General features: G+C 40.7%; 1 protein-coding gene across 7 annotated transcripts; it reads right to left on the bottom strand.

Annotated features, from left to right (window-relative positions):
• Positions 1-101,823: 101,823 nt before the first annotated feature.
• Positions 101,824-255,302, bottom strand: CNOT4 (CCR4-NOT transcription complex subunit 4). Of its 7 annotated transcripts, none has more exons than XM_010342782.3 (12): positions 255,063-255,302; positions 182,196-182,461; positions 165,819-166,016; positions 158,369-158,455; positions 157,547-157,648; positions 156,654-156,779; positions 153,708-153,841; positions 140,028-140,085; positions 137,433-137,682; positions 135,719-136,216; positions 103,896-104,108; positions 101,824-103,222 (listed from the first exon to the last, which is right to left on the bottom strand). In XM_010342782.3, the coding sequence occupies exons 2-12, from the start codon at positions 182,367-182,369 to the stop codon at positions 102,921-102,923; spliced, it is 2,142 nt and encodes a 713-aa protein (XP_010341084.1). In that variant the 5' UTR covers positions 182,370-182,461; positions 255,063-255,302; the 3' UTR covers positions 101,824-102,920. The 7 variants fall into 7 exon arrangements, with proteins under 7 accessions (XP_010341084.1, XP_003921021.1, XP_010341093.1 ...); XM_003920972.3 differs by having other exon boundaries at positions 153,717-153,841; XM_010342791.3 differs by lacking the exon at positions 103,896-104,108.
• Positions 255,303-288,358: the final 33,056 nt, after the last annotated feature.

Below are 288,358 nucleotides of genomic sequence, written 5' to 3'. Positions count from 1 at the left end.
GCTCTGGCTCAGAGACCCCTGAGGTATGGGCCCCCAAAAGGGTCTTAGCTCTTCTCTTGTAATCTGGAAAATGAGAGTGTGTCACTGCCTACAGCTCAGCAGGCCGGCCAAGAATGTGTTTCAACTTGTGTTACAGCTCATTCAGTCCCAATGCCCTACTCCAGCTCAAGGCTCCTGGGCTGCTGGCCTGACCCCACCACCACTTCCTGTCATGTGGGGCAGCCACCTGGTGCCAGTAGAGGATGGGAGGCATACACTGTTACAGCTCCTTTCATACCTGTTTTTCAGTGGGCTCTGGGTTCTTGTTCTGCATCCAAGAATAAGATTGCACAGACATCTGGAGAGTGAGCAAGGTGGAGAAGAGCTTTATTGAGTAACAGCACAGCTCTTAACAGGACAGAGGACCCAAAGTGGGTAGCCCCTACCCGAAGGCAGGAAGTCCCAATGTGTGGCTGAGTCTGGGGTTTTTATGGGCTTGGAGTGGGGGAATGCATGCTGATTGGTATATGGGCAGGTCTGGAAAAATCACCACTTGATTGGCTAAAAGGTAACAAGGTGCTGGGCATGGTGGCTCATGCCTGTAATTCCAGCACTTTGGGAGACCGAGGCAGGCAGATCACCTGAGGTCAGGAATTCACAACTTGGTCAACATAGTGAAACCCTGTCTCTACTAAAAATACAAAAATGAGTTGGGTGTGGTGGCATGCACCTGTAGTCCCAACTACTTGGGAGGCTGAGGCAGGAGAATCACTTGAATCCAGGAGGCAGTGGTTGCAGTGAGCTGAGATTGCACCACTGCACTCCAGGCTGGGAAATGGAGCAAGACTCTGTTTAAACAACAACAAAAAAAAAAAGTAATGAGGAAGTTCTCACTCCAGGTCATAGACTCTACCTGGAACTGGAGGCCCGGTTTTCAGGCTTTAAGCTGTCTTTGGCTTGAAGATCAGGTTTCCCCAGGGACCTGTCCCTGTCTGTCTAGGAATTTGTCTTCTTCCTGCTGCTATCAAAAGGGCCAGATCATGGAGCTCAAGGAACTAGAGGTCAAGGTGTGAGAAGGATGAGCTCCGTGGATAGAGAGTCCCCAACTATGAGGACAGGGTTTTTGGAGACAGGAACGGTGACCAACACACTAACATCCTCAGAGAAGGAGGGTTGGTCTGTAGATGCCAACAACAAAAGATGTGTGGGCAGAAAATCCAGTGGTGTGAGGTTCAAAGCAAAAGCACAGTCAAGATGTCCTGTAGGATCTGGAATTAAGGTTCTTCCCCATTCCTCACTATCCTGAAGTAAAGTACTAGTTTTGTTAGTCAGCTTTCAGTAGAGTTTTGCAAAGGTTGCATTTCACGTAAGTGTGTTATCTAACTATATAACAAAAAGAAAAATGTGTAGAGGAATGGCTTATCACAGATTACATAAAAATAATTGCCAATTTTTCCATGGGTTAAAATGACAAAATGCCTCCTAAGGACAAATTGGATACATTTTATAATCAACATAAAATATATTAGGAAAGAAAAACTGCTTCAAAAGAGCAGAATTTGTTTAGAAACTTCGCTAGCAAATGGTGAAAAAAAAAAAAATACATGACCTTTCACCAACTAAGAATATACACAAGAAAGATATCTTCCATAAAAATAAGAATGCTGTAGATTCTGAGCAGTGTGTTTAAAAGTGTGGAAGTTAAAATTTTTAAAAATTGTTTTTGAAGTTTGGGCCTGGTGCCTCATGTCTATAATCCCAACACTTTAGGAGAGGAAGGAGGGTAGCTCGAGCCCAGGAGTTGGAGACCAGCCTGGGCAACATAGTGAGACCCCATCTCCCTATTAAAAAAATAAATGAATAAAAATGTGAAAGTGACCATATAACCAGGAATCTCTGTTCAGTCTGTGGGAGCTGAGTCAGCTTCGCAGAGTGAAAATGTATAGTCAATACAGTGGGTTTGAAAAGGCTTTGCTCTCTGTGCACATCAATTTCCCAAAGTGTAGACTATCTTCAGGCTCATTTTCTTAAGTAATAGCTGCCATACTAGAAAGGAAATGCTATGATCTGAATATTTGTGTCCACCCAAAATGTGTAGTTAAAATTCTAACTGTGATGGTATTAGGAGGTGGGGGTCTTTGAGAGGTGATTAGGTCATGGGTAGAGCCTGTGTGAATGGAATTAGTGCCCTTATAATCAAGGCCTCAGAGAGATCCCCCTCCCCCTCACCTTGTGAGGTTACAATGAGAAGGTGGCAATCTATAAGGAAGTAGACCCTCACCAGACATCAGTGCCTTGATCTTGGACTTCACATCCTCCAGAACCATACGAAATAAATTTGTTATTTATAAGCCACTCGGTTTTTAGTGTATTTTGTTATAGCAGCCCAAACAGACCAAGACTGTAACCAATACAGTATATCCCCTTATCGTTGAGGACTACCTTCTCAAGACCCCCAGCAGATGCCTGAAATCAAGGATAGTACCAAACCCCTATATAGACGATGTTTTTTTCCTATACGTACACACCTATGACAAAGTTTAATTCATAAATTAGGCATCCCTGATAAAATACCTCATAAAAAATATCACGATAATACAATATAATATTTGCAAGTAAGGGTTACCTGAGGACAAGCACTGCAACGCCTTGACAGCCAATCTGATTACAAAGGCGGCTACTAAGGGGCGGATGTCCTCTGTAGCGTGGAGATGCTGGACCACGGGATGATTCAAGCCTTGGGCAGGAAAGAACAGGATGGTGAGAGATTGCATCAGGCTACTCAATTTAAAACTTATGTATTATTTATTTCTGGCATTTTCTATTCAATATTTTTGGATCTCAGTTGACTGTAAGTAATGTAAACCAGGGAATGAGAAACCAAGGATAAGGACAGGCTACTGTATAGGATTTTTTTTTTTTTTTTTTTTTTTTTTTTTTTTTTTTTTAGGCAACGTCTTGCTCTTGCTCTCTCGCCCAGACTGGAGGGCAGTGGTGTGACCATGACTCACTGCAGCCTCGAGCTCCTGGGCTCAAGCAATCCTCCCACCTCAGTGTCCTGAGTAGCTGGGATTACAGATAGACACCACTATGCCCGGCTGATTTTTGTATTCTTTGTAGAGATGAGGTCAAGGTTGCCAGGACTGCTCTCCAACTCCTGAGCTCAAGCAATCCTCCTGCCATGGCCTCCCAAAGTGTTGGGATTACAGGCATGAGCCACAGCACCTGGCCCTGTATAAGATTTTTAATTAAGGACTGTAGTAGGCTGAATAATGGCCCCCAGAAATATTTATGCCCTAAACACCAAAACCTGTGAATGTCACCTTCTATGGCAAAAGTCCCTTCTATGGCAAACGAACTTTTGCAGATAAATTAACAAGTACATTAAGGATCTTGAGATGGGGCAATTATTCTAAATTGACTGGGTGGATCTTAAATGTAATTACAAGTGTCCTTATAAAAGGGAGGCATACAGGTCAAAGGAAACAGAAGTCGGGACAAGGAAAGCAGAGGTGGGAATATTGTGCTTTTAAGATGGGGAAGGGGCCACAAGCCAAGGAAAGTGGGCCCCTTCTAGACTCTAGACACTGGAAAAGGCTGGGAAATGGATTGTGCCCTAGAACTTCCAGAAGGAAGCCGCCCTGCCCACAACTTGGTTTTGTCCCTGTAAGACTCATTTTAGACTTGTGAGCTGCATTTCTTCCAGGAATGTGAGGAATACACTGTACTCTTTCAAGACACGCAGTTTACGGTCATTTGTTACAGCAGCCATAGGAAATGATGACAGGGACAAGATAAAGCCTGGAACTTACAAAACTTCTTGGCATAGCAACCCAGGAGGTGGAGGTTGCAGAGAGCCGAGATGGTGCTACTGCACTCCCGCCTGGGCAACAGGAGGGAGACTCCATCTCAAATTAAAAAAAAAAAAAAAAAAAAAAAAAAAAAAAAAAAAAATCTTACCACATCAAAAGAACATTTTGTCATGTTTACAATCCCAACAATTAACTATGAGAACAAAGGCAGGACTACAGCACAATAGATCAATTTATGAGGATCAACCAATGCCCTTTGGATCTGCTGGTGAGCTCATAAAGACTGCAGTCACCCGCCAATTCCACTTATCAGGCCGCCCTGGGCCTCTTCTGGCCTCAGAACTGACTTTTGGGCAGGGAACCGTCGTACCCTAGAGAACTGGCAGGAGATCTCTGGCCTTGGGCCTGACGTCTTCCACCCACGTGAAGAACCGAGATGTCAGAGCTCATCATCGCCAAAATGCAACATGAAGCAATACCTTGAAAGGCCACGAGGGGGAGGTGTGAGTCCATACATGAAACGGTTTTTGCGCCGGTGCCTGTTTCAGGATTAATCTAAGCCTTCTACTTGATTTCTAGCCTGCTGTGTCTATGTACCTGTCTTTCCTCTCCTCTAAAGGGCCTTATTTTAGAGATAATATATCAAATAAATGTTTGTTCTGTATATTGAATACAGTTTTATGTTTTGCATGAAATGCACTCTCTTTAGCCGGAAAGAAAATATTTGTTGCTTTATATTTTCTTGGTCCTCTCTGGCTGTGTTTCGGCATGGTTCAGTGGCCCTCCTGTGGAAAAACGTTTTCCTCGCCCATGCTAAAGGCTCTGAAACCTTGGACAAGTATCAAAGAGTCCATGTTGTCACAGAATGTAGAATCTGCTTTCGGGGTAGATGCTGGCTCAGCTATTTGCTCAGAAATATAAGCTACGGCTGTGTGCCAGAGGTGTGCAGGGGGACAGAGGTGGGCAGGTCTGATGCGAGAAAGATACGATGCCACCAGGCTGCACGTGAGAACCACTGATGGAGCTATAAAAAAAATGCAAGCGGGGGCGGGCGTGGTGGTTCATGCCTGTAATCCCAGCACTTTAGGAGGCTGAGGCAGGTGGATCACCTAAGGTCAGGGGTTCGAGACCCGCCTGGAAAACGTGGTGAAACCCCATCTCTACTAAAAATGCAAAAATTAGCCAGGTGTGGTGGCAGGTGCCTATAATCCCAGCTACTTGGGAGACTGAGGCAGGAGAATTGCTGGAACCCGGGAAGTGGAGGCTGCCGTGAGCCGAGATCCCACCACTGCACTCCACCCTCAGTGACAGAGGGAGACTCTATCTCAAAAAAAAAAAAAAAAAAAAAAAAAAAAAGAAGAAGGGCAACCCCATAAGTGAATCGTGGTGTAAACTATGAACTCTGGGTGATAGGATAAGCCTACATAGGCTCATCAGTTACAGCAAATGTACCACGCTGGCGGGAGATGTTCACAGTGGGTGAGACTGGGGGCAGGTATGTAGCAGCAACTCCAGTACAGGAAATCTCTTTATGCATTTCTTAATTTTGCTGTGAACCTAAAACTGCTCTAAAAAATTTAAGTCTTAAAAAAGAAGAAAGGCTTCTGATTTGGGGGCACTTGGTATCATTCTTCGAAGTTAACACTGATGATGTGGACAACTCCCACCACGAGCACACTCCGTCGTGCATTAAACATCTTTTTTTTTAATTTTGTATTGTACTTCAGGTGCTAGGTTACATGTGCAGATCATGCAGGATTGTTGCATAGGTACATACACAGCAATGTGGTTTGCTGCCTCCATCCCCCCATCAACTATATCTGGCATTTCTCCCCATGTTGTCCCTCCCCAACCTCCCTGCCCCCTGCATCCCTCCCCTAGTCCCCCACAACAGACCTCAGTATGTGATGCTCCCCTCCCTCTGTCCATGTGTTCTCATTGTTCGACACCCACCTATGAGTGAGAACTTGAGGTGTTTGATTTTCTGTTCTTGTGTCAGTTTGCTGAGAATGATGGTTTCCAGATTCATTCACGTCCCTACAAAGGACACAAACTCATCATTTTTTATGGCTGCATAGTATTCCATGGTGTATATGTGCCACATTTTCCCTGTCCAGTCTATCATCAATGGACATTTGGGTTGGTTCCAGGTCTTTGCTATTGTAAACAGTGCCACAGTGAACATTCGTGTGCATGTGTCTTTATAATAGAATGATTTATAATCCTTTGGATATATACCCAGTAATGGGATTGCTCAAATGGAATTTCTATTTCTAGGTCCTTGAGGAATCATCACACTGTCTTCTACAACGGTTGAACTAATTTACACTCCCACCAACAGTGTAACAGTGTTCCTATTTCTCCACATCCTCTCCAGCATCTGTTGTCTCCAGATTTTTTAATGATCGCCATTCTAACTGGCATGAGATGGTATCTCAATGTGGTTTTGATTTGCATTTCTCTAATGACCAGTGATGATGAGCATTTTTTCTTATGTTTGTTGGCCTCATATATGTCTTCTTTTGAAAAGTGTCTGTTCATGTCCTTCACCCACTTTTGAATGGATTTGTTTGTTTGTTTTTTCTTCTAAATCTGTTTTAGTTCTTTGTCGATTCTGGATATTAGCTCTTTGTCAGATGGATAGATTGAAAAAATTTTTTCCCATTCTGCTGGTTGCTGGTTCACTCTAACGATTGTTTCTTTTGCTATACAAAAGCTCTGGAGTTTAATTAGATCCCATTTGTCTATTTTGGCTCTTGTTGCCAATGCTTTTGGTGTTTTAGTCATAAAGTCCTTGCCTATGGCTATGTCCTGAATGGTTTTGCCTAGGTTTTCTTCTAGGATTTTTATGGCGTTAAGTCTTATGTTTAAGTCTTTAATCCATCTATAGTTAATTTTATTGTAAGGTGTCAGGAAGGGGTCCAGTTTCTGCTTTCTGCACAAGGCTAGCCAGTTTTCCCAACACCATTTATTATATGGGAATCCTTTTCCCATTGCTCGCTTTTGTCATGTTTGTCAAAGATCAGATTGTTGTAGATGTGTGGCATTGCCTCTGACGCCTCTGTTCTGTTCCATTGGTCTATATCTCTGTTTTGGTACCAGTACCATGCTGTAGTATAGTTTGAAGTCAGGTAGCAAGATGCCTCCAGCTTTGTTCTTTTTGCTTAGGATTGTTTTGGCTATGCGGGCTCTCTTTTGGTTCCATATGAAGTTTAAGGTGGTTTTTTCCAATTCTGTGAAGAGGGTCATATGTAGCTTGATGGGGATAGCACTGAATTAATAAATACTTTGGGCAGTGTAGCTATTTTCACAATATTGATTCTTCCTAACCATGAGCATGAAATGTTTGTCCATATGTTTGTGTCCTCTCTTATTTCCTTAAGCAGAGGTTTGTAGTTCTCCTTGAAGAGGTCCTTTGCATCCTTTGTTAGTTTTATTCCTACATATTTTATTCTCTTTGAAGCAATTGTGAATAGGAGTTCACTCTTGATTTCACTGTTAGTCCGTTATTGGTGTATAGGAATGCTTGTGATTTCACCACATTGATTTTGTATCCTGACACTTTGCTGAAGTTGCTTATCAGTTTCAGGAGACTTTGGGCTGAGACGACGGGGTCTTCTAAATACACAATCATGTTGTCTGCAAATAGAGACAATTTGACTTACTCCTTTCCTAATTGAATGCCCTTTATTTCTTTTTCTTGCCTGATTGCTTTGGCTAGAACTTCTAATACTATATTGAATAGGAGTGGTGAGAGAGGGCATCCTTGTCTAGTGTCAGATTTCAAAACGAATGCTTCCAGTTTTTACCCATTTGGTATATTGGCTGTGGGTTTGTCATAAATAGCTTTTATTATTTTGTGATATGTTCCATCAATACCTAGTTTATTGAGAGTTTTTAGCATAAAGGGCTATTGAATTTTGTCGAAGGCCACCTCTGCATCTATTGAGATAATCATGTTCTTTTTGTTTTTGGCTCTGTTTATGTGGTGGATTACATTTATAGACTTGCGTATGTTGAACCAGCCGTGCATCCCTGGGATGAAGCCTCCTTGATTGTGATGGATAACCTTTCTGATGAGCTCTTGCAATTGGTTTGTCAGTATTTTAATGAAGATGTTTGCATCTATGTTCATCATGGATACTGGCCTGAGGTTTTCTTTTCTTTGTTGAGTCTCTGCCTGGTTTTGGTATCAGGATGATGTTTGTCTCATAAAATGATTTGGGAAGGATTCCCTCTTTTTGGATTGTTTGGAATAGTTTCAGATGGGGTGGTACCAGCTCCTCTTTATATGTCTGGTAGAATTTGGCTCTGAACCCATCTGGACCTGGGCATTTTGGGAGTGGTAGGCTATTAATTGCTGCCTCAACTTCAGCCCTTGTTATTGCTCTATTTATGGTTTCAACTTCCTGGTTTAGGCTTAGGAGGGTGCAGGTGTCCAGGAATTTATCCATTTCTTCCAGATTTACTGGTTTATGTGCTCAGAGTTGTTCGTAGTAATCTCTGATGGTAGTTTGTATTTCTGTGGAATTGGTGGTGACATCCTCTTTATCGTTTTTTACTGCATCTATTTGATTCTTCTCTCTTTTCTTTTTTATTAATCTGGCTAGTGATCTATTTTGTTGATACTTTCAAAAAACCAGCTACTGGAGTTATTGATTTTTTTGAAGGGTTTTTTGTGTCTCTATCTCCTTCAGTTCTTCTCTGATCTTAGTTATTTCTTGTCTTCTGCTAGCTTTGGAGATTTTTTTATCTTGCTCCTCTAGCTCTTTCAATTTTGATGATAGGGTGTTGATTTTAGATCTTTCCTTTATTCTTATGTGGACATTTATTGCTATAAATTTCCCTCTAGACACTGCTTTAAATGTGTCCCAGAGATTCTGGTATATTGTGTATTCATTCTCATTGGTTTTGAAGAACATCTGTATTTCTGCATTTCATTATTTATCCAGTCAACATTCAAGAAACAGTTTCCATCATGTTGTGCAGTTCTCAGTTAGTTTCTTAATCCTGAGGTCTAACTTGATTGCACTGTGGTCTGAGAGACTGTTTGTTATGCTTTCTGTTCTTTTGCATTTGCTCAGTGATTTACTTCCAATTACATGGTCAATTTTAGAGTAGGTGCGATGTGGTGCTGAGAAGAATATATACTCTATGGACTTAGGCTGAAGAGTTCTGTAAATGTCTATTAGGTTTGCTTGGTCCAAATGTGAGTTCAGGTCCAGGATATCCTTGTTAATTTTCCGTCTCATTGATCTGTCTAATATTGACAGTGGAGTGTTAAAGTCTCCCACTATTATTGTGTGGGAGTCTAAGTCTCTTTGTAGATCATTAAGAACTTGCTTTATGTATCGCAGTGCTCCTGTATTGGGTGTGTATATATTTAGGATCATTAGCTCTTCTTGTTGCATTGATCCTTTTACCATTATGTAATGCCCTTCTTTGTCTCTTTTGATCTTTGTTGGTTTAAAGTCTATTTTATTAGAGACTAGGATTGCAACTCCCGCTTTTTTTTTGCTCTCCATTTGCTTGGTAAATCTTCCTCCATCACTTTATTTTGACCTTATGTATGTCCTTGCAAGTGAGATGGGTTTCCTGAATACAGCGCACTGATGGGTTTTTACTTTTTATCCAATTTGCTAGTCTGTGTCCTTTGATTGGGGCATTTAGCCCATTTAAATTTAAGTTTAATATTGTTTTGTGCGAATGTGATCCTGCCATTTTGATGCTAGCTGGTTGTTTTGCCCATTAGTTGATGCAGTTTCTTCATTGTTGATGGTCTTTACCACTTAGTATATTTTTGGAGTGGCTGGTACTGGTTGTTCCTTTCTATGCTTAGTGCTTCCTTTAGGAGCTCTTGTAAGGCAGGCCTGGTGGTGACAAAATCTCTCAGCCATTGTGTGTTATTTCTCCTTTGCTTATGAAGCTTAGTTTGGCTGGATATGAAATTCTGGGTTGAAAGTTCTTTTCTTTAAGGATGTTGCATATTGGCCCCCACTGTCTTCTGGCATGTAGGGTTTCTGTCGAGAGATCAATGTGAGTCTGATGGGCTTCCTTTTGTGGGTAACCCAACCTTTCTCTCTGGTTGCACTTAGCATTTTTTCCTTCATTTCAACCCTGGTGAATCTGATAATTATTTGCCTTGGGGTTGCTCTTCTTGGGGAATATCTTTGTGGTGTTCTCTGTATTTCCTGGACTTAAATGCCTTGCTAGGTTGGGGAAGTTCTGCTGGATAATATCCTGAAGAGTGTTTTCCAGCTTGGATTCATTCTCTCCGTCACATTCAGGTACACCTATCAAATGTATATTAGGTCTTTTCACATAATCCCATATTTCTTGGAGGCTTTGTTCATTTCTTTTCACTCTTTTTCTCTAATCTTTCCTTCTGGTTTTATTTCATTGAGTTAATCTTCAATCTCTGATATCCTTTCTTCTGCTCGGTCGATTTGGCTATTGAAACTTGTGTATGCTTTGCGAAGTTCTCGCATTGTGTTTTTCAGCTCCATCAGGTCATTTGTATTCTTCTCTAAGCTGTTTATTCTAAGCATTTCATCTAACCTTTTTTCAAGGTCTTGTAGCTCAGAGAAATTTGTTATTACCCACCTTCTGAAGCTTGTTTCTGTCAACTCATCAGACTCATTCTCCATCCAGCTTTGGTCCCTTGCTGGTGAGAAGTTGTGATCCCTTGGAGGAAGGGAGGCATTCTGGTTTTGGGCATTTTCATCTTTTTTGTGCTGGTTTCTTCCCATCTTTGTGGATTTATCTACCTGTGGTCTTTGTAGTTGGTGACATTCAGATGTGGTCTGCAAGTGAACGTCCTTTTTGTTGATGTTGAAGTTATTTCCCTCTGTTTTTTAGTTTACTTTCTAACAGTCAGGCCCCTCTGCTGCAGGACTGCTGGAGGTCCACTCCATACCCTGCTTGCCTGGTAATCACCTCCAGCAGCTGCAGAAGAGTAAAGGTTGCTGCCAGTTTCTTCTTCTGTTATCTTTGTCCCAGAAGGGTACCTACCAGATGTCAGCTTGAGCTCTCCTTTACCAGGTGTCTCTTTGGATATACGGGGGTCAGGGAGCGCTTGAGGAGACAGTCTGTCCCTTATAGGAGCTCAAGTGCTGTGCTGGTAGCTCTGTTGTTCCATTCAGAGCTGCTGGGCAGGTACCTTAAGTTCTGTTGCAGCAGAACTCATAACTGCTTTTTTCCCAGGTGCTCTATCCTGGGAAGGCGGGGGGTTATTTTTAAGTTCCTGACATGCTGCTGCCTTTTTTCAGAGATGCCCTGCCCAGCAAGGAGGTAGTCTAGTCACAGTCTGCCAGTAGAGGCATTGCTGAACTGCTGTGGGCTCTGCCCAGCTGCTGTTTCTTGCAGGTTTATTTACAGAGGAACAGTTAGAACTGCCTTGGTAATGGCAGTCTGCCTCAGTAATGGTGGTCTGCCTTGGTGATGGTGGTCTGCCTCAGTAATGGTGGACTGCCTCAGTAAAGGCAGATTGCCTCAGGCATTCCAGGCACCAGTTGAAACAGCCGCCCAGATTTGCGTGAGTTTCATGAGGAGACCCATGGCGCCGACTGAAACAGCCGTGCTGGAAACTCCTGGTGCTTTTCAGTCCGGGAATCTCCTTGTCTGTGGGCGGAAGAAACTCGTTTAGAAATACGGCAATAACTCACCCTCTGCGTTGTTCTCACTGGGAACCGCACTCCAGAGCTGTTCCTATTCGGGTGTCTTGGATCTCCCCCGCATTAAACATCTTGCTGCAGTATTTTCTGTTTCTCTAGTTTCTACTGCAAAGGTCAGCAAACTTTTTCTGTAAAGGACCAAAAAAGTGAATATTTTCAGTTTTATGGCCATACGGGCTCTGTCACAACTTTTCCAGACAAGATGTGAAGAAATGAGTGTAGCTGTTTTCCAAAAAAACTTCACTTAGACATTTGAATTTCAGATAATTTTGATGTGTCATGAAATATTCTTCTTTTGATTTTTTTTTAACCACTTAAAATGTAAAACCATGCTTAGTCGTGGGCTGTCTGCTCTAAAGGAGGTGATGGGCCAGATCTTTCTCCAGGGCTGCAATTTGCCAACTTCTCTGCTGGATTGAGTTTGCCTTATTTCCCCTTTTTATTTTACTTGTTTGGATGTTTGACCTCTTATTTTATTCTTTCAGAAGTTGCTCACAACTTTTTTTTTTTTTTTTTTTTTTTGAGACGGAGTCTCACCCAGGCTAGAGTGCAGTGGCACCATCTTGGCTCACTGCAACCTCTGCCTCCCAGGTTCAAATGATTCTCCTGCCTCAGCCTCCTGAGTAGCTGGGATTACAGGTGGTCACCACCACTCTTAGCTAATTTTTGTATTTTAGTAGAGATGCTGGTCAGGCTGGTCTCAAACTCCTGACCTCATGATCCACCTGTGTTGGCCTCCCAAAGTGCTGAAATTACAGGTGTGAGCAACCACACCCAGCCTGCTCACAACTTTTTAATGTGAATTCTTCACTTAACAATGTATGGGTAAATAAAATGTCTAGTCTCCCATCAAATAGTACAACATCTGCCACCACAGGCATCCCCAAACTACAGCCCACGGGCCGCATGCGGCCCCCTGAGGCCATTTATCCGGCCCCCTGCCGCACTTCAGGAAGGGGCACCTCTTTCATTGGTGGTCAGTGAGAGGAGCACAGTATGTGGCGGCCCTCCAACAGTCTGAGGGACAGTGAACCGGCCCCCTGTGTAAAAAGTTTGGGGATACCTGATGTAAGACGTACCTTCCACCTTCTGCCATGATTGTGTGTGAGTCCATTAAATTTCTTTTTCTTTATAAATTACCCAGTCTTGGATATATCTTTATCAGCGGCATGAAAACAGACTAATACTAACACATGGGGGGAAAAGCCCCTTTGATGGGCTTAGTACCCTTTTGAGGAGAAGAGATTTCTCTCTCTCTCTCTCTCTCTCTCTCTCTCTCTTCTCTCTGTAAGCACCAAGGAACGTCTTTGAGGACGCAGCTGGAAGGTGGCCATCTGCAAGCCAGGAAGAGAGCCCCCACCCCCACCCCAGAACCTGACCATGCTGGCACCCAGATCTCAGACTTCCAGCCTCCAGCACTATGGAAAAATAAATTTTAGTTATTTAAGCCACCCAGTCTATGGTTGGTTTTTGTTTTGTAGAGACGGGCCTCACTATGTTGCCCAGGCAGGTCTCGAACTTTTGGACTCAAGCAATCTTCTGGCCTTAGCCTACAAAGTAGCTGGGATTACAGGCATATACAGGCACTGCACCCAGCTATAGTATTTTGTTGTGGCAGCCCAAGCTGACTAACCTACCTATGTTTTCTACCCGTATATTGCTCTGCTCACTTATAGCTTCTTTTCTACCACTCTTTCATTTGAGATTCCATTTCCCTGTTCCTGAAATTTAGCTTTTAATGATAATTTCAATAAGGGCCTGTGACTGATAAACTTTCTTAGTCTTTGCTTACCTGCAAATGTCTTTATTTTGCCATCAATGTTACCTTATATGGGATTCTACAGTGGGATAGAATTCTAGGATGATAATATTTTCTCTTAGCATTTTGAAAATATTCTATTGTCTCCCAGCCTCTACTGTTGCCAGTGAGAAGGCTGCTAAATGTCCAATTGCTATTCTTTTGCAGGTATTTTTTCTTTCTTATTACCTTTAAGATTTTTCTCTTTATATATGTATTTCAGTTTCATTATATCTAATTGTAGATTTAATTGTTTAGTATACTTGGGATTACATGTGCTTTTTAATTCTGAATATTCACATCTTTCATCTGTTCTAAAATATTATTGACCATTATATCTCTTCTAATACTATCACTTTTCCATTTTCTCAGTATCACCTTCAGGAATTTCTTTTCTTTTTTTTTTTTTTTTTGAGACGGAGTTTCACTCTTGTTACCCAGGCTGGAGTGCAATGGCACGATCTCGGCTCACCGCAACCTCCGCCTCCTGGGCTCAGGCAATTCTCCTGTCTCAGCCTCCTAAGTCGCTGGGATTACACACCTTCAGGAATTTCTATTAGAAACAAGTGGGACTTCTCAGTCTAGCTTCACATTTCTTCACTTCTATTTCATATTTCCCATCCTCCATTTAACATTTTCCATTTTTTATCTCTCATTGCTGCATTCTGGATTATTTCCTTAGATAATCTTTCAGTTCATAAATATCTCTTTAGCTGTTTCCAAATGCTGTTTAACTCATTAAATGCATTTTTAAATTGCAATGACTTTGATTGTTTTATTACTAAAGTTCTATTTGGTTCTATGTACAAATTTCCTTGTTCTTGTTCCATTGTATCTTCTAGATTATGGTTTCTAATGTTTCTTGACTCTCTTTATTTTAAACATACTGATTTCTTTTAAATTGTCCTGTTAGCTCTTGAGTCTGCTGATTCTCTCTCATAATACATTATTACCTTGTGTGAATTGACAAAATTTATGTCTGTGAACTCATCTTCAGGGGAATTGTTTTTTTCCCATGTGAGTCTTGCATGCTTTGGAATGTTGAAATATCCCTAAAGAACAATTGTATATTTTCTTCTGCAAGAACGACAGATATTTCATTGACAGGACCAGTTTTAGCTTTAATTTCTGAGCTTGCAAATCCATCCACCTCACCCACACGTGTTCATGTGTTGTGGAGTTGGAGTCCTTATTTTTCATGCAACTCCATATTCTAACACTTCCCACAGACCTCTAGGAAGAATAAAATTTCCTTGTTTATTTCCTGAAATGGTGGGAATGAAGGGGGTGCTTTCTAGATCCCAGCTGATCATTAAAACCCAAGCTCCTAGCCTTTGGTCCTATATCTGGGTTTGATTCTTTACCCAGCCATCACAAGCCCCATGATCCTGGCTATAATTACCATTTTGGTTTTGAACTTGATTCTGCATTTAATAACAATTCATCTAGGATTTTCAGGGGTCGGCAATGTTTGTGGGTTCTATGTTAGCTCAAACTACCATGATGCTGGTAGACGATGTTTAAATTGGTTTAAGGCGTTGAAAACTGAATTTGTGGTTTCTTCCCACGGTTTTCTGCTTTTTCTGCGACCACCATTCCCATAAAACAGAATCATAATTCACGTTTCCCTCTCCACTACTTCTTGTATCCCAATGAGTAATGACACTCCCATTGGTTCCATCTTGCTGTCACTTTCATCTGTGGCTCGTATCATGCTGCATAGTTGGTCAGCTGACCATCAGTGGTTTCAAGCCTTGAGATGTATGTAGATCAGTATAACTCAGTGAGACATGAGAATCTGTCTTCCCTTCCAATAGGCTGACTCGGTGAATCAAGCCAATCAATCATCAATTAATAAGATGAAGTTGAAATTGGCAAGAACTTATCTCCTGTTTACAGCACTGGTGAAAAACATTGGCCCAGCAGAGGGAGCTAAAATACCACAGATAAGTCCCTGGGTTTGTGGCTCACTGTTGCTGGACACTTGGGGGCAGTGTGGGTGAAGATGGCTCCCTTAGACCCGGGCCTGTGCTTCAGAGCAACTTTTTCTGGCAAACTTTTTCCATAAAAGGCCAAATACTGTAATCCCAGCTACTCAGGAGGCTGAGGCAGGAGAATTGCCTGAACCCAGGAGGCGGAGGTTGCGGTGAGCAGAGATTGCGCCATTGCACTCCAGCCTGGGTAACAAGAGCGAAACTTCGTCTCAAAAAAAAAAAAAAAAGGCCAAATAGTAAATATTTTAGAATGTGTAGGCCACATACAGTTTCTGATTCATGATCTAAACAATCTTTTTAAAACATTCTTAGTTCACGGGCCATTAAAAAAAAAAAAACAAAAAACAGGTCACAGGCTGGATTTGGTCTAACAGACATATTTTGCAAACTCCTGCTTTAGAGGACTCTGCATATCACAAGCACAAAAGTAAACAGCAAATGTATTAAAGAAAATAGGAATGCCTCTGTCACTTGGAATCTGGTGCTCAGTGCAGACAGGGCATGACCCAAATCCCTAAACATCCATCCACTCTCACTACTGATACTGCTCAGACCCTGGGAACATTTGTTTCCATAACTATTGTCCACTATCCTCAAAACACAAGGCAATTTCGTCAGGATGCACTGAAGTTTTTTGTTTTTTCAGACAGAGTCTCGCTCTGTCACCCAGACTGGAGTGCGATGGCACAATCTCGGCTCACTGCAATCTTCACCTCTCTGGTTCAAGTGATTCTGGAGTTTCAGCCTCCTGAGTAGCTGGGACTACAGGTGTGCACCACCATACCTGGTTGATTTTTGTATTTTCAGTATCAGTGGGGTTTCATCATATTGGCCAGGCTGATCTCGAACTCCTGACCTCAGGTGATAGGCCCACCTCAGCCTGCCAGAGTGCTGGGATTACAGGCATGAGTCAATGCACCCAGCCATACTAAAGTTGTTTGAGCTGTTCCACTGCAGTGATAGAGGCAGACATTGCATTAAAACACAGGAAGGAGTTGAGCAGCAGAAGGGCTTAGCTAGGAGTAAAGATGAATTAACTTTCAGATCTTATTTCATGGGAAGTAGGAAGGCAACAGATTCTTACATAAGGAATCGTAGCTCTCAGCAGGGCTGAGTATAGGGAAACCCTGCCCTGGAATCTAGCAGAACAGATGCTCAGTTTTCATTTGAATTTACCAAAGCCAAGTATAGGCTCCCCGGGGGACAGCAAAAAGCAACAAAAACAAGAAACCCCACAAACCGCATGTCGTGCTGTGATTCATTCTATTGATGATACGATATGAATAGGCTTCACTGAAGTGAATCAAGAAGAGCTTCCTGATTTGAAAAGTCAGTGCAGCGCAGGCCACTCTGAGACTGGACAACCAACCGGGCAAAACTCCGGGCTCCACCAGCTTGCCCAGTGAAGGCCTTAGGTATATCATGGTCTGGAGCTACAGGCAACAGTTCTTTAAAGCTTGAAATGCCTTGTTAACAAAAAGGAAGGACACGGATTTGATGAGGTTATTGAGTCCACGTACAGCTGGGTGTACTTTTGGACTATATGTCAGTGTATAGGCGCATGCAAAAAGGCTGTTTCTGAAAGTAGAGAAGAATAACAGAAGGTTCTAGCTGAAATTTACAAGTTAGGGCTCGGGTTGGTCTAGTGAGTCCTTACAGGCACAGTGCTCCTGAGCTATGGCGAGTGTTGGTGATAGAGTCTACAATGAATGAGGACTGACCCTGCAAATGGTGTCCAGCACTGCCATGGGGCTTTCGGTGCAGATGTGGCCCAAGGCAGCTACTCAACCACTCTCCCTTTGAAAGACCATTACCAAGCAGTCCACCACTGGGCACTGTTTGGGATCAGACCACTAATGAATAAGCAAATAAGTCCACGATCAGAGATGTCAACCTTGTCTTGAGTGATGTCAGAAAGACATTCAAATGAGGAATGGCCTGATAAACAAAATGTATAGATTACAGGGAAATAGTTATATTCAGGAAAAGACAAGACAATTACCCAGGAAAGATACATAAGCTCTACAAGCAAGTGATTTGGTCCCCATACCCTAGGGCAGCCATAACCTCCCAGTATAATGTAAATCCAATAACAGATACTTGGGTCCCATTGTACAAATCTTTGAATTGAAAAGCAGGAGTTAGCATTTTCCTGAAGGTAGAACTCAACTTGGAAAGGTTGTAACTAGAGGAATGCAATGTTCTCTCCAGCCAACAGAAGGCCCCTGATAGAAGTGTAGTAAGTCTAAGTCAGGCCGATGGACCAAGGTGTATACGACGTGGTAACTGTGCACACAGATATCCTACCAGCAATTATACCATGTGTAATTACATAGAGTCCCAGGCCATAGTCAGTAAACTAACTACCTGATCTGGCAAGTGAATCATAGGAAACACTATTTACAATTCTTCCTTTTCATGGGACAAGACTTCATGGTTAAATTTGAGAGATTGGTTGTTCATGTTGACGCCCCTTAGTCTTAAAAAGAGGAGGGAAGTTTGTTTTTGAATGTAGTCACTAGAGTCCACAAGATGACTCCTTGGGCCACGAGCCATGCACACACACGCTCACAAACACGATCCCCACCTCCATCTACGGCTATTTGTGTCACCCGGGATGGTCCAGATTGCCAACAGCAACAGACTCATGTAGCTTTGGTGGGGGAATACACTTTGAGGGTTTATGGCCCATCACAGAGCTGGCAAGCTGCCTACCCTAGACATATAACACAGCATGAGAAATATAAAGACTTTTAAAAACTGGTATTGACAATCTTTCTGGTCTGAGCTTTGCCCATTCTGCAATGGAAGATCTGACCCAGAGTACTATAACAAGACAGGCAGCCCAGATCAGCCACCAACATGACATCAACTCACAAGTCAAGAGCTCAAGGATCACTTTTCACAGCATGAACGGGGCAAGAGTAAACCGAGAAATACAATATCAAATGAACTTTTCATATTTCACATCACTTCTACACAGCAGCACAATTCTGAAAAAATTGGAATGTGTGCCTGAAGCCACAAAATATTGGTGACCAGTGCACAGAGGCCTGGCTTTCCAGGATAGGAGGGGCCGAGAGCAAGTCAACAGCGGAGCACTGTCTAAGGCATAGGTTGAGAAATGGAGAGATAAGGAGACCTTTCCAGGACCAGGGATTTGACTGTGTTCCCTAAAGTAGGAATAATATACATTAATTGAATTTCACTTGTTGGAACCCTGAAGGCATGTGTGAGTTGTATTGAAAAATCTGATATGTTCAAGTGCATCTTACCCAGTGTAGAGGACCCAGTTACAATATGCTGATTAAGTCATTTGAACGTACCTCGGGAAGGACACGTGAAGCTGGTTTAACAGGGTTACTCTTGGTGTTCACTGTTTGAAGGATAACAGAGAAAGAATCCAAAACTCCTCCTTTAATAGCAGCAAGGGAATGGGCAAAGGGATCCCAGTGGGAAAAAAGAAAGATGGTAGCAGAAAGAACTGGAGCCACCAGAAAAACTGCTGTACCAAATAATGCCACTTTTGCCCTTTACCTTTAAAATAAGTTGCTAGTAAAATTATTTCTTAGCAATAATTTTAGATATATCTTCAGTCTTAGATGAGAGATGATGGCATCAGAGTTTATTCTACCAAACTGAAACATATTTATTGTTATTGTCTTAATAAAACCGGAGCCAGAGGCCAGGCACAGTGGCTCATACCTGTAATCCAGGCACTTTCAAAATCTGAGGTGGGTGGATTATGAGGTTAGGAGTTCGAGACCAGTCTGGCCAATGTGACAAAACCCCGTCTCCAGCTGTGGTGGCGCATGCCTGTAATCCCAGCTACTTGGGAGGCTAAGGCAGGAGAATCATTTGAACCTAGAAGGTAGAGATTGTGGTGAGCCAAGATCGCACCATTGTACCCCAGCCTGGGCAACAAGAGTGAAACGTCATCTGAAAAAAGAAAAACAACAACAAACAAAACCTGAACCTAGAGTATATTCCGCTGAGCTAGATGGGCAAAAAGCAGGGACCATTGTGAATGTAGCCAGTTCCTAACATGATGCTGTCACATCAGGACATGGTCTGTTGCTTGTTACTTTTACGTTAGATTAAGATTTGCATGATGCTCAATGAAATGAAAATCCTGAAAATGGTGATATCTATAACAAAGTCTATAACAGGATATTGAACTCTGGTCACCACTTAATGTGGTAAGCACAGGGAAAAAATGACCCAAGGAAGTCAAGTAGAACTACAAGTTGAGGAGGGACAATTATAGTTAACTCTAAATCTTCCCAATAGCATCATAAAAATGGTGCAAATGTACCACCAGGATGGCTAAAATGAAAAAGATAGAAAATGTTTGTGAGAATGTAAAATAACTGAAGCTCACACACATGGCTGGTGGGAATGTGAACTGGAGGATCTGGCAATGTTTACTAAAGGTGGACACACACACAGTCTATGACCCAGCCAATGCTTCTCCTCACGGCCTCATTGCTTCAACCACTGCCATTCTGCCATATGGGAAATACGAAGGAGAAACATGGCAGATGGGAAACGATGGTAAGATTATTATTCCTACCCATATTTGACCAGTAAGAAGCAGCAGAATCCTCAGTCCCTACCAGTGCACTTTGGGCCTTTGATCCCAAGCCCTGGCCCTATTTATTTTTATTTTTTTATTTGAGGTGGAGTTTTGCTCTTGTTGCCCAGGATGGAGTACAACAGCACAATCTCGGCTCACTGCAAGCTCTGTCACCTGGGTTCAAGTGATTCTTGTGCCTCAGCCTCCCAAGTAGCTGGGATTACAGGCACCCATCACCACACTCAGCTAATTTTTATGTTTTTAGTAGAGGCAGGGTTTCACCATGTTGGCCAGGCTGGTCTCGAACTCCTAACCTCAGGTCATCCACCCGCCTTGGCATCCCAAAGTGCTGGGATTACAGGCGTGAGCCACTGCACCCGGCCGAGCCCAATTTAGAAGCAAACCGTGACCCCTCTGTTCTCGGTTGCAGATAGATCCTATCAAGCTTCAAGGCAGACCCATAAGCCCTGTCAAACTTTAGACAAGGAGGAGAGGGAGGCAGGGGAAAGACACCCAGACCCAGAGCTGGGCCTAGGGATTCAAACCCAGGAAGAAGAAGTCAGACTCTGGGAAAGAACTTTGGGTCAACGTGGAGCTCAGTGAACACACCTAGTGGGTGCCATTCTCTAACTCAGCTCCAGAGAACCCTTTCCAGGCCCCAGGACCACAGCAGAGGTCCCACATGTACGGTGCCCGGCAATCGATTCTCCCATTGTCAAGAGCTGCACAGCTTAAAATCTAGGTTGCCAGATTCCTTTGTGTCTTCAGAAACTAAGAGTAATCCAAGACCTTCAGGCTCCTTCTTATTGCAGGGCAATAAGATATGTCCTTTGTCAGGTCGTGTTCCGAGCCCAGCCCTCCTCCCTCCTGCTGAGCTTCTCACTTTGGCCTCTGTGAGAACCTCCTAGCAGTGCCTGCCTCACCTGCCTTTCCACTGAGGTCAAGGCAACCTGCTAAGTCAACCTCCAGCCACCCCTCCTACTAGAGGGTCAGAGGCTACCAAGGCTTCCCAGTCCTGCCTGCTTTGGACATTAGAATTTGGGGGTAGGGGCCGGGCGCGGTGGCTCAAGCCTGTAATCCCAGCACTTTGGGAGGCCGAGGCGGGTGGATCACAAGGTCAAGAGATCGAGACCATCCTGGTCAACATGGTGAAACCCTGTCTCTACTAAAGGTGCAAAAAACTAGCTGGGCATGGTGGCACGTGCCTGTAATCCCAGTTACTCAGGAGGCTGAGGCAGGAGAATTGTCTGAACCCAGGAGGTGGAGGTTGCGTTGAGCCAAGATCGCGCCGTTGCACTCCAGCCTGGGTAACAAGAGCGAAACTCCGTCTCAAAAAAAAAAAAAAAAAAAAAAGAATTTGGGGGTAGGACGGTGGGACAGAGGGACTTTGGCATCATGACTGCATTTGTCACCGTAGCCTACCTCGTCCAGGTACTTTTTCTGAATACTAGAAAGGTATTTTTGAATCTGCGCTTCATGAAGAAAGCATAAAGGATGATTCTTGAGAAGGAACACCTTTTATGTGAAGAACATATAAAGTTTATGAAAGAGTTTTGCAGAAATGGCCTTCATGCCCTGGTGAACATCAGGATGAGTGTTGCCTGGGCATCGCCCAAGCCAGTCTGTGGGCTTGTGTGGGAATGGGTCCAGCATGGGGACGGCTTAAAGCTCCGCAGGCACATCTAATGTGCAGCCATCCATGAGAACAGCTAGAGTCACAAATCTAGCCCCACGAGGCTCCACGAGAGAATGGAGCAAAGTACATTGTGCACACGGGGTTGGAACACACTGGTGCCACTATGTATATGTGTATAAATGTGTATGTGTGTGTACACTTTTTATTTTAAAATTATGAATGTAAGCATCTTTACAGGAAAGGAACACATGCTCTACTTATATCATTGCAAAATCCCTTTTGAGCTTTTAAAGTGAACATATAAATCTTTGTATAGGGGCCAGGAGTGGTGGCTCATGCCTGTAATCCGAGCACTTTGGGAGGTCGAGGTAGGAGGAGTGCTTGAGACCAGGAGTTTGAGACCAGCCTGGGCAACACCTAAAGACTTTGACTCTACGAAAAATAATAAAAAAATTTAGGTAGGTGTGGTAGTGCGCATCTGCAGCAGCAGCTACTCAGGAGGCTGAGGCGGATAACCTTAGCCTAGGAGTCTGAGGTTGCAGCGAGCCGTGATTCCGTGATTGCAACACTCTTCTCCAGCCTGGGTGACAGAGCAAGACCCTGTCTCTGAAAAAAAAAAAAATCTTGTAAAAGGTATAATCAGAGAGTACATAACACAGGGCTTGTGTTTCCTTTTTTTGCTATAATTCCATATGCACAGCTCATACTCAACAAATATTTATTGAGGGTCTGCTATGAGGCACTCACTGGGTGCAAAGTATTGGGGATACTATGGGGAGACAAGACTCCGGCTTGGATTCTAGTTACCATTTCTCGGCATGGACATAGCCCTCATACTAAGAATCTAATCAGTTACAATAACTTACCTTCAGAGGTGCCTTGAAATGCTTTATGGTTATGCCTACTGATATGGTTTGGCTGCTAGTACCCCAGTTTCAGGACTCACTAATAATGCTACAGCATCGAGGGTAGAGGTCGTGCCTACAGGGAACTGACAGCATTCAAAGCCTTCCAATTACAAAGATCCAGGGATTTCCCGACCTACTGTCATAACGTCTCTGCTGTTTCAACCACCCAGTCTATTGTCTTTTGTTACAGCAGCCTTAGCAGACTAAGAAAGATGGAATGGGGAACAGGTGAGTCCCTTAATCTCTCTCTACACCTAAGTTTCTTCCTCTGCACAATAAGCCTAATAATCATACTTGCCTCAAATGGTGTAGTGAGCATTACACGTTTTGTAAGTCACATGGTGCTCATTCATGCATCACCCATACTGTCATTATCTTACAGGCAGGAGGTACAGATGAGGTATTGGGCTGGGCCCCTGTGTTCAGACTGCTGCCCCACCTTACTTAAAGTGAATCATGGAGTTGACCTGAGGTTTTCCTCTTCACCAATTTGTCAGCAACAGTTTCCCCTTGTTTTCTCGCCTCTCTGCAGGGACCAGGTATGAGAAAATCAACTGCAAATAAGCCCACTTGGATCTGGAGGGCCTCTGGGAGGACAGAGTGAAGCCTGTTCAACCGCCCTGGTCTCAAGGAGGTCACCACGGCCTGATAAAGGACAGCAGGGAGTCACAGTAACTGAAGGAGATGGGGTACTCTCAGGGTAACTTGGAGAGTGACTAATCCTGTCAGATATGCTTCCTCCAGATTTCATTAGAACACGTGGGGAAGGCACAAAAATTTATCGCTCCACACTTAGGCAAAAACCAAGATTCAGGCATCATTGCTACTAATTACCTCATTGATGAAATTGATTGAGGAAATATTCCTGATTACCTGCCGCATGCTTTACCCTGTAGTCCAGACCTTGCCAGGTGACCTTATCAATTATCCATCCAAGTCCGTGGCCACACTGCCGTGAAAAACAGTAGGCCATTATCTGACTCATGACCTTCCCACTCTATCTTTGCCTCTCGATTCCCTAATATTAATGTGCATAAGAATCACCTGGAGATTCTGTTAAAATGTCCAGAACCCTGAGAGCTCAGTAGGTCTGGAAGAGGGCCCAGAAAAATGCATTTTGGGTTTGGTTTTTTTTTTTTTTGGAAATAAGATTGCACTCTGTCACCCAGGCTGGACTACAGTGGTGGGATCATAGCTCACTGCAGCCTCGACCTCCTGAGCTCAAGCAGTCCTCCTGCCTCAGCCTCCTGAGTAGTTACTTATTTTTATTTTTGTAGAAGTGGGAATCTCACTATGTTGCCCAGGCTGGTCTTGAACTCCTGGGCTCAAGTGACCTCCCACCTTGGCCTCCCAGAGTGCTAGAATTATGGGCATGAGCCACCACGGCCAGCCAAAACATATGTTTTTGTGTTTTGCATTTGTTTTGTAGTCAAGTGAAGCCGTGGGAGCAGAGAAGGAACAAGTAAATCTGTAACTGCTTGTGATTCGTTGTAAAGGTGTGTTTTTCACAAGCACTTCAGATGATGTTAATGTGGGTGTCCAGGGTCCACACCCGGCTACATTCTTTCAGAGATGACAGTCTTGGCTTGTAAGACAAGAAAAGGGGGGCCGGGCGTGGTGGCTCAAGCCTGTAATCCCAGCACTTTGGGAGGCCGAGGTGGGTGGATCACGAGGTCAAGAGATCGAGACCATCCTGGTCAATATGGTGAAACCCCGTCTCTACTAAAAATACAAAAAAAAAATTAGCTGGGCATGGTGGTGCATGCCTGTAATCCCAGCTACTCAGGAGGCTGAGGCAGGAGAATTGCCTGAACCCAGGAGGCGGAGGTTGCGGTGAGCCGAGATCGCGCCATTGCACTCCAGCCTGGGTAACAAGAGCGAAACTCCATCTCAGAAAAAAAAAAAAAAAAGAAAAAGAAAAGGGGAACCTACAGAGAATTCCAGAATTCTGAATTTTTTAGTCACTTAACAAGAAGTATAAGTGAGGGGAAAGGATAAACGTGTTCAAAACTGTCCCTGATGAAGAAAGTGAGTGGTCTTTACAAAATCACCCTGCCCAACGAAGAACTGCAAACTCAAAGACTCTCAGGCATAGACTGAGATACCAACAGTTGGAATAAGGCGTCAGCCAGCTTCACGCTTGGCAACTGAAAGAATGGAAGCTAAGTATCCTAAACTAAGCTACTGGTGGTGTCCACAATCTTAGGTTGTTTAAAGGAAGAAAACAAAGTGGCTGCCAGGACCCAAGTGTTCAGATGGTTGGGGGACAAAGACCATTCTAGTCACCTTGTATGTTAGGCACTGTCACTTAGATAGATCTCTCCAGATTAAATGACAAATAAATGGAAAACCCTGAATGACTCAGGCCTGTACAAAATCCTGCAACAAGGAGGGAAAGGTGTCCCTGCTCTGAAGACTTAGGGGAAGAATTTTCTGTAAGAAGCAAATGAAAACTGTTGAGTACGCTGATGAAATGTTAAAGAGGATACAGCTGCATTATAGATTAACTTGGGATAATTTTTTTTACAAAATTATAATAGACAAAATGGAAACTTGAATAAATGAGACATATACCATGTTCTATGAAAGAAAAATTCACTCTTATGAAGATGCCAATTATCACAAGTTAATTTACAATTGTAATACAATTTCCAAATCCCAATGAGATTGTTTTATTTAATAAAATTCATTTCAAATTAATGTAGAAGAATAGAAAAAGAAAATAATTTAGAAAGTTTTTAAAGGGAAAGATAATGAGAAAAATCATACCAAACCAGATGACATCCACTACAAAGTTATTAACTTTAAAACGGTGCAGTATTAATTGAAGATATAACAAAGAGATTAATAGAAAAAATAGCAGCCCAGAAAGAGATTAATCCCAAGCTATAAAAGAACTTAATACTGTGATGAATAAAGTCATGATTCTCAATAAGGAATGGATTTAGTCAACAAATGATGTTGAGGAAATTGTCTGTTGAAAGAAAAAAAATAATTTTAAAACCTCACTTTACAACATATACCTAAATAAATTCCAGGGGAATTCAATGCTTAAATTTTAAAAATCTAAATAACACAGTACTCCTTAGTCTTACTAAGACTAAGTACGATTTTATCCTATTTATTAGCAACACACTACTTTTTAATAAGGTAATATTTATATTTATAGATTTTATATTTATAGATTATATATATTTAATTTAATGAGGTAATATTTATCTTGTTTTTTAAATATAGGAAGAATTTCTAAGCCTAAAATTAGATTAAAATTTGAATGAGCAGAAGTGATACATTTTACCATAAAAACAGTAAATCTTCGGTATAGCAAAAATATCTTAATTAAAATTAAAGACACACTTTAGCCTATATAGCCAAGACAATCTTAAGCAAAAAGAACTAAACATATTTATGACAAAAAAGACAAAGTTGTAATGTTCTTCATATGAATTTAATTCCTTGTAAACTAAGAAAAACATTGACTTCTGGATAAAAATGTCAGATTTCACTCTCGCCGCCTCTTAAAAATCCACTAAACTGACATCGAAATGTATTTTGAAAGCATAAATCACAAGGATTAAGAGAATGGAGCAGGACACAATCACAGTAAAAATTTGCAAGTTGAAAAGCAGATATAGATTGGTAACTGATCTAACAGCCCTGGAGAAGCAGAATCTTACACTAGCAATAGGTAGATGGCAATATTCTCAAAAACACACAGTCCAAGGAATTGGTTCTTAAAGTGGGATATATGTGAAGCTAAAACAAGCTCAAAGTCCTCTTTAAGCATCAGCCGAGTGACAGTCCTCCCCTCTTGGCATAAGACTAAGAGTTTATTCTCTGGAAAAGGCTAAGAATGGGTCTCTGGGCCACAAGAAAATAGGTAGATTTGGTTCATGCTAAAAACTCTCAATAAACTAGCCATTGATGGAACATATCTCAAAAAAATAACTATTATGACAAACCCATAGCCAATATCATACTGAATGGGCAGAAGTTGGAAGCATTCCCTTTGAAAACTGGCACAAGAAAATGATGCTCTCTCTCATCACTCCAATTCAACATAGTATTGGAAGTTCTGGCCAGGACAATCAGGCAAGAAAGTAATAAAGAGTATTCATATAGGAAGAGAGGAAGTCAAATTGTCTCTGTTTTCAGATGACATTATTCTATATTTAGAAAACCCCATTGTCTCAGGCCCAAAACTCCTTAAGCTGACAAACAACTTCAGTAGTCTCAGGATACAAAATCAATGTGTGAAAATCACAAGCATTCCTATACATTAGTAACAGACAAGCAGAGAGCCAAATCATGAATGAACTCCCACTTGCAATTGCTACAAAAGAATAAAATACCTAGGAATACAACTTACAAATGAAGGACCTCTTCAAGGAGAACTACAAACTACAGCACTCAAGGAAATAAGGGACAACACAAACAAATGGAAAAGCATTCCATGTTCATGGATAGGAAGAATCAATATTGTGAAAATGGCCATATTGCCCAAAGTAATTTATAGATTCAATGCTATTCTCATCCAGCTACCATTGACTTTCTTTGCAGAATTAGAACTAAAAAAAACTACTTTAAATTTCATATATGACCAAAAAAAAAAAAAGAGCCCACATAGCCAAGATAATCCTAAGCAAAAAGAACGAAGTTGGAGGCATCACACTACCTGACTTCAAACTATACTACAAGGCTACAGTAACCAAAACAGCATAGTACTAGTACCAAAACAGACATATAGACTAACGAAACAGAATAGAGACCTTGGAAGTAACACCACACATCTACAACCATCTGATCTTTAACAAACCTGACAGAAACAAGCAATGAGGAAAGGATTCCCTATTTAATAAATAAATGGTGCTGGGAAAACTGGCTGGCCATATGCAGAAAACTGAAACTGGACCCTTTCCTTACACCTTATACAAAAATTAACTCAAGATGGATTAAAGACTTAAATGGTAAAACCAAAACCATATAAACCCTAGAAGACAGCCTAGGCAATACCATTCAGGACATAGGCATGGGCAAAGACTTCATGACTAAAACACCAAAAGCAATTACAACAAAAGCTAAAATTGACAAATTAGATATAATTAAACTAAAGAGCTTCTGCACAACAAAAGAAACTAGCATCAGAGTAAACAGGCAACCTATAGAATGGGAGAAAATTTTCGCAATGTACCCATCTGACAAAGGTCTAATATCCAGAATCTACAAAGAACTTAAACAAATGTACAAGAAAAAAAACAACCCTATCAAAAAGTGGGCAAAGGATATGAACAGACACTTCTCAAAAGAAGACATTTATGCAGCCAAAAACTATATGAAAAAAAAGTTCATCATCACTGATCATCAGAGAAATGCAAATCAAAACCACAATGAGAAATCATCCCACACCAATCAGAATGGCAATTATTATTATTTTTTAATACTTTAAGTTCTGGGATACATGTGCAGATCTTGCATGATTATTACATAGGTATACACATGACATGGTGGTTTGCTGCCTCCATCCCCCCATCACCTACATTAGGTATTTCTCCTGATGTTATCCCTCCCCAATCTCCCCAACCCCTGCTGTCCCTCCCCAGCCCCCACCCCCAACAGAGCCCAGTATGTCATATTCCCCTCCCTGTGTCCATGTGTTCTCATTGTTCAACACACACTTATGAGTGAGAACATGTGGTGTTTGGTTTTGTGTTCTTGTGTCAGTTTGCTGAGAATGATGCTTTCCAGATTCATCCATGTTCCTGCAAAGGACATTAACCCATCCCTTTTCATAGCTGCACAGAATTCCATGATGTATATGTGCCACATTTTCTTTAATGAGTCTATCACTGATTGGCATTTCCAAGTCTTTACTATTGTAAACAGTGCCACAATGAACATATGTATGCATATGTCTGAGCTAACTATCCTAAATATATATGCACCCAATACAGGAGCATCCAGATATATAAAACAAGTTCTTAATGACCTACAAAAAGACTTAGACTCCCACACACTCCATTGTCAATATTAGACAGATCAATGAGACAGAAAATTAACAAAGCTATCCAAGACTTGAACTCAGATCTGGACCAAGTGGACCTAACAGACATCTATAGAACTCTCCACCCCAAATTCACAGAATATACATTCTTGTCAGCACCACATCACACTTACTCCACAATTGACCACATAATCAGAAGTATATCACTCCTCAGCAAATGCAAAAGAATGGAAATCATAACAACCAGACTCTCAGACCACAGTGCAATCAAGTTAGAACTCAGGATTAAGAAACTCACTCAAAACCACACAACTACATGGAAACTGAAGAACCTGCTCCTGAATTACTACTAGATAAATAATGAAAGGAAGGCAGAAATGAAGATGTTCTTCGAAACCAATGAGAACAAAGACACAATGTACCAGAATCTCTGGTACATATTTAAAGCAGTGTCTAAAGGGAAAATTCTAGCACTAAATGCCCACATGAAAAGTGAGGAAAGATCTAAAATCAACACCCCATCATAACAATTAAAGGAACTAGAGGAGCAAGATCAAACAAATTCAAAAGCTAGCAGAAGACAAGAAATATAAGATCAGAGCAAAACTAAAGGAGATAGAGACACAAAAAACCCTTCAAAAAATCAACAAATCCAGGAGCTGGTTTTTGAAAAGATCAACAAATAGACAGACTGCTAGCCATACTAATAAAGAAGAAAAGAGAGAAGAATCGAATTGATGCAATAAAAAATGATAAAGGGGATATCACCACCGATTCCACAGAAATACAAACTACCATCAGAGATTTCTACGAACAACTCTATGCACATAAACCAGTAAATCTAGAAGAAATGGATAAATTCCTGGACACTTACACCCTCCCAAGACTAAGTCAGGAAGAAGTTGATTCCCTGAATAGACCAATAGTAAAGTCTGAAGTTAAGACAGCAATTAATAGACCACCAACCAAAATAAGTCCACGTCCAGACAGGTTTATAGCCGAATTCTACCAGACATACAAAGAGGAGCTGGAATCATTCCTTCTGAAACTATTCCAAACAATACAAAAAGAGGGAATCCTTCCTAACTCATTTTATGAGACCAACATCATACTGACACCAAAAACTCGGCAGAGACACAATTAAAAAAGAAAATTTCACGCCAATATCCATGATGAACATTCATGCAAAATCTTCAATAAAATACCAGCAAGCCAAATATAAAAGCACATCAAAAAGCTTATTCATCACAATCAAGTAGGCTTCATACCAGGAATACAAGGCTGGTTCAAACACGCATCTATAAACGTAATCCATCACATAAACAGAACCAAAGACAAAAACCACATGATTATCTCAATAGATGCAGGGAAGGCCTTCAACAAAATTCAACAGCTTTTATGTTAAAAACTCTCAGTAAACTAGGTAACGATGGAATGTATCTCAAAATAATAAAAGCTATTTAGGACACACCCATGGCCAATATCATACTGAATGGGCAAAAACTGGAAGCATTCCCATTGAAAACTGGCACTAGACAAGGATGTTCTCCTTCACCATTCCTGTTCAACATAGTATTGGAAGTTCTAACAAGAGCAATCAGACAAGAAAAAGAAATAAAGGGCATTCAATTAGGGAAAGTCCAAAGCCATATTCATCATTTTTTTCCATCTCTCTGAAAGCTGGAAGTATTTGTTTTATAACTCCAGTGTTGTGAATTTTCAATTACATCTTGTGGCCTGTATTTATTTTTATCCATTGCACTTTGTACTCAATAGGCCCTTTCAATATGCAAATACGTGTCCTTTAGTTTCCTTGATTTTCTTTCTGAAACTCCTATTTACTTCTATTTAATTCTTTATTTATTATTATTATTATTATTAATTTGAGACAGGGTCTTGCTCTGTCACCCAGGCTAGAGAGTTCAATGGCACAATCACAGCTCACTGCAGCTTCAACCTCCTGGGCCCAAGCCATCCTCCACCTTAGCCTCCCAAGTAGCTGGGACTGCAGGCATGTGGCAATATACCTGGCTAATTTTTGCTTTTTTTTTTTTTTTTTTTTTTTTGTAGAGATAGGGTTTCATCATGCTGCCCAGGCTAGTCTCGAACTCCTGGGATCAAGGGATCCTCCCATCTCAGCCTCCCACAGTGCTTGGATTATAGGCATGAGGCACCCACCATGCCTGGCCTGAAACTCCTATTATTCACATGTTGAAATTCCTGAACTAGTTCTCTAATTTTCTTATTGTTTCTTTCCTGTTTACATCTCTTTGTGTTTTTGCTTATCATGGTGGGAGGAAATCACATCAATTTTATCTTCTAACTCTTCTGCTGAATTAAGAGCTCTTTTAGTTCTGTCAATATTTCTCTTGATGTATCCTGTTAGTGTTTTAGAAATGCAAAATCTTCTCTTCTCTCTCAAAGACATAAATAAGACTGATTTTTACAAGTTATCTCCTTGCAGGAAAAGTTACTTTCATCTGTCTCTGTTTGGGTCTCTGTCATTCATACTCCTTGATAGTTGGGGATCCTTGTATTATGCATATATTTAAGAGCAGAGTCCTAAAAGTTTGACTGGAAGTTCTGAGCCTGCGAATGGGTCTTGTTCTCCCTTGGCTCACTGTAATATGATATGCAGGAATGCCCCACAACCCAACTGCAGAAGACATATTTCTTCCAGTCTTTTTTCTATTTTTCACTAGGTAAATACATGTCAGCACATCTATAGTGTATGTCTCTCATAATCAGGAGTTACACAGATCACAGTAATAATAGTGAAAAACTTGAGGCAACTAAATGCCCTTTAATAGGAAATGCTTAAATAAACCAAAATATATTTATTCTATGGAATACTAAATGAACAGTGTTTTACAGTGCTATTGCAGGAATATGTTAATTGAAATGGAAAGATATTTACAATGCATTATATATGCTTTAGAAAATATGGAGCTGTTTTTTCCTCCACTAATAAGAAATTTAAAAATTATTTTAAAGACAGAGAAGATACAAAATTGTATATATAGTGTGATACTTTTTTTTTTGGTCTGAAAAATAATTTTTCTGTGCCAGGCACTGAGCTAAGTACTTTATGCACAATATCTAATTTTCAAGATTTGGAAGCTGGGGTAGGGAGGACAAGGAGTGAGATGAAGTCCCCACTAGGCAGGTCACTATGCCTTGTGCACTAGGGACTTGGAGAGGATGAAGCCTCCACCAGGTTTAGGCTTGAGATGTTGACAGAACAGGAGCACTCTCATCCTGGACAAACACCACTACTTTAAGTTCCAGCTCTCTTTCTAGCCTCACACATTTCAAGGAAATCACTTCTCTTCTAACTACAAGCAGCCCAGAAAGAGCAAACAGTAACACACAGATAAGATAGCTTGAGCACAGAGGGAGGTGGAGGGAAAGCATCTTGGGTAATTGTCAAACTTCACTCTCATACAGTGGGCTCCAACAAAACAATGGGCCTCAATAAGCACATTCCTTTCTCTTCAGGTGCCCTAAGATAGGGAAGCTGAAAGCAGACTCAGGGAATATGCTTGCAGCTGCAGAAAGCTGTATGGGAACAGACACACAACTCTCCCTCCCAGATAAGTGCAACAAAGAGACACAGAAGCAGTCCAAGCCTCTGATAAACTTTCCCACATTGAATTCTTAAAAACTGTTAGTCTGTAAAAAGAGTGGGGCTCTAACTTAACTCAGTCAGCAGCCCCTCAGGGTTGTTTAAAAATAAACTTGTCCCTGATAACTGTAAAGCCACCCTTCGTGTTTCTCTCCTTTTATTCTTACAGACGTGTGAAGTTTGACCAGCTTGTGAGTAAATGGGAGAGATGTTACCAGCAGGGGGTGGATGCCTCTGGAGCTTGAGTTGCTGGAATCCAGCCTCTCCTGCATCATCACCTCTGTGTTCCCTTCTTGGAGCCCATCCAGTGAATGGGTAAAAAATGATGTCACAAGGACTTTTCTTTGGAATAGGTCAGGAAGGGGAAGAAAGTCTCTGGAATGTGGAATGGGACTGATTAATTCTTTTTGAATTTAAAAGGGTCACTGTGTTTTGAGAAATTCTGGGCACCTCACAGGCCCCAACTTTGTTACTTTTTTTCCCTAAGCTCCCTACACCAAGCAGGGAAGGACCTGCTAAATAGTGGAAGGGGTCCTCCCATGCCTTCCCTGTGGATGACTACCCAATGGAAACCCAGCTTCCTCCTCCAAACACATCAGCCCCTCTAGCTTCTCTGATGTGGCTGATCACCAGCTCACTCTCCGACACCTCTGGCCAGAGTCCCAGGGTTGCATCTGGTAACTTAAGCTTCCAACAGAGGCAGCGACAACATGGCTGCAGAGCCCTGGCCGTGAGCATGACTTTTTGCAGAACCAGGGGCAAGTGCAGAGCTAGGGCAAGGTAAGGCTCAGCCATTAGGGAAGACGGTAGATGAAAAGGACTCAGGCCAGGGACGGCTTGGGCCAAACTGTATGCAAGTAAGCATGAGACATTGGAATCACTTTGTGGCAAGAGTTCTTGCTCCACATTTGAGATATTCTAAGGATAATAGAAAGGGAGACATATCGCCTGGGATCACTCCAGAAAAAGAAATTACCAGAATTATGTAAAAAAATCATGAATAATTCCAAAGATGAGTTAAAATCTGGAGTTTCACAGCACAGTCAGTATTTTCTTCCTCTAGCGATTGCCTTTTAAACTTGATGTCTTCTTTTGAAATGAATGGTGATGCATTCCTTTATGTGAATTTCAGAAGTAAGCATGAAAGTAAAGACCACCTTTAGGGGATACACCCAAGATCTCTAAAGTCATACCCAGGAGGCAGCCATCCACACTGTTGAGAATTACAGCTGCTGCCCACCCTGGGTGAAACAATTGTTAGCTCTTATGCCCAAAGCAGCAGCTATTGCCTCTCACTTTTCCCTTCCAAGTATAACAAGGTAGGAATTGCTAAGATCATCTGAAGTTTTATTGAGACATCAACATTCTTATATCTAGAAAAGTCCATCATTAAATACTGCTTAACCAGCAATTGAATCTATTGGCCTTTGGTCCATAAGCTATCAGTTAGGTTTTACAATCTATCTGTCTCAGGTTAGGATCGCAGACTCACTAGGATCCGAGAGGGAAGCCCATTTGCAGGGGTGAAACCAAACTCAAGTGTGTTTCTTCTCTCACCTTAGTCTAAAGACATGAGCACAATTTTATTTCTGAATTGTATTTTCCTCTTTCTTTGCATGTTGAATTAGGGTATAAATTATTTGAACCCTAATTTCTGATTAGTTTGTGCTTTTCACAGAACTTACGAGAAGGCTAGGCCCATAGGCCTTTTCAGTCATGATTATTCAGTTGAAATAGGACACTTGGCCAGGCACTGTGGCTCATGTCTGTAATCCCAGCACTTTGGGAGGCTGAGGCGGGTGGATCCCCTGAGGTCAGGAGTTTGAGACCAGCCTGGCCAACATGGTGAAACCTCGTCTCTACTAAAAATGCCAAAACTAGCCGGATGTAGTGGCATGTACCGTAATCCCAGCTACTAGGGAGGCTGAGGCAGAATTGCTTGAACTCAGGAGATAGAGACTGTGTGAGCCGAGATTGTGCCACTGCACTACAGCCTGGGTGACAGAGTGAGACTCTGTCTCAAAAAAAAAAGAAAGAAATAGAGCACTTGGTCAATTTCTCTGTCAACATCAGAGGTGTCTACAGTATTAGAGATGGAAGGAACTTTTGATACTACCTAGTTCACCTTCTTTAACTTGCAGATGAGAAACGTGAGCCTTAGAGAGGGCTAATGACTCATCCAAGTTCCCACAGCACAGAGCCAGGACTAGAATTCAGGCCTCTAGTTTCCAAACTTGAAGCTTTTCCATAATTAAAATTAACACCACCTCAGGTTTGGGTGAGGGGCTCCCCAATAATTCTTCATGGGGTGGGGGCTGGTGTGGGGGCTCCTGGCATCCCAGCAGGGAGTTACAAGGCCTCCCTACTGCTACTGCAGCATCTTACATTGTGGGGCTAATCCTGGAAGGGAGGGGTCTGGATTTTAGGGGCCTGAGAGACAGACCAGAGTGAACCCTTGGAAGACATCTTGGCTCATGGAGATAGTGACAAAGAAGGAAGAGGGGGAAGGGAAGTCACCTGTCCAAGAGGGAGGCACTGGCATCCCATCCTCTACAGAACACAGGGAGAGCTTAAGCATTGTCATGTCTCCTGGAAATGACTTGAAGAGGAAATACTTTGGGAAATACTTTTGATTTGATTTAGACAAAAAGACCATTCTAGGAATGAATATCTTCCTCCAGACGCCGTCTACTCTGGAAATAACTAGCCAATCTCAGTCTATGCTTGTGTAGCTTTGATTCAGATAATTAAGACTAATTGCATATTCATTGCTCCTGCCGAGTCATTTTGTCTTAAGCAAGACGGAAGCACATTGTGGGGAATCTTTTCCATTTTCCTTTGCAACCCCAGAGCGGAGCACAGGCTTGGCACAGATCAGGTAGAAAGTGAAATGACAGTGATGGGCCCCTCCTTTGCATAGCTCCTTCCAAAGCCCAGATATGAGTCTAGCAATGTGTTCACTAACCATATGCCTTTGTAAAATCTGTACAAGCAAAAGGTTTCGGCCGCCATTGGCTTCAACAGCTGTCTCTGTACACTTTGATCTCCCTAACTCTAACCCATGCCTCAGATGGCATTTGAGCGGCCATGGGATTTGGCTAAGGGAAAGTCGAGTCAGGATAAATTTAGTTAGAATGTAGTGGGACATATCAATGCGGTTGTAGACCACTGACCCACCTATGTATAATGAATTATTGCTAGACTTCTTAGTATAATCACGGTTTCCAGCAATTCTCCTAACACCCGCTGAACCAGTTTACCCGATGTCATGACAAGATGGTACAGGACCAGAGGCCACATTAGGACGTGAATATGTCCTCTAGCACCTGGCATTTGATGTACGCAAATAGTGTTTGACAATCAAGGTTTGAAATGTATGGAGCCAGAAGCTATCTGTGGAAAATTTGACAATCATCAGATATGCAAAATTGCCAGAGATTTGGTTGTTATTGATGTCTAGGCAAAATGGACATTTTCTCCTATCAGGAATATACTTAGGAATGCCGCATATAAACTTATACATGTGCCATGCATTTAAACATTTTTTGATAGGAATCAAGTACAATAAAGTTTATCAGAACTCCTGTGTTTGCAAGGCACATGTCCATAGCAGTACCACAGTCTGCACGGAAAGTCAAAATGAGGCATCCCAGCTAGCAGTCATAACAAATAAACTTGCATGGTGGCGTGTGCCTGTAATCCCAGCTACTCAGGAGGCTGAGGCAGGAGAATTGCCTGAACCCAGGAGGCGGAGGTTGCGGTGAGCCGAGATCGCGCCATTGCACTCCAGCCTGGGTAACAAGAGCGAAACTCCGTCTCAAAAAAATAAATAAATAAATAAATAAACTTGGACTAACCCATGCTAGAGGAGTGACTCAGTTATCTTTCCCTTTTTCTATAAAATGAGGTAATTGAAGAGATGAAACCATAAAATGTAGAGGAAGAAAGTATTGTAGGTGACTGTCAGATTGTTAAATAATAAAAATGTCATGCTATTTTCTGAAATGTGTGACATTTGCAGTGTTTGTCTGTTTTTTAAGGTCTGTCATTTGTTGTGATTACTTTCCTAAATCTAAATATTCTTTTGTATACAATTTTATATTTGTAATTTTCTGTTTTTTCTTAAAGGGGACACCAAAAACTGTATAAGCTTAAGATTGTGCAAAACTCACTCTCTCCTTGGACTCGAAGCTAAATAAACATAAAGGAAGGAACACTGGACTAACAGGTTTGTGCAGAGGGAAGAGAATAAGAAATATCAAGAGGACCCACAAAGAGGAATTTCCCGAGAAGGTGGTAACCCAAAGAAGCCATTGTGTGGGTTTCTAGGGAATCAAGGTAGGGCAGGGAATGGTAGTGGAGAATGTGAAAAGAGGATGTGTGGAAATGAGGAAGGAATGGTCTTCAAGACACATTTCCTGGTTTCACAAATTTTGTCCAGGCCAGAGTAACAGAGCTCCATTTTACTCAGGCTAATTTTAGCAGCCTACATATAAACACAAGGGACTTGATTTTTTTTAAAAAAAAGGGATGCCACTGATTATGCCAATTGAGCATCTCAATGATACTGTAAGGGAGCAGAGGCACATATGCTCATTAGCTGCATTTCACAGGCCCCAAACCACACATCTGGCTCAGTGAATGCCTGCTGTCTTGTCTACCCAGAACAGAATTCCTCTACTCTGCTTCATTGGGAAATCTCTCCAAATGTGAGTTACCATATTTGTTGCCCAGGCAGCTCCAGGGCTGAGCATTAGAGCTCTCCTAGAATTTCACAGTGTGGAGCTAGCCAGAGTAGCCATCACTTGCTTTTGGGTGGGAGGAGGTCTAGGAATGCTGCCTGCAGTCACATTGTGATGGTTGAATGTTTGGGTCAACTTGACCAGGCCAAGGGTTGCCCAGATGGCTGGTAATATATTGCAGGGTATGTCTGTGAGGGTGTCTCTGGAAGAGATTATCATTTGAATTGGTGAACTGCCCAATGTGGTGGATGTCATCCAATCCATTGGGGACCCAAAGAGAACAAAAGGCAGAGAAAGAAGGGATTCTCTTGCTCTCTTCTTGAGCTGGGAAAGCCATCTTCTTCTGCCCTCAGACATTGGTACTCCTGGTTCTCAGGCCTTCAGACTCAGACTGAAACTTATAATACAGGCATCCAACCCTCTACCCAACTCACATCCAGGCCTTTGGACTCAGCTGAACCAAACCACCAGCTTTCCTGGTTCTCCAGCTTGCAGGTAGCAGATCGTGGGACTTTAGCCTCCATAACCATATGAGCCAATTCCTGCAATCAATCTCCTCTTCACCTCTATATACCCTACTGGCTTTGCTTCTCTGAGAACCCTGACTAATTACATATGCAGGAAGACTGCAAGTACGAAGCACAGGCACTGGCCAAGTAATGAAGAGATGGTCCTGTCCTCCAGCCAGAGGAGAGCCCCCTGCACTTAGCTTGATTCCTCAGAGGGTCCGTTCTGGCTTCTCAGGGAGGGGTCTGCAGGGCCAAGGGGACGTGCCCACCTGAGGTCTGTGTCCCTCTCCCCTTTGAGCCCCCCATGGGCCTATTCCAGAGGCTGCTGAGGTGTCTTCTGCAGCTCCATCCTGCTGAAGGCAGGCAATGATGCAGGTGTGCGCACCCCAGGCCTGAAGGATGGCTGTGGGCCAGCTGTCTGGGGAGTCCATTGTCATGGGGATGAGAAAAGAAGTTGGATGTGCAGATTGGGGTGTCCACATCCATATACATGAGATCACTGGTGATTTGGAGTGAAACTCAAAGTGGAGAGAGAAGTGGGAGGCTGCAGGCTGGGGGCTGGCCCTTGCCATGTTGCCAAGCTCCAAAGCAGAACTCCAAAAAGGCAGAGGATTCTAAGTCCAAACCTGGCCTTCCAGGTAGGATGATGAGAACATGTTTTCTTTCAGAGTATGTCAGCTTGGTTTATAACTTTCCAATATTTAGACTCAGAGTATGTGGATTTCCATCTGTACTCGTGCTGAGGGTCTGGCAAATATTAGGGGCAAGCCTAGCAGAGTCAAGAGACAGAGAGGATCCCGGCAGCATTTGAGTCCCTGGTTCATCGTGTTCCTGAGGCATGGGATGTGCCCCTGTGTTTCTCTTAGTTTAACCTTATCAGTTAATAAAGCATACATTTCTGCCTAAGCTGATCTGGATTTGTGTTACTTCCCATCAGGCATCCTAGCTGATGTGGAGAGTAAGTGATGGAGCTGGAACTTGAACCCATGCACTGTCTCCTAACCCTGTGTGCCCTCCCTTGTACCACACCAGCTTCCCAACCATCTCTCCAGCTATGAGCCAAGCAAGCCTTGCTGGCACCCAGGCAGGTAAAAGTCAGAACCCACAGGGAACTGTTTTACCTACCGGACCCCTAAAAACATTTGCAGATGCTGGAGATGAAGAAAATGGTGCTGATGAGGTATCTGTGTCAGGGGGTCATGCTGCAGGCACAGGTCCTTGGTCAGGATGACTGGCACTATGGCGGGGCCCCCCAGAGCCATGAGGAAGTGCTGCAGGCAGACAGTGAGAGGGGCGGGCATGTGATGCTGTGGCCGCCGGCTCTACTCTCACTCCCCAAACCAGAGTGTGCCCAACCTTAACATGGGTGCCTTTCCCACTGCTCTGAGAGCCGCCTGGCCATGAGGGACAGGCAAAGACCAGGCAAGCGGGGAAAATGAGGAAGGCCTGATGGCGAGAAACAGGAACCCAGCCACAGGAACTGGCCTCGGGAGCAGGAACAGCCTACAGGAACTCATATCCTGGGAGGAAACCAAGGCAGGAACACAGCATAGGAGTGGGTAACAGGAGTTCAAGACCAGCCTGCCCAACATGGCAAAACCCCATCTCTACTAAAAGTACAAAAATTAGCTGAGCATGGTGGCACACATCTGTAATCCCAGCTAGTCAGGAGGCTGAGGCAGGAGAATCACTTGAACCTGGGAGGCAGAGGTTGCAGTGAGCCGAGATTGTGCCACTGCACTCCAGCCTGGGTGACAGAGTAAGACTCTGATTCACTCACTCGCTCAATCCATCAATGGCAGTCTCCACTGAGCTTTTCTCTCTCTGTGTTTCACCTGCCACCATGTAAGACATGCCTGCTTTCCCTTCTGCCCTGATTGTAAGTTTCCCTGAGGCCTCCCAGCCACTCAATTAAACCTCTTTATTTTGTTAAATTACCCAGCCTCAGGTAGTATCTTTATAGCAGTGTGAAAACAGACTAATACAGCCACTATCTCACACACTCTAGCCCTGGGGCTGAAAGGTTGGCCGGGTCTAAGGGGACATTTGTGACCTGTTGTCAATTTTGTTCTGAGCCACAGTAACTGGCCAATATATGGCTCCAGTCCCCACACAAATCTGGCCACCGAGCCAAGCATTCTGAGAACGAACACATGAAGTCACCCACTTCTCTCCTCCACTTGCATGCAACCGGCTCTCTGATACCTGAGGTGAGCATTTCCACAGGGCCGCACGTTCCTGGTGCTGGTAGAATTGCTCTGGTTTGGCATCTGCAGGAGCAGGTAATGTACCACTGCAGGCTTACCCAAGAGCATAGGCTCTCCACCTCATCCGCTAAGAACACAGCATAAATCAAGCCAGCAGACAGAGGCTTCGCTTATAAAAGGTAGGTGCTGGGTCAGACAAGATAAAAAATGAAAGAAGGAAGGAAGGAAGAAAAGGAGGGAGGGGGGAAGGGAGGAAAAGAGGAGAAGAGAAGACAAAGGGAGAGAGAGAGGGAAGAAAGGGAAAGAAAACAGGAGGAGAGAGAAAGGGAGGGAGAGAAGGGAGGGAGAGAAGGGAGGGAGAGAGGGAAGGAAGGAGGGAGGGAAGAAAGAGAGGGAAAGAAGAGAGGAAGAGACAGAGAAGGGAGGGAGGGAAGGAAGGAAGAGAGGAAGGGATAGAAGGGAGGGAGGCAGGGAAGGAAGAAAGGAAGGAGGGAAGGGAGGGAGGGAGGGAGAGAGGGAGGGTGGGCTGTAAGGCATTGCTCCCTGGGGAGTTCCCATCAGGTGCTATGATGAGGAATTAGGCCCAGAACACTGATCCTGCCTCCTCCCAACCCCTCCTCCTCCACACCACAGGGAGCCAGAGCGAGATCCGCACACAGAGGCGGCAAAGCAAGGCAGATCATGATGTTCTTATTTAGCTGGGGCTTTGATCCAAACCTCCATGTGAGCTAAATTAGACCATAGGAACGCTGATTTTTCTTAAGAAAATTAAACCTAGAAAATATCCATACAGGGCACAGGCCTGCTTTTCCAATGCCCATCCACCCCCAGGCAAAGCTGAGTCCCCAAAACATGGGATCCCAACAGGATCGAGGATCGCACCCTCTCCTCCGAGCCAGAGGGAGGGAGCAAGTGAGTGTCTTGCCCACCGTCTGCGAGACAGGCCTGGGCCCCAGGAAGCAGCCTGGGCTGGTCCACCTGGGAAGCGAGAGCCCCATGTCTCTCCAGCCGTATGGGTGAAAGCTGCATAGAAGAAAAGCGAAAGAGAAAAGCGCAGGCCTTCTTTAAGGGAGCAGTTCCAGCTCCTGTGACCACTTCAAGTGTCTCAGAGGCCATTTAACCAGTCACAGTTAATCCCCTGAAATAATCCGCCCGATGCGATCTGCGCTGCTCTTTGGCAGTAGAATAAGAGGGCACGTGTGCAGTGTGCGTAGGCGGCAGAGGCGACCCGGAACCCACTTGCGTTCTTTCCTTGGTTAATCCAGCAGATTCAACAGACAAACTGTGGTCATCTAAAAACTGGCTGCCCCTTGGGGAAGACGATAAGGGGGTGGGAGAGCTTCAGAGAAGAGACGCCTACGTGTTGTAGGGGCACTCTGACAATCCTTGCCATTGTTCCCACCGTCCTTCAGAGTCTCTCATAGATGTTCCTGGACCTGTTACCCGCTAGTTTAATGCAGACCATAATAGTCTCCAGGCCAAGAACCCACCTGCGTTGCTCATCTCATATCCTGCCCAGCAGCACTGGCTACAACCACGCTTACCAGACAGGGCTAACTCCCCTCATTAGCAAATAGATCTCTTGACTGTACAGGCATTTTTTTCCTCTTTTTTTTTTTTTTTTTTTTTTTTTTTGAGACAGAGTCTCATTCTGTCACCCAGGCTGTAGTGCAATGGTGAGATCTTGGCTCACTGCAACCTCCGTCTTCTGGGTTCAAGCAATTCTCCTGCCTTAGAGTCTTGAGTAGCTGGGATTATAGGAGCCTGCCACCACACCTGACTAATTTTTGTATTTTTAGTAGAGACAGGGCTTCACGATGTTGGCCAGGCTGGCCTCGAACTCCTGACCTCAAATGATCCACCCACCTCAGGCCCCCAAAGGACTGGAATTACAGGCATGAGCCACCGTGCACAGCCTTTTTTTTTTTTTTGAGACAGAGTCTTACTCTGTCACCCAGGGTGCAGTGAAGTGGCACAATTTTGGCTCACTGCAACTCCTGCCTCCTGGTTTCAAGCAATTCTCCTGCCTCAGCCTCCTGAGTAGTTGGGATTACAGGCACACATCACCACACCCAGCTCATTTTTGTATTTTCACCATGTCGGCTAGGCTGGTCTCAAACTCCTGGCCTCAAGTGATCTGCCTGCCTTGGCCTCCCAAAGTGCTAGGATTACAGGTGTGAGCCACCTTGCCAGGCCACCAGGCGTTTTCGTGGAAGATAAATTTGAAAGAGAAGTTATCATCCACAGGTATTACTCTAAGGAAGCAGAGCTGGCCTGGTACCTCTGGCCTCCTCCAAGAGAACTGGACCTTTAACCAGCCCAGTGAACCCACCCTAGGAGAACAATGGAGTCAGTCTTGGATACGGCAGTCAATGCAGTATGCTAGTCCTCACACCCCTCCCCACACCCCTGGAGAGAAAGAGACTGGAGGAGCTTTGAGTTCCCATGAGCGGTCAATGTGGGAGACAACTTCATTTGATCTGACTGTGTGTTGATGTGGGTTTTTAAAGCAGAGGCTCTTCAGTCCCAGGGCTTGCTGGGAGGAATTACCTGGATCCCCAAGAAGATGCAGAGATACCATGGGGGGATGATCAAGATTTTATAGGCCAGGCGGCTGCTGCCGGGACTCCCGGCTGCCTGTCTGTCCTGCCTTGGTCCTCAGGGTGAGAGCTGAGCATGACACCACTGCTCTGCTGGGAACAAGAAAAGGATACCTCTGGGCGTTTCAAGAGGGATCAAGTGGAATCCTGATTTCAACTGGACAGACGGCCTTCAAAACACAAGTGGGATGGGATAACTGTGGGCCAGCTAGGGATTTTAGGTGCAGACGCAAAAGAGCAGTGACTTCCTATGCTATGATCTGCAGTTGGGCCTCCGTGTGAAGTCTGGGGCCACGCAAGGGGAGTGGGCGCCTTACCCAAAGACTTGGCAGAGGAGCAGCTTTATGGGAGAGGAAATGGGGGCCAACTCTGAGATCGGAAAATGGGTAGGTTTTCCACACGGACCGGGGTTTCCATCTGCCAAAGCCCTCCTCATACCACATTTGTCGTAATGGGTGGTTTCTTTACCCATCCCTTCTGCTGGGATGTCGGTTCCAAGCATGCATGGATTGCTTCTCACCCTTCTCACTCATCCAGCTTTTAGCGATGTCCCTGTGCTCAGTGTAGACTGAATGAATGAGTGTAACATACACTGTAAATGAGTGCCGTGCATACAGAATGATAGCCAACTTGGATTCCTCCCAGCGTAACCAAAATTAACTCTGAGTTGTAGACCTTCCCTCCAACTTACTGGTGGGATAGCTTACTAATCAGGCCCATTCCTCATATTTCTGTCTCAGTTTTCTGATCTACATAAAAGAAATGTCAATAGCACCTACCTCATAGATGGATGACAAATCAAATTGGATCACAAGGGCATAGTCTAGCGCCTGCCACAGTGAAATCGCCCCATCGCTATTAGCTATTCTAATTACTCTGAGCTTCCATATTTCCACGTGCTCAAAGGGCTTTGCATATGCGCTTAGGGCCAACATTTGAGAATCTGGTCGTGAGTGAGATGAACATGACAGGATTGTCTCTGGTGTGGCCATAAGGTGGTAAGGCCACCAATATGAAGATCAGGCCACTCTATGTGATGTGTTTCCACAGGGCGTGAGGCCCCGGACAGATCACAGAGGGCAGGTCTCTACAATGACACAGCCCTGGGGATAGTGCAGGCTTCTCATGGAGACAGTTCTAGGGAGAATGTTGAGGTCACCCGCTCCAATGCCCAGCTGCCCGCCTACATATCCTTTACATCAGCCCAGCCTCAGAGAACCACTTCCAGAGGAGGGTCACGTTACGATGCTCACAGGCACTAAGCCCTTGGACTCTGTGAGCCCCTTCCTCTACAGAAAACATGTAAAATTGTATTTGGAAGCTGGGTATGATGGCTCACTCCTGTAATCCCAGCACTTTGGGAGGCTGAGAAGGGCAGATCACTTGAGCTCAGGAGTTTGAGACCAGACAGGGTCTTGCCATGTTCACCATGTTGGCCAGGCTGGTCTCGAGCTCCTGACCACAAATGATCCAACTGCCTTGACCTTCCAAAGTGCTGTGATTACAGGCAGAAGCCACTGTGCTCCGCCTAAAGGAGATGTATTAGAAGCTCTTTGTAAACTGTAAAGTGCTATAAAATGCCAAACCTCATCAGGACGCTGCTTTTGATCAAGTCTTATGGTGAAATTATAATCCATGCATTGAATTGAAAGACTCCTCCAACCAGAAGAGGAGGCTGTGGCTCGTATTCTTATGCCATTCTCAGTGTCAGGGAGTGCTTCATGAAGAATTCATTCTTCGTGTTGCCCAGGGTTCACCCTGCCTGGACAACATGGCAAGACCCTACCTCTACAAAATATACAAAAATGACACAGAGGTGGTGGTGTATACCAGTAGTTCCAGCTACTAAGGAGGCTGAGGTAGGAGGATCACGTGAGCCCAGGAGTTGAGGCTGCAGTGTGCCCTGATTGTGCCACTGCACTCCACTCCAGCCTGGGCAACAGAGCAAGAACGTGCCTTTAAAAAAATAAAAATAGGGCCGGGCGCGGTGGCTCAAGCCTGTAATCCCAGCACTTTGGGAGGCCGAGGCGGGTGGATCACGAGGTCGAGAGATCGAGACCATCCTGGTCAACATGGTGAAACCCCGTCTCTACTAAAAAAATACAAAAAAATTAGCTGGGCATGGTGGCGCATGCCTGTAATCCCAGCTACTCAGGAGGCTGAGGCAGGAGAATTGCCTGAACCCAGGAGGCGGAGGTTGCGGTTAGCTGAGATCGCGCCATTGCACTCCAGCCTGGGTAACAAGAGTGAAACTACCTCTCAAAAAAAATAAATAAATAAAAAATAAAAATAAAAATTGTATTTGGGGACTACATTGGGGTAAAGATGAATATATTAATATATTAAAGCCTTTACTTTGACCTTGAAGTGCATATTCTCCTTCCAATTTTAAAAGAAATGAGGAGATTTTCATGGGCCCCGGGCACCCTGCTCCCTGCACCTTAATGGATCAACAGCTCCGCTCTGCAGAAGAAGGAGGAGATGTGGGGGTGGGGGTCACCACTAGCTTTGATGTGGAGAGAGGGAAGCGTGCCACCAGAAGAACTGGGCGGTCTGCCCTCCCATCACCAGGACAGCATTATGCCAAGGAAACATGACCTTCTGATATTCTAAGACAGAGTTTCTCAACCTCTCAGCGCTATTGATGTTTCAGACTGGACGATTCTTTGTTGTGTGGTGTGTGGTGGCGTGGGCACTGTCCTGTGTGTGATATTATGCTAAGCAGCATCCTGGCCTTACCCATGAGAGGCCAGCAGCTCTCCCTCCCCCAACAGGTGACAACCAAAAATGCCTCCAGACATTACCAAATATCCCCTGCGGGTCAACTCACCCCCAGTTGAGAACCACTGGTAAGAGCATTGGTCCCCGCAAGGAAGCCCTAACTTTGGGACAGTGCTGGCTGGAAAGGATGAGAGGTGGGTGGAGTGGGCCGCACCCTGCCCAGTGTGGAGATGAAGGGCCGAGCACCAGCAATGCTCATCCTCGCTCCTTCCCAGTCTACTCCTGCAAGGTCCTGCTGCAGGGATGGAGAAAGCCTGGTGTTGCTCACCAAGGAGAGCCCAGGGCTAAGGTCCAGGCTCCCGATACTGGGTCCACTGACCTGACCCTGGTTCATCTCTGCAGGATCATGTGGTTCCATTACAAATCAGCATTTATTCATTCATCTCCTAACGCTAGGTCTTAAAACATCTATGTAAGAGTTTGGCTTCAGCTCATCTATTTAGTGCATGCTCACCTACTCCAGGAAACCCTCCCTGACTCCACCCCAGCCAGCCTCAGACTAGACAAGGGCTCCCCCTCCTCAGGGGCTCCTACTGAATCATGAGCATGTTTACCATGGCACCAAACACTCATATCATAATCCTATGATTCTTTACCCAAAAGACTGGATAGTCCCATAACTTCTCTATCCCTAGCACATAGTTATTGCCCCCGGTACTGATAAAACAAAGAACAAGTGGGCCAGGCGCGGTGGCTCACGCCTGTAATCCCAGCACTTTGGGAGGCCGAGGCGGGTGGATCACGAGGTCAAGAGATCGAGACCATCCTGGTCAACATGGTGAAACCCCGTCTCTACTAAAAATACAAAACATTAGCTGGGCATGGTGGCGCGTGCCTGTAATCCCAGCTACTCAGGAGGCTGAGGCAGGAGAATTTCCCGAACCCAGGAGGCGGAGGTTGCGGTGAGCCGAGATCGCGCCATTGCACTCCAGCCTGGGTAACAAGAGCGAAACTCCGTCTCAAAAACAAACAAACAAACAAACAAACAAACAAAAACAACCAAAGAACAAATGTGCAAACCAATGACGATGGAGGATTTTTCTAACTGATTTTTTTTTTTTTAACAAATCCTGAACTTTAACTGGTTGGAACTCTTCTGAAACATCACATTTACTCTCTTCAGACTTCTAGGGAAAAAAGGATGTACTGAGGCTGCTCAGAACACGGGTGGCACATGGAAGAAATCTGTTTTTCCTAAAGTGGTCAAAGCCGGGCCACAGGTAGACTGAGGGAGCTCTGGGTCCTGAGTGCTTATGCTGAGGTTTCAGTGAATGTGTGGAGGAATCCAAGAGAAACGTCGAGAAAACCCAGAGTTGAGGAAAGAGGAGGGGAAGGGGGAGGGGAAAGGGGAGGGGGAGGGGGAGGGAGAGTGATTGACAGATGGATTCTGGACAGGCAAGTCAGAGAAGAGCCGCAGCAGTCGGGCGGAAGGAAGTCTGTCACACCCCCCACCCCAGCTCAGCGACTGCAGGTACCTGAGGTCTCCTCTCCCAGCCTCAGTCTCCCCCTCTAGAATCTGGAGGGATCATAAGGACACCCACAGGCTAGCATGCCTGCAACGTGTGTGGCAGCCACTTGCACATACCCGTGAGTGAGCTCACAGGGCCGTGGCCGCTGCAGCTGTGTGTGTGTCTGCCAGCGAGCTCACATCGCACCCTCTCCCAGGACCTCTGCGAATTTTCAGGAAGGCGAAGGCAAGGGAGACAGCCTGACAGGGAAAACACGTGGCCTCTAACCTGCTTGTCATTTTTTTCCCCCAGTACAGCCAGAGCCAGTGCGAAAGACCGTTCACAGTCTGATGATCTCGGAATCATCTAAGGCAGGCGTCCCCAAACTTTTTACAGACCTAGATCAATGGGGACCATCTGAAGGTCCTGGAAACCACTTCTGCACCTGCTTTAAAAGTTTTCTGGAAAACGGATCCTACATGAAGGTCCATATGAAAAAATAATTACAACATAGAGCCGGGAGAAACTCACCTTCCCTGAGAACAGCTGGTCCTTCCCTTGTGAAGAGAGTGTGCCCTCCAAGAAGCCCGTTAGCCAGGACTGATAGAAGGCGCAGAACCTGGGAGCACACTGTGACCTCAGTGGTACTAGCCCTCTCCAAACACACTCGTTTTCCTCTCCTTTCTGTGTGCTTGCTTATTTCTATGTTCTTCACCCAACTGTTTACAAGCATGCTTTTTGTTGTAAATTTCCTCAAGTCATCTAGGCAAAAGGGAGGGCACAGAAATGAACAGAAGGGACACAGGGTGTTGAGAGTCCTGTGTGTCCATGAGGAAGGGCTAGGGTCTTAAAGGCATTCACAGAAACAAGGGACAGTCCCGAGATAGCTTTGAGCCGGGTTTCTCAGATGCAGACGGGAGATGCCTCATCATAGAGCATATCAGAGTATGGGTTGGCCAGGCACGGTGGCTCACGCCTGTAATTTCAATGCTTTGAAAGGTTAAGGTGGGAGGATCTCTTGAGCCCAGTAGTTTGCGATCAGCCTGGGTAACACAGGGAGACCCTGTCTCTACCAGAAAAAAATAATACATATATATATATGAAGTACTTTTTAATCCCAGAGGAGTCTGTGCATGTGACTCATACAGTGGCAGAAGAAAGCTTGCAAGCCCCTTTCTGGAGGAAGAACGAATTCTTCATGAAGCACTCCCTGGCACTGAGAATGGCATGAGAATATGAGCCACAACCTCCTTTTCTGGTTGAATCTCAATGCATGGATTGTAATTTCACTGTAAAACTTGGTCAAAAGAGGCTTCCTGATGAGGTCTGGCATTTTATAGCACTTTACAGTTTACAAAGAACTTCCAATACATCTCCTTTAGGCAGGGCACAGTGGCTCAAGCCTGTAATCACAGCACTTTGGGAGGCCAAGGCGGGTGGATCATTTGTGGTCAGGAGCTCGAGACCAGCCTGGCCAACATGGTGAAACCCCTCTCTACTAAAAATACAAATATTAGCCCGGAGTGGTGGTGCATGCCAGTAATCCCAACTACTCAGGAGGCTGAGGCAGGAGAATTGCTTGAACCTGGGAGGTGGAGGTTGCAGTGAGCCAAGACCAGACCACTGCACTCCAGTCTGGGCAACAGAGCATGACTCCATCTTGGGGAAAAAAAAAAAAAAAAAAAATCTCATTTAATTCTCACTACCATCTTATTGCTTTCTTTTGGCCAATGAGGAGATTGAGGCTCACTAAGGTTACAAGGCTTGTCTGAGGTCCACCAGAGGAGGACGGTTCCACCCAGAGACAGTGGAGTCAAGGGCTGTCACCTGCAGGTATGGCCCTGGGCATACAGGGACAGTCCTCCAGCTCCCAGGGACAGACTAGCAGAGCAGGAGGCAGCACTGATGTGCGGAGAGCAGTAATGACAAGGTCAGGGATTCCTGGGGGGAAGGTGAATGCCTTTCCCGCTCTGACACTATCTATACCCCATACAGCCTTCCCTTCTTTCCAGCCTCCAAGGGTCACCTGACCTGGGCTCATTCTGTAACACTCCGTTCACCTGGCTCTCGACAGTGGGTTTGTCCAGGTTTCTCCGAATGTGGCCTTAATGGTCCTGCCTCGGTGCCTTTGCTCATCCTGGGCCCCCCTCCACCTCCACTGCCTCTTTTACTCTCGGCCTCTTTGGAAGAGCTCAGATTCCTCCCCCATCACCGCTCCCGATTCCCCACCTGCCTGTGGCCTTTCTTTCTGGTGCGTCATATGCTATTTTCTCCCTTGTATCAGAGATATTTTTTTGGATGCCGCTTCTTCCTGCTTTTGCCTGGCTGGGCTGTAAGCTTTCAGGGTCGGGAAGCTGCCTTCCCCTAGTTTATAATGCTAGGAGGTTCTAGCAGAGCAAGTGCCCCCGAAATCCAGCAGCATCTCAGAACGGTGACTTTGTTTCCAGGAGCTGATCTGAGGCTGTGAGAAAAACAGCAGGAAGAAAGGCCACCGAGGAGGAGAGGTCCCCAGTACCCCCACTCTCAAGTTTGCCTCAAGGAAGCCAAAACTGGGGAAACACGACAGTCTTCAACAAATGGAATGTTTAACTCATTCCCCAAGTTTTTGTGTCGTTGTTTAGGGGTTGTTTTTGGCTCCCGAGAGGTAATGGCACCTCCACTGAGTGACATCAGTGTTCTGGTGCCTCCCACACATTCTCAGAAGACAATGCATGTGGCTCTTTGCTGGAAAGCTGACCAGCAGCAGGCAGGGGCCGGCACCCAGGCTCCAGGGAAGCTTGAGAGCCCAGCTCGGCATGGGTGGTCCCCAGACACCTGGGCTGGGCCTGACGAGGGCTGCAGAACTGGTCTGAAGGCAAGAGGGCCCTTTCTCCGTGCAGCGGGTAGTGGTCAGAACAGAGGGTCTCCTCTCAGTCCTCCCTCTTATGTTCAGGTGGCCAAAATAAGTTAGAGGGGGTGGGGGGGTCAGGGCTCAGGGCCCAGCTAGAGAGACCCCCACATGGGTCACTGTGACTTGACTTCTCTGGGCCTCAGTTCTCTCATCTGTAAAAGAGGAACAGAAACGCCCATTTCCATTAGCTTGTTTGGAAAAAAATAAAGTTCAAAAAGTGCCTAGGGCATATTGGCTGCGGGGTAAAAGTGACTTCTGTCTCTCTTTCCTTTCGCTTCCACTCAGAAAAAGCTTCCGAAAAGAGAAACTGAAATGCAACATGGAAAACAGGCCTTCAGATTCAGCAGATCCACCCTGTGCATTACTGTGTCGCAAACGGGGTCAGTTGGCGGGACGGCCAGGAAATCTAATCTTCCAAATCTTCCCCCCACCTTTGTCATTTACTGCTTATTCAGGGCAGATTCTGTGTCTGTTGTGATGGTGACCAGAGGTGACATGAAGGGGCACTAAGGCTGGAGCTGGGGAGGGAGTGCCACCTGGGTCTGATCACCCGAACGCTGATCTAAAGCATGAGGCTCAGCCTTCGCACTAAGAAGGAGTCAGGGGAGTAGGACCCCCCAACACTTCTTCCTGCTCCCCGTCTTTCTCTCCCTCGTCTCCCACCAGCACTCACCGAGGAAGTGGCGTGCTCCCAGCTGGTGACGGCAGAGTTCATGGCAACTGGGGTCTTCTCCTACTGGCCTCCTCTGGGGAAGCAGGGCAGGGAGCACCAAAAAAGAGGTGAAGCTGCTTCAAGAGAGGGAGATTAACTTCTCTAGGCAAGACTCTGTACCGAGGGCAGCCCCCAGGAGGGAGGGGTCTCCAGCGCCTACCATCTGCTCATCTATAGCACAGTCCGGCTCCAGCCCATCCTGCAGGGAACCAAGGTGCATTCAGTCGCAGAGAGAGAAGTTAATGATCCCCCATGGCACTTAGGAACCAGGCAGAGGCCTGTAATCCCAGCTACTCGGGAGGCTGAGGCAGGACAATTGCCTGAACCCAGGAGGCGGAGGTTGCGGTGAGCCGAGATCGGGCCATTGCACTCCAGCCTGGGTAACAAGAGCAAAACTTTGTCTCAAAAAAAAAAAAGGAAACCAAGCAGAGGACAGCCCACCAGGGTGTGGCAGAAGAGCGCTTTCTAGAAACCAGATTCAGGAGGCAGAAGAGGAGAGGGATGAGAGTGAGGCTCTGGGTGGAACATCGAGGCTTTTCAATTTTTTTCAGCTGATTCCTTGTGACTGGTGGACCTGGAATGGAAATCGTTGCAAAACAGCTGGAACAGCCTGACCCCTGAGCTGCCTAATGAGATGGTTAATAGGAAGGGAGATTACGCCTTGTCCTGGCCACAGCTGCAAAGGCTCATGGGTGGGGCAAAGGCCTCACAAGGCTCAGGTGAGAGCCTGAGAGACAAATACTTCCAGCCCTTTGTGATTGTTTCCCAAAGACTCAGAAACATCTGTGAATCTGCCTTTTAAGGCAAGAAGTCCAGGAAAGGTCGTTTTGCTGTTACTCTGCACAGAACGCTTAAAAGCCCCTCCTCAAAAACTCTTGATCAAACCCCACTTCATGAAGCCCAAAGCAAGCAAATACCAGCTCCTCGTGGTGGCAGAATGTTCTGGAAAGGGTAGCACTGGCTCCCAAGGTTCAGGGAGCACATGGATGGCAGGACCCACATAAAAGTCAATGGGAGTTGGTCCAAAAGGAAGCCTTGAAAAACATTGACGATGAGATTGTGAGAGGAAAATAGATCTCGGGACCCGGGATCACTAAGCCAAGGGCAAAGTCAAGCTGAGCACGGCCTCAGGCACACCTGCCTCCCATTTTTTTCCTAAATAAGACAGCTGCAAAGACCAAAAAAAGCTGCATACCTCCCTCACAATGCTCTTTACCCTAAAACCGTTCTGGGGAATCTCACCCTAGCAGCGTAAATTGATGGCTGATCTTCATAGGTGTGGGACAAAAAGTCATCCCACTGCTCACAGGAGACAAATGCATATCTGATTGCTTCCTCTGCCCTATTGTTTATGTAAAAATGCAGATTCTGGCTGGGCTCACACCCATAATCCCAACACTTTAGGAGGCCTAGGCTGGTGAATCACTTGAGGTCAGGAGTTCAAGATCAGCCTGGCCAACATAGCAAAACCCCATCTATACTAAAAATACAAAAACTAGCTGGGTATGGTACCACACACCTGCCTGTAGTTCTAGCTCATTGGGAGGCTGAGGCAGGAGAATCACTGGAACCCTGGAGGTGGAGGTTGCAGTGAGCCAAGATCGTGCCACTGCACTCCAGCCTGAATAACAGAGCAAGACTGTCTCAAAAAAGAAAAAAAACCTGCAGATTCACTGAGCCAAACTAAATCACGTATTCAGTGAAAGACTGATCAAGGACTCAAAACAATGCAACCTTTTGTCTCTTATCTACCTATGACCTGGAGACCTCACCCCCACTCCCGACCATGTCTCCCTAAAATGTGTAAAACCACCTTGGACCCATGTCGCTGGGACCTCCTGAGGCTACGTCACGGGCACATTCTTAATCTAGGCAAAATAAACTTACTAAGTTGATTGAGAAGACCTGTCTTAGATGTTTTGGATTCAGAAGATGTTTGAAGAAGGAGAAGACAGATTAGGCTTGGGTGGGCCGTGACGGAAAAGCCAAGATCAGGAGACTGTCAAAAGCCACTAAGTCACTGACTGTTACCAAACACTTGAGTTTGTTTACCGTGCTCTGCCTTTATATGGACTGTCTTAATCTTCATGACACACCTGGCACTCACATCTTTATTTTACAGATTAAGAAATTCACACAGCCGGGCACGGTGCCTCACGCCTATAATCCCAGCATTCTGGGAGGCCGAGGCAGATTGGTCACTTGAGGTCAGGAGTTCAAGACCAGCCTGACCAACACGGTGCCCCGTCTCTAATAAAAATACAAAAATTAGTCGGGCGTGGTGTTACACGCCTATAATCCCAGCTACTCGGGCGACTGAGGCGGGAGAATTGCTTGAACCCAGGAGGTGGAGGTTGCAGTGAGCCAAAATCGCACCACTGCACTCCAGCCTGGGCGACAGAACGAGGCTCTGTTTTAAAAAAAGAAATTCAGGGTGACCTATGTTTTTGTTCAAGGTTCATAGTGAATGCGGAAGCTGAGATTCAAACCTAGGCTGTTCTGCAGCCCATGGCCTGCAGGGGACAGCGAGTAAAGATACACCCTCTGCGCCTGGGCACAGGAGCTCAGGGAGATGGCCCATGGCCCAGAGAGGTTCTGATTCAGGCTCAGCAAGTGTAGCCACGGAGGAAGCGTAGATTCTCCATCATCGTGCTCAGGGCCCCTTTACCCCAGAAGTGAGATGGGAACTGCTGGGTGTCAGGAAGGCAGGAACTCCTGCCGCTACCGAATTTCCCCTGAAAACAGTAAGACTGCGATCCCCAGGGCTGGGCGAGTTGCCAGGCCAGGACTGGGAGCAGGGCCAACACCCACTGGTTGCTGTGGGAAGACCTGGCCAGTGTGGATCAGCGTAATGAGCCACCCCACTGCCCGCCGCAGTCTGCTACCTTCACAGATGACCAGCAACATCTGTCTCAACTGCTGCACGTGTTGTTTCTCTGGACTTGTTGAGCACACCCAAAGGTGGAGTTTCTGGCAAAGGGGTCTGGAATGGCCTCTCCTGTATCATTTTAAAGAGACTTAACCCAAGCCTGCTTCAGGAGGCTACCCCGACCCGGAGTAAGGCCACAGGTAAAACCCTATCCCAGCTCAGGTCCGTTTTCTGCCAGAGTTTGGCCACTGTCTTTATTAAAGAGTGGTTTCTCTTGTCTGTCATTCTCATTGACTGTGGACGCCATGATGAACGTAGTTTTCATTCACTCTGTAATGCTTGAATTGCCTTTTGGGTAACTTCCGAAATGAGAGGAGGACCGCTGTCACTCTGTGTAGGGCATGGGAGTCTGAACTTGGGAATGATTTCCATGAAAAATGTCTTAGCCCCTTCTGTGGCTCTTTCAGACTTGGTGGTGTATGCTTTTACCCATCCTGAAAAGGTATCTATAAATACCAGCAGGGCTGGGTGCAGTGGTTCACACCTATAATCCCAGCACTTTGGGAGGCCAAGGCAGGCAGATTGCTTGAGGTCAGTAGTTTGAGACCAGCCTGGCCAACATGGCAAAACCCCGTCTCTACTAAAAGTACAAAAGTTAGCTGGGCATGGTGGCACATACCTGTAGTCCCAGCTACTTGGGAATCTGAGGCACAAGAATCGCTTGAATCTGGGGTGGGTGGAGGTTGTAGTGAGCCAAGATCGAGCCACTGTACTCCAGCCTAAGTGACAGAGCAAGACTCCATCTCAAAGAAAAAAAAAAATACCAGGAGGAATTTACTAATTTATGCCACTGGCTGTAGGCATCTGAGTGAAGTCCACCTGCCAGTCTTTAAAAGGGCACAGTCGTTTGTATTGCATTCCTCTATCGGCAGGATTATGTTGGGTCTTGGGATTATTTTTGGCACACAAAACATACCCCTGTGTAATTTTCTGAATAGCTTTTCAAAGGTGTGGGCCCCTGAGATACGGCCACACAAGGTCTGCAAGGCGTCTCTCTCGTAGTGTATTCTTTCATGCAAATGTTTGAAAACTGGCTAGACTAGGGCTTTGGGGAGTAAGACTGTTCCCTAAGCATCAGTTTTCCAGAACGGATCTGAGTCTGCTTTATCAAATTCCCAGTCCCCAGGCACGCTTCTTGTCTTGCTCAGTGTAACAGGGTTTGAAATCTGACATGTCCAAATGGGGAATTAAATCTCCCAGCAGCTTTATCAGCTGCCTAATTTCCTCTAGTTGTCAATGAGTCATCTTTTTGGTGCCTGGGGCAATGCGTAATGGAGGCCTGGGTGAGCAGAGCAGCCTCCTCTAGTAAAGGTAAAATTTTCATTGGGTGTTTGTTTAATATCTTTATTTCCTGATGTCAGGAGGCCTCTCTCTTTCCAGATGGCCCTATGAGCATGCATTACCATGAAGGCATACTTAGAATCGGTGTAACCACTTTCCCTGGGATAGCTCCACCGCCCTGGTGAAGGTACTTAGCTCCGCCTTTTGTGCAGAGGTACCAGCAGGAAGGCCAAGGGCTTCCTTCGCCAGGTCAGTAGTTACCACTGCATACCGGGCTTGGCGCCGTCCATCCTCCATGAAACTGCTCCCATTGGTGTAGAGAGTTCCGGAGCTGGAGCACTTACTGGCTGGTCTGCCCGGTCTGGTCTGCTGGAATAGGCTGTATAAAGGATTTTTTTCTCGTTTTTTCAGACTGAGTCTCTCTCTGTCCTCCCAGCTGGTGTGCAGTAGCGCTGTCTTGGCTCACTGCAACCTCCATCTCCTGGGTTCAAGCAATCCTCGTTCCTCAGCCTCTTGAGAAGCTGGGATTACAATCGTGCACCACCACACCTAGCTAATTTTTGTGTGTTTGGTAGAGACAGGGTTTCACCGTGTTGCCCAGGCTGGTCTCAAACTCCTGGGCTTAAGCAATCCGCCCACCTCGGCCTCCCAAAGTGCTGGGGTTACACGGGTAAGCCAACCTTGCCTGGCCTGCATTAAGGACTCTTTTTTTTTTTTTTTTTTTTTTTTGAGACCGAGTTTCGCTGTTGTTATCCAGACTGGAGTGCAATGGCATGGTCTTGGCTCACCGCAACCTCCACCTCCTGGATTCAAGCAATTCTCCTGCCTCAGCCTCCCGAGTAGCTGGGACTACAGGCGCACACCACCATGCCCAGCTAATTTTTGTATTTTTAGTAGAGAATGGGTTTCACCTTGTTGACCAGGATGGTCTTGATCTCTTGACCTCATGATCCACTGCCTCAGCCTCCCAAAGTGCTGGCATTAAGGATTTTTAAACAGCCATGCTGTAAATCAGAACTGGGTCCTGTAGCTGGGAGCAGTGTGGTGTGATTTAGAGGTGGAGTAGTTTGCAAGGTAACATTTGGGTCATCCAAGAGGATGGCCTGTCCATTTGCCCTGCAGTGAGCCGTAATCTCCCTTTTGCTTTAGCAAAGTCAGTACCTGGTGGGGCACTAACTGACTGTCCCAGGGAAAATATTTCTGCCTCTCGAAAAACTATAGAGGCAGCTACTACTGCCTGAAGGCAAGATGGCCACGCCTTGGTTGTCTGATTCAATTGCCTAGATAAAATAGGCTATGGATTACAGGGTGCCTCCTGCGTTTGAATTCACATGCCCAACTGACTCCATGTTTTTTATGTATAAAGTTTGAATGGCTTCTGGAGGTCTGGTATCCCCAGTGCTGGGGTTATTATTAATTTATCCTTAAAGGGTCTCTGAGTCTAGTCCATTTAAGGCTTTCTAAAGTGGTTTGGCCTCAGCCCAAAATTAGAATAACTAGTGAGCTGCTTCCTCAATTGGAATACAGAAAAGATCGCCTTTAAGGTCCAACGCTGAAAACCATCTGTAGTTTCCAAGTATGGCACTTAGTAGAGGGGTTAGACCCAGCTGGGTGAATATCCTGGTCTATCTCACTGATTACTCTTAAGTTCTGGACAAATCAGTATTCATCAGTTTAGGCTTTTTATAGGCAGAATGTGGGTATTATATAAGAACCTGCAAGGATGAATTAGCCCATTCCTTAAAAATTTTTTGCAAAATTGGTTGTGTTTCTTTTAAGGCCTTCTTTTTTAGTGGGCTTTATTTTTCTGGGACACCTTATTTAATTAACCCCTTTATTTAATTCTATATGCACTGGCTGCACGGTTTTAGCTTTTCCCAGAGTTCCATCTGCCACAACTACTCACTTCTTTATAGATTTCTAGAGGGAAAAGTTTTTCTTCCTTTTCTTAGAGGGTAAGAAACATCTATAATCAAAGCGTTTGCTCTGGGGGAACCTGCAAGTATCACTGCTGTTCCTCAGGGGAGGTTACTTGAGCATTTTATTTATATAGCAGGCCTCATCCAAGCAGAGGGATGGGGCATTCTGACATACAGATAAACCATGCCTTAGTTCCAGATCCCCCAACTTAAAAGTTATATTTCAAAGGTTGAAAGAAAGGCTTTTTGCTGGATACCCCCTGCTATTCCTGTCACAGGTGCTGTTATTCTTGTGCTCTGTGCTTCTGGTATTAAGAATTGAGTATGAAGCCCCTGTATCAACCAGGAAATTAATAAGTTTGCTTTCCACTGTCAATAATATCCAGGGCACTTCTGGGGAAGTGTCAATCAGTTTTGAAAGACCTAAGGGAGTCCGTGGGCATCCCCATTATCATCTGTTTGTGACCCAGCATCTGTTTGTGACCTCTCTCGGGTGGATCCTGATTTTCTTTTGCCCTCTGTCTCTTTTACTTTTGAACAGTTGGCCTTCCAGTGGCCTTTCTCCATGCAGTAAGCACATTTTTTGTGGCTTAGGGGCTTGCCCTGGTTCCTAGGGCTTTGAGGAACCCTCCCTGTGCCATACACGCAGAGGCAGGTAGTTGTTCCTTTTCTCCCTTGTTGTCTCTATGGTTAGACACCAGCTGATCTGGGATCATTTCCAGCACCTCATCATATTTTTCTAATTTATTCCTTATGTTGGAGGCACTGCTCTGAGTAAATGTCACATTTAGTAGCCTTGAGTTCTCAGACTTCTCAGAGTTTAGGCCTGTATAACTACAAAAAGCCTGGTAGATTTGTTCTAAGAATTCAGAAGGGTCCTCATTTGTCTTCGGGATGACTGGACTTTGTTCAGGCAATTTTGCTTGGGTATTCCCTTTCTGAGTCCAACAAGGACACATTTACAGTAGTGTTCTAGGCAAGCCATGTCATTCGCTTAGTTGGGGTCCCAGTGAGGGTTTGGACCTGGAAAGTCCATGGCAGGATGGGGAGTAGTTTATGGGTTGGTTTTTATGGGTGGTGTACCTCCTCATTTGCCTCTTTAGTTGCTAATATCTTTTTATTTGCCACTAAAAGCATATTCAGGAAGGTTTATATATCTGCCTAGGTGGATCAAGTGGTGGCAAAAATGGACTTTAAAAGGTCTACCATCCTCTTGGGATCCTCCCAGTAGGGTGGGTTGGAACTTTTCTAATTAATAAGTTATATGTTAAAAATGAGCAGTGTGTCTAACAATATCTAAACCTCCTACTGGCAATCACCTAAGTGGGAATTGCCCTGCCCTAGTCCTACTTTTGCCATGTCCAAACTGGATGCCCTGCCAGATCTTTGAGGGGAGACCAATTAGCCAGAATATTCCTTAGGGGAATTTCAGAGGAAATAGAGACTTTGTTGCCCATCCTAACTCAGTATCTGCACATATGCCATTCAACTTCCCAAAGCAGTGATGGTGGTCACCTTTCAATTTCTTGCTTTTATTCCACAAGCTGTCTCCTGCTACCAAGCCTCTTGTAAATAGATGAATTAAACCAATGTCACACAACCAGTGTACATAAGGTCACACATGAACATTGTCTTACCATTCTCACCCCAAGTCTATAGTGTTGGTTTTTTTCAAAAAGAGAAAGAAAAAGAAAGAAGAAAGGAAAGAAAGAAAGAAAGACTCCATTTTAAGTCTTCAGCACATACTTTTTAATCTTTATTGTTGACTAATATGCAATGTAGATATGATTTAAATAAGTAGAAACAACTAATATGACTAAATACTTTTTAAAAACTATTTTTTTCTCTTCAACTGATATCAGCTTTGCTTTTCTCTTCTGGGATTAAACATACTTCAGGCTCTTCTTTGAGTTCAGTCTTGCAGAACAGACATTACTCTAGGGCTGCTTAAAAGGAATAGTCATAATGGGCAATTTGCCATTTATAACCTTCCGCCTCTGCTCTTGTGTAACTGTTTCTGTTAATCCTTCAGCTTGTCTCTGTCTCTCCATTTCCAAGGTCTTTACTGGACAATCAGGGCCCAGGGAAGAATATTCAGGTAGGGTCCCCGGAGCCAGGAACAAACACCTGGAGGGGATGGAGCTGGCAAGTGTGGAAGTAAGGTCCAAAATTAGCTTATGGAGTGAGGTCACCCAAACCTCCTTAGTATCGTTTATAAAAGGTAGGAACCAGGTACAGAGGCTCCGGCTAGGGGCAGAAGGCACTAATTGAGAGCAAACAGGCTTAGAAGAGGTTCAGAGATGAGCCAGCAACTTTCCTTGGGAAGCCAAGACACAGGGCCCAGGGCCCAGCCCCAGCTTTTCCCATAAATGCAGCACGATCAGGGATGACACAGGTTCACTTGGTTGGAAGCAATTCTCAGGCCGGGGTGCCTATTGCTTCACCGCCCAGAGATTCTGACTTAACTGGCCCCCACCCCATCCCATACACACAGCAACAGCTTTTGATTTTTTTTTTTTAATCCCAGATGATTTGACTGAGGATCTGTGGTTGAAAAATCATGACTCTAATATCATCATGCAGATTCCATAGCTGGGAAACAGGTTACCAAAAGGTAACTACTGCTTTAAGCTGCTCCTGCAGGTCTTGCAGGCAGCTTTGGCATCTCCCCAATTCCAGCTCTTCCTGTACACGGTGCTCAGGTTTCCCCACATTGGTTCACCAAAGCTCAGCATGGAAGGTTGGGCTCCCATACATGGGACAGAGCAGAGTCCTGTGAAAGTCAAAGTGGATTCTCAGACAGAGATGCGTCTGGAGAGAGAGGTCCTGGACCGACAGACTACCTCACCCTAAAGGTGTCTGGTAGTATGCCTCCTTGACTGTTCACCCTGGCCTGAGGATCAGCCTGCAGCCTTCCCGTGGCTGCTTGCTACCCACATGCCCAGAGGACAGTATTCTAAAGCCCTTCCTGGCAACCCATGACTCATCTCACTACTCCTGGCCATCAGAGAAATTAGAAATCAGAGGGCAACTGAGAGGTGTAAACCAGAGGATAGAGTTACAGTTCGTTGCAAGCCATAGAAATTGACTCTGATCAACTTAAGCAAGAAACAAATGTGTGTTTAAAGAATACTGATAGCTCATAGAATGAGTTCAACAACCAGGCACTGGGAAGGATAGAGAGAGTGGCTCAGAGGCAGAAATCTGCAGACTTTCTCTTACAGGGTATTACTTTCAGGTGACACAGCTCCATCCACCTTTGCTTCCTTGTGCCTTCACTCAACAGTCAAATTCCAAGGAAACAGGATCTGATTGGTCCAGCCGGGTAATTCAGGCAGCCAGTGGGGGTGGAAGTGGGTTCCTGTGAGTGGCAGCTCTCCAGGAAGCACATAGAAGGAGCAATGGGCAGTTCTTCCAAAGAAAAGGAAAGAATGGCAGGAGGAAGATGCAGGAAAGAGATGGTCACTCCCTAGTTACCATGATGGGGATATCCTGGGTAGAGGAGTCACACATTTCCCTTGCTGTGCTGTCACACAGCATGAACTATGAATGCACATTGTCTGTGTAGGTATTTGCCCCTTTCCTCCCCACCTGTCCTAGAGGACTCAACTCCAAGGTAAGCTAGCAGGAATCCTCACTTCACCAAGTTTTAGAACAATAAGGAGTAATTTCTTGCATCCCTGATTTTGCAGACTCAGAGTCCTACCCTTCAGTGAGGAGACTCAACCTGGTTGGCCAAGACCCCTCACCAAGAACATGTCTGCACCAGGGACTGGTCACAAACCAAGACAGAGCCATACCTTCGAGGCAGTGTGGAGACCAGGCAGAATAATGTGCCTCTAGGAGGCCCAGGTTCAGGGTGCACTACCTGAGCTGCATGGGAGAGGGTCCAACAGAGCACTGTAAATGCCTTTAACAGATCCAGGGCCATCGCCAGGATGAAGAAAAGGGGTGTTGAAGACAACTAGAGGCTGTGGACCAGATTAATTCCTGATTCCCAGGAAAATATCTAGAAAGAGAAGGGCACAGAGGATAATTTTTAAACCCTCTAAGCCAGACTGGGCATTCCTAAAAGAACTGACCTTCCTCCTGGAGAGGAAGAATTTTCCCTGAGGAAACATGTGAGGCACCTGTTGGGGTCTGCCCTCTGGGGCAAGAGGCTTTCTACCAGAGCCAGCAGCCCTGGCTGGCACTTGGCAGGTGTCACAGGCCATCAGGTGGGGACATCTCTAACTGAGCAGCCAAATCCAAAGGGCCCCAGTACCCAGCAAATAGTTGGGGGGCCCAGTGCAGTAACTGAGCTGGAGGAGAAATCTGAACCCACGGCAAGGCTAGAGGAAGCAAGGGGAAGAATGGGGACAGGCCCCCAGCCAGGGGGAGGGAGGAGAGAATTCTGCCCAGTGTGCAGGCCCCTCAGCTGTCCTGAGAAGTCCTGGGAAGGTCTCACCCACAGAGCAGGCAGTTTGAGTGGTGCAGCCACTGACCAGGGATATTCATTTTGGGGAGAGCCTAGTTGCCTTCTTCTTTGTGGGGACACAGACTTATTGGGAAGAAAACTGTGGAAGAACAAGGTTTGCAGAATAATAATTGATTTTTTGTCTTCGAGTATTTTCCTCTTTTATTCCTTCCCTTCATGGTGAGAGGACAGAAAGCAAAACACCTGTATACTTCTCGCTTGCCTTTTTTTCTTCTTCTCCTTTGCATCTGAAGGTCTTACTCATGCAGGAGCTAATCTGGACACCTCAGAGAAAAGAGCACTCTTTATACGGAGAGGCTTTCTCCCTGCAAGTAGTTGGTTGGATGGTTGGGAGGTGACTAGTGAAACAAGAAACATAGCTGGGCAGATCCAAGATGGCCAAATAGGAACAGCTCTGCAGTGCAGTTTCCAGCAAGAACAACACAGAGGGTGAGTGATCACCACATTTCCAAATGAGTTATTACTGCCCACAGACCAGGAAACTCCCGGACTGAAAAGCACCATGAGTTTCCAGCACAGCTGTTTCAGCTGGCACAGCGGGTCTCCACACAAAAACTCACACAAATCTAGGTGGCCATTTCAACAGGCACCTAGAATGCCTGGGAGACAGAGCCACCCATTCAACTGAAAAAAAGTGGCTGAAACAGGGAGCCAGGTGATCTGGCTCAGCAGGTCCCACCCCGGGAAGACCAGCAATCTGAAACACTCTGGATTGAGAGTTTTGCAGCAAGAGCAGCTGGACCTGGGATGGTCCAGTTCTGTTGGGGGAAGGGCATCCACCATTACTGAGGCAGTCTGTCATTACCAAGGCATCAGCCACTACCGAGGCATCTGCCACTGCCAAGGCAGTCCATCATTACTGAGGCAGTCTGCCATTACAGAGGCAGTCCGCCATTACAGAGGCAGTTTACCATTGCTGAGGCAGTTCTAACTGTACCTCTGTAAACAAAACTGCAAGGAAGGTCACACAGCAGCTGGGCAGAGCCCATGACAGCTCAGCAACACCTCTGCTGGCAGACTGTGACTAGGCTACTTCCTTGCTGGGCATGGCATCTCTGAAAAAAGACAGCAGCACATCAAGAACTTATAAATAAAGCCCCACCTTCCCAGGACAGAGCATCTGGGAAAAAAAGGTGGTTATGAGTTCCACCGCAGCAGCCTTAAATGTACCTGCCCAGCAGCTCTGAATGGAACAATGGAGCTCACAGCTCAGCACTTGAGCTCCTATAAGGGTCAGACTGTCTCCTGAAGCAACTCCCTGACACCTGTGTATCCAAAGAGACCCCCCTCATAAAGGAGAGCTTAGGCTGACATCTGGCAGGTATCCTTCTGGGACGAAGATAACAGAAGAAGAAACTGGCAGAAATCCTTACTCTTCTGCAGCTGCCACAGGTGATTGCCAGGCAAGCAGAGTCTGGAGTGGACCTCCAGCACTCCTACAGCAGAGGGGCCCAACTGTAAGAAGGAAAACTAAAAAACAGAAGGGAATAACTTCATCATAAACAAAAAGGACGTCCTCTCAGAGACCCCATCTGAAAGTCACCAACTACAAAGACCACAGGTAGACAAATCCACAAAGATTGGAAGAAACCAGTGCAAAGAAGATGAAAACACTGAAAACTAGAACACCTCTCCTCCTCCAAGGGATCACAACTCCTCACCAGCAAGGGAACAAAGCTGGTTGGAGAATGAGTCTGATGAATTGACAGAAACAGGCTTCAGAAGGTGGGTAATAACAAACTTTTCTGAGCTAAAAGAACATGTTCTAACCCAATGCAAAGAAACTAAGAACCTTGAAAAAAGGTTAGACGAAATGCTAATGAGAATAACTAGCTTAGAGAAGAATATAAATTACCTGATAGAGCTGAAAAACACAACACGAGAATGTCACAAAGCATACACAAATTTCAATAACTGTATCAACCAAGCAGAAGAAAGGATATCAGAGACTGAAGATCAACTCAATGAAATAAAATGAGAAGGCAATATTAAAGAAAAAAGAGTAAAAAGAAATGAACAAATCCTCCAAGAAATATGGGATTATGTGAATAAACCTAATCTACATTTAATAGGTGTCCCTGAATGTGATGGAGAGAATGAATCCAAGTTGGAAAACACTCTTCAGGATATTATCCAGGAGAATTTCCCCAACCTAGCAAGGCAGGCCACCTTTCAAGTCCAGGAAATACAGAGAACACCATAAAGATATTCCTCAAGAAGAATCCCAAGGCACATAATCATCAGATTCACCAGGGTTGAAATGAAGGAAAAACTGCTAAGGGCAGACAGAGAGAAAGATTGGGTTACCCATAAAGGGAAACCTATCAGACTCACAGCAGATCTCTCAGCAGAAAACCTCCAAGCCAGAAGAGAGTGGGAGCCAATATTCAACATCCTTAAAGAAAACAAATTTCAACCTAGAATTTCATATCCAGCCAAACTAAGCTTCATAAGCAAAGGAGAAATAAAATCTTTTACAAACAAGCAATTGCTGAGAGATTTTGTCACCACCAGGCCTACCTTACAAGAGCTCCTGAAAGAAGCACTAAATATAGAAAGGAACAACCACTACCAGTCACTCCAAAAACATACCAAATGGTAAATAGCATTGATACAATGAAGAAACTGCATCAACTAATGGGCAAAACAACCAGCTAGCATCAAAATGGCAGGATCACATTCACACACAACAATATTAACCTTAAATGTAAATGGGCTAAATGCCCCAATCAAAAGACACAGACTGGCAAATTGGATAAAAAGTAAAAACTCATTGGTGTGCTGAATCCAGAAAACCCATCTCACATGCAAGGACACACATAGAATCAAAATAAAGCGATGGAGGAAGATTTACCAAGCAAGTGGAGAGCAAAAAAAAAAAAAGCAGGATTTGCAATCCTAGTCTCTGGTAAAATATACTTTAAACTAACAAAGATCAAAAGAGACAAAGAAGGGCATTACATAATGGTAAAAGGATCAATGCAACAAGAAGAGCTAATGATCCTAAATATATGTGCACCCAATACAGGAGCACTGCAATACATAAAGCAAGTTCTTAACGATCTACAAAGAGACTTAGACTCCCACACAATAACAGTGGGAGACTTTAATACTCCTCTGTCAATATTAGACAGATCAATGAGACAGAGAATTAACAAGGATATCCTGGACTTGAACTCAGATCTGGACCAAGCAAAACCTAATAGACATCTACAGAACTCTTCAACTCAAATCCACAGAACATAAATTCTTATCAGCACCACATCACACTTACTCCAAAATTGACCACATAATTGGAAATAAATCACTCCTCAGCAAATGCAAAAGAATGGAAATCAAAACAACCAGTCTCTCAGACCACAGGGCAATAAAATTAGAACTCAGGATTAAGAAACTAACTCAGAACTGCACAAATTCATGGAAACTGAACAACTGGATCTTGAATGTTGACTGGATAAACAATGAAATGAAGGCAGAAATAAAGATGTTCTTCAAATCCAACGAGAACAAATATACAATGTACCAGAATCTCTGGGACACATTTAAAGCAGCGTCTAGGGGAAACTTATAGCAACAAATGCCCACATGAGAAGCAAGGAAAGAAATAAAATCAAAACCCTGTCATCAAAATTGAAAGAGGAAGAGGAGCAAGATCAAAACATTCAAAAGTTAGCAGAAGACAAGAAATAACTATGATCAGAGCAGAAATGAAGGAAATAGAAACACAAAAAAATTTTCAAAAAATCAATAAATCCAGGAGCTGGTTTTTTGAAAAGATCAACAAAATAGATAGACTGCTAGACAGATTCATAAAAACGAAAAGAGAGAAGAATCAAATAGATGAAATAAAAAATGATAAAGGGGATATCAGCACCAATTCCACAGAACACAAACTACCATCAGAGATTATTACAAACAACTCTGTGCACATAAACCAATAAACCTGGAAGAAATGGATAAATTCCTGGACACTTGCATCCTCCCAAGCCTAAACCAGGAAGAAGTCGAAACCCTGAATAGACCAATAACAAGGGCTGAAGTTGAGGCAACAATTAATAGCCTACCAACCAAAAAATGCCCAGGTCCAAATGGCTTCACAGCCAAATTCTACCAGACATACAAAGAGGAGCTGGTATCATTCCTTGTGAAACTATTCCAAACAATCCAAAAAGAGGGAATCCTTCCCAAATCATTTTATGAGACCAACATCATCCTGATACCAAAACACGGCAGAGACTCAGCAAGAAAAGAAAACTTAAGGCCAATATCCATGATGAACATAGATACAAAAATCTTCATTAAAATACTGACAAACCAATTGCAACAGCACATCAAAAAGCTTATCCACCATGATCAAGTAGGATTCATCCTGGTATGCAAGGCTCATTCAACATACATAAGTCTATAAACGTAATCCACCACATAAACAGAACCAAAGACAAAAATCACATGATTATCTCAACTGATGCAGAGAAGGCCTTTGACAAAATTCAACAGCACTTTATGCTAAAAACTCTCAATAAACTAGGTATCAATGGAACGTATCTCAAAATTTAAAAAAGCTATTTATGACAAATGCACAGCCAATATCATACTGAATGGGTAAAAACTGGAAGCATTACCTTTGAAACCTGGCACTAGACAAGGATACCCTCTCTCATCATTCCTATTCAAAAGAGTATGAGAAGTTCTAGCCAGAGCAATCAGGCAAGAAAAAGAAATAAAGGGCATTCAATTAGGAAAAGAGGAAGTCAAATTGTCTCTATTTGCAGATGACATGATTGTATATTTAGAAGACCCCATCATCTCAGCCCAAAATCTCCTGAAACTGATAAGCAACTTCAGCAAAGTCTCAGGAAACAAAATCAACGTGCAGAAAACACAAGCATTCCTATACACCAATAACAGATGTAAAGACAGCTAAATCAAGAACGAACTGCTATTCACAATTGCTACAAAGAGAATAAAATACCTAGGAATACAACTAACAAGGAATGTAAAGGACCTCTTCAAGGAGAACAACAAACCTCTGCTCAACAAAATAAGAGAGGACACAAACAGATGGAAACACATTCCATCCTCATGGTTAGGAAGAATCAATATTGTGAAAATAGCCATACTTCCCAAAGTAATTTACAGTTTCAATGCTATACCCATCAAGCTACCTATGACCGTCTTCACAGAACTGAAAAAAAAAATCACCTTAAAGGAGGATGAAGATATGGAACCAAAAGAGAGCCCACATAGCCAAAACAACCCTAAGCAAAAAGAACAAAGCTGGAGGCAACATGCTACCTGACTTCATACTATACTACAGGGTTACGGTAATCAAAACAGCATGGTACTGGTGCCAAAACAGAGATATAGACCAATGGAACAGAACAGAGGCCTCAGAGGCAATGCCACACATCTATAACCGTCTGATCTTTGACAAACCTGACAAAAACAAGCAATAGGGAAAGGATTCCCTGTTTAATAAATGGTGTTGGGAAAACCGGCTAGCCTTGTGCAGAAAGCAGAAACTGGACCCCTTCCTGACACCTTACACTAAAATTAACTCCAGATGGATTAAAGACTCAAACATAAGACCTAACACCATAAAACCCTAGAAGAAAAACTAGGCAAAACCATTCAGGACATAGGCATAGGCAAGGACTTCATGACTAAAACACCAAAAGCATTGGCAACAAAAGCCAAAATAGACAAATGGGATCTAATTAAACTCCAGAGCTTTTGTACAGCAAAAGAAACAATCACTAGAGTGAACCAGAAAACAACAGAATGGGAAACAATTTTTCAATCTATCCATCTGACAAAGGGCTAATATCAAGAATCTATAAAGAACTAAAACAGATTTACAAGAATAAAAACAAACAAACCCATTCAAAAGTGGGTGAAGGACATGAGCAGACACTTTTCAATAGAAGACATTTATGAGATCAACAAACACATTAAAAAATGCTCATCATCACTGGTCATTAGAGAAATGCTAATCAAAACCACATTGAGATGCCATCTCATGCCAGTTAGAATGGTGATCATTAAAAAATCTGGTGACAACAGATGCTGGAGAGGATGTGGAGAAATAGGAATGCTTTCACACGGTTGGTGGAAGTGTAAATTAGTTCAACCATTGTGGAAGATGATGTGACAATTCCTCAAGGACCTAGAAATAGAAATTCCATTTGACCCAGCAATCCCATTACTGGATATATATCCAAAGGATTATAAATTGTTCTATTATAAAGAGACATGCACATGTATGTTCATTGAGGCACTGTTTACAATAGCAAAGACCTGGAACCAACCCAAATGCCCACTGATGATAGACTGGACAAGGAAAATGTGGCACATGTATACCATGGAATACTATGCAGCCATAAAAAACAATGAATTTGTGTCCTTTGTAGGGACATGGATGAATCTGGAAACCATCATTCTCAGCAAACTGACATAAGAACAGAAAATCAAACACCACATGTTCTCACTCATAGGCGCGTGTTGAACAATGAGAGCACATGGACACAGGGAGGTAAGCATCACACACCGCGGTCTGTTGAGGGGGAATAGGGGAGGGACAGCTGGGAGTAGGGAGGTTGGGGAGGGATAACATGGGGAGAAATGCCAGATAGAGTTGACAGGGGGATGGAGGCAACAAACCACATTGCCATGTATGCACCTATGCAACAATCCTGCATGTTCTGCACGTGTACTCCAGAACCTAAAGTGCTATAAAATATATAGATATATATGAAACATAAGGACACCTGGGTACTCAGGAGGCTAAGGCAGGAGAATTGCTTGAACCCATAACGTGGAGTTTGCAGTGAGCCAAGATGGTGCCACTGCACTCCAGCCTAGCAACAGAGCAAGACTCTGTCTCAAAAAGAGCTGGGTGTTGGTGTGTCCCCAAGAAGTGACTGTGCCCCATTCCTGGGTAAGAGTCCAGAGGGGACAGCAAGAACCCAGAGAGGAGACGTCTGTGTGATAGGTCCAGAGAGTCGGTGCCACAAACAGAACCCCCACAGGACACAGAAGCAGCCAAATGATTCCTGGGTCCTCAAGCCTGACTCAGAGTTGGTCATGATGGCTGAGGGGACCATCTCAGTGGGGAGTTATGGGAACTGAGGAACGTGGAGCACACAGATGATAGACACCCAGGGACCCCTGAGGGCTAGGACTCAGGGCCAGATGGGACCTTCTTTAACACCTTGGCACTATGACTGGAGCTTATCTGCAAACCCCAGAGATCGGGAGGACCTGGAAGGTTGAACTTGCAGAGCCCCAGCAGAATGGAGGTTCACAATAAAAGTTAATGTTTTTCACTTGTGGCCCATCTGCAGTCTTGACTCAGTGTATACTTGCTGTGGGTGCCTTAAGGAGAAAGGAGAGCTGAGCCAGCAGATCGCAGAACATTTCTGCAGGACTGTGACTGTGGCCATACAGGCCATTAATGGGACAGAATCAGATTGTTCGTCCTCTCTGCATGCCACCTGCATGAAAATGCTCACACTGAGGAGCAGCCCTCAAGGAGGCCCACGGTTAGACCCTTCATTGCACCATCGCTGGTGCTGTCCTTACAGTGGTGGTGTCCTGCCACCCAGCTCCATCGCTAGACAGGGTTGACAGCGGCTGAAGGGCATGGGAACCCAGGGCTGAGGGGCACCTGGCTCCTGCATGCTTGACATGGTTTCGCTGTGTCTCCACCCAAATCTCATCTTGAATTGTAACTCCCACAATTCCCACATGTCATGGAAGGAAGTCAGTGGGAGGTGATTGAATTATGGGGGCAGGTCTTTCCTATGCTGCTCTTGTGACAGTGAATGAGTCTCACAAGATCTGACGGCTTTAAAAAGGGGAGTTGCCCTGCACAAGCTCTGCTCTCTTTGCCTGCTTCCCTCCATGTATGATGTGAATTTCTCCTCCTTGGCTTCCGCCACGATTGTGAGGCCTCACCAGCCACGTGGAATTGTAAGTCCTTTAAACCTCTTTTTCATCCCAGTCTTGGGTGTGTCTTTGTCAGTGCATAAAAACGGATGAATACAATGTCCTTCCACTGCAGCATGCAGCACTGGCTCCTCTACGTGAATTAACTGCAGCTGGGAGGTGTGGAGCTCAGGGCTGGAGACCTCTAAGATCTGACAGGTGTGGAATTCCCACCATTGGCTTTTTATGAAAAGAATGGTGCTTTTGGCTTCAGGCCCTTTTTTTCCCCTCTATTCCTCTTGATAGGAGTTTGACCTAAATATATCTTGTTTACAGTTACATCTTCATCTTCTCTTTCATTGCTTCTAAGGAAACCAAGTAGCACTGGCTTGGGCTATGAATTGAAGACTGGACCACTGCTTCTCCTGGGAAGCACACGAGGTGGTTGTCATAGTGGTATCTGCCCCACTCTGACCAGGACCCACCTGTCCTCAGTCCTCTGCTGAAGGCCAGGCTGGCAAGATGTTCAGAGGCTCACAGGGCCTATTCATGTCAATATCCCTTCCCACATTTTGCCTCCACCTTCTTGCAGAGAAATTTTCTGAGAAGTAGCAAGCTAGACTATGAAAGCAGGAAGGAACTATAGAAGAAAGTAAGGCCCAGAGAAGGAGGGAAGCTACTTGGTCAGTCTCCTTATCTCAGTTAATCCCACATCCAACAAACCACCCAAGCCACAGCCTGAGCATCAGCCTTGTAAACTGGTCCACCACATGCAACTCTTCCCAAGTTCGGTCAAATTCACTTTCTAGATATTTCTCATGCGTGTTCCATTCTCTCTGATGGCAGCAAATATACTAACTTCATCTAAGCTGCTTCATTGCACCTCATTCAATTCTACACTGGCTTTCTTATGTGTCACATCACAGCCTGTTTTCTTCCACTGATTGATTTTATGAAGAGAAGTTTAGGTAAACTCTTAAAACGTCAATCTGGTCATGCCCTTTCCTTTTAAAACTCTTGGCTGGTCATGGTAGCTCACACCTGTAATCCCAGCACTTTGGAAGGCCAAGGCAAGAGGATTGCTTGAGGCCAAGAGTTTGAGACCAGCCTGGGCAACATAGCAAGACCCCCATCTCTAAAAAAAAAATATATATATATGAAAACTAGCTGGGCATGGTGGCACACACTTGTATTAGCTACTCAGGAGGCAGAGATGGGAGGACTGCTTGAGCCCAGGAGTTGAAGGCTGCGGTGAAACATGATTGTACCACTGCACTTCAGCCTGGGTGACAAAGCCTGACTCTATCTCTAAAAAAATAATTGTAAGGCCAAGTGCGGTGGTTCATGCCTATGATCCTTGCAGTTTGGGAGGCCAAGGTGGGTGGCTTGCCTGAGGTCAGGAGTTCAAGACCAGCCTGGCCAACATGGTGAAACCTGTCTCTACTAAAATAAAAAAAATTATTTTTTAATAAATAATATAAAATTATTATTATTATAAATTATTATATTATTTTATAAATAATATAAAAAATTATTACATCTGGGTGTGGTGGTGCATGCCTGTAATCCCAGTTACCCAGGAGGCTGAGGCAGGAGAATCACTGAACCTGGGAGGTAGAGGCTGCAGTGGGCCAAGATCACACCACTGAACTCCAAACTGGGTGACAGGGAAACCCCATCTCAAAAAAAAAAAAAAAAATTGTATTCGTCTGTTTTCACGATGCTGATAAAGACATACCCAAGACTGGGTAATTTATAAGGAATAAGAGGTTTTATGGACTCTCAGTTCCATGTGCCTGGGGAGGCCTCACAATCATGGCGGAAGGTGAAAGGCACATCTCACACGGAGACAGGCAAGAGACAGAATGAGAGCCAAGCAAACGGGGAAACCTCTTATAAAACCATCAGATCTCGTGAGAGTTCTTCACTACCATGAGAACGTATGGGGAAAACCACTCCCGTGATTCAATTATCTCCCACTCAGTCTGTCCCACAACACATGGGAACTACAGAAGCTACAATTCAAGATGAGATTTGCATGGGGACACAGCCAAACCATATCAATAATAAATAAGTAAATAAATAAAAAGACCAAGGAAAAAAAGTTTTTAAACTCTTCCTGATTCCCACATGCCCTGAGGATACAGTATGTCTAATCCTTAGCACATCCTATGACATCCTTCATTACCTGATTTGGCTCTTCCAAGCCTCACCGCTCACCACTCCCCTCCCATACAGTGCCTCATACACAAGTAGGTACACAGCCAATAGCAACTGGGTTGGCTCAGACTATCCGAGTTGACTCAGCGTGTGTCAGTCACTGAGTAGTGTCTCTGCTCTCTTGGACCAGTTCTGTGTCCATAAGAGATGGGCCTCAGGGCCCTCCTTCCACTGTCCCAGGCTCTGATTATAAAACAATAGGGCAATCTCTGAAAGCACAGGCTGTGCTCTGGTCCTCCATGCCTGAGCTCAGGATGGACAATGTGAGGCTGACCACGAAGTGGGTGGACCCCCAAAGCAGGAGCTGCTGCTCTCATTGCCATAGGGGAAGTCACAGGACGAGCTTTTCTCTAAAACTTTAGAAATCTGATTTCCATTTCAGAGGGCAGAACAGCCCTCCGAAAGGGGCATGGCTTTACCACTGTCCTTCCTCATCTCCTTTGCTAATTTTAATATGTACCTGGGATTTTGTTTTTGTTCAGTCATGGTGAGGCTGGCAGATCAGGACATGACAGCCATTGAAAAGATAGTTTATTACTCACAGTTCCCAAGAGAAGGGGGCACAGCATGCCATGCAGAGCCACACGGGGAAGCACCGAAGTCATCAGAAGGCAGAAGGACTGGGGAGAAGCTGTAGGCAAAAAACCTTGATTGTGATTCTCGTGGGAAGTATGAGTGACACGGGGTAGGCAGCTGAGCAGGCTTAGGATTGGCTGGTTTGAATAATTCTGACCCGCTCTACGGTATAGGGCTGTCCCTAGTTGTCTGCCACCTGGCCCTAGGGTGATTATGGCTTGAGGACAGTGGCTCAGCCTGACAAAGGTGGTTGAGAGTCTGGGCTCTAGATTGGTTAGTTTGCAAATGAAAGGCAGGTTTGCAGGGAAGTTGTTTGCTACCTCTAAAAATACTGTAAGAATTGCTCTAGAAAGGAAGACTGTCTCCCTCAGAAAGTCCCAAATCCCAGATCATTAAACATACAGAAAATAAGAAAATATAGATAATACAATGCTAGATGGATAGACTTTGAGTTTCTCACCAGCACACTGCTCACCACAGCAGCCACCCAGTGGTCTTACTTTTGCCACCAATCCCTTTTGTTATTGTTTTCGTTTTGTTTTTTTGTTTGTTTGTTTGTTTGTTTATATAGCGTCTCACTCTGTCACCCAAGCTGGAGTGCAATGGCGCAAACATGGCTCACTGCAGCCTCAACTTCCTGGGCTCAAGCAATCGTCCTGCCTTGACCTCCAGAGTAGTTGAGACCACAGGCGTGCCACCACCATGCTCAGCTAATTTAAAAGTTTTTTTGTAGAGATGAGGTCTCTTCCTGTTACCCAGGCTGGTCGTGAATGCCTGGGCTCAAGTGATCCTTCCACCTCGGCCTCCCAAAATGCTGGGATTACAGGCATGAGCCACCACGCACGGCCCGTCTTCTTTGTAATGGCCTCTATGGTCCCTTCCTCCATAAAAAAGGTTCGCGGAAAAGGGCAAAGGAAGACTTCTGGGAGAGAGAATGGAGACCTTTCAATAAAACTCTCCCGTGCATTCTTCCTGAGCAACCTCTGCCGTTTGGCAGGAAAAATAACCTGACCTCGGAGCTGAGAAGGAAGAGGGAGCATGCAAAGATCTCAGCAGGAGGTGGGTGCCAAGTAGCTTAGCGCTGAGGAAAGCTGCTGCAGCTTGAGTCACCTGCTTCTTGAGGTTCCTTTGGGGGCCAACAGGTAGCACAGCACTGGCCTGTCCCTAGGGGGACAGTGCTGCTATTAAGAGTCCCGGAGGGCGAGTCCACACCACGCCAACACATGGTGAGGCTCTCCCTTGACGCAGGAGCCATGGCAGAAGCTGCTCCTTCACTTTCTCAAGCAGTCTTTGTCCCAGTAACCCCTGAGCCCTCCAAGGATGGCTTCCACAGAGCAGTGAGCGCCTCTCTCCCATCCTCGGGGCTGGCTCCATCTTCTTTGCCCTGTGCTTCCTCCAGGAGCCGGTGCCACGGGGCGGCTCTGCAGCTGCTTGTTCTGTGTGCCTGCCCCGGGCCTCTGGAAAGCCCCAAGAGCCAGGCACACTGAGCACACACTGGCCTGTGCTGCCCCTGTGAGTGGACAGGCCCGGAGGGAGGCAGGGGCACCGAGCTCCCCCTCCCCATACCCCTCCACCTTCTCAGGAGTGCTAATGCCACCGCGCCGCTCAGATGTTTGCAAGAGATGACGAGGACATGATAGGAAGTCCCAGCTGCGGAAAACAGCTGCACGCTGTTCTATCAGAGAGCTTTCCCCGACCATATTATTACCACTGGGGTCAAGTGGGGCCACTGTGGTAAGTAGCACGCGAAGAATAAAATCTGTGACTGGGCACTCAGCCAGCATTCTCTAAACTGATCCAGGTATTTCCTTTCCTGTCCCTTGTTGGAGGAGGGGGAGGGGCGCCCTTTGATTCATCACCTTGCAGCCTGCCAGAGCCTCAGGCGACAGAAAACAACAGAAGCAGTGACACCCAGTGGAGAAATGTACACCAGCTCTCTTCCACCTACAGACAGCAGGGGTCCGCCCCCTGCTTCCCCAGAATTCTCCACAGACCCCACCTTCCGGGACTGGGCTTGCGTCCTGTCCATGGTGCTGACATCCTAGGATGGGAGAAAGGGTGGGCCAGCCTAATGGCAGGACCTGACTTTGCACGTCTGCTGTCTCAGGGGCTTTAAGGCCACAGTTCGCACAGCTGCCAACCACAGGTGACCTCCCAAGCCTGTAATGCTGTTTCCCTGAGCCAAGGCTCAAGTCCTGGCCTTTATCAAATGGTCGATTCCTCTTCTCTTCTACAAGAAGGCAAGGAGACACAAGATATTATTCCGTTTACAAAGTCTTTGCAACGAATAACAGAAATCTAACACAGAATGTTAGCTGTGGAGTTTTGTTTGACATGCCTGGGAAGCAGGCATCCCTTCCTTCATAGCATTCTTTCTTCTTCCCAGCCACCTCTCTCCACACCCATTCAATCACTAAACACATTCTGGAGCACTTACTACCACTTAGTATGTTTTGATCATTGTGCTGGCTGATGGGTATATCACGGTGGGCAAAAATAGACACACAGGTCCCTGCCCTCATGGAACTCATTGTCTGGTAGGACAGACAGACATTATTCAAATAATACTACAGATCCATCTATAATTCCAGGTGTGATAAGTGCTATGAAGAACAGGCAAATGGTGCTGCGAGGCTATTACAAGACTTTTTACCGAGTCAAGCAAGCCAGAAAGAGCTTCGCTGAGAAAACAATGACTGCGCTTTGATATAGGTAGATGAATTGAGAGGGTCTGAGGCAGAGGAAGCAGCTTTGGCAAAGGCTCTGCGACAAGAACACTCACGGAACTAAAAGAACCCTGGAGCACAGGGAGTGAGGAGGAGGCGGCTGCAAACTGAAGCTGGAGGAGTGGGCAGGGGCCAGACACACAAGGCCTTTTTGGCCGTGTTAAGAGTTTTGTCTTTTATCTAAAGAGCAATGGGGAGTCATGGATATGCTTTAAATAGGGAGGTGACATGAGCAGGTTTATGTTTCAGAAAGATTGCTCTGGGCTGGGCACGGTGGTCACGCCTATAATCCCAGTACTTTGGGAGGCCGAGGCAGGTAGATGACGAGGGCAGATCAAGACCATATTCGCTAACATGGTGCAACCCCGTCTCTACTAAAAAGACAAAAAATTAGCCAGGCATGCTGGCACACACCTGTAGTCCCAGCTACGTGGGAGGCTGAGGCAGGAGAATCGCATGAAACTGGATGGCGGAGGTTGCAGTGAGCGCCACTGCACTCCAGCCTGGGCGACAGAGAGAGACTCCATCTCAAAAAAAAAAAAAAAACATTGTTCTGGCTGCTGTGTAGAGAACAGACTAGAAAGGGGAAGAATGAATGCAGAAAGGCCAGGTAGGAGGTAGGAGGCTCTCGCAGGAATCTAGGTGATAAAAGCTGGTGGCTCAGACCAAAGTGATGGTGGAGATGGGCAAAACTGAAGGGGAAGAGGCGATGTGTAGGAGGTAAAGTCAATAGAACTTGGTGACGAATTGGTCATGGGGTGGAATAGGGAGAAGGAAGTATTAGGGATGACATGGGGTTTGGGGGTTGTTTGATGTGATGGAAGGTGGGGATTTGCATTGAGTTAGAGAAAACTGGAAGAGGCCCAGGTTTGGAGTGGATGAACATAAATGCAGTCGTTGAGTTCAAGGTGACTTGAGACATCCAAGTGAGAATGTCAAGGAGGCGTATGTACGTACAGAGGGCTCCCAGGAGAGGGACGGAGATGACAACGTTGAGTGAACTCCGCATACATAGTCACTGACGTCATGGGCATGGATGAGAAGGCCCAGAGAAAGGACGGCATGAGGGGTGGGCACGAGGCCACTTGCATGACAACAGCATCTTAGGAATAGCCTCAGAGTACCTGCCTCAAGGGTGCACAGGTCAGTCCAGGAGCAGCAGCTGGAAGAAGGGGGGAACCACATTGCTGGAGTTCCTGGGCTGAGGTTCCAGTCACTGCAGTCCCACCAGATTCAAGAACTGTTGATGAGATCCTTGAGCAGAGAGAGGAAGCAGGGCCCAGACAGAAGGGCACCTAGCAGAGGGGACGGGGCCCTCAGAAGCCAGACCGGCCTTCCTTCCGTGCCTCTCTATGGCAGCACAGCCCCTGGCCGGTTCCCTCCAGACAGAACCAAGGGAGCCGCATGAGCCAGACCACTTCATCAAGACTGCCAGGTCTGTGTCATGTTGGGCCCTTATCTGACCCTGGGGGGGAATAGATACAGGATAGGTATGTAAACTAAAAATAAAACCGTAAGCCCCCCAACTGGCTGAACAGACCCCCTCTTGGCCAAGGGGGGTGCCCAGAGAAACCTGGAAAACTAAATTCCTGGCCGTGATGGAACTGAGATCAGACATACCTATCACACTCTCCTCCCTTTGCAGTTTAGACATAATGACTGACCAGCATTAATGCTGCAACAGAGGTCATAAGACTGACAGAACAGACTCTTTGGGGCAATCAGATACCAAATTATCAACAGGACGTAGAACCATGCCAGGGAAGAGTTAAGTCACACACCCCTACACTTAAAGAATAAACTATGTCCGGTTTAAACCCACGAGGGTTTTCCTTTTCTCTAACAACGAAACAAGTAGCGGCCTCAAGATAAGCAATTGAGACAGTTACAGGGCTTGTAGCTCAGAGGCACGGACTGACCTCCTGTTCTACCAGTCAGAAGCACGGCGTTCATCAGACAAGAGGCTGACTGCAGTAACTCTCCTGAATAAGACCACTGACCACCGCCTGGTTCTGGCAGGTTTACAGAGGCTGCACACTTGAGTGCCTTTGTGTCTCTGCTCACCTTCTGATGTGTAGGATCTAACTTTTAAATGCATTTAAATGTTGTCTCCACCCCAAGGTTAACACGGGCCGCATGTTACATGCATGTTTCATCCATGTGCATCAGGACCACCTTCATGAATATTCATAGCCCCTCCTGCAACCTGATGAATATGCATACTTAGCAGGCCCATTCGGCATAAAGCCCTTCCCAAACCCTTCTCCTCTGAAGGGCCTGTCTCTGCCTTGGCTGGGGGCTATGCTTCACAGCCTGTAGCCTTTGTTAAGTCTGTAACCCTTTACAAAGAATAAAGTCCCTTTTCTAAGTGTATAGATCTTAGGATTTTTTAATGTAAACAGATGGGAGCTGGGCAAACTCTTCATTCCTCTTCCACATCTGCCAGCTGGTGGTGAGGGAGGGGGTCCCTTCACATGCTGAAGTTCACACCTACAACATGGCTCTCAAAGTGCCCCTCCCAGGACCAGGCTGGCCCCCTCTGCCCTCCAGGTACCACCCAGGAAGGCCGCCCCACCCAAGAGGGGCACAGGGACAAGGATGTGCAGGGGTCACAGAACCACCTCCCTGCCCCCACGGTGCCGTTATGCCTTCACCCTAACCAGCCAACAGCCAGGCTTTCAGCCTGACCCCCAGGCCCCAGAGGCATACGCAGGCGAGGTGGCAGTATGCGTCGTGCAGAAACTGAGCCCCCCGTTTTGAATGGTGGCTTCAGACCAGAGATACACTGAGCTGAGGGTGCCGGGTGTGGCCCAGACACTGGGTTCAGGACCAGTTTCTTCCGGCCATGTTCTTGCCAGCACCCTCCAGGTCTCCTTGAAGCAACTCCCTTCCAGGTGCCGGGGCCCTAATGCACACCCAGCCTCCCTGCATGGTGGACTTTGCTCCCAAGGCATCTCCCTACCTCCCCACTCAGGCCCTGTGCCGGTGTCCTCACTGGGTCCCCTCTCCAGCCAAGCTCATGGTGTCGGGGGAGGGTGGACACATCTGGGCCTTGAGCACGTGTCACCAGGAGCAGGTACCACCTTGCCCTCTCTTCCTCCCAGTTTGTGCCCAGGAACTGGTTACCTGGACTTCGCTTGCCTTGGACACAGCAAGACAATGCAGACCTCACTCCCACGGCCAGTCAAGGCCTGCAGTTAGGCGGTCAGGGAGCTTCCTGGTGATGGTGACTGGGGGCAGGAGGATATGGCTGGAAAATGGCTCCAGCAGAGAGCAGGACTCTGTCCCTGCTGGCACTTGTCATCTATACATTAGAGGAGGAGGAAGAAAGCAGTGGAGGGGCTTGTCACAAGGTAAAGTGCCCATCCCCTCAGCCACAGAACACTAGGAAAAGAGACCCATGCCCTCCTAGGAGTCAGAAGGAGCATCCATGTCTGAAGAACAAGACAGCAGGTTCGGGCGCCAGCTGGGACGACCCTCTCCAGCCCAGCCACAGCTCCAACCTGTTCATGTCCAGGCTCCCTCTCGTTGCCTTCTTTCTTCTCTTTTAGCAGCAGTCTGGGGTAGGCTCCTCAAGCCGATGGGCAGGCCAGAGTCACCCCCAAAACTGCCTGTACCAGGGGCCCCTATCAGCAGCTTCGACACACATCCACCCGCTCCCGAAGCCAAGGATCTGCTCCTGCCGCGCTAGCCTCCCCAGACAGCCGCCTGCCATCCACCGAGCTTCCCTGGTATAGCCGGAATCCCTGGCGCCAGGGCAAGATGCCCACATGCCTGGGCTCCTGCTATGGGCCTCTAAGTACAGCAGAGGTGGCGTGAGGCACACTGCCCTCTGCAGGAGGCATCGCCTCCAGACTCTGTGGCAAGAGAGAACTGTTGCTCACGGCCATCTGTTCTGTCTTTTTCTTCCTCCAAGGGGTACAATCCCTGCCTTTTCTTGTTTGAGCTAGAAAGTACAAGCCCCCCGAACCGGGATTCTGACTGCAAGCTCGGCCTCTGTAATTGCCTTCACTCCATTGTTAGAAAGGTCTTCCTAAGTCACCTGTTTCCTAATGAAGTTGTTTCCTAATGGAGCTGCACTTAAGGAAGAGAGCCTCATCGGAAGGCTGAGTTCACTGCAAGAGTTAATGAGGAAATCTGGAGAAAGGGGCCAGGCTGCCTGCCGTTGAGCAGGAGCAATCAGGACTCCTCCGAAGACTCCTACCCATGCTGTTTGCAGGCCTGAGGCGCAGCTCCAAATGAAGGCTTACATAGTACACACAGTGTGTCTACGGATTGAAAATTTACAAGGCCAGCTAACTGTGAAATGAATATGCCCCATCACCCAACCTTGATGAATACACCTTCATAACAACTTGTAGCTGACTTGCATTTGGAATGCAGACTCCTTGCATTCTGTGCTCAAATGGGTCAGCACAGGGAGAACAGGCCTCAGCTTACAGCCCACCCGCTGCTCCATCCCACATCGCCACAGGCCTTGGGTGTGTGCACGTGGACACTCCTGTCGTAACATCCAAGCTCCTCCACGTCTCCCCTCCCAGAACCTTCCCTTGGTTACTCTTCGGTAGGGCCTGGGAATGCAAACCTGGGAAAGAGGCCTGCACAGGCTTTGCAAGTGGCAGAATCTTGGAATGAGAGTGTGGTCTATACAAGGGGGTCCAGGTTGGCATGTTCCTTTGACCCCAGATTCCTTGCCCGGTGGGGAGAGGGCAGACCCAAAGACGGGCCAGACCTGGCCCCTCTAGCAAGGCCTAAGGACGGTCCTGGCAGGGCAGCACAGCCACTCACTCTGCTACTGGTGGCCAGCAGGTGGAACAGCAAGAGTGCCTGCCCCAGGGACACCTATCAGTAGCTTCGACAAGCATCCACTTTCTCCAGAAGCCAAGGATCTGCTCCTGCCACGCGAGCCTTCCCAGACAGCTGCCTGCCACCCACCAAGCTTCCCTGGTATAGCCGGAATCCCTGGAGCCGGGGCAAGATGCCCACACACCTGGGTTTCTGCTATGCGCCTCTAAGTACAGCAGAGGTGACGTGGGGCACACTGCCCTCTGCCGGAGGCATCCCCTCCAGATTCTGTGGCAAGAGAGAACTGTGGTTCATGGCCATCTGTTCTGTCTTCTCCTTCTTCTTCTTCTTTTTTTTTTTTTTTGAGACGGAGTTTCGCTCTTGTTACCCAGGCTGGAGTGCAATGGCGTGATCTCGGCTCACCGCAACCTCCGCCTCCTGGGTTCAGGCAATTCTCCTGCCTCAGCCTCCTGAGTAGCTGGGATTACAGGCTCGCACCACCATGCCCAGCTAATGTTTTGTATTTTTAGTAGAGACGAGGTTTCACCATGTTGACCAGGATGGTCTCGATCTCTTGACCTCGTGATCCACCCGCCTCGGCCTCCCAAAGTGCTGGGATTACAGGCTTGAGCCACCGCGCCCGGCTGTCTTCTCCTTCTAAGGGGCCCAATCCCAATCCCTGCCCTTTCTTGTTTGAGCTAGAAAGTACAGCTGCTGATCGGGGCCCCTGGGGCAGGTGTACACCGCTGCTAACAGGTGGCCAGCAGGTGGAAGGCAAGCCTCAGAAACAGTGCCTCCGAGTCCCCTCCCAGCTTCTCCTCTTGCTCCTGCTGTGCAGTGCTCCGCCACTCAGACTCCCAGCAATCAAATGGCACAATCAAATCGGATCATCTACAAAGGTGGAGATAGAATATGGGAGAACTATATTGATATTCAGTAACCCAGGGCTCGTCACGGTGAAGGCCCTGTGACCACCCTTCGATCCAAGGGCAAAAGAGAGAAGAGGGACTGGGCCCTGAGAGGAGAGAGTCACATTGAGGAAGATAACTTGAGAATGTGTGACCTTTGGCTGAGGGGGATCCTGTTTCCTCCCAGGAAGGGGTCCACGAGACTAAAGATCACGGCCTCACGCTCCTTCCTTCCTCTCATGTTTGACTTGTGTTCCCCATTGGCCAAACTCAACCAAAGCCAGAAAGCACAGGAACCTGTTGGTGTAGCCCAGATACTCTGGCATCCCAGAGTTGAGCATAGGATGGAGAAGGGTGAAAGATGGGTCCAGAGAAGCAATAGGAAAATATTGGGAGAGCCAGATGCAGTGGCTCACACCTGTAACCCCAACAATTCGGGAGGCCGAAGAGTGAAAGGATTGCTTGAGTGCAGGAGTCTGAGGCTTCAGTGAACTCTGATAGCGCCACTGCACTCCAGCCTGGGCGACAGAGTGAGACCCCATCTCTAATATATATGCATATCGTGCACAGCTACTAAATGACAATAACCCGGATGAAAGTCATCAGCAGCAAAGGTAGAGAAAGGTTGGCATTTGTCAGCTAGTGGAGGCAGTAGATGCAGTGTTCGGCTGCAGTAGGTGTTTACTAAAAAACGTTAAAGTTTTTTTAAAAAAATTTAAGGTGGGCATTTGTGAACAGAATTTGCTCTCACGACCAATCAAAACCGAAGTTGATAACTTTGCATGTGTCTGATGTCATGCTCTGAGGTGATCAGGCATCACTGCCGGGCAGCTCAAACAGGTGATGGTAATGCTCCACCTGTGTTTCCCAACCTGAAAAGGTCTGGGGTATTCCCAGAGAGGCCCAGCTCAGTGCAAGAGGGAGGCGACAGCCCAGGGTCACTCCCCGGCCGTGGCCACAGCGCTCCAACCTCGCCAGTACTGACAAAGGCAGCCTAGAAACAGGGCAGAGACGCAGAGCATGTTGGGGGGAAATGGAAGGTTTCTGTATACTGGGTGTGAAGGGACAGTGGACGTGGAGAGGAAATAGCCAGCCAGCAGCTGGGCATTCAGGACTCCAGCTACAGGGAAAAAGTGCCTGGATTTGGGGGAGGATGACACATTCTCCAGCAGCAGCTGGCCCGGAGACCAGCATTCACACACAGGCCAGAGATCTGCATCCCATGAAGGACAGGCCCATTTCGCCCCGTTTCTTTTTCCTCCCCCTTTTCCCCTTTTCCCACCCGCTTGCTCACCTCCCTGACACCAGCCCTACACGTCCTTCCCTTTCTCCTGCCATCACCGCACCGCGAAGGCAATTGCACATTCCTTACTTCATCTAAAACCTAACGAGGGGTAGTATCCACCTACAAGGACCAGTTTCAAAGGGAAACATCATGAAATTTAGATGGGCTACGTTAAAAGAAAATCAAAAGGCATGATGCAAACCGGCTGTGATATTGGATACTTACATGGAAATCCTACACAGTTTTCCATCAAAATGTCATCTGATCTGAGAGCATATGTACCGGCGAGAAGTGAAGTTTTCTGAATCTCTGACATGAAGCCTACTCCGGGGAGCTGTTCTCTCAGCCTGACTTAGCTCAGCCTGACAAACAAACACCCGCTCAGTTCATCTTGAGCAGTGCTGCTCTGAATGGGCAATGTGCCAGGTTCCGCATCGTCCCTGGCAGATCGCTTAATTAACTTGCCGATACTGTCACTGTTTTGGAGTGGAGCCCTTCCTCTGCTATTTTAAGGGGCTTGTACTAGGAACCCACTGTCATTCAGCCAGCCTGTCCTCATGCGTGACTTGAATGTGGGCACCATCGATGGCACAGGAAAAGGGATGTTGTCCGTGTGAGGCAGCCAGGAGAATCTCATGTCACTTTTTTAGGGCTCTTTGGCCCCATATCTTTCTCCCATCTCCTCTCTCCCTGGATTTTCAGATCAGCTTGTGCCCTTAGCTAATCCATCAACCAGCACCACGGCCCTAAGAAACCAGCCTGGGAGAAGGGTTTCGTTGATTGGGATAAGCCTTGAGAACTTGGAGCGCCCCCAGGGAAGAGGACTGAGTGGCACCCTGCATGAGTGAACTGTAAGCCAAGTCCCAATGTGGCCGAGCTAATTTTGCCACATTCCCCAGTCATACACGGAGCCGTGGCCCTGCCAATCATCTGGCAAATGAACGCCACGGTCACAAGGTAGTGAAGTAAGAATGAAGAAGGAAGAATTTTCAAAATTACCTACTCCAAATCCCTCCTTTTATAGATGAGGAAACTGGCCCAGAAAGCAAAGCGACATAAGGTATTTGGTGGTCACACAGGTGGTTAGACATGCCATGGAAGTAGGCTCTGGGTTTTCTAACACCGAGTGTATCACAGGTCAGCAGTGAGTATCGCAACCACTGGTAACGTTTAAGTCCTGATGGCTGGTCAAAAAAACCATCCTCATCTACAAAGAGGAGGGCATCATGGGCATCGCTGAGGGGATTCTCTAAGGATACAAAGGGTGCTGCCCACTGAAGAATGAGCTGTCTTTACAGGACCATTTGGAATTGTAAGAGAATGTTCAATTGAGTGGTTTTCTATCTCCTTCAGTTGAAGAGCCTCACATTTAGACTGGAGAAGAGATAGGTTTTGCTGAAGATAGTAACAACTAATAGTCAAACAAGTAAGCGTGTACTGAATGGAGATTAAGGTTGAACACATAAAGAGATGAAAAATGAGGGTTAATAGTAAAACTTTTGTTATTTGAAAGGAGATGAAGAATTGAATGTTTTTAAAGGTAAGTCTCCACCGACTACCTCCATTTCTTCACTTCCCATTCACCTTTTTTAAACATGCAAAAATGTTGATTGCAGCATTATTCATGGTAGCGAAAACAACACAAAAATCATAAACCCAGAAACAAAGTAAATGTCTACCAATTGGGAAACGGCTGAATAAACTCTGGTACATCAACACCATTGAATAAAAGCCAAATAAAAAAACATACCCTAACAAATTGAAGGAGGAAAGAGGTATGAGAATTTAGCTATTCTCCACCAAGCCGCACATTAAAGAAGCTCGCAAAAATGCAAAATAGTGCCACCCTCCAAACTGATTCTTGTTCCTGAAAATATAGGTATTCCTCATGATTAACAGTGCTAACATGTATGGTTTTATTATTATCACCCTAAATGAATTGATACATAAATATCCCAACAACAGTTCTTGAATGAGGACCACCAGAAAACCACAAATTCAATTAGAAAAAAAACCAGACAATCCAAGAGAAAAATGAGTCAACAATCCAAGTAGACCTCAAGAAAAGAAAATCCAAATGACTACCAACTACATTAAAAGGTTCTCAGTAACTTTATTACTACGTGTGTGTGTGTGTGTGTGTGTGTGCATGTGTGTGTGTGTGTTAGTATTGCACTAATCTTAATTTCCTGATTTTGGTCACTGTCCTGAAATTATAATATAAGAAGTTAGCATTGGGAGAAGTTGAGTGAACGGTATGTGGGAATTCTCTACACTGTGTTTGCAACTTTCCAAAATACTAAAACTAGTTCAACATAAAAAGTTAAGACTACAGTATTCAAATTTTAACATGAGAGCGTGGAAACTGATTTCTCAGCACTTTTAGATGTTATTTTTTTCTCTGCTCACCATATTACACAGTTCCAATATGAAATCGAGGTTCACTTGCCAGTAAAATGTGCTAGTGATAGTGATATTGCCACCAACTTATTAACTTGCCTTCCTCATGAACAGAAACTTACTAAAGGAAAGGATTTCTTCTTCTTCAGGAAGATTTGGTCAAAGGTGATGATGTAATTATATTAAAGCAGCACCACAAACGGAAGCTTTGTTTGCTGCTTGAAAATTTGCTCTCTGGGCCGGGCGCGGTGGCTCAAGCCTGTAATCCCAGCACTTTGGGAGGCCAAGGCAGGTGGATCACGAGGTCAAGAGATCGAGACCATCCTGGTCAACATGGTGAAACCCTGTCTCTACTAAAAAAAATACAAAAATTAGCTGGGCATGGTGGTGCGTGCCTGTAATCCCAGCCACTCAGGAGGCTGAGGCAGGAGAATTGCCTGAACCCAGGAGGCGGAGGTTGCGGTGAGCCGAGATCGCGCCATTGCACTCCAGCCTGGGTAACAAGAGCGAAAACTCCGTCTCAAAAAAAAAAAAAAAAAAAAAGAAAGAAAGAAAGAAAGAAAATTTGCTCTCTGAATGGTTTCAAAAGCAGATATAAGATTGACCTGGTCGGGTATGGTGGCTCACGCCTGTAATCCCAGCACTTTGGGAGGCTGAGGCAGGTGGATCACGAGGTCAAGAGATGGAGACCACTGTGGCCAACATGGTGAAATCCGGTCTGTACTAAAAATACAAAATTTAGCCGGGCATGGTGGTGCATGCCTATAGTTCCAGCTACTTGGGAGGCTGACGCAGGAGAATCGCTTGAACCTGGGAGGCCAAGGTGGCAGTGAGCCAAAATTGTGCCACTGCACTCCAGCCTGGTGACAGAGTGAGACTCCATCTTAAAAAAAAAAAAAAATAGTTGACCTGCTTATATTTTGTGTGAAGTATAATCTACATAGAGAAAGATGCACATATCAGATTTGTTCACACACATCTCATGGAAAACTTTAAAGTGAGCACTCCTGTAGTCATATAGGTCAAGAAGCATAAACATACACAATATTTCAGAATCCCTGCCCCATGGCTTCCCTGATCATAACCCCTACCTTCTTCTAGAAGTAAGTAACTTTCTCACTTTTTGATAATACTGCCCTCGTTCTTCTCTTTCATGATATCACTTACATAGTTTTCTTTTACCTGTTTTTAAGATTAAATATTTACAGGTTTGGAATAAGACTATGTATTTTTTTTGCATCTTGCTTCTTTTTTTCCCACCAACATCGTGCTGTGAGACTAGCCCATATTGTTACATAGCTATCATTCATTTCTTTTCAATTGCTGTATCCCATTCCCTTTTTTAAAAATTGAATTTTAATTTTTATTTAACAAATAATACTTGTATTATTTAGGGAATACTTATTTACACATTGTGAAGTCACTAGATCAAGCTAATCTAATATCCATCGCCTCACATACTTGTCATTTCTTGGTGTGAGAATGTTTAGAATAGTCTGCTGTAGCAATTTTGAAACATACATTGTTATTAATAATAGTCACCATGCTGCACAATAGACCACGAAAACATGCCTCTTGTCTAACTGAAACTCTGTCCCCTTTAACCAATGTCTCTCCTGTTCCCGTCAACTCCACCTGGCCAGACTCTGGTAACCACCACTCTACTCTCTGCCCCAAGAGCTCAACATTTCAAGATTCCCCATAGAAGTGAGATCATCCATTCATTTCTTGATCCACTATAATCATCACCTTCTCTCTGGAAAAGATCAGAGGGAAAAGATCAGCGACCTCCAGATTTCCAAATCTATGAACTGCTTTCAGTGTTTGTCCCCCTTGGCCACCAGTGCACTTGACATAGTTGACCATGACATTTCTCTCTTAGCTTCCATGCAACCATTTTTCCTGGTCCCTCCTTTCCCTCTATTCCTTCTCAGTCTCACCAGTTGATGTTCTCCAAGACCCCACTTATGGCTCCTTTTTTCCTCCCTAAATGATCTCTGTCCCGTACTAGCCATATATTCACAACTCCTAATTTTTTTTTTTTTTTTTTTTGAGACAGAGTTTCACTCTTGTTACCCAGGCTGGAGTGCAATGGCGTTACCTCGGTTCACCGCAATCTCCGCCTCCTGGGTTCAGGCAATTCTCCTGCCTCAGCCTCCTGAGTAGCTGGGATTACAGGCACGCGCCACCATGCCCAGCTAATGTTTTGTATTTTTAGTAGAGACAGGGTTTCACCATGTTGACCAGGATGGTCTCGATCTCTTGACCTCGTGATCCACCCGCCTTGGCCTCCCAAGGTGCTGGGATTACAGGCTTGAGCCACCATGTCCGGCCACAACTCCTAAATTTTTATTTCTCTGTCCTCTTTCCTGAGCTCTAGTTGTGTGTGTTTGTGTATGTGTGCACGTGTGAACACTTGTGTATACATACATGTGTATTTTTCACTGTATATTAAACCACACAAGGTCAAACTCATCATTCTCTCTCCTAAACCAGCATGCACATAGTTGTCCAAGTCAAAGACCTCAGTCATCTCCATCCCCTTATTTTCCTTCACCTTCTCATATAGATATAAGTCCTGTCGATTATGTAGCGGAAATGTCTCTTACATTTAAATTACTCCTATTGGGGGAAAAAATAAATTACTCTTTTCCTCTCTGTCCTCATGATCATAATTCAGATTCATGTACACTTTCTTACTAGGACTACCAGGACTACCTTACAGTAGCTTTGTTTTTTTATTGTGGTAAAATAGATACTACAAAAAATTTATTGTCTGGACCCTTTTTCAGTATACAATTCGGTGACATTGAGTATATTCATTGTTGTCTGAATATCAGCACTATCCATCTCCAGAACTTTCTGTCACCCTAAACTGGAACTTGGTACCCATGAAACAGTACCTCCCCTTCCCTCTCCCTCCAGCTCCTGATAACCACTATCCTTCCCCTAGGAGTCTGACCACTCTAGGTAGCTCGTATTAGTGAAATCACACAATATTTGTCCTTTTGTGTCTGGCTTTCTCTCAATAGCTTTTAAACTGGTTTCATTACTTTCAGTTTGTGTGTGTCTGTATGTGTGTGTGTGATATTGCATTAATCCAATACTAACAAATCACACACACACAAACTATTGTTAATTTTTTTCCTCCTCCAGTCCTTTTTGCGTCTCCCCTGTTCGCATCCACGCCACCCCACCAGCCTCTGATAACAACGATTCTACTCTCCACTCCTAGGAGTTCAACTTTTTTAGATGTCACAGAGAAGTGAGATCATCCATTTATTTTTTTGATCCACTATAATCATGTTTCTACCTTCCCCCTGGAAAAGGTGATCAGGGACCTCCAGATTTCCAAATCTACGAACTACTTTCAGTCTTTGTCCCACTTGGCCTCCATGGAATTTGACATAATTGACCATGACATTCCTCCCTTAGCTTCCCTGCAACCACAGTACAATCCAAGGTAACTTTCTAAGATACAAGAAGGCCTGGTCTTCTGTGTCAACCACAAGACAGCTTACATTCCTTAGCATGACAGTCAAGATCTTTGAAAGTCTGGCATAAGCCTCCTTTTCATACCTCTTGCTACTCCTCCAGCAATACCCCAATCACACCACTTTCTGGTAAGCACTTTCAGGCCTTTCTCCCTGTCTTTGTCACTTCCCCTGCTGGGAATGCCATATCCTCTCTATCCCCTCTGCCACCCCCACCCCAAATCTCTGGGCTTCACTTATAAACTCTGCTCATCCTTTCTATTCTAGCTTCCATGTTCCTTCCCCTGTGAAGTTGGCCCCATTCTTCACACTGAACTAATCCCTCCCTCCACATGTTACTACAACCCTGCACATCTTGGCTTTACAGACTTTTCATGATGTCTTATGTTTTGCAATTGAAAAGCTTTAAGAAATATTCATGTCAGTCTCCCCTTTGAGTTTGTGATTTCCTAAGTAGTCAGGAACATGTCTTTTCATTCTTGGCACTCTGGCTGGTATGTACTCAATAGCTGTATGTTTAATAAATCAATAAATAAAATACTCATCCATCTATACTGGGTTAAAACGCTGCCTTCTCTGGATGCATAAGTACATATTAGGTGTCCCTAAAAGGCTTCTTGAGCACAGGACTCCATTAGGTTGGTGCAAGAGTAATCATTGTACTTGCCATCAAAGTAATAGCAAAAATTGTAATTACTTTTGCACCAACCTAATACATTTGGATACTCAGCCAGATACCACAAAGGAGCATCTTCTTCCAAAATGAAAAGCTGGGATAACAGTTGTATCACAGCAACTGGTTAAGATTAGGAGCTTTTTAAGTGTCAAATATAATCAGGGTAATTACTCAAAGTTGTCATCTCAATAGTCTGAGGCAATCAAACCCAAAGCATTGCCTTTCCCCAGGAGGGTTGTTCAGCTTAATTCAAAGCTGGAAACCACTTGAACTGAAGGCCTTCTTGATGGGAAATTGTGGGTACTGCTCCCAGGAGGAGTGAGGTCCGGAGTGCAGTGTGACCTGTGGGGGCTGCCTAGATGCACCTCCATTGACACTAAAGAAATCCATGTGGCCAACAGCTTATGCCCAAATCCCCAGCCACCAGCATAAACTATAGCAGCAGTATTTCATAAGAAGAAAACATTTTGCCGCAAATTATTACAGCAATCATTCTTTGCATTTGTATTGCGCTTCAATGTTCAGAGCACTTTCATTTGCAATATTTCATTTAAGCCTTGCAGCCACATGAGTATAATGATCTTGGTGCATAGACGGAGAAATAGAGGCCAAAAGTGGTATTGTGGTCTTCCCAAGGCCATAAGGTAAGCGGTAGAACTTTCTACAGTTTCTCAGCTAATAATGCCTGAGAATCTTGAGGTCATTTAGACTGAGAATCTTGAAGTCTTCATTGTAAATTGATTACAGCAGGATTTGACTTGACTTTATACTCACTTCCAAGATTATCTGGTGTCATTGTTGATAAGTGAATTTGGAAGGACTTTGGGAGGTCACCTAATCCAACCTCTCAATACAACCAAGGAACTCCCTTTATCGATCCTTGGCTGTCTTGAGTGTAAGGACAACTTGGGTTGTCCTTGCCCTTGAATTTCTCCCTGTAACTCTTCACTGTCCTCGATAGGACATGCAAATAATGTTTAATTCCTCTTCTCAACAAAACTTTCAAATATTTGTGAGTGGTCATCTCTCTTTTCTGGCCTAAATGTTCCAGATCCCTCAAGTCATTGAGTAGGCAAAATGCTAAATACTGAACATGCACTATTTTATTTAAACCTACTCTAAGATAATAGCACACATTCTATTCTCCTGATTTGACATACGGAAAAGGAGATTGAGGTTTAGAGATTTACGAAACTTATCCATTGTCACCCAGGTGGCAAATGGTGGAGCTGGCAATTAAATGCAGGAAGTCTTAAGTTCATAACTCTAAGTCTAAGCCATTACACTATAAACCCTTTTCTGTTCTTTCTCTACACTCTCCCTCTACCTAGAGTTCAAGGAAAAAAAAAAAGCTTCATGTGCTATATGGACAGTGGACAGAATACGGGCTGATATTTCTAAGAGCCAAGTCCCTTTTTTTTTTTTTTTTTTTTTTTTTCTAATTTTTTTGTAGAGGTGAGGTCTCACTATATTGCCCAGGCTAGCCTCAAAACCCTGGCCTCAAGCTGGGATTATAGGTGTAAGCCACTGCACTTGGCCACTAAGAACCAAGTCTTCATTCTCATCACCATTCACTATGACTGGCAGCAAGTTAAACCAAACTACGCCCCTTATTTTTCTTAGTGAGTTCACCCATTCCATAGAGACACCTCAATCAGTGTCAGGGTATACTCATCACTTTTGGAACTAAATAGAACTCCTCATGACTAGCTACTAAAGCCACGAGCCCTGAGGCCCCCAATCAACTCACATACTTCATCTCATACCATTCTCCTCCTCATTCATTGTGCACCAGGCAACATGGGCTGCTTCCAGCTGGGTATACCCAGGTTCCCATGGGGGGGTGTCTTCGCATGCTTACGCACATTGCTCTCCTGTTGGTGGAGTTGGCACGGCTGGTTCCTTGTTCTTCTTTTGATTGGCATGTCACTTTCTTGGTGAGGCTTTCTCATCCATCCACCCACCTGCCAACTCATCATCTGATGTCTTTGCTGGGTAGACAGGAGCAAACAAGTCAGATGCAGCCAGGCACGATTGCTCATGCCTGTAATCTCAGCATTTTTGGAGGGCAAGGCAGGTGGATTCCTTGAGCCCAGGAGTTCGAGACCAGCCTGGGCAACATGGTGAGACCCCATCTCTACAAAAAGTACAAAAATTAGTCGGGGGTGGTGGTGCGACTCAGGAGGCTGAGGTAGGAGGATCACCTGAGCCTGGGGAGGTCAAAGCTGCAGTGAGCCATGATCATGCCACTGCACTCCAGCCTGGGTGACAGAGACCCTTTCTCAAAAACAAAAACAAAAAAGAAACATGCTGTTTGCTCTCCAAGTGCATTTACATTCTGATGCCCTGATGAAAAGCAGTTTCTCCACTGCACACTTACTGCATATTATACTTTCCTCTCAAAGCAGATTTTTTAATAACATGAATATTTTCATTTCATAATATCTTGATAGATTATTATGGTTTAAAAAGATCAAATAATATCAGTCATGCAAGAAATTCTCCTTCATGTCTCCTGGCCAGCCCCAACCCCGCATGACTCCTCTTCATAGGGGTAACTGCTATTAGCATTTCGGCATGAACTCTTCCAGGTCTTGTCTATGCATTGCCATTTACAGAGGCACATACAAATACGTAGTTTCAGTTCCTGCATGTTTAACATAGAACATATTGCAGATATACTTTAAAAGTATATTTAGGCCAAGCACAGTGGCTCATACCTATAATCGTAGCACTTTGGGAGGCCGAGTCGGGGGCGGATTGCCTGAGCTCAGGAGTTTGAGACCAGCTTGGACAACATGGCGATACCCCATCTCTACTAAATTAGCCAGGCATGGTGGCTCATGCCTGTAATCCCAGCTACTCAGGAGGCTGGGGCATGAGAATCACGTGAACCTGGGAGGCAGAAGTTGCAGTGAGCCGAGATTAGGCCACTGCGCTCCAGCCTGGGCGACAGAGCAAGACTCTGTCTCAAAAACAAAAACAAACAAGCAAACAAAAAACATATACGTACATAGTTTTTTCATCGTGTGCCTCGTAGATCTCGCACACAGAAATTCACGTAGCTGTTTTCCTCATGGTGTTCTGTAGTATTTCATGTAGTTGTTTTCCTCTGTAGTATTGCCTAGCCATGAACTCTTAAGCATTCGGGCTATTTTGGTTTTTTTCTTCTTATAAACAATGCTATAATGAATGCCCTTATGTATTTCTCTCTGTGTATGAGTACAAGAAGGGAAATTATTGGGTTGAAGTGAATGGGCAATTTCATATTGTCAGTTCATTCTCAAACAAAAAGTACCAATTTATAATCAGCAAAAGTGTGCGAGATACCCATTTTCCTATATCCTTACTGATATTTTTTGTTTTTCCTAACCATAAGAACAAAACATCCTCAGCAATCATTGTCTATTAGTTGTTCTTGGCCTTTTGTCTTTTTAAGAAAGATTGATTTGTAGGCATTCTGTATATATTTGGGATATTAATCCTCAGTCTATTAAATGGGTTACAAACGTTTTCTCCCAGTCTGTTGTTAATCTAATTTTGCCTGTGGTCTTATAGAAGTCTTAAATTTAGGATAAGTTTGTCAATGTTTTTTCTTTGGGGTCTTGTATTTTGCATATTGCTTACACATACTTATAAATATACTCTTCTGAATTTCCATATGACTAGTATATTCACTGGATTGTTTAATGGTTATCTTCGCCACCTAAGTCTGAGCTCTAAGAGAGAATTATGACTGTTTTATTCCCTAATGTGTCCCTAACGCATATCACAGTCTAGTACCTTCATGCTCAATAAATGGTTTTTAAGCATGTGGCGGCGGGGAATGATGTGGGTATTATTAACAAGCAAATACAAGCGAATTCTAGTTATTGGTAATTTATGCAGTAATCCCCAAATTATAAAATCTTAAATGTTGAAAGAAACTGTAGAGATCATAGAGGGGTCCAAACTGTATGGCTGTGTGCTGCGACAATAGTTTGTGTACTTTCCGTGTGCCCAGCCGTGGGCACCATTTCCAGGAGATTGAGAGCATGATTGAAGAGCACCCCCTACTGTGGGCCTTCTATGGGCCACGATGAGCACTTACCTTCATATTATGGGCCATGGTGAGTACTATGATACCTTCACCCCCTCCCAAAGCCTCAACCCCATGATTTTCCACCACTTCTATCTGTCAGAAGCTCCTGGTAATCTCCACCACCTCCTTTAATTCTAAGATTGATGAACGTCCCAGGACACAGGGAATTCGTCTGATTGGATCGATCTATGCTAACCTCAACTGGGCCCTGCCACTCGTTTACCACTCTTTTAATTCATTCTTTTTACCTTCCCATTACAGTCCCCAAAGAGTTGCACATTTTCCATGTTCTCAGGCTCCATATCCCTATTCCACCTCCTGCTCCGTCATTATGCTGGGCTAAGGGGTTCCCTGAATATTTCTTTCTCTACCTTTAAATCCTCTCTCTTATTTTCCTTGCTGCTATCTTAGAGGGAAAAGTACCCCACTTCCTAACACTAAGCCTCCATGCATGGTTCCTGATTCCGTTCAACTCAGCTTTCTTGTTCAAATTTACTTTCAAATGATTTTGTTTCCTCTAACAGGCTTACGACTTCCTTTGAAGAAAAAAACATCCTTTACTTGAAATTGTGTTATCGTTATCCCTTTATCAAACTTCTTCAGAGTATACTATCTCTAGTTCTCTAACTCCTAGCCATTCATCATTCTTCAACATACTGTAATTGGCTCCCAGTGCCTCAAAGATCATGACGGATCTCCTGCCAAAAAAACCTAACAGCACCCCACCACCCAAAGCTCCTTTCCTTCTATCATTCATTCGAACTGGATGTTGGGAACTGTGCTAAGCCCTGTGTATACACAGACGAAAATAAGCACCCCTTATTCAAGGAAGTTGCAATATAATGAAAGCGTATGTAAGATACAAAGGCAGGGAAGGTCATCTATATCTGCCTAGAGGTGTGAGAAAGAGCTGCAAGAAGCAGATTGCCAGGGCGAGGACAGGAATAGCATATACATTCCAGGTTGACAGATATGCACGGAACAGAGGCACAGTCACACGAAATGAAGAATATCCTCCCGTTAGGGAAGAGGGCACCAGGTCCCACACCAGCAAAACTTCAATTTCGTTATGAAGGTATTGGCAGAGAGACGTTTTTGGAGAGTTTTGACAAAAAGGTGTCAGGACCCTGTTAGATGCTCTGAACCACAAGAGCTAGCCTGTCTGTTGATATCAGCCCCACCCTTGCCACTCTCTCCAGCTTCACAGTTCTGATTCCTCCCAACAAGATCCCGGGTTAGAGCCTGCTAATGGGAGGTACTCAGGCAATCTGAAAGATGGAAGAGAAAAAGCCAACATTCTACAGGTGGCATCTCTGGGCAGGCAGGTGGCCCCTGGCAAACAGGGGCTTTGGTAGCCAATTCCCAGAGTCTTCCTGGGAATTACGGGCTTGGTGCTGCAGGCAGCTGAGGGCTTTTCGGTGGAGGCTTTTTTTTTTTTTTTTTTTTTTTTCCGAGATAGAGTTTCATTCTTGTTGCCCAAGCTGGAGTGCAATGGCATGATCTTGGCCCACTGCAACTGCCACCTCCCGGGTTCAAGGTATTCTCCTGCCTCAGCCTCCCAAGTAGCTGGGATTACAGGCATGCACCACCATGCCTGGCTAATTTTTGTATTTTTAGTAGAGATAACATTTCACATGTTGGCCAGGCTGGTGTCGAACTCCTGACCTCAGGTGATCTGCCCATCTCGGCATCCCAAAGTGTTGGAATTACAGGCATGAGCCACTGCTCCCAGCCATGGTGGAGGCTTTTTCTATGCCTCCCGTACTTCTGGAGCTTCTGAAAGTCGGCAAAGGTCTTCCTGACCTTTCTTCTCCCAAGCCTTCCAGCAGTTGTGAAATCCCTGGCTTCTTAATAAAACCCTGACACAGCACAAATTTTCAGTAATTCTTGCCTAGAAACTGTTCTACACTGACACCATACACTCTGATCTCCTTCATTTTAGACCAGTAGGATCTGTTTTCCCAAGGCCCCCATCTCACCTCTCTCCCTATAAAGACGACGCCAGTGCTGTCTTTCTACCTGTGGTCTTTCTGCTCCATATTCCACACTCCACCAGCGGGATGACCTGCTGGAACCCCAAGTCAACAAATACATCTTTCTGTACTGGCTCCTTTTCGTGAGTCCACATTTCTTTTAAACGTGACACATTTATTCTAGTTATCTGCCTCAGAACTTCAGTCATATTTCACTACGCTCAGGTATTGAAAGGCAGCTCTTTTTTTGTTACCTTGACACGTTGCACCTCTCACATGCACCTTCAACCTTGTTTTAGAGCTGACTATCCAAACCTTTTCAGTACCACTCAGGTATTGAAATATGCAAATATTTCAGTAATCCTAGGCAAGAATTACTGAAATATTTACTGAGAGCCTCCTACGTGCCAGCTAGGTTCTGAGAATGTAATGCTTAACAAGTTCGCTGCGCTATCTGCTCTCAAAACGCTTACAGTCTAGCGGAGGACCTAAGAAATCTAAGATGGCTGTGAAACTGTTTTTCTTTCATCCTTGTGGCCAGTAACTTGCAAAAATCTCTAGCACTTCTGAAATGTCTCTTGAATTCTTTCTCCTTCTTTCCATTCCCAATCCTTTTAGTAGCCCAAAACCTTCACCTGAACTATTCCTCTAGCACTAGACTTTATTGCATCATGCACACTTAAAAAATAATTTGATAAAACAGCCATGCAGTGCCATTTTTGCATGCCATTTCTGGGTTCACTGACAGTCCCTCTGTGGCCAAACTTCAGATTCTTTGTGTCCTTTCATTGACCCAAAGAACCCTACCTCAGTGGCTCTCTCATCTTCATCATTCCCATTTAGGACTTAAAGTAAAATCCTATCATACCTTTCTCCTACTTTGAACTTGTCATTTCCAACAAAAGCAGTGCCCAACTCACCCTGCCAGCCTTATTTCTCACAAGCCCCCTACAGGAACCCCAAGCTGCAAGCCCTCCCTACACATGCCCCAGGCAGGCTCATGGTGCTGTCTTTGTTTGTTCAGCGTTCCCTCCAACCCAAGTCTCAGTCTGTCCAAAGCTCTTTCTTTGGGCTACGTTGACACTCTGCACTTTTCACACTCACCTTCAGCTTTGTTTTAGAGCTGATTACCCAAACCTTTACAGTTAGAAGGCAGGGATCATTTTACTTTTGTACCCCCAAAGCACCAGGCATAATGCTCAGCCTAACGGTGTTTTTAAAAATTGTTAAGACGGCCAGGTGCAGTGGCTCACGCCTGTAATCCCAGCACTTTGGGAGGCCGAGGCGGGTGGATCACGAGGTCAAAAGATTGAGACCATCCTGGCCAACATGGTGAAACCCCGTCTCTAATAAAAATACAAAAATTAGCTGGGTGTGGTGGCACACGCCTGTAGTCCCAGCTCCTCATAAGGCTGAGGCAGGAGAATCGCTTGAACCTGGGAGGTGGAGGTTGCAGTGAGCCGAGATCACGCCATTGCACTTTAGCCTGGTGACAAAGCAAGACTCCGTCTCAAAAAAAAAAAAAAAAAAAAAAAAAAAAAAAAAAAAAAAAAAAATTGTTAAGACTAAATTAAATCCAAATCTCTCTTCCACATCTTAGTCCAAGCTGCATCCTTCATCCTATTTCCTCTTCTACCTAACTGTCCTTCAAACACTGGAAGACAAGTACCTCATCCCCATTCCTTATGTGCATAAAATCCAGAAGATACTGGTTACCTGGGTAGTTTAACTGAATGTAAACACAACTCAATGTGAGCACAAAATCATCAAGACGTCCCTAAGGGACTTCCCATCTAACCTTTGACTCTTATGATCTGGGATGAACAAATATGGAAACGCTTCATACCCTTTCACCCACCACTACTCAGCTAAAATTAGGGGGGAACAAATACCACCACCCTTATCTTGGTAATTCCATAAACAAAAAAAGCTAGGAACGCACTTGCAAACTGGAAACAGAAAGGAAGGACAACCAAAGTCACGCAAGGTAGGTGAGGACGAGTAACGAGCACTTTCTAGCTCCTATAAAACCTGTGACCCAGGACAAAACCTCAACGTCTCTGAGCCTGTTTGCCCACTTTTCCCACGTAATGGGATCTGATAAAAGCACTGGAGTCCACTGAATGAAAACAACCACGTTAAAAAGTGCCTCTGGACTCGATGTCACATGCCAGGCACTTTAGTAACAGTACTTTAGTTTTGCGAATACTGAAGCTGACAATAAGGAAGCCACAGAGAATTGTTTTCCTCTAAATGCTTTTAAGAGTTTTTAAATCATTCAGACCACCAAAAATATCTTTCTGGCATATACATTGTTATTGGTCTTGTACATTTACTTCCTTCACCCATGAAAGCAAGCCATGGAAGGAGGTCCAATGACTACACCTACCAGCACCTGCCTAATGCCCTCAGTTTCCCTCAGAGATGAACCAAATGCAGAATATGTTCTTGGGAATGGCCACGGTGTACCATGAACATTTGGGCCAATATGCATGTTCTTTCCCAAATCATCTGGGTTGTCATAATAGAAATAATTATTTTGTCCTTAAAAGAATTTATCAAATAACTTACTCATTTTCCTTAAATCAATTTGTTCAGAAATAACTTTAAAAATGTATTTTCAGGCCAAGTGTGGTGGCTCACGCCTGTAATCTCAGTACTTTGGGAGGCTGAGGTGGGTGATCACCTGAGGTCAGGAGTTCGAGACCAGCCTGGTTAACATGGTGAAACTCTGTCTCTACTAAAAATACAAAAATTAGCCGGGAGTGTTGGTGCACACCTGTAATCCCAGCTACTTGGGAAGCTGAGGCAAAAGAATCACTTGAACCCAGGAGGTGGAGGTTATAGTGAGCCAAGACTGCTCCAGCCTGGGCAATAGAGTGAGACTTAGCCTTAAAAAAAAAAAAAAAAAAAAAAAAAAAATATATATATATATATATATATATATATATTTTTTTTTTTCAAAGGCAGCTCTTCCTGTTGGAAAACTGCCTATGACTATCTGAAGTCTAAGTCTGAACTAAACGGAACTAAATTAACAATCACAGAACAAGTACAAAAAAGAAAGTACTGATTTTTGGAACAAGATAAATACTTGATTTCTTCAAATAGTTCATGCTAATGACCTCCAATCATCTTTCACTTGGATAGACCACTTGGACAGAAATAAATACTTCTGACAAAGGGCATATCTCAAAATTATGTTTAAGGCATATAAGCTTTCTAACTTTTAAGAGTTCATATACTGTAATAATAAGGATCTAAAATTAAATGATGTTGGGCAATATTTAACAGAAAACTCAAAAGCCATGTGCAGTATACTTCATGTCTTCAAGTGTAAGCGAACCTTGCTGGGGAGTGCTAACTGAATTCAGCTCTGCATTATTATATTATAGCATAATCTTTGTAGACATACATTGTTGACGGTTATTATTACCTATCCTTAAAATACAATTCATACACAGCATACACAGTTAAGAGTAGGTTATTTTATCCCTCTCTGCAATTTCTAGAGTTGTTCTAATTCAGCTAAGCCTAGAAAATGACCCACATCCATCTGATTTGCAAATGACCCTAAAATTGCAGTAAAATTTGCCGTTAACATCCAGCCTAAAATTTGACCATTAAAATAATCCTGTGTGATTACCTCTTGAAAAACAAGCTATTGACTGTAAACCAACAGAGCTTCACTGGAAAAGAGTGTGTTAAAAAGGGAAACCACTTCAAGGTAAATAAAACAAACATGTGCTATTCAAACCAAGGCATGTGTGGCTAGCACTCACTGACCAAGAGCAAAACATAGTCCTCCGTCTACTTCACTGGCAGACAAACTATGCCTAATAGTTTATAAAATCAGAGCACAGATCTGGGCTAAGATGGTAGATCAGACTTACGTATCTAATTTTATTTCTTCCAAAATGTCCATTAAAATTAGAGTTAATTTTAATGTCCTTTAATAAGTTAGAGACTTTCTATTTTTAGTATGCTGAGTTCTATTCTTTTTAATCATGAATAAATATTGAATTTTATTAAATGCTTTTCCTATGTCAATTGAAATAAGAAATTTAGATTAATTTTTATTAATTAGTACTTAATTTTAAATCAAACTTTTATTCCTGAGAATGAAAAACAACTTGATCATGTTGTATTATCAATTTACATGCTTTGAGATTCAGGGTGCTAATATTTTCCTTAGGATATTTACATTTGTGTTCCTGAGTAGAGCCTGACTTCAGTGATAAATCTCCATCGTTGTGCTGTCTTCATTTGGTCTGGGTGTGGAATTGTAACAGTAGTCCATAATTTGAGTTGAATTTTTTTAAACGTTCTCTGGAAGAGTTTATGTAAGATTAGAATAATTATTTACTTAAATGTTTGCTAGAATTTGTCGATAAAGCTTTCTGGGTCTAGTCTTCTTTGTGAGAAGGTTTTACAATGTTGATTAAATTTGTTTAATGGTTAAAAAAAAATTAGAGTTAAGAAAAAAATAAGAAAAACGGGGATAATGAGGGGAAACAACAGCAATAAAATCTAAGGACCTAGAAAGTAGATGGTTGGGTGGACTCATCTAGCTCATTTGAGAAAGTCTAACCTTAAGCTAACAGCAGAGGAAACTGAGATCCAATCCAATTCATATCACAAAGTCCTGAGGGGCACAGGAATGGACAGGACTAGATACTGCTAAAACCAGAGATCAAGTGTGCGGAGTGGGGCTAAAATAAAGATTACTAAGAAAGTTGTTTTAAGAAGTTAACTCTCTAGATTCATTCCCCAACTCCTCACTATTCTTCTCCTAAATGGGCAGATATTTGGAGAGTTAATCTCCAGAGAGGAAAAGACTGCAAACAGAGAGATTTATGTAGTATAATATTAAATACATAAGAGACCATTAACAAGCTGACATCCTGGCAGTCAGACCTTTACCAGCTAGACAGCCATTGTAAGACTCTTCTCTATGGAATCTGACCAGCCAAGGCCAAGAAACACGTCCTAAAGATAATGATAACAGAGTTTACCCAATAGAAGGGACCACCTAGATCTTCCAACAGAGAAATTAAAAGTTGGCAAGCCCTACTCATGTTTTCAAAACTCCCCATCAACTTTTCAGTCTTATTCATAAGGAGAAAACCAAGGATTACCAAGCATCTAAGGAGTCTCTGATATAATCACTTCTTGGCCTTTTGGCTAAGATCAAGCATAGAAGTCTGTAATAAGAAAGGTAGAGATCAAAGCAAACAGATAAAAGCAACTTGGAGAAACAGACGACACAAGGGGAAGAAAACTACAAATAATGAAGTTAAGAGAAAACTTCCTAGAAACAAGAGCCAAAAATACGGATAGAAAATTGGAGAAAATATTTTAAAAAGCAGAAGTCCAGAAAGCCTAGTATTTAAATAATGGAATTGTTACAAAGCGAGAAGGGAGAACAGAGAAAGTAAGTGCAAGAAATACCCTAATAAATCAAGAACATTTCCCAGAATTGAAAGAAATGCGTCATAAGATTTTAAAAGCCTACAGTATGTCCATTGTGTCCAGCAAAATGAATTAAAATAGACCCACACCTGGCCTGTAATCCCAGCACTTTGGGAGGCCGACGCAGGCAGATTACCTGACGTCAGGAGTTCGAGACCAGCCTGGCCAACATGGTGAAACCCCATCTCTACTAAAAATACAAAAATTAGCCAGGCATGGTGGCAGGGGCCTGTAATCCCAGGTACTCAGGAGACTGAGGCAGGGAGTCTTGAACCCGGGAGGCAGAGGTTGCAGTGAGCTGAGATCGCGCCACCGCATTCCAGCCTGGGCGACAGAGTGAGACTCCTTCTCTAAATAAATAAAGTAGACCCACACCAAGGAAGATCACTGTGGAATTCCAGAACACAGAAGACTTGCTACAAGCTTCCAAAGAGGGAGAAAGGATTACATATAGAGGATAAGAGCATCTTTGGATTGTTCTGCAACAAAACTGGAAGCAAGAAGGTAATAAGCCTTCACATTTCTGCAGGAAAAAATATCTACCACCTACGATCTTGTATCTACCAAACGATCAACTGAGTAGAATTAAATATTATTTCAGACAAGCAAATTACTAAAATATTTATCTCCCATGTACCTTTCCTTAAGAAGTACTGGTGGATGGATGTCACTCCAGCAAAATGAGATTAAAAAAAAAAAAAAAGACTAGGATTTAGGAATATAGGAAGAAGATCCAAGAAAGGAGAGAGAACAAAGGAAAATATTAGAAATGACTGCTGTGTAACAGACCCCAGAGACAGATGTATTGAGAGCTGTCAGTCCAAGATTCCCACTGCTGTTACACCTGCAGGCCACCTACGTCAGTTTGGCTCAGGTTCTTTGCCGTACTTATCTGATTTTGACCAAGCCTAATGGAAGTTTCTGTTCTCCCCTCCGAGCCCTGGTGAATTAATCAGATGACATTTGTTTTAAATCCCACCCCTCACCCCAAAGGGTTGAGACACTTAATGCACTAAGTGTCTGTGATCTACTCCAGAGGACTGGAGGGAAGCCATGGTGAGCTCTGACCCAGGAAACAAGAGAGCAGACTGATCCTGTAGACCCTGGAGACTCTGTTTCTGCCCAACACCCGGGATTGTGCTTACACGACAGACCTACCCCAACTGGCAAGCCCTGGTTTCCAGGACGCACTCATAACCTTGCCCACTGTACTTCCTAGAAGGCGCTTTCATAAATGATCAGAGACGCTAAAGCCAAACTATGCCCCAGAAGCTGTTTAGTTTACCTTCTCCTAACAGCCTTAATAGTGACAACATTGCCCTTTCCTTACACAGCTAGGCTTAGGTTTATTACTCAGCTTTTTAAAACGAAACAATGTATGATTCAGGGTTAGATATACAGCTGGCAAAGCTCTTGAAGATTAACACGGAAATTAAGATAATGGCTATTTGTAGATGATGAGGAAAGAAAATGAAGTATGATAGAAGAAGGGCAAATAAGAGGGGCTTTTAAGATACAAGAGGTTCTATGTTTAACTTGGTGGTAGGCACACAGGTCATTATGATTTTTATTCTTCACACTTTTTATAAAGTCACGCTTTTTATAAACGCTTCTTTATGATTCATTAAACATACACACAATGACAGCACAGCCTTATGCAGTAAAAGTTCCCTCCTTTTACAGAAAAGGCAACATTTTTATTGCTATGCCCACCTCAGGATTTTTTCCCCCTCCCCCGCAAAAAGCCTTGATTACAGTTCACCGCCATCTGAATATCATTTGTGCACTGGTCCATCACTTCACAGTACAATGTGAAGGTTCAGGAGATTGAGGTGAAGTTCAAGGGCAAAGACAGCCTGTCACTTCTAGTCCTCTCCTCTTATCCAGGGACATTTTGTTCATTTCACAAAACAATTTGCTATCCACTTGGTCACCATCTACTTGTGGTAACATTTATTTGAGAATACATGCAGGAAAAGAGTAGGGTTAAGAAAAAAAAAAAAAAAAGAACATGTTTAAGTATCTAAAAATTGTGTTGATTTTTTTTTTTTTTTAACAAATTAAAGTACAAGGTAAAGGTCAGGATGAAAAAAAAAATCCACCTGAAAGCACAGAATGTACAATCTAGATCCATTTAGTTGATCCTACAAAGCTTCCCTTAATGGACACGGCTGAAAATATGCCAGTTCCAGCTTTGGACTTCTGAATGCAGCCCAAGGCAAGACATACAAACCACACAGATCCTGGTGTTCTGCTGGGGAACAGGTAACTTTTATTCTCTACCCTCTTCTGGTCAGTGGTGCGATCATCCCTCCACCATCAGGTACTCCCTAAAATGGTCAGTCATAAAAGATGTGTCTGTGGATCATCCACTTCACTGTTTCCTAATCTCTTTCCCATGATGGCATTCACAAAGTCGTGCCACTCGTGTGGCATAGTGGCTGCTGCTCCCAACAGGTCTCCCTAAAGAGAATCAGCATCTCAGTATGTCAATAACCTCTCCATTACTGGCACATGAGGCTTCTCAGTTGGGAAGGCTTGGCCTGCATAATACAATGGCAGAAAGAGGAATCTTCTACTGAAAGCTACTGAGAGAGATTCTTGAGGACAAGATGGGCTGGACTTTAAGGATGACATTAACTGACAATAAAATGGTTGTTTCTCCTCCACTTTCTTTTTCTAAACCATCCTCACTCCCTATTGAAGACGTAAAATCAAATGGAAATATCTGATGGCTACTTGTCACAAAACCTTTCAAACTCACATGCAACAAAATGGCAAAACAAAAACAAGAACCACCCAAGTGTCGTCATCAAGTTTTCTGTTTTATTTAAGATTTTAGTTTTAATTCTGAAGAAAGAGGTACATTTCCTTGTTTTTAGTTTTAGCATCAGGTTATAACCAGGTTTCTGTTTTCTTTTCTCCTGTCTTTTCAATACTGCACAAACGTCCAGAAACTACAGGGTTAAGTAAAAGCTGCAGGCAAGAAGGTCAGAGATTTGCTCCTGATGGTGATCAGATGGCCCCAGAGCAGTGCTATCTCAGAGTGCCTAGTCAGGTGAATTGATGGTAAAAAAAAAAAAAAAAAAAAGATTCTGACAGAGGAGAAAGACTGAAGAAATCACTTACATTTCAGTTCTTATATTATTAATAGGTATTAAATCTGTGAATACTTTTTTTCTTTAAAACATTTCAATTTACTTTAAATCTAAAGCCAAAAATTTTTTCTCCTTTTAAAAAAATTACTTCTTACCTCCTTATAAACTCTTTAGCAATCAGCCAGTTACTACTACAGATCAATTTGTCTTTCCATCAACTTCCAATAAATTCTTTTGCTTAACGACACAATCAACTTGCCATCAACTTGCCAAAATAATTAAAAATTAAATTAAATTAAAAGCATTTTCCCTGCAATAATAATAAGCTGAATATAAGATGGATGCTAGGACCACTGCTTTCCCCCATGCATTTAGCAATCTCATGTAAATGAACCTGGTTCTCAAACTTCTGCAGTTGACAATGCATTTACTTGACCTTTCCTATAGATTAATCGTCATTTTCTGCTAAGCAGATTATGTCATTATTATGCGCAACAGACAAACAATAATTTTCTAAGTATGGAGACTGCCCTTTGATTTTTTTTTTCTCTCCTTAAAAAGGCATTTTTAGAAACATTCAACAGTGTCACTCAAATGCTGGATCAACAGAAACTTTTACAATTAAAAAAGAGATGGCAATGACCCTGTGATCGCATTGCATCTGGGGGTAAGGAGAAAAAAATTGATCAGGAACTGGATTCTTCAGAACATAAGAGATGAGAAGGGAGCTGTGGGTGGTGGGCTGAGAGGGAGAAAACAGAGTGGGACAAATCCTGCATTTTCTAATGGTTTCTCCTCTTTGCCTAATGGCGGTCCAGTGTTGAACTCTGTAGTAAATCTGTGGGGGTTTTGCTGGGGGGTCTGAAGGCTGTCTGAAAGCCTGGAGGTGGGGAGTGGAAGCTGGAAGGGTTTGAAGGAGGAGGGTAGGGATTCCAACTGGCTCTGTGCAGTGGGATCTGTGTGCTGAAGGGGGCGCTGTGGTGGGGCTGTGATGGAGCAGCACTGGGGCCGTCCATCTCTGTGAGGGCCTGAAGGGATTTTAGCCAGTGTGGAGGATTGTCATCTTGAACAGAGTCTAAACTGTTTCCTGAAGACGCTGGAATACCTAAGGAGAGAAAAGAAAAAAGAGAGGAAATGGTGAGTTTGTGCAGAAAGAATAAGAAGGTCGTCAAACAAATTTAGAAAACAAAATCAAAAGGAAACACAGAAGAGATTACAATTTTAAACGCCTTCCAAAAAAGACCTTTTAAACCTTATGTTCCTTTGATCCTCCCCCAACCACCAAGACTTGTCGTCACACAAATCCATGCCTCCTCTTGAACTAGACTTAGTACCCCACTGTCACAGAGGCGGAGCTGCAAGACACCATTGCATGACCGCATTTCCCCATTGTGCTTTTCCTCCTCTTACAGGGATACGTTAACAAGACAGCCTTATAATAGAGAGCTTTATAACAAAAAGTGGAGTATGTTCCTTATCAGGAGAGTCAGTCAGATCCTTTTGTACTTTGAGGCCTACAAAATACACGTTGCCAGACGTTAACACCTACTTAAACCAAAACAAGCCTAGGCACCAAATGCCTTCTTATTAATACACAACTAGGCAGACAGCTTCAGTGAGACTTGCGTGACCCCTGAGAACAAAACAAGCCACTCCACACTTGTGGCTTTGTGAAAAGAAACTTATGTTGAAGAGATCTTGTTGTTTTTTTTTTTTAAATCTGTGCTAAAAACCAAACTGTTGGCAGTCAGTGGAGCTGAAGGGAGTGAGAAAGTTACCTGTGATGATGGCTGGGTCTGTCCAGCTGCCAGGGCTGTCCCAACTCAGGCTGTCGGTGGTGGCAGTGTTGGACGTTGGTGCACTGTGGTTGGCGTTGGAGGGGGAAGAAGAATTGGGCAGTCCACCAAAGTTGATGTTAATGTTGGGTAGAAGTGCCCTTAGCCCGTCCTGCCATTCCTTCATATTTAAACTCTCTACAGAACTGCTGTTGTCTGGGAGATTTACCAACAAAAAAATGAAAGATAAAAAAAAAAAAAATAAAAAGCTACGTTAGAAACATATGTTGCTCTTTAGTGGTTAAGCGGGAGAAGAATTATTCTTTCTTTACTGAGCATTTAAAATGGGTTGTCCTAGCAAGATAAACTTGGTTAGGATTTTGCTCGTGAGCTCAGAGCCCCTGAAGTAAGTGAGGAAAAACCTGCTCAAGGATCAGGAGAGGGAGCTTCTTATCTGTCTATAGCCTCTTCACCATTATGGGTTTCTAAATCGATAATCCAGTTTAAAGATTCAATGCTCCAGAGCACAATTTAGTTCCAGCTACATTATGAAGTTTCAGTTAGTGAGGCATTTAGCCAGCTGAGCTGATTTACACTATAAAAAAAGCAAGACTGCAAAGTCCAACATAGGAGCTTATTTCTCAGCCCATCAAATGGAAGAAAAAGTCATTTTATGAAGAATAAACATAAGCAATAGAAAAAGAAAAATAATTAAGCCCTTCTTGATTATAAAACTGGCAATGTGTTTCAGAAGAGAAAAGCAGTAATGAACAGGCGTTTGAATTTGAAAATAATGTATTTCCATTAGTCACTAAGGCCAAGGAGGCAGGAGCTGATACCTTTTAGAGCGAATAATTTCCAACACAGTCTGCTTGCTCTACTCCAACAGTTCAACTAATCATTCACAGCCTGAGTCCTGGAGTCCTACAGTTTTCTGGGTCTATTTTTGAATAGTGTCAAACATGAGAAGATACTAGCAACATAAAAAAGGCTCTTTATAAATTGTGACTAAACTAAAAAGATCTACTACCATCCAGCACCTACATAATATAACTAACTGTTGGGCGGGGGGTGAAGTATAACAACTACTTAGATAACTGTCTTCTTTAACTAATACTTACATAATTGTTGAAATAGGAATGTAAGTCAAATTACAAACTGGAGTTTTTGAAAAAAAGTATAGAAAAAATATTTCTGATTCCATAGAACTGATTAGCAATCGATGCTGAGAAAGAGGAGGAAGAGGAGGATGTTCTATCAGGCATGATCTATGCTACTAAGCAAAATCAGAATTTTCTTTTTGTAATTTTGCTTTGCACCGATGATCTATGCCAAATTATATCATGTTTCAACAAGTGAAGCATTTAACTCCACTGGCCTTATTTATAAAAAGACAAAAAACTACAACTAAGCTGAACAAAAGTCACCTCTGAACTTACTAAGATGAAGAAAAAGCACTCTGTGCTACACAGAACAAGACAACAGAAGGGAAAATAAATTCTCCAAGCCTACTTTCATTTCATAATTGATGTAATTTACTAAACCTCGTATTTCTTATATTTGCATGCTATTTTACATTTGTATTGTTTGTATCATTTACAAGGCACTCTGATAATTATTTCATTTGATCTTCATAGCAGCCCTGTGAGGTAGGCAGAGGAGGATGAATAATCTGCATTGAATAAATAAAGAAACAGATTCAGGAATAATTTGCCCAAGTTCAGAAAACTTTTTATTGAGAACTTGAAACTGGACCCAATCTGTCAAAAAAAAAAAAAAAAAAAGCAAGCAAGCTTATTCTTTCTTGATCTACTCTGTATAGACTATTAATTTATTAATTAATTATTATTTTTTTTTTTGAGACAGAGTCTTGCTCTGTTGCCAGGCTGGAGTACAGTGGTGTGATCTCGGCTCACTGCAATCTCCACCTCCTGGGTTCAAGCGATTTTCCTGCCTCAGCCTCCTGAGTAGCTGGGACTACAGGTGCACACCCAGCTAATTTTTCTATTTATTAAGTAGAAACAGTTTCACCATGTTGGTCAGGCTGGTCTTGAACTGCTGACCTTGGGTGATCCGCCTGCCTCAGCCTCCCAAAGTGTTGGGATTACAAGCGTGAGCCACCGCACCCAGCCTCAGACTATGAATTTTTAAAGGGTCAAATATTAAAGGAAAAGCCCAGGGGAAGACCCATGATTGAAAGGAGAAACACAGAAGCATTTTAGTTATGTCCACTGGCCATGATTAGTAGAGAGATAATTGTGGCTGAAGGAAAAAAACTGGACTTTGCGGCCAGGAGAAAAAAATTCTAATCAAGAATACAATCATGAGTTTCCCCCTGGCTACCTAACTACATGAGACATAAACAGGATCACAAATTTAAATCCTAGAACACTCAATTACAGGAAGGTGTACGGCTATGGTACGTTCTAATGTTCAAAGCAGTCAAACTGTCAGGCTGAATAACTTAAAATGGCTTCCAATTAGCCAAAAACAAAATGGGAAACTTCCTAGGAGAAAAATAAAATCCCCCAGAAATAAAAATATGATGTATAACTAACTACATGGGAAGATTTTCAGTAAGATAAATGCTCTTATACCGAGTGGCTAAAGTCCCTGAGGAGTCCATGTAAATTACGATCCTCCCTCTTCTACTGAATAGGGAAAGAGAAAATATCCCACAACTCAGACCAATCTGCTTCTACCTTTTGTTTTACCAGTTAGTGAGCAATTATTGAGGAACATTTAATTTTGTGTTAACAGAATAACACCTGCATTTATATAAAGTTTATTTGAAAATTAGTAATAAAGTCAAAAAACAAAGGCAGAAGGGTTATATGAGAACTCTCTGTACTTCCCACTCAGTTTTGCCGTGAACCTAAAACTACTCTAAAAAAAGTTTTTTAAGGGACATTTGTTCCTGTAATTGCAGACTAATCAAATCAAGCAAGAGTATGTTAGCCAAAGAAATTCACATATGGCACATGATGCAGAAACAGTGAGAAATTTACATCTTCCCAGGTGCACTATGATTACAGGATACCTTGGGAAATAAATTAACTAGTTTATAATGCAACAATCTTGACACCTCTCCTCCCCTCAAAAAATCCTGTGCCTTGACATTTTGGGAGCCTGACAGCATGGGTGTGTGGCTTACAGCAAAGCTGCAAGTGTTATAGGGAAGTAGAGTGATGCTTTTAGCTCTTGGACTAGGACCATATTCCATCTAGCTTAGAAGAAAAGGAGTTTATTTCACTGTTTTCTCCACTATTGCTATGCCAAGTGTTGGCACAAAGAAAAGGTGAGAGAAAGGAAATCAGCTTAATCCTAACCCCATCAAAATAGCTCATCGCAGTCCACCCGTACCTGAAGTCACCTCCTTGACTCCCCATTCCCTTCCAATGACCCAAATTTGTCTTGGCTGCAAGGGCTTCTGGCAATTCCATTCTTTGAAACACACACAGCAGGGTTTATCAACCTCATCACTACTTACAGTTTGAACTACATAATTCTCTGTAGTGGACTGCCGTCCTAAGCACTGTGGGAGGTTTGGCAGCATTGCCGGCCTCTACCCACTAGATGCTAGGAGCACCGACTCCCCAGTTTTGACAGCGGAAATTGTCTTTAGACATTTCAAATCTCTTCTAGGGAAGCAAAATTGCACCAGAACCACTGACACAAAAGAAATCAATTCCTCTGCTTCTAGGGCTCTAAATGATCTCACTTGAATACACATTTTCCTTTCAAATAGTACAAGTACCACTGACTCAACCTGATGCAAGTTCATTTTCTTTTATTTATACAGGACTTCACACTGGAATACAGTTCAATGTGTATAAGTCAGTAGGTCCTACTGAAAAAACATTGTAGATAGGTTGTGTAAGGCAGCTGCACAACTGGCTGTCAATATAATTTAGGCATGTATATCCCAGGACCCCTAATTCGTAAGCAGAAATAACACCTGCCTTACTGTCTCATAAGGATAAAAATAAGAGAAGGAAAAGCGATTTGGAGCACATTTATTACCTGCTAAATGCCTAACAACAAATGCTCCACTGGTGGTCAATATGGAACGGACAGTAAACTTTCCAAAAAGCTAAGGCAGGGTATTTCTTACTGTCAGAAACTAGCCCTGTGCACAAGTCTCCTTTTAGGAACTTAGAGATAATACCCATCATTCTCAGAAGTACTGTGTAGTCAGTCTAATCAATGGGTCTTCTCATCACTAAAACATGGCAAAGACAAGATATCAGAAAGTACTTTAAACTGTAAGATGTGAAAAGAGCAGGCAAAGTATAATAAAAATCAAGTTGCCAAACATTTTATATTAAAAATAATACTAATTTTGCCAGGCACGGTGGCTCAAGCCTGTAATCCCAGCACTTTGGGAGGCCGAGGCGGGTGGATCACGAGGTCAAGAGATCGAGACCATCCCGGTCAACATAGTGAGACCCCCGTCTCTACTAAAAATACAAAAAATTAGCTGGGCATGGTGGCACGTGCCTGTAATCCCAGCTACTCAGGAGGCTGAGATAGGAGAATTGCCTGAACCCAGGAGGCGGAGGTTGCGGTGAGCCGAGATCGTGCCATTGCACTCCAGCCTGGGTAACAAGAGTGAAACTCCGTCTCAAAAAAAAAAAAAAAAAAAAAATACTAATTTTATTTTTAAAGTAATTAGTAATAGCATAATACATAAGGAAGGAGTGTTTATTCTGAAAGAACTGGTAATATATTTAGATGTTTTCTGATGTTAAAAAAATTTTATGGCATGCAAATATGTACAACGAAACACTATTTTCAGTTCTAAACAATTTGAGGGCTGGAAAGGGTGTCAAGTTGTTTGTAGTCGTTTTATTTTTCAGTGTAGAACTCAAAGGCACACAATTTAAAGTACTTTCGAGATGCCACGTGCCACACTTTCATATTCTACTGTGTAAGAAATATCAATATACTTCCAGTTTACCTGCCTCAGAAAACCTCTTATTAAAGAAGAAATTATAGTTAAAACTCTGCTACCTTGTTGGTCAAAGTAGCAGAATCCATAGTAAGACGATTATGAGGCACTAAACAAGTTGACGAACCTAGTTTTTAGCAATGACGACAGTTTAAAACATCAGTATAAAATGCATCTATTAAGAAGACCACCAAGCTAAAAACCAAGGCAGCTCTTTACTGAGTGCCTACAGTGTGCATGGAACACAAAAGCACTCAAACCATGACCTCTGTTTTCAAGGGGCTAAAAGTCTCTAGACAGTGGGACGATGAAAATACATGAAAAGTTCAACAACTACATCTGAAAAAGCAACAGAAGAAATGCCCAGAGTGGTACATGATTAAAATACGCTATAGAAGTTCAGGAAAAAGGCAGGCCAGTTGGGACACGTGTGGGAACATGCTGGTGGGTGAAGAACAGTAGCATTTGTGGAGTTGCCGTTTTAGTTACTACATAGCTCTCCCCCTCCTCCCACACCAAACCTGAAAATCTCACAACAGGTTGAAACTATCTTTAGTATTTCTACATAACACTGTACTAGTCCAACTGTTTACTAGGAAGTACACAGAAAGGCACTGAAACAATGACTATATTTTAGAATGAATTCGGACTTCAGACTTCCACAGAACACTGCTTAGGCAAGCACACACAGTTAGCATTAACAGCATCCAGAGTGGGTATCTTTCCTTTCTGTTCTCCAGGTTAACTGCAATATGTTAATTATTATGAAATGTAAAACTATAAATAGCAAAATGTGGGCAAACCTGCTCCTCACAGTAACCTGTCACTGGCAACAAGCCAATGAGTTTTTCCAGCTGGCAAACAAGCTTCACCTGAAAGAATGGAGGAAGTTGAGGGGGTGGGGCACCAGCACAAGGCACCCTTCCTTCCCATCTTGATTTCATGTATTTTACGTATTGGGGTACCATGTAAGTCTTAATTTGAAAAATAAGATCTGCTGCTAAAACGGTAAAGACATAGAAGACCTCTGTATAATGACAACATAGTGAGATAAAAATACATGTAAAACAAGCCCAAAACAATTCCAGTATACTTGTTTCCATGAATATATTTTTCTGGTACCAAATCAGGATATTATGGCTTCTTGGAATTCTTGTCTCTACCTTATTTTTGGTACCCCTTCCTCAAGGTCTTTTCATTAAACAATAAATACTCCCCTCTGGGGAAGTAGTCACTGAGAGATCCAGTCACAAAAATACACATTTTGAGCCATATTTAATGGTTATTACCAAAAGGCTCAATACAATCTGATTTTGTTTTTCTAAAAAGCTTTCACCTTCCATCTTCACTGTTGTCCTTTACATTTCAAAATCACAGGTGCCAGTGGTTAGGTTATACAAATTTTTCTTGGTACAAGTGGCTACGCATCAGAAACCTGATTCCTACTATGATCAGCTCTTTGTCAGTTAGACTTTCAAATCTTTGTGCATTTTTAGAAGGACATAGGGAACAAACTGTCTTTTTTTTTTTTTTTTTTAATTGAGACAGAGTCTTACTCTGTCACCCAGGCTGGAATGCAGTGGCCCAATCTCAGCTCACTTCAACCTCCGTCTCCTGATTCAAGTGATTCTCCTGCCTTAGCCTCCTGAGTAGCTGGGACTACAGGCACACACTACCACATCCACTAATTTTTGTATTTTTAGTAGAGATGGAGTGTCAGCGTATTGGCCAGGCTGGTCTCGAACTCCTGACCTCATGATCCACCCGCCTTGGCCTCCCCAAGTGCTGGATTTACAGGCGTGAACCACTGTGCCTGTCCTACAACCTGCCATAACTCCTGCCTGCACACCCCTTCCTCTTATACACGATCTCTTACCAGTTTTGGGATGGAGTGCATCTCCATCAGTATTTGATTTGAACAAAGTCTAAACTTCCTCAAACCTCAACAAAGAATCTCTGACTCAAATACAAATGATTCATGCTGAACTCAACTTTAAAAAGCAGACAAAATTTGTCATATTGAAATTTAAAAGAAAGCCTTCATAATATGGGTGAGCTGCACTTCAGGGCAGTCACAAAAATAATTCCAATTTAGTAACTAAAATATGCAGAAAAAATGACTTCTGAGTAAATGAACTGTTATAGACAGACATTATAAAATCAGTTTATGAAAAATGTTGTTCTAGTTAAACAGTTTACACTCAAATTTCTAGAACTATGTTTATTATAAAGCAAGACAGACCAATACTGCACTAGGTCACAGACAAAATCTTAAGGGTTTAATAAACCTGAAAGTAGAGTTTGGATTAAGTGGAAAAATCTTAAATGAAATGAAAAAAGAGTTCTGAGCAGAAACAAAGAACCTGAACAAAGTTAACAGCCAAAACAGCAACAAAAAAAGTCAAACTTTGTTTATACTAGAAGGAAGCAGAAATGACACAAACAGAAAAATTCAGATTTGCTACATATAATTTGTGCTTTCTACAGGTTACTCCCTCCATTCACCTTGTCTAGAAAGCTTTTTTGTTCTCTTCAATTAGTTTTTATTCAGTCTTCCAAAACTCAAAGTCTCTTCCACCTGACAGCAATTAGGGTTTGAATCACTCATCTAGCAGTACACCGAGTTGTGCCATCTACTGCAGTTACTGTCCAACCTTACTTGTATTCATACACCTCCCAACTCTGCTGAAAAGCCTGATGGGGACATCCTGTACATTCTTCAGCATGTAGCTCAGTGTCTTAGAAATTTTACATGCATTGAGATATCTGGAGACCAGAGGGTCCGACTTGAGAAGAGCTGGAAAGTGACTTTCCCCAACAAAATCTATTTAATTCATAGCTATATAATGCTGTGAACAGATGGTTCTCTACAAAAAGATGCAAAGCTTTCTGAATGCAGGAGGAGTAAGTTTTGGGGTCCAAGAGGCTTCTCTGCATGTAAACTGAAGGAAATGAGCCACTAAGATGTTATGTTTTTAATAGCATTTCAGATGCCAAAACACAAGCAAATATACTTTTTAATTGTTTAAAGAAGGAATGTTTTATTAAAAAACAAATATTCTATTATGTGTACAGGACATTAAACAAAATTCTTTAAGATGTATTCTATCCCTTGTTCTATCCCAGCCACTATTCCTTCACTCAAGATGCACTTTAGGTAATCAATTACTTTAGTATCAACAATCCAGTGAGGTTAGGTAGTAGCTTAATTTTACAAATGAAAAGGCTGAGTAGGCACTGGTAGTTTAAAGAATTTGCCCCAAGTTACAGACTAAAGTGTTGCAGTCAGCAGTTAAAATAAGTCTGACTCCAAAGCATTTGTTCTTGCCATCAAGCATGCTATCAACCAGTCCATGTCCTGGGCAGGACTCAGGGGCTAATAGAAAGGAAGCGCAAATGTGTTTAAACAACTACAACATGGGATAATAAATGCTATTCTAGTATGAACAAAGACCTCTAGGGCATAAAGAAGTAAGTAAATAATTTGGCCATTCTACATGTAAGATAAAGGGTGAATCTGAAAACATCAAACGAGGCTGGGCACGGTGCCTCACGCCTATAATCCTAGCACGTTGGGAGGCCGAGGTGGGCAGATCACCAGCCTGGCCAACATGGTGAAACCCTGTCACTAGGAAAAATATAAAAAAATTAAAAAAAAAAAAAAAACTAGCTGGGCATGATGGCATGTGCCTGTAATCCCAGCTACTGTGGAGGCTGAGGCAGGAGAATTGCTTGAACTGGGACCCAAGATGTGGAGGCTGTAGTGAGCTGAGATTGCACCACTGCACTCCAGCCTGGGCTACAGAGCGAGACTCCATCTCAAAAACACAACAAAACAAAAAAGAAAACATCAGAGGAAAAGAAGCTGATATGGAAGAGGGAAAGGGTATCCCATGGAGAACACAGGGATGCACAGGCCACAGGCAGACAGGCAGCAAATAAAAAAATACAGTGCGAACATTTCAAAATACATGTAGATGTGTTTTGCATAATGTGTATTATTCTCTTCTAGAATGCTCCTATAAGGATCTATAAATCTGTTTTTTTTTTTTTTTTTTTTGAGACGGAGTTTCACCCTTGTTACCCAGGCTGGAGTGCAATGGCGCGATCTCGGCTCACCGCAACCTCTGCCGCCTGGGCTCAGGCAATTCTCCTGCCTCAGCCTCCTGAGTAGCTGGGATTACAGGCACGCGCCACCACGCCCAGCTAGTTTTTTTGTATTTTTAGTAGAGACGGGGTTTCACCATGTTGACCAGGATGGTCTCGATCTCTCGACCTCGTGATCCACCCGCCTCGGCCTCCCAAAGTGCTGGGATTACAGGCTTGAGCCACCGCGCCCGGCCTATAAATCTGTTTTGAAGAAGAATCAGATTAATGAAAAGAAGAATAATCTAGATGGTTGCTTTAAGAAAGATCTAAGGAATCAGAATCTAAGAAAAAAGCAAAAATACTTATGTGCAAAGTTGTATAAAAAATGAGGAAAAGGTAAATTTTAATACAAAAGATACATACACCCTTTGTAACATCACAGACTGGATCAAATGAGACCTGAACCAGAATATGTAACAAACACTAAATGAATGCAAGGGACCCATATAAAAGATCTGTAAAATGTCAAAGAAGAGCCTGGAAGGAAGCATTTAAGTGAGCACAAAACTGAGCAGTGATGGCGAATGAAGTCCTTTGTGGAGATCCAAAGATGGTCAAGGGAACGTAAAATAAGGAGAGGATACACAGATCACCAGAATATTCACCCAACATGACTTCCGCAAAACAAATGACAAAATGGAATTCCAGAGACATGGAGGGTGTCAATTGCCCTAACATCTTTGAGGTCTAAATCTGCTAGAAGAAAATAAACCTGATAAAATATTCGTTGCTGATTCTCTCTCTTTTCCAAGGTGAAAATAAGGAAGAAAACTTTTATTCTGGACTTAATTCTGATCAACGAAGAACTGGTTGGCTACTGGAAAAATAACGGAAACCCTAGGAGGATGTGACATAATTTTAGGATTTACAGAAGCAAGAAATGAGAGTAATTATACTTGAGTTCTTAGATTGCAGGTATCCTGGCTATTTTGCAAATACCACAGTGTACTGCAATAATTTGTTTACATGTTCTTTTTACAACTAGACTTTGAGCTCCCCTAGGAAAAGGTCCTTGATTTGATCATTTATATGTAGTAAACAATGCCTGAGCCTAAACTTCAGTAGGCACTTTATGTTTTCTAAATGCATAACCCTGAACATTTGCTTCGAGGTTTTAATTAATTTATTTATTTTGAGATGGAGTCTTGCTCTGCAGCCCAGGCTGGAGTGCAATGGTGCATTCTCAGCTCACTGCAACCTCTGCCTCCCAGGTTCAAGTGATTCTCCTGCCTCCGCCTTCTGAGTACCTGGGATTACAGGCAAGTGCCACCACACTCAGCTAATTTTTGCATTTTTAGTAGAGACAGGGTTTCACCATGTTGGTCAGGCTGGGCTCACTGCAACCTCTGCCTCCCAGGTTCAAGTGATTCTCCTGCCTCCGCCTTCTGAGTACCTGGGATTACAGGCAAGTGCCACCACACCCAGCTAATTTTTGCATTTTTAGTAGAGACAGGGTTTCACCATGTTGGTCAGGCTGGTCTCGAACTCCTGACCTCGTGATCTGCCCACTTCGGTCTCCCAAAGGGCTGGGATTATAGGAGTAAGCCACCGCACCTGGCCTGCTTCCAGGTTTTTAAATAAACCAACTATCCAGAAAATATCGGAAAAAAGATGGGTGGGAGTGGTCCCATGGTCATAGGGAACAGTGATTCACAGGCCACAGAAGATGCTAAAACATGACATTTTGACAATGCAATAAATAATTCTATAAGGAAAAGAAAATTAGAGGAAATCTAAAGTCAGTTGTTAAGGAGAATCTGATGGGATTAGATTTGAAAAGAAAGCTTAGAAAAGATAGGTACAAGTATATAACCTACTTTTATATAAAAGTTTAATTCTGGGGCTGTGCGCCATGGCTCAATTCTGTAATCCCAGCACTTTGGGAGGCCAAGGCGGGCAGATCACGAGGTCAAGAGATCGAGACCATCCTGGCCAACATGGTAAAACCCTGTCTCTACTAAAAATACAAAAGAAAGTTAGCTGGGCATGGTGGGACATGCCTGTAGTCCCAGCTACTCTGGAGGCTGAGGCAGGAAAACTGCTTGAAACCGGAAAATGGAAGTTGCAGTGAGCTGGGATCGCGCCACTGCATTCCAGCCTGGCAATAGAGCGAGTCTCTGACTCAAAAAAAAAAAAAACAAAAACTCAGGAAAAAAAAGTATAAGTCTTACGGATTAAAGTCAGAATCCATATGATCTGAGGAAAGTAAAAAATGCTGAAAGCAAGATAAAGCTATGTTTGGAATAAGGGGAATATTAGGAAAGGCCACTGCTCAGCTTGATGCCACATTAAGCCATGAGAAAAGGCAGGGCAATTTAGTTCCATGTTCATTTTGCCTCCTTCCATCTTTAGATAAGAGCATGGTCCTCTAACCAAAAGGACAGATTAAGTGATGTGAAGAAGGGAACTGTTAAGTCGGGAGAGGTGTAAAGACATAACAAAAGCATCTACTCAATTCAAATGAGTTTAAATCTTTAGATTGAAAATGAGTTTTATCCCAGGTTCTTAATCTTCACAGGTGAGATGACAAAATCACTGTTAGAAAAGTGCCAGAAATGGGGAAAATGGCAGACTCTAGAAGCAACATGCTTAGAATTAATTAGTTCTTGAGAAAAGTCTAAAACAGATTTGGGGCTTGTTCATTTGTTTAGAAATGAATATGACAGGTTTATCCATCACTGTTCTGTCTGCTTGTGTTTGGGCGTATTTTTCATGGGAAATAATGTTTAGAATTTTGACTAGAACTCGGCTCCATTCCACCTAAAATATACAGGAAGCTTAATTCTGAAACTGAACAAGTAGTCACAGAGATAGGTTTCACTGACATTGTTTTCCATTGGAAAAGTCCTCGTACATCCCACCACCCACTTCCTTTCCCCTTCTGCTGCCCATCTAAACTCAAAAGACTTTGTAGCTAGCTCTGTTTCCATCCCACTGACTTGTCAATCCTCCCCCAAAATGGAATAAAGTTATTAATGAGAGTCAAAATGAATTTTCATAAAGAACAAATTCTATCAAAGTTATTTATTCTTTGGATAGGCTTCCTAGGATGTCAGAAGTATAATATATCTTGACTATATCTTGAATTCAGCAGTTTCTGGTAAAATTTGCTGATGGTTCCCTTTTGGGATAACATGGTAAAGTATAGATGGATAACAGCAGTGTTTAGATGAATCTACACAGAACCTGAGATACTGAGTCAGCCTAAAAGTCTCTATAATACTCTTGGCTTATATTTGACTCCATGCTTTTAATTATACTTAACAAAACCCATAAAGTTCATTTACATATGCAAACGGAAAACCAATTCTACAGATGACAGAACAGCGGAAACTACAACTATTCTTAAATTAAAATTCTTCTATTCTTTGACAAATGTTATTAATAGTATTATTATTAATAGTATTATTAATAACATGCATCTACCACTTTATAAAAACATAGTTCTTTCATAAGACAAACTTATAAGATGGGGATATACAAACAAGATACATTCTAATCATACCAAATCCAAACACACACAATTTAACAGATATACATTAGATTTTTAAAAATGCATTTGGAAAGGGCAGAATGGAAAAGATCTAACTAACCATTAGCATGTATGGAAAACAGTCTAGTGGTTTTGCTTAACAGGCTTATGATACTTGGTATGGTAACTAGTTCAAAGGAATGTCTAAAAAAAGTAACATTAAGACTATATAAACAGATGTGCAATGTCTAAATTAGCAATTGTATGACCTTAGGCAAATCACAAATGATAACCACTCTGTTTCTCATTTATAAAATGCAGATAACTACCCTACAAGATATTTTCATAAAAGTCTGTAAACATAAGGGAAATACAAGTATTAGTAACAAGTTTTAATAAAAGAGATCTATTATCTGATCATATGTGGATTATTATATTTCAAGTGTGAGCTTCATATTTTAAGAAAGGCAATGTCAAGTCAAAATATCTGTAAAGGAGAATTAGACTAAGAAAGAATTCAAAATCATGTTACGTGTAGAATGGTTTAAATAAGTGAGGATGATGTTTGATCTACATCCAAAAGTTAACAGACAAGTGGTCTTCAAGTGTTTAACAAAACCCACTTAAGAAGTACAATTGGTAAAATATTTTGGTTTAATCAAGAGAAAAAATTTCTAACAATTGCAAGTTGCCCTAAAGAACTCCCTACCTAGCAAAGTACAAAGCTCCTAAAACAGCTCAGGAGTACACACAAAGCATTCTGAAAAAGCAGGTTTATCGGAGAGACTTTCTGAACTGTGTATATGTGTTTCATGGAAGATTTATCAATATTTATATATTTATGGGTATCACAAATGAATCAGATAAGAAAAATGTATGTTTTTTTAAAAGGTACGTCTGTGTGTGTATGAGTGTGTACGGGGGGTGTGGAAAAAATAAGGAAAAGCCAAGAGCTGAGGTTTCCCGACCGAGTTCAGAGGTTAAAAAAAAAAAAAAGAAGGAAGAAAAGGATTAATCACATAGTGAGTGGCTGATGTGTAGGGGGGAAGATCTTAACAATGAACACCACCATGCCAGAATAGAACCAAAAAATGAATTATAACTCATTTGCAAATGAATCTGACTAAATGCTTCCAGAAGTCCAGCTTAACACAAAACAAATCCATGCTTTGCAGCCCTCCAGAATTGACACCGATTTTAACCACCAATTTTCCTTCCACAAACATTTATTGCATGTCTACTCTGTACCATTTTCTCTGGAGCTTGATGCTGTGACTTTCTCTAACAGCCTCCTAAAAACCGTGCTGTTCTGCACTTTTTTTTTTTTTTTTTTTTTTTTTTTGAGACGGAGTTTCGCTCTTGTTACCCAGGCTGGAGTGTAATGGCGCGATCTCGGCTCACCACAATCTCCGCCTCCTGGGTTCAGGCAGTTCTCCTGCCTCAGCCTCCTGAGTAACTGGGATTACAGGCGTGCGCCACCATGCCCAGCTGATTTTTTGTATTTTTAGTAGAGACGGGGTTTCACTATGTTGACCAGGATGGTCTCGATCTCTTGACCTCGTGATCCACCCGCCTCGGCCTCCCAAAGTGCTGGGATTACAGGCGTGAGCCACCGCGCCCGGCCCTGCATTTTTTAAAAAAAGGCTAGTCAAGTGAAGCTCTGCTTATTTCTTAGCACATCACTCGGGACTGGCCATTCCAAATGAAGTCTGTAACGGCTTTTGATTGCTTAGTGCCAATAAAATATTTTTATTGGGGCAGAAGTTTCTCTTCAGGCCTACATTCAAATGAAAGAATTTTGCTTCCTATACAGCAAATCCCTTTATGGTTATATATCGATTCAAAGTCCTAAGATTTCTGATGTTCATAATTTTCTAAATTAAAAGATTTCCAAGTTATCTAAAAGTTATTTAAAACATCAAACCCAGTTCTTTACTGCATTTGATTACACAGCATACTTTTATTTCAACAGTGAAGATCAGTCAGTCTTATCTTTTTCTAAAAGATGTCTCCTATCAGCGTTGAATTATCCTAAGCATTTAAATCAACATCACAAAAATCCCAAATAAGAATAGAATTATCCACTTTTCTGAAACATCATTTTACTTAACAGATTCTTCATAATCCAGTTATGAGCTTCATTGTTAGAAAGTATCTTTTTAGGCATTAAAAGATAATCTACTTTAATTTCAGAAGAAAAATTATTTCAGAAATGGTATAACTTCATTATTTTAAAAAACTGAATGAAATGGAGATGGATATTATCATGGTGAAAAAAATTTCCAATACAAGAGACCAAGCATACATCTTTAAGAGTTATTTCTAATTGTACTAGTTACCCAAACCAAAACACATTTAAGGTTTTCAGACTTTTAAAAATAAATGTCTGTTTATTAAAATGAGCATTTATATTCTGAAATTTAACTATTTTAGCTATGTAAAATGTGTGATTAAAAAATAAGACGGGAAAACTTAAATGTACATTATTAAGTGAAAGAAGACAATCTGAAAAAGCTACATTAGTTCTAAAACTAATCTGTACTTTCTAAAAATGACCCTGAAACTCCTTTGTGTTCCACCTATTAATCACCTAGATCATCAACTGGGTTCATCAACTGTAACATATGTTCCACTCTGTTTGGGGGGTGCTGATAATAGAGAACACTGTGCATGTGATAGGGGCAGGGAATATAATGAGAAGTCTCTGGACCTTCCACTCAATTTTGCTGTGAACCTAAAATAGCTCTAAAAAATAAAGTCTATTTGAAAAAAATACTATTTTGCTTTTTATTCCTCCTTACAACATATTCACATCGTTAAGGGAAATATAAACTTTTTTGTTTTCAATTTGCAAATGGTGTCTCAATCTACAAAGAATTAAGTCTTAATTATGAACACATCTTTTCTAGACCTATAAGATGATACTGCTGTGGAAGACAGTTTCAAAAGACCCTGAATTCAAAAATATATGTACTCATCACATCACTAGGGGCCTTAGTTTAAAAATCATTTAAAGTATATAATTATTTAAGTGTTCATCCTTAGCTATAATTTATAGCTGAATTTGGGACAGATTGCCAGAGATAATCGTGACAGAACCAATTCTCAGTCAGTATTGAATCTTACTTCAAAAGAAGGAAGAGAAGAAAGAAGACGAGATGAGTACATTTTCAAACACAAATCAGAAACTGCAATATTCTTACTTCAGATATGCTGGAGCTATATACTGAATTAGAACCAATATTTTACTGAAAAAAAATTTATTAAAAACCACATTTGTAAAACTTTGAATTTTAGTCATATTGTTGAGAAGTGTTAAATGACTTTTTGTAATAGAGCTAGAATTGCCTTAGAAGTTGGAGGAACTGAACAATGTCCAAGTTTTACAACGTCAAAAATCTCTATTGATTCAAAATTTTACAGTGCAATGGTCGTTCTTCAATCTGCTTCAAAATCCAGACTATGACCTCTGTTTAAATGTGTTGTTTTGATTTGAAAGAGAGAGAAGACTGGGCACAGTGGTTCACACCTATAATCCCAGCACTCTGGGAGGCCAAGGCAGGTGGATCATCTGAGGTCGGGAGTTCGATACCAGCTTGGCTAACAAGGTAAAACCCTATCTCTACTAAAAATATAAAAATTAGCCAGGCAGGGTGGCATGGACCTGTAATCCCAGCTACACGGGCAGCTGAGGCAGGAGAATCACTTGAATCTGGGAGGTGAAGGTTGCAGTGAGCTGACACTGTGCCACTGCCATCCAGCCTGGGTGACAGAGACCCTGTCTCAAACAAAACAAAAATAAAAGAGAGAGAAGAAGAGAAAAAAAACAGACTTGTTTAGAATCAAAAGCCAGTGTGGAATAAGCTGAAAAGTGAGTTAGAATACTTAGTGGAGAGACAGAGGGTCTGCTGACTCTGGTAATTGAGTAAAAAGACTGAGAAAACATTCAGTAAACTGATGGGGAGAGATCGCTCCCCTTTTAAGAGGGAGAGTGGTTGTGCCTGTAATCCCAGCACTTTGGGAGGCCAAGGCACATGGATGGATTGGGCTTAGTTAAGAGTTTCAGACTAGTCTGGGCAACAAGGCAAAACCCTGTCTCTAAAAGAATACAAAAATTAGCCAGGTGTGGTGCTGTGTGCCTGTAGCCCCAGCTACTTGAGATGGGAGGATCACTTGAGCCGTGAGGTCAAGGCTGTAGTGAGCCATGTTTACACCACTGAACTCCAAGCTGGGCAACACAGTGACACCCTGTCTCAAATGGAAAAGAAAGAAAAAAGAAAAGAAAAGGAGAGAAAAGAAAAGGGAAAATTCAGTCCTATCAGGGATCCAGTAGAAAAATCACACAGGTGGTGTACATTAAGATCATTAAGATTTAGTCATGGCCTCCCTGCTAACTGTGGTAAATTACATGGAGAAACTTTTTTTGTCCAAAGAAAAACTGGATAGAGAGGTGAACACAAGCTATCAAGAGACTCTTAACAGTCAACAGTTAAAACCTGAAAGCTTGTTATTTAAAAAAAGGTTGCAGAACTTTGTGTGTTTATTTGGAGATTATCTAAAATCCTTGCTTATTTTAATAATAATGCTTCATTTCAATTAAATAGTCACCTACCATTTAAAATGCAGGTGAGGTCCTAGGAGTTTACATCTATCAACACTGGCCAGACTAGAAATCAGTTATGTTACACTTGTCTGGAACCAGGGGAAGACTATAGGTAGATTAATTAGTAAATATTAAGAGTTTAGAAGGAAAAAGACACATACCTGGTAGCAAATCTTACTCCAAATGGGAATTGGGGGGAGTAGAGTATGTGTGTATATATATGTGTGTGTATATATGTGTATCAGCAATCTATAATCATTAATTTTAATAGAAACTAACATTTTTAACAGAGAAAACCTGTGTGGAACTATGGCTGTAACCAACACTCAGTTTAAGGCCAATGAGAAAACTTCCTACTTGGCTGATGAAGAAGTCACAACCCAGGGAATCTTTTAACTTTAGCTGCCTACTAAACATATAGATGTAATAAAGGAAAAAAATAAAAATAAACAGCTGTCAGACTTCTTGCAAATGCCAACATATAACATGACAATGTTTTAGAGCACCGCACTACAGTTCTAGATCACTACTTTCTGTTCCATATAGATACTTTCAGTATGCAAGTCTGATATCAGAGTGTAAATGCTAGTGCAGTCCTTGGGCCAAGATCTCACTATATTAAGAAATAGTGCTAGGCTACAAAAGTTGATTGCAGATCTCTTGCATTTCTTCTTGAAGATGGTGACAATATTATCATCTTTAAATCCCTGTGGAGCTCTCCCTGTTTCCTTATGCTGAAAACAACAACTTCCTTGATTGGGGGGAAATAAAAATCAGCAGATATGCTATCATTCTACGTGGTGTAGCACAGGGCAGCTCTTCTTCAAAGATGAATCTGAGATCACACCTTTAGTATGTATGTAATACATTTTGGTGCATTACTATAAGTTTTTTTCTGTTCTGTAATATTAGAAGAGATGTCAACAATCTATTGGTTATGTGTTGGCCCCGAAATTATCTTTGGTATTGCAGAAAAATCCTGGGTAAATTAAACTCCACCTCTGTTTTACTCTTTTAGTTCTGACACTGGTAATTACATAGTTACCGTAAGTTTATTTTAAGAGTACCTGCAAGGTTACAATTTTTTTCCCCTTCTAAAGTTACTCCAAGATCACTGGGCCACATTTAACATAGGGCAGCTTTGAAAACCTACAGGGCAGCTTTGAAATGACAACAGCTGCCAGCTGGTGGTCATTTTGAAAGCTTTCAAATACATTGTTTGCAACGATATTCACAGTTGTAAGCCCTTGACTTGACAGAACTACTATAATTAAACTGTAAGACACAACAATGTTTAGAGAAGAGACAGATTCTGAATCTTAAAAGTTTTTTTCCTATAACACTGTAGTTTTTTTTAAAGTAGGAAAAAAAAAGAAAGAAAGAAAAAAGTTTTTTCCTCCAGCTAGTTACATGCACGAAAGCACATTTACATGGTGAAGGCTAAAGAAACTTTAAATTGTTGTTGGAATGTGACTATAGACAAATCTCAATCCTTTGGAGCCTTGTTTATTATCATCATTGTTATTACTTGGTCTTTAAAAGAAAGATTGTTAAAGGCTGTATTTATTTATTCATAGCTCTGAAGTTTCATGATTCCAACACAAATCATCTTTGAATGATCCTTTCCTTGGATTTTCCCAAAGACTGTGTCATTAATGGGTATCTTAATAGTGGGACTGGAATTTGATGAGAAAAAGCTATGAAATACTTGTTCAGAAATAACATGACCAGGGTGAGGTGGGCACCAATATCACAACCTTACTGCAGTTAAATAGTGTCTTTGGTTCCTTCAAAAAAATTTTAAAAAAAATTGGAGAAAGTCAATAAAAATACAGAATTTATCCTGAAGATATGAATTAATCAGAACACAGCAGGAATAAATACATGAATAGACATAGGTCATAGGTCACTGAAATGACCTGAGACATCTTCCTCTGCTACATTCACTAAGGGGAGAATTTAACTGAAAATTGCTTTATATAAAAATACACACACATTCAATCACACATGCATACAGAGAGCTAGGTTTGTGGTTTACCTTTGCTAAACAAACTCTTTCTTACATAATGCTAATTAAATGTCACGAAGACAGTAAGACTATTACTAGCATTTCAAAACTATTCAGAGTTGCTTCAAATATTTTTACCACTCAGAAAAGCAAATCTCCTAAGTGTCTCTTGCCTAGGGCTCCTTGCATTGCCCACCCCCTAACCTTTTTGGAGGGGTATATAAAAATTGCTTGATTCACAAGCTTAAGTTGTAGTAGTACTGCCATGGAGAAATATGGAATATTTTAAGGTTTAACATTTGCCTTTCAGCCTACTGGGTAAAACAGAGAGTCTAGAAGCAGCTATTAACAGGGAACAGGCTAAAATTCTTATAGCAGAGTACGTTATTTATTCTGCTATTTTATCACTGAGATAATTAAAGAATGGTACTGGGCCACTATATCATACACTTTGAAATAATTAATTGTATGTTATGTGAATTTCATCTCTATAAAAAAGAGAGAAAGGTAGTGGGGTGAACTAATGGCTTTATAAATTATATGAGAGGAAAAAGCATTTTGGAATGTTGCTTTCTAAGCACAATAGTGGGTCTAAGCACCCAACAGGAGCTGGAATAACAAAATTGTTATAAGCACAGTATGTTCCAGGGTCAGCCTGGAGCTTCCAGGAACCTTTAGAATAAAGGTAAAGTGGGCTAAGACAGGGAAGTCAATAGCTGCCTTAGGAAATATGGTCAAGGGGAACCTGGAGAAAATGAACTGGTTATCAAGGTCAATAACTTCAAGCTGTTTTATGGAACATCTGTGTACTTCAGTCCAATTCTCAAGTGGCTTAGACTGTTTAGGCTTGCTTTCAGTTCTAGGTACCTAAATTCAATTTCTCTCTAACTCAAACCCAGAGAAGACTCTCTAAAAGACCAAGAAACAGAGTAGAATCTCCTTAATGGATCTTGAATTAACAAGAGTGATTCTTTGGAAATAGCCCTTAAGAAGTAGAAGGCTAGTACGACCAGCAATGTTAGGTGGCTCGATTACAACTCACAGAAGCAAATCACAGGGTGGTAAGGAGGTCCAAGAAGCAGTGGCTTCTCAATCCATCAGCAAGGTTTCACAAACAGAGTATTCTTGAGCAAGATTTGTACTTGGAAGCATTATCCTTTTTAAATGTCACAGTTGGTATTGCAGCTGACATATATGGAGTGAGTTTAAAACTATTTTAGTATTAGAAAACTCGGGTTGCTTCCAAACTAGGAATATTTACTATTAACTGACTAGGAGAAAAAAAACAACACAAGACAACACACAGTTGGCCTGAGGCAACTGGGGCTTCCACATCTGCGGAGTCAACTAACCTCAAATATATTTTTTTAAAAATTGTGTAGTTTCTTAAGCATGCAGGTTTTGTCATTAGTCTCTAAAAAAAAACTATTTACATAGCACTTAGATTGTAATAAGCATTAGAAGTAATCTAGAGATTTAAAACATACAGCCTCCCATATATGTGCAGGTAGGTCATATGCAAATACTACACTATCTTATATCAAGAACTTGAGAATACAAGAATTTTGCTATCTGTGGAACCAATCCCCTACAGATACCTAGGGATGACTGCATACAGTATCTTCACCCTGCTCTAATACTTTTTCAGTAATTCTTTCTGAAAGGTCACCTCCTAAGTATACAAAATACAAGAAACAAGAGTAAATTAGCCCAATAATTTGTAGATTTTATTTATTCATATAGTACATTCCCTTTGGGGGAAATTATCAAAATATTTTTAAAACCTGTTATAATAAAATTCTTAATCTCTCTACTCTTCACCAGTATATTATTTTTAATTCTTATTTAATAAAATGAATAAAGCAGAATGACCTAACCCAACTACGTAAGAAGAGATACTTTCCCGTCATAGGTGGAAGCCCATGTTCAAAAAAGCTTTCCAGTTTGCCTGTGAGCTTGGGAGAAGCTACATTACCTGTAACATGGGCTCCTCAACTACCAAACTCATATCCCATACCTAATCCCTCTGTCTAAATCTTTCACAGCATAAATAACATTTCTACCAATCCCTCACACTTACTGGTACTTGCTTACTTACACCTGTCTCATCTCTTCCCTGGCTTTTCCTGGTCCTCCCCAGCACTCTGCTTCCATGTCCTCCTACCTGCTTCGAGGAAGGACATTTTCCTTTGATCATTTTCAACTCACAGAAAACCTGACCCAGGATTCCCCAGGTGCCCAACTGCAGATGCACAGAGTTACTTCCATGCTTTCTACAATTCTCTCTCACATAGTTTCACTTCCCATACTCATGAAAAGACTGGAGGAGAGAACACAAGGGGTTACAAAAGCCAGGCTTCTTTCCAACCTCCAGCCTTCTCCTTTCTGTGGTTCTCCATCATCATTTAGCACTGAGTGGTTATCACAGTGACCACAGTCTCCTAGTTGTCATGCCCTTAACAACACTAACATGTTCTTGGTCATCATCAAAATCTAAAATCATTCAACTCCCTTCCACATCACTCACATCATTTGTTCACAGGAAACTGCCTTAATGGACTATTCTTGGCACAAGATTATGCATTTCGGTGTGGTCTTCTTGAATATCTCTATGTCTTTTTCTTTTTCCCCCTTCTAACCAAACTCTCCATATTTGCTTTTTCCACTCCTGATGCTTTGTGCTAAACCAGAGGAACATACAAAACCATATATATTTGAACTTTAAATATCTTTAAGCTGGCTCTCATCTTTACACACCAACTACTTCTAATGCATTTCTGGGCTTATTCTCACAGAACACTTTTTTTTTTTTTAAAATCTCCTTCTTTAACAGGCTCCCAATTCCACTTACCCCCATTTTCAAACAATAATGCATTTTAATAATGACTGATATGACACCTTTCATCAATTATTATCTCTTTCCCGAGGTTCTTCTTGATCTTACAAATCACAACGGAAAATACAGCCCACCTCTCTTAAGCCAACCCACACACTTGTCTCAGGAGCTTATCTCTTCCCACCACCTGAAGACATCTGTTATTCTACTGAATAAGCCTATCTTCTCTTCAGCACTGTCAATCTCTTCCTTTCAATTGGCTCTGTATGATCTGCCTTTAAATATTTAGGTTCTTCTTTTCCATTATATTAAAGCAATGCCTTCTAAAATCTACCACCCATCTAGTTAGCATCGTTTTTCTTTTCAACTTTGTTGTCAAATGTCTTAAGACTACGTAGTCAATGATTGCTGCATATATATTCTTGACTTTTCCTCATGAATCCTAAAAAGACGGGCCTCCATTCTGTACCTTTCTAAGAAAGTTACATTTTTAAAGATCACCAGAGATCTAAACAAATCTGACAGCCTTTTCTCAGCTCTTATGCTTTCCAATTTTTAATTCATAGTTCTTCTCCATTCCAACCTCTACTGTTCTAGTCTAGGCCAACTTACTTGCACTGGCCAGCAATGGCATACTATTGGAATTACTTTCTAACTGGTCCTAACTGCAATCAAATCTGTTACCCAATTTTTCTTTTCTTTTTTTTTTTTTTTTTTTGAGACAGAGTCTCACTCTGTCACCAGGCTGGAGTGGAATGGCATAATCTCAGCTCACTGCAATCTCCACCTCCCAGGTTCAAGCGATTCTCCTGCTGCCTCAGCCTCCCAAGTAGCTGGGACTGCAGGTGCACACCACCACGCCCAGCTAATTTTTGTATTTTTAGTAGAGACAGGGATTCACCATGTTGGCCAGGCTGGTCTCAATCTCTTGACCTCGTGATACGTCCACTTCGGCCTCCCAAAGTGCTGGGATTACAGGCTTGAGTCACGGTGCCCAGCCCAATTGCTCTTCTTAAAATGCTACAATCAAGCTACAGTTTTGCCAAGAACCTACAGTTCTCTACCACTGACCATATTTGCATCAAGACTAAACTCTTCTAGTTTTCAAGGCTTTAAGCACACTTATCCAAGCTTACCTGTACCTAAATACCTCAGCTGATTTTCTTACTGCCCTACCCCATCCCCTATAGGCCACTGTAAGACTTCAAAGCAACTGCCATTTGTTCCTTTCTCTGTGTTTCTGAGGCAATGGCTCTGTGAGAGCACCTCCTTATGGACCTGTGTCACAGCAGACCAGAGCTCTGGCAGTCTTCATAGTACTTGGACCACCATACAAACAGGAGTCGTATCAGTGGAAATGTGTACAGACAAAATGCATAAAAGTTGTTTTCTTTGAAGGAATACCTACATAGAAGGGTTTACTTAATTCCTAGGATACTAAGAGTAAGAGACATGAGCTCGCACACATGTAGAATAATGAATGTATGTCTTTCCTATTAAGATTTTTTTCATTCCCCTCCAAATTATCATAAATTTTAAATTTTGAAATATAAGTATTCAACACCCTTTGTTGCCACTATGAGAGCAGTTACTGAGAGATGATAAATAATAAAATGACTCTGGACTGCTTTGGTGGTTCCTGTGATTAAAATATCAAGAGCTGGCTGGGCGCGGTGGCTCACGCCTGTAATCCCAGCACTTTGGGAGGCTGAGGTGGGTGGATCACGAGGTCAAGAGATCCGAGACCATCCTGGTCAACATGGTGAAATCCCATCTCTACTAAAAATACAAAAAATTAGCTGGGCATGGTGGCATGTGCCTGTAATCCCAGCTACTCAGGAGGCTGAGGCAGGAGAATTGCCTGAACCCAGGAGGTGGAGGTTGCGGTGAGCCGAGATCGCGCCATTGCACTCCAGCCTGGGTACCAAGAGCGAAACTCCATCTCAAAAAAAAAAAAAAAAAAAAAAAAAATCAAGAGCTAACCTGATAGAAATAATGTGAAATATAATTGTCACTAGAATTATCCTTGATGATAGGGTCTGTATTTTATTCAACCTTATGTCCCGCAAGATCTAGTCACTAAACAGCATACTCAAATATTTAATTAATGCTTTGTCGAAATAAGAGGAGAATATACAAAAGTAATGTGAAAAACCAAAACTCAGTAACAGAATGAAAAGAAAAGCATTATTAGTCAGAAAATATTTTCTAATGGAATCTTAGAGAAAATAAAGAGGCACATACATCATCATACAACTAAAATCATTCAGTACAGGACTCTATTCCCTACAGTGGCACTAAAAACATTTCAAGGCAGCTGTTCTTCCCCGCCGCCCCCAACCACGGGAGAAGGGTATTACCAAATCCTTGGCAAATCTAATAACTATGGATCTTCTCCCCAGAGAAAAAATGGACATATGTACATGCACATAAACCCACAATTTTTGTATGTACTCTCAAAAGTCTGGGATCCAGTTAAAAATTCCTATCTTAAGGGAAAAGCTAGTCACTTTATAAAGGTTAAGGATGTAAAAGTATATTAAGATTTCCTTGCACATGATGCATTATGAAGGAATTTAACAACAACCAAAAAAACCTGAAGCTTTTAAAGAATCTCTCATTCTTCTCCCATTTTGGTTTCAATTTGCTTGCTATGTGAAGTAGTGGCTGCTTTTATGTGATGTATAATTTCTTCTGTGCTTTAGTGTAAAATTAATTATGACTACGATTTTAAGACTTCAGCTTTTTAAAATATGTATTTAAAATATTAGGTAAGCAAGGCTTACAAAGAAGGTCTAGGAATTACAAAGTGGGTCAAAGATCATGTTTAGCCATTCTACACAAAAATTCAGAAGTTAAAGTATAATTGCCCAAATAGTCGGGGTGGGAAGGAGAAGCAGGCAGGGGGATTGTTTTCGGATTTTATTTAGGGTTTTAGCAAATCTGGGCAAACTACTTGATGATTTTTCTGCACTGGCTATGAATGAGAAAGGAAAGAAGCATCATTTAACAGGTATGTCTCTCAACACCAAGGAGCAAATGGAGCTAACCACTTGCTATGGCTTTGGCTTTGTAAGAAAATCCAATGAAAGTCTAATGCTGAAGGCTGGAGAAAGCTTTGAGCTAGTAAGCATCATTACAAGGAGCCAGCTTTTGTTGTAAAAACAAGGCCCAGGAGCCTCAGCCCCACAGGAGACATAAGTGAAGTCTTGGCCTCTTACAGCAAAAATGAAAACCATAATTAAATTAAGCTATAGTAAAAGGCTGATGTTTAATAAGTCTACAGTATTTTATTGGTATTTTCCAAATTGGCAATGTTCTTGTAATGTCTTAAAATCACTTCTAGATAAAAATTAGAGATTGATATTTATGCAGAATTTTACAAAAATAACTTAAATGGCTAGACAATTACCTGCTTCTACAGCCTCAGTTAACCAACTCTAAGGATATCTAAGAATAGATTTTTGTTTACCTCACTGTACCTTGGGATAAAGTCATTTAATTTGTCACATGATATAGAAAGTAATCCATTTTTATATAGAGGTAACCTTGAAAACTCCAACTTCAACATGACTAAGTATAATCTCCTAATGACATATTCTATTATTATTATTTTCAATCCCTAGGCTTCTTATTTTATATTCACATTATCCCCTTCCATACTTTAAGAAATTAAAGCATACCTTTTATCACAATGGTTAAAATCTCAAGAGGAGGCGTGACTTTCCCTTTCTTCCCAGATGCTTCATTTAGGCAGAGTATGGTCAGGTTTTCTGAATCAGCTTTTGTCCACTGCCCAGAACTAAGTACAGTTTCTTTTCTTTTATTATCAGTTTAAAACTATTTCAAGAAACGTGTTTTCAGAAATACCACTTCACATTATGTCCTAATAAAGTACTCCACTATTCTCTTGATTAAAATTACCTGCTACAATTTAGGTGGCCTAATTTTAGAGGACACCCAATCTCTTCTCTTCTGCCTTAGTCTCATTCTGGTCAGGTAATTATTATATTATCTTATTATCACATTTTAATTATTTAGCAATGAAATTTCCAAGACAATATCCCACAGAATTATTGTTTGTTCAGTAACAATGTTACACTACTATAGTTGCTTCTCACATACAAAGTTTACTCCATATTCAAGTTTCAGGTAAGTCGACTATAAACCGAAGTTCTGTTGTTGAGGCATTTCCTGGTATACTAGGCAGTGCATTAGAAAAGAGATTATATTGCATTTAAGCTATAATAATTATCTTTCAACCATCTATGCATAATTAACAACCATTCAAAAAGAAAGTGCAAAAGTGCAATAGAGAGAACAAAACAGTTTCTACACACATAATGCATAATATAAGACATAAATCTAGACAACTAAAACAATCGCCAACAATATCCTTCTGAGCATTAAATGACACCACCAATTTTGTTTTATATGTATTCTTTCAAGTATTCAAAGAATACAATAGACATTATCTTGTTAATTTTCAAAATTTTCAGATTAGGATATTATCATTTTTTTCACAAACCAGAAAACAAGGAACTACCATTACCTTTGTATAATTTTTCAATAACAGAGCCAAAATAAGAACAATTCTAGCTAATCTCACCTGGGAGCTTAGTACTACAAGTTTATTTTTATGAGTTAGAAATAGTATCACTCATGAGAAACAATGCCAAAATTATTACACTAATAAATTATGTTAAAGGCCTAATGAAGAAATACTTCAGCAACTAGGAGGTAACACGCTAGTTGTAGGCATGAGGAACGTTTATATTGTCTCTTTTGGGTGTATACATTAAATGCAAAATCAGAAAGGAATCATGCAAAAATCCAGTTGCCCATGCAAGCTCCCCAGAGTCTAATCCTCTCCTCTCAGTTCTGCTGTCAGGCCACAGTAGTGTGGAGACTTGTAGGCTGCTGTCCTTGTTGTAATGAATGGGAAGAGGCTGACAGTGGCATGGTCGAAACCTTCACCTCTTCTTCCCCTGTGGAAAAGTCAGTCATGGTCTAGTTATGGGTGACTAGATTTGTTAACAGTCCCTTTAAAAATGATTTCAATATTTGGAATACTATTACATATATAAAATACATGCTTAATGTTTGGAATCCAGGTGTGAAACAAGACATGAATTTTAAAATATAAACATATCAAGTACCTGGAAAGTAGTTATATTCTGAATATATCCTTAGTAATATTGTGTCAGTGATAAGAATATAATAGATTTAGATTATAAATATACTACCCCCCCTAAAAAAAGATCAGGAAAGCCATTCTTTTCCTAGCCAATTGGACCTCTTATAAATACTCTCAGTAAATGGTAAATATTAATAGTATTTTGTGAAAAAAAATTAAACCTTGATTTACAGAAGTGAAAACTGATTTTTAAGAGGAAAATTATAAATTCATGTTTTTGCATAAATTATGTGCTAGAAAAAAATGAAATAACAGATATAAATATTAACAGTAAATTAACATACAGCATCTGAAAATTTATCTTTGAAGTAATTGAGAAATAGTAAAATGTTAACAATAAAATGATCCAATTGACTGAAAATGAAATGACTGCTTCTGGGTCAGAGAACTATAGATGAATGAGATCAGTTCTCCTGATTATAACTGATAATTATTTGACTACAAGTGACTTGTTTCACACATGACTCAATTCAATCAAGTCACTGTTAAAACAGTTCATATAAAAACAAAGAAAATTTATAAAGAAAAATGCCCTCTCATAAGTAAAGTTTGAATTAACAAAAACATTAAAAAAAAATCCAATCCTAAACAGTTTCAAATATTTTTGAAGTATATCTTGAAACAACAATGCTTACTGACTTATGTTTTCCAAATAATTTTTAACATAATGGAATAAAAACAACTTGGCAGTTTTTCCTTGAAAAACAAATCTGCAAAATTACATTTGAAATGATAACTGACAAAGCAGAAAAAGAGTCTGTCAATCCACAGAACAGGTGATTTTGTAGTTTTTCAGTAAATTGGCAAAGATTCTTATAAACCCCAAGTACATAGCAATGAAGCTGTGTAAAGCAAATTTTAGACTTGAGTTCTTGGTGAGAAAATGATATTAATGAGGAATAAAAAGGAGACTGATTTCTATCAAGTCGATAAACTTTATTTTGTAACAATTGGCCACATACCCCTCAGCTGGGCCAATCTGACTCATGAATGGACTGTTGATAAAAACGGGACCTGCAAGTGTGGGAGAGCAAAAACCAACTGCCATGGGAAGAAAGCCAAGTTAAAGCACATGCCAGTGATCTTTATTTCTGAAGGAGGGCATCATCGTTGTAGTGCAAAAATATTTCCATTATTGAATTTGAGATCTAAGTTTTAATCCTAATTCCACTACTAATTGAATGTGTGACCGTCAACAAATTATTTAAGCTTTCTGGAACACAGCTTTGCTATTCCTAAAATGAAGAAATTGGACAAAATAAAGTCACTTTTTAGTACAAGGTAAATCACTTTTTAGAGAGAAGGCACATTGTTCCAATATTAGTAAACAAAAAAAAAATCTGAATGAATTTACTACAACTGCCCATGAATCAAAATTTCCCCCAAGAATATTTCTTTCAAAAATCTTTCTAAACTCAGTAAACCAAAAGCTGCTAAAAAAGATTTAACCTAATTAAGGAAATAACTACTAATTTTAAACAAAAAAAAGTTTTCAATTAGACCAAAAAATAAATAAATAAAAATAAAAAGCAAGCTGTATTTCTGTCAAACCTCTGGCAACTGTTCTTCCCATGATAGGTTTCAGATATATGAATCTTTAATAATTAACTGAACAAACCAAAAATAAAATTTTAAGTTACAAATATATAGTAAGTAGACATTGTATTTGCATGACATGTAGGTGACCAGGTCCCACTGAAACAAGTATGCACTCTCTCCATTACTGAAGCAGTTAGTGACAGCTGCCCTGTATAAGGTATCATGATAACTGCTAGATACAAAGTTAAATCCTTTTACTAGTTAAACTCAGGTGCAAGTAAGTTGCAACTGGGGCAGGGGTTGTAGATAGTACCTAGGTATTAAATTGCTTCAAATTAGACATAGTTAAGATGTAAATAGTTTTCCAAATTTTCACTTTCTGTCATTTCTAATAGTTACTGAAAATCTTCTGGCTACAATTACACAACTATTCTGCTCTGAGGCTCAGCACATTCAGTTTCCTGAGGTATCTAACAAATATTTATAATCCATGAGAGGATTTGAGTGTGTAAGACTCTTGATAAAAATTTTGGCACATTAAAACTAAAATTTCTGTAGTCATCAGAGCCTTAAAAATAACCTAATGATAAGCTTAACCATAAGTCACCATTCAAATACCAAGCAAGTCTGCAGAGCCCGAAACTGAAAATTCAAAACTCTCCCCACCCCCTACCAAATAGAACAGTGATTCAGAACCTAAAGTTGGTGACTACATTTTTAGCATCTCAGAAAAAAAAAAAAAAAAAAAGTTTTAATACTCTATGGTATATGGTAAAAATTGTAGAAATCAAAACAAAAACCACAAAGATAGGACCATGATTTAATGCCACATTTTTTCCATAAAGCATCTACTTTAGATGAAGATTTTAAATGAGTAACACAAGGACAACTAAACTGACAAATCAGCGATTTCTCATTACCAGTGTGGCATTCCCAGAATAACTATTGGTTTGAAATATATGGGTTAAAACTGCTCTTCAGTGCTAAGGGATAATATGATGACTATGAAATTGGAAGAAAAATCAAAGGTTGTCATGTAGTAAGTCAAATAAAAGCACAGAAAGAAGATAGCTAAAAACCAGAATCCCACAAAGGCATCCTACTTCCTATCATACCAAGTCCATGCCATTTTGCCTCATTGTCAGAGTTTCTCATCTTCTCATTCATTGTATCTATATAATTTAAGAAGCACCTCTTGTTATAGGAGGTAGCTGTATTGCTTCTCAGTGTAATGGCATACAAATTCCTGCCTCTGTGCCTTTATTCAGGAGGTTTCCATCAACATAAAGGGCCTTTTCTCTTCCCCTGCTGCAACCCAAATCTAAGATGTGACAGTAGGGATCAATTCCTACTTCTTCAATGAAGCCTCCCCAAGAATTATAGGCTACATTGACATCTCTCAGATTCCAGTACCATACATATAGTTACCACTTTCATACATCATTTTAGTCTCTTCAACTATACGGCAAAGTATGTGGAAATCGTATCCATATCTTAAACTTCTTTAATATTTCCCACATGGCCTAGTTCATTGATGGGCAAACAGAACCCACATATTCACTGTAACTGGCCTAATTTTTAAATGTTTTGATGATTTGGGGGGAATGAACTTTAACTTTTAATGAATGCTATAATCAATTATGAGATACACTACTAGTAATTAAAATGACATATTTCTAAATGATTAAAGCAAAGTAAAATAAAAGAAAATTACATTCTAATATGCTGAATGGAAGGAAATAAAAGGAGTATTTGGAACTGAATACACTGTTTCACAAGTAAGTATCATGTAGAAGAAGAGGACTGAAAAACGTCACTCTGGGTCGCCTAGTAACTACCTTAGTTAAATGAACAAATATGAGTCCCATCATTGTGCAAGTCACTGCATTAGGTGCTACCAGGCTTATGTAAATTAACTTCACTGTATCAATGGTTAATTTCACTATGTCAACAGCCACAAACTATACTCTCTTAACCTAGCTACTTGTCTAGAACATGAAATGTTGATCGTCCCAAAGGGAATAGAGATAAAGAACTTCGAGAGATCTATGTAAAGTCATCTATCAGTCTTGCTAAAAATGAGAGTGAACGCCTTGCTGCTGGTAAAAGCATCCTATTAAGATAATGCTGTGCCATGCCATACCTTAAAGATTATGACAAGGGATAACAATAAATTGGATGAATTATGTGAAGAACTATTCTTACAGAGTGAGAAACTATTATATTCTACTTGAGAGAATCATGATTATATTCCACTTGAGAGAATCAGGAGAGGAACAAACTTTTTTTAAACATCATCTCTAAGTCAACGTTAAAAGAGAATACTATTAACAAGATATTTCATCTAAAAAATGTTATATAGAATCTTAAAACCCAAAAGTTCTGAAACCTTCAAGGGTAGCAGTACAAAACCAGAAGTATTTTGGCATCAAACTTATATTACCTTACATATACTTCATATTTTTTCCCAGAAATAAAAACATGGCAGATCAAATGGATCTGGCTTGAACAATTTCTCTTTCACAAAAGGTGCATGTCTATGACATATGATATGCTTGTAAAACATTAATCATCAGAGTTCTCAAGTACTTTATAGCTCAGTTTTGATGTATGTATATGTGTGTATCAGTCAAAATAAGTAACTGCCAAAAGTAGGTAGAGAGTGGCTTTATCCATCTTGCTCTCATTAATTATCATTAAAAAAAAATTTTTTTTAACCCTTTTACTTCATTTTCACCATGGTGTTAGGCTTTATAGCACCATAATTTCAGAGACCATTTTCTTCTCTTTCTTTTTGCATTTATATACCATATGAAAGTCTGGTAATTCTCCTATTAAGTAAAATGCTTCCAAACAATAACTAAGTATAATACTCCACCATCCTTATAAAGCTCAATATTACAAGGCATCCATCTAATGAAAATCATATTTTAGATTATGATAAAGACTAATCTTTCATAGAAATTTCCAAGACATTAGTACTCTGTTATTCAACAGTTTCTTCCCTATCCACCCAACAACCTGAAAATATGAGTTATTCAAAAATTCTCAAAGGCTTTAAATGAACCTACCTGCTACAGGGATCCCTCCCAGACCTGTGTTGTGCTGTGGCGGGAGATTCAAGTCCAAGAAATTACTATTTGAGGTGGGGTTTGCTGTGTGGTTCAAGTGCATGATGCTATTGCGTGGAAAGGCCATCCAAGGATAGCGGGCTGCCTGGCCTGGAAAACTGAATGAATTATAAACCGCTCGGTGCTGCTGAAATTGAGGAAACCTCTGGGGCAAGACTGAAAAGGTACTATTAAGAGAATTGGCATTTGTAGGTGCAGCAGGATGCAGGAATCCAGAGCCTGAACCTTTGGCGGTTGTAGTGTGTGAAGAGGAGTTCTGAAGAGATGTGGGCGAAAGGGAAGGTTGGTCTTGAACAGACAGTTCCTTCTCAATCAGGTCTGCTAAGGCTTTTCGAGTGACATCAAAGGGATCAAAACCCAAGTCATCCTCTGGTTGTTTAGAAGAACCAAAGCCAAAAGCTGCTTGCCAGTCTGTAGAGGATGATACTGGGATTGTTTCTGTTGGGAAGAAAAATAGTGATGAATATCAAACACACAGCTCACTTTCTTACTTAATAAGTATCTACCGCTGCTGGGAAAAAAATAAGTATCCACACTACTGAAAGTTAAACACGTCATATTACAAATTAAGTATGTGTAAAATCTATGTGACTTCTTAGCACATTAAAATCATACAATTAAAAAAGGCCTTCTGTACTTCTAGTAGTTACTTCTTAAGCTACTAGCTTCAAAAACTGAATAATATAAACTGATTTTGCTAATCAAAGGAAAAAATTTACTTGACACTCAAATTATACTTTCAACCATTCATAATCAAATACAATATAAGTCATTTCCACAAAACAAATATCATTTAACAGATTTTAGAGTTTATTTTATAAATGTATTTATCGAAGTATGAATAATTTTAAATATATGCTTTCTATACTAAGAAAATATCTAATTTAATTTAAAAGTATTTATATTAATCCTTATAGTCTTTTAGAATTTTCTGCTTCATAGGTGCTGCTGTCAATGTTATTTTTATGCCACCTTTCATATTAATGAGAGAATTTAGAATGTATAAAAATGGAAATGGCTCAAAAATGCCAAAACATAAATGTTACTACTATATAACTTACATCTTTGTCAGCTGCGGATGGCAAATCTTAAATGTAACTATAAAAATACAAATCTAATTAAAAATATAAGTCCTTGCCAGGTGCAGTGGTTCATGCCTATAATCCCAGGACTTTGGAAGCTAGGTAGGAAGATTGCTTGAGGCCAGAAGTTCAAGACCAGCCTGGAAAACACAGCAAGACCGTCTCTACAAAAAATTTAAAAATTAACCAGGAGGATGAGGTGGGAGGATCACTTTAGCCCAAAGTGTGAGGCTGCAGTGAGCTGAGATCACGTAACTGTACTCCAGCCTGGTTGAGAGAGCAAGATCCCCATCTCCAAAAAATAAAAATAAAAATTCCCAAATAATAAGTTTTAACTATTGGGAAAATCATATAACCCTTTAATTCTGGAGAAATCTTTTAACACAGTAATTTCTGGGTCATACGACAATGTATCTAACCCCCTAATTCCCTGTAGTTTAAATGTTTACATTTTTATTAAAAGAGAAAAGAGAGGCAAAATATAAAAATATATCCACTAATGAGTTTCACGTTAGTCTGTAAACAATATGTTAAGAGCATAATTACTAATACTTGGTACTACTGTTACATACCTGATGTGAAGAGGCTCTGTGGTTCTGGTGCTGTAGGCCAGTCACTGGATGTCTGTGGGGAGCTGGGGAAAGGAGGAAGCCCACTTGGGATAGGGTTGGGATGGCGAAAATTGTCTGAGAACAACGACTGTGACTCTGTTACTGCCCCTTCAAAAGGGGACCGCGCACTGTGATTGGATGAACTGATGGGGATGACTGGATTGGATTTTGACAAACCAGGTGGTGGTGAAGGCGTATCACTGTTAGGTATCTGAATAAGAAAGGAAAACAAATAATAACTACATGTTTATACATTTTAATATGGCACAATTAAAAGGTCTGCAAGTAACTGTATTAGAATAGTGCTTTGGAAACTATAGTACTTGAAGACTTTTTAACGAAAGCATGGAGTTTCAGAGAATCAATTAAATCATTAACTTACATATATACTCTGTAAAAAAAAAAACCTAATCTCCCTGAAAAGACTAAACGAGTCTCCTCTCTTTTTATAACTTTCTCTCACTTTACAAAGTAAAGAATATTTCTCATTCTGGGATTTTATTACAGTATTTTGCTCAAGAGTGAAAACTTTTCCAGAGGCCAAACACAAATTATTAGAAATACATGAACCAGGCCAGGCGCGGTGGCTCACGCCTGTAATCCCAGCACTTTGGGAGGCCGAGGCGGGTGGATCACAAGGTCAAGAGATTGAGACAATCCTGGTAAACATGGTGAAACCCAGTCTCTACTAAAAATACAAAAAAATTTAGCTGGGCATGGTGGCGCGTGCCTGTAATCCCAGCTACTCAGGAGGCTGAGGCAGGAGAATTGCCTGAACCCAGGAGGCGGAGGTTGCGGTGAGCCGAGATCGCGCCATTGCACTCCAGCCTGGGTAACAAGAGCGAAATTCCGTCTCAAAAAAAAAAAAAAAAAAGAAATACATGAACCAGTGATAAGAGAGTAACTGACTGTAATGACTGTATCTTTTGCATGCTAAGTAATTCTCGATATTATAGTTTTCAAGAAAATTAGAGGAAGACCTAATTAAGTTTTTTCCAAACACATCATTAAAATGTTTTACATAACAAATCTTTGTATGATTCTTAGGTATTTAATTCAGAGGAAATTGAAAGACTTGAGTGATACTGATATAACATTCCTTCCATTTACCTATTTATATGAACAAAATGTCTCAACATTTATATCTTAGAAAAATAAAAAAAGTGACTAGATTGCTGCTGAAACTTCGCACTTTTACCAAAAAGTACCATTCATCCCGTGATACATAAAAGTGAATTTTAAAATGGCCCTATTCTTCATTAAAAGATGAATTTTCAATATAATTTTACTATATATAATTATATATATATTAAACATAAATATAACAATTATGTTTCATGGTTTTTAAAATCAAAATCTACATTTATGTATGTTGTCACCTCAGTATTACTCATAAAATTCAGAAGACAAAAATTGGCATTTGAAGTCTGTGACCGCAAAACATTTTTATTTCAATTCAAAAATTTATATGGAAAAAAAAGTATATGAAAAGCATATACTTCTTTTAAAAATAAATATATATTTTTGAAAGTATATGCTTTTCCAGCAAAAACTATATTGCATTAAGATAAAACTCCAAAATAACAGAAAGAGAAAAATTAGTTCACAGAAAAAAATAATCTAAAACTGATTGTTAAAGGAGAGCATGTGTATTTTTTAAATGGATGACAGGATAATAATAAAATATGATTATGATCAAAACATGAGATATCAAAACATTAAATTTCTCAGATACTAATATTTCTAATATGCTGGAAATTACATCCTTTGCAACTACTTTTAACCTGTAAAAAATTTTAATGTGCAACTAAAATATACAAGGGGATATAGAGATTTCCACATTATTTTACAAAATGTGTCAGTAAAATGCTTGAAAAAGCATTATATTTTAGATCTCTAAGTTTTTCACAAATACTGTGGAGGACTGGCTACTCTTTATGGAAGGGACTAAACTACATTTATTTTACCAATGTAAGAAGATGTATAGAAACTCAAGGAGTGAAAAGCTAGTTAAAAAAAAAAAGTTCCCTGAGCAACAAGAGAAGATGAAACAAAGCACGCTCTAATGGTCAGCACTCCATTCAGTTTCATAGTGGACTCAACTTTGAACAGCTTATCTGGTTCATCATTTCAAAGTTGATAGTCATTTGAGGGAAATAAGAGGGGAAACTGTTAGGGACAAATACAATGACTGCAACAGAAAATTAGACAGCAAGGGGAGTATGTGGTAGTAATACAATTCTAAAAAGTAAGAACTCAGAAGGCATGCTAGCCTGGGACCATTTGGCACAGGGTCAAATAGACCAATAACATTATCAGACTCTAAAGATAATACCATCTGGTCATAGTGATAATTCTGAGTCATTAAAAAAGGGTTAAACTGTGCTCTATATAATCTGGAGAAAAAGGTTAATTATAATATGATTAATAAAGATGTCCATCAAAAGTGTTCTTAGATTGTGCCAGTAAAGTATTTTTAGAAAATTCACCTGCATGGAATACCTTGCTTTTGGAGTATGGCAAATAAAATCAACTGATACTGCATCCAAATCTTACCTGCTGGGAATTATCACCATTCCCTATACTGAGAGAATCTGAAGGTTTGTCAATGGGGCTGTAAAAAGAAAACAAATCAAATAAAATCAGACTAAAGTCATTTTCTGACAATGAAAACAAACTCCTCAAAAGCCAAAAATAAAAAACAGAAAAAAATCAGACACTTTACTATCTTAACAAACGTTTATTGAAGTACTGAGAGGTAAAACATTACATTAAATGTGAGGACACAAAGAAGTACAGGTTGAGCATCCCAAATCCAAAAATCCAAAATCTGAACTGCTTTAAAATTTGAAACTTATTGCACACTGATTTGACAAAGAAAATTGGTCACTAGAGCATTTCAGATTTCAGACTGTCAGATTTGGGGTGCTCACCCACTAAGTATAATGCAAGTATCCCAAGATCCAAAAGAAAAAAAAAAATCTAAAATCCCAAACGCTTCTGGTCCCAGGCATTTTGAACTAGGGATATTCAACCTGTATAAAATCTCTATCCTTAAGGAACTTACATTCTAGTCAGATGCTCCAAAAACAATAAGTAAAATAATGGCTTATAAGGGGAAAAAAGATATTGCTTACAATTAATAGATCAAAGGTCTAATCTATCATTTATTTTTGTGCATATAATAAATACATTCCCTTTTTCAGTTTTTGAAATAATACTGACATTTTTCTAGGTGCTCGACAGAGGACATAAATGTTATTGAAATATTCTCTATAGATTTTTAAGAGCAATATATTTAATATTTCTATATACTAATCATAACCCTAGAGAAGGCATATGAAATGAGACAAATGAAACACATTTGTGCAAACTATTGATTCAAACAAAAATATTAACATTTTATACTCAAATAGAGAAAATGTAGTATCATGGTAAAGTAAGAGAATCACTGACATCAAATCCATTTTATCTTATCTGACTTAAAGACAAAATAAATCTCTACAAGCACTGCAAAAGTGTACTGACATCATTTCTGTAACTAACTTTAACTTAGCACATGAACAAAAATAGTCATGTGTTGCTTAATGATGGGATACCTTTTGAGACACGCTGGTAGGTGATTTTGTCATTGTGGAAACATTAAAGTGTGTATTTACATAAACCTAGATGGCATGGTCTACTACATACTGAGGCTATATAGTGCTCTTTCCCTTAGCAGCCTGAGGTAATCTGTGAAAATGGTTCGCTATTCACTTGATCCGGAGAACCCCACAAAGTCATGCAAATCAAGAGGTTCCAATCTTCATGTTCACTTTAAGAACACACATGAAACTGCTCAGGCTATCAAGGGTATGCATATACGAAAAGCCACGAAGTATCTGAAAGATGTCACTTTACAGAAACGGTGCATACCATTCCGAAGTTACAATGGTGGAGTTGGCAGGTGTGCCCAGGCCAAGCAGTGGGGCAGTGGGGCTGGACACAAGGTCGGTGGCCCAAAAAGAGTGCTGAATTTTTGCTGCACATGCTTAAAAATGCAGAGAGTAATGCTGAACTTAAGGGTTTAGATGTAGATTCTCTGGTCATTGAGCACATCCAAGTGAACAAAGCACCCAAGATGAGCCGCCGGACCTACAGAGCTCATGGTCGAATTAACCCATACATGAGTTCTCCCTGCCACATTGAGATGATCCTTACTGAAAAGGAACAGATTGTTCCTAAACCAGAAGAGGAGGTTGCCCAGAAGAAGATATCCCAGAAGATAGCCCAGCCTAGTGCTCCTAGGCTGCAAACCTGTACAGCATGTTACTGTTTTGAATACTGCAGGCAAATGTAACCTAAGGGTAAGCCTTTGTGTATCTAAATATATCTAAAAATAGAAAAGGCACAGTAAAAAGATCATTTATAATGATATTGGACCACTGTTGTTTATGTGGTCCATCCATTATTGACCAAAATAACACATTGTTATGTAGTGCATGACTGTACCACTACTCAAATGTGTTGTTCTGATATGTGTAAGGAAAAAAATTAAGATTTCAAATTTCTTAAAATTATTTTATTTCCTGAAAATATACACAACGTCCCCTTTCAAAAAGGTAACTTACTGGTACCATATTTAATTGTTCTAAAAAAAAATCTAACAAGGGCTAGTACCCAATCTGATTCCCAGGTGCATCTTCTGCAGACATTGCCATTTGTTCTTGATTATAAGCAAACAGATTTGAAATTTACTTGAAGAGCATTTTTAGTTATTATTCATAAAATAGCAATAAATCAATGAATATTAAGTAATGTGGGTAATGCAAAACAGTTTAAAGACATAGCCCTGAATTCACTAAGTTTAGAAATATTTGGGGAAAGGAAATAAGTGCACAAAGAAGACAAGTGCAAACAAACATCAGCCAGTGCTTTTATCAAATGAACTGTTTAAGCAAGAAAAACGCCACAAATCTTTAGAAGAAAGCAAAGCTACCATGAGTGGGACAATTAGGGAAAGTTTCCTAGAGGAGTTCAAATTTAAGTAGGTCCTTAAAAAGATTTACCCATCAGGAGAAGAAAGAGGGAAAGGGAAAAGAATAGCATTAAAGGTAGGAATACCTTCTGTGTCAAGGGTCAAAAAGTTGGAGACAGTGTTGGGAGAGCTAAGTAATTAGTTTATCTAATATATAGGATAGCTGAAATAATAATGGAAGGTAAGGACAGAAAGGTAAACATAGGTTACACTCCAGAGGCCACAGAAATGACCTAAATAAGCAGTGTTTTAGAAAGATTAATTTGGTGGTGGAACATAGTTAACGATAATCCAAAATAAACTTGCACTATATTTATACTATGGTAACAAGCGCTTCAAGTTGAGAGAAAAAGGTAGTAACAGAAACAAATGGCTAAAAGAAAGATATCACAAAGAACAATTTCTAGTGTCTGGATCTTGATTCACCTTCCTAGCCTCCACCCAATTTAGCGTTTCCATAAGAGCACTAAATAATAATTTTCAATATAAATGAGGTATTGCTACTGGATGGGACAACAAATGAAAATATTACATAAAAAATAAATCTTAAGGATATTTCTGGATTACAACTAATTAGAATAACTTTTATCACCTTGTCTACCATTCTAACTGCAATTTCCCTAAGCACTGATTCATACTTTATGCTTTACCTGGGAAAGTTTTATCAAAGATGTTTAAAAATTTGTAGATTGTGTTATCTAGCCAATAATAGCTGCTGAAAAATCAGGATTATGGCAAGAGACCAGTAAATTTATGTTCTATTCAGTTTTACTATATTCTTCTCAATTTATTTTAACAATAACTAACAAAGGAAAAATACATGAAAAGTTTTAAGAATACAGATATAACTAGAAATTATTTTATTTTCTATGTGGGCTATAACAAGTCATTATAGTTATACCTGATATTATATTAATAAGTGGAGCTATCAGTGGAAAAGAAGAAAAGATAAGAGAATCCCTGAAAATACATAGGTAACCCCAATAGAAAGAAAAAGTACATTTACAAATCCCAGTTAATGTGAACTCCTTGTTTCTCTAAACGCTAGAGAGAAAAGAGTTATCTTGAGACTACTACCAACAGGTCAGAACCCTCATAACTCCACTGGCATCAGATGCAGAACTTCCCTTCCCATTAAGCACTGTGTTTGCTTAAGCTGCGGTCATATTAATAAATTTGTTTTACTTTCAGCACCCACCCACCCATTATCATGCCAAGAGGGTAAACTGCTAAGAAAATGAAAACTTTAATAAATACCGTATTTACTCAAGAAGAGACACCTTTTCCATGAAACAGACTATTCCCTGGTCAAAAATTGCCAGGTTCAAATGTTATCAGATATAAGAATTTGGGTACACTACGATAAATTCCACAGGGCTTTTTATTTAAAAGCAAAAATAAACCTACAGCTTTTCTTAAATCAACGTCTTTCTACCACACTAAACAAAATTACTTGCATTTTGAAGCTGAAATTCTGTTATACATTCCATTTTCAATGGGAGAGATTCTTTTAAAAAACTGTTTGTACAGCATAAAGCAGTGGGGCAGAAGCTGCCTAGTAAGGGAAAAAGCTAGAAAGGTGTTTGAAAATTGAAGATATCAATTCTATCTTCAAGGACATAATCAAAGAAAAGCAGATAATATAAACCAAACTAAAACAAAGACTGATAGAGGGAAAAACAGAGGTTGACAATCATCTCTGAACAGGCTAGGAGTTAAGAAGACTGACTACACCTATACTTCACTCATACACTGAAACTGTCATGATGCTAAGAGAAAGAGAAATCAAGATAATGAAGTCCATAAATACCATGCAGTTCATTGAAAAGTACTAGATTCAAGTGGGACTAAGAAGTACTAATAGCAAATCCGGCCTCATAACATACTCATAACACAATCAAGGTATTCCAAGAAGGCAATATTGTATGTATAAACCCCTGTAGATAAAAATTCAAAAACATAAATTTTCATACAAGTGATCTCACTATGTTTTTTTTTTTTTAAGCTTCAGTCCCAAATTGTTTTAAAAAACCATGGTGAAACTATATCTTTTTTTTGAGACAGTCTTACTCTGCTGCCCATGCTGGAGTGCAGTGGCATGATCTCAGCTCACTGCAACCTCCACATCCTGGATGCAAGTGATTCTTGTGCTTCAGCCTCCCAAGTAGCTGGGATTACAGGTATGTGCCACCATGCCCAGCTAATTTTTCTATTTTTAGTAGAGGCAGGGTTTCACCATGTTGGCCTGGCTGGTCTCAACCTCCTGGCCTCAAGTGATCCACCAGCCTTGGCCTCCCCAAGTGCTGGGATTCAGGTGTGAGCCACAGCACCTGGCTGAGATTACAGATTTCTTTCTTTTTTTTTTTTTTGAGGAGGAGTTTCGCTCTTGTTACCCAGGCTGGAGTGCAATGGCGTGATCTCGGCTCACCGCAACCTCCGCCTCCTGGGTTCAGGCAATTCTCCTGCCTCAGCCTCCTAAGTAGCTGGGATTACAGGCACGCGCCACCACGCCCAGCTAATTTTTTGTATTTTTAGTAGAGACGGGGTTTCACCATGTTGACCAGGATGGTCTCGATCTCTTGACCTCGTGATCCACCCGCCTCAGCCTCCCAAAGAGCTGGGATTACAGGCTTGAGCCACCGCGCCCGGCGAGATTACAGATTTCTTAGGAGCAAATACTTGTAAATTAACCCAAAAGTGTGACGGAGTTTTTAAAAATACATATACACACAAAATATATACATATTTATTCATTTAAAGTAAAAAGTATATATCCAGACTCCAACACTGGGAATTCTGATTCAATTAGTCTAAATTGAGGTGTCTGGAATTTGATGATCACTGCAACAGAGAAGAGGAACACAATGAAAAGGCATCAAGACTCCTCAAAGTATCTCAAATAATTAGATTTCACAAGTAGAAGGAATCATTAAAATCAAATGTAAATACTTTGTTTTCCAGATAGAAAAAATCAAATTAAAGACTGTCAGCAAGCAGGTAGTCACTGACACAGCTGAGTCTCAGTTGGGATCTGTGGATGTTCAGCCAAGTTTTGCTTTCTTCTAACTTGCCCCTAAGGTAATGCTTGAATTTTACTTTCTTTTACTACTTCCGTAATGGTGATGCCAACCCAATTACTAAACATAGTCTCATGACTGCTTTTAAAAATTTACAACATAAACCAATTACATAGTAGAAGAATCAAAGAAAAAACATTTTCAAGGATGGGCGTGGACCAAGAAAAATGTTAGCAGAATTGGTTCTTCTGCTTACCAAATGCAGAAGAAAAATAGTCCAAGTGATTTATTAATTTTTACTTACATTTTAAACATAAGATAAAATTTACTTACATTTTAAACATAAAACTTACATAAGGATAAAAGTCAATATAACAGACATTTCCAAATTTCACTGTCAGGTTACTATCTACACAAATAAATATTCATTTTGCTTCTAAATTAAATACTCCTATCTATATTCACTTCAAAGAATCTATCTTAATTTTCCTGTTTATCAGAGTCCCTAAGTAATTCTGAGATATTTTTAAACACTTGCTAACACAAAGAATATATTCAAGTTATCCACAGGTAAAACTTGCCTTTACAGAATATACTTTGACACAGGCTTCAAATATACATAAACATTTAAAGTATTACTTTGCTACTAAAACACAGCCATGTCTAAGTGGCATAATTAGCTATTAACAGAGCAAGAAGCTGGGTGCAGCTGCATGTGCCTATAGTTCCAGTTACTGAGGAAGCTGAGACAGGAGGATCACTTGAGCTCAGGAATTAGAGGCCAGCCTGGGCAACACAGCAATATCCTGTCTCTTTAGGATAAATTTAAAAATAAAAAAACAAAAGGGCAAGAAAATATGCCTCATTAAACCTGGAATGATTGTAGTTATGTAAATATGATTTTAATTAGAATTCCCTCATAACCCCATGACCTACTTAACATGAATGAAAATAAATGTTTTGATAACTATTAATAAGTACAGAGCATTAGTTGTTAATAATAAAGTTGAAATATGGACATCTACTATCCTAAACATATCACAAAATGTGGTAACCTTTCAAAAACAGCAAGTCTCCACTTACTCATTTTAATTTTGTATTTCGGTAATACACTTAATCTTTTTAAAGGATTTAAGTTAAATCTAAACACACAGCTTTTTACTTGCTTCACTTTTATTCTGGGAAACAAGGGCAAACACAACCCTATCTCTAAGTGTTCCTCCCCCACACACTCATTCCACCCCACCCTCTGGAAAAAATACTTGAGACAAGTGGTTCTAATTCTTTTTTGACTATATTCAACTTAAGCAGGGCAAGATACCCCAGTTGACTTATTAGTTTTCCACTGTATATGCATATGTACACTAATTCTGTATATAGCCAAATATAACATAGGAAGAAAACTTTTTAAGAGAAAAAAGGAAGATTCTGAGATATAAATTCAGAAAAATCTAGTAATACACTGATATTAATGTAAGTATAAAAATCTTAGCAACCTTTAACTCACTTAATTTACTAGTCCATTTCTCATGGCTCCTGACCATACTTTGAGAATTGCTGCTTTATTCCACTCCTGAATTCACCTCTAATCTATCTATAGGTTATCAACAGACCAGTGTCCTCTACACCAGTATTTAATTGATAACTATTTTTAGGTCAGTCCTCACTCAACAAAAATGTGCACACATGCAAAATTCTACAAAAAAAATCAGTGTTCACAAATATCCTTAGGCCTATTCATAATCTAACAACCTCTGCTTGAGACTTTTTTCTACAAATCTATGAACTACACCTTTTCTAAATGTCAGGGTATGAGAACAGAATTCATGCAGTGACCACTCCCATTCTGCTAATAAGGTATTTTAACTATACCTTTAGTGTATCAGAGATAATGCTTGATTTTTGGTAAGAATATAGCTGTATTTTTATTTTAAAAGATGTATACTCCTTCTCAGATGTAATAAAAATTGATAAATTCTTATAAAAGTTTCCCTTTCACCCTTTCTCTAGCTCAGGCATCCCCAAACTATGGCCCGCGGGCCGCATGCGGCCCCCTGAGGCCATTTATCCGCACCCCCCACCCCCCGCCACACTTCAGAAAGGGGCACCTCTTTCATTGGTGGTCAGTGAGAGGAGGAGCACAGTATGTGGCGGCCCTGCAACGGTCTGAGGGACAGTGAACTGGTCCCCTGTGTAAAAAGTTTGGGGACACCTGCTCTAGCTAATCCATTACTGCCACCAATCTGTGGCTCAGGGAAAGTTTTGCTAAAAATAACATCGATTCCTTGGAATTTACAATCCATCCACTGTTACCTGTCTTAAGGTAATAAGCATCAAGCACCAGAGATTTTCAAGATCAAACTACATACAATTATGGCATGGTTTCATTTAAATGAATTTAATTTATGTTTTAAAAAGTTTTTCCTAAGAGTTGCTCTTCAGAATTTTACATCTTGTAGACTGGAGAGTGGGAGAATGAGGTGAGCTGGGGCTTTAAAGTGACAGAGACTTTGGTCAGAATATTGTCTACCACTTATTTGTGTGGGATACTGGTAAACTGTTTAAACTCTCTGAGACTTGGTATTTTTACCCTCAGTAAGAAAACAATATACACCACACAGGCCTACTGAGGAGATTAAATGAACACAGAAGACTCAAAACTTTTATTCCACCCTCCTTCCACCTAAGTCTAAAGCTGAACATCTCCATTTCCTCAGCGATGGCTTGTTTCAGCCACAATATCAAGTTATAACCATTTACAATGAGTGATCTGCATACCCCATAATTATTGTAACTAGGCCTGCTCACTGTCTTGGGCACAGCAGCCTACCTAGTTACTATTCCTTTCACAGTTGGTACTTAAATAGCATCTCAATCTAAATGAAGATATTTCAAAGCCCCAAACTTAAAAACAATAAAATATCCAGTCCTTAAGCATCATTACTGCAAGGCTTCATCACTTCCCTCTCTCATTACTTGTATTCATCATTCCAAAGCAACTTATTCATACCACATATATAGTTTAAAACTCATTATGACTGATATACTCTCAAATTCATAATAATGAAGGGGAACAGACGACAAATTCCTTTTTTAGAATTTTCTGCTCACTAGGTAAAACAGAAATAAAATATATTATAGAAAAATTCACTTACTAACACATATGTGTATCAGGGGACAATGTCAGAGTTCAGTGAGGATTAATGGCTATGGTACTCTTAAGATTTGTACTCTGGCTTAATTGAAAATAAGAGAAAATCACATTTTAAGCTTAGGGTCTCAATCTAAAAGGTTCCAGGCTTTGCTTTCTTGCAATTCTTCTTGTAAAACTGCTACCCACTATCTAGGAATGCCAAGAAATGTGAAAATGAAACCCTTGAGTTTCTTTTTTTCCTAGAAAGTTTAAGTCTTAATTTACTTTGACAAAAAAGAAACCTGTCTCTTGGGTAGGACCTTTGAAAGAGTTACACTGCTCATTACACTAACTTGGCAAGTCTTTCCTGTGAGAAGAAATCTTACCTACAAACTCATCCCTACTACCTACTGCCGCTGTATGCCTACCCTGGGTGATGGCAATGTGGAAGTAGAGATCAAAGGAGACCTTCACTATGACTGACAGTCAGCCAAAGGCTTACTCTCTGTAACTTGGGCCATTAATTGTTACTTAATAAACTTGTGTAACTGCATTAAAACAGAAAACCACCCCCACCTCAGCACACACAAAAAAGTTTCTATATCATGTACTTATGTAAAGCATGTACACCTATGTCAAAATTCATTCTGGCCAAGCATAGTGGCTCATACCTGTAATCCCAGCACTTTGGGAGGCAAAGGTGAGTGAATTGCTTGAGCCCAGGAGTTTGAGACCAGCCTGGGCAACCTGGCAAAATCCCATTTCTACAAAAAAATAGAAAAATTAACTGGGTGTGGTGGTGTACACCTGTAGTCCCAGCTACTCAGGAGGCTGAGGTGGGAGGATCATTAGAGCCTGGGAGGTCAAAACTGCAGTGACATATGATTGCACCACTGCACTTCAGCCTGGGTGACAGCAAGAATCTATCTCAAAAAGTTTTTTTTTATTCTGGTCCCAGCTGAGGTTCAGTAGCACTGGCTTTGGGCAAAATTATTATTTGTTTACTTGTTTTATATTTCCTCTTTTCCTCCCGTTATACTCCTTTACAATTTGTGGCTCCTAGACATTCTCCTGCTATCAACACAGTTATGAATGTGCTCTATGGACTACCTGACTATACTTTATAATAAAGACCAAGTAAATAAAGTATTAGTAAATCTATTAATAACTGATCACAAAAATAAGTAAATGATGTAGTTTGAATGTATGTCCCCACCAAATCCCATGTTACATTGTAATCTCTGATGTTGGAAATGGGGCTTGATGAGAAGTTTGGGATCATGGGGGTGGATACCGCATGAATGGCTTGGGCTATCCCTTTGGTGATGAGTGAGCTCTTGCTCTGAGTTCACAGGATATCTGGTCATTTAAAAGTGTGTGGTACCTTCCCCCCAACCCCTCCCTCTTGCTTTCCACTGTATGATGTGCCTGCCTCTCGCTTTGCCCAGAAGCCAAGTGATGTTGGCACCATTCTTGTATAGCTTGCAGAACTGTGAGCCAATTGAATCTCTTCTCTTTATAAATTATCCAGTCTCAAGTATTTCTTTATAGCAATGCAAGAATGGATTAAACACAGTAAAAACTAACTACTTGTCTACTTGCTATAAATGCCAAAGAGACTTTTTGTAAATTCCAATATTCATTTCCAATCTAAAGAAAAGAAGACTCAATAAATTAGGAATAACAAGGTATTTTATATTGTGATTATAAATATTTATCTCAAGTAAATCATCAAAATTGTCCTTAAAGAGTAAATAAAACACTAGAGATATCCCCATAAAAGTAAAGTATGCGGTAAGAACACCTGTTAGTGCTACTAGTCTAACACTATTTTTTCCTTTTTTAGCCTAAGGATTTTTCAAATAGAGGTAGGGAGATCCAATACAATAAAACAGGAAAAAGAAAATCTTTCCTGAAAGGCACAAGAGAGATGTGCTATGTGAATGGTTGGGAGGACTCAATGTTTTGGGTTTTTTTTGTTGTAGAGACAGGGATCTTGCTTTGTTGCCCAGGCTGCTCTTAAACTCCTGGCCTGAGGTGATCCTCTATCTTGGCCTCACAAAGTGCTGGGATTACAGGCATGTGCCACCACACCTCGTCTCAGTGTCATAAAACATAAATTCTTCCAAAACTGATTTATAAATTCAATGTATCTTGAAACACAAATAATTGATCAACTGACTGAAGAAGTTCAGATCTCTATAACTCATATAAAACTTTTAAACACACAAATAAAACATGGTCAACATATAAACTCACAGTGCATAAAAAGTTCACTCTGTTAATCAAATACAAGTTAAAATGAGATGGCTTTTTTAAAAAATCAAATTGGAAAGTATGCAGAAGGAAAAACAATACTCAAGGAAACAGGTACTCTCATACTCTGACTCAGCAGTTCTACTTGCAGAAACAATCAAAGCTATAGTCATTTATATATTATAATCATATAACATTTATATGTAAAGATGTTCATCACAGTGTTATAAATAATATCACCAAAGTCAACAAAACATTCAATAGCAGAAGACTGGCTTAATAAATTTAAGATATGAACATATAATGAAATACTATGTAGCCATCAAAATTATGTTTTAGTGACATGGGGAAATTATTCATAATAATGTGTATTATGTTTTCAAATGTAACAAACCAAAGCACTTAGCGTAAAATGGTATATATGCATTCACAAGAAGAAAAAAGAATAAGAAAATACACAATGCAAGAAATCAGTGTATAAGAAAATAAACCAATATTTTAAAATTTTATGTTTTACAATAATTTGTATTTATTCATTCATTCATCTTCCAACCTCCTTAGGGTTGCAGGTGGCAGGGCCTATCCTAGCAAACCAGAGGGCAAGGCAGGAGCCGACATTGGCAAGGTCCCCTCACACACACAAACACTCACACTCACTCACAATCTGGACATGTCAATTCACTTAACGTGCACAGCTTCAGGATGTGGGAGGAAACCCAGAGAAAACCCATGCAAGCATGGGGGGAACATGCAAAGTCCACAGAAGCAGTGGCCCCAGCTGGGAATTAATTTTTTTCCTCATCAACATTACAACAACACAACACTGAATGAAATGATGTTATTGAAGGCTATGCTGTACACAAATCACTTTCAGTGAAAAGCTCTGGGTACTGAGATCATATACAATATTTATTTTATTCTATATGCTTTCATAAATTTTTCACATTTCCTTGGATAAAAACATATTAGCTTTATATTCAAAAATAACAAGTGTTATCTCAAAGAGATCATCTCAATTTAAAATTTCTGCTCTGAAGTCACTAGGGACTATAAACCCAGAATATGACTTAAATTAGAATGACAACATTTTTAATAAAAACGATGTGCATAAATGATAAAAACCACTGTTTACTACAATAACTTCATTCTTATACCAACCACTACAGAGGTGGCAACCAATAGTGTAAGTAATAGCATATAGTTTGTCATAAAATAACTATACAGGGCTAGAAAAGGGTGGGTACAAATGATTAAAGGAGAAGATCAAAGTTTTTCAAACCAGAAAGATCTGTTTTGACTTAGTTTTTATTTTTAGCTTTGATATAAACAAATTTTACATAGTTTTCTATCAATAACTTTATGTTTTGCTTTGTGGTCTATTTTATATTTATATTTACATACACATGTGCATAAATGTATGTGTATAATTAGTATTTAATAACCTAAATAATTTTTACTATCCAAATGAATAAACAAAGACTTCAAAATTTAAACACAACAATGTGTTTTTAAATAAACTGACTCAGATAATAATCTATGTAGTTATTATCAGGTACATTTAAAAATAGTTCTTACATTATTTTAGCACCAAATAGACACTGGGCTATAATATTTAATACCTAAACGTTAAAACATCATTCAAACAAACTTAACTTCAGAATTTAAAAAAAGACCATCAATATACCCAAATTAATTACAACTATTTATTTTTAAAATTCATCTGATAAAAAGTTAAACTTATCTAATAAAAAAGAACAAGCTAGGCCGGGCACGGTGGCTCACACCTATAATCCCAGCACTTTGGGAGGCCGAGACGGGTGGATCACAAGGTCAAGAGATCAAGACCATCCTGGTCAACATGGTGAAACCCCGTCTCTACTAAAAATACAAAAATTAGCTGGGCGTGGTGGCACACGCCTGTAGTCCCAGCTGCTCAGGAGGCTAAAGTAGGAGAATTGTTTGAATCCAGGAGACAGAGGTTGTGGTGAGCCGAGATCGCACCACTGCACTCCAGCCTGGGTAACAAGAGCAAAACTCCATCTCAAAAAAGGAAAAAGAAAAAAAAAAAAAAAAAGAACAAGCTAATCAAATTTAAAGGAAGTCCAGGATAGAATAAAATTCGCAAATTATTTATTAAGTATATGCTTTTCTGACAGGCCATAACAAAATACAATATAAGTTATGAAAGTCACTATATCACAATGAGACTCTCTACTGAAGATTATAAACTTACTTAAGCACTGACACAATATAGTTTGCCCAAAACCATGCTGGGATGGATGACAGAAGATGCCTGGTCTTCTAAGATGAATAAGATTCTGAATATGGGATACTCCCTTCATTTACGGGATATAAAAGACTAAAGTGATTCCTGGAACTAGAGATCCTTGAATATTTGTGTCCCCAACACACAAGGCTTCCTTCAGATAACTCTCGCTTTCCCTTTTATAGTATTTATATATAGTAATTATATCCCTGATATAATTAGGGGGAACCTCAATTAGGTCATCAGAGCCTTTTAATACCCAAAATCCCTTAATTTTTTCTTTAATAAGGAAAGTATTCCCTTGGCTCAGAGTAGTCTGCAAATCACTGCAAAAGGTGAATTCATCAAAAAGCTAGTCTGAACTGTTACCAGGGAACAGTAGGCAGCAAACATTCAAACCCAGAAATTGTGACTCAACATTTCCCATATAACTAAACCATAAATGACAGACCTTGTCAACAAGGCTTTTGCCTGAAAAGATCTAAAATCAAAAGAGATTAACTGATAAGAAGGTAAGATGTCTGACTATATTAATATCAATACTTACGTATCATACCTCTGCAGTGGTGTCACTTTGTTCTTATTTTTATCAACTGAACCCGTAGATAGCTGAAGAAAATTGGGATTTAATTTATATAATTCTTGAAGTAGCTTCTGTTCATATTCTTGGTGTTTACCCGCCTAATGAAAGAAGAAATTAAAACTGCAGTGGGATTCACAAAATGGCTGGTATAAAATACTGAATAATCTTCTGAATTATTAAACATATTCTAAATAAAACCTTAAATAAAATTTAAATAAATTTTTAAATAAAACAAATAAGAGAAGTCTGTGAAGTTACCACAAAACTTCTAGATCAATGAAAGTTATTCCAACAAAATTAATGATATATACCCCATAAATTAAGGCATTTCATCAACCCACTTATTGTACAGAAAAGCATATTAAGGGGAGAACATTTTCGCTAGCTCAAAAAGTGTAAGGTCCACTTTAAACCTACTTCCAAGTATTTCATGTAAGAATTAAGTCTTGTAAAAGGTCGTTACTGAGTTTTCTGAAAATCAGCAAAAATTCATCAAATGACCTCCTTTTTAATTTGGAGATTAACAGTTGAAGCAATACACAGATGAATAGTTTTACTATATTCTTCATTATCTTGACACTAAGTAAAACTTCCATTAATTAGTTTTTACTTTCTCTTTTCTTTCTCTGTGGGTATCAAAAGTAAAATAAAAATTAATGTATTTTAAACTCTAGACCCAGGGTCAGCAATTTACAGCCAGTTGCCTGTTTTTGTAAATAGTTTTAGTGGAACACTGTCATGCTACTCATTTACATACTGTATTTGGCTGCCATTCTGCTACAAAGGCAGAGTGCAGTAGTGTAGCAGAGGCAGAGGGAAGTAGTTGTAACAGAAGACTACATACATAGCTCAGAAACCCTAAAATATTTACTAACTAGCCCTTTACAGAAAAAGTTTGCCAATCTCTGCTCGATATACAAGAGAAGGCTGTGCTTACTCTAGCTGGGTAGATGTACATCAAAAGGCAATGTCACAAATATTATGGGAAAAATTAGTCAAAGATTGCCTGTGGAAGCTAATAAGACACAAAAATAAATGATAATGAAATTACTTAGACTAACATTTTACTATTTGCACGTATATCATGACTGGAAGAATATTTTTACTTACCTTCAGGGATGTTAATTTTTTAAAATTATGGTCTAAATAGATGTTATAGAACAAAGCCAAAACAGAAAAAACTAAACAATAACAAGGGTAATTGCATTTAACTGAGCATAATTGTATCATATATACTGCACAATGCATCGTTCCCTGTTCTGAGAGGCCACTTGCTTGTTTCAATTGGACCTATAAATATTTCCTATGGCACCAAATTTTGAGTTACGCATTAACAAGAAAAGATTTTCTGATTTTTGCCATAAAATTTATTCAAATTTCTTTTCTACATTGAGAAAGTGTTTAAACAACAACAACAAAAAATCCCCTTTTAAAGTAATTTTAAACTCAGGTAAAGAGCAAGATAAATTCAGGACAACGTCATGAAATGAGTTTTAAATTATTTTTTAAAAAATACATTTATATATGAAATTTACATTTTTAAAACATGAGAAGTCTCGAAAATTATTTCTGGAATCAATACTTCAGGAGATATGGCTTTCACTAATAAGTGTGGAAAGCCACGAAGAGCTCAACTTGATATTAAAATGACTCTACAGGGGCAGTTCATAAAGACAGGTTAAATCCCATTACAAACAAGTTCCAAAGGACTACCCATACATTTTATTTTATTGTTTAATACTACTTTAAATGAGATCAAGTAAGTGGGACTTGGAAATTGTGATACACAGAAACTGATAGAAAATATGAATAAAGTATACCCTCTATTAAGTACAATTTAGTTTGAAATGGTTCTACCTTAGATTTCATTCAAGAGGGTTCCATCCAAAAAACAAAATAAAAAAGCATTTATTAAGAAATCAGTAAGTCATCTGTCCTTATTAATTATCAGATAGACCTTATTTTAACATTGTTTTTGAATCATAAAGACCATACTGTCAAGAAACTCCAATATATTTATTATAATGGGATTTAATCTGTACTAGCTCCAAGTCAAAAAAAGGTAATACTCCATTTAACAATCTTTTCTTAACGGAGCCCCTACCAGACTTTCTCTAGTTTGACCTGGAGAATGAAAGGTAGCAATGAATGCCCCCCACCTTCTAAATGAGAAGTATTCCTGAAAAGTCCACAGCAACAATCTGAAGTCCTCATCTACAATAGGGAAGTGCAGCATTGTGCTTTGGTATAATCCTCATTTAATATGTCGTATGGTCAACATTTTTACTTGTTAAGGCATGTTTATACTACAAATTGAAAGGAGACAGGAGAAGAGGAAATGTAAAAAAGAACATAGGATATTAAGCCGTCAATTCACCCTTTATAGGATACTGACTCAGTGGACACTTTCGGGGGGAGAATGATTTTATAAAAATAATATTAGTTTATCAGTATCTTTTGACAGAATATTATTTTCTAGCAAGCTCTGTAAAGAGTATAGATTGGTTTAACAAATAATTACAATGACCCATTTAGCTTTCATTTTGTGGACATTCCCCTTAAAATAGCATTTCCCAAAGTGTTTTTCTGGTCAACTAAGTTCTCGTTGTAAATTTCCTTCAAGGATACGTATTAGCATATTAAGGACTCTGAGGAAGTCTTAAAGCAAAGAAACCTGTTCATCTTCATTAATCTAGCATTTCAAACTTAACTGACCACAGACCTACTGTTACTGTCACAACACCCTGCAGAACTGACCTGTTCCGACATTAAACACTGTTTGGAAAATGCTACTTTAAAGTAAAATCAGTTTTTACAAAATCAAGTCCTTAGTTTTTGCTTTTGCAATTTTAACTAATAAAAAAAATACTCCCTTTTCTGCAAAGTTGATAATTCATATGACTTTACTACCTGCATTTCCTCTTTTGTGAAGCTGGCCGCCTCATCCCCCAATTCATGAAGATACATGCAGTCGGGTTTTGGACACTGCATATTCTTTAAGAAGTAACTGCAGTATTTTGTTGTACCTAGAGAGGCCTGCGGGAGGAAGAAGGGTAAAGGAAAAGAAGACTCAACATGAACTGACAACACAATGAGAATCTCCATGTTTAGTGTTTTCACATCACCTAAAATGAGGCACAAACATGACAAAACAAAAAGTATGGCTGCAAATACTGGAGAACTAAACTATTATTAGCAGGATTTATTATAGATGAGGCTTATTTGGAAAACTAAAAAAAAAAAAAAAAAAAAAAAAAAAAAAAAAAGCTGTCTACGATATTCAGAACTTGAACACCCAAATCTTCCCTAGGTATCAGGAGAGGAGATAGATTAAAAAAAAAAAAATCTGTTCCATGTTATGAGTGGTTAGACACATAAGAAGACAAATTCCTTTTTCTAATTATGCCATCCTTCTTTCGTTAAGAGTAAAGCTTTGTTTAATGGGACTCTTCACTCAAACCTGAATCAATGTCCATATTTTAAGGACAAAAAATCAGAACGTCTACATATTTCTGATGAAAATAATGGTTCTATTTTAACAAAATAAGATTTACGTAAAAACGTGGTATTTTTAAAGATTATCCCCTAATAATGAATGTGTTTATTCCTACCCGGTAAAACAGGACCCTACAGATATCAGCAGTAAACAAAGTAGCTATAATAAATGGTATGGAACCCTAAGGTAGACTCTTCAAATTAACTATCAAATTTAATATATAAATGCTCGGTTCTCCTCTACTTACTATATTTTATCTGTTCTCCCTTAAGAAAAAAAAAAAAGAGAATGAAGAGGACTATATTACCTTAAGTGTTCTGCCATCTACTACCACATTGTTGACACACTGTATGGCTCTGAGAGCATCTTCTGACCGGATATAGGTTACATAAGCACTGGCACTTGGACCCTAAAGTGAAAAGATCCCATTCCACTGTTATTAGCCTCAAATTAAACAATACTAAAAAAATTCTATTGCAACCTAGGGAATTCTAAAGACCTTAACAACTACTATTGCTAATGACAATAATTAGTAGTAATAGCAATGTTAATTAAATACTAAACTAGCTCATTTCAAAGTAATCATACTCAATGAATTTTATCTGATTTTAAGAACACTGTAATATATGTGAATAAAATATTACTTTGGATTGGCATTTATTTTTTTAAAAAGTCATTTGACAGGCTCGTCAAGGTTATAAAAAATTTAAATTTAAATTTAAAAACAAGATTTAAAGACTGTCAAATTATGTTCTCTCAAAAATAAATGCAATCTGGAGAACTATCTGATAACATCAGCATAACAAAGACACTATTAAGTTTTCAATATCTGAAAATATTACAGATTAGAAATCATTATCTAATTGTCATCTAATTATCATATTGCCTGATAACAGACTCACCTTCCCCGCCCCTTCACTCAATCACTAAATGTTTGTTTTACTATTTCCCTCTTATATCAATTGTAAGCACCAAAAAAAATCCCCCACCCCACCAACAGAGGTCACTACACTGCTTAAGTCCTTGTCCCTCAAGCTTTCTAATCACAAAGAGCAAAGTTTCCTTTGGAACAGCTCAGGTCAAGCCTAGATCATAGGGAGGAAAGGCAAAATTCCCTAAAATTAGTTACCTGTGAGCCTGCATATGATGTGCTATTATTGATGACAACTTTATGTATTTTACCAAACTTTCCAAAATATTCTGGTCGTTTTAAAACCTATAAAAGAAGAGAAATAAGGTATAAACTGTCCCCATTTTCAACAACTTTATCCTTATAATTGAGACATTCATCACCCCTCTTCAGCAAAAGGAAAATAGTAATTTTTAATGTTTTCTAATAAATGTGACTATCTCCTAATTGCAGTATGTGTAACTAACCAACAGGAAATCAAAAGAGTCCAAAAGCTATTCTTTTCTTGACCCACTGAATAGAAACTGAGACTCACTAAGTTTGGTATTATCTACTATGTTCTAATAACTGTTCCAATAATCCATGGGATCTTACCTGTACAGTATTCTTAAACACAAAACAGATCAATGATCTTAACTGCATTCCCATTAAGAGATGATCCTTATAAAAAAGCAATTCTTCAAAAACAATGGCCAAAATTATGTATTAAAGGTAGAGATAAAACTGAAAGAATACACAGTCTATTCATAAATCTACTGTATATAAAATTTGATATATTTTAAAACATTATTTATAAATTACAAATTTCACATAACAGAGTGTCCACTCAACCCACTATGCTTTATGATTTATCACTGTGCATATAGTTTCTTATGTCAATCAATTTTACCATTTCTCATCTGTCTCATGAGGTTTTTTTCCTACTTTTCCTGGTACGTAACATTTGGGAAACAAATTTATACATTTCTTTATTACCTGGTTACTTCTTAGAGGTTATTTCCCCTATGTACCTCATCTCCTTTACTTTGTGAACACTATATGCATTCTTTCAGCTTCTCTTACAAACTTAACCTTGGCTAATTTGACCTGTAAGTAGCTTGATAAAAACATACCTCCCATAATTTGCAACTACCTCAAAATTCTGCTTTCCTAGAATGTATATTTAGACCTACTGCTCCTATGATCTCTCCAAATAGCAAGCTCTCTCCAAATGAAAGCTTTCTGTATGTACCTATTCAAGTGTGTATAAAGTATTTCTTTCCATTCGTATTTGATAATATTCTTATAATTTAGCTATTATGTTCTGCATTTGATAGAATCAAAGCTTCATGAATAAATCTACGGCTGGTATATCATTAATTCTTATCATCTCCTACCTAATAGAAAGTAATTAATCTTACCATATTTTATTTTAGGTGCTTGTAAGTATAAAGTTGTTATGTTTGCTGCAGCCAATTCTAATGGATTAGAAGGTGAGGTGATTACACTGGGTTTCAACCTTTTTTCCACCCAAATCTCCTGAGGGATATGATAGTATTAGTAGCTAGCACAATGACCCTTAGGTTATTCGTAGCAAAGTCTCAGGTTGATAAAGAGAGAAGAGCAGAAGAGCAGAGCTTGAAAAAGCTTTTTGGAACTGCATTCAATATTCCAGCTGGATGCATACCAACTCAGCAACCAGCCTTATAGCTAAGATATCTGCTCCGAAGGGTTCACGCTGGTCACAGGTTGTCCTGCAACAGCATCATAAGTTTATGGCAGTAGTTCTCAAAAGGGAAGCACTCCAGAGGGCAGTCTGGAAATTTGTGAAGCTTTTATTGGGGGAGACTGTTAAAGTGAATGGGAGAGACCACAGTGGATAGGGACCAGAGATGTCTTACGAGGCTGAGGCCAGCCCCATACAACAAAGAATGTCCTGCTCAATTTCTGAATGTCCTACAAGAAATGCATGAAGCTGTTTATAATTGAGCCAGAAACAAATTCCATATTACATATAATTACAAAGTATTTTCTGAGTTGTAACATACACTGAGTTTCTAGGAAAACAAATAACATGTAATCAGGGGACGACTACACATGCTTTGTTTAAAATTTTACTAAGAACTATCAGAAAAATCACATTATTGATGTTTCATGGCACCTGAGTAGCCAATGCATACACCCTTAACAATCTGCATTTGTAGTTGTCACAGTCCCTGATTTTCTAAATAGATACAAGTAGCTTACTTCATTATTACATAGGATAAAATAGTACTTTCCCCTCAATATGTAAAGAAATTCTTTGACAATCTCGTTAAAATTCAGATTCAGATCCAGTAGATCTGAGGCAGGGTCAAAGAGTTTGCCTAATAAGTTCTCCAGTGAGGCCAGGTGCAGTGGCTCACAACTGTAATCCCAGCACTTTGGGAGGCCGAGGTGGGCGGATCACAAGGTCAGGATTCTGTCAGGAGTTGGGTCAGCCTGACCAATATGATGATACCCTGTCTCTACTAAAAATACAAAAATTAGTCGGGTGTGATGACAGGTGCCTGTAATCCCAGCTACTTGGGAGGCTGAGGCAGGAGAATCACTTGAACCCTGGAGGCGGAGGTTACAGTGAGCCGAGATCACGCCACTGCCCTCCAGTCTGGGCAACAGAGGGAGACTCCATCTCTAAATAAATAAATAAATAAATAAATAAATAAATGTTTCTTCCTGATTGTATTTTTGCTATACATTTAAAAAAAAAAAAAAAGTGATCCAGTGATATTAATGTTACTGGCTCAGAGGCCACACCCTGAATAGCAAGGTTCTAGAGTAGATGAGTCCAAGCATTTATATGTACAAATAGTCTTTTTATAATTACTTTCCTTTTATTCCTCCTTTATATATACTTTTTCAAATTACATGTGTAGACAAATTATATTACCAAGAAGTCATTTCATGAAAGTCAAAGGGTATTACATTAGTTTTTAAAAAGTAGACACTGAGTCTGATAAGGCTGAAGGCCAATGGTTTATGGAAACGGTTTCTAACCAACATTTGGGTGTAACACCTTTGTAACAATATGAAATTGCTATGTAATTATATTCACACTGCAGCCAGAATGGTACTGTCAAAGCACAAATCTAGCCATGTCACTGTTCTTAAGAACATTCAAAAGCTTTCCACTGCCTTTAGTATAAAGTGCAAACTCCTTAGCATGATTAGACAGCCCTTCATGATTCATTACCACTTACCTTACCAACCTTATCTCTCACCGCTGCATTCTAATCTTCCAGCCAAACAAATCATTTGCAGATTGAGGTCTTTCTCATCCAGAAGTACCTGTATAGTTCCTGTGCCAAAAGCACTTTACCCCAAAGACAGCAGAGGGGTATACAGCTCCCTCCCAAGGTTGAATGCTATCCCTTGTGCCTTCACAGCACACAAAACTTCTCATACTGTTACTTTTGTAAAAAGGAAAGTACTACTTATTATCTACTACTACTTGATTATCAGTATATGCTCAGTGTCTTAATGCTTGCCATATTGTAGGTACTCAATAAACACTTAATGAAAACCTAAACTATCTTAGCATTAAACAAGAAAAACTATATGGATTTGTAATACTGGTGGCCCTCAAAGTATTAGCAAATGGCAAGCGGTTGCTAAGAAATACAATGCCCAGGCAAGGGAAAAACAATGAATTTAAACTTTGCATATTAACTTGAATACTCTAGATTCTGCCTAAACAAATAGCAAATAGTATTCTAGTGAACAAATAAAGGGTATGGAGAGTAGACAAAGCACCCTGTACATTGGCATATTATCTATACACTCAATGTCATATATGTACCTCACAGTGGGCCAGTTTCCCTACTAACATAAAAAATAAAAGGCCATGTGATGGAATTATAAATGCCCAAGGGCATGCCTAATGACCAAAATGTCTATACTCCTTGGGAAAACAGTCAAGTATTCATAGACACTACAGAGAAAAAAACAAAAACTTGGTAATCAGATGGATGAATGAGTGAATAAATGAATGAAAGGATGAACAAAAGGGCAATCATCAACAAAGAATACACTGTAATAGGAACTGTAGGATCATAGGCAAGTCACTCAAATTCCTTTTGCCTGAGTTTCTTATTTGTAAAATAAAACACTGTGCCTTTAAAGTCATTTAGTTCATCAAACAGGCTGCTCTTCTGGGTTACCACATACACCCAGGACTCTCTTCTTTATGCACTACCTAGATAACACCTATTAATTCTTCAAGCTGACCCTAATTATCCTTTCTCAGAGAAGCTTTCTGTCAATCTCCACACTAGCTAAATATTCTAATATATGCTCCCACAAAGCTGTGTACTTTCCTTTTATAAATACTCAGCACACATGTAAGCACTTAAATTCTGTCTTTCTTACCAGTCTGTAAGCTTGTGTCTGGCTTGCCACCTACTTCCCCCCAACCCCATCCTACCCCCCAGCCCCTGACAAGGTACCCCCTACCCCATCAAAGTACCTAGCAAATGGTAGGTATTCAAGAATTAATTTGCAGAATGAATGAATATGTCCTCACAAATCTAAAATTTTAGGACTTAGAAGGTGATCATCATTACTTCTAATCTAATCATTGGCTCTAATTACCTTGTCTTCTAAGATCATTTGTTTTACTATTGACCAACAAATGAATACATTTGACAATCAATCTTGGTTTGAAGTTTTCTGGTATGCAAAAATTTTTTCAAAATAAGCTTTAATTGTTCCTAAACGCTCCGATTCTGTTAATCAGAATTAGGTCAAATATCAAATTGTTCATCATCCAAAGACAATTAAATTACAAGGATCCTTCTTTGACTTAAAAGTGACGCTATCAATTTGAACCTTCTTTTGAGTTTCCTAGTAAAGCCAACTTTTAAGTTTTCCAAATACTAAAAAGATTAAAAAGATAAATTAAAAGAATTTTAAAAGATATTATTTAGAAGTGGTACTATTTAATAAAAAGCAAAACACTTGTCTCTGGTCTTCCTGGACTTTCAAGAGAAATAAATGAAAGCAACTATTTGTTTTATTCAAGAAAATCCAATGTTCTCTCACCAAAAAAGAATTATTTCAAATATATAAAACTTGTAGAGCATATTTTTAAGTATACTTATAGACTCATGATAAAGTACTCTCTCTCAGTGGTCACCACTTAGATTCATTTTCTTCAGTATAATAGTTCAGATTAATCTTACTAGAGTTACTTGAAATGGAAATAAGAAATCTCTTTAAGTAAATCAAAAACTCTTATAGGGCCAAGCATGGTGGCTCACACCTGTACTCCCAGCACTTTGGGAGGCCGAGGCAGGTGGATCACTTGAGGTCAGGAGTTTGAGACCAGCCTGGTCAACATGGTGACACCCCATCTCTACTGGAAAAAAAAAAAATTAGCCGAGCATGGTGGCACATGCCTGTAATCCCAGTTCCTCGGGTGGTAGAGGCAGGAGAATCTCTTGAACCCAGTGGGTGAAGGCTGCAGTAAGTAGAGATCGTGACACTGCACTCCAGCCTGGGCAACAGACACTCTGTCTGTCTCAAAAACAAACAAACAAACAAAAAAGATCTCTTATAAATTACGTGCCCCAAAAGAAGAGGTAGGAAACTTATAATCCAAATATCATATTCAGTCAATGCCTTAATTTCATCCAAATTCTGGATGCTATTTCATATGCCTCCCAGTATTACAGCTGTTCAGATCCAAGATGCATTAATAAAAACAGGAACATCCATATTCAAGACCTCTCAAATCAAGATAAAAGCTTCATTCATTTACTGGAATTGCAGTTTCAGAAAGGCAAAAGTAGATCCTCGGTGGGGGGCAGTGGCTCATGCCTGTAATCCCAGCACTTTGGGAGGCCAAGGCAGGCAGATTGCTTGAACTCAGGAGTTCAAAACCAGCCTGGGCAACATGACAAAACCCCATCTCTACAAAAAGTACAAAAATTAGCCAGATGTGATGGCATATACCTATAGACCCAGCTACCTGGGGCTGAGGCACAAGAATCACTTAAGCCCAGGAGGTTGAGGCTGCAGTGAGCCATGATCATATCACTGCACTCTCCAGCCTGGGTGACAAAGTGAGACAGTGTCGCCACCAAAAAAAAAAAAAAAAAAAAAAAAAAAAAACAGAAAACCAAAACGTAGATTCTAATCAGTAAGATTAGTAGGAGTAAACAGAGACATAAATGCCCACTGGTCACTGGTTAGAGGAGTATACAGAAGTGCCTTGTGGTTAGAAAAAAGGAAGAGTTAAAAGACAGAGATAGAAGGATAAGTGCAAAGTTGAGGTGTCATTCAAGGAAACGATCAAAGGTGAGATAGGATTCTGTCTGCCTGGGGAATAACCACTACCTTATTTTAAAAAAGGGGAGAACTGGCTGCTGAAGTTGAGTCATAGACCTAAAATGAGCTCTCTGCTGAACATTTCTTACTGAAGAAGTCTTTTTCTGTATAAACTCAAGACCACTCCTCTGGATTTCAAAAGAACTTGGTCTCCTGAGTATCATGCAACTAATGACTGCCAGCATCCCTGGACCTAGGTCCTAGTAATTCTTGAGTTGCCTCCATGTTTAATGTCCATGACAGATCCTTCTTACTGATGTCCCTGACTTTCGCAGGGTCAAAATCATTTCATATTGATTTTGAAACCCTGTATAGTCACAACACATTTAAGCTCATCGTCAATAAAGATTCCTTTTTTTTTTTTTTAAATTAATTTTTACAAAAACAGGCTTTATACTCCTTAAAGATCCTCCTCTTTCGGCCTTTAACATGCTCGGCCAAGTCCAAAAGTTCCTACCTCCGTAAGCATGTTCATTACAATCTTTCCTCTGATTGGTACTATGCCAAATATTACTTTACACTCTTCTCAATGATCTTTTAGAAGATCCTCCAAAAACAGCTCTCTCCTACCAAGTAAACATTCTGTCAATTAGCTTATATTTGCCTTCTCAACAATCTAGTCAGTATCTCATGGTATATCAGAAACTAAAAATTAACAGATGCATATCCAAGGGCCTCAGGAAAGTATGAGTTCAACATTAATAAAGCTGGTGGTGAAAGGAGAGAAAAAGAAGTACTAAGCAAGTTAAGCACTCTCCTTCCGCTGAAGGAATGACAAAGAAATTGGTCCTTTATTTCACATTACCAAATTTTCCCTCTTCCCACTAACTGGTTTAAGCGAGTAAGTAAAGAATGGATACAGTATAGCAACGATTTTGAAAAACCAAGGATTACTACTTAAGCAGGATTTTTAAAATCCAGGTTACTAAAATCTCTAGTGGGTTCAAGTAACTGTATCTCCACTGTTGGTCCTTATATAGATACAGAAAAGAGGAACGAACCAGAGTATTCATGTCACACGTTAGCCTAAACAGCAAAATAGAATCATTACCCAATTTTCACCGACTGTTAGCATGTTAAAAATCTAGTTCAACTCCTTAGTTTTACAACTGAACAAACTGAAGCCAAGAAACACTAAGACACTTGCCTAAGATCACAACTGGTCATTGATTTCTTAGCAATTATTAAAAATTAACTTACTATTTTCTCCTTCAAGATATATGTTTAGAGGATTCACACAATTGAGCAAGGACAACTATTATTTCCAAATAAGACAAGCAAACAGAAAAAATATCAAGATGACAAAGAAAACAAGAGAACTTACCTCTGGGTCTGCTAGGCGCTGAGACAAACCTACAACAAAGACGAGGTTTTTTTGTACTACACGTACACTAGCCAAATGTTTGCGATTTTCTGATATTTTCTGTTTTCTCTCATTTTGTTTCTGTTTTTTCTCATTCTTTATCCTTTGCAGTTCTTCCTGGGAGAGTGGTTTATAAACTGCCGGGTCTTCTGGATATGGCTTTAAGCATGAAACAAACATAGAGGTTAGCATTAAATTAAAAAATAAAAAAACTGCATAAGCAATTATATGATTCTGGGTGGTGGGTATGGGGTTATTTCTTACATTTTCCCTTTATCAGAATGTTTTAGTTGCTTAAAATTTTTTTTATTTAATAAAAGACAAATGTTAAATAAAATTTTTATAATTTTTTTTGGAGGTTAGCACAGACCACTTTTAGTGCTAAAACTTAACATTTATGGTTTAAAAGCAAAACAACAACAAACCAATCGTGACATTCCCTGTGGTATCTAACACAGTTTATGGGAAGATTCAGCTTCTAAGGTGCTATGTAAGAGGGGAAGAGGCCAGGCGCAGTGGCTCATGCCTGTAATCCCAACACTTTGGGAGGCTAAGGTGGGTGGATCACGAGGTCAAGAGAGCAAGACCATCCTGGCCAACATAGTAAAACCCTGTCTCTACTAAAAATACAAAAATTAGCTAGGCATTGTGGTGGGCGCCTGTAGCCCCAGCTACTAGGGAGGCTGAGGCAGGAGAACTGCTTGAACAAGGGAGGTGTAGGTTGCAGTGAGCCAAGATCACACCACTGCACTCCAGCCTGGGTAACAGAGTCAGACGTCTCAAAACAAAAAAAGAGGCAGAGTGTAAGTTCTTGCATCCAAACGTAAGTTTTATATACTATAATTAACAAATATTTAGGTCAGGCGCGGTGGCTCAAGCCTGTAATCCCAGCACTTTGGGAGGCCGAGGCGAGTGGATCACGAGGTCAAGAGATCGAGACCATCCTGGTCAACATGGTGAAACCCCGTCTCTACTAAAAATACAAAAAATTAGCTGGGCATGGTGGCGCGCGCCTGTAATCCCAGCTACTCGGGAGGCTGAGACAGGAGAATTGCCTGAACCCAGGAGGCGGAGGTTGCGGTGAGCCGAGATCACGCCATTGCACTACAGCCTGGGTAACAAGAGCGAAACTCCGTCTCAAAAAAAAAAAAAAAAAAAAAAAAAACAAGTATTTAATGGAAACCTACTATGTGCTAGAACAGGCGTCCCCAAACTTTTTACACAGGGGGCCAGTTCACTGTCCCTCAGACTGTTGGAGGGCCGCCACATACTGTGCTCCTCTCACTGACCACCAATGAAAGAGGTGCCCCTTCCTGAAGTGTGGCGGGGGGCCGGATAAATGGCCTCAGGGGGTGTTTGGGGACGCCTGTGCTAGAAGATTAATGAATTTACACATTTGTTCTTAAAGCAATTATTATGGTGCCTGGAACTAGTAATTGCTCAATAAACACTAACAATCACATTATTGGGTGATCTTTTCTTTCTTAGCATTTTGATAGCATTTTCATTCCTACTGCTAATGCCAGGGCTACTAAAGGAGGGCTCTGGAGACAGAATGCTGGCACTGAATCCTAGCTCAGCCATTACTATCTGAATGACTTTGGCTATATCATGTGACCTTTCTACCTCAGTTTTCTCATCTGTAAAACTGAAACTATAGTACTTTATTTATTCACTTATAAAGTGATTAACACTGTGTCCCACATATAAGCATTCAAAAGTCAGTTATTACTACTAAAAAACAAATCGTTAATGATAAATGAAAGATGGGGCACATTATTTTTTCTTTTCTTCCCTCCCCCCAGACCCCTGCACACACACCACCAATGTAGGGGCACATTAAATGCCGTAATATTTTAAACTGGATAGGAAGAGATTCCAGGACTGGAAACACAACTGGTAGAGAAATTGGCACCTACCAGAATACAACAGTGGGGAACAACATAAACAATGCCAAACTAAAAATTGTAAAAAAAAAAAAAAAAAAAAAGGTGTAAACAAGGAAGAGTGGAAAAAATAGCCACAAGCCTGAAATTTTGCTACAACTTTCATGTAAAGCTAACTTCCATCTCTTCATATATAAGTTAAAAAACAAAAAACTCTCAAATTTGTGAACATACCCAGACTAAAGCTGATGGTAATTAACAAAGTGAGATTAGACCCTATATTCCTCAACTTTTACTAGTATATATACTGAGGTCTCCAAAAACCCTAAAAACCCTATTCTTTCCCTTTTATTCCTACTTTCAACTTTAACTTACTGCTTTTTAAGAAAACCTAATACTGTTCATAGTTTACCTTATCATCAATGAATTAGAGCTGGTGACCCAAAAAAAGATTCAGGCTTAATCCTCAATGGTTTGGTAGGATGTAAGCACCATTTGATTCCCACATTAAGAATCTGAATCTTTGAGTTAGTTGATCCTATTTGACATACTCCAACTTATCTGTGAGTGAAAGGCATATAAAGAAACTTTCTCAGTAATTTACCTGATTTTTATATGATTTTAGGACTTTCTCCAGGATCAAATATAAATTTAGTATGATTTCAGAAGCTCAACAAATATTTGCCAAACATCAAAGCTACTCTCTAGAATTACAAACTTAGCATTTCTGTCTTTTAAAAGCTACCAAAACCAAAAAAAAAAACCCACTTTTTAAATTAAAACATAAATTATGTTTTATGTTTTTATTAAAACATAAATTATGTTTTATGTTTTTATTAAAACATAAATTAAAATTTCTTGCATTCTAATTTAAGGGCTCAAACGGTTAAAGATCTATTAAGGTAAGTTCAGTTCCTCAATTATGTAGTCTTCTACATTTAAGGTTTTTCTTAATGCTTCATCTCAAAACTTTCTTCTCCACTAACTTTTCTGTACTTATAATTATCTCCTTCAAATCTTAATCTATTTGTCTGGATGATTTTAATCCCTTGAAGCTATTTGGGGCTATAAAGGAACAAGGGTAAAGAGATATAAAAAAGAACTATATATTAACTAATTAAAATACCTTTCTATAACTTAAATTTTTCATTTGCACCTAGAAAAGCTGTTTTCTACCCCAGAATTCCTGGGGTAGTTCCTTTTGAAGTGTTTACAATTAACTTCATTTGAGGCCGGGCGCGGTGGCTCACGTCTGTACTCCCAGCACTTTGGGAGGCTGAGGTTGGCAGATCACTTGAGGTCAGGAGTTCAAGACCAGCCTGGCCAACATGGTGAAACCACATCTCTACCAAAAACTAAAAAAAGAAATTAGCAGGGTGTGGTGGCATGAGCCTGTAATCCCAGTTTTTTGGGAGGCTGAGGCAGGAGAATTGCTTGAATCCAGGAGGCAGAGGTTGCACGCCACTGCACTCCAGCCTGGGCGACAGAGCCAGAGTCCATCTCAAAAACAAACAAAAAACAATTAAGTTCATTTGAAAGCTGCTGCTTTTCACTAACATCTAAAATGGTGATGTTCCACTGTCTGAATGGATCAAACATATGGAGTGCTCCTAGTTTTGTTTCAAAGTATAGTTGATGCACTGCATTTTACCAGTCCATAACAAGAAAAGTACAAAAACCGAGATAAGCATTTGGAAACTCTCAGAGCAACTGACACTACCACAACATTCAGGTACATCACCAGTGGACTCTGCAAAATAAGGTATTTTTCAGTGTGGTAAAACATATGACACAAGCAAAATATCAGCCATGCATAATAGAGCTCTAGATCAGTCTTCAACAGAAAGGGGAAAAGAAAGAAAAGAAAAATCCGGATGTTCATAACAGACAATGTAAGAAGCAATGACGTAACTTTTCTGAAACTTAGATTTTTCTGAGAACTGGCAGAATGTGACAAACACCCTAAGCTTTTTCCTTTATTAGCATTCTCTGACGTTGTATAAAATACAGATTAAACATGAGGCAAAGTAAGTAATATTTGAAAATGCATGAACACAAAAAAATTGATGAAGAGTGACAAGAAAGAAAAATCAAGTTGCAATATCAACTCTTATCAAATACATTACTGATGCACCATCGTGCTGAGCATATAACACTGGGTTATATTGTTGTCTTGGTCTTTTTGCTATGTTATTCCAAGTTTTGTTCCTTTGGACATATATTTTCATCAGGCTTCAAAGTCAATGTTGTTGGAACATAACTGCTACACAAAAGTTAAAAACACAGGAGAACATGAAACAGAGTATTCTACTACAATTTAGCCTCCAAATATATCTTACTTCAGTATCTTAAAAGAAGTTACAAATACTAGTTCTTTAATCTTAACATCCGAAAAATATAAAATACACTAATTTAATCTAACCACGAATAGCAAATTCATGATCAAAAGGTGTATTAACCTCAACTTGTCCAAAAGTTTTATTAAAACACTGAAAAAGCATGTGTTCCACAATAGTGCCTCCTCCACTACAATTCCTTCTCTACACACACCACGATATATATACCTACTGTACAAACCTAAGGTCAGAAAAATCGATAAACTAACACAGTGAAATAAGAATGAGACGTAGACTATAAAGACGTACAAGCTGGGTGCAGTGGCTCACACCTGTAATTCCAGCACTTAGGGAGGCTGAGGTGGAAGGATTGTGAGATCAGCCTAGGCAACACAGTGAGACTCCCATCTCCACAAACAAACAAACAAAAATTAGCCAGGCATGGTGCTGTGCACCTACAGTTTTAGCTACTTGGGAGGCTGAGTGAGGCAGGAGGAATGCTTGAGCACAGGAGTTCGAGGCTGCAATGAACTATGATGGCGCCACTGTGCTCCAGCTTTGGGTGACAAACCAAGATCCTATTTCAAACAAATGGGGGAGATGAAGAAACCAAACATGAATAACTGCAGACAGTAAGACTCACAAAGCTAATACTACTACTAAAAATTAATATTAAGAAAAATACAGGCTGGGTATAGTGGCTCACACCTGTAATCCCAGTACTTTGGGAGACTGAGACGAGCGGATCACCTGAGGTTGGGAGCTCGAGACTAGCCTAGCCAACATGGTAAAACCCTGTCTCTACGAAAAATACAAAAATTAGCCAGGCATGATGGCAGGCACCTGTAATCCCAGCTTCTCAGAAGGCTGAGGCAGGAGAATCACTAGAATCTGGGAAGTGAAGGTTGCAGTGAGCCAAGATCATGCCATTGAACTCCAGCCTGGGGGACAAGAGTGAAACTCCATCTCAAAAGAAAAAGAGAGAGGAGAGAAGAGAAGAAAAGAGAAATAAAACGAGTCAACTTTTTTATTAAAACACATGTTATATTTCTAGGAATATAGCATCAAATGAAAAGTTACAAGTAGAAAATTTTAAAGTACTATTGTAATGTAAAATAGGTTGCCTGTGAAGAAGTATTTAGATATAACACTATTTTTAACAGTGATAAACTGCCAAATAACTGGTGAACATGGTTTGCAGTTTCTAGTGTAACCACTCAATGTCTTCCACATATGTAGTTATGTTTCCACTTTTTTTTTTTTTTTTTTTTTTTTTTAAAAGACAGAGCCTTGCTCTGTCACCAGGCTGGAGTGCAGTGGCATGCTCTTGGTTCACTGCAACCTCCGCCTCCTAGGTTCATGCAATTCTCCTACCTCAACCTCCTGAGTAGCTGGACTACAGGCACGCGCCACCACGCCCAGATAATTTTTGTACTTTTAGTAGAGACAGTTTCACCATGTTGTCCAGGATGGTCTTGATCTCCTGACCTCATGATCTGTCCGTCTCAGCCTCCCAAAGTGCTGGGATAACAGGCAACAGCCACCACGTCCGGCCACATTTCCACTTTTATTCCAAATGCTATTTACAAGTATTCTCTTTTTTATTAAACTTGCTAAGACTTTAATTATTTTATTGGTCTTTTCAGAGAACCAGCTCTAATCTTTACTGAAAATCTTTTTTTTTTTTTCCTATTTCACAAAATTCTGCTTACTCCCTTCCATTATAAGAATAATGCTTATTCTTTTTCTGATTTCTTAAGCTGGAAATCAAGATATTTTTGTTGTTTTCTAATAAATGTATTCAAAGCTTTAGCTTTTCTACTACATACCACTTTGGTCTCATGCCAGATATTCAAAAGTCATGCTCCAATATTGATTCAGAATAATTTATAATTTTCATTTTGATTTCTTTAAAACAAGAGTTATGGAGGACCATAACTTACATATCACAGGTAAATGAACTTTTAAAAATCCTTTTTCTGTTAACATATAATTTGATTATACCAATTTTTTAGGGTCCTGGTTTCCAGGAATAGAAAGCTAATTAACCCTCTTAATAAAAACCATGAAAAATACAACATGAAACTTTTCTTTTTACTAACATCTTAAAAATCTATGCTGGAAAAATCCCAAGCCAATTTTTCGTTGAAAGTAAAAATGCAGAGGCTAAACAGAAAATCTGATAAAAAAAAAATAAATGGGATGGGGACAGAAAGAGATGGGGGGAAAGAACATTCAAAGCCCAACATCAGCCCATGGTAGTCTTTGGCAAGATAGGTCCCATGATAAGCTGAGATACAGCCCACCTCCAAATGATAGGCTCAGGATAAGAACAAATTACAAACCAAAGTGTAGTCCCAGGATAAGAACTACAGAAAGGTCAGAATAAGGTAAGAAAAAAGGAAAAGAAGATAGGGAAAAATATCCTGGATATATTTTCGGTACAAGATACATAGCTTGGCTAAATCAAAGGACCTGTAAACACATGGCAGCCCTAATGCTAATGTTTACAGAACTCAGCAGAAGCCAAATTAAAGCCTCTCTAGAGAGGAGCAAATCCACACTAGTCCTTGAGAAACTTTACAAATAATTTTCTCAATGACAACCACAAGGAACCAGCCACATCAACCAAACACATAAAGAAATACAACAACATGAACAACAATAAACAGAAACATACCCCACAGTCTTCAGCCACTGGAATTACTGGACAAAGATTTTTTTTTTTTTTTTAATAATGCTTCTGTTTAAAAAACATATAAGCTTGAAAATACCTGCAGGGTATAATAATCTATTTTAAAATAACAGCAAGAGTAGGGAAAAAAAAGAGCAAACATTACTTCCAGGAATGGAAAACACAAAACCAATAGTTAAAAACTCAAAAGGACATATTTAGTGGCAGACTGGACTCAAAAGAAACTATTCACATATGAGAATAGATCAGAAGAAATCATTTACTAAGGTATTAAGGAGAAAGAACATACAGAAAGAGATTAAGAAACATAGAAGATAGTAAAAAAAAATCTGAAAAATATTTAATCAGAGTCACAGAGGAGAAGAAAGAGAAAAAAGGTAGTATCTGAAGAAATGATAGCTTAATTGAAATCTAGAACTAAGAAAATTCACCAGCCCACAGATTTGAAAAGTCTCCCAAGGAAGATAAATTTTTAAAATACACAAGAGAGTTTTACTTTTTGGAACTGGCTAATTCTTCCATTGTGGCCTAACAGTTTTTTGACCACTGCTCTTGTATTTAAAGTTGTACACAAATTTATCTGTCCAAAGTTATACACGCACACACACATCTTGCTAATTCTGTTATTCCAATTCTCCATTTTCTTGTCTACTTCATCTATTTCTAAAATACAGAAGTTAAAGTCTCTCCGTTATAAATACGGATGTCAGTTTCTCCTGGTATTTATAACGGCTCAGTATATTTCAAAGTTGTATTGTTAAGTAGATAAAGATTCATGACTCTGGACCTTTTGCCCTTTGAAAATGCGTTTGATCTTGAATTTTATTATGACAAATATCAGTATTCTTATATCTTCTTTCCTATAATTTCCATTTGCCCAATGTATCATTTTTCCTTCCTTTCATTAATACTGTTCTTGTATTTGCTTCTAGTCAATCGGTTCTACAAGTTTTATTAGGAAAAAGAATAGTCCCCCATTTTCCCTCCTCCTCTGCAACCAGTTGCCTCTCCCTAGAAATAATCATGTTGACTCTTTTAGAAGATTATTTGTCATTTACTACCCTAACTCTAAATAGTATGTTCATATTGCTACTTCTTGATGTCTCAGTTTTAGATATTATCACATTAAGCAACTTGAAGATTTAGCTCTGTCAGTCTCCCTCATCAAACATCCTGATGCCACTTTCTAACTTCTACCATAGCTTTGGTTAGGGCAATATTCAGAATTACATTATTATAAAATGATAATATTTTTTACACACTTCCACTTCTGGCCACGAAAGTAACAGACTGGGCCTATCACCATAAACAACTAGAAAACTAGACAAAATACAGGAAATAACTATTTTCAGACACTGAACAAACAGCCAATGAAGAGCAAGACTGTGATTTGCGGAAAAAAAAAAAAATAGTAAGATGACTACCATGACTACCCTAGCTTTCTGCTCTTCCAGCACTTACTGGATCCTGGCACTGAGTCCAAAAGTCTTAATGAACAGAGGGGACAGACAGTGATCAAAATTAGAAGAGGCAGAGACAACTGAAATGTATGGGGCAAAATACCACAAAGAGGGAGTAGCCCAAAAAGAATTCCAGAATAGAAGAATACTGTGATAGCTAGTTTTCATAAGTGTCTTTCCAATGAAGACACCTAGTAGAGTCCATGCCAATAATGAATTTAAGAAAGAAATAAAAGAGAATACCAGTGGCATGCAAACTCTTTCAGAAGGCAGAAGATGAGGAAACATTTCCCAACTCATTTTACGAACACAGTATGCCTTTAATACCAAAACTGAAAACAATATAAAACTACAAAGAAATAGTCTTCATGACACAGACACAAAAATCTTCCAAAAATATTAGCAAACTGAATATAAAAAGGATAATACATCATAAGCAAGTGATGTTTATCTTTGAGAGGAAAAGCTGATTCAAAAATTAACATAGGCCAGATGTAGTGGTTCATGCCTATAATCCCAACACTTTGGGAGGATGAGGCAGGAGGAACGCATGAGGGCAGCAGTTCAAAACCAGCCTGGACAACATAGTGAGCCTGTCTCTGCAAAAATAATTTAAAAAAAAAATTATCCAGGTGTGGCGGTGCATACCTGTAGTCCCAGCTACTTAGGAGACTGAGGCAGGAGATTTGCTTGAGCCCAGAGGTTGAAGCTGCAGTGAGCTACAATCAAGCCAACTGGACTCCACCCTGGGCAACAGAACAAGACCCTATCACTTTTAAAAAAACAAAACAAAACAAAAATACCATAAATCACTGTTTCAACATAATAGAGGGAGAAAAAAAGTATGACCACTTCAAAAGTATCAAAAAAGGTATTTGGCAAAATTTAACATCATTCATGATAAAATCTCTCAGCAAATTAGGAATAAAGGAAAACTCCCTTGACCTGATAAAGACCAAACCAAAAAAGGCACAGACAGCAACATACTTAATGGTGTAATACTTAACATCTTCCTGCTAAGATTGAGAACAAAGATATCTTTCTTATCACTTCTTTTCAACATTATACACTAGAGGGGTTACCCAGTACAATTAAGCAAGAAAAAAATTTTTAAAACACAGAGCCAGGTGTCTACAATCCCAGCATTTTGTGGGGGCTGAGGTGGGCAGATGCTTGAGGCCAGGAGTTCAAGACCAGCCTGGGCAACATAGTGAGACCTCTAAAAAAAATTGTTTTAAATAATTAGCCAGGCATGGTGGTGCATGTCTATAGTCCCACCTACGGGGAGGCTGAGACAGAAGTACTGGTTGAGCCCAGGAGTTCTAGATTGCAAAGAGTCATATTTGCACCACTGTAATTCACAGCTTGGGTGACAGAGCAAGACCTTGTTGCTAAAAAAAAAAAATTTTTTAAAGCAGAGATTGGAAAGGAAAGAGTAAAACTGTCTTTACGCACAGAAGACGTAATCACCTATGTGGAAAATCCTAAGGAATCCATTTAATTAACAAGGTTTCTTGATACAGATGGTCAACATTCAAAAATGGTAAAATAGCAATACAACTAGAAAATGAAATTTCAGAAACAATATGTTCTATAGTTCAAAAAACAAAATATGGATGAATAAAACAAAATATGGTGTACTATTCTGTATACTGGAAACTACAAAACATTGAAATTTTTTAAACAGAAAAATGTTAAGATACACATTTTTAAGATGTCATTTTTCCTCAAAATGATCTATCTATATAGTTAATGGAATCTCCATCAAACCTCAGTAGGCTTTTTGTAGAAACTGACAAACTGATTCAAAAATTTATGTGCAAATGCTAAGTACTTAGAATACCCAAAATAAATCCTAAATAGAATAACAAAGTTGAAAACCTTGTCATGCCAGGTTTCAAAACTTACAGTAATAAAGACAGTATGGTACGGGTATATGGATAGATACAATCATCAATGGACAGAATACAGATGCTAGTAATAGACTTACACATTTTTGGGCAATTGACTTTCAAGAAAGATTTAAAAAACAATCAAGACTGAAAGGACAGTGTTTTCTGCAAATGATGCTGCAAAAACAGAGTATCAATATAGGAAAATAAAATAATAAATCTGGACCCCTACCTCACATGTGAGCCACTGTAGCATAATATGATTGCTTTTTCATTTCTGTACAACTTTTTGCTTCCCCTAGAGTTAATCTGTTTTGTCTGATTATATTTTTAGGTGTTTATTACTAATTCAACCATTAAATCTCTTCCATCTGGCAAAATGGCCTCACAAGACATTTCTCTTTTGGAACGCCAAGTATTCTTTTAATTTTATCTTTTTCTACAAATCCCTCTTGGAGTTTTCTGATGTGTTGCATTTTGTACTGGTTGCCCTCTTTACCTTGGGCATAGCTGTCATTCTTCCCCATCATTTCAGGAATCCAGGTGCTTCTCTCCTGTGTTGGATCTCCTGTTTCCTTTATCCCATGATTCTCTGTTCTTTAGTCCTTCATGTTGGTGGGGCACATCCTCCAAGATTCCTGAGAGAGAATGCATGGAAGGTAAAAAAAATTTTGAGGCCTCTCGGGTCTGAAAATGTCTTTTAGTGTACCTTCACACTTAACAGTTGAGCAGATATGGAATCCTAAGACGAAAATTAATTTCCTCCAGAAGTGTCTTCTAGCTTGAAGTCTTGCTATTGAAAAGTCTGAAACGATTCGTATTCCTTGTCTTTTACATGTGATCTACTTTTTTCCTGGAAGCTTGTAGAACTTCTTTGTCTTCAGTATTCTGGTATTTCAAAATAAAAAAGTTTGTGCTGGACACTTGATAGGACCTTTCAATCTGAAAATATGTTCTTTGGTTCTGGGAAATATTCTTCAATCATATTCTTGGATGATTACTTCCTCTCTGTATCTGTGATCTCTTCCTAGAGCACTTAATTATTTGGTATTTGACCTCCTTGATTGATCCTCAAATAAACTTAATCTCTTCTCTCAAATATTTCATCTCTGTTGCTTTTTGCATTACTTTCTAAGAAATCTTCTCAACTCCATCTTCCAATGCTTTCCTTCAGTTATTTTTGCTATTATATTTTAATTTTCAATAACAATGGTTACTGTTCATTGAATACTCTTCTTTATATCATCCTGTTCTTTTTTTTTTTTTTTTTTTGAGATAGTGTCTTGCTCTGTCACCCAGGCTGGAGTGCAGTGGCACAAGCATGGCTCACTGTAGCTTCAACCTCCTGGGTTCAAGCGAACCTCCCACCTTAGCCTCCCGAGTAGCTGGGACTATGAGCATGTGCCACCACCCTCAGCTAATTTTTCTTAATTGTTATTAGAGATGAGGCCTTGCTATATTACTCACGCTGGTCTCAAACTCCTAATCTCAAGCAATTCTCCCACCTCAGCCTCTCAAAATGTTGGGATTACAGGCATGAGCCACCATGTCCAAACCACTATTCTGTTGTTTCATAAATACATTATCTTCTATTATTTCTGAAATAAAAACAATCATACTTCTGTTGAAGTTCTCATTTCCTTGTCTAGTCTCTGATTTCCATGAGAAATATACTGCTACATCAGTGCACCACCTATGTTCCCATATCTGCTATTTCCACCAGGTAGCTTTCTCAGAAATGCTGCACTAAAAGGACACATAAACGCAGTCTAAGAAACAACCAAGTAGCCTGTGACTGTGTGTAGCAGCTAGACCAAACAGAAATACTAAACTCTCTTGGTTTTTAATACCTGGCTGTCTCTGCTTTTCAAAGATATTAAAGCTAAGAGAAACCTTCTGCAAACAGGCAGGTTTCATATTATAGACCAAAAACAGGAGCTTGATTCAACTAGCTCCCTACTTGCATCTCCCAAATTTCTTCAGATCATCTCAGTATGTCACCTCACAGCATGGCCTCTGTAGATCCTCTCCCTGCAAGGTTGGGTTACATGTAAATGGTAGTTTCATGGCCCCTTCTAGGCCTCTAGCAACATTTGTGGTTTTCCTCTCTGTTAACACAACCACTGTAGATGGGCCTCCAGAGGCCAAAGACTTGCTCGACTCCAACCAAGACAGGCAACTTCATAAATATTAATCCTGCACTGTGCTGAGCACATTCTCTGGCAAGACTAAGCCAGGTCTCAGACTCCAAAACTCTCTGTTGCCTGTACTACAAAGTCTGGTGGCCAGGAGATGAAAGAGAGGTTCTAGGAGATGTGATTAAGTCAACGAGAAACCAAAAAATTATTCCTGGCCTAAGAACAATAACCACCTTACCTAAAGATTTAAAACAAGGAGGTCGTCTTAGACCTCTGTAATACGCATTTCTTTTTTCTGTAACTGTTGGGAAGTTTTGGTGCTTCTCATTAGACAATCTCTCATCTTTTCAACTCATGATCTTATCCAGTCTCATGATTTTATAAACAACATACAATATGGTAATTGACTCCCAAATCTGTATGTCCATACCAGAACCTCACCTGAAATTCAGATATGAACCATTCATTCACCTGTCTACTCAATATCTCCACTTAGATTTCTAATAGGAATCTCACACTTAACATATATAAAACTAAGTTTCTGATCTCAAATGTCTATCCCTGGTAGTCTTCCCCACTTCAGTTAATGGCCGTTCTTTACTTCCAGGTGCTCAGTCAAAACCTTGCAGTCATCCTCAACTCTTCTATTCGTTTGTATCGTGGTTCATGAATAATAAAGTTCATTAATCTTTGCATGTGTAAAAATGTTTTATTATGCCTTTCCATATGAATAAAATTGAAAGCTCTCCTTTCAAAGTTCCCTCAAAATTTGGGAAAATTAATTTCTCAATTAGTTTCTTTTCTATGATTGTAGAAGTGAAAAATACTGTAAAGTGAAAAGTCAAAAGTAAAGTGTACTTTTACTGTAAAGTGAAAATACTGTTAATTTTAGTCTTGTTCCTTTGTAGTCTAAATATTTATGACTTGCAAGCTTTTAGAGTTTTCTTTGTACTAGATGTTCTAAAATTTCACAATTATATAAACAGATATTGATCTTTTTCAGTCATCTTGCTTCACACTCAACAGGGCCCTTCTAATCTAAGAGGAATTTTCTTCTATTAGTTCTTTGATTGTTTCTTCCTATTCATTTTTAGTTCACTCCTTCTGGGACTGCTCTCAGCAGAGATTAGAACCTGTAGATCTATGCTGCTTTTCTTTCATGCCTTCTATTTTTTCTCTTGTTGCATTACATTCTGCAATTAAAACCCACTCAGCATGGGCTTCTAATTTACCAATTTGATATTGAAATGTGCACATTTTGCTTTTCAGGCCATCTTTAAGATTTTTCAAGATTTCTCTGTTTCTTTTTACTAGAAAATACAATCTTTCTACATGAATATGCCATTCTCTCTTTCCTTTCTGAAAGGTATCAATGATAGTTTTAAATGTCTTCTGTTTTGTTCCTGTGTTAGGGTCTTCTATTTACTGATTCTTGTGACTCTCTTTCATGATGTTGGTTTTCCTGAAATCTGTGTTGACTCTTTGCTTCTGTACAACTTTACATGTGAGAATCCTGGTAATCTGCCTATAAATACTATTTCTGTTTACTGCAGGATGCTCCTTTGTGACTGTAGCAAGGACTTATTGCTGGACAACATATACTAACAGGTTATCTGCTAGGCAAAGAAGCTCCTAGTCCCTCCAGAATGTTTCCATTTACCTTAAGGCTCTGATTCAAACTTATAATCACTGTTTAGAGGGCATCTGTCTCTGCTTTATGGGCTAGACCCATGAAGCTGCTCTGACACCATACTCAACTAACTACGCTGATATTTTTCCTACGATCCTGAAGCACTGCCATTCCTTTTTTCTTTTTTTAAGCAGTCTTCTCTTGAGCTGATCTAATGCTTCCTCCTTGAAATTGATTCCAATGTCCTTCTTGTCTTTCAGAGATTCCTCACACTTTCTGGTATTCTCAGGACACCCTTTTATTCATAATAAGTTTTGCTAAAGTTATACTTTTTTTTTGCCTTTAAAATCTTCTATTTTTTTTTCTTGTTTTACTTTCTAAGGACTTGAAGTAATTTTAGGTAATCTCTTAAGACCGAAATTATTTTCTTTGTAATTTCCCCAAATAACTGATTTTTCTCTAATGACAATTTAATAATTGGCCCTTTTAAGATGACTTTATAATATCCCAAAGGGGAAAAAAAAGAAAAAGATAAACATCATGAAGCCAATCAAATTCACAATCCTTAGTCTTGGGCAATACTGAAAGTCATTACTTCTAATGAAATAGTTCAATATGATTGTCTTCTCACAGAATGACGGGAACCAATTTCTAAAAGTAATTAAATGTTTAAAATCCATAAATAAAAATTTATATAGATTTTCCCCAAAGCTAATGTTAAGGTTTTCATTTTCCTTTCCATTCAAATTTCTTAAACTATATTAACTATGTGAAATATTATATATATACATACTGTATATAAACATTATATAAGTTATATATACAATATATATACAACTACATAAATGTATAAACTATATTAACATTGAAATAGACTTAAGTTTTTGTTCAAATAATACATATACATACCCACTGGATTAATTTTAAAAAAAGTAATGATAAACAAACAATGCATTGCCTTCTGAGATATATTATAAATTCTCAAGTAAGAAAATTGAGAGGTAGATTATTTTTTTAATTTTAGATATCTAAAGCACATTTCAGCTTTCTCAAAATTTGAAAGTAATGATCACAAGAGTCTTTGAAATGAGTAACCAGAAAATAAAGTTTAAATCACACAAACATTAAAGAGAAGGCAAATTCCATAATAAAGTGGCAGATATTTGCATTAATCCCTAAAGTCACAAAGTCTTTCAAAAAACAAATGTGGCAGTCCTACCTATCCTAGTAGTATTCACTATACTGCATTTGTGTTGCTGGTGCTTATCAAAACAATAAAACCCACAGAATATTAAAAATCATAGATTTTTAAGAGTTAGAAGGGGCTTTTCAATAATACAATAGTTCAGAACAGACTACAGACTCAAAAGACATATTTGAATTCCAAACCTCCTACCTACTACTCACAAGTTGATGACTCTGGACAAGTTCTCTAAGCTGCTGTTTCCTTGAGTGTAAAACGGGAATAGCAATACCAGCCTAGAATTGCTGTAAGGTCGCAACTATTATCTTCTAAAACAGGATTTCTCTGTCATTTTAACCCTTTTTAGTAAACATTTTCTCTCCTATTTTGTACTAGAAAATTGAAGTGAATTTCTTCCCACATGCAGTATGAAATAGTTTTCTAATTGCACACAATCCTATCCAAATTTATTACCTCTCTGTTCCTAATTTTCTTTTTTTTTTTTTTTTTTTTTTTTTTGAGACGGAGTTTCGCTCTTGTTACCCAGGCTGGAGTGCAATGGCGCGATCTCGGCTCACCGCAACCTCCGCCTCCTGGGCTCAGGCAATTCTCCTGCCTCAGCCTCCTGAGTAGCTGGGATTACAGGCGCGCGCCACCATGCCCAGCTAATTTTTTGTATTTTTAGTAGAGACGGGGTTTCACCGTGTTGACCAGGATGGTCTCGATCTCTCGACCTCGTGATCCACCCGCCTCGGCCTCCCAAAGTGCTGGGATTACAGGCTTGAGCCACCGCGCCCGGCCCCTAATTTTCTTAAGCAATGAGCATCCCTGACCATGTCTTTCTCCTCAGATAAAAATGACAACAACAAACTAAAGGCCAGACAGGTTATGTGACTTTACAAAGATCATACAGCTAGAAAACAACAAAGCCAAGACATGGTCTCGACTCCTAGTGCAGTGTTCTTTCTACCTTATTATGTCTTAAAATAACATACATAACAATATAATCTCACCTGAGGTTTGTACAGTCTTTTAAATTCACTTACTCGTATACATGGCAGCAAAAAAAAACTATACAATTAAAACAAATCACTGTGAGGTTATTTTGAAGTATTTACCTTTCTACATGCAGGACAAAGCCCATTTTCATCAGTGCGAATTCGATGCCAACAAAATCGGCAAATCTGGTAGCCACAGGTGCAAGGGAAAAAGTTGATATCATCTATCTCCAAGGGCTCCATGCAAAGAGGGCATTCCACAGGGTCTTCCTTCGCATCAGGACTGCGAGACATCTTCACGTTTATTAAACAGCAGCAAAAGTTTATAATAATTTAAGGGAGAAGGAAGTTCAGCACTGAAAGCTAAAATGTAGAACTTTGACGACCTGTATGAGAAGAAACAAAATACACTGTTTACTACTGGGAAAACGGCATGGTCAACAATTAAGAGCCACACTGTCCAAAAAGTTAGAAAATACTGACTGAGCAACTATTGTTATCAACTTGAAATGGCTTTCAGAATCAATTTCTGAGCATTTTTTAATATCAAAACAAAAGGCCTGGCATCATTAATATTTCGGATTCAACACAAATATAAAAGAACTTCCTTTTTTTCTCAATAAAACATTTAGTACTAGCCTATGGCACTAATCATAACACATTTTAGGGGAATAAATAAAGTAAAACAGCACTCTAAACTGTCTCATCTTTGACCTAAAATTTAGTTAATAGTGCCACATAACTAGAAGACTATTACACTATTCTAAAGTTTGTCACAATTTATAAAATCAAATGAAAAACACAGACTTCAATCATCTGTAGTTACATGTTAACATCAAACTCTTGACACACAAAACACAGGCTAAAACTTAGAAAAACTAAGATGCCACAGAACCACAGATCCTAACTATACAACTAATTATGTAATAATATGCCAGTGAAAACTTCTGAGAAATATGTATTAAACAAAAGTATTCCTATGGTAATACTATAAAAAGCCTACAAGAAACAGGAAGAAATAAGGAAACAAATAGACCTTCATATTACAAACACTTTTGGAAAAGTTAAATAATATAACTTTTTAGATTACGGGGAATTTTAAATTTTAGGTAACGGTTTAGACTAAAGCCACTGTTAGATTAAAAGGTTAAGATGAAATCACTATTTTAAGTTAAAATCCAATAGCCTAGAAACTAATGTATAATTCTGTAGTAATTCCCACCAAAATCATGCCGGTAATTTTTTTTACATAATTGGACAAACTGATTTACATACAAGAATAAATACATGAGAATCATTTTGAAGTTTCTGGGTGAAAAAGTCAGAATTTGCCCTATCACATACAAATTATACTACAAAGTTACAGTAATTTAAATAATTTCCTATTAGTATAAAAATAGACAAAAGAGCAAAGAAACTAAAGAATCTAGATATAGCTGGGTACATACACTGGTGCATGACTGTAATCTCAGCATTTTGAGAGGCCAAGGCAGGAGGATCATTTGAGGCCAGGAGTTCAACTCCCGCCAGGAGTTTAAGACCAGCGAAACATAGCAAAGACTCCATCTCTGTAACAAATTTTAAAATCAGCTGGGCATGGTGGCACATACCTGTAGGCCCAGCTACATGGGAGGCTGGGACAGGAGGATTGCTTGAGCCCAGGAGTTCAAGGCTGCAGTGAGCTATGATTGTGCCATCGCACTACAGCGTGGGTGACAGAGTAAGACCCTGTCTCAAAATTAGAAGAATCTAGAAACAGACTCATGAATTTATGAGATTTTAATATTTGATAAAACTTATGAATCAAGATGGAAAGGCTGGACTTTTTTTATAAACAGTGATGGGACACTGGGCTATTCATCTGAAGAAAAAATTCTATATATCTAATACTGTAATTTTTTAAAAATCCCAAATGATCTAGTGATCAATAAACTATTGAAGTGTTAAGGAAAAAAACAGAATTTTTTTTTTAATCTTGGGATACAAAAGGCCTTCCTAAGCAAAATAAAAAATCAGAAGCCATAAAAGGATACAATCAACTTAGTAACACAGAAAGAAGAAAACATAAAACTAAAGATAAGCATCAGCGTACAAGATATGTTTGCTACATATAATGAAGAGCTAATGTCCAGAATGTATAAAGAAATCCTACAAAGCAGTAAGAAAAAGACAAGTTTAAAAAAAACAGGACAGAAAATGATAAGTAGTTCACAGAAGAATTACAAGTGATTAAAACATATGAAAAAAATGATCAATCTCTTTAGCTAACAGCCAGATAACATATATGTATATACATTTTTTACCCCATCAGCCTGCCAAAGAAGTTAACTTTTTCCCTGAAGTAGAGAAGAAGAGAGTATCACTGATCTAGTCCCTCTTTCAAAAGAGGAAATGGGAGCATATTATTTTGCCTGAAGTAACACTTATTAGTACAGACTGGATTCCTTCCAGGAAGTCTTAGCCTTAGAATTTGTGCTCTTAACCACTCCCTTATGCCACCTCTGAACTAAGAATCTATTCTACAAAAATAGTGACACAAGTGCACCAAGTGTTCGGCTGTGTTCTACAGCATTATAAGAGTAGAAAACTGCAAACAGCACACTGCCCATTAATAGAAAAATTATTAAATAAATATAATACAGCATAAGGTATGTTGATCAGAATATCTATGCTATAATTATACTTTTTAAAGAACATCAAGTTAGAGACTGACGTGAATATACAATTACTTTCACATAAATATATGAACTCTGTATGTGTGGATACATTTGTTTCACTAAGAAAATAAATATATGGAAGATTAGACACCAAAATGTTATTATATCATGAAAGACAAAATGGGAGTATATCACAAAAGACATGAAAAGTTTAGACAATCAAAATGTTGTTATATCACAAAAGACAATTTAGATAATACTGATTTATTAAAGAGAAAAGGTATTTTTTTGCAATTCAAATGGCCCTTTAAAAAGAGGAAAATTGTTTTCATTTCCTTTAGAAAAATTAAATTACTTCTCACTTTTGCCAATAATTAGAAGAAAAACACAACAAAATAAGTGCCTTCTAATGAATCTATAATTATTTTAAAAAAAGAAAATGAAATGCCCAAATTTGCCACTATCCGTTTTCAGCATATATAAAGTTAGGAGCTTAAAGCTGACTTCTAATGGGTCCAATTTTAAACATCCCAAAACTGTATCTGTTGAAAATATAGACTCAGATACAGGTTCCAATAACAGAAAAGTAAACTGAAAAAAATCAAAGGGTGCTATCTACACCTGTAATATCTTTGATTCTAAGACATCATTTCTTTAACTATAGGTTATTAGAGTTTTAGTGAAGTAATTTATGGAATGTTGGGAAGGAAACAATACATTGGGGCTTATGAATAGAAAAGTGTTCTAGAAAGTAAATTGTTATAAATAAAAGATGATGTACTGAGGTTTTGCTTTTTGATTGTTTCTACCTGCTTTTTAATTTTAAAAAAGTTTACAAAAGTATGTATCTTTCAGTTAAGGGGGAGGTTTAGAGGAACAGAAGGGGACAAAGGAGCAAGAAATCCTTTAGATAGTTAATATAAAAGTAAGTATGTTTGTGCACTTCTAGCACCATGGAGAGAAGCAACAGAAGCTGGCTGCCAAAAGTAATCTCATAAACGGTAAAAGGTAGTCTGACTTGGTAGAACACTGCAACACAAGGTCAAAGATTTGACTGACTCATCTCTTTCACAAAGTAACTATATGATCTTGGATAAGACATTCAAATGCTCTAGGATTTGATGTACTCATCTCAACAATGAAGAGACAAACCTTTAGGGAATTTTAAGTACAGAGCAATTTCCTAAATGTATTATAATACCCTTCTAAACTAAGCTTTTAAAATAAGCTTTGAAATTGACTCTCCAAAATACCTTTGCCCAAATTTTCATTTAGAGAATAATAATTTTACTTCATAAGCCAGACAACTAATATTAACATTAGAACTAAATAGGCTAGGCATGGTGGCTCATGCCTGTAATTCCAGCACTTTGGGAGGCCAAGATGGGCAGATCACCTGAGGTCAGGAGTTTGAGACCAGCCTAGCCAACATGGTGAAACCCTGTCTCTACTAAAAATACCAAAAAAATGAGCTGAGCGTGGCAGCGTGTGCCTGTAATCCTAGCTATGAGAGAGGCTGAAAAAGGGGAATTGCTTAAACACAGGAGGCAGAGGTTGCAGTGAGCTGAGACTGTGCTACTGCACTCCAGCCTGGGAAACAAGAGCGAAAACCATATCTCAAAAATAAACTTAAAAAAATAAAACAGTGAGTTGAAACAATAAGATTTATACTGTTATAAGACATAGAAATAAAAAATATTTTTAAATGAAAAAGGCAAGTAAGCCAATGACTTCCTGAATAGAGTGTGGGAATCCTGAGAATTAATTTTGCAGGGAAAAAAATATTCCTTTTTAGCCAGACACAGTGGTTTACACCTATAATCCCAGCACTTTGGGAGACCAAAGCAGCAGGACTGCTTGAGCCCAGGAGTTCAAGACCGTCTTGGGCAACACAGGGAGACCTTGTCTCTGCGAAAAATTTAAAAAATTAGCCAGGTATGGTGTTGTGTGCCTGTGGTCCCAGCTAATTGGGAGGCTGAGGCAGGAGGCTTGCTTGACCAAAGGAGGTCGCGGCTGTAGCGAGCCATGTTCATGCCACTGTACTCCAGCCTGGGTGATAGAGTAAGACTGTCTCAACAACAATGCTGCCAGGCACACTGGCTCATACCTGTAACCCCAGCACTTTGAGGCCAAAAGTGCAAGACCAGCCTGGGTAATAACATGGCAAAACCCTATCTCTACCAAAAAAAAAAAAAAAAAAAAAAAGTTAGCATGTTTGGTGGCACAGGACTGTAGTCCCAGCTACTTGGGAGGCTGAGGTGGGAAGATTGCTTGAGTCTAGGAGGCAGTGGTCAAAGTAAGCTGAGATCATGGCGCTGCACTCCAGCCTGGGCAACAAAGTGAGATCCTGTCTCAAAAAATAAGAAGACTTTCTATATACATGATCCAATCCTCACAGTGACTTGGTAAGAACACACTATACCCTTTATAAAATATGAAACTGAAGCTAGAATGTTAAAGATACAATTCAAAAATAAGGCCCAACTTCAAAACTCATGCCCTTTCCAACACGGTAATACAGATGTCATAACTCATGTTGGAGCTACATAAAGTTGGGAGTGAACTGCAAATGCTCAAAGAATAAAACGACATTACTTTTAAAAAAATTAAACTCTACAGCAAATTTTTACCCTGTTACTTGAGTTCTTGTTCTCTACATCACCTGTAACTAGTAACTCTGACATACAATAATGTTCCTGCATCACCAAAAATCTCACATACCATGTAGGAAGTACACAAAATAAAAACCATACACTCAAAATCATGTCTGAAAATGTCTTGTCACTTATAAAATGTTGCTATATACATGGTTTTGTGTTTAGGGTCCTGTTCAAAACATATGTATAAAAATGCACTATAGGCTGGATGCAATGGCTCACACCCACAGTCCTAGCACTTTGGGAGGCTGAGGCAGGCAGATTGTTTGATCTCAAGAGTTCGAGACCAGCCTGGGCAACATGATGAAACCCCACCTCTACAAAAATTAGCCAGGATTGGTAGCACACACCTGTAGTATCAGCTACTCAGAAGGCTGAGGTGGGAAGATAACCTGAGCCAGGAGGGAGAGGCTGCAGTAAGCTGTGATGTGACACCACTGTACTCCAGCCTGGGTGACAGAGTGAAACCCTGTCTCAAAATTGTAATAATAATACACGAGAATGTAAGGTAGTACAGCCACTACAGAAAATAGTTTGGTGACTAACTTAGAATTAGCATATGACCCAGCAATTTCACTCCTAGGCATATACTCAAAGAATTGAAAGGACCTGAACAGATACTTGTACACCAGTGTTCCTAACAGTATTATTATTGACAATAGCCAAAAAAATGGAAAATAATCCAAGCGTCCATCAATGGAGGAATACACAAAATGAGGTATATCCATAACACGGAGTATTGGAATACATTCAGCCATAAAAGGAATCAAATTCTGATACATGGTACAACATGAATGAACCCTGAAAACACTATGCTAAGTGAAATAAGCCAGTAACAAGAAGACAAATACTTTGTTTTCACTTTTGGTTTCTTTTTTTTGAGACAGGATCTCACTCTGTCACCCAGGCTAGAGTGCAGTGAGTGGTGGGATCATAGCTCACTGCAGCCTCAAAATCCTGGGCTAAGCAAATCCTCCCACCATAGCCACCTAAGTAGCTGGGACCAAAGGCGTGTGGACCACACCTAGCTAGTTTTTAAAATATCTATACAGATGGGGTCTCCCAGTGTTGCAAAGGCTGATCTTGAACTCCGGGCTCAAGTGATCCTCCCGGAGTTTGGGAGCCTCAGGCTCCCAAAGTGCTAGGATTATAAGCATGAGCCACCATGACCAGCCTGATTTCACTTTTATGAGGTATCTAGAATAGACAAATTCACAGATACAGAAAGTAGAATAAAGATTACTAGGGGCCTCAGGGGGAGAGGGAGAGAATGGGGAGTTATTGCTTAATGGTACAGAGTTTCTGTTTGAGATGCTGAAAAAATTTCTGGAAACAGTCAGTGGTGATAGTTACACAACATTGTGAATGTACTTATGCCACTGAACTATACATTTAAAAACGGTTAAAATGGTAAATTTTTATGTTACATGTATTTTGCCACAATAAAAAAGTCAAAAAAGGAAACATACACTGTATACACTTAAATACAGTACATAACATACAGTACTTTTATAAAATTTTAGAATTATGGTTGCTCTATTTAATCTTTTAATATTTTACCAATCTAATAGATGAATTTTTAATAACCTAAATGTGTAGATAGTGCAACTCCACTAAATACAGTTAAACAGAAATAATACTCCTAAGTATATACTAGGTAACCAAAGTTATATATACACTATAATTATACATAACTGAAAGCTATTTATAGACATAAAATCTACACACACACACACACACACACACACACACACACACAATTCAGTATCTTGTATAGCATCTTACAAGTTTCCATAATTTCTGGTAGTGGTTCTAGCTAGAAATCAAAAAGTAAAAAAGATTTAAAAAAGGGGAAAAAAAAGTCCCCATAAAAACCATACATGTAATTCAATATATACATAAAATTATAAACTATCAATTATTAAAACCTGTAATTTAAGTACAATACCACACACTTTATATTTTACTTAATGTGTTATAAAATTCTTGTTCACTTTATAGTCTGTTCCCACTATAATGGAAGCTTCAGGAGGGCAGAAATGATCTAGCACATCACATTTATGACAGTATACCATGCAGCTACAACATGGCTTCCAGTAAATACTAAGCATTCACACATTTGATTAATACGTAAAAGAATGAATTATTTGTTATACGTCAGTTGTAACTGACAACCTTCTAAAATAAAAAATAGCACTTTAAGTTGTCCACTGTTTCTGAATTAGACACATTTTATAAAGAATGTTATAAACTACATAAAGACAAAAAACAGATGGAACCGTAGCTATGGACAGTTTGCTAAGTGAAAAAGCAAGGTAAGTTTCTGTTTAAATATCAGCACTAATATTTAATTTCCCCTTTTATTTATTATTTTTTTTCTTTTTTGACTTTTGTATTTTTTTTTATTGCATTTTAGGTTTTGGGGTACATGTGAAGAACATGCAAGATTGTTGCATAGGTACACACATGGCACTGTGATTTGCTGTCTTCCGTCCCCTCAACCTGTATCTGTCATTTCTCCCCATGCTATCTCTTCCCACCTCCCCACCCCCCCATCCCTCCCCCATTTCCCCCCAATGGACCCCAGTGTGTAGTGTTCCCCTCCCTGTGTCCATGTGTTCTCACTGTTCAACACCCGCCTATGAGTGAGAATATACAGTGTTTGATTTTCTGCTCGTGTCAGTTTGCCGAGAATGATGGTTTCCAGGTTCATCCATGTCCCTACAAAGGACGTGAACCCATCGTTTTTGATGGCTGCGTAATATTCCATGGTGTATACATACCACATTTTCCCTATCCAGTCTATCATCGTTGGGCATTTGGGTTGGTTCCAGGTCTTTGCTATTGTAAACAGTGCTGCAATGAACATTCGTGTGCACGTGTCCTTATAGTAGAATGATTTATAATCCTTTGGATATATACCCAGTAATAGGATTGCTGGGTCAAATGGGATTTCTATTTTTAGGTCCTCGAGGAATCACCACACTGTCTTCCACAATGGTTGAATTAACTTACATTCCAACCAACAGTGTAAAAGTGTTCCTATTTCTCCACATCCTCTCCAGCATCTGTTGTTTCCAGATTTTTTAATGATCGCCATTCTAACTGGTGTGAGATGGTATCTCAATGTGGTTTTGATTTGCATTTCTCTGATGACCAGTGATGATGAGCATTTTTTCATATGTTTGTTGGCCTCCTGTATGTCTTCTTTTGTAAAGTATCTGTTCATATCCTTTGCCCATTTTTGAATGGGCTTGTTTGTTTTTTTCTTGTAGATCTGCTTTAGTTCTTTGTAAATTCTGGATATCAGCCCCTTGTCAGATGGGTAGACTGCAAAAATTTTTTCCCATTCTGTTGGTTGCCGATTCACTCTACTGACTGTTCCTTTTGCTGTGCAGAAGCTGTGGAGTTTGATTAGGTCCCATTTGTCTATTTTGGCTTTTGTTGCCCTTGCTTTTGGCGTTTTGGTCATGAAGTCCTTGCCTACGCCTATGTCCTGAATGGTTTTGCCTAGATTTTCTTCTAGGGTTTTTATGGTGTTAGGTCTGATGTTTAAGTCTTTAATCCATCTGGAGTTAATTTTGGTGTAAGGTGTCAGGAAGGGGTGCCAAAGTACCAATACGTATCTACCAGAATATTCATATATTATAGAACTCAGGACTGTATTACCTTTAGGAAACCAGAAAAGCTTACTTATGTTTTAGAAATCTACCTACCTAACAACTTAAAAGTCTCTCTCATAAAAGGTTAAACTGCTGTTATACAGAAAAATCAACTATGTAGGACTGCTTTCTACCTCTCTATCACTTTGCTATTATGTAGTAAAATATTTGTGTTTTACTTTTCTAAGACGCAAATCAAAAGCAACATACAAATCATCTCATATAATTTAACATCTCCCCAGAGATAGCTGGGAATCTCTACCCAAAGGAGCTGACTTCATCTGCAAGACTGTGACATTCAAGCCTAAAGGCAGTATCAAACTCAAGATTGAGTGAAAGGATTTTGGAAGAGATTCAAAATACAGGCTAAACTGCAGGCCAACTAATTTGCAGGTGAGAACCAGGGAATAAGACAGGTAGGATGTGCCCCACTGGGTCTGAACAAATCGTAGATGAAATGACCTAGAGAGTTGTTTGGATCTGGCTAAGAAGCAATTTATGTCGTAGGGTATTCAGAACAGCCAAAAATCAGTGTAGCTAAAAAGCTGGGTGTGGTCAGAAAAAGAAACAGAAGAAATCTCTGCCAAACACTGTCAGCCCAGGGTGCCATGCAGGCATACACAAGTCTGTGCCCCTAAGGAGCAACACAAGATGCTTAAACATTGCAAAAGGGAAACAGAAGTTACTAAAATAGGGAGACAGAAGTCACTAAACAAAAATAAGCAAATAACGGTAACAAGCCCTGGAAACGAGCAAGGGGTTGAAAGATCAGTAAGTAGCCAGAGTTGTTGCAATGTTATACAAGATGTTCAGTTTCCAACATAAAATCACAAGCCATGCAAATAAACAGCAAAGTATAACCCATATACCCAAAAAAAAAAAAAAATTAAAGGCAAAATACACTACCTGCAAGAGCAACCAAATTATAGATTTAACAGACTTCAAAAAGTCTTTATAAATATGTCCAAAGAACTAAAGGATATCGTAACTACAAAAGGAGGGCATAACGACAGTATCACAACAAATAGACAATATTGATAAAGAGATTATTTAAAAAGTACCAAATGGAAATTCTGGAGTTGAAAAGAACATTGACTGGAAAAAAAATCACTAGACGAGCTCAAAAGTACATTTGAACTGGCAGAAAAAAAGAACTGACAAACTTGAAGACAGATTGATAGAGATGATGCAATCCAAAAAATAGAGAGAAAAAAAGAGTGAAAAAATACAAAGCCTCAGAGAAATATGAATCATTAAGCACACGAATGTACCCATAATGGGAGTACTAAAAGGAAAGGAGAGGGAAAGGAAAAGAAAAACTACAGGTAACAAAGATGAATCTCACAAACATAATTTTAGCAAAAGCTGCAAATCAACATAAGCAGGTCCTGTAAATTTCAACAAAGGAAACTATATTTTAGGGATGCACGTAAAGGTGAAAAAAGTCATGACAGTGACTGCCTCTAAGGAAAGGGGGAGAATTTCAAATGGCAAGGGGTGTATGGGGCATGATTCTGAGGTATGTGAAATATTCTGCTTTTAACCTTGGAAGAGGCTCCAAAGACATCCACTTTATAATGAAACAGTACATGTTTTATGTTTCTTAAAGTATATTTCCTTTTTCAAACTTTTTTTTTTTTTTTGAGAGACGGAGTCTCACTCTGTCGCCCAGGCTGGAGTGCAGTGGCGCAATCTCAGCTCACTGCAACCTCTGCCTCCCGGGTTCAAGCGATTCTCCTGCCTCAGCCTCCCGAGTAGCTGGGATTACAGGCACGTGCCACCACGCCCTGCTAATTTTTGTATTTTTAGTAGAAATGGGTTTTCACTATGTTGGTCAGGCTGGTCTTGAACTCCTGACTTTGTGATCTGACTGCCTCTGCCTCCCAAAATGCTAGGATTACAGGTATGAGCCACAGTGCCCAGCCCTTTTTCAAACTTTTAAAAGAAAAAGATACTAGCAGCAAATTTCCCAGAATTAGTTAAAAATAATCCCTAGACCCAGAAAGTACAACATATCCAAGTGGGATCAATAAGCCCACATCTAGACTCAAAATAGTAAAGTTGCGGAACACTAAAGACAGCAATAACCATAAAAGAAGCCATAAAGAAAGAACCCTTCACCCAATGGAATAATTAGAATAACAGCAGAATTCTCAACAGCAAGGAAGCCAGAAGGCAGTGACCTACACAAAAAGAAAATTACTGTCAACCTACAACTGAGCACCTAGGAAATAAGAATCCTGAAAAGTGAGAGTAAAATCATAAAAAGACATTTTAAAGACAATTGAAACGACTCTGAAGTGGACTGGTATTGGACAATATTAAGGAATTACTGCTAATTTAGTTAGGTATGAAAATATCGTGTTTTTTTTTTTTTTTAACCTCTTCTCCAGGAGATACATTCTTAAGTATTTACAAACTTCATGATAGGATATTCTAGCAGGAAGGCAGGCACAGGGCGGTAAAGAGACCCCTCTTTAAATATCAAATGATAAAATATCAATAACAGGAAACTAAGGAATGGAAATACTGGATTTCATCATAGTATTTGTTCTTCTTTCATGTATGCTTAAAATTTTTCATGATAAACAGCTAAAAATAGGGACAGTGGGCAATATTTATGATCTCAGCTACTTGGGAAACTGAGGCAAGAGAATCAGGAGTTCAAGGCCAGCCTGGGCAACACAGTGAGATTCTGACTCAAAAACAGAAATGAGGCTAAATTAAAAATTAAATAAACAAAAACAGGCAATTTACCCGTAAAAAGCCTCCACTAATGAAACTTCTAAAGATGTTTTTTAAGAAGGAAAATGATTCAGGAGGACAGTCAGAAATTGTTTTTTCTGTTTATTTTTTGCAGCAGGGTCTCACTCTGTCGCCCAGGCTGGAGTTGTAGTGGCGTGATCTTGGCTCACTGCAACCTCCACCTTCTGAGTTCAAGCAATTCTCCTGTCTCAGCCTCCCAAGTAGCTGGGATTGCAGGTGCACACCACCATGCCTGGGTAATTTTTGTATTTTTAGTAGAGATGGGGTTTCACCATGTTGGGCAGGCTGTTCTCAAACTACTGGCCTCAAGTGATCTGCCTGCCTCCACCTCTGCCTCCTGAAGTGCTGTGATTACAGTCGTGAGCCGCTGTACCCAGCAACAGTCAGAAATTGAAGGGATGGTAAGGAAATAATGTGGTAAAAATGTGGGTAAACTCAATCACACATCTCTCTATAAAATAACACGGTCGAATTTGTTAGATTCAAAATGGATAAAACATCTGTTGGGAGGGGAGTGATATAAGATAAACTGCCCTAAGGTCCAACTTTAAGAGTAACATGAGGCCAGATGCAGTGCCTCACATCTATAATCCCAGCACTCTGGGAGGCTGAGGCAGGCACATCACCTGAGGTCGGGCGTTCGAGACCAGCCTGACCAACGTGGAGAAACTCCGTCTCTACTAAAAATACAAAATTAGCCGGGTGTGGTGGTTCATGCCTGTAATCACAGCTATTTGGGAGGCTGAGGCAGGAGAATCGCTTAAACCTGGGAGGTGGAGGTTGTGGTAACCCAAGATTGTACCACCACACAGCCTGGACAACATGAGTGAAACTCCATCCCCCTCCACCCCCACAAAAAAAGAAAGAGTAAAATAAATGGTTGGGAAGCCGAGGCATGAGAATCACTTGAACCCAGGAGGCAAAGGCTGCAGTGAGCTGAGATCACGCCACTGTACTCCAGTCTGGGTGACAAAGTGAGGCTGACTCAAAAAAGAGAAATAAGACCCTCCCCTAAAAAAAGAGTAACAAGAATGGTAAAATGTCAAGAGTAATCACATAATCCTCTATGATCTACAAACTCCACCTCTGAATATCTTCCTTAGAGAAACAGTTGCACATCTGCATGAGTAGCCATGCACAAACAATTGCAGGAATGTTTTGCAACAGCAAAACACTGGAACTCCCAATGTCTATAACAGGAAAGTCTAAGTTACTGTATATCAATAAAATGAAATAAAACAGTGTAGAAAAATAAATCTGTATATACCAACATACTGAATGAAAAGAAAACTAACTATAAGTACTATATAACAGTTGTGTTTTGTTTTGTCTTGTTTTTGTTTTTGACACAGTTTCACTCTGTTGCTCAGGCTGGAGTGCAGTGGCCTGATCTTGGCTCATTGCAAGCTCTACCTCCCAGGTTCAAGCAATTCTCATGCCTCAGATTTCCCAGTAGCTGGGATGACAGGCATGCACCACCACACCTGGCTAATTTTTGTATTTTTAGTAGAGACAAGGTTTCGTCATGTTGGACAGGCTGGTCTCGAACTCCTGGCCTCAAGTGATCTGCCAGTCTCGGCCTCCCAAAGTGCTGGAATTACAGGTATGAGCTACCGTGTCCAGCCAACAGTTTACATTAAAAAAGAAATCATATATTTTCTCTACATATGTATATTATAAGCAAAACCTTAAGGGGGAAAATGACATATGAACTGATAATAGTGATTAGCTTTAGGAAAGTAAAGAAGGGAATGGGAGCAATCAGAAACCTGAACCTTATGTGTTTTTGCAGAGACTATTCATGTATTTCTTCTATGACAGCAAATTAATTTTTAAAAGACAAATTTTTAAAGAGTATTAGACTTTGAATCCTTTGAGTGCAAAGACTGTCCTATTTTATTTAACACTGTACCACAGACATGTGCAGGTATTATAGGCTCCCTAAACTGTACATGGAAGATGGCAGAGAGATGGATAGAAGAGTGGTTCAGGCCGGCTGCAGTGGCTCACAGCTGTAATCCCAGCACTTTGGGAGGCTGAGGAGGAAGGATCACCTGAGACTAGGAGTTCGAGACTAGCCTGGGCAACACAGCAAGAGCCTGTCAGTACAAAAAAATAGCTGGGCATGGAGGAGCACACCTGTAGGGAGGCTGAGGTGAAAGGACTGCTTGAGCCCAGGAGTTCAAGGCTGCAGTGAGCTATGATCACATTACTATATCCTAGCCTGGGTGACAGAGTGAGAACCTGTCTCTAAAAAGGGAATATTAATAAAAGAGTGTATCAAAGGACATATAAGAAAACAGGGCCAGGCGCGGTGGCTCACACCTATAATCCCAGCACTTTGGGAGGCCAAGGCAGGTGAATCACCTGAGGTCAGAAGTTCGAGACCAGCCTGCCAACATGGCGAAACCCTGTTTCTGCTAAAAACACAAAAATTAGCCAGATATGGTGGCAGGTATCTACAATCCTAGCTACTCAGGAAGCTGAGGCAAGAGAATTGCTTAAACCTGGGGGCGGAGATTGCAGTGAGCTGAGATTGCACTACTGCACTCCAGCCTGGGAGAAAAAGCAAAACTCCATCAATCAATCAAACAAACAAACAAAATTTAAAAATACAAATACAAAAAATTAGCCAGGCATGGTGGTATGTGCCTGTAATCCCAGCTACTCGGGAGGCTGATACAGGAGAATTGCTTGACCCCAGGAGGCAGAGGTTGCAGTGAGCCAAGATTGTACCACTGCACTCCAGACTGGGCAACAAGAGTGAAACTCCATCTCAAAAAAATAAAAAAAGAAAAGAAAATATTAGTGTCTGTTACTGAGTAGAGGACTAGAGGTACACTGTTTTCTTCCTTTTATTTTCCAATCTTTAGAAATGAACGTTTACTTTTACAGTGAGAAAAACTATATTAAATTAGTTGAATACTGAAATATAACAAACAAACAAAAAGGGACAATAGAGTGATCAGATGAAAAAACTTCTGACTGTATAATCAGAGATCAGCATCAGTATGCTTCCTATTAATTTAACACTCTCAGGAGGAGGCTAGGAGTTTACGAAATTAAAGGCTAAGCCTGATGAAAGTGTTATTAGTAGATAAATTCAAATCTGCACAAAATCAGAACTGAGACTAATTAGTGTGCTAAATACTCTACCACACTTGTGAATGTTGTCAAGAAAAGGAATTGCCTATATCAATGTATTTTCAACTGAAAAAAAAAAAGTTTTATTTGGGAGGAAAAAGCATCTGATAGGGTTTAATTGCTTTAAAGTTTGTAAGGACTTATCCAGAAACCTATTCGAAACAAATGCATCCAGGTATTATAAGCTTAAAACCCTTCTAGTCCACCTGGACTCATAAATTAGTCTTTTTAGAGATACATCTGCTCATTGATTTACAGTAAACCACTAGTAATGGATAAAACAGAAAAAAAACAATACAACAAGAAACACTCAAGTGCATGACCCAGTCTTAGCCAGCTTTTTTTTAAAAAACTCATGTTTATTAGGCTAGTTAAATGCAACCACTTCTTTAGCCAAACTGTCACCTAGTCACTTAATTCTACCACCTCCTAAATCCTAATCCCAAATGCTGCTAATCTTTTTTTTTTTTATCTCGGCTCACAGCAACCTCCGCCTCCTGGGTTCAGGCAATTCTCCTGCCTCAGCCTCCTGAGTAGCTGGGATTACAGGCATGTACCACCATGCCCAGCTAATTTTTTGTATTTTTAGTAGAGACAGGGTTTCACCATGTTGACCAGGATGGTCTCGATCTCTTGACCTTGTGATCTATCCGCCTCGGCCTCCCAAAGTGCTGGGATTACAGGCGTGAGCCACTGCGCCCGGCCCTGCTAATCTCATGCTCCTTGCCCACCAAGAGATCTCTTGTCAGTGTACCTGTCTCAAACTTCATTCAGGAACAGCCTGCCACCACATCTGTAGTTCCATTTCATGGAAAGCACTGATTCATATGGAAGTCCACCCTTCAGTGTTTTGGGCTAGGTAGGGCATAAGGGGACATGAAGGAAGGATACAGTAAGAGAGAATTCATAAAGGAGGACAGATAACAGGTATCTGGGTAAATAATGATTTTTAAATGAAAGAAAATGGTTTATGAAAACTTAAACAAAAATAAAGCAAGCAAGCTTTTATGTGAGTATTTACTTCCTGGGTTATATATATATTTGATTTTTAGATATGCTTCTACAAAGCCATCCAGGATAAAATTAAATAGCAAATACTTTAAGAGGCCTAAAATACAGAAATATAGCTATTAATTCTTCTTTAAAAGGAAGAAAAAATTTAGTATTTAATGTTGGGTCCTCCCTAATCTCCATGTGTGCCTTGCTTCTATTATGACTTAATAAAACCTAGAATGGTAACCATTTTACACCTTAAAACTAAAATGGCACAGTCAAGAGTCCTCTGGTCCACATACAACTAGTTCACTCTTGTTTCCAATAGAAAATGTTAACCAAATTACCATTACTATAGAAAGTCTCACAGAGAATGTATGTATCAGAATGTTTTCAAGAATAAAACAAGGCCAGGTACTGCAGTTCATGACTATAATCCCAGCACTTTGGGAGGCCAAGGCAGGTGGATCGCTTGAGCTCAGGAGTTCAAGACCAGCCTAGGCAATATGGTGAAAGCTGGCCTCTACAAATAATAATAATAATAATAATAATAACTAGCCAGCTGCAGTGGTGTGCACTTGTGGTCCCAGCTACCTGGGAGGCTGAGGCAGGAGAATCACTTGAGCCTAGAAGGTGGAGGCTGCAACGAGCTGAGATCAAGCACTCCAGCCTGGGTGAAAGGAGTGAAATCTTGTCTCCAAAAAAGAAAGAGTAAGTCAGTAAAAATAAAAAGGAGTTCGAGACCAGCCTGGGCAACATGGTGAAACCCCATCTCTACAAAAAGTACAATAAGCTGGGTATGGTGGCGTGTGTCTGTAGTCCCAGGGGGCTGAGGCACAAGAATCACTTGAGCCTGGGAAGAGGAGGTTGTAGTGGACTGAGACCACACCACTGCACTCCAGCCTGTGTGACAGAGTGATATCGTCTCAAAATAAAATAAAACATTCTATAAACATAAAGGACCATTGACATACAACACTAGGTCAATTACAATTGTGAAAAACAACTTGGTCAGCCAAATTGGCTCATGCTAGTAATCCTGGCACCTCGGGAGGCTGAGGCAGGAGGATCACTGAAGTCAAGAGGCCAACCTGGACTACAAAGCAAGACACAGTGTGAAAAAAGGACAGGATAGGACAAGACAGAAAGAGAAAGAAAGAACAGCCAGACGCAGTGGTGTGCGTCTGTAGTCCCAGCTACTTGGGAGGCTGAGGTGGGAGGATCACTTGAGGCAAGGATTTCAAGGCTGTAGTGACCTAGGATCATACCACTGTACTCCAGCCTGGGGAAGACAGCAAAATCCTGTTCTCCTTTAAAAAAAAAAAAAAAACAAAAACTATGTGGGCTTTAAATTCATATAGCAATGCCAACCAATTCAACCAACTTAAAGACTGTGCTTTGAATACAGAAAATAATGATCAATACATATACAGGTGCTAGTTTTACTAATCTTTAAGCTGCACATCAATATATTCTATACACATTTTTAAAAATAATTTCAAAATAAAAGTCTACCAACTATGGACAAAGGAATTCATTTATTTTGCAGTCAAAATGGTCTATTTAAATAAATACATACCTTAAATGACTTCAGAAAATTCAAACCCATAGGTTTAAAAAAAAAGGCCAGACACAGTGGCTCATGACTGTAATCCCAGCAGTTTGGGAGGCTGAAGCGGGTGGATCACTTGAGGCCAGGAGCTCAAAACCAGCTGGCCAAAATGGTGAAACCCCATCTCTACTAAAAATACAAAAATTAACTGGGTATGGCTGTGCATGCCTGTAGTCTCAACTATTTACGAAGCTGAGGCATGAGGTGAACCTGTGAGATAGAGGTTGCAGTGAGCCAAGATTACACCACTGCACTCCAGCCTGGGCAACAAGTATGACTGTCTCGAAAAAACAAAAACAAAAAAGATTAAAACATATAAGCATGCAATAACTGAGAACAGGATAGTTTATTTACTTAATTGTGGGATGGAAACTCCCTACACCACTGCCATTTTAAAAAGTAAAAGCCCCATTTAAAAATGTAACATTGATGAAAACAGGAAAAAATCTAGAAATTAGGAAACATTTTTGTTGAAGGGCTAAACAGTAAATATCTTATGCTTTACTGGCCATTCAAATTGTTACAATTATTCAACTCTACTGCTTAAATGCAGTCACAGACAATACACAAATAAATTAAGTGTGGCTATGTTCCAATAAAACTATCTATGGACATTGAAAACTGAATTTCACTTTATTTTCTTATATTAAAATATTGATTTTTAAAATTATTTTTTCTACCATTCTCTCATGCCTCACAAAAACAAGCAGCTGGAAGGATTACATTCGTGGGACGCAGTTTATCAGTCTCCGCTCTGATCCAAAAACCTCACAATTGACGATAAGTCTAAATCATAGCCCTCTTTCAAATCTTTTTCTCTTATTCTTCTCCCTGAAGAAATCTTTTTACTACATATTAGGCAAATGGTTTGTCTCTATTCTAAGGATGCACTTTTACATGCTGGGGTATAATGTGAAGTGTAATCATCCATCAGTATCCTTGGCGGACTTGCTCCAGGACTACCCGACCTTCCATAGATACAAAAATCTGAGGAAGCTCAAGTCCCTTATATAAAATGATTTACTATATGCATATAACATACACAATCCTCCCATTTAATTTAAATAATCTCTAGATTACTTATAATACCCAGTAAATGCTATATAAACAGTTAATATAATGTTATTTATATTTTTTAATTGTCCCCCCCACCGCCCCTGAAAATTTTCCATCCATGGCTGGTTGAATCCACAGACACGGAAGGCCAACTGTATATACAAGGTTCAGTACCATCTGCGGTTTCAGGCATTCACTGGGGTTCTTGGAACGTATCACCCACGGAAAAGGGAGGACTCTTGTATAACATGGGAAAAGAAGTAAAACTAGTCTTTATTTGCAGATGACATGATTTTGAACATAAAAACCCCAAAATAACAGAAAACTGCTATAACTACTAATTTAGCAAGAATCACTGGCTATAAAACCAATATACAAAAATACACTGCACTTCTAAATGCTAGTAACATGCAATGGAAACAAAGTAAAATCAAAATAACACTTAACACAGCATCAAATAAAACATCAAACACCAAGGAATAAATTTAGATGTGAAACATTCAGTCCTCTTTCTCTTCTCTCTCTAGTATTTTGTGATTTAAAATACTAGAGAGAGAAGAGAAAGAGGACTGGATGTTGGTGACATATATACATCTGTAAAATGCATGTAAGGGAGCATACATTTGTAAAAAGTCACTATTATCTAACTGTATTTCAATAATACACTGTGAAAAGAAGGGAAAGAAGACTAAGGGAAAAAGAAATGGAAGGAAGAAATGTCGAGTTTAACTTTATGATCTGGCTAAGTGAAAATCTATATCTGAAAGTAACACCAACGCATGCTTTTGTAGAAAGAAGTGTTCTGTATGATACATAGTATCTCACACTGTAAGGCACATACCTTAAAATACTACTGTTTTATCTGGACAACTAACTGAAATATCATTATTACATGCTCAGCCTATTTAAACTTTAAGAATAATAAATTACTAGGATTTTTAAGTTTTATTTTAATTTTTCCAAAAATTTATAAGTTTCAATAGTTTCCATGTTTCTAATACTATTCTACATATAAATACTTTATCTGTTCTCTTTGTGACTTAAAACTCTATTCAGATTTAATTTTTCCACATCCAAAGGTAAATTATTTAACTTCACTGTAATATAATTAGCACTGAAATAAAAGCAACAATTAGAAAAAAAAAAAAAATCTGTCACCCAGAACACCATACTCTAGTATATAAAGCTTTCTGTACCTATACAGATATCAAGAGCGTATATGTGTGTGTGTGTGTGTGTGTGTGTGTGTGTGTGTGTGTGCGCTTTGTAAAGGATCTTACTGCACACAGTTCTGGAATTTGGTCTCCCCCACTCTTAATGCAATCAACATTTTTCGTTTGTGTAAATCATAGGTTACAACTCTCAATGAATATTCTACACAGATGTCCTATAATTTATTTAACAAGTCTCCTCTTACTAAACATTCGTATCAAACTTTTTACTACTGTAAACAACAGTGTAATATTCTATGTATGTTGATTTTCTTCATTTATATTATTTTACCTATATAGTCATAACTTGAGGACATTGTAGATTCAGTTCCAAGCACCTGCAATAAAGGAATTATCACAATAAAGCAAGTCACACAATTTTTTTGGTTTTCCAGTGCATATTAAAGGTATGTTGGCCAGGTGCAGTGGCTCACACCTGTAATGCCATCACTTTAGGGGGCCAAGGCAGGCAGATCACGAGGTCTGGAGATTGAGACCATCCTGGCCAACATGGTGAAACCCCTCATCTCTTCTAAAAATAAAAAAATTAGCTGGGCATGGTGGTGTGTGCCTGTTATCCCAGCTACTTGGGAGAACTGCTTGAATCAGGGAGTCGGAGGTTGCAATGAACCGAGATCGCATCATTGCACTCCAGCCTGGCAACAGAGCAAGACTCCATCTCAAAAAAAAAAAAAAAAAGTACGTTTACACTACACTGTACTATACTGCATATTCAATAGCATTATGTCTAGAAAACAATGTATACACCTTAATTTTAAAATACTTTATTGCTAAAGAATGCTAAGATCATCTGAGCCTTCAGTCAGTCAGTCTTTTTGTTGGTGGAGGGTCTTGCCTTGAAGTTGATGGCTGCTGATTCATCAGGATGGTGGTTGCTGAAAGATGGAGTAGCTGCAGCAGTTTCTTAAAATAAGACAACAATAACGTTTGCCACATCCACTGACTCACTCTTTCACGAAAGATTTCTCTGTAGCATGTGATAGTTTGATAGCATTGTACCCACAGTAGAACCTCTTGCAAAACTGGAGACAATCCTCTCGAACCCTGTCACTGCTTTGTCAAATAAGTTTATGAAATATTCTAAATCTTTTGTTGTCATTTCAACAATATTCACGGTATCTTCACCAGGAGAAATTTCCATCTCTAGAAACCACTTTTTTTGCTCATTCTTGAAAAGCAACTCGTTATCTGTTCAAATTTTATCATGAGATTGCAGCAATTCAGTCACATCTTCAGGCTCTACTTCTAATTCTAGTTCTCTTGCTATTTCTACCATATCTGCAGTTAATGCTTACACTGTAGACTTAAACCTCTCAAAGTAATCCATGAGAGATGAAATCAACTTCTTCCAAACCCCTGGAAACAGTGATATTTTTACCTCCTCCCATCAATCAGGGATGTTATTAATGGCTTCAAGAATGATGAATCCTTTCCTGAAGGTTTTCAATTTACTTTGCCCAGATCCTTTACGGGAATCACTATCTATAGCAACAATAGTCTTATGAACATTGTATTTCTTAAATAAGATGATGTGAAACTCAAAATTACTCCTGGATCCAAAGACTGCAGAATAGATGTTGTGGCATGAGAACAACATTAACCTCCTTGTACGTCTCCATCAAAGCTCTCAGGTGACCAGGGGAATGAGCAATATTAGTTTAAAAGGAATCTTTTTTTCTGAGCACTAGACCTCAACAGTGGGCTTAACATTCCCAAAACCACGCTGTAAACAGATATGCTGTCAGCCAGGCTTTGTTGTTCCATTTATAATAGAGCATAGGCAGTGTAGATTTAGCTTAATTCCTAAGGTTCCGAATAGTTCATGGGCACTGACTTCAACTTGAAGTCTCCAGGTAAATTAACCCCTAACAGGAGTCAGCCTACCCTTTGAATCTTTAAAGCCAGGCACTGACTTTTCCTTTCTAGTAATCAAAATCCTAGATGGCATCTTCTTCCAATAGAAGGCTGTTTCATCTACATTGAAAATCTGTTTAGTGTAGCCATCTTCACCCATGATCTTAGCTAGATCTTCTGCACAATTGGCTACAGTTTCTTTTTTTGAGACGGGAGTTTCGCTCTTGTTACCCAGGCTGGAGTGCAATGGCGTGATCTCGGCTCACCGCAACCTCCGCCGCCTGGGTTCAAGCAATTCTCCTGCCTCAGCCTCCTGAGTAGCTGGGATTACAGGCACACGCCACCATGCCCAGCTTATTTTTTGTATTTTTTTAGTAGAGACGGGGTTTCACCATGTTGACCAGGATGGTCTCGATCTCTTGACCTCGTGATCCACCCGCCTCGGCCTCCCAAAGTGCTGGGATTACAGGCTTGAGCCACCGCGCCCGGCTGCTACAGTTTCTATGTCAGCACTTGCTGTTTCACCTAGCACTTTTACGTTATGGAAATGGCTTCCTTTCTTAAACATCATGAGCCAATCTCAGCTAGCTTCAAACTTTTCTTCTGTAGCTCTCTCACTTCTCTCAGCTTTCATACAATGGAAGAGAGTTACAGCCTTGCTCTGGATGAGAGTTAGAGCTTTGCTCTGGATGAGGCTGTGGTTTAAGGAAATTATGTGGCTGGTTTCATATTCTAGGTAGATGACTCAAACTTTCTCCGTGTCTGCAATAAGGCTATTTTGTTTCTTATCACTCGTGTTCACTGGCGTAGCACTTCCAATTTCCCTCAAGTTTTCCTTTGCATTCAAAACTTGGCTGTTGGATGCAAAAGCCCTACTTTTTGGCCTATCTCATGAGACTTTTGACATGCCTTCTTTACTGAACTTAATTCATTTCCAGCTTTTGATGTGAAGTGAGAGTTGTGTGATTATTTCACTTGAACACTTAGAAAAACACTGAGACCATCCTGACCGGTATGGTGAAACACCGTCTCTACCAAAAATAGAAAAATTAGCTGGGCGTGGTGGCACGCACCTGTAGTCACAGCTACGTGGGAGGCTGAGGCATGATTCCCGCTGATATTGCACACTGCACTTCAGCCTGGCAACAGGGCAAGACTCTGTCGAAAGAAAGAGAAAGAAAGAGAAAGAAAGAAAAGAAAGGAAAGAAAGGAAGAAAGGAAGAAAAAAAGAAAAAGAAAGAAAAAAGAAAAAAGAAAGAAAGAAAAGAAAGAAAGAAAGAAAATAATCTAATTTCAATATTGTTGTGTTTCAGAGAATAGAGAGGACCCAGAGGGAGAGAAACAGGACAATAGCCACTCAGCAGAGCAGTGAGAACACACAACATGTATCAATTATGTTCGTCATCTTACATAGGTGTAGTTCCCAGTACCTCAAAACAGCTACAATAGTAACATCAAAGATCACTGACCAGAGATCACCATAATAGATATACTAATAAGTACAAAGTTTGAAATATTGTGAGAATTACCCAAATGTGACATAGAAACATGAAGCGAGTATACGCTGTTGAAAAATGGCACTGACAGACTTGCTTGACACAGGGTTGCCACAAACCTTCAATTTGAAAAAAACACACTATCTATGAAGCACTTGTTAAAGCAGTACACAGTAAAGCATGTTAAGCCTGTAATTCTGAATTGCCTGAAATGGTTCTTTGTGACTGACCATGTGGGAGCTTTCTTCAAGATTCAATAATTTTTTTCTGCAAGGGCCAGATTGTAGGTATTTCAGGCTATGTAGGCCACATACGATCTCTGTTCTATATTCTCTGTTTTGTTTTTACAAACCTGTAAAAATGTAAAAACCATTTTTAGCTCACGGACTTTACAAAAAACAGTCCATGAATTGGATGGGGCCTGCAGGCCACAGTTTGCCAACACCTGGTTTAGATCACGTTCTACAAAGATCTGTGAAGACAGAAAGTTATCCCACAATTTTAGGTGGTATGTGCAAGTCACCATATGTTTTTTAAGTCTACTATAATCATTCTTAGCTACATTTAAGAAATAAATTTCATACATCTTTTAATTCTCACCCACAGACTAATCAAAATTTTTAATTTAAATTTTTATGAAATCTAGTATATATAAAAGAAATGAGCAATTTTAAAGATGTTTATTAGAATAAATGGTTTTGCTAATGTTCATAACTTATCAACTACTTTTATCAAATATTCAGAAGATAATCCCTGAAAGGCTATTCCTAACAAGCCATGCACACCCAACTGTGGCTACATAATGACTCACAGCTACAGGAATAAATATCATCATCTAATTTTCCTTATCACAGCCTGTCCCTGCTTTACCTATTAAATCTTTGGAAATAAACAGAGGCCGGGTGTGGTGGTTCACGCCTGCAATTCCAGCACTTGGGGAGATGGAGGCAGGTGGATCACCTGAGGTCAGGAGTTTGAGACCAGCCTCGCCAACATGGAAAAACCCATCCCTACTAAAAATGAAAAAATTAGCCAGGCATGGTGGCACATCCCTGTAATTCCAGCTACTCAGGAGGCTATGGTTGGAAAATTGCTCCAGGAGGCAGAGGCTGCAGTGAGCCAAGATTACACCACTGCACTCCAGCCTGGGTGACAGAGACCCCATCTCAAAAAAAAAAAAAAAAAGAAATAAGCAGGGAAAATATAATAAACATATTAAAAATTAACTGTCTTTTTTCACCAAAATAAAATTTCAGTAAAGTATTTTTAACCACTTCAGCAAACTCTTCTCTTTAAACAAGGATAAGACCTGTGATGATCCAGAGATTAAAAGAAAGAATATCCATCTTAATAGTATAGTCACTTTATATTTTCTATTCTCTTTTTAAAAAAAAAATCACTAAGCAAATGATGTTTGAACAGAAGGATAAAGAAAAGGTAAAAAAATGAAAACTTTTAAAAGAGAAAACACAGAAGGTAGACTTCACAGGTTTAACTTTGAAGACTAACAGAATTCTACAGCTTGTAAAATATTACCAACTTTAGTGGAGTGCAGAGAGCTTCTAAAAAAAATCTACTGTTTTTAGTTCCTTCAGTTTCCAGCAACTGTGCTAGAACATAAGAACCAGCTTGGGAAGTTACAAAATATAATTAACCTACCAATTTTGCCCCATCTCCCTCAATCCAATCTCCCTATTCTGGTCTACTCTAACAGGTCCACTTTACAGTAGTCCCATCTGCACTCTAAGAGAGAAGAGGGTAGGGCGATCCAGAAGAAAAAAGAGATGAAAGGAATGAAATAATAAAAAGACTGGAGAGTTAACCATGTGTCACAAAGACCCTTCCTCTCATAGGAAACTTAATTCCTTCCTAATATTTCCTAACACTTTTGCCCATTATAGCTTCTGAAGATTTTCTTACTAATGAAGACCTCTGAACATGCAAATATTAAGCACATTATTTATTTCAATTAGATTCAAATTAGACAACATTAGAAAATAAGGTGTGTATAGCAGATATAGGTTACAGTATTGGATTCTTAAAATAACTAGTTTTGTGAAGTTGGTCATGTCATAGGTTTCTGTAGACCTAAGCTTCTGTCAGTAAAATGAAGAGGTTGTATTAGATAAACCTCTAAGATCCCTCCCCATTCTAAAACTCTAAAAATGCAAAATGATTATATTAAACCGTTTGCAGTTAAGCAACATATTTTAAAGGGATTAAATAATGTGATAACTTTCAATCTTCTGCATATGGCTAGTCAGTTATCCCAGCACCATTTATTGGTTAGCCAACCTTTTCCCCTTTGCTTGTTTTTGTCAGCTTTGTCAAAGAACAGATGGTCATAGGCCGGGCGTAGTGGCTCAAGCCTGTAATCCCAGCACTTTGGGAGGCCGAGGTGGATGGATCACGAGGTCAAGAGATCGAGACCATCCTGGTCAACAAGGTGAAACCCCATCCCTACTAAAAATACAAAAAATTAGCTGGGCATGGTGGCGCATGCCTGTGATCCCAGCTACTCAGGAGGCTGAGGCAGGAGAATTGCCTGAACCCAGGAGGCGGAGGTTGCGGTGAGCCGAGATCATGCCATTGCACTCCAGCCTGGGTAACGAGCGAAACTCCACCTCAAAAAAAAAAAAAAAAAAAAAAAAAAAAAAAAAAAAAACAAACAAACAAAAAAAACAGATGGCCATAGATGTGCAGCCTTATTTCTGGGGTCTCTCTTCTGTTCCATTGGTCTATGTGCCTATTTTCCTACCAGTGCCATGCTGTTTTGATTACTGTAGCCTTGTAGTATAGTTTGAAGTCAGGTAAAATGATGCTGGACCCCTTCCTTACACCATTAATCTCCTTGTATATCTCCATACACAAATCAAAAACCAACTCAAGATGGATTAAAGACTTAAATGTAAAGCCCAAAACTATAAAAACCCTGGAAGACAACCTAGGCAAATACCATCCTTGATGTAGGAACTGGCAAAGATTTCAAGACAAAGACACCAAAACCAGTTGAAACAAAAGTAAAAATGGACAAGTGGGTTCTAATTAAACTTAAGAGCTTCCACACAGCAAAACAAACTATCAACAGAGTAAACAGATAGCCTACAGAATGGGAGAAAATATTTGTAAACTATGCATCTGACAAAGGTTTAATATCCAACATCTATAAGGAACAAACAAATTTACAAGAAAAAAAACAAACTCATTTAAAAGTGAGCAAAGGACATGAACAGATATTTCTCAAAGAAGACATACATGCAGCCAACAAGTGTACAGGAAAAAACCCCTCAACATCATTGATGATTAGAGAAATGCAAATTAAAACCACAATGAGATAACATCTCACACCAGTCAGGATGGTGATTATTAAAAAGTCAAAAAACAACAGATCCGGGCAAGAAGAAAAGGGAACACTTATACACTGCTGACAGGAATGTAACTTAGTTCAACCATTGTGGAAAGCAGTATGGCAATTCCTCAGAGCTAAAGTCAGAACTACCATTCAACCCAGCAATCCCATTACTGGTATATACCCAGAGGAATATAAATCATTCTACCATAAAGTCACATGCAAATGAATGTTCACTGCAGTGCTATTCACAATAGCAAAGACATGGAATCAACCTAAATGCCCATCAATGGCAGATTACATTTTTAAAATGTGGTATATATATACCACGGAATACTATGCAGTCATAGAAAGAACAAATCATATTTTTATGAGAACATGTATAGAGCTGGAGGCTATTATTCTTAGCAAACTAATGCAGGAACAGAGAGCCAAACACTGTATGTTCTCACTTCTAAGTGTGAGCTAAATGATAAAAACTTAGGAACACAAAGAAGGTAAAAACAGACACAGGTCTACTTGAAGGGGGAGTGGGGAGGGTGGAAAGAGGGAGGAAAGCAGAAAAGATAACTGTTGGGTACTGGGCTTAATGTCTGGGTGATGTGATATGTGTTTACCTATGTAACAAACCTTGTCATGTGCCCCCAAACCTAAAAGTTAAAAAAAAAAAAAGGTGATAACCTGCAATAGGAATAAAACAAAATGCTAATCAACATTCTGTAATACTATTAAATAAAAAAATAAAATTTAAAAATAAAATAAATTTATAATTCTAAAATTTAAGTCATCATTCTCAAGAAAATGCTGCTATTTAATAAAACCCAACATTTTGATATTTACTGTTAACAAATGGCTTTTAGTGTCTAGTAATGACCAGAAAAATCTAAAGATATTGCACAAAGAAGTTTTTCCTAAGGTATAAGAAAGCTACTAATTTGAACTGGAAGAGAAATCTGAATTAGAGTACTTCTTTGTATACAAACTATTATTTTATACATCAGATTGTTATTGATGCACTAAATTATCACAGCTAATTTGGAAGATAGCTGGGCTATTAAAGCAGAGTTTTAATAAATCTAGTGTATTTTCGCCGGGCGTGGTGGCTCACGCCTATAATCCCAGCACTTTGGGAGGCCGAGGCGGGTGGATCACGAGGTCAAGAGATCGAGACCATCTTGGTCAGCAAGGTGAAACCCCGTCTCTACTAAAAATACAAAAAAATTAGCCGGGCATAGTGGTGCACGCCTGTAGTCCCAGCTACTCGGGAGGCTGAGGCAGGAGAATTGCTTGAACCCAGGAGGCGGAGGTTGCGGTGAGCCGAGATTGTGCCATTGCACTCCAGCCTGGGTAACAACAGCGAAACTCTCTCTCAAAAAAAAAAAAGAAAAAAAAAAAAAAAAATCTAGTGTATTTTCTAAGCTGCTGCGCTATGGTTTTAACAAATTAATTTTAAATAAAAGAACAGGGTTCACTGTTTTATTCATTTACATGTTTATATAAATGAATTAGAATCCAATCACATGCCCATTTTAATGGAGTATTTTTTTTCTACTCCTGTTAGATTGGATCTTCCCTTGGAATCTCCACCCACATCAGATACGTGCATATACATGCTGACTGCCACTCCCACAACATACACTCATATTATTGTATTTATGGCAGAGATCAGTAATTCATAATTACTCAATTCAAGTCCCCTCCTATCCAAGGCGAATACATTCCAAGATCCCCAAGTATGTAATACTTGATAATAATAAACAACTATGTTATTGGTTTATGCATTTACTATACTACACTTTTTATCATTATTTTAGAGTGTACGCCTTTCTACCTATGAAAAACAGTTAACGTAAAATCGCCTGAGGCACGTCCTTAAGAAAATATTCCAGAAGAAGGCACTGTTATCAAAGGAGATGACAGCTCCATGTCCAGTGGGACAAGACATGGAAGTGGAAGACAATGATGATGATCCAGATCCTGTGTAGGTCTGAGCTAATAACGTAAGCAAGCATGTGTGTGCATGTGTGTGTAACAAAAGTGTGGTTTTTTTTTGTTTTTTGTTTTTTGTTTTTAATTAAAATAAGGCCAGGTGCAGTGGCACGTGCCTATAATCCCAGCTCTCTGGGAGGCCGACACGGGTGGATCACCTGAGGTCAGGAGTTCTGAGACCAGCCTGACCAACATGGTGAAACCCCAGCTCTACTAAAACTACAAAAATTTAGCTGGGCATGGTGGGAATTACCTGCAATCCCAGCTACTCTGGAGGCTGAGGCAGGAGAATCACCTGAACCTGGGAGGCAGAGGATGGAGTGAGCTGAGATAGTGGCACTGCACTCCAGCCTGGGCAACAGAGCAAGACTTCATCTCAATAAATAAACAAGCAAACAAATAAGAATACAAAATTAAAATAGAAATACCTTACAGGGTAACACCATAAAGAAAAATTTTTGTACATATGTACATTGTGTGTTTTAAGCTAAGTGTTATTATAAAAGCTAAAACGTTTTTTAAAATTAAAAAGTTTATAATGTAGACCACGTATGGTGGCTCACGCCTGTGATCCCAGCACTTTGGGAGGCTGAGGCAGGCAGATCATGTGAGGTCAGGAGTTTGAGAACATGGTAAAACCCTGTCTCTACTAAAAATACAAAAATTAGCCAGGAATGGTAGCATGCAGCTGCAACCCTAGCTACTCAGGACTGAAAGGCAAAGGTTGCAGTGAATCGAGATTACATCACTGCACTCTGTACAGCCTGGACAACATAGCAAGACTCTGTCTCAAAAAAAAAAGTATAATGTAAAAATGTTAAAGCAAGCTATGGTAATATAACTTTACTGTAGCCTAACTGTACAGTGTTTATAGCATCCACAGCAGTATAATATCCTAGGCCTTGATATTCCCTCAACACTCACTCACTGACTCATCCAGAGCAACTTCCAGTCCTACAAACTCCATTCATGGTAAATGCCCTAAACAGATGTACCATTTCTTAATCTTTTATATCATATATTTACTATACCTTTTTCATGTTTAGATATGTGTAATACACAAATACCACTGTGTTACAAATGCTTACAGTATTCAGTACAGCAACACACTGTATAGGTTTGTAGCCTAGGAGCACAGGCTATACCATATAGCCTAGATGTACAGTAGGCTGTACTATCTAGGTTTGTGTAAGTACACTCCATGACATTCACACAACAACAAAATAATGATGCATTTTTTCAGAACTAGCCATATTGTTAAGTGATGCATAACTGTACATTTCCATTTCTAGGACAGAGAGCATTTCCGTTTTTAGTAATGTTTACTTTTATCTTTCACCATCTGTGAATTTTCCAGGAAACTGAAGTTTAACTCCTTTTAAAATGGCAGATCCTATTAGGCACATACTCTATATCAGATATAATACTAGGCATTCATAATGATGATGACGATGATGTTGCTCAAGGAAGAAGTATTAATGATTAATAAATTTACTATAGACTCTGTGATCTTCACTCTATTTTCACAGGCAAATTTCAGGTTCTTCAAGATTTCAAAATTTATCAACTATGTTCTAAACATAGCTATGCAAACTACTGTGCAAATTTGTCTATTCCATGCTGCCACTACTTTCCCCATCATTGCTGTGAGTCAGCCTTCTTTAGTCAATAGTCTATGATGTAAAGACATAAAACTTCTGAGGCCTGGAAGAGTCATGCCTGTAATCCTGGTACTTTAGGAGGCTGAGATGAAAAATTTGCTTGAGGTCAGGAATTCAAAACCAGCCTGAACAATGTAACAAGACCCCATCACCACAAAAATTAAAAATAAATTAGCAGAGCATGGTGACTCGCACATGTAGTTCCAGTTAGTTGGGAGATTGGAGCAGAAGGCTCTCTTGAGCCCAGGGGTTTGAGGTTGCAGTGAGTTATGATGCCACTGCTCTCCAGCTTGGATTACAGAGCAAGAGCCTCTGTAAAAAAAATTTTTTTAATTACAAAAAGACATGAGAATAGCTTCAACTGGGAAGGCAGAGGTTGTAGTGAGCCAAGATCATGCCACTGCAATCCACTATAGCCTGGGTAACAAGTGAGATTCTTGTCTCAAAAAAAATAAATAAATAAAATTATACATCTATTCTGTCCCTGAACTTTTGTTTAGAGTAGTTGTTGGCATATTTTCCACTTTCTCCTTATAGCAAATTAGCATATAGTTCACTATATAGCAGAATCACTTCAAAATTCTGTGCCTTACTTTTCATATTATACTTATTTGTCTTCTTTTTTTAATATTCACCTTCCATCCAAAAAAGGGTGCAAAGAGAAAAGAATATGGGACCAAGGCCTGAGTAACTTCCAACCTTTAGAGACTGTAACGGAGAAAGCGGCAACATATGAAGACCACATAAGGTTCTCAAGAAGGGTAGGAAAGAAATCAGGGGTGTAATGGTAGTGAAGACTGAGAAAACCAGGAGAACAGATGATGACTGATGATGGTAAAGGAAGAGCAGGAAGTTTCAAGTTGATTCCCAGTATGACTCCCAGGGATGACCACAAACATTCATTTATTCATCACATTATTTATTGAGTATTTAGTACATAAATCAGGCACTTTTCTAATATGAGGATCTCTTGAAGAACACACCTAGAGTTCAGAAGAGATATGAGAGCTGATGAAATACAAATTTTGGAATCAGACATATTTAGTATTTAAAGATTTGAGAATGAACGATGCATCCTGGATCTTCTCATTTATGTGAAACAAAAATTCTCTTTCTGTTTAAGCTAATTTGGTCAAGTTTTATGCTCTTTGCAAGAGTCCTAACTGACATATCCTCTTCACTGGATCTTCTTCCTTCAACTTCACCTTTAACTCAGTCTTAAAACGGCAGTCAGGTGTAAAAATGTAATTTGACGGTTTTATTGTCCTACATCACTTCCATGACTTTTTTTATACTTGGGATAAAACTCTCCTTAATATGAGCAATAAGGCCATTTATAATATAGCCTTGACTTACTTCTCACCTCCATTCCCCCCTAACACTATGGTCCAGGGGAAAATAGTTTTAAACATGTAATTGCCATATGGCCTAGCAATTCCAATTCTATATATTAACCCAAGAAAAATGAAAACATACATCCACAAAAGGGCTTACACATAAATGTTCATAAGTAGGTTTTTGTTGTGGGTTTTTTTGGTGCGTGCCACTATATGTGGCTAATTTTTTGAATTTTTAGTAGAGATGGGGTTTTGCCATGTTGGTCGGGCTGGTCTCAAACTCCTGGCTTCAAGGGATCCGCCTGCCTCAGCCTCCCAAAGTGCTGGGATTACAGGTATGAACCACCGCACCCAGCCTAGTGGTTTTTGAGACAGGGTCTCACTTTATCACCCAGGCTGGAGAGCAGTGGTGTGATCATGGCTCACTGCAACCTTGACCTCCCAGGCTCAAGCAATCCTCCTACCTCAGCCTCCTGAGTAGCTAGGACCACAGGCACACAACCCCATGCTCCCCTAGTTTCTTTCTTTTTTTTTTTTTTTTTTTTTTTTGTAGAGAGCAAGTCTCATTGTGTTGCCCAGGCTGGTCTACAACTCCTGGGCTCAAGCTATCCTCCTACCTCAGCCTTCCAAAGTGCTTGGATTTATAGATGTAAGCTACTATGCTTCGCCTGTTCATAAGCAGTTTTATTCATAATAGCCAAAATAGAAAGAACCTCAAAAAAAAAAGAAAGAAAGAAAGAAAAGAACCTCAATGTCCATCTGGCCAGGCACAGTGAACCGGCTGCAGTGAGCTGAGATCATGCAACTGTACTCCAGTGTGGGTGACAGAGCTAGAATCTGTCTTAAAAAAAAAAAAAAAAAAACTCAATGGCCACCAACATGTAAATCATGTAAATGAATAAACCAACTGTGGTACACTCATTCAACAGAATACTAAATACTACTCATTAATAAAAAAAGAAGTACTAATAGATGAAACATGAACAAATCTGGAAAGCACTATGCTAAGTAAAAGAAGCCAGTCACAAAATTATTCCATTTATATAAAACTCCCTAACAGCTACGACTAAGTTCTAGTGACAGAATCAGAACAAAGGTTGAATCTGGGAAACAGATATTGAGGAGGAGGGAGTATGAGGGAAGCTTCTGGGGTGATGGAAACATTCTGTATCTTGATAAAGATGTGGGTTACAAAGGTGCACACATTTGTTAAAACTCATTTACCACTTAAGATTATGTATCTCATTGTATATAATTTACCTCAAATATAAAACAAGTTTTTAAGCCATGAACAAAATCTCTACTTAACTCCATGCCTGGAGAACCCTTAAAGCTAAGCCTACTATATAAAATTTGATTCTACTATTCAGCTAGTGGTGAAAACTTGGAGGGAAGTAAAGCACCCAACAATGTGGTGAGGAAGGGAGAAAGGGTAGTCTTTTAGAACATATCCTACAACTCTAAACCCTGATAAACTCAGGACGGTTATGCTAAATTACACAGTAAACCTTCAGTGAGAGGACTGGGCAACAGTATGGAAACAGAGATAAGAGATTGTGATTAAAAAAAAAAAAAAAATCACTAAGCATGCCAATTCACTGAGAGGCCAAACAACTGAAAAAAGCTGATACTTCTAAGAAAGTTAAGACACTTCATTATAATCTTATAAAATCTGAGGGTTCTCAAAAAAACCATTATTAAACTGTAGAACATTTTGCAATTATGAGACTTGTGACACCTGCCTAAAAGCAGCATTTTCATAACTAAAATTGTAATGAGTATATATAAAAGAATCAAAGACTAAGTTTAAAGGAATCTGATAAAATTCTGTTTTGGGAAGTGAGATTATCAAAAGATAAAGTTACAGGCAGAATAGTAGTCTTGAAAGTACATTATTTTATGTACATATGTATTTACTTATCTTAATTTTTGTCTTTTATCAGACGGTTGGAGATAATGGAAAGTTAATTACTGACCAATACATTCTTCCATTCTCTGAACTCTACAGCTCCTGCATATACAGTGACTTGTATTAATCCACAAGTGTCTTATGTTATACACCTTAACCTTGTCACTCTGCTAGCCAATATATTGGCACCTTGAGCAGTGTTCCTATGCCTAGCAGAGAGCTGGAAGGCATGCTGACTAGCTAAATGAGACCCTGCTAAACAAAATACATTGGCCAGGCATGGTGGCTCACACCTGTAATCCCAGCACATTGGGAGGCCAAGGCAGGTGGATCACTTGAGCTCAGGAGTTCAAGACCAGCCTGGGCAACATGATGAAACCCCATCTCTACTAAAAATACAAAAATTAGCCAGGCGTGGTGGCACATGCCTGAGCCCCAGCTACTTCGCTGGCTGAGGCAGGAGTAGCGCTTGAGCCTGGGAAGCAGAAGTTGCAGTGAGCTGGTATCATACCACTGTACTCCAGCGTGGGCCACAGAGTAAGACCCTGTCTCAAAATCATATATATAAATACATATAAAAAATATATTAAGTGATCCTCACCATAAGTAGGTCATAGCATCTCACAGCTTTTAACCCTTTCGAATTGGCCCTAAGAGATAATGATGACTGGCTCCAAAGGAAATTAAAGAGAGATAACAAAGAAACTTAAACATGCAACATAAAAATTATACAAAATTCTAAACAGGGACCAGGCGCGGTGGCTTATGCCTGTAATCCCAGCACTTTGGGAGGCCAAGGTGGGCGAATCACCTGAGGTTGGGAGTTAGACTAGCCTGGTGAAACCTCGCCTCTACTAAAAAAAAAACATATAAAAAAAAAAAAAATTAGGCCGGGCGCGGTGTCTCAAGCCTGTAATCCCAGCACTTTGGGAGGCCGAGGCGGGTGGATCACGAGGTCAAGAGATCAAGACCATCCTGGTCAGCAAGGTGAAACCTCGTCTCTACTAAAAATACAAAAAGTTAGCTGGGCATGGTGGTGCGTGCCTGTAATCCCAGCTACTCAGGAGGCTGAGACAGGAGAATTGCCTGAACCCAGGAGGCGGAGGTTGCGGTAAGCCGAGATCGCGCCATTGCACTCCAGCCTGGGTAACAAGAACGAAACTCCGCCTCAAAAAAAAAAAAAAAAATTAGCCAGGTGTGGTGGCAGGCGCCTGTAATCCCAGCTACTCAGGAAGCTGAGGCAGGAGAATTGCTTGAACCTGAGATGTGGAGGTTGCAGTGAGCTGAGATCATGCCACTGCACTTCAGCCTGGGAGACAGGATGAGATTCTGCCTCAAAAAAGAAAATGAAAAAAAAAAAATCTAGCCGGGCGCGGTGGCTCAAGCCTGTAATCCCAGCACTTTGGGAGGCCGAGGCGGGTGGATCACGAGGTCGAGAGTTCGAGACCATCCTGGTCGACATGGTGAAACCCCGTCTCTACTAAAAAAAAAAATACAAAAAATCAGCTGGGCATGGTGGCGTGTGCCTGTAATCCCAGCTCCTCAGGAGGCTGAGGCAGGAGAATTGCCTGAACCCAGGAGGCGGAGGTTGCGGTGAGCCGAGATCGCGCCATTGCACTCCAGCCTGGGTAACAAGAGCGAAACTCCGTCTCAAAAAAAAAAAAAAAAAAAAAAAAAAAAAAAAAAAAAAAAAAAAAAAAAAAAAAAAAAATCTAAACGAAGGTTATAAGTACAAAATAAATCTTTTAAAAAATCCAAATATAGGCCGGTTGCAATAGCTCACACCTACAATCCTAGCACTTTGGGAGATTGAAGTGGATGGATCACTTGAGCCCAGTAGTTCAAGATCAGCCTGAGCAACATAAGGAGACCCTGTCTCTATAAAAAAATCAAAAGATTAGTTGGGCATGATGGCATGTGCATGTGGTCCCAGCTACACAGGAGGCTGAGGTGGGAGGGCTGCTTGAATCCAGGAGGCCGAGGGTGCAGTGAGCTATGATCACACCACTACACTCCAGCCTAGGTGACAGGGTAAGACTCTGTCTTGAAAAAAAAAAAAAAAAAATGCACTGCAAATACAATTACACAATTTAGAGTCTTACTGATATTTTAAAAAAAAGATTGATTCATGTACCTTAGAATCTAGTTTTTTAAAAACTGTGGGCTTGGAGGTTTGAAAAAGAGTCCTTAAAGTGTCATAAATGCGAAAGTAAATAAAAATATTCACTCGACCTCCTATATAAGTATTCCCTATTTTTCAATAAATGAACTAGTAACATGCCTTATTTTAAAAGACCATTTCCAAGCATCTCTTAAGTTACTTACAATTTAAAAACCACATTCAAAAGCAATAAGGAAAAAATAGAGCTACCGTAATATTTTTTTGTTAGGGTAAAAAAACATTTTTTTAATATTTAAAAAAAAAATTTTAAGTTAAAAAATGAAAGAAAAACTAATAAACATTACAGAAACAGTTTTCCATTTATTTCTCTGAAAAAATTATTAAAGAATTACTAATTTGGCAAAGGATTAAAATATAGGCCAGGCGTGGTGGCTTACACCTGTAACCCCAACATTTTGCAAGGCCGAGGCAGGTGGATCCCTTGAGCCCATAAGTTTGAGATGAGCCTGGGCAACATGGCATAATCCTGTCTCTACAAAAAATTCAAAAATTAGCCAGGCATGCTGGTACATGCCTATAGTCCTAGCTACTTGGAAGGCTAAAGTGAGAAGGAGATTGCAGTGAGCCCAGATAATGCCACTGCACTCCAGCCTGGGCGAGAGAGACTAAGAGGGAGAAAGGAAGCAAGAAAGCAAGAGAGAGACAGAGTGTACATGTGACAGACATCTACACACAGTGACTGTCAAATTGCAGGATAAGAGTAGACTCTAGAAAGACATTAAGACAAAAGCACAAACTCCCCCATTCCAAGAGTAGAATAGTACTCTTTATGGCTTTCTTTCCAGGGACACTCTATTTCATCATGCTAATAATTAATCTTAATTTTTAAACTGGGTTTTGTTTTTTGGTTTTGGGGTTTTTTTTTTTTTTGAGATGGAGTCTCACTCTGTCGCCCAGGCTGGAGTGAAGTGGCGCAATCTCAGCTCACTGCAACCTCTGCTGCCCAGGTTCAAGAGATTCTCCTGCCTCAGCCTCCCAAGCAGCTGGGATTACAGGCACCTGCCACCATGCCCAACTAATTTTTGTAGTTTTAGCAGAGATGGGGTTTTACTATCTTGGTCAGGCTGGTCTTGAACTCCTGACCTTGTGATCTACCCATCTCACCCGCCCAAAGTGCTGGGATTACAGGCGTGAGCTACCATGCTCAGTCTTTTTTTTTTTCTTTTATTCTTGAGACAGAATCTCTCTCTGTTACCTAGACTGTAGTACAGAGGTGTGATCGGGGCTCACTGCAACCTCCATTGCCCGGGTTTGAGCAATTCTCCTGCCTCAGCCTCCCAAGTAGCTGGAACTACCGGTGGGTGCCACCACACCCAGCTTATTTTTAGTAAAGATGGGTTTTCACATCATGTTGGCCAAGCTGGTCTTGAACCTCTGACCTCGAGTGAACTGCCCGCCTTGGCCTCCCAAAGTGCTCGGGTTACAGGTGTGTGAGCCACTGCAGCTGGCCTAAACTGGTTTAGATTCAAAATACTAATGCAGTGCATACTAGTCTGCATAGCCAAATGTCTCTAACCGGCTTCTGACTTCTTATTAAATTTCCATACAAAATAACTGAAAATGTAAATGAAAGCAAATTCACAAGACCCTTTTACTCTTAGTTCATTCGGTAAAACATTTTAAAATAGTGACACTTAATTTTATAGAAAATATCTTAAAATTGAAATGCTTATACACTGCTGACATTACAAACAGTCTCAATCTTTTTGAAAATTAATACAATGCAAAAAACATAATGATGGTAATATCCTCTGATCTAGTAATTTCATGTCTAGAAATTTTACTTACACAAAAAACTTAAAAGAAATGTGCGCTGTTTCAACCTTGCCTAGCATTTCCGAGTCAGTAATACAATTTAACAGTCCATTTAAATGAGCTAGAGCCTGGTTTAAGGCAGTGTAAAGATCTATATCCGAGGCATCCAAATTGCCATCCTGTACTCCAAAGGTGTTACTTGTGTGATACAACCATAAATGAAATCTACAAAATGAAACTTTATCAAAGCTAAGGTAAGTCATAAACAAGCAAAATTCTACATTTTGGAATCTCATCACTGGAACAGGAAGGCTCCAAACCAAGAGGCCAACATTATAACCAGTATTTTCAGGATGAAGAAACAAATAAAATACAAAAAGAACTGAAGAAATTCTGAGACTCAAGGACAGGGTCAATAAACAAAATTAAGCATACCATGACTAAAACTGTACTTGGTAAACTACAGTGCTATCTAAAAACTGATGCTTACAGAATTTCAGTGTGCAATATTTGACATAGGAAAATTCTGAGTGTGCAGTGAAATGGTTAAAAAATTTAATTAAAAAAACTGAATTTGGTAGAAGTTCAAAAGAAAACTAACAAATACAAAGCTGTAATTTACAAAATCAATAAAAATCAGTTCAATAAAGCAAATGTTCATTCTAAAATGTAAAAGGAAAATAATTCCAGTAAAAATAATTTGAGTAAAATAAAAACGAGTCGGGCAAGGTGGCTCACATCTGTAATCCCAGAACTTTGGGAGGCCACAGCAGGAGGACTGCTTGAGCCCAGGAATTTGAGACCAGTCAGGCTAAGATGGCGAGACCCTGTCATTACAAAAAATAAAAAATCAGCCAGGCATGGCGGCACACACATGTACTCCCAGCTTCTCAGGAGTCTGAAGTGAAGGATAACTTGAGTCCAGGAAGTCAGGGCTGCAGTGAGCTATGTTCACACCACTGCACTCCAGCCCGGGTGACAGAGTAAGACCCTGCCACAATAATGAAAATAGAAAAATTAAAATGAGGGAAAAAAAGTCTGAAAAAATTTAATGTTGCTATGTAGAAAATTTACCAATAAAACTAATTTTTCATATAAAACATTCTGATGAAAATTCATCAATTTTGGTAAAACTGACTAAACTGTACTGACAATATCCTTCAAGGATCAGTCTACTGGGTCAAAAAACGGTAGGAAAAAGATACATCATTGCAGTATCTATGACCTCAAAAGACCCTGAGAAAAATCTAAGCATGCAATGGGGGAAGATTTTCCTAGCCAGTAGAGGCTGTCATCTTCAAGAGAGAGAGAGATACACAACCATGAGAAAGGAAGAGGACACCCACCCAATCCACAAGATCAGTCATAAGCCCAAGCAACTGATGTGGTAATATACACGATCACACTGCCTTCCCATCATTATAATGAAATTATTAACTGACTGCTAAAAATGAGGATTGGAAGTTCATTTTACATCCCCACCTAATTTCAGGAAGTATGCTATGGAGTGTACAAAAACTGTAAAACACTAATTTTATGGTAAGTTATTTAAATAAACTAATTTTTTTTTTTTTTTTTGAGACAGAATTTCGCTCTTATTGCCAGGCTGGAGTACAATGGCCTGATCTAGGCTCACCACAACCTCCACCTCCCAGGTTCAAGCAATTCTCCTGCCTCAGCCTCCCGAGTAGTTGGGATTACAAGCATGCACCACCACACCCAGCTAATTTTTTATTTTTAGCAGAGACGGGTTTCTCCAGGTTGGTCAGGCTGGGTCTCAAACTCCTGACCTCAGGTGATCCGCCCACCTTGGCCTCCCAAAGTGCTGGGATTACAGAAGTGAGCCACCACGCCCATCTGAATAAACTAATATTTAAAAAGTAAAAGCATAATACAAACTAAAAAGATTAAAGGGGCTGTGCATAGTGGTACGTAACTGTAGTCCTAGCTATTGGATAGGCTAAAGCCAGAGGATCATTTGAGCCCAGGAGACTGAGGCTGCAGTAAGCTATGACTATGTCACTGCACTCCAGCCTGAGCAACATAGCAAGATCCTGTCTCTTAAAAAAAGAAAAAGCTGCTGGTCACATAATGTGGTAAAAGTAGAGGGAAAAAAAAAAAAAGGTTGGGTACAGTAGCTCACACCTGTATTTCCAGCCCTTGGGGAGGTCAAGACGACAAGATCACTTGGGCCCTGGAGTTCCAGACCAGCCTAGGTAATATGGCAAAAGCCCATCTCTACAAAAAACACAAAAAAATTAGCTGAGCATAGTGGTGCATGTCTGTAGTCCTAGCTACTCGGGAGGATCAAGTGAGAGGACAGCTTGCGCCTGGGAGGCAGGGGTTGCAAAAACAAACAAACAAAAAGAATAAAAGTAACACATTAAAGCAAATTTTTACCAATAGTTATCTTGGGAGACTTTTCTTCTATTTTGTCATTTTTCACATATTCTATAATGAATATATATGCTATAAACATTTAATTTTAGACCAGGTGTGGTGGCTCACACCTGCTATCCCAGCACTTTCGGAGGCTGAAGTGGGCAGATCACTTGAGGTCAGGAGTTCTCACCAGCTGGCCAACAATGGCAAAATCCCATCTCTGTTAAAAATACAAAAATTATCCAGGTGTGGTGGCACACGCCTATAGTCCCAGCTACTTGGTAGGCTAAGGCAGGAGAATCACTTGAACCTGGGAGGCAGAAGCTGCAGTGAGCCAGGATCACACCACTGCACTCCAGCCTGGGTAACAGAGCAAGACTCTGTCTCAAAAATAATAATAATAATAATAAATTTTACTTTTACTCACTAAATGATCAGAATCAAAATCAATAAAAGGACACCCATTAACTTTTGTTTCCATCTTTTCTATCTTTTAAAGTCCTAACAACAACCACTGTAAACAATTCTTGTGAATTCTTACAGATATACTCAACATATATATAAACATATACTCACGAATATATCTTGTACCCTCTTTTAATTGAAAAGAATGTGTACATTGTTCTGAACTCTTTTTCACATTAAATGTACTGCACATTCTTCTAACTTATTTTTTCTTTTTTTACCATAACATTGAAGTGACTGAACATTCCTCTATCTTAATAGATGCATCTCTACATTCCTTTTCATGGCTGCAACACATTATATCATATAGACGGACAAATAAATTAATACACAGCTGACCCTCCTGTTTGCAATCTTTTGTTTTACAATACAGTAATGCACACACTTGAACATACAATCCATCCTGTATGTTAGTATAACAGAAACAAACTCATTCTACAAAACTTGATTCACTGAACAATAAATTCGCTGAAATTACCAAATTTACATATTTATCTCAAAGATCTGAACCATTCAGACATATGAACCTTATATTTTATGCTAATATATATTTTATGTTGATACATTAATACACTATATGTACTTGTGTGAATGTTTCTACTTAATTTAATGGATATATGCTTATTAATACACACAAATATATATGTATTAAATATCAATAAATGCAGGTGTTATATATTTATAAATATTAATTTGTGAAAACATATTTATATGTATCAATATACTAATAAACATATTTGCTGTTTTTCCAGTCATTATAATTCTTAATTTGTCTTTCATGATGAGATTTCACATTCTTGTTTAAATGAAATATTTTATTATTCTAGATGTTAGGTAACTTTATTATTATTCCCCAATGTCTCAACTAAAATTATCATTCTTAATTTTTATAGCAATTAGGAACCAAAATAATGCCAGACATTGTGGTTCACGGCTGTAATCCCGGCTCTTAGGGATCCCAGCTCTCAGGCAGGAGGATAGCCTGAGCCCAAGAGTTCAAGACCTGCCTGGGCAATACAGTGAGACCCTGTTCTCCCCAAAAAGAAAAAAAAAAAGAAAAGACAAAACAAAAGCGTAAGAACCAAAACACTGGCATTTCTTACTAATGCAGTTGCCTAATTTTTAACACATATTTATGGTAGATGTATGTTAGAGTTACAGTGAAATAATAATTACTAGTTGTGAAAGGTTTTTCTGAATATTGAATACATCCATAAAAATCAATCAGGCCATGACCCTTAGCTTACAAGTTGAACAGTTCTTTAAGTGATATTATAAGGATAAAGCTGGACACAGTGGCTCAGATTGCTTGAGTTCAGGAGTTCAAGACCAGCCTGGGCAACTAGGGAGACCCTGTCTTTACAAAAAATACAAAAATTAGCCTGGGATAGTGGCACATGCCTGTGGTCCCTGCTACTCTGGAGGCTGAGATGGGAGGATCACTTGAGCCCCAGGAGGTGGCAGTTGCAGTGAGCAGATATCGCACCACTGTACTCCAGCATGGGTGACAGAGCGAAACCCTGTCTCAGTAAATAAATAAATAAATATTGTCAAACAAATCTCACAAAAAATCTTCAAAAGCTATTATGACTATCCCATCTGCTATAAATAGCTATAAATTTTAGTCAAAAACACCAAAAAGCAAGGTTGGTATAGACACTTTGAAATTGACAAAATAATCCTAAAAATACTAAGATGCTGGGGGAAAATACTTAAAATAACTTTTTAAAGGACTGAAATCAGAATAAACTGAAAAATTTTCCCATAAAGTGATGTAATTTTGACCACATCTACAGCTTGTGGATTAAATGACATACAGCCAGTATATGTGTAAAACAAATTCTTAGAAATGAAATTGCTAGATGAAGCATGGTATATACATTTTTTAAGCTTTGACAAACATTGCAAAATTGTCATTTTAAAAGTTGCACCAATCTTACAGTCTCACCAAAGCCTATTAAAGCCAAATATTTTAATCCTCACCAATCCAAAACATAAATACTGGAGTTATTATTTATAATTTGCATTTTTAAGAATTTGACTCAAAAAGAAAGAAAGAAAAAAGGCCAGGCATGGTGGCTCACACCTGTAATCCCAGGACTTTGGGAGGCTGAGGCAGGAGGATTGCTTGGGTTCAGGAGTTCGAGATCAGCCTGGGCAACATGGAGAAACCTGGTCTCTATAAATAATATAAAAATTAGCTGGGCATGGCACCTGTGGTCCCAGCTACTCAGGAGGCTGAGGTGAGAGGACTGCTTGAGCCCGAAAGGAAGAGGCTGCAGTAAGCCAAGATCGTACCACTGCACTCCAGGTTGGGTGACAGAATGAGAACTTATATACACACACACAAAAAAAAAAGCATTTGAGAGCTTATGTATTTTATAATGAGAAAAATTCCTTAATTCCTTTAAAACCAATTAAATTATTAAATTATGAAGAAACAAGTATAAGCAACATTAAAAGTACAAAAATTGGCTTTAAACTACTAACAATCTAAAAAAAAAAGTTCACATATTAAGAAGACAATTTGAAAAAAAAATGCTGCTTATTTTAGGATTTTGAAATTATGAGTTTTTCTAAATTTCCTTTTCAAGATTTTCTCCGTTGTTATTATTACGCTTATTTTCTGTTAATAAGTTCTAGTAGTCTGGGAGTAAAGAATAACCACCACAGCTTTTTACACCACCTAGGGTTTTGATTTCCTGTCAGTGGTCCACCAAGCTTTCAGTTGCCCAGTGACAAACCTTGATCATAATCATTGATATAGCACTCTCCTCCATTCTTTAAATCCCAGCCATTAAATATTACTTATTTAAGAATTCTCTTTTTATATACCCTTTAACATCCATTTCAAGTGGTTTACTAATATAGGTAATAAAGGAATCGGAGCTGACTCCTTACCATAATTTATCTTCTCTACAATTCAGCTTACACACAGTCCTATTTGACTAACTTCCCTTCAAACCATTGCCTACCAAACTTGATCACACAATCTTGTCAAAAATGCAGATTCAGGAAATGCTGTATAAAAAAAAAAAAAAAATGAGGTCTTACTCTGTTGCCTAGCCTGAAGTGCAGTGACATGATCATACAGTTTCAAATTCGTATTAGAACCATTGCAGAAGCATTCATCTGTGTCCCATGAAATGTCTTTTAGGAACACAAATGTTCCTTCCACTTTATTCCTGGCTATAAGTTTAATATACAATTATACAATGCCTAAATCATATATATCTGCTTAATTTATGCAATTCCACATATTTAGAGACAACTAATTTTCAATGTAAGTGCCAAGAACATACACTGAAGAAAGCACAGGCTCTTCAATAATTGGTGCTAGAAAAACTGGGTATCCATATGCAAAAAAAACAAAAAACAAAAAAAAAAACTGGATTTCTCTCTTACCATATTAAAAAAATAGTCAAGATGAGCTGAAGACTTAAACATAAGACCCAAAAAACATAAAACTGGAAAAAAACACATCAGGACATTGGTCTAAGCAAAGGTTTTTATGGCGAAGACCTCAAAAGCTCAGACAACAAAAGAATTCACTCTAATTTTATATTATCTCTTTCAGAAAAAAAGAAAGAACACTTTTCAACTGATTTTATGAGGTCAATATTACCAAGGTATCAAAACCAGACAAAGACATTACAAAAAAGAGAAGAAAAAAAAACTTCAGACCAATATCTCTCATAAAAGTAGATGAAAGGGTTGGGAGTGGTGGCTCACATCTGTAATCCCAGCACTTTGGGAGGCCGAGGCAGGCATATCACGAGGTCAGTCAGGAATTCAAGACCAGACTGGCCAATATGGTGAAACCCCACTTCTACCAAAAAATACAAAAATCAGCTGTGTGTGGTACTCATGCCTGTAATCTCAGCTACTTGGGAGGCTGAGGTAGGAGAATTGCTTGAACTGGGGCATGGAAGGTGGAGGTTGCAGTGAGACGTGATCACGCTGCTGCATTCCAGCCTGGCAACAGAGCAAGACTCTGTCTCAGGGAAAAAGAAAAAAAAAAAAAAAAGTAGATGAAAGGCCGGGCGCAGTGGCTCATACCTGTAATCCCAGCACTTTGGAAGGCTGAGGTAGGTGAATCACCTGAGGTCAGGAATTCGGGACCAGCGTGGCCAACATGGTGAAACCCTGTCTCTAACAAAAATACAAAAATTAGCCAGGCATAGTAGTGGGTGCCTGTAATCCCAGCTACTAGGGAGGCTGAGGCAGGAGAATCACTTGAGCCTGGGAGGCAGAGTTGCAGTGAGCCGAGACTGTGCCTCTGCACTCCAGCCTGGGCAACAGTGTAAGACTTCATATCAAAAAAAAAGTAGATGAAAAAGTCCTGAACAAAATAGCAGCAAGTAAAATCTGGGCCGGGAACAGCGACTCATGCTTATATTCTCAGTACTTTGGGAGGCCAAAGCAGGACTCCTTGAGCCCTGGAGTTTGAGACCAGCCTGGGCAACATAGTGGAACCCCATCTCCACAAAAAAATTTAAAAAATTTGCTGGGTGTGGTGCCACATGCCTGTACTCCCAGCTACTCTGGAGGCTGAGGTGGGAAGATCGCTTGATCCCAGGAGGTCAAGGCTACAGTGAGCCATGATCGTGCCACTTCCTTACAGCCTGGATAACAGAATAAGAACTTGTCTCAAAAAAATAAAATAAAGCAATACATAAAAAAATTGCAAACCACAACCAAATGGGATTTATTCCAGGTATGCAAGGCTGGTTCAATATTTGAAAAATCAATTAAGGTAATATTGCCATATCAAAAAGCTAAAGAAGAAAAATCATATGATCATATCATTGACAGAAAAAGCATTTGACAAAATTCATGATTTTTTTGATACGCCTGTAATCCCAGCACTTTGGGAAAGCAAGGAGGGCAGACCGTTTGAGCCTAGAAGTTTCCTCATGTTGTTGGATAACAAAAGGAAACCCTGCCTCTACAAAAAATACAAACATTAGCTGGGTGTGGTGTCATATGCCTGTAGTCCCAGCCACTCGGGGGGCTGAGGTGGGAGGATCATTAGAGGCTGAGGCTGCAATGTGCCGAAACTGCACCACTGCACTCCAGCCTGAATGACAGAGTGAGACCTTGTCTCAAAAACAAAACAAAACTAAGTAAACAGGGAATAGAGAAGAACTTCTTCAGCTTGACAAATATCTACAAAAAAAAGCCTAAAGCTAGGCCAGGCATGGTGGCTCACACCTGCAATCCTAGCACTTTGGGAGGCAGAGGCGGGCAGATCATTTGAGGTCAGGAGTTCGAAACCATCCTGGCCAACATAATGAAACTTCGACTCTACTGAAAATACAAAAAATTAGCCAGGTGTTGTGGTGGATGCCTGTAATCCCAGCTACTTGGGAGGCTGAGACAGGAGAATTGCTTGAATCTGAGAGGCAGAGGTTGCAGTGAGCCAAGATCTCCCCATTATATTCCAGCCTGGGTGACAGGGTGACAAAACAAACAAACACCTATAGCTAACCTCATATTTACCAGTGAAAAACAGTACCTTTTGGCCAGGCGCCAGTGGCTCACACCTGTAATCCCAGAACTTTGGGAGGCCAAGGAAGGCAGACCACCTGGGGTAAGGAGTCCGAGACCAGCCTGATCAACACGGTGAAACCCCGTCTCTATTAAAAATACAAAAATTAGCTAGACGTGGTGGCAGGCACCTATAGTCTCAGCTACTTGGGGGGCTAAGACAAGAGAATCACTTGACCCTGGAAGGCAAATGTTGCAGTGAGCCAAGACCGCGCCACTGCACTCCAGCCCAAGCGACAGAGTGGAACCTCATCTCAAAATAAATAATTTAATTAAATTTTTAAAAAGAAAAATAAGGCCGGGCCGGTGGCTCAAGCCTGTAATCCCAGCACTTTGGGAGGCCGAGGCGGGTGGATCACGAGGTTGAGAGATCGAGACCACCCTGGTCAACATGGTGAAACCCCGTCTCTACTAAAAATACAAAAAATTAGCTGGGCATGGTGGCGCGTGCCTGTAATCCCAGCTACTTAGGAGGCTGAGGCAGGAGAATTGCCTGAACCCAGGAGGCGGAGGTTGCGGTGAGCCGAGACCGCGCCATTGCACTCCAGCCTGGGTAACAAGAGCGAAACTCCGTCTCAAAAAAAAAAGAAAAATAGTATATTTTCCCCTAACTTCCAGCACAAAATAAGACTGGCTGATCTCACCAATCTTATCCAACATAATTAAGGAAATTCCAATCAGCACAAGAAAATAAAAGGCAAACAGACTAGAACAGAAGGAAAACTTGTCCCTGTTTGTAGATGACATGATTATCCAGAAAATCCCAAGACATCTACCCCCCAAAAAAATCCCCCAGAATAATTACGTTCCGCAAGGTTACAAGATGCAAAGTCAACATACAAAAATCAATCTTAATTCATGCCTGTAATCCCAGCACTTTGGGAGCTGAGTTTGGCAGATCACTTCAGGCCAGGATTTTGTGACCAGCCTGGCCAACATGGTGAAACCCCATCTCTACTAAAAATAACAAAAATTAGTTGGGTATGGTGGTGCTCACTTATAATTCCAAGTACTTGGGAGGCTGAGACACAAGCATACCTTGAACCTGGGATGTGGAGGTTGCAGTGAGCTGAGACTGTCCCACTGCACTCCAGCCTAGGTGACAGAGTAAGTCTCAAAAAAAAAAAAATCAAAAATCAATCATATTTCCAAATATTAATAAACATGAAAATCCATATTTAAAATACAATGCTATTTACAAATGCTCCAAAGAAAATGAAATACTTAGGAATACATCTAACAAAATATGTGCAGGATCTATAAGCTGAAAATTACAAAATGCTAATGTAAAATCAAAGATCTAAATAAATAACTGAAGAGACTTACCATGTTCATTGATGGAAAAACAGTAAAGATATCAATACACCCCAAATTGATGCATAGTGTAATACAATTCCTAGCAAAATCATAGGAAGACTTTTCGTTTCTATAGATATACACAAACATATTCTAAAATTTACATGGAAAGGAAAAAGTCCCAGAAGACCTAAAGCAGTTTTGTAAAACAAAACAAAATAAAAAAACAAGTAGAATTACTCTTTCCGATGTTAAGGGTAACTATACAGCTATAGTAATTTAAAATGTGGTACTAATGAAGAGATATACAGACTAATGGAATACAACAAAAAACCTAGAAATCTGTCCACACAAATATTTCCAAATGATTTTTTGCAATGATGTGCAAGCAATTCAACAAGAAAAACAGCTTTTCCAATAGAAGATGCTAGAGCAATTGGGACTTCCATGGATGGGAGAGGGAAAGGGGAAGGGAAGGGGAAAGAGACATCAACCTAAACCTCTTACTTTATACAATAACTAGATCCAAGTGGATCATACACTTAGATGTAAAATGTAAAAGTATAAAACTTTTAGGAAAAATCTTTGAAAAAATCTCTAGGAATTAGCGTTAGGTAAAGAATTCTTACACTTGACCAAAAGCACAACCCACAAAAGGAAGAACTGCTACACTGAACCTCGTCAAAATCAAAAACTTTTGCTCTGTGAATACCCCTACAAAGAGAATGAAAAGACAAGTTAGAATCAGGGAGAAAATATTAGCTAACCATGTATCTGACAAAGAACTAGTATCCACACTCCATAAAGGACTCGCCGAGATCTCACAAATCACCACTAAAGAACTCACTCACATAACCAAATACCACCTGTACCCCAATAACTTATAGAAAAATAAAAATAAAATAAAAAAGAAAAAAAAATCTAGAAAAGTTTCAAGATATTAAAAAAACATCTAACAGTAAAGATAACCAATTAGAAAATGGACAAAAGACACAAACTGAGTCAGGGCAGGTGTTTTTTTGTTTATTTGCTGGGTTTTATGTTAAAGCAGACAAAAATATCTTTCCTCTTATGTAACTTTTTCTTTTCTTTTTTTTTTTTTTTTAAAGATGGGGTTTCACCATGATGGCCAGGCTGGTCTTGAACTCCTGACCTCAGGTAATCCACCCACCTCGGCCTCCCAAAGTGCTAGGATTACAGGCGTGAGCCACCGCGCCCGGCCAATAGGTAACTTTTTCAATCCATTTTTCTTGCCTGATAAATGTGCCTTTATTTTAAATTTTAGACATTTAATTGAAGAGGAATTACAAAAGGCCAATAAGCACATGAAAAGTTGTTGAACATCTTTAGCCGTTAAGGAATGCAAGTTAACACCACAATAAAATATCACTATAGATCTCTCAGAATGACTACAAAAAAGAAACAGTGATAGTACCCTATCTGGATAGAACACAGAGAAACTGGACCACTCATTTAATGCTTATGAGAATACAAATTGTACAGACATACTAGAAAATACTTTACCAGTTTTATAAAAAACTAAACATATACTTACCATATGACCCAGCAATTTTGCTTTTGGGCTTTTACCTGAGAGAAATAAACACTTACATTCATACAAAAACATGTACACAAATGTTCATAACAGCTCTTTCAGTAGAGCCAGGAACTAAAAAGAACTAAAATATCTTTCAATGGGTAAACAGCTAAACTCGGGTATACACCACTGAATACTACTCAGCAATAAAAAGGAACAAAGAGTTAATAATATACAACACAGATGGACTCAGAAATTATTCTTTTGGGGCACATAAGAACAGTCCCCTAAGGCTGTGTCACAGGCAAAACACACACACACATCTTTTTAAAGAAAATTTTATGAATCAATAGAAATATAGGTCTAGACAGCCAACAGAAAAGAAATCAGGCCTTCCTCAAAGCAGTAAAAAAAAATAAAAAAGGTAAAGAGTACTAAGTTTCAGAAAATTAACAAGTGAAAATTTTTGTTTCAGTCTGTCAAGATTATCCTTCCATTAGGCATCCAAAAATGTGAACTTTTATGACTTTGCTTATTGTCTTACTTCCCCAAATTCCTATTATCTATACTATCTGTATTTTTAGTACCCTACATATCTCCTCTTTTGCCTCCTTAAGCTTGTTTATAAAACCTATATTTTCTCAATTATGATCATTAAAAAAAATTTTTTTAGCTGGTTGGCTCATCTTTTTGTTTTTTTTTTTACTCATGTATACTCTTCCTACAAATAGATGTTTATATACTTTTCTTTTCTTATTTTTGAAGACAGGATCTCCCTCTCATCCAGGCTAGAGTGCAGTGATGCCATCGTGGCTCATTGTAGCCTTAATCTCCTAGACTCGAGCAATCCTCCCACCTCAGCCTCCCAAGAAGTGGTGGTGGTGTATACCACCACACCCAGATAATTTTTTTTGTAAATTTTTTGTAGAGATGCAGTCTCCCTGTGATACCCAGGCTTGTCTCGAACTCCTGGGCTCAAGTGATCCTCTCACCTTGGCCCCAAAATGTGCTGGGATTACAGGTGTGAGTCACCACGCCATGCCTAATTTTCTGTACCTAAACAGGTATTATGGACTCTTTTGAGTTGGTAAGAACGATACAAGTAATAGTTCTGGCCGGGCGCGGTGGCTCAAGCCTGTAATCCTAGCAATTTGGGAGGCCGAGGCAGGTGGATCACGAGGTCAAGTGATCGAGACCATCCTGGTCAACATGGTGAAACCCCGTCTCTACTAAAAATACGAAAAATTAGCTGGGCATAGTGGCTTGTGCCTGTAATCCCAGCTACTCAGGAGGCTGAGGCAGGAGAATTGCCTCAACTCAGGAGGTGGAGGTTGCAGTGAGCCGAGATCGCACCATTGCACTCCAGCCTGGGTAACAAGAGCGAAACTCCGTCTCAAAAAAAAAAAAAAAAAAGTAATAGTTCTTCAGTAAATAAATGATTTCCAAATGCCTAACAAAGCCACTTTTGTTAGTAGCAATATTTCATGGATTGCTTTTTTTAAAAAAAATCAGAATTGCTATTAGATTGTGGATTACTTTTAAAATATACTTTGGAGCACAGAGCCAATAAATCTCCTTAACTAATCCACAGCTACCCAATAACCAGTTTGTCACTTAAAAACTAGCCAGATTTGAACTACGTATATGCCACTTGGTTGTAAACACAGTTTGAGGTTTAACACTAAAAAAGCATTCATTAAACTCCACATAAATCTTGTTTTCAAAATATTTTTTCAAAAAAAACGAATATAAATAAAACCATAAACTTAAGTCTTTTTTTCTGAGCTCTGTTGCCCAGGCTGAAGTGCAGTGGCATGATCTCAATTCACTGCAACCTCTGCCTCGCAGGTTCAAGCAATTCTCTTGCCTAAGCCTCCCGAGTAGTTAGCTTTACAGGTACGTGCCACCATGCCCTGCTAAATTCTGTATTTTTAGTAGAGAATGGGTTTCACCATGTTGGCCAGACTGGTGTTTTACTCCTGACCTCTAGTTATCTGCCTGCCTCAACCTCCCAAAGTGCTGGGATTACAGGCATGAGCCACTTGCACCCAGCCTAAACTTAAATCTTTGAAGGAAAAAAGCCAATAGTGGCTGTTACAGTCTAAGTTTATAAAAATTAATAAAATGTGTGTCAGCAGAATGAGTCAGTGCAGGTGTTTTCTGTTTGTTTATTTGCTGGGTTTTATGTTAAAGCAGACAAAAATCTCTCCTCATACGTAACTTTTTCAATCTATTTTTTTGCCTGATAAAATGTGCCTTTATTTTAAATTTTAAAATTATGTTATGATAGAGGAATTATAAAATGTATTAGTATTCCTGATATTAAGAAGGAAAGTAAATAAAAGATCAACTTTGATACTTTTAATTTCAAATTCTCTTTTCAAAATTCTCCCAAGCAAGGTAAAGAAAGAATAAGTTATGCTTGTGTAGTACCATAGGTAACATATGGCAAAAGTCAAATCATTTTTTTTTTTTTTTTTTTTTTTTGAGACGGAGTTTCGCTCTTGTTACCCAGGCTGGAGTGCAATGGCGCGATCTCGGCTCACCGCAACCTCCGCCTCCTGGGTTCAGGCAATTCTCCTGCCTCAGCCTCCTGAGTAACTGGGATTACAGGCACGCGCCACCATGCCCAGCTAATTTTTTGTATTTTTAGTAGAGACAGGGTTTCACTATGTTGATCAGGATGGTCTCGATCTCTTGACCTCGTGATCCACCCGCCTCGGCCTCCCAAAGTGCTGGGATTACAGGCTTGAGCCACCGAGCCCGGCCTCCAGTGTGTATTTTATACTTTGTACTTAACACAATCTCAATTCAGACTAGTCACATTCCCCTCCCCTCTGTTTTTTTTTTTTTTTTTTTTTTTTGACACAGAGTCTTGCTCGGTCACCCAGGCTGGAGTGCAAGGGCATGATCTCAGCTCACTGTAACCTCCACTTCCCGGGCTCAAGCAATTCTCCTGCCTCAGCCTCCCAAGTAGCTGGGATTACAGGTGCCCACCACCACATCCGGCTAATTTTTGTATTTTCAGTAGAGATGGGGTTTCTCCATGTTGGACAGGCTGGTCTCAAATCCATAACCTCATGTGATCTGCCCACCTCAGCCTCCAAAAGTGTTGGGATTACAGGCATGAGTCACTGTGCTTGGCCAACTAGCCACATTTCATGTGCTCAGTAGTCCCAAATGGCTAGTGGATACCATCTTGGACAACAAAGGTCTAAGAAACAGATTGAGAAAACAAGCATATATCTACCTTCAGACCAAGAAAATAAGTATTATAATCTAAAAGAATGTAAAACAATAGTAACATATATACAATGCCACAACAGTCATGTGATTGTTAATCCCACTACATGAGCCTCTCTGAAAGAGAATAAAAGAAAAACTGATTAGAGAACATTTACCTCTAGAGAAAAAAAAATGTAAAGAGAAAAATGAACTGTGAAGTTCTTTTTTTGCCAACCAATCTCCAGGGTTCTTTATATACAGTGTAGTACATAACTCCTCTAGAAATCATTAGCATTTTTAGTTTATGACAAGTACATTCAAAGTAGTCAATAAAAACATCTTTCATTTTCTTTGCAATTTCACACATGATTTCTTCATTACATATTGGTATCAATTTCCCCTTTACTATCATGTCCAGTATCATTCTGTTGAAACATTATTAGCAAAAATAAAACTAACTCACACAGAAAGCCTAAGAATGGGTTTCAGGATTTCTGTAAGGGTTTGAGTATAAAATACTAATTCAAATAGAGCAAAAAATCCTAAGATATATACTATTTCCATCTGGGAGTATGGGAAACAGAAAAGGCAGATGTAGAGACAGGATACTAAACTTGGCAGGGGTTGGAGGAAAGCAAGCTTGTTACTAAAGGAGGTAGTAATGAAATAACAGACCTTTTCAAAAAGGATGATCCAGTATTCCATTCAAAGAAACTTTCAGGAATAGCAACAAACTCAGGCCCTCCCTTTCCAATTTCCTCAGGAACATAGATGTCTTTGTACATGGGGTGGAAAAGAGAAGTGAGGAGAAAAGAGGGAGGCTATGAACCATGTCTGACAACTTCTTCTCCACCCGCACAAACAAGCATACTCAAAGCCTGCCTTAAGTGTGCCTTCAGGGCTGACATGATTTTGTAAAATACTATTGACTAGAACAATCTCTAATCTTACTAACTTATGAAACTTCTTAAATGTGGTACAAAATCTCTTGCCATTTGACTTAAATTTTCAAAGGATCATTTTGACTGCTATGTTAATAACAGACTACAGAGGCCAAGGGTAGGAAGCAGGAAAACTTGTTGAAAGGCTGCTGCCATCACCCAGCAAGAGATGATGGTGGCTGTGGAGACAGTGAAAACTGGTTGAATTCTGGATATGTTTTAAAGTTAAAGCCAACAACTTCCTGAAGGAATGAATGTGGGATAAGAGGATAAGACAGCAAAAGAATCAAGAATGACTCCAAGATTTATGGCTTGCACAACTGGAAAGCTGCCAACAACTGAGATGAGAAATGCTATGTGGACACAGCAGGTATCAGAGAGCAAAGGGAAAAGCAAGAATTCCATTTTGGACATGTTGAGTGTGCCATGTTTCAGAGTCATTCAAGTGGAGACATTACATAGGCAACTGGATATAAAAATATCTAGTTACGGAGAGACATCAGGGCTGAAAAAATTAATTTGAGAGAAAATATTCAAAGTCATCAAACTAACAGAGATTGCTAAGGGAGTGAGCACAGATAGAGAAGATACCAAAGGAGTCAGCCTTGGGATATTCCCATGTTCAGAGGTAGGCAAAAAAAAAAAAAAAAAAAAAAAAAAAAATCTACTAAGGAAGACAAAGTAAGAAGGAGCAGCCAATGAATTTTGAGGAAAGCCAAGGAAATGTAGTACCCTAATAGGGAAGTTAAACAAGTATATCAAAGACAAGGAGAAAATAACTTTGTCAAACGTATATCATCATCCAAGATAAACACAAAACTGACTACTAGATTTAACAATGTCATTAGTTGGAAGACCTTAACAAAAACAATCTTAGTATAGTGGTAGGGGCAAAGCCTGATTAGAACAGGCTTAAGAGAGAACATGAGAAAGAAATTAAAACAAGTGCATTCAGACAATGTTTTAAGGGGTTCCGCAGAAAGAGCAATTGAGGGAAGATATTTTTATGAGGAAAACAGTAACAGCATGCTTGTATATTGATGGGAATGATCCAGAAGAGATGAACTGATGATATACAGAGAGAAGGGAGAATGGCTAGGACAATGTCCAGAGTAAATAACAAAGGATGGGACCTTAAGGCATTCATCAGAGGACCTGGGACTATATAGAAACACAGTGAATCTACAGTAACATAAAGAAACGAGCAAGGTCTGTGAGTCCAGATGTAGTCAATACATACATATGGTGGCAGGAGTCTGTAAGTGTTCTGACTGCTTGCATCTTACAATGAAGCAGAAATCAGGTCCATCAACTGAGAGTGAATATGAGGAAGAGAGTTGGAACTTTGAAGAGAAAAGCAAAGGTATGAACTAAGTCATCTATAAGAGGGGAGACTGGACTAAGGAAATCGAGTATGATTGCCAGACAATATTCAGGGTAAGAAATCTAAGGTTGTTACCACAAATTTAAAGTGAGAGCAGTTATTATAGTTGTATTTTTCTACAATAACTTTCAGCTGTACAGACATAGATGTGAAATACTCAGAAAGTTGATTTAACTAAGACTGAAGTTTTGCCAAATAATCACGAGGAGGCAAGAAAGGAACAAGTGAGTCAAGGGCATGTGCAATATATCTGGCAAATGAATTCTACTAGGTAAGGAAAGAAGAAAGGAAATCAAGGGGGCAAGGTACAGTGAAAGGGGATAAAATCAGTGGACCGACAGTTTCAATGACAGTGAAGAATTGTTGAGTTGAGGTACCAGGCAGAATAGGCTGAAGAGACAGCAGTCAGAAAGGACTTAGAAGAAATGAAGAGGTTTCAAGTTACTGGTAATACATGAGGCGAGGTGTGGTGGCTCACACTTGTAATCTCAGCGCTTTGGGAGGCCAGGGCAGAAGGACTGCTTGGGGCCAGGAGTTTGAGAGTAGCCTGGGCAACACAGCAAGACCCCATATTTACAAAACATCTTTTTTAATGCGTAAAAAAGATATGACCCCATATTTACAAAACATCTTTTTTAATCCGTAAAAAAGATATGACCATGAAGTTCTGTTTTTTTTTTTTTGAGACAGAGTTTCGCTCTTGTTACCCAGACTGGAGTGCAATGGTGTGATCTTGGCTCAACACAACCTCCGCCTCCTAGGTTCAAGCAATTCTCCTGCCTCAGCCTCCTGAGTAGCTGGGATTACAGGCACGCGCCACCATGCCCAGCTAATGTTTTGAGACGGAGTTTCACGCTTGTTACCCAGGCTGAAGAGCAATGGCGCGATCTCGGCTCACCACAACTTCCGCCTCCTGTGTTCAAGCAATTCTCCTGCCTCAGCCTCCTGAGTATCTGGGACTACAAGCACACGCCACCATGCCCAACTAATTTTTTTTATATTTTTAGTAGAGATGGGGTTTCACCATGTTGACCAGGATGGTCTTGATCTCTTGACCTCGTGATCCACCCACCTCGGCCTCCCAAAGTGCTGGGATTACAGGCTTGAGCCACCGCGCCCGGCCCATGAAGTGCTTTAAATGCGCTAGAGAGTAAGATCATTAAAGAAGACATTTTGAAATTAAGAGGTCACAGTATTAGAAGAACCGTAGAGGTTTATATTGAAATTACCAAGAATTAAAAGAGACCTAGTGTTAGAAGAATGACAGTAGGCCGGGCGCAGTGGCTCAAGCCTGTAATCCCAGCACTTTGGGAGGCCGAGGCGGGTGGATCACGAGGTCAAAAGATCGAGACCATCCTGGTCAACATGGTGAAACCCCGTCTCTACTAAAAATACAAAAAAAAACTAGCTGGGCGTGGTGGCGCATGCCTGTAATCCCAGGTACTTAGGAGGCTGAGGCAGGAGAACTGCCTGAGCCCAGGAGGTGGAGGTTGCGGTGAGCCGAGATCGCGCCATTGCACTCTAGCCTGGGTAACAAGAGCGAAACTCCGTCTCAAAAAAAAAAGAAGAATGACAGTGAGCCAGGAGCTAAACTAGTCAAGAAAACAGAAGGTGTAACCCAGAGTGCAGTAGATACCAGCAAACATGAGGTTTACAGACAATATAACCTGTTAATGACAAGTTTTAAGGAAAACAAGAGAATGGTAGACAACTGCTTCATCTCCAGGCTCCTGGTTCCAGTCAGTGGATCCAGGCTCTCTCTTGATTCCTGTTCAATTGAGTAGGTCAGGTCAGGAATAAGATTTTTGTTTGTTTGTTTGTATTTAGAGACAGGGTCTCACTATGCTGACTAGACTGGCCTTCAGGGATCCTCCTGTCTCCACCTCTCAAGTAGCTGGGACTGCAGGTAGGAAACGTAGTTTTAAGTCTCAGTGCACAGGACTTCCCACTGATCCCTGATGGCATATCAGAAAAAAATAAAATATTTAATTGCCAATGTATAAGACAGTCACAGGGGAAGCAGCATCCTCAGCAAAGTACAAAGTAGACAAAATGTTCAGAGAAAGAACAAACAAGGATACAGAAAATTTTGCTGATGATAGACTGTAATTCCACTGGGTTGCACAATGCCAAGATTTCAAGAGTTGAAGAGGATTGAAAAAAATAGTAAATATACAGGACCTTATGAGGAAATGAGTATCACCTGGGAGACTGGTAGTAACTAACATAAAAAGGGAAAAGGAATAAAGAACATAATGAGATTAGTCCTGGTGGACTAATGCCAAGTATCGGTGTCAAAGCTATATGAATACTGGAGGAAGAAATGTGGTATTTGAAGCTCCCTGTCAATGGAAGACAACAGTTTGGGTAATCATGCTCCTGGTCTCAGTACAAAGAGCCTCCCTTAAATATTAATGATGGCTTACAAGGAAACTGTAATGCACCTGTAAGGTGTTACAGAATTTTTTAAAACTAATAAGGAGGTTAGAAAAGTGCTTAGCATCTAATAAGCACTCAAAGATAGACTTTCATTACCTAATCAAATGTAAAATAAAAGTATTGTAGCAAAGAAAAAAGAAATTGGTTTATACATTCCTTTCCTCAGCTATTAATAAATGGGTTTCCCAAGTGATTTCCAGGAAAACCTGCACCAAAATAAACTCCGAAACCCATTAGAGAAAAACGAGGAAGTCTTTGATACGGTTAAGTCCTACATAGTGTCCGTCAATCTGATAACTGGCTCTTCTCTAAAACTGTACCACCAGCAACAGGTGCAGTGGCTCACACCTGTAATCCCAGGACTGTGGGAGGCCGAGGAGGGTGGATCACCTGAGGTCAGAAGTTCAAGACCAGCCTGGCCAACGTGGCGAAACCCGATCTATACCAAAAATATAAAAATAAGCCAGGCATGGTGGTACATGCCTATAATCCCAGCTACTCAGGAGGCTGAGGCAGGAGAATTGCTTGAACCCAGGAGGTAAAAGTTGCAGAGATCACGCCATTACACTTCAGACTGGGCAACAAGAGCAAAACTGTCTCAAGAAAAAAAGGACCACCAGCACCTTGAACGCTTTTCTCTATCCATCCCACTTCAATGGTAAATTAACTTATTCATCCAACAAGCAAATATTGAGCACCTATTATGTGCCAAGTACTATTCCCAGAACCTGGAATACATCAGAGATCAAAACAACCACCCCTGCCCTACTGGAAAGAAATCAACAATGAACAGTTTATGTATTAACTGTAATTATGTATTAACATGTAACTACATGATATGTTAGAACGTAAGTGTTATAGAAAAAAGTCAAACAGAGCAAACATTAAAGGAAGGGGTCTGAAATCCAAGTGTAAATAAATAGTGTAGGTAGATATTCAAAGTGTTCTCCAAGAACATCCAGAGAAAAGGCCCTAAGACCTTTCCATTCAGTTCTTGCCACTACTTTGCAGTAATTTTATTAAATTCTTTTTTTCTTCTATTTTTTTCTCTTCAGGCCACCAATTCTACCCTCTTACTTCAGCAGTAGATAGTAATAGCTAACATTTATCAAACATTTACCACATAGCATTGTTCTAAGTGTTTTTAAAAGATTAAATAATTACATCCTCACAATAGATCTATGAAAGAGGTGTTCCTTTTGCCTCCATGTTACAAGGGAGAAAACTGAGGCACAAAAATATTAAGCAAATTTTCCCAAGATCACATGGTTAGCAAGTAGCAGATCCCTGGAGGAACACGTATAACACATACTCCCCACTATGAAATTTAAGACCAGCCTGGGCAACGTGGCAAAACTCCACCTCTACAAAAATACAAAAAATTGGCTCATGCCTGTAATCCCAGAACTTTGGGAGGCTGAGGTAGGTGAACAGGAGTTCGAGACCAGCCTGACCAACATGGTAAAACGCTGTCTCTACTAAAAAAATAAAAATTAGTCAGGTGTGGTGGCACATACCTGTAGTCCCAGCTACTAGGGAGGCTGAGGCAGGAGAATCGCTTGAACCCGGGAGGCAGAGGCTGCAGTGAGCTGAGATTGAGCCACTGCACTCCAGTCTGAGCAACACAGTGAGACTCTGTCTCAAAAAATAATAATAATAATACAAAAAATTAGCTGGATGTGGTGGCACATAACTGTAGTCCCAGCTACTTGGGAGGTTGAGATGGGAGGATCACCTAAGCCTAGGAGGTCGAGGCTGTAGGGAGCCAAGATCTCGCCACTGCACTTCAGCCTGGGCAACAGAGTGAGACCCTGTCTCAAAAAAATAAATTAACTGACTGATTGATTAATTTAAGACGAATCAGGGATGGGTGGGAGCAATAGGTCACATCTGTAAACCCAGTGCTTTTAGGAGGCCAAGGTGGGAGGATTGCTTGAGCCCAGGAGTTCAAGGTTGCAATGAGCTATGATTTTTCCTAGGCTGGCGTGGAAATAGTCTTCACCACAGTCTCTGCTTACCATCTTCCTTAACCTCCCTGCAATCTGATTTACATTACCATTCTTAGTGTACTGAAACTGTTCTAATGTGGTTAGTCAGTGACCCTCCCACCACCAAGCCAAAGGATTCTTTCTCTATTCTCATTCCCCTCGAACTTTGTATTGAACTATGTCCACCTCTGTGTCCTTCTTTATTTATTTTTTTTTTTTTTATGAGAGGGAGTTTCGCTCTTGTTACCCGCACTTTGGGAGGCCGAGGCGGGTGGATCACGAGGTCAAGAGATCGAGACCATCCTGGTCAACATGGTGAAACCCTGTCTGTGTCCTTCTTTCTGAAATGTACTTGGCTATCTATAAGCAACACTACCCTGAATCTTCCTCTCTCTCTGACTTTTCCCTTAAAAAATCTTTTCCTTTGGATTCTGAAACTTAAACTTTTCCATCTTCCTTTTACTTCTCCAATTGTTCCTTTAATAGTACCTTTTTCACTTCTACCCCTGAAAGGTAGGAACCTCAAAAGTTTAAGTTGGGTCCATTGTTGTTCTCTATTTATTTTTATTTATTATTATTATTATTATTTTTTTTTTTTTTTTTTTTTTTTTTTTTGGAGACAGTTTCACTCTGCAACCCAGATCAGATTGGAGTGCAGTGTCACAACCACAGCTCACTCACTGCAGCCTCAATCTCTCAAGCTCAAGCAATCCTCCCCACTCAAACTCCCAAGCAGCTGGGACTACATGAGTGCACCACCAAGCCTGGTTAATTTTTTTTTTTTTTAATAAATGGGGTCTCACTATAATTGCCCAGGATAGTCTTTGTTGTTGTTGTTGTTGTTGTTGTTGTTGTTGTTGTTGTTGAGACGGAGTTTCGCTCTTGTTACCCAGGCTAGAGTGCAATGGCACGATCTCGGCTCACCGCAACCTCTGCCTCCTGGGTTCAGGCAATTCTCCTGCCTCAGCCTCCTGAGTAGCTGGGATTACAGGCACGTCCCACCATGCCCAGCTAATTTTTTGTATTTTTAGTAGAGACGAGGTTTCACCATGTTGACCAGGATGGTCTCGATCTCTTGACCTTGGGATCCACCCGCCTTGGCCTCCCAAAGTGCTGGGATTACAGGCTTTAGCCACCGCGCCCAGCCAGCCCGCATAGTCTTAAACTCCTGGGCTCAAACTATCCTCCAGCCTCCGAATCCCGAAATGCTGGGATTACAGGTGTGAGCCACCACACCCAGACTCTTTTTATATTCTTTATATTCTCATAGGGTCAGGCGTGGTGGCTCACGCCTGTAATCCCAGCACTTTGGGAAGCCAAGGCAGGCAGATTGCTTGAGGCCAGGAGCTCAAAACTAGCTTGGCCAACATGGTGAAACCCCGTCTCTACCAAAACATACAAAAATTAGCCAGGCATGGTGGCATGCGTCTGTGGTCCCAGCTACTCAAGAGGCTAAAGGAGGAGAATCACTTGAACCCAGGAGGTGGAGGTTTCGGTGAGCCAAGATGGCGCCACTGTACTACAGCCTGGGTGACAGAGTGAGACCCTGTCTCAAAATAAAAATAAAATAGATTCTCGCCGGGCGCGGTGGCTCAAGCCTGTAATCCCAGCACTTTGGGAGGCCGAGGCGGGTGGATCACAAGGTCAAGAGATCGAGACCATCCTGGTCAACATGGTGAAACCCCGTCTCTACTAAAAATACAAAAAATTAGCTGGGCACGGTGGTGTGTGCCTGTAATCCCAGCTACTCAGGAGGCTGAGGCAGGAGAATTGCCTGAACCCAGGAGGTGGAGGTTGCGGTGAGCCGAGATCGTGCCATTGCACTCCAGCCTGGGTAACAAGAGCGAAACTCCTTCTCAAAAAAAAAAAAAAATAAATAAATAGATTCTCATAGTCTCTTTTAAGGTTCATTCATCTGATAAGCATTTATTGAGCATCTACCATCAAACAGGTTCTGTTTGGGTTGCTTAAAATAGATTAGTGAACAAAACAGATCAAAAAAAAAAAAATCCTCTGTCCATATAGTGAAATAATACTGTGATACCAAGGACACTCAAAACTATCTTCCCCTAAATCTTATTTCAAACACATCACTCCCGTGACTTAAAAACAGTAACAACCTTGCAATGATTCCCCTCTTATCAGCCACATCTAATTTTCTATGCCTTACTTCAAAACGCTTGATAATCATTTTCTATTTTATCCATACAGGTCCATGTTTCATTACTCTCTGATTCAAGGGAATTCCAGGCAGACCAGTCCTTTGATTACCCCTCAAACACATTCCTTATATTTCTACGTGATCAAACAACTACTGAAAATGTATGTTTAGTACTTAGACATTTTTTATAAGTGTACTGAATTAAAAGATAAATTCAAAGATAAATGTTTTTGATTCCTTCAAATGCATAAAAATCGCAAACACTTGTACAAGGCGACTATGTGCCAAACACTCTTCCCAGCACTTTATATACATTAATTCATTTATTCCACATAACAATCCAGGTATTTTACAAATGAAGCTGAGGACCAAAGACGGTAAAGTAACAACCTACGTCTCACAGATAGTAAGCAGGTGGCAGAACCAACATTCACATTTAGGCAGTCTGGTTCCATACTACATGGCATACTCCCAGCAGAAGTAATAAAAACAGAGTTCAAAACTGAAACTGAAAACTATATTTGACTATAAAGTTACGTATACTAAGTTAATCCTTTACTCCAAATAAGAACAGTATTTCCTTTAATATGTCAAGTTTGTTAAATTATACAACAGTACATAATAAAAACCAAAATCTATAAACATGAATACACTATGTATTATTCAGAGTTCCCCAAAGCTGCTGAAAATACTTGCTAGGCATGACAAAAAATAGATGGCGACACAGGTCTAACTAATATTCTTCTGTCGGCATGCATATATTAAAGCATTTTGCTGTCATCCTTGCTTTCATCAGAATCAAACTAGATTTGAATACAATCTTTAAAGTATCTTTTTTTCTTTTTTTTGAGATGTAGTCTTGCTCTATTGCCCAGGTTGGAGTGCAATGGCGCAGTCTTTGTTCACTACAACCTCCACCTCCCGGGTTCAAGTGATTCTCCTGCCTCAGCCTCCCAAGTAGCTGGGATTACAGGCATTTGCCACCACGCCCAGCTAATTTTTGTACTTTTACTAGAGACCAGGTTTCACCATATAGAGGAGACTGGTCTCAAACTCCTAACCTCATGAACCACTCTCCTCAGCCTCCCAAAGTGCTAGGATTACAGGTGTACAACACCACACCTGGCTAATTTTTGTATTTTTAATAGAGACGGGGTTGCACCATGTTAGCCAGGCTGGTCTCAAACTCCTGACCTTGTGATCTGCCCGCCTCAGCCTCCAAAGTGCTGGGTTTACAAGACTGCCAGCTTTACTTTTTGGAAGCCAAATTCACATGTAGGACTAGGTCCAGCATGACAGAAAAAGATTTAGTAGAAACAAAAAATGCCCAGAGCATTTAACTCATAAAGGTGTTCTTCAACATATCACCAACTCTCTGGCTAAAGGATCTTTTATTTATTTATTTATTTATTTATTTATTTATTTTTTAAGGATCTTTCAAAAGGTTTCTAAGGACTCATTGAGAATGCAATTATTTTATAACTGGTGACATAAAATTAAAATCGAAAGCCAGCAGTTCTTCCATAAAACTATTCTAACATATTAAAAGATAGGGAGTACCTAACTACTACTTTATCATTTTCTTCTCTTTCCAGTTTCCCCTGCTCTTCAAACAGAGAAAAAACATGAATTTGTCAGGTTTTGAGATGGAGAGATTAAAATGAACAAACCAGGCCAGGGACGCTAGTTTGATCTTGAAAAGGCTAGACTGGGCCGGGCGCGGTGGCTCAAGCCTGTAATCCCAGCACTTTGGGAGGCCGAGGCGGGTGGATCACGAGGTCAAGAGATCGAGACCATCCCGGTCAACATGGTGAAACTCCGTCTCTACTAAAAATACAAAACATTAGCTGGACATGGTGGCGCATGCCTGTAATCCCAGCTACTCAGGAGGCTGAGGCAGGAGAATTGCCTGAACTCAGGAGGCGGAGGTTGCGGTGAGCTGAGATCGTGCCATTGCACTCCAGCCTGGGTAACAAGAGCGAAACTCCGTCTCAAAAAAAAAAAAAGAAAGAAAAGGCTAGACTGTATGTAGTCTTTCCAACTAGTAATGACAGCCTAACTAGAAAAGAAAAGGTATGCAGCTAAAGGCAGAAAAGAAAAAAAAAAAAAAAAAAAAAAAAAACCCATCAATTGCTTAGGCAAAAATGCACAGCAGCTACTACTGCCCCCTTTATTTTCTGCCTCTCCTCCCTTTTCTTGGGTAAGGAAACCACCCAAAGCACCCCCAAAGGCACTCATAGAAAACCAATTTCTTTCCAAGAACTGTATGAATTTAAAAAACATAAACTAGTAATAATTTGAGATTAATCCAATTTAAACTCAAATTCTCAAACTATTTAAAAAAGATTTTTCTAACAGGGAGTCATTTTCTCCTCCCACCCACAGCAACCCACTATGACACTCATAAATTAATTCCATACTCTAAGGGATTAAATACAAATCTGCTGGGGAAAAGGCTGGATTTGGCAGCTATCACTGATGATATTCCCAAATACTAAGGTTCTCCAATATCCCATATTTGATATTTACTTCCCTTTCACATACACTGGTGACAATAAGAAAGATGTATAATGTTTCTCAAGATTCTCTACACAAAGTAGATCTCAACTTAAATCTCAAATCCAAAATTAACACATTAAAACCCCTGTTAAAACAAACTCCCCAAGGAGAAGGCAACAGCTTTCTATTCTAGTGTTCATTTCAACAGCACACAGGACCAGCTAAATAAAGAAGTTTAAAAATGTCAAAAATATTTCTGTCACATCACAAGAATGAAAAAGGTCTAAGGATAGAGGCAATGCCAATGAAAAACAGATTATTTCCCAATAATGTACTATATTACATCATCTTAATCATCATAAGTATTTCCCAACTCACTAAAAGGTCCATGGCATTATGATAGGTCCTACATTTTATAATAACAAAAACGTGGCCAGACACAGTGGTTCATGCCGGTAAACTCAGCACTTTGGGAGGCCGAGGCAGGTGTATCACGAGGTCAGGGGTTCAAAACCAGCCTAGCCAACATGGTGAAACCCCATCTCTACTAAAAACACAAAAAATTAGCTGGGCGTGGTGGCAGGTGCCTGTAATCCCAGCTACTTGGGAGGCTGAGGCAGAGAATTGCTTGAACCTGGGAGGCGAAGTTGCAGTGAGGCGAGATCACGCCATTGCACTCCAGCCTGGGTGACAGAGTGAGACTATGTCTCAAAAAATAACAAAATAAAATAAAAAACAAGAAAGGAAATGCTAAAATTAAGTTTAATTTTAAAATTATAAGCACAACTGACATGTTTTCAGACTCAACTGTGAGAAACTTTGAGATCCACATGCTAAATACAATAGAGGAGGAATACGTGCAATATTGATGGAAGCATGAAGATAAGTGGCAATACAGTATTATTCACCTACCTCATTTACAAAGCGAGAAACAAGACACCTACTTTTCCCCACCTTAAAAATAAAATGTGAAATTTTCCTTCACAACACAAAGTATGCTATCTAGAAATACACAACAGATCCAGAAAGTTGGCTTAATGCAGGGTCAACAAACCAAAGCAAAGAATAAAAGAACAACTTCAAAGGTCGCAGAACTTAAAAAAAAGAAGAAAAATCCAACCAAAACATATATGGCTGATGTTTAATCAGATCTATTTTTTAATATTACCTTTGCAAAACAAAGCATATCAAACTAAATCAAAGGATAAGTTTTTATCTCACAATCTCCCTATATACTTCCTCAGCCTGCTGACCTATCCTTATCCATCCTTAAAGGGAGCTGGTAGCTAGCAATATTTAATGCTCTACTTCGTTAGGATTTTCTTTAGCTCTAATCAGGCCATTATTAAAGTCATCCAGTAATATTTAGTGGTCATAGCTATTCAAACGTTAAGTAGTCTCCTAAACCCCTTCTGAACTAATATACACATAAGAAGCAGATAAGGCCTAAATTTCTCTTTTACAAATGAAGCATGTTCTCTCTCTTACTGTTTTTTTTAATTTATTTTTTTATTTTTTTTATTTTTTTGAGGCGGAGTTTCGCTCTTGTTACCCAGGCTGGAGTGCAATGGCGCAATCTCGACTCACCGCAACCTCCACCTCCTGGGTTCAGGCAATTCTCCTGCCTCAGCCTCCTGAGTAGCTGGGATTACAGGCACGCGCCACCATGCCCAGCTAATTTTTTGTATTTTTAGTAGAGACGGGGTTTCACCATGTTGACCATGTTGGTCTCGATCTCTTGACCTCGTGATCCACCCGCCTCGGCCTCCCAAAGTGCTGGGATTACAGGCTTGAGCCACCGCGCCCAGCCCTCTCTCTTAATGTAATAAAGATAATGTTTATTTTCCAAGCTCCTATTCCCCAGTGAATATCTTAAAATCATTCAAAAACACTGGTAGCTATTTTCTACCAAAACTTTTTTTCTGTTTTTTGTGGGTTTTTTTTTTTTTTTTGAGAAGGAGTTTCACTCTGTACCCCAAGCTGGAGTGTAGTGGTACCATCTGGGCTCACTGCAACCTCTGCCTCTCAAGCAGCTGTAATTGCAGGCGCATACCATCACGCCCAACCAATTTTTGTATTTACAGTAGAGACGAGGTTTCGATATCTTGGCCAGGCTGGTCTCGAACTCCTGACCTTAAGCAATCCTCCCACCTCAGCCTCCCAAAGTGCTGGGATTATAGGAGTGAGCCACCACACAACACCAGGCCTAATAAAACTTTTTGAGTCTCTTATTTGAGTTATCATCTATCACTTACTTCACAAAAGCTGGGCTTGGAAAACGAATTGCAGTTTACTATCAAAGACAAACAGACCACATTTCCTCAGTTCTCTATTCTTCAAAACTTTGGAGTCACTTTGGGGCATGTGGGACTACAGAGAAGATGGAATCAATTCTCTGCCAAATCCTGTAGAATTTCCACTCTAACATCTCTCAGAATAGCTCCTTACCTCAGTGGCTTGGTCTCTAATTTTTCAAACAAAACTGTCAACCCCAAAATATGCTACATACTACTGAAAGAGTAATCTTTCTGAAAACCACTTTCATCATGTTTTCTTCTGCTCCCTATCAATCTCTACTGGCTTCTTACTGCTTAGCAGATTAAATTCAACCTGACACCAATACACCTTTCATAATCTAACTCTATCCTACTTACACAAATTTATCTGCCACCATTCCCAGAAATTAACACTTTATTTCGAAATCAGACTCCTTACCTCCTTCTCACATCATGCTGGTCCCTACCAAGTGTTTGCTTTACTATGGTTTAAATGTCCCCTCCAAAACTCATATTGAAATTTAATTACCAGTGTGATGGTGTTAACAACATCAATGATTAAGGGTTCTACCCTCATCAATGATAATGCCGGAGTAATGGAAGTAGGTTCCTGATAAAAAGCAAGTTCTGCCCTCTGTGTTCCTTATTCTCCCATCCTCTCTTGCTCTTCTACCTTACACCATGGGATGACATAGCATGAAGACCCTTTCCAGATGCCAGCACCACGTTCTGGGTCTTCCCAGTCTCCAAAACCATGAACCAAATAAACTTCTGTTGACTATAAATTATCCAATCTGTGGTATTCTGTTATAGCAGCATAAAATGAATTAAGACATGCTTCCATCCCCTATATAGAATGTATATAATGTTCCTCTTCTGGAGATGCTAGCCTATACAAACAGTATACAATCTTCATTCAAGTCCCATCTTCTTCAGAAAGCCTCACTCCTAGAACTTTAGTCTGAATATATCCATATACTAACAAACTGGACTCAGACTACATGTAGCACACACTATTTGTATACTGCTTTGGACAGTGTTAATTATGTCATTATGAAAGTATTCCTGACAAGATAAACTCTACAAAGAGATTGTGCCAAATCTTCCAATAAGTGGTTCCATAAACACTCAAAGTCTATTTGAAAAGTTGATTAAGGCCGGGCACGGTGGCTCACTCCTGTAATCCCAATACTTTGAGTGGCTGAGGCAGTTGGATTGCCTGAAGTCAGGAGTTGGAGACCATGGTGAAACCTCATCTCTACTAAAAATACAAAAAAATTAGCCAAGCATGGTGGTGGGCACCTGCGATCCAAGCTACTTAGGAGGCTGAGGCAGGAGAATCCCTTGAACCCAGAAGGCGGAGGTTGCAGTAAGCCAAGATCGAACCACTGTATTCTTGTTGCCTGGGCAACAAAAGCGAAACTCCACCTCAAAAGAAAGAAAGAAAGAAAGAAAGAAAGAAAGAGAAGCTGATTAAATAACCCTGCTTTTGATAGGGCATGATCCCAGCACAGCACTCTGGGAGGCTGAGGCTGGTGGATCGCCTGAGGTCAGGAGTTTCAGACCAACCTGGCCAACATGGCGGAAACCCTGTCTCTACCACAAATATAAAAATTAACTAGGCATGGTGGTGAGAATTGCTTGAACAATTGGACTAGGCATGGTGGCGAGAATTCCTTGAACCCAGGAGGCAGAGGTTACAGTGAGTGGAGATGGCACCACTGCCACTCCAGCCTGGGTGACAGAGTGAGACACTGTCTCAAAATAAATAAATAAATAAAAACATTTTGTTTTGTCATGACATAGTGGCTCACACCTGCAATCCCAACCACTTTGGGAGACTGAGGCAAGCGTATCACTTAAGCCTATAAGTTTGAGACTACCCTGGGCAAGAACCTCATTTCCACAAAAAATTTAAAAAATTATCTGGGTCTAGTCCCATGCCTATAGTCAGAGCCCCTTGGGAGGCTAAGGTGAGAGGATTGCTTGAACCCAGGAGTTTGAGGCTACAACAAGCTAGGATCATGCCACTGCACTCCAGCCTGGGCGACAGAAACCATCTCAAAAAAAAAAAAGGTTCAAGTACAAATGAAACAATGTAATGACTAAGATTTGATAATCTTTGAAGCCGAGTAACAGCTACATGGTGGTTCATATCTACTTTTGCATTTTAAAAAAAATACCAAAAGTTTTTTTTTTTTTAAGTACCAATAATGTCTTTATATCACTTTAAATGATAAAACTAAATATATACTTTCTTTACCCAAGGAATATGGAGGTCCCCACTGACAGTAAGAAAAGCGTTTGCAGAAAGATTTAATGCAGAACCCTAATTCTCATATTAGAATAAAAGTTAGAGTAAAAAATATAATCAAATAGAAGGGATTTCCATGAAGAGAAAAATTAATCTTACTACCAAAAGCAATACTGTTTATACATTTTCATTCAATTACAGCATTCACAAAAGGGTCCACCCAAACAACTGGTTAAAATTTAAAAGTTCGGAAAAAAATCTTAAGCAAAATATGGGAGGCAGAAAATAAAGGGAAAAAAAGGAAAAAAGTTGCTGCAACCAATATTCAATAACCCAAATCAGCCAATGTTATTTTTGGAAATTCCCAACCTGAAAATACCTGATGCTCTAACAGGGAATGAATTAATAGGTTCTTAAATAATCAGAAAATCAGCACTTCCACTTTATTCCGAAGACTGAAAAACATGCTTAGAAAATTTCAGATATTTGGATTCATGACTATGTATGTTTGTTGCTATTAAGAAATGTTCCACCACTTTGAAATTTCAGTCTAACTGCTTTTCAAAATTCAATCACTATTTTGCCTACATCATTCACTAATTGCTTCCAAAAGCAGTAATATAACATCTACTTTTTTTTTTTTTTTTTTGAGACAAAGTCTTACTCAGTCACCCAGGCTGGAGTGCAATGGCACGATCTCAGCTCACTGCAACCTACGACTCCCAAGTTCAAGTGATTCTCCTGCCTCAGCCTCCCAAGTAGCTGGGATTACAGGCACGTGCCACCACGCTGGGCTAATTTTTGTATTTTTATTAGAGATGGAGTTTCACCATGTTGGCCAGGCTGGTCTCCAACTCCTGATGTTAGGTGATCCACCTACCTCGGCCTCCCAAAGTGCTGGCCACATCTACTATTTTTAAGTGAAAGCATTTTATTCTTCTAATTACACTGCTTTTTGCCTTGACATTTTTTCCAAACTTGTTTTAGATATACACAAGCCAATTTTGATTATTTTGATTTCAAATTCTACTCCATAATTGCCTTAAATACTCGAGGTGAGATTTTATAGTCATAACTTTAAAAGAAATTGTTTTTGAACCATTATCTGACATATACACCTAAACAAATAGCAAGACTTATCCTAATAACAATATATCATCTGCCCATCACCCAAAGCAATTAAAGCTTAAAACAGGACAACCCTTCTGTATAAACTGAGTTTAAGAATAAAGAAACCATACTTAGGGCCAGGCACAGTGGCTCTTGCCTGTAATCCTAGCACTTTGGGAGGCTGAGACAGGTGGATAACAAGGTCAGGAGTTCAAGACCAGCCTGGCTAACATGGAAACCCCGTCTCTACTAAAAATACAAAAATTAGCCGGATGTGGTGGTGAGCATCTGTAATCCCAGCTATTCAGGAGGCTGAAAAGGAGAATTGCTTAAACCCAGGAGACAGAGGTTGTGACGAGCCGAGATCGTGCAACTGCACTCCAGCCTAGGTAACAAGAGTGAAACTCCATCTCAAAAAAAAAAAAAAAAAAATGTGTCACAGAACCAATTGATTCTATTATAGTTTAAAAAGCTGACATTTACCACATAATCTTTTCTAATAAAGAAGTCCACATAACAAGATTAAAAACTGTGACGTTCTTTTCGAAAACCACTAAACCCATGATTGAAAAGTCCCATATATCTTCTTTCCTTGCATCACAAAAATAACTGGGTAAATTATGCTAGTTTTTAATTTGCGTACTCTCAACTTTTGAGAAAAAAAATATGTATATATTACAATATTTAAAATACTGAGGATATTGCCATCTTTTGTTGAGGAACGAGTATTTGCAGATTTTTCCAAATATGTTTGAGGTAACATAAAATATTATAAAATCTCAGAATGTGTTAAACAAGTTTTATCCAATACATGCTATTCCAGTGGGATGAAAACCATTTACAAGTTCCATTTAGATTAAGAAATCCTTTGAGAAAAGTATGTAGTACATTCTAGTTATACTGTTTCTAGAACAGCAAAAATTTCTATAACCTATTTCCCTACTGTTTTCTTCAGAACCAACTGAGTTGAATGTAACTTCCTTCACAAAAAGTCAAGACAGTATTATAGTTACTGTCAGGGAGCTAATTAAACTGAATTTTCACCAGAAGCTGAAGTTTTCACAAATTAAAACCATTTTACTTAAATGATCTATAAAAATAGTAACACTGAGTTTAAATATATTCAATTGAGCACTATTTGCAGTCACATTAGAAAAATTAATTTTTTTCTCATTCACACAAAACAAAAAGATAAATTTATTAAACTGAAGAATATAGATTCATTTTAAAGCCAAGAGTAGGGAGGGGAAGAAAGGGAAGATTTCTAAATCCAAACTGCTTAAACTGGTAAGACATTTTTTTCATTCCTTTAAAGCACAGAAAATCATTTTTAAAATAAAACTCCCCTAAAACTAGGAGTTTATACTCTGGCAACACCCTCTTCTTCCTTTCTCTTACAAAGTAATGAGTTGCAAGTTATTGCTAGTACTCCCATTTAGACTCAAGTTGAAGGGCATTACAAAAACAATTTTATTTTTCTGTATTTTCCCATTTGATTATAACTGTCTCATCCTAATTTTATAATAGGCCAACTTAAGTGATTCATGTTGAAAACCTTCTTATAGAAATAATCTATTGATCTGAAGAATTCAACTACTGAACCTGGCAGAAAGTATTCCAAGTTATCAAAAGAAAACATGAAAGTATGAAGCTGCAATGTTCATAGCGTTAGATCAAAAAACTTAAACCATGCAAAAATATTTAGAAATCTCAGCTCCCTATTTCCTATCAAAAAGTTAAAGAATTTTAGATATCTTCTCTAAACGTACTAAAGATCCAAAAGTAAATTCCTTTTGAATTCAGAGGGCTGAAACAAAAAATTCAGTAACCGCAGGCAAAAAGTATGGAGGGGAGAAAATTGAGAAAATATTTCGTGAGACAAATACCGTTTTAAGAGAGATGTATTAAAATCACTTACTCCCTTCTACCAAACAGTCCTCACTTAGAACCTACAGCTTACAATTCAGCCAAGTATGACTGCCAAGAGTTTCTAAACCTGTGTTCGGATTGTTCAAAGTGGAAAGCTTCTCCACCAGCGTATTACAAGAGCAAAAAGTATATTTTTTAGAGTTAAAGATCAACTATTAAATACACTCCTACTGATAAACTAAATGTAAGTGATTAAAAACAAAACAAAACAAAAAAAACACCTCAAATTGTAACTTAGGACAAAGTTTGCTATATAAATTGCTTGCAATTCTAAGAGTAAGTATTTATTTAGTTTCCCCAAATTGGGGCTTAAGAGGCTGAAAGAAAAAAGAAGTTTCATAAACAGCGTTTCTAACCTTAGTTTACATTTGGTAAAACACATCATTTATCACAATCAAGTGAACATTATGCCAAATGCAAAGATTCCAAATTTTACAGGTAAAATTTTGTAAAAATTACAATAACCCAGTAATGGACTGCCACATGAGACTGTCACTGATTTTAAACATTTTTACATATACCTTAAGAACACAATGTTATGTATGTCATGTTTAAACTTGAGATGTATGTATCTGAACTATGTAATCCTGGTTGCTTTTCTGATAATTCTTTATCTCACAGTGGTCTGCTTATAGCAAGGGCTCCTTCTTCCCATTACACCATTAGTCCATACATCTTAATTCTGCTTTCACCAAAACATGGACATTAAGCCACCTCTTGCTTCCAGTTTCTGCTTTTCACTGTAGATAACAATGACAGTGAGTTCCACCAAATGCATGTATGTGCACAGCTTTGTCATTTCTTTTCCCAGCCCTTCTTTTCTACGGAAAAATACGAGGAACGTAGGTTTACATAAAAATACCGATTTTTCTTTTGCATACATACCGAATGGCTTTTCAAGAGAAGACAATTTATTCAGATAACTATCATCCTACAAATGTCAACAGAACTTCCCAAATCCAAAAATAACAACTAAATCTGATATTAACTAGAGAGGAAATTTCCACTCCAATCATAAATGTCATCAATTAAGCTGAACATCAATAAAACTCAGTCAAAAAATCAAGTCGCAATACAGAACCCACATATAACCCACATGCAATCAAAATACCACTTATATTTGCTAGCGGAGTTCAGATGAATTCTGTATGTGCGCCAGATTTCTCTTATTTTGAAATGCTTGGGTTAATATTTATTGGTATAAATCAGAGCCCACACTAAGTGTCCTGGGGACAGGCAATCCAAAGAACGCTTAGTAGCACGGTAAAACAGGTCCAAAATGAAAAGAAGGCAAGAAAGAAGCCACGTCCTAACACAACAGAGCAAATAAGCGACAAACAGATCACTGAAAGCAAAACGAAAACGTTCCTCTCCTGAGGAGCCTGAATAAAAGATCTTTACTCATAACGTTTAATAGTATCCTACCCCACTTCATTCACTTCCCAACTTCCTTTACTTTCCAAGGGCCACCACGGGGCATCCCTTTTTCTGGAAGTGTATGTTGGAAGGATCTATGTAAGAAAGAGGGAAGGACCCGACAATTCTCAAGAAGGCTGAGAAACAGGTGGGTCAGGAGGAGCAGGAGCATAATCTAGATACTTAAGGGGCAGCTTTAAGATGACAGATGTGGTAGAAGGAAAGACTGCAAATCGGAAGAAGCTCCAGTGTGGCAGGTACACTGTGGGCTGATTGCAAGCACCAGAGGGGGGCAAAGGCTAACTCCAGAGTGGTAGCAGTGGAGCAAAAAACAAGCCGCAGACCGAGTGGGCAACGAGCAGCGGGATTAATGAGCAGCAGCAGCAGCAGCACGGGTCAGAGTGGAAGTGATGGCTTTGGTCTAGAGACACGGGGACCGGTGGGGAAGGACGTCAGACAGGGAAAAGGGGGTTGGGGAAACAGGGAGGACTGAGACCTAAGAATCCTGCCTCTATAAAAATGTAGGGGGAAAAGCCGGAGACCAAAAGACGCCTCGGCTCCCCAATTAAAGAAATTCTCGAAGGAGAGTCGCGGCTTGCCGCCGCGCTGCCTTCCGACCCGCTCCCTTTTCCCGATGGTAACTGCTGTGGCGTAAAGGGGAGAAGGAGGAAGAGGAGGAAGAAGACTGAGGAGGAGGAGGCTGAAGATGAGGCGGGGGGTGGGGAGAAAGGGGGGTGCGGCCTGTACAGTCCCAGAGAAGCCTCCGCTCTCTCGTAGCCGGTCAGCCCCGGGTTTCCCCTAAGCCCAGCCCCGCAAAGACTCACCCGCCTGCCTTGCCTCGCTTTTCCCTCAGCCGACTCCACGCGCTGCCGCGTCCTCACAAGAAACCACCGAACGAGCGTCGGGGAAAAAACTCTTCAGCACTGGGCCTGATTGCTTCAGCGAGTCCGACCTTTACGGCTGAGAGAGAGAGACTCTCAGCTTTCGGTGGGTTCCACAGCCAGACGGGCCACCATCTTACATTAGGGTAAGACTCCTCCTGCCTCCCGTGCGCAGGCGCACGCCGATCGGCCAGGCGGGGCGGGGGAGGGGCGGCAGGAGCGGCGGGCGGCTGAGTGGGAGGTTGCGGCGGCCGCTCCCGCAGCATCCTGGGAGTTGGAGTCCTCGGAGGGTAACCGCCCAGGGGCACGCCGGGAGTTGAAGTCCTCTCTCAGAGGGCGGAGGGGATCGCCCACCTCACGTGGCTGCTGGACTGCTACCTTTCTTCGTGTTTTCCTTCCATCTCTGCGCGCGTATGCTACTTCAATGTCATTTGGTCGGCGGCTTTCGTTAGTGATTCCGTGTCCTCGGTGTTGTGGAAATGTGCAACTCCAAAACTGGGACGAGGCTAAGCAATTTTTCGGGGAGCCGGGAATGTTTCTTCTCTGCCCCGCCTACCAGAAATATCTAAACGGGGCGGGATAGAGGTGGAGGCAGGTTGGGGGTACACAGAGCGCGGGATTTGATCTAGGGTGAGAATTTTACACAGACTTGGCGTCTGTTTGCGAACAAGGAACAAACAGATGCCTGTTTAATTCATTTCCCTGTCCTTTGCGCATTTGGGGGCCACCACCCTTGATCCCTTCCTCACTGTAAAATCTCCAGTGAAGAAATAACCTAAATTGTTCTGTGCACATTGCACAGGAGAACAGAAGGCCTGTGTACTTACAATAACGGGCTTCTGTTGATGTGAATTTGAGAACGTTCGGACCTCGGTGCAAATTAATGTTAGTTCGGTGTCCTGCCAGCACAGCTGTGTGCAAGTACACAAACTCTACACACGTCGGCACATCCCCAAGAACAATGAATGCAGCCGCAGTCCCTGTAAGCAAAAAGTCAGTCAACGTACTGGTAGCTCCCGTTTGCCTCCCAGAACTCTGGTGGAAGTGGCAGTCGAAGCAGTAATTTTTGCTTATTGCCTGTGTTCTTCACCCAGTCATAGAGCAAGTACTCAGTGAACACATCCCGACTGCCCGGTACTCTTCTATACACAATGGTGAGCAAAATTGACAAAATTCCCTGTCCCCGTTCTAGTGGGTGTGTTGGGATGAGAGAGAGGAAAAGGGAGGCATTATTTTTAAAAATACATGATGAAAATGTATGTCATAACCTATTTTAAAAACTTAAAACAGGAAGGGGAGTAGGGAAATAAGTTGCAATTTTAAATCTACGAACTTAATTTCGTAATGAGAAGCTCTCACTTTTTTTTTCTCGCTCTGTTTTTTGAGGTAGAGTCTAGCTCTGTCACCCAGGCTGGAGTGCAGTGATGCACTGCAACCTCTGCCTCCCTGGTTCAAGTGATTCTCCTGCCTCAGCCTCCCGAGTAGCTGGGATTACAGGCACGTGCCACCACTTCCAGCTAATTTTCGTATTTTTAGTAGAGATGGGATTTCACTATGTTGGCCAGGCTGGTCTCAAACTCCTGACCTCAGGTGATCCGCCTGCCTCGGCCTCCCAAAGTGCTGTGATTACAGACATTAGCCACCACGCCCGGCCTCATTCTCTTAATACTTTAGTTTTCTGGGTTTCAGTTTCCTCACTATCAAATCTAGAAACAACAATTATTTGGGTAAAAATTAAAATACATAGTGAAGTCACATTTTACCAAAAGTTTGAAATTACAGAATCATGAAATGATTACCTAGCAAGGAAACTTGGGAAATTATTTGGATTTTCCTTTAGGTAATTAAATACCTAAACATTCAATATGGTAGACGTTTTTGTTTAAAATACGTGTTTTTCTTACATATACTACCAATTTTACAGTGGAATATAAACAAAATAATGAACAAAATAAAAAGAAACATTCCCATTATGAAAGATTAGAATCATCACAATAAAAACTGGAAGGAATCTTAAGCGTCACCTAATCCAGTGACAATCTTATCTTACCCAACATTCCTTTTCTTAATAAATGTTTTTATAATATGATCTTTATTAGCTTAAAATGAAATTCATAGATATGTAACTTACCTATATGCATTACTTCATCTTAAATCAAAACGACGTTCTATTTATAATATAAATAGTACAAAGAAAGAAATTTATAATAAAATCATTTGTATTTCAATATATAAATGCTCAGCATGACTATTCTAGAAACAGTCAAGTCAGGGTTTGCCAGCACTTATAAATAAAATCTCCAACACTAGGGGGCAATGCCACCCCTGTATTGAGACTGACAGTAAAGGTGACAGTTTCTAGGTCACTAATTGTGGGAGTCACTACCATCTCGGGCCAGTACTCCTTATACTATACTACATTGCCAATTTTCATATGTTTATGTATGCATGTGTGTATGTATACTTTTATATAGACTTATGTATGTAACACTTCATTCTCAAATGATTTTAAAAGTTGCTGGATGCAGTGGCTCACAGCCCTTTGGGAGGCTGAGGCAGATGGATCACATGAGGTCAGGAGTTTGAGACCAGCCTGGCTAACATGGTGAAACCCCATTTCTACTAAAAATACAAAAAATTAGCCAGGCGTGGTGGGACGTACCTGCAATGCCTGTAGCGCCTATAATCGCAGCTACTTGGGAGGCTGAGGTAGGAGAATTGCTTGAACCCGGGAGATGGAGGTTGCAGTGAGCCAAGATTGCACCATTGCCCTCCAGCTTGGGCAACAAGAGCGAAATTCCATCTCAAAAAAAGAAGTTAACATTAGATTGGGCCAGGTGTGGTGACTCATGCCTGTAATCCTAGCACTTTAAGAGGCTGAGGTGGGAGGACCGTTTGAGCCCAGGAGTTTAAGGCCAGACTGGGCAACCTAGGGAGACTCTGTCTCTATAAAAATAAATTTGAAAACCAGCTGGGCATCGTGGTGCCTGCCTGTGTGGTTCTAGCTACTTGGGAGGCTCAGGTGGGAGGATCACTTGGGCTTGGAAGTCGAGGCTGCGGTAAGCCATGACCATGCCACTGTACTCCAGCCTGGGCAACAGAGTGAGACTCTGTCTCAAAACAAAACAAAACAAAAAACATTCAGTTGTACTGTTTTGCTTACCTAATCATTCCTCAGTGTGGAACCTCTCTCTTTACTTAATAAATGCATCTTACCTTTAGGCATTGTGCTCAATGCTGGTGGTAGAGCAAAACAGTGGTCAGCAAAACATGGTCCCTGTCCTCATAAAGCATAACGCCTAGTAGAAAAAGCAGAGATTAAATAATCATACATATAAATAAATATAAGTATGTAAATGGAATTTCATATATATGATTACAACTGGTCATGAGTACTAAGAAGATATTTATAGGATGTTATAAGAAAGTTTAAGAGGGGAGTCTAATTTAGATTGATGGGGAGAGGAGAGTAGTCTTTACCAGGTTAAGAATGGAGAATAGGCCGGGCGCGGTGGCTCAAGCCTGTAATCCCAGCACTTTGGGAGGCCGAGGTGGGTGGATCACGAGGTCGAGAGATCGAGACCATCCTGGTCAACATGGTGAAACCCCGTCTCTACTAAAAATACAAAAATTAGCTGGGCATGGTGGCGCGTGCCTGTAATCCCAGCTACTCAGGAGGCTGAGGCAGGAGAATTGCCTGAACCCAGGAGGCGGAGGTTGCGGTGAGCCGAGATCGCGCCATTGCACTCCAGCCTGGGTAACCAGAGCGAAACTCCGTCTCAAAAAAAAAAAAAAAAAAAAAAAAAAAAAAAAAAAAAAAAAAAAAAAGAATGGAGAATAGGCCGGGCATGGTGGCTCACGCCTATAATCCCAGCACTTTGGGAGGCCAAGGGAGGTGGATCACAAGGTCAAAAGATCGAGACCATCCTGGTCAACATGGTGAAACCCCGTCTCTACTAAAAATACAAAAACAAATTAGCTGGGCATGGTGGCGCATGCCTGTAGTCCCAGATACTCAAGAGGCTGAGGCAGGAGAATTGCTTGAACCCAGGAGGTGGAAGTTGCAGTGAGCCAAGATCGCGCCATTGCTCTCCAGCCTGGGTAACAAGCATGAAACTCTGTCTCAAAAAAAAAAAAAAAAAAAGAATGGAGAATATGCAGAGACAGGAGATGGTTTAAAAAAACCTGACCGCCAGGCGTGGTGGCTCAAGCCTGTAATCCCAGCACTTTGGGAGGCCAAGGCGGGTGGATCACAAGGTCAAGAGATCAAGACCATCCTGGTCAACATGGTGAAACCCCGTCTCTATTAAAAATACAAAAAAAGTAGCTGGGCATGGTGGTGCATGCCTGTAATCCCAGCTACTCAGGAGGTTGAGGCAGGAGAATTGCCTGAACCCAGGAGGCGGAGGTTGCGGTGAGCTGAGATTGCGCCATTGCACTCCAGTCTGGGTAACAAGAGCGAGACTCCATCTCAAAAAACAAACAAACAAACAAAACCCTGACCACAGGCAGGGTGCAGTAGCTTATGACTGTAATCCCAGCACTCTGGGAGGCCAGGGCGGATGGATCACCTGAGGTCAGGAGTTTAAGACCAACCTGGCCAACATGGTGAAACCCTGTCTCTACTAAAAATACAAAATAACTTAGCCAGGTGTGGTGGCAGGCACCTATAATCCCAGCTACTCAGGAGACTAAGGCAGGAGAATTGCTTGAACCTTGGGAGACGGAGGTTGCAGTGAGCCAAGATCATGCTACTGCACTCCAACCTGGGCAACAAGACCTAAACCTTCATCTCAAAAAACGAACAAACAAACCTCACCACAGCTGGGCATGGTGACTCATGCCTGTAATCCCAGCATTTGGGGAGGCAGAGGCAGGCAGATCTCTTGAGCCCTGGAGTTCGAGACCAGCCTAGGCAACCTGGCAAAACCCTGCCTCCACCAAAAACAAAAAACAAAAAATACGCTGGGCGTGGTGGCACACATCTGTTGTCCCAGCTACTCAGGGGGCTGAGGTGGGAGGATGGCTTGAGGGAGGTTGGGACTGCAGTGAGCCAAGATTGTGCCACTGTATTCCAGCCTGGGTGACAGAGTGAGACCTCATCTCAAAAGAAAACAAAACAAAACAAAACAACCCACCTCACCAGAAGGTGTGTATGGACTATAGTGAGCAAGGGGAAGGGTGGCATGAAGTTAATTTAGAGAAAGACAAGGGCCAGGCCAGGCATGGTGGCTCATGCCTATAACCCCAGCACTTTGGGAGGCCAAGATAGGTAGATCATTTGAGGTCGGGAGTTTGAGACCAGCCTGACCAATGTGGTGAAACCCCATCTCTACTAAAAAGACAAAAATCAGCCAGACATGGTGGTACACACCTGTAGTCCCAGCTACTTGGGAGGCTGAGGCATGAGAATCACTTAAGCCAGAAGGTGGAGGTTGCAGCGAGTCAAGATCGCACCACTGCACTCAAGGCTGAGCAACAGAGTGAGACACTGTCTCAAAGATAAATAAATAAATAAATAAATAAATAAAAAGAAAGGCAAGGGCCAGATCAGGCCCTTGTGGAGAGGAAACACAGCTCTTATGCCACAGGAAAAGGAAAGCCCGTGGAGGAAAGAGTCATGATCTGACTAACATCTTGAAAAAATGATGCCACTCACTGTTCATCAATGGGAAAGTTATTAATTTAATTTCAGGACTTCCATTTTCTGGAATATTACATGGCTATGTGAATAAAGAAAGAGAGAAATGACATATTGACCTGGAGGAATGCTCATGACATGTTTATCAGGTAAAGAATAAATGAGTAAATTATGACATATATTGTATAATGTAATACATTTTTTAGAAACAAAAAGAGCCAGCACAACAAGATACAAATACATTGCTATACAATCACAGAAAAAAAGGATTCATTACCCATCAAATATTTAGTGTGTGTTGGTTACCTGGGAAGATTGCAATTAACTAGGCCTAGAGAGAAAGTGTAATATTTGCTTTATAAATCAACCAGGATTGTTGGCCCATGCCTGTAGTCCCAGCTCCTTGGGAGGCTGAGGTGGGAGGATCACTTGAACCTAGAAGGTCAAGTCGGCAAAGTCTGCTATAAACTGCGATCGTGGGCAACAGAGAAAGACCCTGACTCAAAACAAAACAAAACAAAACAAAAGAAAAAACAAAAGCAAAAGCATTTCTTCAACCTGAGGAAGTTGATTCTAAAAAAGAAAAATATAAATATAAATGGCTTCGTGGATTTTTTTATTTTGTATATGAATTAGCTTTATATATATTTTTAAAAACACATCACTCTGCTTTGTGGAGAATGGATTGGAGAAAGGCAAAAATGAAAATGGAACAACTAATTAAGAGAATATTTCAGTCATCCAGATGGTAGTTCTGATTGTGGTGGTAGCAGTAAAGATAGGGGGGGAAAAGGTGATGAATTCAAGACATTTTTTTGAAGTTGAAATAATAGGACTTGGTGATGCACGGCCTATGAAGAGCTCATGAATGACTCTCAGATTTTCGGGCTTCAGTGGCCTTGTAGATAGTGGCTCCTTTAGTAAAAGGAGAATGGTGAATATTGAAATAGCATCTGTAGAAAGCAGAACAGCTTCATCAGAAAAACAGCAGGATTTCAGGGAAATGATGGCTTCTCATTTGAGACTAGTGAATTTAAAAATCACAGTGATTATGTTTTCCCCAACTTAGTGATTTTTCTCTAATAATGCTTATTTGCTTGGGTTCTGCCAAAGAAACGACATATAGTTGGGTTTATCTAGGCTGGAGGAGGACAATGAAAACAAGAGAGGGTTAATGGGCAACCAGAATTATGGATTGTTTCCAATCTTTTAAGCCTTTTAAAATTAGTAACATGTAGATTTTAATTTTAATTTTTTTTTTTTGAGACAGGGTCTCACTGTGTCGCACAGGCTGGAATGCAATAGCGCAATCTCAGTTCACTGCACTTCTACCTCTGGGGCTCAAGCAATCCTCCCACCTCAGCTTCCTGAGTAGCTGGGACTGCAGGGGCACACCACCACGCCTGGCTAATTTTTGTGTTTTTTTGGCAGAGACAGGGTTTCCCCATGTTGCCCAGGCTGTTCTCAAACTCCTGGCCTCAAGTGATTCACCCACCTCTGCCTCCCAAAGTGCTGGGGTTATAGGCATGAGCCGCTCCACCTGACCTAGATTTTTATGTTTTGGAGATGGGGGGGTCTCACTATATTACCCAGGCTGTTCTTGAACTCCTGCTATCAAATGATCCTCCTTCCTCAGCCTCCAGAGTCACTGGAACTGCAGTCCTGAACCACCATACCCAGTTAGATATTTTAAATAAATAACATTATTTTCAAGTCACATTCTTGGGTTATAGTCTCAAATATAGACATGCTCGGCAAAGCTTGTCCAACCTGCAGCCCACAGGCCACATTGGGTCCAGGACAGCTTTGAATGTAGCCCAACACAAATTCGTAAACTTTCTGAAAACATTATGAGATTTTTTTTGTTTTAGGTCATCAGCTATCATTAGTGTCGGTGTACGTTATGTGGGGCCCAAGACAATTATTCTTCCAATGTGGCTCAGGGAAGCCAAAGGATTGGACACCCCTGTACTAGGCCAAAGAAAATGATCAATTTTATGACCCTTGTTATGGCTAGATTGCTTTAATATTAATGGACACTAAAGCCACTTTATTCATGGGACTTTTTTTTTTCTAAAATCTATTAATTTTGTGGGTTTTTTTCTGTTATTTATTTAGTTTTAATCATTTACTTAGTATTTGAGGGTTAAATATTGGGTATATGGTCATAAGCAAAACACTAAACTCAGAGATCTTAGTTAGGGTTGAAAGGAGAGACAGATAACGAAATAATAAGCAAATGACTTGTATTGTCAAAGTATTGGGAAGGACAAAGAGCAGAATGATAAAAGAAATATCAGGAAGGGATTTACTTTAGATTGGAAAGCCACTCTGAAGAGATGACTTAATCTGAGATTAAAAGGATTTGAAGAGATTATCCATTTAATGAATGGCCTGTGACAAGACCCTGATACAGGAACAAGTTGAGCATATTCCAGGAATGGAAAGTTAGCCTGTGAAGTTGGGGCAGAGAACGCAAAGGCAGAGTGGAGGAGATGAAGTTAAGGAAGAAAGTAAAATCCAGATCATGCAGGGTTTTACACGAAGTTTGGATAAGAGACTATTAAGGCTGGGCACGGTGGCTCACTCCTGTGTTCCAGCACTTTGGGAGGCCAAGGCGGGCAGATCACAAGGTCAGGAGTTCAAGACCAGCCTGGCCAATATGGTGAAACCCTGTCTCTACTAAAAATAGAGAAATTAGCTGGATGTGGTAGTGGGTACCTGTAATCCCAGCTGCTCAGGAGACTGAGACAGGGGAATCACTTGAACTGGGAGGCAGAGATTGCAGTGAGCCAAGATTGGCCCACTGCACTCCAGCCTGGGCAATAGAGTGAGACTCCATCTCAAAAAAAAAAAAAAAAAAAGAAAAGAGACAATTGAATGATTTGAAGCTGGGGAGTGACATGATTCAATTTACCTTTTCAAAAGACCACTGTGGCAGTGTTGCAGTCATGCAGAGAGTAGATCAGAGACAGCTGGTGAGTGGAGAGTGAGAGACCAGCGAGGACGCTGCTGCAGAAGTGCAACCTGGAGATGATGCATGGCTTGGACTGGGGCAGGGCTGGGACTAGGTGAGGGGAGTAAGGAGGCATTTGCCTTTGGCAGAACATTTTTAAATTTTTAATTTAATTAATTATTATTATTATTATTTAGAGACAGGGTCTTGCCTAGGCTGGAGTGCAGTGGCATGATCATAGCACACTGTAACTATGATCTTGAATTCCTGGGCTCAAGGGATCCTCCCTCCACAGCCTCCAAACTGCAGGCATGCCCATCATGCCCGACTAAGGTTTTTATTTTTATGGAGACGGGGTCTCACTATGTTGCCCAGGCTGGTCTCAAACTCCTGGCCTCAAGCAGTTCTCCCTCCTCAGCCTCCCAAAGTGTGGGAATTACAGGCATGAGCTACCTTGCCTGGCCCTAGGGCACAAAATTTAAGCAAACATTTAAAAACTCAGTAAAAGTCTGGTTGTGGTGGCTCATGCCTATAATCCCAGCACTTTGGGAAGCTGAGGCAGGCGGATCATCTGAGATCGGGAGTTTGAGACCAGCCTGACCAACAGGGAGAAACCCTGTCTCTACTAAAAAATACAAAAAATTAGCCAGGTGTGGAGGCACATGCCTGTAATCCCAGCTACTCGGGAGGCTGAGGCAGGAGAATCACTTGAACCTGGGAGGTAGAGGTTGCGGTGAGCTGAGATCACACCACTGCACTCCAGTCTGGGCTACAGAACAAGTCTGTCTCAAAAAGAAAAACAAACAAACAAACAAACAAAAACCTCAGTAACTAAGGTCAATAATGTTTAGATAAAGCATTTTAAAAAATCAAAATGAATGCAAAAAATCCACGATGAACAGAATATTAGAATAAAAGATAAAGACAAAATACAAGGCTGGGCATGTGGCTCATGCCTAGAATCCCAGCACTTTGGGAGGCCGAGGCAGGTGGATCACTTGAGCTCAGGAAATCTAGGCCAGCCTGGGCAACATGATGAAACCCCGTCTCTACAAAAAATGTAAAAAATTAGCCAAGCGGCCAGGCGAGGTGGCTCACACCTGTAATCCCAACACTTTGGGAGGTCAAGGAGGGCGAATCATGAGGTCAAGAGTTGGAGACCATCCTGGTCAACATGGTGAAACCCGTCTCTACTAAAATACAAAAAATAGCTGGGCGTGGTGGTATGCACCTCTAGTCCCAGCCACTCGGGAGGCTGAGGCAGGAGAATTGCCTGAACCCAGGAGGCAGAGGTTGCAGTGAGTCGAGATCGAGCCACTGTACTCCAGCCTGGCGCCTGGTGACAGAGCAAGACTCTGTCTCAAAAAAAAAAAAAAGAAAAAAGAGAAAAAATTAGCCAGGTATAACACTTAATAGTGGAATTTTATTATTCATGTATTTATTTTGAGACTGGGTCTCTCTCTGTCACCCAGGTTGGAGCACACTGGTGAGATCTCGGTTCACTGCACTCTCTGCTCTGCCTCCCATGATCAAGCAATTTTTGTCCCTCAGTCTCCCGAGTAGCTGAGATTACAGGCATGAGCCACCGCGCCCGGCCTAAGTTTGGTATTTTTAGTAGAGAAAGGGTTTCACCATGTTGTCCAGGCTGCTCTCGAACACCTGACCTCAAGTGATCCACCCACCTCAGCCTGCCAAAGTGCTAAAATTACAAATGCGAGCCACCACACTCAGCTACTATACAGTAGAATTTTAAAAGCATTTGCTTTAAAACATGACAAGGATACTCACTACTATTATGGTTACTATTTAACATCATACTAGAGGGGCTAGCCAATGCAAAAAGACATAAAAAGGAAATGAGACATATGAACTAGAAAGAAAGAAAAAACTATATTCAGATATAATGATTGTCAGTATGGAAAATATATTAATAAATAACAAAAACTAAAAGCAAGTCAGTTCACAATATCAACATACAAAAAACAGGCCAGGTGCAGTGGCTCACACCTGTAATCCCAGCACTTTGGGAGGCCGAGGCAGGCAGATCACGACATCAAGAGATCAAGACCATCCTGGCCAACACAGTGAAACCCCACCTCTACTAAAATACAAAAATTAGCTGGGCATGCTGGTTGCGTGCCTTATAGTCCCAGCTACTCGGGAGGCTGAGGCATGGGAATTGCTTGAACTCAGAAGGTGGAGATTGCAGTGAGCCGAGATCACGCCACTGCACTCCAGCCTGATAACAGAGCGAGACTCTTCTCAAAAACAAAACAAAACAAAAACCCCAGCAGTATTGCTATGTATCAGCCACAAGAATACAAAACCATATGAAAAATGCACATGACTAAATAGTAGGACTTGTTAAATCTTGGAGTGTTTACAGAGTCATGGGAATTTGTGGCTTCCAGTAATAAAGAGCATGCAAGGTGATTCTGACCAAACTTCTCTCTTATTATGCAAAGTGGGAAGAAGAACACACACCACAAATGCTGCATAGTGTAAATGTAAAATAAGATTTAGTGGGGGAAAAAACATTGGCAGAGATGCAGCAAAGCATTATTTCCCATTATCCCATAGACACACATGCTGAAGCCTTCCACAGGAGTATACCAGATAGGCTAGCCTCAAAAAGGGGCGATTCCAGGTGATAGACCGCACGCCTGCAATGTTTTACCTACCTACTGAGAATGGGAAATAGGGAGTAGATAATTATATAACAGTGAGAACTTCTTGGTTAGAAATAACCTTATTAGAAAAGAGCAGCTCCTGGAGCTCAGATTCTGATAGTATTCTTTTTTCTTGGACCTGCTGAGCCAGGTTCTTGCTAGGCTACTTGTCTGATTAGCTATCGCCACAGAAGTGCTGGGTAATAACTACCTACAAGATATAATGGCTTAAAACATAGTCAGTTATTCTCTCCAACTGCAGGTCAGCTGGGGGTCAATGGATCTAAGCTGGGTTCATCTCAGCGGCTCTGCTTCAAGCTTAAGTCCAGCTGGGATTGGCTCCTCTCCGTGGGTTAGGCTCAGGATTGCTTTCATGTGTGTTCATTCTGGGGTCCAAGGTCAAGAGGCAGCAACTTCCTGAGGAGAGCTCTTCTCATGGCAATGACAGAGGTGCAGAAAGGCAAGCTCAAATATGCAAACTGTTTTTTCTTTTTTTGAGACAGAGTTTTGCTCTGCTGCCCAGTCTGGAGTGCAGTGGCAGGATCTCAGCTCACTGAAACCCCTGCCTTCCAAGTTCAAGTGATTCGCCTGCCTCAGCCTCCCGAGTAACTAGGACTACAGGCGTCTGCTACTACACCCGGCTAATTTTTGTACTTTTGGTAGAGACGGGGTTTCGCCATATTGGCTAGGATTGTCTTTAACTCCTGAGCTCAAGCCATCTGCCTGTCTTGGTCTCCGAAAGTGCTGGAATTAAAGGCGTGAGTCACCATGCCCAGCCTTGCAAACATATTTTAGGCCTCTCTTTACACCACATTTGGTAACATCTCAGTAGTCAAGGCATGTTACATGGTCAAGTTCAACATAATAATAACTGGGAAGTAGACTCCTCCCCTGGAGGGCAAGGGAAGTGAGAGAATAGTTACTGAACACTAATCTACCACAATAATGAAAGAGAAAGGAATGAATCTCCAGTACCAATCACATTTGTCTTCACTTTCTGGCTCTTTTAGCTCATTGAATATAAGTCCTTTATCCTTTCATTAAAGATAACTGCTAGGCGCAGTGGCTCACACTTGTAATCCCAGCACTTTGGGAGGCCAAGGCAGGCGGATCACCTGAGGTCAGGAGTTTGAGACCAGCCTGACCAACATGGGGAAACCTCGCCTCTACTAAAAAATACAAAAATAAGCCGGGTGTGGTGACAGGTGCCTGTAATCCCAGCTACTTGGGCGGCTGAGGTAGGAGAATCGCTCGAGCCTGGGAGACGGAAGTTGCAGTCAGCCAAGATCACACCATTGCACTCCAGGCTGGCTGACAGAGCAAGACTCCATCTCAAAAAAAAAATTTTTTTTTAAAGATAACTAACAAAAGGTTGGATAAATATCAGAAGCATTTACTAAAAAGCATAAAAATATCGTTGGCCTTGAAATGAGAAAAAGTTGGAGCTTAAAGAAGTGAATTGAAGCCATTTCCATTCAAGGGGCATTTGATCATCCAAAAAAGGCTGCCTTCTGCCAATGGCCAAAGGTAAAGAATCTCCGGCAGCCAAAGATAAAGATCTCCCTCCTTGTTAAATATTCTCTTTAAATATACTACTGCTTTTACCCAAGGGCCATTTGCTAGTCTAAGGGGAGCAGCTGAAAATGAATAGCTTCATAGAACCTGAGGCTAGAGCAGGCGTCCCCAAACTGTTTACACAGGGGGCCAGTTCACTGTCCCTCAGACCGTTGGAGGGCCACCACATACTGTGCTCCTCTCACTGACCACCAATGAAAGAGGTGCCCCTTCCTGAAGTGCGGCAGGGGGCCGGATAAATGGCTTCAGGGGGCCGCATGCGGCCGGCGGGCCGTAGTTTGGGGACGCCTGGGCTAGAGGAACAGGAGTTGGAGGTCAATATATGCTGAAGATGGGGACTCTCTGACCTTGACTGGGACCTTGAAATGCCCTACTTAACAAAGTAACAGGGCTGGCCACAGTGGCTCATGCCTGTAATGCCAGCACTTTGGGAGGCTAAGGCAGGTGGATCACTGGAGCTCAGGAGTTCAAGACCAGCCTGGGCAACACAGACCCTGTCTCCGAAAAAAAAATAAAAAAAGATTTTAGCACACTTACGGTCCCAGCTCCTCAGGAGGCTGAGGCAGGAGGATCATTGATTGCCCAGAAGTTTAAGGCTACAGTGAGCTATGATCATGCCACTGCACTCTAGCCTGGGTGACAGAGTGAGACCCTGTCTCTAAAAAAAAGAAAAAAGGAAAAAAATAAAGAGTAGGTCCTCAGGCAATGCAGAAGATACAAAAACAAACAAACAAAAAAACCAAAAAGGAAGGATAAGAAATCAACTTTAGAGAGTAATCTCGCTAACTGGCATTGCAGCATTACCTTGGACTACTGGCACCATGGATTCTTGGTAGAAGGATACAAAAATTCCCTGGAGGAAGCCTATATTGTCCTAGCATATCTAAAAGAAATTTTTAAAATAAAGATGCCAGCTGGGCGAGGCGGCTCATGTCTTTAATCTCAGCACTTTGAGAGGCCAAGGCAGGAGGATCACCTGAGCCCAGGAGTTCAAGACCAGCCTAAGCAACATCATGAAACCCTGTCTCTATAAGAAAAATACAAAAATTAGCCAGGCATAGTGACATGTGCCTGTAGTCCCAGTTACCTGGGAGGCTAAGGTGGGACGATCACCTGAGCCCTGGAGTTCGAGACTACAGTGAACTGTGATTGTTCCACTGTTCCCCACCCTGTCTCAAAGAAAAAAAATCCAACAAGCAATAAATTATGGAATATATATGAAGTCAAGACAGTGAGAAGCAGGACCCAACAAAACAAACAAAAACACAACAACAAACAAAATCCACGGAGACACTGAGTATTAGAATTACTAGAGAAAAGTTGTAAAACAATTAAGTTTTCTCTTTTAGTGTAGACAAAAAATAAACTTTAAAATCTCTACAAGGAACTAGAAACTATTAAAAGTAACATTACAGAGTTGAAAAAGATCCAACCAGAAATTTAAAACTGATAAAGGTAATCACCAAAATTAAGAACTCAGACTGGGTATGGTGGCTCAAGTCTGTAATCCCAGCACTTTGGGAGGCCAAGTAGGTGGATCACTTGAGGTCAGGACTTTGAGACCACCTGTCCAACATGGTGAAACCCTAGCTCTACTAAAAATACAAAAATTAGCAGGGCATACCTGTAATCCCAACTACTTAGGAGGCTGAGGCAGGAGAATTGCTTGAACCAGGAGATAGAGGTTGTAGTGAGCCAAGATCACACTACTGCACTCCAGCCTGGGCAACAGAGCGAGATTCCGTCTAAAAAAAATTTTAAAAAAGAACTCAGTGTATGACTTTAACAGATGATTAGGTGGAGCTGAAGAGAATTTTAGTGAACTAGATGGTAGAAGATTTATGCATAGTAATGGTAGAAGATTTATCCATAGTAAAACTCACAGAGATAAAATGAAGTAAAATACAAAATAGAGAACAAGAGATATATATGATGAAGAGAAATGGTCTAGTATAATTAGTATTCTGGAAGAGAGAAAATTGAGTTGAGGCAGTATTTGGAGAGGGACCTCAATTCATTGATTCAAGATGCCCAGTGATTCCCAAAAAGGTAAAAGAAAGGAAAGAAAGCCATGTGTGTTCATTCTGGAGCCCAGGCTGAAGGGGCAGCAGTGTTTACTATAGTCAGTATATATTGAGTTTAACTTCTTAATCCAATCTGATGGTGACTGTCTTTTTTTTTTTTTTTTTTGAGACAGAGTTTCGCACTTGTTACCCAGGCTGGAGTACAATGGTGTGGTCTCGGCTCACCGCAACCTCCGCCTCCTGGGTTCAGGCAATTCTCCTACCTCAGCCTCCTGAGTAGCTGGGATTACAGGCACGCACCACCAGGCCCAGCTAATAATGTTTTGTATTTTTAGTAGAGACGGGGTTTCACCATGTTGACCAGGATGGTCTCAATCTCTTGACCTCGTGATCCACCCACCTCGGCCTCCCAAAGTGCTGGGATTACAGGCGTGAGCCACCACACCTGATGGTGACTGTCTTTTATTTCATTATTTTTTAATTTTTAAAAAGTTTGTGTAGGGAAAAGGTCCAGCTGTGTTTTCCAGGCTGGTCTCAAACTCCTGAGCTCAAGTGATCCTCCTGCCTCAGCTTCCTAATGTGCTAGGATTACAGGTGTGAGCCACCACATTCAGACTGATCACTACCTTTTAATTGAGCTATTTAAACCATTTACACTTCATATAAGTATTGATTGATATGGTTGAATTTAAATCTACCATATGGCTGGTTGTTTTCTATTTGTCTCACCCTTTTTGTGTCCCTTTTTCCTACTTTCTTTTGTGTTGGGTATATTTTATTCTATTTTATCTCCACTATTGGCTTATTATAACTGTTTTAAAATTATTTTAGGTCAGGCATGGTGGCTCACATCTGTAATCCTAGCACTTTGGGAGACCCAGGTGGGAAGAACACTTAAGGCCAGGAGTTCAGGGTCAGCTTGGGCAACATGGCGAGACCCTAACTCTACAAAGATATAAAAAACGTAGCCAAACTTGGTGGCACACACTTGCAGTCGCCACCACTCAAGAGGCTGAGAGGCTGAGGCAGGAGGATCACCTGAGCCCAGAGGGTAGAGGCTGCAGTGAGCCATGTTTCTAGCACTGCACTCCAGCCTGGATGACAGAGCAAGATCCTCTTCCAAAACAAAAAAAACTATTTTAGTGGGTGCCCTAGAGTTTATATCTTTAATACATTTTTAATACATCACAGCCTACCTCCAAATAATATTGTACCATCTCACATATAGTATAAGAACCTTATAACAATGTATTTTAAATTCATTCTTCCCATTCTTCATACTATTTTTGTCATATATTTTACTTTTTCACAAGTTATAAAGCTCCAATATATTGCTACTATTTTGCTTTAGACATCAATTATCTCTTAAAAATGAGAAAAAATGTATTTTACGGTTACCTTCGTGTTACCTTCGTACATTGAGCTCTTGTTTATATGGATATAAAAATGTCTGTTAGGTATCATACTTCAGCTCAAATAACTCACATTTCTTGTTAACTTGTCAGGTGCAGATTACAAATTAGCCAGGTGTGATGGCTCACACCTGTAATCCCTACCCAAGAGGCTGGGGCAAGGGAATTGCTTAAGGCCAGGTGTTCCAGCTATGATTGCACCACTGCACTCCAGCCAGGGAGACAAAATGAGACTCCATCTCTTAAAAAGCTCAAATTAAAATTTGAAAAACCATTTCTTGTAAGGCAGGTCTGCTGTCAATCAATTCTCTCAGCTTCTGTTAGTTCGAAAAAGGCTTTACTTTGACATAATTTTTGAAAGGTGTTTTCCATGGGTACAAATTCAGAGTTAACAGTTTGAATATCGTGTTAGCCATGGAGGTGCACCACTCATACGACCCTCAAAGAGAACTTGCTGCAGAGAGCATACTTGACAGATAATCCCCGATGTGTCACCTTAAATCTACCACACCATTCAGCTTCATGAAACACCGGAAAGGCCACCAAAGGCACAGCTTAAGCACAGCTTAGAGACAGTACACTGTAAGGGTGGGATGCCATCCTTCCAGATGCAGTGTCAACATTAAATCACAGTCCATGTAGCACAGTGTTCTCAGTAAGAATATGTGGGTCCCGGAAATGAGGGTGAAAGTGGGAGCGGCTCCATTTTCCCTCATTCCCAATGACCTACTGGGGATTTTGTGCTTCTGTGATGCCCGGCTCTGGAGGATGATAGGTCCAAGTATACCAAAAGGCCACTTGCTTGCCAGAGGAAATAGCAAGGGTCCCATTGAACGATAAGCTACTGCTACCACCAGTGCACTTTGAACTCCTTACGACCAGGGACCAGCAGATAAGTAGAGTTACCATCTCAGGCCAGGCGCAGTGGTTCACGCCTGTAATCCCAGCACTTTGGAAGGCAGAGGTGAGAGGATCACTTGAGGTCGGGAGTTCGAGACCAGATCAGCTTGGCCAAAATGGTGAAACCCTGTCTTCTATAATACAAAAATTAGGCCGGCTGCAGTGGTTCATGCCTGTATTCCCAGCACTTTGGGAGGCTGAGGTGGGCAGATCACAAGGTCAAGAGATCAAGACCATCCTGGCCAACATGGTAAAATGCCGTCTGTACTAAAAATACAAAAATTAGCTGGGCATGGTGGCAGAAGCCTGTAGTCCCAGCTACTCAGTAGGCTGAGGCAGGAGAATGGCTTGAACCCAGGAGGCGGAGGTTTCAGTGACCTAAGGTCGCACCACTGCACTTCAGCCTGGGTGTCAGAGCAAGATTCTGTCTCAAAAAAAAAAAAAAAAAAAAAAAAAAAAAAAAAAAAAAAAAAAAAAAATTTAGCCAGGGATGGTGGTGAATGTCTGTAATCCCAGCTACTCAGGAGGCTGAGGCGGGAGGATCGTTCAAACCCGGGAGGCAGAAGTTGCAGTGAGGCAAGATCGCACCACTGCCCTCCAGCCTGGGTGACAAGAACGAAACTCTGTCTCAAAATAAATAATAAATAAATAAAAGTGTCGGGTGCGGTAGTGTGTGCCTGTAGTCCCAGCTACTCGGGAGGTTGAGGTGGGTGGGAGGATCGCTTGAGCCCGGGAGTTCCGGGCTGTAGTGCGCTATGCCGATCGGATGTCCGCCCTAAGTTCAGCATCAATATGGTGACCTCCCAGGAGCGGGGAACCACCAGGTTACCCAAAAAGGAATGAACCAGCCAGGTTGGAAACGGAGCAGGTCAAAACTCCTGTGCTGATCAGTAATGGGATCACACCTGTGAATAGCCACTGCACTCCAACCTGGGCAACATAGAGAGACCCACTTTTGAAAAAAAAAATTTTTTTTTTTTTTTTTGCCCAATTTAGGCCATAAAAAAATTTTTTTTTTTAATAAATAAAAGTAAAAATAAGAAGAATTACCATCTCGGCAGGGATAATTGACCTAATCAGTAGGGGGATGTGGGTTACTTTTACACAAGTGACATGGGAGTAGACATGTGGAACACTTGCGTGCATCTTGATGCTTTCTTGCCCAGTTTTAACTGAGAGTGGACACATCAGCAATCCTGGCCTGAAGAGGTGATAGTTATAAAGCTCTCAAATGCCTCCTTAGTTAGGGTTTTAATTACACCTTCTGGAGAGCCTTTAAGACCAGCCAGGAAGAGGGCTGTGGATAAGAGAAGTTTAGAATGGATAATGAAGGAAAGGGGATGAAAACCCGTTGCAGCTCCGTGACGATATGCATCCCCTCATAGGGATTGTGTTTCTTTCCACTAACCCCCATCTTCTAAGTTTACCTTCAGAAAGAGAGGCCCATGGGAATTTGGGAGGAGCTGTTCCCTAAACACTTAGGAGAAAGTGGATCTGTGCGGTCTAAGAGGTGGGTAGTGACAGTCATGAAGTTTTGCTGCACAGATGTCCCTTTGAGAAAACATGCTGACAAGCTGTGGCCAGCAAGGCATGAGGCCAGCTCATGCCTGGAATCTCAGCTCTTTGGGAGGCCAAGGTGGGAGGATCACTTGAGCCCAGGAATTGAAGACCAGCCTGGACAACATAGCAAGACCCAGTTTCTAAAAATAAAATTTGAAAATAATCCAGCTATGGTAGTGCTCTCTTGTAGTGCCAGCTGCTTGGGAGGCTGAGGTGGGAGGATTTCTTGAACCCAGAAGATCGAGGCTGCAGTGAGCTGTGATTGCACCATGGCACTCCAGCCTGAGTGACCTAGCAAGACCTCATCTCAAAAAAAAAGGAAAGAAAAAAAAAGAAAACTTGCCTTGGGGACCCCAGTCACACACCTTTGGGTCCACAGCAGTTTCCAGTCATAACCAGATGTGACTTTAGGAGGAATGGCTCAGGCGAAAGGAAGGAAATAACCATTGAGGTGAGGAGGTCAAGGAACTGAGAGGTCATGTGACAGGAGTTGGATTGGATAGCAAAACAACAGTATGAGCAAGTGGATGAGGGAGAAAGACCAGGAATGTAGATGACATTAAAGAGTAGGGAGTGGTTGCATGCCTGGTGGCTCAGGCCTGTAATCCTATCACTCTGGGAGGCCGAGCTGGGAAGATTGCTTAAGGATTGCAGGAGTTCAAGACCAGCCAGGGCTACAAAGCAAGACCCAGCCTCTACAAAAAATTTTTAAAATCACCTGGGCGTGGTGGCATGTGCTTGTATTCCCAGCAGCTACTCGGGAGGCTGAGATAGGAGAATTGCTTGAGCCCAGGAGTTTGAGGCTGCTGTGACTGGTGATTGTACCACTGTACTCCACAGACAAACAAAAAGTAGAAGATGGTAATACAGCCAAATGTCATGAATTCTGAAGAAACAGGTTTACAAGAGGAAGAAACAATATTTTTTATTTTTAAACATTTTTATTTATTTATTTTTTATTTATTTTTGAGATGGAGTTTTACTCTTGTTGCCCAGGTTGGAGTGCAATGGCACCATCTCGGCTCACTGCAACTCTGCCTCCCAGGTTCAAGCGGTTCTCCTGTCTCAGCCTCCCAAGTAGCTGGGATTACAGGCAAATACCACCACACCTGGCTCATCTTGAATTTTTTTTTTTTAGTAGAGACAGGGTTTCACCATGTTGATCTGGCTGGTCTTGAACTCCTGACCTCAGGTGGTCCACCCGTCCCAGCCTCCCAAAGTGCTGGGATTACAGGAGTGAGCCACCGTGCCTGGCCTATTCATTTATTTTTCAAAACAGGGTCTCACTCTGTCACCCAGGCTGGAGTGTAGTGGCACAATCATGTCTCACTGCAGCCTCAACTTCCCAGGCTCAAGCAATCCTCCTACCTCAGCCTCCCTAGCAGCTGGGAATACAGGCATGCACCACCATGCCCAGCTATTTTTTAATTTTTTGTGTGTGTGGAGATGGGGGTATCAGCATGTTGCCCAAGCTGGTCTCTAACTCCTGGACTTAAGCGATCCTCCTGCCTCAGCCTCCCAAAGTGCTGGGATTACAGGTGTGAACTACCGTGCCTGGTGGAAGAATCAATAAAACCCTGACAATCAAAACAAGATCAAGAGGAACACCATGCTATCTCTGTTTCCTAAAGTATATGGAGTATAAGAAAAGAAGTACCTTCAGCCAGGTGCAGTGGAACAAGCCTGTAATCCCAGGACTTTGGGAGGCCAAGGTGGGTGGATGACCTGAAGTCAGGAGTTCGAGACCAGCCTGGTCAATATGGTGAAACCCCATCTCTTCTAAAAATACAAAAACTAGCCAGGCATGGTGGCAGTGCCTGTAATCCCAGTTACTCAGGAGGCTGAGGCAGGAGAATTGCTTGAACCCAGAGGTTGCAGTGAACTGAGATCATGCCATTGCACTCCAGCCTGAGTGACAAGAGCCAAACTCCATCTCAAAAAAAAAAAGAAAGAAAGAAAAGAAAAGAAGCACCTTCCGTTTATGGTGATGTGGTGTTCTTGGAATACATGTATATATTAGTTAAGGGCAGTAAATAAAGAGAATGATCTGGAAAGATGTTGAGAGTATTTGTTGATCACAGAGTAGAAATACTGAAGGACTCTATGGAAGAGTTTGGGTGGAAGAGGAAGAGGTGAGAACTGAATCAGATGGCAGAAAGAACTAAGCACCATGGGAGTCAAAGGGAAACAACGGATAGTAGATTTTTTTAGCTCTGTGGGTATAGTCTTGCAACTCAAAGTATATTGCATGAACCAGCATCACTGGCATTACCTGGGATCTTGTTAGACATGCAGAATCTCAGGCTCTATTGAAAAAATTTTCATCTTCTTGCTTTTATTGCATGGGAGTTAAAAATAATTTATTATATATGGGTGAGTGGCAATGACTCATTTGTATAATCCCAGCACTTTAGAAGGCCCAGGTGAGAGGATCGCTTGAGGCCAGGAGTTCAAGACCAGCCTGGCAACATAGCAAGACCCCCATCTTTACAAAAATAAAAATAAAAAACTAGCCAGCCATGGTGGAACGTGCTTGTAGGTCCTAGTTCAGGAGGCCAAGGTGGGAGGATCACTTGAGACCAGGAGTTTGGGGCTGCAGTGAGCTGTGATCATGTCACTTCATTCCAGCCTGGGTGACAGAGTAAGACTCTGTCTCAAAAAAAAAAATAAAATAAAATGTATCACATATGTTTGACATTGCAAACTTTATCCAAAAGGACCCCAGGGAGAATCTCATTTATTTCACTCCTGGGATTTGTACAAGTCTGAGCACCTTTGGGAGACTGAGGAGTACCCAACGGAAGACTACCTGTAGAAGATCCCAGGAAATCTCCTGAGAGATAAATCTCTAGGCAAGGACCTGCCATACAAGATTGTAACAAAGCCTTAGTCATCGGAGAGGCAGGGATGATACTGAATCAGTTTATTACTCAGACTTGTGTCCCCATTCAGCCCCCTCAATAAACCCATGTGAACTATGAGTCAACATTGAAAGGCCAATTTTCCTAAAATGTGTGTATGACACTGGTATACAAGCTTTATGTCTTTAATACTCATTCATAAAGCATGACATCCAAAGCACAATTACCCAGAATTCAGAAGAACTTTGGCATCTTAAAAAATTCATCATATCCACCATGATGATGCCCAGAAAGGGAGGAGGTGGCAACCAGGGCCACCTAACAGTATGGTGAGCACCAGAAGTTACCATGGGTGCCTTTACACAGCTTGGCAGGCGGCAGAATTCTGAACAATTCCTGCTGCTGGAGTCTAGGAAACAGACTATATAACATAGAATGTGGGCTTCAGAGTTAGATATGGATTCAAACCCCAAATTTCATTCCCTCCTGCCTACATGGAGGCCCCTGATAGAAGGCATGTGCCGGCTGATAATAGGTATCCAATCTATAACAGTTCTTTCATTCATTCAACAAATACTTATTGAAGACCTGCAATGTATCAGGCACCATGGAGGATGTGGTAGCTGGCAACGAAAATGAGCTCCTTTTGCTAATGGGTGAAGTGCAAAACTTAACTCAGACTATGCTATTGTCGCAAAGAATCACTCCTTTGCCTGCTCATGGTATCCTACCCCTTCCAAGTTAGAGACCCTTTGGTGCCTTTCCACCAAGCTCCCTTTGGACAGCTGGATTTGAACTCGGTAGCTTTGTCCTGGATACCTTTATTGATTTCCTCTTGACTCTCTACCCTTCCCCCTTCCTGCACCCAACTAGCTCCCATTTGCTGGAGAGAAGAACATTCACATATGTCTCTTCTGACAGCCCTGATAACCTCAGCAGAAAGAAAGAAAGTTATGTAATCCACAGAGACCAGTGCAGCCCTTATTTACCTTTGCCTTGCTTTTAGCTTCTCTGGCCTTCCATGAAGAGACCGAGTCTACAGCCTAGTGTGAAGAGGTTAACCCATTTAGGACCCTAGTTCTGGGGATCTCTGCCTCTGTGCTTAATTCTTTCAGAGGCTGGGTCCAGTTGAAGTTGAAGTTGCTTACTTTCCTGTTCACTGTACCAGCCAGCGTTCTGGAATGCAAAGAATAACTATAGACCCTGGCTAACTTAAGTAGAAAATAAATTTATTAGAAGGATATTGGATGACTCACAGAATTGGCTGGGAAATGGAGATCCAGACTTGGAAAACAGGCAGGAATCACAGGGCTGGCAGCTGGAGAGATCTGGATAGCAAGATAAATGTCCCTGCCATCACGTCCATCATCACTGCTCTGCATGGCTTGAACTGTGGCACTGTTGTATCTGTTGCATGCTACCCCAAATAAAGCCTGGCTAGCTGTTCCTCCTTGCATCATTCACTGTGAGTCCTAGAAAGACCATTCTAGTTGCAGAGCTCATGTCATACCTATGCTTTACCTGGTCACAAAGGCAAAATTTAGTAGCACATTGCTTTCTTTTTTTTTTTTTTTTTTGAGACAGAGTCTCACTCTATTGCCCAGGCTGAAGAGCAGTGTCGCAATCTTGGCTCACTGCAATCTGCCTTCCAGGTTCAAGCAATTCTCCTGCCTCAGCCTATATGTAATCCCAGCAGCTGGGATTACAGTTGCCTGCTACCATACCCAACTAATTTTTGTATTTTTAGTAGAGGTCAGTTTTCACCATGTTAGGCAGGCTGGTCTTGAGCTCCTGACCTCAGGCGATCCGCCTGCCTTGGCCTCCCTAAGTGCTGGGATTACAGGCATGAGCCACCAAGCCCCCCACTCCCACTTTTTTTTTTTTTTTTTTTTTTTTTGCAGCAAGGTCTTGCTTTTTCAGGCTGGAGTGCGGTGGCATGATCTTGGCTCACTGCAACCTCTGCCTCCCACTTTCAAGCAGTTCTCCTGCCTCAGCCTTCATAGTACCTCGGATTACATGTGTGAACCACCATGCCCAGCTTATATTTTTGTATTTTTAGTAGAGATGGGGTTTTACCATGTTGGCCAGGCCCATCTCAAACTCCTGAGCTGAAGTGATCCACCCGCCTCAGCCTTCTAAAGTCCTGGGATTACAGGCATGAGCCACCTCGCCCAGCCAGTAGCATATCGCTTGATTACCCTCTTTATTACTCCCAGCTTTCCCTGCCTGATACTCCTCTGAATCTTCTGGCTGAGGAATTGAAGAATCAGGGTTGACCATGGATTGAGGTGCAAAATCACATTTGCAAATGGGCTTCCGGGGCTTTCATGCTGACCCTTTTTAGGTCCATCATTATATAGCCATCTTTCAGAATAGTCATTTATTTTCCATCCCTACTTACCCTTAGTTCCTTTGTAACTTCTCACTGTCTTTCTTCACCTTTCTCTTTGCCATGTTTCTCTGCAACACTATTTGAACCTGTGTTTTCATGACTAAGACCCTTCTCCCAGCCTTAATCATTTCAAACTTGCAGTACTGTACTATTCTACATCTTTCACCTTTAGGGCCTTTGTACACTAGAAAAATCTGTGCATCTGTAGCTAAAGTTTTTCTCCTCAACCCTCTTATCCTGCTATTGAAACACTTCACTTAACTCTTGAACAATCCTACTCTTAAAAATTCATTCCCCAAAATTTACTTTTCTTTTGCATGTTTCAAACTTCTCATTTCCATCATGTTCCATTCTTTTCCCTAAATTGCTACATTTAAAATTTTTTAATTTCATTTTTTTTTGGAGACAGAGTGTCACTCTGCCACCCAGGCTGGAGTGCAGTGGCACAATCTCAGCTCACTGCAACCTCTGCCTCCTGGGTTCAAGCGATTCTCCTGCCTCAGCCTCCAAAGTAGCTGGGACTATAGGCACCTGCCACCACACCCAGCTAATTTGTGTGTTTTTAATAGAAACCAGGTTTCACCATGTTGGCCAGGCTGGTCTCAAATTCCCGGCCTCAAATGATCCATCCGCCTCAGCTTCCCAAAGTGCTGGGATTACAGGCATGAGCCACTGCACCCAGCCTCTTTTTTTTTTTTTTTTTTTTGAGACAGTGTCCTGTTCCATTGCCCAGACTGGACTGCAGTGAATCATAACTCTCTGCACCCTTGACCTCCCAAGATCATTGTCCCATCTCAGCCTTCTCAGTAGCTGGGACCACAGGCATGCACTATAACATTTGGCTCATTTAAAATTTTTGGTTTCACCATGTTGCCCAAGCTTGTCTTGAACTCCTGGGCTCAATCGATCCTCCAGGCTCAAGTGATCCTCCTGCCTCAGCCTTCCAAAGTGCTGCGATTACAGATGTAAGCCACTGTGCCCAACCTACATTTTTTTTTTAATTTGGAAATAAGTATTCCAAATAAGGTTTCAAAGACCTTCTTTTTCAGTGTTTATCTAATGTTATTTTTCTCCTGAGATATTTGTGGTCAGTATGTTTAGGTTTGTTTTTTTCAGTACTATATACAATAGCAAAATATAAAGTCTAGTCCAGGCATCCCCAAACTACCACCCACAGGCCACATGCGGCCCCCTGAGGCCATTTATCCGGCCCCCCCGCCGCACTTCAGGAAGGGGCACCTCTTTCATTGGTGGTCAGTGAGAGGAGCACAGTATGTGGCGGCCCTCCAACAGTCTGAAGGACAGTGAACTGGCCCCCTGTGTAAAAAGTTTGGGGATGCCTTGTCTAGTCCATTGGTAGAATACTGGCTAAAGAAATTATGGTATATTTGTATAATGAAATTTCATATAGTCATTTAGAAGAATGACACAGATTTGTATGTTACTTGTATGGAGCCATGCCCAACTCATCCTGGTAGGTGAAAAGGCAGGGGGATAGATAAGTGTATGGTCTATTACTATTTGTGAAGAAATTTGTGTATACAACAACTGTCTTCACAAGAATACACAGGAAACTTGGCTGGGCGCAGTGACCCACACTTGGTTCTGTTTTGTTTTCTTTTGTTTTGAGACAGAATTTCACTCTTGTTGCCTAGGCTTGAGTGCAATGGCCCGATCTCAACTCACTGCAACCTCTGCCTCCTGGTTCAAATGATTCTTCTGCCTCAGCCTCCCGAGTAGCTGGGATTACAGGCATGTGCCACCACACCCAGCTAATTTTTTATTTTTAGTAGAGATGGGGTTTCACCATGTTGATCAGACTGGTGTCAAACTCCTGATCTCAGGTGATCTGTCCGTCTCGGCCTCAAAAAGTGCTGGGCTTACAGGCATGAGTGGTTCACACTTAGAATTCTAGCACTTTGGGACACCAAGGCTGGTGAATCACTTGAGGTCAGGAGTTCAAGACCAGCCTGGCCAACATGGTGAAACCCCATCTCTACTAAAAATACAAAAAATTAGCTGGGCGTGGTGGCTCGTGCCTGTAATTCCAGCTACTTGGGAGGCTGAGGCACGGGAATCCCTTGAATTTAAGAAGCAGAAGCTGCAGTGAGCAGAGATTATGCTGTTTCACCTCAGCCTGGGTGACAGAGCGAGACTCTGTCTCTGGAAAAATTAAAATTAAAATGAAAGACACAGGAAACTAGCAATAGTAATGCCTCTGGAGATGGAATCTTGGCTACGGGGAAGTGGTGTGAGGGAGACATTCTTTTCACTACATGCTCAATATGGTACCAAAATAAATCATTTCTGTTGGGGGAACAATCCAGAGATATAGACAAAAACTGTGATAATTTATGATTCATCTGAAAGACCTTGAAAAATCACTCTATTTAAGGATGATCTGGTTCATAGTTTAAATATTTTTTTCACTTCTGCTCCCAGTTTGACTGCCACAAAAACTTTGGGAAAAACAGTATTTTGGGTTTCACTTTAATCTATTTAGAGACTGATCTGCATTTTGGGGCTGGACATCTAACCGTATCTTCACTTCTATGTTACTCACTCATTCAACAAATATTTATTGAGCCCCTGGAGAGGCGCCGGGATCAGTGCTACACATTGAAATGGCCCACATGCTGCAAGCAAGTTTCAGATCCTCTGATGAGAATAAAGTAGAAGAAAATATAAAGCCGATAATGTTAACTTTTGCTCTATCATTGAGACCACAGTTCTGTGAGATTTTTCTCATGCTAAATTCTTGAAATACCAGTAAAGAGACTTGAGAATTAAAAAAACAAACAAAAACCTTGTATATTTAAGCAAATCTGCTTCCAAACTATGCAATTTTTTTCAGGCATGAGCTTTTGTGGAACAAATCAAGTAAGTAAAAGACTGTAGAGGCTGGGCATGGTGGCTCATGCCTGTAATCCCAGCACTTTGGGGTCCAAGGCAGGCGGATCACAAGGTTAGGAGTTCAAGATCAGCCTGACCAACATGGTGAAACCCCGTCTCTTAAAAAAAAAAAAAAAAAAAAAAAAAAAAAAGAGAGAGAGAGAGAGAAAACATGAAAGAATTTTTCGACAGAACTGCCGCTAAAAAGAAAGAAAGAAAAAATAAATAAATAAATAAAAAGACTATAGAAAATGTCACAGCATGGCTAGGAGCAGTGGCTCACACCTTTAATCTCTGCACTTTGGGAGGCCAAGGCAAGCAGATCACTTGAGGTCAGAAGTTTGAGACCAGCCTGGCCAATATGGTGAAACCCCATCTCTATTAAAAATACAAAAATTAGCCAAGCGTAGTGGTGCATGCCTGTAATTCCAGCTACTAGGAAGGTTGAGGTGGGAGAATCACTTGAACCATGGGGGCTGAGGTTGCAGTGAGCCAAGATCGCACCACTGGACTATCTAGCCTGGATGACACAGTGAGACTCTGAAGAGGAAAGTAAAGAAAAAGGAGCCAGGCGCGGTGGCTCAAGCCTGTAATCCCAGCACTTTGGGAGGCCGAGGCGGGTGGATCACGAGGTCAAGAGATCGAGACCATCCTGGTCAACATGGTGAAACCCCGTCTCTACTAAAAATACAAAAAAAAAGTTGGCTGGGCATGGTGGTGCGTGCCTGTAATCCCAGCTACTCAGGAGGCTGAGGCAGGAGAATTGCCTGAGCCCAGGAGGTGGAGGTTGCGGTGAGCCAAGATCGCGCCATTGCACTCCATCCTGGGCAACAAGAGCGAAACTCCGTCTCAAAAAAAAAAAAAAAAAAGGAAAAGAGAAGAGAGAAGAGAGGAGAGGAGAGAAGAGAAGGTCATACCAGAAGTTTCTGTTTAAATATTTTAAACATATACATTTAATTTTGTTTGAATACTTTTCACAGTTTACTTGGGATCATAGAAATTTCAGCAAAATAATGCTGCAAGTTTGGAAATAAAATAATTCTCTTAGCCTTTTTTTTTTTTTTTTTCCGTTTGGCACTCTATTGACATCAAGCAATGCTCTGAGAATCCAGTTCTTCAGTAATTTTCCAAAGGTTTAGACAACTATTTCCACCTTGAGACATCTGTAGAGACTAAATAAAAAGCAGAGTAACTGAGACAGAAATATGTGGTATTTCATCCAGCCAAGCTGCAATTGTAATGTTCATCGTCTTTCCACCGGGGGAGGCTGGTGAAAAATAACAAACCCAAGCCAAAAAGAGAGCCATCAAGAGGCCACTAGGAAAATGAATTGACTATGAAAACCTAAGGAACAGTAATCTCATAATGATGATACAGATTATATGGTACATAAAGATAGATATGTCATTCATTTGTTTATTTGTTTATTCATTCATTCAGCTTAAGAGTTAAGAACATAGACAATGAAGCCAGACTGCTTGTTTTAATCCTGACTTCGCTACTTATTATTAGTGTGTCATGTTGTTCAAATAACTCAGCCTCTCTGGGCCTCAGTTTCCTTATCTGCAAAATAGTACGTACTTCATTGGGTTGTTTAAAATTTGCTCTTTGAACAGTGCCTGTCGCATAGTAAAAATTACAGAAATGTTTGTGACATTAACACTCACAAGTGTTAGTGAGCTTGGCAAGTTATATGGTTTAACAAGTGATATGTGCTCAGTGAGTTGGCAAATAAATAAATAAATAAACAAACAAACAAACAAGCAAGTGATATGGTTTGGCTGTGCCCCAACCCAAATCTCAACTTGAATTATATCTCCCAGAATTCCCATGTGTTATGGGAGGGGCCCAGGGGGAGGTAATTGAATCATGCTATTCTCCTGCTATTCCCACACTATTATCTTTCCCATGCTATTCTTTTTGTTTGTTTGTTTGTTTGTTTTAAGGCGGAGTTTCGCGCTCGTTACCCAGGCTGGAGTGCAATGGCGCGATCACGGCTCACCGCAACCTCCGCCTCCTGGGTTCAGGCAATTCTTCTGCCTCAGCCTCCTGAGTAGCTGGGATTACAGGCACATGCCACCATGCCCAGCTAATTTTTTGTATTTTTAGTAGAGACGGGGTTTCACCATGTTGACCGGGATGGTCTCGATCTCTTGACCTCGTGATCCACCCGCCTCGGCCTCCCAAAGTGCTGGGATTACAGGCGTGAGCCACCGCGCCCGGCCTTTCCCATGCTATTCTTGTGATAGTGATTATTCTCACGAGATCTGATGGGTTTATCAGGGGTTTCTGCTTTTGCTTCTTTCTCATTCTCTTTTGCCGCTGCCATATAAGAAGTGCCTTTCACGCTTCCACGATTGTGAGACCTTCCCCAGCCACATGGAACTGTAATCCAACTAAACCTCTTTCTTTTGTAAATTGCCCAGTCTCGGGTATGTCTTTATCAGCAGCGTGAAAATGGATTAATACAACGAGTATGCATTGAGCAACCAGTGTGGTCCAGGCATTGAGCTAGGTGCTTGAGATACAGTGGTAAATGAGATAGTTACAGCATATGCCTCTAGAACTTTCGAACTATAGAGAAAGACAATCAAACAAGTGATTACATAACATGTGAGGAGTGTTTTGACAGGGGCTGTGTAAGGTGTTATGAGATCAGAGTGTGGAAGAACCTCTGCAACCCAAGTCAAAGGGAAATCTGGCTGTTCTAGAAAGGAGCTTTGCAGCCACCAAAAGAGGCAGTATAGTCCAGTGGTTAAGCAGCCCTGGAAAGTCCAGCTCTCTGGGTTTGTACTACGTTGGTGCAAAAATAATTGCATTTTTTGTTTGTTTGTTTTTGAGATGGAGTCTTGCTCTGTTGCCCAGGATGGACTGTAGGGCATGATCTCAATGTAACCTCCACCTCCCAGGTTCAAGCAATTCTCCTGCCTCAGCCTCTCAAATAGCTGGGACTACAGGTGCATGCCACCACCACGCCCAGGTAATTTTTGTATTTTTTAGTAGAGATGGGGTTTCACCATATTGACCAGGCTGGTCTCACACTCCTGACTTCATGATCCTCCCACCTTGGCCTCTCAAAGTGCTAGGACTACAGATGTGAGCCACTGCACCTGGCCAGTTACTGTTTTTGTAATAGCAAAAACTGCAATTACTTTTGCTTCAACCTAATATCATGGCTCCATCACTTACTGGTTTTGACCTTGAGTAACTTACCTAACCTCTCCGTACCTCAGATTTCCTTACTGATAAAGTGGGAGTCATAACTGTGTCTGTGTCTTAGGATGTGGTTAGGACTAAATAAATTTGCACACTGAGAACACTTAGAACAGTACCTGGTTCTCGGCCGGGCGCGGTGGCTCAAGCCTGTAATCCCAGCACTTTGGGAGGCCGAGGAGGGTGGATCACGAGGTCAAGAGATCGAGACCATCCCAGTCAACATGGTGAAACCCCGTCTCTACTAAAAATACAAAAAATTAGCTGGACGTGCTGGCGCGTGCCTGTAATCCCAGCTACTCAGGAGGCTGAGGCAGGAGAATTGCCTGAACCCAGGAGGTGGGGGTTGCGGTGAGCTGAGATCGCGCCATGGCACTCCGGCCTGGGTAACAAGAGCGAAACTCCGTCTCAAAAAAAAAAAAAAAAAAAAAAAAAAAGAACAGTACCTGGTTCTATAACAATACCATAAAAAAAGAAAAAAAAAGAACAGTACTTGGTAAGCAACATCTATGTGTTTTAATAAGAATATTGAAGTAATTCTTATTACCTGAATATTATTATTAATAAGAATATTAATAATACTCAACTAATATTATTAAAACACGTAGATGTTGTAATACTAAAGATGTAATAATATTACCTCATGATGAAAATAGGATAATATATTAACATAATAATATGATATTTTTGCAGTTGATCTTGCCTAGGTCTCTTTTTGAGCTTTACCTCTCCTTTTACGAGACAGGTAAAAATTTTAGAGCATTATATTTTTTCTGCATCTTTTGCTTAAATTAAGGTCATAACAAAAAATTTCTTCTCTTACCCCTTCCCTTTTTTTTTTCTTTTTTTTTTTTTTTGAGGAGGAGTTTCGCTCTTGTTACCCAGGCCGGAGTGCAGTGGCATGATCTCGGCTCACCGCAACCTCCACCTCCTGGGTTCAGGCAATTCTCCTGCCTCAGCCTCCTGAGTAGCTGGGATTAAAGGCACACACTACCGTGCCCAGCTAATTTTTTGTATTTTTAGTAGAGACGGGGTTTCACCATGTTGACCAGGATGGTCTCGATCTATTGACCTTGTGATCCACCCGCCTCGGCCTCCCAAAGTGCTGGGATTACAGGCTTGAGCCACCGCGCCCGGCACCCCTTCCCTTTTAAGTCTAGTTTAGAACAGGTTTAAAGGGGGACCTCTTGGGAAATATCAAAGCATACTCTAGAAACTGGAACCACTGCATGCACAGATAATAACAGCACTCCTGATAGTGTATTTTTGTTTTCCTCTTCTAGAAATAACACCAAACTTGCAGTCAAATAGCTTAGGGATTTGTGTGTGTGTGTGTGTGTGTGTGTGTGTGTGTGTTTGAGATAGAGTCTGGTCTGTCGCCCAGGCTGGAGTGCAGTGGCATGATCTCAGCTCACTGCAACCTCTGCCTCCCATGTTCAAGCGATTCTCCTGCCTCAGCCTCCCGAGTAGCTGGGAGTTACAGGCACGTGCAACCACACCCAGTTAATTTCTTTTGTACTTTTAGCAGAGATGGGGTTTCACCCTGTTAGCCAGGATAGTCTCGATCTCCTGACCTCGTGATCCACCCACCTCAGCCTCTCAAAGTGCTGAAATTACAGGCATGAGCCACTGCACCCGGCCAAACAGCTTAGGCTTTATACCTAGTTTTGCCACTTGCTAGGTGGGCTTGGCAAGTCACTTGACTTGTCTAATCTTCAATGTCTTCTCATCTCTAAAATGGGAAAATAATAATTCCTCGTTTACTGAGTTGTTATGAACACAAATGAAATAAGAGGAAGGAGGACTTTGCAATCTGCAAAGATCCGTTCAATTAGAAATACAGCCACATGCATTTGCCTCATAAAATCGGATCCAGTTTTCTACGTGGCTGGCCACTTCCATGGGTCATTCATGTTGCCTAACAAATCCTCAGCCGTTTGCTCCAAAGCTTTGGCTACTTACCTAGATTCCAGATCAATTTAGGGAGCCTATCTAGGGCTTAAATTGCTGGGAGGGATACATTTGTGAGAATGGGCAAGAAACTGAAACTGGTTTTTTCTTTGTCACTCCATTCCCTTTCTCTTCTCTGTCCTTTGAACTTCCTGAAAAGCCCTTGATTCACCTATACAGCAAAAGGAGATGAGTTAAATTAGTTTTCTTCCCTGTCTCTTATCTAAATTTCTTTTTTTTAGACGGAGTTTCGCTCTTGTTACCCAGGCTGGAGTGCAATGGCGCGATCTCGGCTCACCGCAACCTCCGCCTCCTGGGTTCAGGCAATCCTCCTGCCTCAGCCTCCTGAGTAGCTGGGATTACAGGCACGCGCCACCAAGCCCAGCTAGTTTTTTTTTTGTATTTTTAGTAGAGACGGAGTTTCACCATGTTGACCAGGATGGTCTCGATCTCTTGACCTCGTGATCCACCCGCCTCGGCCTCCCAGAGTGCTGGGATTACAGGCTTGAGCCACCGCGCCCGGCCTCTTATCTAGATTTCTACGGTGCTTTATATACAGAGTCACAATGTATTGTGGTCATGTGTTGATGTATATGTCACTACTACTGAATCCCCTTTTTCCCCCCATTTGCTTTTCATGGTGGGTTCTCAATAAATGCTCGTTGGATTGAACAGACTGTAAAGTAATTGAAGCTCTTCAGAGCTCAGAATATATTTCATACACTCAGATCAAGTGATTATTTCACACACTCAGATCAAGTGATTTATTCAAGGAGAGTTTCAGAGATTGGTTAAAAATAAAGATCTGGATTCAGGCAATTTTGTTCAGAGAATTTTTGGGGAGTTAAATAGCTCTGGCTGCAGGCTAGGGTCTTTGTTATGGGAAAAATGCAACATAGGAAGAATTGCAAAATACTTCCAGGAAAACGTCTGGGTATTTTTGAACCTTTGGCACAGATGCATGTCTGTCTGGAATACACTTCTTTCCCTTCCCCTCCTGTCTCTAATCCTACGGCTTAACCCAGTAGCACATAATAAATAAGCAACATTTATAGAAATACTTCTCTGAATCCCGATTCCTTGAAATTATGACCTGGTGATTCCTTCCCCTACCAATAATTCTTAAGTCAGCATGGCATATAAATATGGCAACTACATGTTCTGGCTTTTTCACTCCAGTTTTGATTTAAGATA

This window comes from Saimiri boliviensis, chromosome 10 (genome assembly GCF_048565385.1).
Source record: "Saimiri boliviensis isolate mSaiBol1 chromosome 10, mSaiBol1.pri, whole genome shotgun sequence".
Taxonomy (NCBI): domain Eukaryota; kingdom Metazoa; phylum Chordata; class Mammalia; order Primates; family Cebidae; genus Saimiri; species Saimiri boliviensis.
The sequence above is the reverse complement of the archived record's forward strand: the minus strand, read 5'-3'. Positions and strand labels throughout refer to the sequence as shown.

Excerpts from the sequence above, each read along its gene's own strand:
- CNOT4 (XM_010342782.3), bottom strand. The coding sequence starts at position 182,369 with ATGTCTCGCAGTCCTGATGCGAAGGAAGACCCTGTGGAATGCCCTCTT. Across the intron at positions 158,456-165,818 it reads AGCGCCTAGCAGACCCAGAG|GTTTTAAAACGACCAGAATA; the intron begins GTAAGTTCTCTT and ends CTTCTTTTATAG. Across the intron at positions 136,217-137,432 it reads ACAGAGCCTCTTCACATCAG|AAACAATCCCAGTATCATCC; the intron begins GTATGTAACAGT and ends TCTTCCCAACAG.